This window comes from Athene noctua, chromosome 18 (assembly GCF_965140245.1).
Source record: "Athene noctua chromosome 18, bAthNoc1.hap1.1, whole genome shotgun sequence".
Taxonomy (NCBI): Eukaryota; Metazoa; Chordata; class Aves; order Strigiformes; family Strigidae; genus Athene; species Athene noctua.
In genome coordinates, this window is record NC_134054.1 from 11347727 (window position 1) to 11636084 (window position 288358).

General features: G+C 40.9%; 4 protein-coding genes across 13 annotated transcripts in view; 3 read left to right on the plus strand and 1 right to left on the minus strand.

Annotated features, from left to right (window-relative positions):
* Positions 1 to 17033, minus strand: part of PRKCA (protein kinase C alpha) — a 156888-nt gene extending 139855 nt beyond the window's left edge. For 2 of the 3 annotated variants that reach the window (XM_074922291.1, XM_074922289.1), the window contains exons 1-2: positions 16694 to 17033; positions 13227 to 13258 (exon numbers count right to left, since the gene is read on the minus strand). In XM_074922291.1, coding sequence (XP_074778392.1) covers positions 13227 to 13258; positions 16694 to 16866 — 205 coding nt within the window. In that variant the 5' untranslated portion in view covers positions 16867 to 17033. The remainder of the gene's footprint in view (positions 1 to 13226; positions 13259 to 16693) is intronic. The other variant, XM_074922290.1, reaches the window with a different exon arrangement.
* A 16093-nt stretch (positions 17034 to 33126) lies between these two features.
* APOH (apolipoprotein H) lies at positions 33127 to 40290 on the plus strand. Its single transcript, XM_074922089.1, has 8 exons — positions 33127 to 33231; positions 34396 to 34572; positions 35165 to 35261; positions 36642 to 36718; positions 37290 to 37478; positions 38063 to 38242; positions 38724 to 38921; positions 39776 to 40290. Exons 1-8 carry the CDS (start codon positions 33168 to 33170, stop codon positions 39844 to 39846), a joined length of 1053 nt encoding a protein of 350 aa, XP_074778190.1. The 5' UTR covers positions 33127 to 33167; the 3' UTR covers positions 39847 to 40290.
* Positions 40291 to 44533: 4243 nt separating this feature from the next.
* CEP112 (centrosomal protein 112) lies at positions 44534 to 217960 on the plus strand. 6 transcript variants are annotated; one of them, XM_074922180.1, is made up of 28 exons: positions 44534 to 44771; positions 45654 to 45813; positions 46647 to 46837; positions 47568 to 47734; positions 49075 to 49113; positions 55072 to 55168; positions 57590 to 57661; positions 66790 to 66837; positions 66973 to 67050; positions 80281 to 80361; positions 82267 to 82366; positions 83581 to 83699; positions 85726 to 85869; positions 88551 to 88705; positions 89039 to 89168; positions 90156 to 90248; positions 91058 to 91117; positions 94935 to 95014; positions 111061 to 111196; positions 114447 to 114554; positions 126653 to 126835; positions 154837 to 155067; positions 171263 to 171325; positions 175080 to 175226; positions 199814 to 199903; positions 213903 to 214004; positions 216430 to 216494; positions 217554 to 217960. In XM_074922180.1, the coding sequence occupies exons 2-28, from the start codon at positions 45675 to 45677 to the stop codon at positions 217555 to 217557; spliced, it is 2922 nt and encodes a 973-aa protein (XP_074778281.1). In that variant the 5' UTR covers positions 44534 to 44771; positions 45654 to 45674; the 3' UTR covers positions 217558 to 217960. The 6 variants fall into 6 exon arrangements, 5 of the variants coding, with proteins under 5 accessions (XP_074778281.1, XP_074778280.1, XP_074778284.1 ...); XM_074922179.1 differs by lacking the exon at positions 49075 to 49113; XM_074922183.1 differs by lacking the exon at positions 49075 to 49113 and having other exon boundaries at positions 45654 to 45808.
* A 31703-nt stretch (positions 217961 to 249663) lies between these two features.
* Positions 249664 to 275488, plus strand: AXIN2 (axin 2). 3 transcript variants are annotated; one of them, XM_074922244.1, is made up of 11 exons: positions 249664 to 249807; positions 250997 to 251926; positions 257934 to 258074; positions 263641 to 263743; positions 265652 to 265792; positions 266003 to 266499; positions 266618 to 266800; positions 267085 to 267303; positions 267914 to 268009; positions 269201 to 269368; positions 273613 to 275488. In XM_074922244.1, the coding sequence occupies exons 2-11, from the start codon at positions 251103 to 251105 to the stop codon at positions 273737 to 273739; spliced, it is 2499 nt and encodes an 832-aa protein (XP_074778345.1). In that variant the 5' UTR covers positions 249664 to 249807; positions 250997 to 251102; the 3' UTR covers positions 273740 to 275488. The 3 variants fall into 3 exon arrangements, with proteins under 3 accessions (XP_074778345.1, XP_074778346.1, XP_074778347.1); XM_074922245.1 differs by having other exon boundaries at positions 266621 to 266800; XM_074922246.1 differs by lacking the exon at positions 273613 to 275488 and adding an exon at positions 271775 to 272205.
* Positions 275489 to 288358: the final 12870 nt, after the last annotated feature.

The window sequence follows — 288358 nt, forward strand, 5'->3', positions numbered from 1 at the left end:
ACAACAGAAAATACCTCTTGATCATTTTCTCAAGCAAGACCATCCTCTCTTCCATCACTCGTTCAATTTTTGTCATCCTCTCAATTTAATTAACTGTGTACAGCAAAATAACCTGAATGGAAGAACTCATTTGCCCTAAAACTCAAGAGTAACTAGAGACAGAACTTGGTTGAAGGAGCAAGTTTCTCCTACCACAACACACATACCCAGAGTCATTGCCTGAGCTTTCCTTACACACAACAGCACAACAGGAAAGTTACAGATTAAGTGATGAGGACTCATCTGCTGAGAATAAGTTTTAAGTATATCATACTCCACTGATAACTATATTCTAAAATAAGAAGGGGGGGGGGATGAAAACAAAGAATCATTTCCATATCAGTAAGCCTGGCAGAACTCTATTTGCTGCGAAATAGAGTGCCGTAGGCTTTTCCTAACAGGATCAACACTGTGTAGCATGGTAAAATCATCCAAATTATTTCACACAGTGTATTTATGTATTATGCATGCACAGGGGATGGACTCGTTCTCTGAGTTACCTAGGAAGTAAGGGTTGCATCTTCTCACTACTGCTTCTTAATTACTATTACAAGAGATGTGTGTATAGCGAGAAATTTTTTTTGCAGTCTCTCAGTTGGCCACTCTCTCCTGATGAGGTATCCAGTGAAGGTTTCAGGTGGTGTTTATAGCTCAGTCCTTACATACAACCCTAATGAGCATAACATAAATAGTCAATGTAATTTAAATGACACAGTATTTTAATGTAAAATTTTAAGATATTATCATGCTATTAAATTGAAACGTCAACACTGAGCTCAAGCAAATAATTTCCACTTCAAAACAACCCATATGGAAATCGATAGGATAATATGTGTACATAACAGCACACCTAGTGTCTCTCTTACGTTGCTAAACCTTCTGTATCAAGGGCATCTCGCTTTACTAAATATTAATGCAGAATTCTGCATAATATAAGGCTTCAGTTATTCAGAGGATCTCTGCTCTGCAAATAAAAATAAGTATTAAAGCCTATACTATTAGCTACAGATTAAGGTCACATCCCAACAGTTGTTCCACACAGAACAATGTAACAGACGTTCATTGACCGCAATACTGATCCATTCATACAAAGCAGCTTGCAAGATCCAGGCTTTAAAATATTAAGAACGTTTATAAGCTCAACATGAATACAATCCTACACTCTTACAGAGTGCCCATGACTGCAGAACCGATACGAAGTTTTAGAAATACATCAGCTGTGCTACCTGCTGGCCAGCCTGGTTTCCGCTCTCTACACATCACATTTGATGGTTCTAAAACTAACCCCACTGATTTTATCACCGACTTCCTTTTCATTTTGCCATGTTAAATGTCAAATGATCCATATGTCTGACACTGCCCTTCTAATTATTACTACAAAAGCTTAAAGATGATACCACACCCACCCCCCCGCCCCTTCAAAGCAAGGCTCAATAAAACATGGGCAATGGTAGGAATTCAAAGGTCAATATTTGCATAAATGGAATAAAAGCCAAGAGTGAGCAAGATTTATTAAAATTTTGATTCTATAGCAAGTTCTACAATTAGTACTCTTATCTAATGTATTGACTTAAATTACAAAATAAGCTCCATGGATAGTGTTTAGGACTTCATTAAAATTTACTGAGCATATTTATCAATGCTTTTTGCAGAAAGCTTGTTATAAAAGCCTGCATAAACCAAATTAAACCTCCTTAATACATTAATGATAAACGATGAAGTCTTTTATTCCCTTCATCAATCTTCAGCTACACATTTACTTAAATAATCAATACTCCAAAATTATGTGTCCATAAATTCGTGGCCTTGCACCAATGAATTTGTTCACTCAATATCTTCTAACATGAAGTCTCAGTCACTGTCAGTCACATTAACCTGACCTCCCACAATTTATTGTTCTGTTATCACAAGTCAAAAGCACTTAAGATGACAGCAGAGGTAAAAAGCCTTGGGGACTTCATATGCCCATTATGGTGACTGGGTTGTTTAAAAACTGGAGCTGTAGTTGCAGCGTATGGTTATAAATATGCACAACAGTGACAACACAGACCCAGAGAGAAGTTTAAGGCACAAGCAGGAAACAAAAGGATCTGAAGTCAAAGACCTTCTACAGAAACCAGGAAGGGGATGCAACGGTGGCAAAGGCTTGTCCTCCCTCTTCCCAAAATAGGAACAGCTCTATTATCAAATATTTTACAGTGTTCTTATTCTTTATTTTATAAAAAAAGAAACTCGGACTAGGACAAGGCATATTGATCAAAAACTCAAAGTCAGGCATAACTGCTCTGTTTTATCTGTCCCAGATACTCCAGCAGTCCCAGGCCTCCTGGGATGAGCTGTTTGATGGACTTGCAGGAGTACTCCTGAAACTAACGGACCTTGTTTCAGGATACTTGTTGCCGAGTATCCAAACCCGTAGGAACTATGTAAAACATTTGCTGCCACGAAGTGATGCAGCATCTACCAAATTATGAATAACGTACAAGCCTTACATATTTATAATAGAACGCATTTATATTCTAAAATGAAAGTGACATCTGGCCTTGTACCAGGTTTAATAATAGCCACCATCATTCTGAATTTTGCAAAGTGTTCTAAGAAAACCGAGCTCAAGCTCAATTAAATGAACAGAACTTTATATAAACTTGACAACTAAACTGTTCCTCGTTATAGAGCATCAGGAAGCTGACATAAGACTTCAGTTTTGCAGAAATCTTCGAAATATGCTTTACTGACTTCGACGCATATGTCAACAAGGACAGGCATCAGTTTTACAGCCTGCAAGATTTATCAGGCACACCTGGATATCTGAGGCAGAACAAACCACTTAAAAGTACTACTCAGTGAAACAACCCACAATAGCATACAGAGCACCAGAGCGTAAAATTATCTAATGCAACAGCACGCTGTGCAGTGGGCATAATGATGGTAGCATCTATTAGGAAACAACACCGCTTCTAAGAAAAATGTAGAAAACATATCCACTTGCACTTTAAAACCCTCTTCAGCAGCTACTCTGCTTTCCAATGCTCCTTTTCAGAGGTATTACTACCCGGGCGACTCAGAAACTAACACTACAGAACCTATGTTATTTGTACCAACACAAAGGTCAGATTTAGACAAGCAAATAGCAACGCAGACGCAAATTACCATGAAAAACCACCACCTTTCCCCCACTGATCTACTGGAAATTTGAACAAGTTTTCATATTTAACAAAATGTGCTTTTATTCCCCAGGGTCTTCAGACAGTGGAAGCAGGTGTGTTCGTTTGTCATGGACATACAACGCAATGGAGACGCCACGAGAAACAGTTTAAGCTGCACAACCAGATTTACTGAGCCTTTACTGCCTTTTAAAGGCTCACACCTAAGGATCTCTCAATAACTTCGAAAACAAATATTAACCAATATCTAAGCATCAAAATATTTGAAACAGAATATAAACAAAATTATGTTTTTCTCCCTTCTTTCTGTAATTTCGCAACATTTGCCTCGATGAGCCCATACACACTCAAAAGAACTGAAAAATACCCGTGAACAGGAGTGTACCTATTGCTTTCTACTGTGCTCACATTCGCTTGTATTAACATAGAAGTTTCATTTTATAAAAATATATCCAACAGATGTAATTTGTAAAAGCTGATGACAAGAAAGGAAGATATAAAACTGACATACTTGGAATGCTCTCAAATTTAATTCATTTAAAGTAGAAGTTAGCAAACAAGGTAAGAGCAATCCAAAAATCTGACTAATTTTAGGGCACGTTGCAAATCCAATCAGCTAACCTGTCATGATGGAAGAGCTTGAAAAAAAATTATACATACCCTGGTAGTCAATTTTGTTACAATAAATATAGAAATAAGCTAGCGCAACATGATTATTTTTTAACATTTCCTCTAAGTCAAACAAGTTCAGGGAATTGTTAGGTTGATATCGATTCGTTTTATGAAATTCTGGAATAGGAGAAAAATCAAGAAGCCCAGAACCTGCCAGCACCTAGCAGGATGTCATCTTCAGACACACAAAAACTCTCTGTGGATCAAAGCTTATGTGCAAAAAATGGAAATCTAGTTCAGGCAAGAGGTACAAGAGACCAGGCACTAGGTAACGCTGCTTTGCCCAGAGAATCAGAAGCTGCCACGGAAACGCACACAGTGCGATATGGAAGCAGAAAGAATGACACTGCAGAGACATTTTATCAAGCAAAAGCAGTTATGAGCGGGATTGTTTTGCACTTTCCAAAAGTTTGTTTCAGCTTGTCTGCAGAGGAAAGTGATAAGAATGCAGATCAGGATTGCTAAACGTCTTAGGAAACAAAGAAACTTCTAAAATCAACCCCGTAAAACACCACCGTACACAACAGTGTTCCATAAGATAAGGCTTCTTTCTGCACTATTTCCCAGCACAGAAAAATTCACCTTTTTTTAAATATTAATATGACTAATTTCTTGAGGACAAGAATACTTTGAATTCTGGCTGATGTCCTGGTGAGTAAAGAACAAAATAATAACCTGGCACAGACCAGAACTTGAAAGAAGATAAACTATTCTTCCAACTCATCCTTGTACATGAATAATGTTTTGTTTACTGAGGAACTAAACACATTTAGCACGCATTCCGGAGAAGTTAAAAATGCTATTAATTTTAAATTAAAATGAAGAGCGAAATATCTGTGCTTTGGAAAGTTACACTGAGAACAAAGTTCAACACTGAAATAAGAATTTCTATCTTCAGTTTGTACCTTGTAGTATGCACGCTTCCCACATCTAATAGTAAAATAAGGCAGGATAGCATCTGATCCACTTTTTCTGAGTCACTACTGATCTTTTTTTAACACCTGCTAAGAAGACACACTCATGTACATTATTAGTAGTTTTGAAAGCCAAGCATACAGAACCCCAATTTTTAAATATCTAATTCCTACAGTTCTAAAATTTGAAAATGTTTAATTATATTGGCACACATATCCATTACCCTATTTTAAGAATCATTTGGAGGGAAAAAACCCATTTAATTTTCAGCAACAAGATCATCATAAGTTTTGCTCCAGAATAAAAATTTCAACCTCCAAATGCAATTAGAGGCTTCATTTATCTATATGCAAATGCTCGCAATATACAATATTAATAGCTTTATACAATTCTTTTGATTGGAGCTAAAGAAAAAAAGAAGGGGCAATGGCTGCAACTCTAGTTAAAAATTACATTTTGTTTTGTGAATATGGCTTATTTTCTTAGCAAAAAGAAAAAATAAAACAATTCAACAATTATTACACAAGGTAAAGCTTGAATGTGCCATACGAGCTATTTGTGTTGGTTGTTGTCCAGCCAGAGATATTTCTGACAGTGTCAAAACCTATATATGTGATTGTAAATGAAAAGCAAATATTTCTCTATATCTTGACCGGCCATCATATAAAGACAAGTATTAACTAGAATTTTGCAGCTTCATCTTAAAAACTAAAAAGTAGCAAATAAAGAGAATAATAGTGACCATATTTTTGGTGTTTCTGGACAACCTTGCATTTTTAGTTCAAAAAATGTGTTTCTGTATCAGTCTAAATAAATTATAAAAAACAGAGGACAGACAAAAATAATTCCAGTAAGCTTCTACATTTACGGGACATATTGCAGACTGCTAATAAAGCTCATTTGATGAAAGTATTTTAAGTAAAGACAGTAATGTGTTTTCAAAAATCTATCCGAAGTGACTAGAAGATAATCTGCAAAAAAAAAAAAGACATACTTCTCTACAGTACCTTACAGACTAAGTTATATAATTGCAGAAAGGAACTAAAAAACTTCATGTAAATCGAATTATAATTAAGAGATCAGAGCGAATGACAACGAAATCCAGAAAAAGACCCGTACACACGTGTCCGGTTGCCTGACTTACAAGGTAACTGTTATGAACCACATTTAGGGAAGGCAGCATTCAGAAATAGCTGCAATTGAAAAATTAACAGCTGATAACCAACTCCCAAGCACTCCCAGCCTCTCTAAGTCTTCAACAAGCACTGCTGAAATCAGTTGGAATTATAATGTTCAGCATCTACAAGAATTTGGAAACACTCAAAGGGTAGTTCCTGTTACTAATTATACACAAGAGAGTCCTTCACTCCGACTTTCCTGCTTTCTGCTCCAGATGTAAAAGCTGAGGAACTAAGCCTGAAGTATTTATTAAATAACTTAGTACTTTTTACCTTTAACCCTAAATAGAAACAACCCACAAAAACAAACATAGAAGAAATAGCTATCAATGCACTGTTTCCCCAACAGGGAAATCTGTTTTCTTCATCTTTCTGCAACTTTCTTTACAACATTTCATTAAATTCTGCTCATGGCATAAGTCACATCCACAAAAAACTTGTATAAAATTAACACCATATGTGACTGTGTATCGGCAGTTGATGTGCAGTACTGCACCAAATCAGAGGGGAAAATAAAGAATATGCCAAACTTTATCTTGCCCAGGACTCAAACTGGTTTATCTGTCAACTCAGAATGAGCTATCACTCCCACATGTTTAATTAGAAGCTGAAGAGCTTCACAGAATTACATCCAGGGCACTGGAACAGTCAGTTTCTTTTAACTGGAACACACTGCTGGGATATCGAACTGCTTCAAGTAAACAAAACCAAACTTAACATGTTCGAAGTGTGGGAAGGGTGAAGACGGTTTTGTCCTTGAAATATAATACAAGAACAAACAAACAACAAACTTTTGCCACAAGATAAGATTTAATTATGTTCCAGTTTTGATGAGCACAACATCACCAAGGAAATTTTCTAGAAAAACAGAAGTACAGCAGCATATTTCTCTATTTTACTGTCATGTTCTATGTTGAGTGAATTGGTTATTGTGCATCTATTTGATATATTGAATTTTTTTGTGATGCACACGATTGCAGTAAGAAAATCCTCACAAACACGGATACATGTCTCTTCCCTCTTCTGACAAAGATGCCCTATTGTCCTTTCTATAGAGCAGTGATGCTCAAAGACACCACATTCCCTTCCCCACGCAGAAAACAGTTGCTGAAAGCATAACCAATATGTCTACATTATCAAGTAACGCTCCAACAGGAACAGATTTGTAAAGAGAAACAGTGCTAAGAACTAGACATCCACACAGCCCACGTTTCAGGGGTTTTACGTTGCACTAGCTGCAGTGTGATCCATGAACCAAACACCCTTTAGCACCTGGAGGACATTAAACACGCTGCTGTAACGCAGCTCTCTTTGGTATCACCCAAAGGAAATCCACTTTGCATGCTCCAAGACCACCCGGCAAGGCAAACCCAAGCACTGCGAAGGCAGGGATGACAGGGATGCAGGCTCCCAAGGGGCTTGCCCCATCTCAACCACCGCTGATGTGTTCGCACTCGTTAAGACTCAGGAGTTTCATCTGTATGTCAATGCTGTTCTCAGGAAAAACTTGGAACATGGGTAGTTTTTCAAAGATCTCTCAGAGTTCAACTGTGGGGATAGGAATAGAATCTCAATTTACACCAGTATCAGGCAACTAACAGGACTGTACGTCCTCATAATATGGGACATATGTTGCAAAGGGAAGGAAAGGGACAGCCAAAGGAGGGGAAGAATGAATAAATAAAAGCTGACAAGACAAATGTGCAACAAGCATTTTATCTGAACGTTTACAATCTGTATGTCAGATTATCTGCAGATCCTAAAAATTAGTGTCCTTTGAGAAGAAATCCACAGGTTAGGCCGAGGGCAAAAGGCCACAGGAAAGGACAAAGCTGGCTAGAGGAATCATGGAACCTGTGTGTCGAAGCAATTTATGCTCCCAGGTGGTTTTTTTGTTTTGTTCTCTTTTGTTGGCAGTGTGTGTATGTTTGGTTTTTGCCTTGGTGGTTTCATTTCTGAACAGATACCTCCAAGTTATATGCATGAAAATAGACTATCAAGTCAGCTGCTTTAAGTATATCAACAGTAAAATTCCTCTTCAGAAGATTTCATCAAGTTATATGGAAAGGATCAACAGTCACAGACTCTTAGTGACTTCCATGAAATTCACTTCTCAACCTCACGCTTATAGAAACATTAATGTAAACTGTAGCACATGACTTATGAGTAATATAAAAAGCACAAAGAACAACACATACATTGTTCAAACTGTGGTCTGTAATATCCAATCTTACCACAAAAATGATAATTGTAGAAGAAAAGCAGTTCTGGCACATAGAGGGGAACTTACTTTGTATCTTATCTACCCTTTGGCAATAGCATTTCCAAGTAAGGAAGACAGAAATATTTTTATGAGAAGTAACACAGCAACGTAATACATTTTTATTAGTTTTTTCATCTACAGAGGAAAATGAAGATAGTAAAATGAACAAGAAACTGTTGGTAGGGCAAACACAATTATAAGGATGGAAAACCAAGAACTAAGCCTCGATCCATACACAAGGAGGAATTAATTGTGCTGCCCTTTCTAAGCATGTTATAGCAGAACTGAGGATTCATAAAAACTGTACATGTCAACCAAGTCACAGGTGTTCAGAGGCATCATTGTTCAAATCTTCAGATCACAGTGAAAGCATTAAAAATTAGCTTCTTTACCATCTCTACACAGAGACCTTTAATACAAAATTTTTAATGAAAATACATGATTTATAAAGGAGTCAGCATCGGTGGGTTCTTTGGTCTTTTCACTGTAGAAGTGAGGTCAAGAACTAGTGGCTAAAAGATAAACAAAGCAAAGGAAATGAAGCGCTGGTTTAATGTGCCAGCGTTATGATATTTGCAAGGACAGTAAAAAAAAATTAAAAAATCAACCATTCCCATTTTTAGTGAGGAGTTACTATAGATGTCTAACTAGCCCAGAACCAGCAGGTTAGGAAGTGTACCCAGCATGGCACGAGCTATTCCAAAAGGATCACTGCATCAGTTTAAGATTAAATTCAACATTTGGAAAAAAATATTTTGAAAAGAAACTGAGGGAAGATAAGGAAAAAAGTGGAAAGAGTAATAGTTGCACAGATTAGCTAAACATAACAGTCTGCTTTAATGGATTTCTCCAGCTTTAATTTATCTGCATTAGAAAAAAAAGAAGCGAAACTCTTCCTAAAGCCAAATGCATTTCAAAGCTGAACTATAGCAGAACACTGCACTTCAGAAGACCCTGCAGAAACCATGTAAAAGAGGTTAATAACTACAAATTTTGACCATTTAGGAGAGACTTAACAACAGACCCTTAATGAGAAACATGAGTTGATCACATTTACATTACTGTCACTAAAAATATTTTCACCTCGAGGAACTTGCTGAGCCTTCAGTACTGAACTCAAAACGTCTAGACACCTAAATACATGTTGCATCTTAGTGAATCACTATTTGTTGTGCTCTGTTCACCAGAAAACCTTTTCTTACAGATCAAACAAAGAAACAAATATAGGTTATACTTAGAGTATAACAGTCAGTATCAAAAGAAGGATGAAGCCAAAATTTAACTGAAAAAGCTTGCTTAATTTAAAGTCTGCTTTCTTAAAAGAGTAACTTTCATACTGTGGCAGATTGAAGAGCATTTAAAATTATTCCATTTTTCACATTACTCTTGTAGCATTTCCAGGTACATGTCAGAGAAAAGCTTTCAGCATTACAGACAGCTTGCTGTCCTGCTTGACAATGTAAGAAAACAAAGCAAAGCCATAACTCCCTTTAAATAATCTTGCCATCATGTTTTCACTACCACAAAGACAATCAACAGAAAACAGGAAAAGCAAAACAGCAGAATAAGAACTCCTGTGTCAAAAGCACGGTATTTTAGGATATTTCATGTTTTTATAAGTCAATAATAAAACACAAATATCAAACAGCAAAATGCTTCCTAATAACAGGGGGCAGTAAAAATACATTCCTTAGGAGGAAGTTAATCCAGCTGAACTCTTTCAGGTTCATTTTCAAATTCACACATTATCAAAGTCAGGCTCAGACTTTTTCCACCGTAACTTTTTTGGCCATGAATCCTCTCTCTGAAAAAACTTATTTCTGATAATGCAACAGACTTCTGCAGCCTCTCCAAGACAAACTACTTCAAATGTGAACTGCCTCTTGCTAAGCATCTGCGCGGTAATAATGCAATTGCACCCTGAACCTCTGTCGCATTAAGGACTTTAACAGCGTACCAAAACTGAATTTATTGTCTTTTGCAAATTCATAGGGATCCCATGAAAATAAGAAAAGAAATTTTGTAAAGCTTTTTAATTAAATAAAAGAAAATATTTCTCTTCAATTCCAAAGAACTCATTTAAGTGTTTTTACATAATGCTGAACCTGAACACTTCAGCAGAAACACAGGCATTGAAATCAGAAAACAAAAATTACATACAATTGAAAACATGTTCCAAGGCTCAAAGCAAGCCTGATGAAAAAAGGTATTAAGGGTCAAAAAAAAAAAGATCATTAGACTATAGCGTTGTTAATTTAAATAAAATTTAAACATAAAAATCCTTTTTTCTGAGGGCATCTCTTAAAAATAAAACTAGAACTGTGTTTTATGTGACACTTTTTCAAAGGAAGTTTTAAAAATATATAAAAACTGTTAGCTGTAAATAAATACTATGTTAGCTGCAATGTTTAATACTGCATAAACACTAAGGACTTTTGTTTAATTAAAGAATTAGTAATACAAATATTCATAGAATAACTGCAGTTTCTTAGGGTAGGAGCATCGTTTGAGTTTGATACATTACTGTTATGGACCTTTCCTTTTCCCTTTGGTAACAAAGGCCAGAGGAATTTACAATAACTTTGGAAATAATAAACCTACCCAACTCTGAAACCTGCCTGACATCAAGTTTCTGTCTAGCAGGAGATTTTACAACACTCCTGAAAACTGAGCTAAAAGAGTTTCTTATCATGGAAACTCTGACAGACCAAAAACTGTAGTTATACTAGGAGCTGTCACTGTAATATTCTTTCCTTCATGTCATACTGAAATTTCCATTTTATTCTTAATTTGTCATTCTTCTCTGTAAAGGTAGTTGCTTAATTAAAGAAACTAGGGGTTTTTTTGCAACCTACTTTCTAGTTTCACACTTCTAAAAAAAAAAATTCCTCATGATCTCACTAATTTTGATGACTAATTTGTCTTTCCAGCTTTAGCTGGTGACTTTTCAGATGGACACTTCAGGAAGTTTAACTGAAAAGCTTTGATTCAGCTGCTTAACTTTAGTTATTTATTTTTCAAGATGATTATCCCCAAGAGTATGAACTCTTTGACTGTGATCACAATCAAATTTAATGAATGATGGCAAAAAAATCCCACTACTTAAACTTATTATATTAACTTGCCTAAACTACCTAAAATTTGAGTATTTCTGTAGAGGTTTTGACAGTATAAGAAAACAGACAAGAACCCTGAATACAAAAGTCTCTATCAAAGAAAAACTGCAGAATCTTGCTCTGGTGCAGACAGAAGTCATGTCTGAACAGATTTATTTAGATTCCTAAAAGGTATCACTTCTGAAGCATTTAAAAATCAATCAAGCTGCTCTACTGCTTTTACTCTTGGTTGTGATCATGCACGGTGTTTGGAGGGAAAATGAGGCCAAATTCAAATTTTTTGCTAACTTTATAAAGGTTAGTCCTCATTAGACAGAACTAGCTAAGTAAAATAATGCTGGTATAAGGAATTCTGGCCACAGAATCCAAAATACTAGAAGAGAATTGCCACACAAATTTGATCCGTGGCTCAGGTTCAGTTTGAGCCACTGGCTGCCTGACTGGAAGACAGCAGAACGCCAACATGGTACAAACTACACAATTTAAGATCAAGAACTGTATAATTTAACTGCAGCCACAATTATTTTCTGTACCAATGGAAATCTGTAATGAAGATCTAAATAATTCCTTAACTAGGAACCACTGAGCTATCCTGAATGGGATTCAGGAAAAGCCATTCCATTACTAACTGCGGGCTGATCTACAGCACTGCTTTGGATGCGATGAGCAGCAAAAAACTGGAGGATATCTACAAAATTTAATATTAACATCTTGGGACACAGGGAAATTTGTATACAAGATTCATAGTAAAATCATGGTTGCATGCTTCCCTTAATCAGGTATGCAACGTTTTCACTACATGTGTGTATCTGCAAGTTTCTACTCGCAGAAAGATAAATACTTATTGCAACATCTTTAAAAGGCATCATTCTCTTGCAGTCAGTTTCTCAGAGGTTTAGTTTCAAGAAGAATCAATTAACATCAACTTTCACAAAAATACCACAGAAACCGTAATTTCACTAAGTAAAAGCAACATTCAGGGTAGTCAAATATGCTCTAAAGCTCTAGCAAATAGCTATTAAAAAATGTAATGAAAGAAAAAAAAACAAGGGGCTGGCTAATGAGTACTCAGTGTACATCTGCAGGTGAAACAATAGGGAAGGTGGGGAAAGAGAAAGGGACAACAAAAAGCCTCATCCTAATTAGGTAAATATATGACATAGAAAAAATAACAGTAGTTGGGTGTGGTTATAGCATGATTAAACGTTAAATAATGATAAGAATTTGGCAGAATACAGCATATCATGCTCTGGTTTTCACGTATATAGTTATCTCCCGCTACAGCAGCTTTCCATTTCTCAAGGTTAGCAGAATTTATTAAATTGGTGATTTTGTAGGGGTGGATTTTTTTGTAATTAAGGATTACATAAGACCGAGAAATGCTGCCTGCCCTAAAATGTAGTTCAAACCAAAGGTCCTCCTAAACCCACAGTGTATGAAAATTAAAAACAGGGAGTTTGGGTTATGAAAATAAGACGTATGACTAAAAAGTGAATCCATTTTCCAAAACGCCCACACAGACAAGAGCTTCTGATGTGAAAAATGGTCTCTGCGAAAGCTAAATTGCACAGATTATTTTCATGAAAAGTTAGAAGCTGCACTACATGCGGATTATATGACATTTACCGTGACAAGATGTTACAAAAGACCAAACTTTTTGTGTCATTACAATATGAACAATTACTTGATTGTTCAATGTATATGATATAAATACCAACAGTTATTTAATTGAATCATTATCTTCCTTTGGCATTTACATAGGCAGAGATGCTCGCTTAGTTTTTCCAGGCTTATTTCCCTCTTGCTGCAGGCAAGTTTTGGCTACCTTCAAAACGAGGTGCAACAACGCGCATGAGCGAACAAAGCACTTGTGGCTTACCTTGGCACTGAAATCCTTGTTTCCCAAATCCCCTGCATAAAAAAAAGAAAAAAACCACCATCTTAGTATGTTTAGTTATAATTTCTTCTCAATGATCTGTAACAACATAAAAATAGCTTCATATTAAATAACTTCAGATTTTGCTCAGACGGCAGCAGATTTTAAAATAATACAACACAGAACAACCCACCCATTTCAAAGCAGAGAACAATAGCTGCTACCAACTATGTAATTTCAGCTTCTGGCAAAAAATAAAATTTATTATTATTATTTTACAAGCTATTTTGGATCTACATTTATCATCATCTGTGATTACTGAATAATATTTCAACTCATTTAATGCCACACGTATACTTAACAATAATGTAAAATATTCCAAGTTCTAGCAAAGGCATCTAAAACAAACCAGACTTAAGTTTTTCATCCACATTTTAGGACTGCATGCCAGTGCTGTTCTGCGCCTCAGCTAGATAACAGTCGTTTGTTGTATGGAAAGGAGGCAGGTTAAAGGTTTGGCTTGTTTCAATATTGAGGAGAAGACAGGCCCACTGGTTTCATACAGATTATTCTTCCAGCTTCCTTGCTTCACTTCCATAACAAAACCCAAACACGCGTGTTACACTTCACCAGTGAACACAGGGACACGCAAGCGTTGTACGTGGTATCCAAAGTTTCAACATATTATAGCTCTGGCAAACTGCACTGCTGTTGGCTTTATTTATTTGTTTATCTTTAAACAATCAACATTCGCTTTCCACAAAAATAAATGTTTTGAGTATCCTTCCTATAAACATTTCTCTGCATTTTCCCTCTTTGCAGAATGTTTGTCATCTGGAGAGCTGGGGCTGCTTGTGCTCAAAGACAAATGAACAAAAGCCATGAACTGTAGAAGCCGGCCAGTAGGCTGAAGGCAGTTAACATGAAGTTTGTGGAAACGTTTTTTAAAAAATTGTATCGATAATGTTCCCACGTTTTTTGTTTATGTATTCAGAGAAGGGGCAAAACCTTTAGTACATGGTGGAAATTGAAATTACACAGCATTGAGCATTTCCATAAATTTCTACGCAAAAGCCTCTACCTTTTATTAAGTGGGCCTAAATTCAGAAAACCAGAAGAAACATGAAATTGTTTGTTTACTTGGCAGCATCTGTGACTACACTGTACTGTCATTCTGCTGCTGTTATCTCTTGTCTTCACAGAAGTAAAAAAGCATGTACTGGAAGCGTGCAAATGCAATTGCAGGAAAGCTGACAGCAGGACCAAGAACATGAAACAGACTTTAGATAATTTTTCATCCTTTCAGGCTTATTTGTAAAGAACATTCCTGTATTATCTTCTCTAAAAGCACAGCCACTCTTCAGTGTTTGCGGGGAGTTCATACACTCAGCAGCCGCAGTCCAGTCCACTCCCTGAGCAGTTACAATGTATTTTAAGTGAAATGCCTTTAAAAAAAAAAAATAAAAATCAACACTTCAGAAACGAAGCAGGTAAGTGAAAGTTTTCTAGGAAGGTAAGGAGGCACTACACTATTACCTGGTCAAAAGTAATCTAAGAAAAAAGAATATCTATTTACATAGTTCAGCAGAAGGTTGCATTTACTAGTCTTTATACTTTAAAACATATGTTAATTGCCACATGTCATTTTGGAAATAGATGGAGCACTTGTTACGGTGTATGCTGCTTACTCAAGAGTTGCCCATCTTCAAACGAGGAAATGAAACAAGTTTGAGTTGTCAGATGCTCATCTGATGAGCCTTGAGAGCTTTCTCAGACTCACTAGCAAGACAAGACAAAAGAGCACAGCCTCTGGGGCCCCCTGGCAGCCCCAGGAGACCCTTTCACTTCCAAACCCATCCTGTCATCTCATGACTGTATTCCACTTGGGTTTTTCATTGTGCTACTCCTGTACACAAACGCAGTCCGACAATAACCCTGCAGCGTTCTTTCACACTTCCCAATTCATCACACTTCAGATTAACTTTGAAGCGGTTCCTAAAGGTGTCTCACTTTTACAATAAGAAACTTTGCAAATTTTTTTCAAATAGGAAAAAGTAATTTAAAAAAACCCAACCCCACGCTCAAAAAGTTGACTTGTTTCTTCCGCAGTCTACCATCTCGGTTTTCCTCCCTTTCCTCACTCTGTAAATGTATTTCAATCATTTCTGGAGCAATCACAGTTTTTCTTTCAGCACACAAACCAAGGAAAACTCAAGAAGAAAGACAAAGGTCTGTGTCCAGATGCATAAACACATACAAGAAGAGCAAGACACCGGCCACAGACACAGAGCCAGCTGAGTGCTGACCCCTCTGGATCTTCCCACAACTTTGGCTAAAATAAATCACAGCTCTCGTTTTCAGCAACGAGAGGTGCACTGAAAACTTCGGCAGCAGAGCAAGGCTGAACCTAAGCCACGTCTCAGGTGAAGGAGAGGAAGACCCACGGCCGCTGCTGTTCCGCACTCGCCGAGTGTACAAAAGCCCTCGCCCGGAGCTGGGGGACACCCAGGGCGTGAGCCCGGGGGCTCCACACCCCCCCCCGCGTGGGAGCGAGGAGGGCGAAGGGTGCGGGGGGCGCCGAGCCCGGGGGATACCGAGAGCGCCGGGAGGCTCGGCCTGCAGCGGAGCTGCCATCCTGCCCAGGAGAGGGCATGGCAGGAACCGAGAGGTGTATTTTTTCCCCTTAACAGCTTCGTAATAAGGGTGTTGGTAGGAAGTTTTCCTCCCTTCCTCCCCTCTCTCTAGCACGAACCTTTCTCTTAAAAAAAAGGAAACAACCCAAAGCCGTCCCTTTCCTAAACAAGCCATGTAGCAGCGGTGTCACTGCATTCCCCGTCTCCCTCTGCAGCAGGAGGAAATAAAGCCGGCGCTGAGCACAAAGTTAAAGGCAGGGCTACAGAAGTTGTGCCACACAGCAACACCCACAGCGTGAAACAGAAAACCCTCCGTCTCCGCTGCAGCAGCCGGAGCGGCGGCCGCGCTCCCTCCGCGCCGGGAAGGCGGGCGCAGAGCGGGGGCTCCGCGGGCGGAGGCGGCCGAGCCCGGGGCTCGGGGGCGGCGGGACGAGCGCCGAGGAAACACAAAACCGGACAAACCGAGTCCCCAGCGTGGGTCTTCAGAGCCCGCTGCTCTCTGCGGCACTGCCCCTCCCCGAGCGCCGGCAAGTTCAGGGGCTCCCCCCGCCCCGAGAGCGGGGTGCGCGCCCAGACTCAGCCCGCGGCCCCTCGGAGCACCGGCGGCCGCCAGCACCCCGGAGGAGGAGGAGGAGGGTGAGACAGAGCCGGGGACAGCGAGGCGACAGCGCTCTGCCCCCCCCCGGGGCTCACCTGCCCGGCCCCGGGGACCCGGCGGGTGGGAGGGGGGGCACGGCGGCGGGGGCTGCCCTCGGCGCGGGGGGATCCCCCGCGGCGGAGCGGGCCCGGGCGGAGGGGAGGGGAAGGGGAGGGGGGAGCGCTCGGGGGGTCTCTCACCAGATGAAGTCGGTGCAGTGGCTGCAGAAGGTGGGCTGCTTGAAGAAGCGCGCGATGAATTTGTGCTCCTTCACCTCGTGCACGTTCTTCTGCCTCAGGGCCCCCTTGCGAGCGAAGCGCCGCGCCGCGTCCGGGGCCGCGCCGGGCTCGGAGCCCGGGAACACGTCGGCCATAGCGCCCTCCTCTCCACCCCCCTGCCGGGAGCCGCGCCGGGAGTCGCCGCCCCGCCGTCCGCCCCGTCCGGCGGCCGCCGAGTCTCTGGCAACGGCGGGGCTGGGCGCTGCCTCCCGCTCCCGCGCCTGACGTCGGAGCGGCGCGTAGGGAGCGGGAGGAGGATCCGGGCCCGGGCCCGCGGCGGCTGCTCCGCCCGCGGGGGGAGAGGGAGGGGGAGAGGGAGAGAGAGAGAGCGCGGAGCCCCCGGCCGCCGGCGGGGCGGGGCGGGGCGGGGCCGCCCCCGGCGGGGGGAGCGCGCGCGGCCGGGGGGGCCCGGGAAGGCGGAGGGGGGCGACAGCACCTGCCGCCTCCCGTCAGCGGCCCCGCCCCGCCACACACACACACACACACACACACACACAGAGACACACACACACACACACACACACAGAGACACAGAGACACACACACACACACACACACAGAGAGACACACACACACACACACACAGACACACACACACACACAGACACGGCTCCTACACAGAGACACACACACACACACACACCACAGAGACACACACAGTCATACACACACACACACACACACACACAGAGAGACACACACACACCACGGAGACACACACAGTCATACACACACACACACACACACAGAGGCTTCCCTCACACACCAGCTCTTGTCACACACACACGGGTTTCCCTCGCACCTGAGCTCCACACACACACACACACACACACACACACACACACAGGCCCCCACACATCCCTCGGCCCCTCATAACACACAGAGGGCAGCCGGCTCCCTTCTCTCTCCCTCACACACAGCAGCTGCCACACACACACACACACGGACACACACACATAGACACATGGACACACACATGGGGACACACACACGGGGACACACAGACACACAGACACATGGACACACACACATACACACAGACACACATGGACACACAGACACATATACACATGGACACACATGGGGACACACACGGACACACACACATAGACACATGGACACACACATGGATGCACACACGGGGACACACAGACACACACACATGGGGACACACACACACACGGGGACACAGACACACACAGACACACACACATGGGGGGACACACACACACACGGGGGGACACACACGGGGACACACACACGGACACACACACACACACACAGACACACACACAGGACAGCTCACAGACACATTTCCCTCGGTGTCGGCCATGGACGCCAACCCCTGCCCTCCAAACCAGCCCTGGCACCAAGCTGCCCTCGGCAGCCCCGGGCGCGGGCAGGGCGCGGGCAGGGTGTGGGCAGGAGGAGGCCCAGTGACCCCTGACCCCGCCGCGCTGCCTCGCTTTCCCCTTCCCTCGGCAGCGCCCCGCGCCCTGCCCCGCACACCCGCCGCCATCGCGCCGAGCGCGGCTAACCCCTGCCCGCTGCTCCGCCGCCTTCGCAGCTTCCTGTGCCCGCCCTGAGAGAACGTTCTGCCACCGCCACAACAAAAGAAGGTGCAGCCCAGGCGCCCTCCTCCAGAGACCTTTCCCCTTCCTGCGACCCAGGAACCCAGTCGCACACCTGCCGATGCGGCGCGAGGCCATCCTGAACCCCCGCACGGCACCCCGCGCCCCCCGGACAGCCAGCGCAGGCGAGAGACGAGCGGCCTCGCTGGCCTGCCCCACTGCAGCGTGTCGCAGCGCTTTAATGCTTCGTGCCGTACAAATACCCTAACAAAAAGTGCAGGAAACACACAGCAAGTCTTTTTCACTAATTAACGCATCCGACGTACGCAGGAAAGACTTGTACTATGCTTTTATGCAGCGCACTGAGAGTGCGATAACGTATTCTGTAGAGTAATAGAACCGTTCGTCTTCATTTATTCCCGTTACACACAAAATGCTCACGAGTCCCTGGACATGGAAACACTATTTGCCTCTGGCATCCATAGCTTCGCTTATATTGCAATTTATACAACATCTCCAAACATTCAGAAAAACACCATAGGAAGCATGACTGTGTGCATAAAAACACAATATATATGGTAAATTAAAAAAAAACCCAAGTCCTAATTTATTTTTTTTTTAAATAAACGTTATTCCCATGGCTACAAATTTTCACCAAGAAGAAATGGATGCTTACCAGAAGTTCCTCTACCCCAATATAGATATCTACACACGAATATGTCTGTGTAAGCATGGGTAACATGTTTTCTCTCACAAGGATGAAACCCAGCTAATTAACGCAAATGAAGTCTTACCGGCTGATGGAAAAAGCACACACGGACATTTACCGCAGGACGGAAATAACTCGTTACATGCTATCTCATTCGCAATTTTAAAACCTAGGTTTCTGGGTGCAGCCTGGCTGAACTGGTATGTCCATGGCTTTTCCATCAAACAGCTGGTGACAGGGACAGCCCTGATTTTTTTCTAAACTTATAGAATCAAGCCAGATGCCCTATCAACTGTTTCCTTATGCCCTCGCTTCATGGACTTTTATTTTGCAACTACTTCCGAATTTGATCTGAAATTCAATAAAACAGATTTTTGGTTTTTTATTTGGTTTCGACCTGTTCTACCCGTTTCAAATCCCTTATTCCTCTTCAGAGGGAATAGATTTTTCTTGCCTTAATTAACTTATGCCAAAGCATGAGGAGCACTAAGAAACATTTTGTACTCTCATTAAGTGTTCTATCAAGAAATATGGAACGTATTTATTTCTATTCCTTTAGCGCTGTATCACAAACATAGCTACCAAGACTGGAGAATCTGGCTGAATCAAGATGCAACTCGCATTACGTCAGATTTGGGGCAATCTGTACGTTTGGTTGTTCCTTAAAATCTGGAAAACCTGCTGAATCATTCTGGATTCCAGTTTCTTTCCTCAGAGTGACTGGTTAAGATCCATTCGCTGAAACACTGGTGAGTGCCCCAGGCTCCTCGTTCCAGCACCGGCCCATTGCCTTGTCAGGCCCCGAGGAAGAGCCCAGTGACACCAGCTGTGACACTACACCGTCACTTTAGGATCAGTTTACTCCGTCTCTGTAAAGCAACCATTTTCTCTCAAACCTAGTAATTATTTGTACGTAGTGATTATGCACATTAGGCAAGAGAAAAAAAATCTATTATCTGTGTGTAGCAATCCTCACACATCTAGGTAAACCATTGTAACACAACATTCCCTTAGTGTATAAAACATACAACTCCTCTTACGTATAGAACATACAGCTCCTCTTACGTATAGAACATACAACTCCTCATGTATAGAACATACAGCTCCTCTTGCATATAGAACATACAACTCCTCTTACCTATAGAACATACAACTCCTCTTACGTATAGAACATACAACTCCTCTTACCTATAGAACATACATCTCCTCTTATGTATAGAACATGCAACTCCTCTTACCTATAGAACATACATCTCCTCTTACGTATAGAACATGCAACTCCTCTTACATATGGAACATACAGCTCCTCTTACGTATAGAACATACAACTCCTCTTACGTATAGAACATACAACTCCTCTTACATATAGAACATACAGCTCCTCTTACGTAAACATACAACTCCTCCTACGTATAGAACATAGAGCTCCTCTTACCTATAGAACATACATCTCCTCTTACATATAGAACATACAGCTCCTCTTACCTGTAGAACATACAACTCCTCTTACCTATAGAACATACATCTCCTCTTACCTATAGAACATACAGCTCCTCTTACCTGTAGAACATACAACTCCTCTTACCTATAGAACATACAGCTCCTCTTACGTATAGAACATACAGCTCTTATGTATAGAACATACAACTCCTCTTACCTATAGAACATACAACTCCTCTTACGTATAGAACATACAGCTCCTCTTACCTATAGAACATACAACTCCTCTTACGTATAGAACATACAACTCCTCTTACGTATAGAACATACAGCTCCTCTTACGTATAGAACATACAGCTCCTCTTACCTATAAAACATACAACTCCTCTTACGTATAGAACATACAACTCCTCTTACTGCCATGTTTTGCATGCACGCCGCTTACACAATGTTTTTTTGTGTGTATATATATATATATATATATATTCACCTTGAAGTGTCAAGATATGTCACCAAGACCAAGATCCTCTTACACTGATGCTGTGATCCTACATTCCATTTGCCATTCCCTTTGTGTATAGGCTATTGTAACATCAGCACCCTCTTACTGGGAGGCCTTGCTTGGACACCCATCCTTCCTACTCTGCACTCCCGTGGGTGATAGAGGAACTTGTCCTTCCTCTGCAAATTCCTGCGGGAAAGATGTCTGCCGTCCCTTCCTGCACACACACATTCCCACCAGCAGCCCGTGACTTGCTCTTCTGCTGAGGGTAGTGTTTGCAATTTGTTTCTGATTCAGGCCATCTGGACAAGGAGTCAGCATTATCGTTGTTCGTGTTCAGGCATATACATGGTTATTAAATCAGAGTACCAGATTTTCCAATCTTCCTGCCAAGCAGCTCCAGAATTCTTGACTCCAAAGTGCCATTTATGGGGTCTTCCGATAAGAAATTTACTCCTCTGTGAATATTTAGATAATACCCTAGAGAGTTCATCCCTGATAGAAGTTCCCATTGGATTGTTTACGAGTTTTTCTCTGACGGATATGATTATTGCTGTAACAAGCACAACTTCTCAAGTCCTTTCTATATTTGCATCAATACCACCCTAGGTCTGTAAGTGCAAGCATCTGTGTTCATTTTGAAAGAGGATTCTCAGAGTCATTCTGCTGCTTATGAAATGCCTTCTCTGTTTACTCATCTGCTGGATCAGCACGCTACTGCTTGCATCATTTTTTGGATCAAAAAAAGCAATTTAAAAAGTGTCTTCTTCCTAAAGGAAAAATATCTGGATTGTTCTGTCCCTATTTACATGACCGGCATCGGATCAGCTCAAAGAGAAAGCCAAGGAGAACACCTTCACCAACATCTTTGGCAATTGTGGCTCTCAATTTAATTATTTCCTGCTTGTAAGAAATATTCAACAAACAGGAATCACTTCCTGCTTGAGACCTATAAGGAAGTTCACAACCTAATTTCTCTTCACATTTCAAAATTACAACCACTTCCTTTTCTAGAGAGTTATCAAAACAGTAGCTAGTTTCCAAATCCCTTTGAGGAAGGATGACTCGATCACTGCAAACTGCTGTCTAAAAATGATTTGTTTCATCCAGTCTCACCTTCCAAAGGAATTTCCACACAGTCAGCTTATGAGACATTTCTACCAACAATTATTGTGGAAAAATCAATTGCCATAATTAAGTCAAAAGCAGTTATCAGTTTCCACTAATACCCAGACTTCAGAGGCAAATTTCAGAAGCCAGGTTTTCCTAATTTCTTTTTCCACTCAAAACATTATTTGCTTGAAATCATCTCTAGATCTTAGTGTTGACACTCCCATTCTGTGATTCTGCAGAATGCATTTGTATGTCTGTTGTCCCAGTGGTGCGAAGGAGGTAGAAATATTTTGTATCTCACTATATCAACACCGGTTTCTGCATCTTTCTGTGTCTTTCTGCATTTGTGCATCTGCACAACTCTATGTATTTCTGTACTTACACTAATTCTCTGCCCTTTTCCTCTCAAAGTTACTGAGACTGAAGGTTGGTCATTAGACAGATTTTATTATTAAATTATTCCACGTGACAGACAGCTTGTTTACACATGCTAGTACTGATGTGAAAGTTTGAATGTATGTATTAAAACACAGTCAAAAAGAAGACTAAGTACAGAAAAAAATGTCCTAGGAGAGATGAAGTGTCACAGAAAAAGTATTTCTGAAAAAAAATGGGGAAAAAATGGCATATCATAATAATTAATCATTTGCCAGGGATGAAATTGCAGGTCTTTGTGATGTCCTAATCAGCAAAATCCCACTCCCCTTTGCGACATGTAAATGATGCCATTATTTCAACTTCAGTTTCCTTGAAAGAGGTACAAAAACCATTCCTCATGCAGATAGCTTGTAGCTGCCTGTGAATTATCCTCGCAGCAGCTCTCCAAAGAACTGGAATAAATGGCTGGTGATATACAGAACATTGAGTGTAAAACACATTTTTTTTAAATCTGGATTCTCATCAGAATACAGAGTGACAACCTATTCCTTTGTTTTCTCGTATCTCTGGCGTATTAGGAGCATGGTAAAATATCTCCTAGTTATACAGCTGAATCAGAGCTCAATTCTGTTATACACTGAAATGTGATGGAGGTCCTTTGGGATGTTTCATGGGTTTTGTCTCTTTCTAGATTGTATAAATAAAAATTTTTGCCTCAGCTGGAGTATTTGCTATCATTGTTGTTTTGCAGATTTTGTCCTTCCCACCAGCAATCACTTGAAAAATTTTGAATATCTCTTCCAAAAAGTAATTCACATTCTTTTGAGTGCATCAGAACAATTCTCTTGTGTAGGCAAATTTTCAGTCTTCAACTGTACACACACACACATACAAAAAAAAAAAAAGACAGAAAGACTCAGGCTTTGAAATATAAACAAAGCGCTCAAACAATGTGGAAAGAAGAACAAACCTCTCTTGTATCAACTAAACAAGAGAGCCTCTATTATTTATTTAGAGGAACATGGCACACAGGTTTGTAAGAAACAAATTAGGTGGTTTTTGCAAGGGATGATTGACCCCTGGAAGAACCGAATGCAAGCGCTGGGGTGGGACGCTTATGTGGGCTCAGGGGAGTGAGAAAGCCTGGGAGAGACAAACACTGGATCTTACTGAACACAGACCACAGCCACCTCGGAAAATTCCCGAAATGGAAAATGTCAGAAAGGGAGAAATTCTTAGGAGGAAGCTTCATATCCGCTTGCCCTGTTCTCCCTTCCTAGGTGTGCACCTGCGGTCACTGCTAGTGACACTCCAGATGGGCCCTGCCGGAACCAGTACCACCACTCTACGGTCTTCGTTTCCTTCTTTAAAGAAAAAATATTTACAGTATCACTGTCAGCTGACAAAAAGTTGCCCTCAGAAAACGACTTTTTCCATTCTTTTTGCATTAAAAGTGCAAGCTGTACATGTAGGGTTTAAGTTTGCAGAGAAAAGGAACTCTCTAGGTACGTCCAGGTGTGACCTCTTGAAGGGTAAAATACGTCCATCAAAAATGGCTGAGGAAAGCAGAGTCACTGCACTGTCCTGAAGCCTTTTCCCGACAGTCTGTTGGAATCTCCAGTGTGCTTTTCTGACATGAAACTGGTACAAAGAGTAAATTACTTTATACGCCTCAATTTTTTAGAAAACATCAGTTTTGGAATATCAGCCTGCCTAGCATCAAATAGCTCCTGATAGAGCAGGACAAGACTTACAGTTTCTTTATGCTAATTATGGGCCATGGGATGTCACCTCGCTGACATGGAAGTCAACGTGAAATTTCCCATTATTTCAATGTGAACAGAAAGGTGTGGTGTATTTTATTTACACATTCCCACAAATCTTTTATTTAAATGGATGATAATTTTGCAATAGTAAGCTGAGCAGAATTTTGCCATGTGAAGATGAGGATATATTAGATCTATCTTACTCCAAATTACTGTTTTTGACAACTGAATATTGTTTATCACAGATACAAGAAAGAGTAACTTTCATGTTGCATTTGGCTTATTCTAGAGAATAAATGTGAGAGGAGACCCAAATCATATCAGCTGGAATATACAGGATATTAACTGCTTCTTCTGTGCCACCATTATATTATGATACGTTGATGCAGAGAAAGCACAATACCATTTTCAGTGGTATGATTTCCAATTATACCATGTCCGTCTGTGCTCTACACGAGTGTTTATACTTACAGAAACACTAATAATTGAAATGACAAGAGTTTGGCTGGACAAAAACAGTTTTAAATTATTTGTTTAATTTAGAAGAACTGAAAAGAGAAAACACTGATGCACAAAACAAGCTGATATTAATTTAAAAAAAAAACCAAAACAAAAACCAGTTCAGAAACCCAAAGTGACAGTTATATGAAACATGAAGTGTGGAAAACCTCTCTGCTGCAGAGACATCACATGGGGAAGGATTCTGTTTGTTAGCATTTAACATTCATCCAACCCACTGGAATTTTCATTTTCCAAAACCACCCAGAAACTGTCCTTTAACGACAGTAGAGACTATTTTTGGTCTTTTAATCCAGTATTGTGGATTAAAGACTGAAAAGATTAGCAGACTAATACATATCATAACAAGGGAACATCTCCTTAGGTTGCACTAAGTCAGTCTCATGCTACCATTCAGTATCACAATTTATGGTGACCTTAATGGCCAAAAATTGCTATTTGTATGTAAATAAAATACTACAGATGCTCCTTCAACATGAATTACATTTTTAAATAGTTTTGCTCCAGAAAACATAATTTTAAAAATCAGACATCTCACCCACAATGCTGACAGTGAAAAAAAGCCAGGGCATCCCATATGCAAGTGCCAGTGGATTTTGTTCCAGCTGTATTATGCCATATCCGCGAGATAACAGCTAGGCAGCTGGGTTTAGAAAGGTCTGGAATAGTGGTTAAGCCAGCTTGTACAGCAGACTAATATTATTCAACTTGACTATACTCTGTCCATAGAAAAGCAATGACCCTCTCTTTAATGACCACATGATGAGGCGACATGAGGGAGAAAAATGAGATTTTTTTTTTTTTCTAGAAATAAATTTTTTAAAGAAACAAAATGTGTAGCAAGCACACATACATGCACTTTCTGCGCATTTTCAACTTGTATCATAAATATTTCACACTTCACAGAATACTCATAGAATCGCAGAATGGTTTGGGTTGGAAGGGACCTTAAAGATCATCTAGTTCCACCCCCCCTGCCATGGGCAAGGACACCTTCCACCAGACCAGGCAGCTCAAAGTCCCATCATGATCTGTTCTTTTCAGAACACCTGGACATCATCTCTTTTCAAAACTCAAATTTACGAGAATGTCACTGATATCAGTTCTGGCAATGTTGGAACGATTGCAATTTTATTTCATTCAGTTGCCAAAATCCTGGCAGCATCCTTGTGTCTCCCCGCACAATGAAAAAAACTCCATGTGCAGCGAATAAAGGAAAATCACCCTCTGAGATTTATTTTTGTTATTTTTACATAGAATTACAAAATAAATGCAAAACTCTTAGAAAAAACCTGGCTAGATGATGATGCAGATTACAACGCTAGAATCAAAATTTTTCGAGACATACACCCATGTGGAGATTGTCAAAGCAGCTGAGTGGCCTTCTGGAAACCAAGAGAGGTAGCCTCGTTTCCAAAGAACTCAATACACCAAAAATTTACTTTAATAAAGTGAGCACTTTTAAAAGCATGGCCTTCATTTAGTTGTCTAAATAGAATTTGAGCCCTTCTGAAAATCTGATTCCAGTTATTGATACTGGCCCCTTCAAAACCTGCTTCCTCTTAGAAAAGCTTTGCCTTGGATTTATTGCTGGAGATTAGAGGCTGTCACAAAGTGAAATTAGTTTATTGATATCTTCCTACTCCCTAATGGTCCACGCTACAGAAGTACCATACTTTGTGGTAGAATACGAGTCTGTTAACAGGATCCAGACACAGAATAATGAGATGTCACGAGCGTCAGACGTAGGCCACATCGACAGAGGTGTATGAGCATGATTTTTCTAGAAAAATGTCTAGCTCAAGACAAACTAATCTTTCCTATCACATTATCCCCAAACTCATCCTCCTATGTTTGAATATTCAAGAGCACTCTTAAAAATCAGCTTGTGAAAGTCAATAGCATTCCCTCTGTATCCAACATTTCATGAAATTTTCAGTTCAGTGAGTACATTTTGAGCTTTTTCAGACTTGTCAGTCAACAGTGAAGTGAGGAATTCCCCCTTTTGGAGTAAATTTGCTAAGAATACCAGTTTAAAAATATATGAGGAAAAATTAGAGTCAACTATTCATGTTGATTAATAAAGATTTGGGAAAAATTCCTAATCTTGTAATTTTGTTAACTGTATATAAATTGATTTAAATCGCATACAAAAACATTGATAAAATCCCATTTTAAAAAGCCCCAAGGGAAGGCAATGACAAGACGCAGGGTGGCTTGTGAAGGTTTTGGTTTAGGCCATAAGGGAACTCAGCATCCACTTTTTGATGGTACAGGAGCTGAATCACAAAGAAGTAGATTTATTCCTCTGGAACACCCTGGACTTCTGCCCAGAAAGAATTTAACAGATGATATCCATGGGTTAATAGAGATCATAGGACCTATCTAGATTGAAGCTGTCGATTTATCAGGTGATACCACTGGATGTCTCCAACAGAGCCAAAGAGCATCGATTCTAGGCTGCTTTTAGACACATGCACTTTTCAATGAAGTTTTTAACATGGATGAATATGCCAAACAGCTTCTTGATTGTTGATCCTCTTATCCATCATTTGGGAAAACCGAAGAATGGCAGTAAATAAATCTGGTGGTAGCTGGGCTTTCTGATAGTGTTATGGCAATGTGCCAAGGGAGGCAATTTAAGAGTGTTCTCACTTACCCAGAGAAATACCTTTATCGGGAGGGATAGAGTCACCCTGGGATGAAAACTAGCCAGGATTGCCCCGCTGGATCACAAAGTGGTAAAATGCTAATGACAGTTTTGATGTACTGGAAGTGTGAAGTGCATTCCTGAAGCAGTGCACTTTCCTTGGAGAACTTCCATCAGACCCTGACCAGGCCTGAACTCTCTGGCTTGTAAAGAAGATGACAACCTGAGGTATATATATATTAAAAAAAAAAAAAAAAAAAAGGGCGAGATGCTGCTCTTCCACAAACCTGTGGCTTCTGGTTTAATGGAAAGCAGAAGAATAATGATGAAGAGAATCTTGAAAACTTTGTTTCAAGCTTGATAAGAGAAGAGAAACAGTTTGGCTTGAGCATGGAGAGCACTCTTCCTTATCTGAGCTCTGCCTTACCACACCTGACTGGCTTCCTTCTGGAATGTTCCTGTGTATCTCTACATCTGCACTGAGAGAAAAAGCCAAAAGGTGAGACAAAGCAAAAAAGGGTGAGAAGGTCTGTGGCTCCATACTGTGCTTTTATGTCAACATCTCAGAAGTTGTCCCTTGCAGATGTGTTCACTGCAGATTCAAACTCTCGTAGAGAATAATTTGCCCCCGAAGGTTCATAATTCAACATTCCCGACGTAGAAATTTGACACAGGATTTTTTTAGACAGCTTTTTGATGAATTTATCAGAGGAACAGACTGTTTCACAATATTTGGGTCGCAGTAGAACTGTGAGAGAGTTTCTCCGGATTTTCAGTGCAGGAAATGAGAAGGCGGAGAGGAGGAAGTAGCTTTAAAATGCTCTCTGGTTTGTACACTGTGAGTTTAATGGATGTGAAAACTAGAACACCTTTGTGCCCCTGCGAGAGAATATAGCCCTGCTATCACCCGGAAAATTTGTCAGTGCCAGCCCTCTGACATCTCAGATCAATACAGGATTGGGTATTTCAATACTATACTTTCAGTTAACTGGTGGGTGCTTAAAGTGATTTAAGGTCTGGGACTAAAATGGTAATTACAGAACCACAGAATGATCTAGGTTGGAAAGGACCCTGGAGATCATCCAGTCCAACCGTTCTCCTAGCACTGTTCCCACCTACAGCAGATCCTTAAGCTCTAAATCAACCCTACTCTTGAACCCCTCCAGGGATGGGGACTCCACCACCTCCCTGGGCAGCCCATTCCAACACCCAGCAACCCGTTCTGGAAAGAAATGCTTCCTAAGATCTAGTCTGAACTTTCCCTGGCGCAACTTGAGGCCATTCCCTCTTGTCCTGTCGCTTTCTACTAGGCTAAAGAGGCTCAGACCCAGCTCTCTGCACCCTCCTGTCAGGGAGCTGTAGAGGGTGATGAGGTCTCCCCTCAGCCTCCTCTTCTCCAGACTAAACCCCCCCAGTTCCCTCAGCCGCTCCCCACAGGACATGTGTTCCAGACCCTGCACCAGCTTTGTAGCCCTTCTCTGGACATGTTATTTCCTTCAGAAAAAAATACTCTGAAACATGAGTGGTAACTAGGACTGCGGCTTACCCCTAAAATATGCTATTGAGTGAAAATAATCTTTTTAGGAATCATATAGACACTGTTTACTTATGTCACTGAGACATTCTTTCAGATCAATATCTGTTACTCTGTATTTACTTCTAACATCTCCAAACACATGAAATCTAAACGTCCATCGGAAAATAATACACTGCAAATGGATCTTGGCTTTTGGCTGGCTGAATATTTTGCTAATAATGAAATGGTACATCCAAATTACCTATACATTAAATATTAAATGCAACTGATATATAGGAAGTCAGAATGGTCTCAACTTGCCCAGAAGTGAAAGCAATTATTTTTCTGTAAAGCTGAAAATGACTCAGTTTACCCTTTTACTTTTTATTTCTTATCTTTTCAGTGCAATGGAGCACTCACTTCAATATTGGATCTATTGAATAGAGGTGATTAAAATATTTGTGCAGTGCATAAACGAACTTTGAACAAATATTAATAGAACTATCTTGGCAACATGAAGGGCAATGATTGAACCTGTGACTTAACACCTGCTCCCTGCATCCGAACGTGGATACATCCGTTAGCCATCTGACCGTCACCTCTTCGTGCTCTGGAGGGAGGAACGGGTGTACACATGAAACCCAGGGATTGGCCTGTGAAACAAAAGAACCAGCGCGAAAGAAGCTGGAGTCTGATTACCTTACCCCTGCAGGAAAAGGATGAGATTGTTGGTCCAAGCACAGTCCCAAAGCCAGCTTTCATGCCAGAACGAGAGCAAGCAGGTGCTGGCACATAAGGGAGGACTGCATTCAGGCCTCTAATATTCTACCTGTGTCACAGAATCACAGAAGGGTTTGGGTTGGAAGGGACCTTAAAGATCATCTAGTCCCAACCCCCCGCCCCGGGCAGGGCCACCTTCCACCAGCCCAGGTTGCCCAAAGCCCCGTCCAACCTGGCCTTGAACCCTGCCAGGGAGGGGGCAGCCGCAGCTGCTCTGGGCAACCTGTGCCAGGGCCTCCCCCCCCTCACAGGGAGGAATTTCTGCCTTAGGTCTGATCTAAATCTCCCCTCTGTCAGTTTAAAACCGTTACCCCTTGTCCCATCCCCACACCCCCTGATCCAGAGTCCCTCCCCCCTTTCCCGCAGCCCCTTCCAGCCCTGGGGGGCCGCTCTAAGCTCTCCCGGGAGCCTTCTCTCCTCCAGCTGAACCCCCCAACTCTCTCAGCCCGTCCTCACAGGGGGTGCTCCAGCCCCCTGAGCATCTTCATGGCCCTAATCAATACATTCCTGTTAAACTGACAAACATCTGCATCTTGGCCTGGCTGTGTTGTACATTTTCTGGTTGAAGAACAATCACAAAATTTTCAGAATGGTGGGTAATGCAGACCTGACACTCACTGTCTGGAAGGACAGACTGCCAGGAAATCTCTGCCAGGATTAGAGGTGTGACATATCCTACAATATCAGGAAAATTACAGCATCAACTAGAGAAGCATACAGACAGATTAGAGGAAGGACATAAGGTCTGGCTCATTAGCTGGGGAACTGTTACCTCACACCGACATTCAGTCTGTCTAGTTCTCACAAACTTTCTGCATAATATCTGTAGGAGAAACCAATTCCTGTCTGAAAGTCTTTGTCTACCTTCCTATTACCTTCTGTCCAAATCATTACAATGTCTTTTCCTATTGTCATGACAGCTCCAGTTGACCCCTGGTGTCAAGGTTTTTCCATCATCTTTTTCTTTAGCATCTCTCTACTATCTCTTTCCTCCTTCTCTTCTACATGACATTTTTACCTTCACTTTTAAGGCCTTTGCTGCCTTACCATCTTCCTCTCTCTTAGTCCTTACCGAAACCACTCTGATCAGCCAGTCACGCTGGTCTCCATGGTTTAATCGCTATCTTTTCAAACACACACTCTTAAGCTCTGCTACGCTGCCCTACACAATTTTATCTGGGCACCACTTCTGCAAAGCCACTTCGTTCACATCCCTCCTGCATATTCTCCTTTTAGGTTATGCTAGACAAAAACGGGTAACAATTAGACTGCTGTGACACTGATACTCCGCATGTCATGCTAGCTGGTATCATCTCAGGGTGTTCTTGCACTACTTTCTCTGCTTGCAGCTACCCCTTCTTTCCTCAGAAGATAACACTATTTGTGGTAGAGACCATCAGTTGATCTGTATTTATATGGTCAATAGCGAAACAAAATTCTGCTTCAGGATTTGGTTTATAGGAGCTGTGATAATAAAGAGCACATGTGCTAAAGGAGTGGGTTGGATTTGATGGAAAATCAGATTCTATAGATAATTGCATACTACTGCCAATTACAGAAAGAACTAAGTTTGTTTGCTCCTGCTCTGTCAAGGCGAATCCATACAATAATAATCACGTCTTGTCCAGTTACTGGAAAAGACACGGTTATTTGTAACACACATTCTAATGTTTCTTATTGCAGAGAAATAAGAAAAAAGAATCACAATATTGGCAGTTATTATGCAGTTCTGTGAAATGCATACTTAAATATTCCTTCCTCCCTGAGTTTCACATGCTATTATTCGGTTTTACTTTCAGTTTTAAGATCAGTAAAGTTGTCACACACAAAATCTATGGAAAAAGGAATGTGCATATAATTTAACTTTTTTTTTTTTTTTTCCTCTTCTTAAAGTAGTATAGCAAACTTTTCAGCTCAAGTTTGCATCTGTATTCTATATGGTAGAGTACATTCTGCCATCTGCTGAGCACAGTGAGCAGTGCTCGTACGGTCAGCGTTGAAATGGATGAAATTGTGCCCATCTATTCCTGTGCCATTTTAAACACAGAAAAGAATGTAATCAAATAGCCAGCAGGTCTAAGGAAGGATTTAAACCAGAGGCAAGAAAGTTCATTAGAGCATTGCAGTGTGTTGGGAAGGGAAAAGATACCTGTGAAATTTTGTGGAGAAAGAGAAGAGGAAGAAGCAGGCTGTGCCAAATGGAAAAATAATCAGATGTAAATACAGAAAATGAAGTCCATTTTTTTCTTCTGTTGATTTAGCAATGGTACTTTGCCCTTTGGCACTGTGTCTTTGGTAAATATTTTGAGCAGGACATTCACAGCATTTTCTTTCTGAGAGGAAAAGCATGTTCCTAATTGTTTGATGTTGTGGCTAAAATTTCTGTTTTAAATGCAAACAGAGAAACTTTACAAAACAAAAAATAAACAAACTATTTAAGATCGCAGCAGCAAGAGTTTGACATAACCTAGCTTCTCGTTAGAGCTTCAAATGTCCCTCACTCCCCCTCACAGGCTGTGAGTCAGCAGGGGAGGAGGATACTTAGATTAGAAACACCAAACTGTGGAACAATGATTACACAAATGGTATTTTGGTTGCACTTCAGATGCTCCTGCAGTTAAAGTCTGCTAAATTAGAACTGCAGTGATCAGAACCGCAGCTGGTATCTGTGGAGTTTTGACTTGATGACCCCAAACTCGCAGCGCCAAAACATGTTTTTATACCACCCAAAAAGATGGTTTCAGTTTGGCCCCCTCGTCACAAATAAGCAGGCCAGAAGCATTACTTCACTCTTCCTGCAGCACTGGGGCTGTGAGCCCTCTCTCTGATGCTTTTAGTTGTCTGTTAATCAGGAGATGCTTATCGATGACAGGAATCTGATCAAACTGGCCCCCGAAGCCTGAAGTTTCAGGCCAGTTCATCATCTAGTGTAAACTGGCATGGCATTGGTATCAACACTGGAGGTGCAGGACAATACCGATGTCACTCCAACACTAATCATTTCAGCTTAAAAAGCTTCTGTTATAATTATCAGGACTCTTTGGTACAGAGAAATGTACACACGCTCCAGTGATAAACAAAAGCTTCTTAGTGACAGTTCTATTATTTGAGCCAATATCATATTCCAAATATCCTCATCCTCTAAAGATGCTACGAAGATAATATGGTTTTTTCAGAAACCTCAGCCCCACCAGGAGATGCTCTGCAGAAACAACCGGAGACATTTTCAGCAGAGACCGCTATTTGAATTCCTGCATTATGTACAAATGCAACATGTGACGGTTGTTTCATCCTTTATTACAAGCAACACAAGGAACCTTTTATTTTCTGTTTACTGGGATGGGAAAAAATACAAAGAGTTAATATGTAACCATCCTTTTGCGGATGCCTTTATTTTTAAGGGGAGAAACACTAGACTGAGGGTCATTTGGGAAGCTGGTGGGCTGGCAGCAATGTACCTCCTGGCGCTGCTCATGTGTGTAGTGGCTCTGAGCCACTGTGCTCTTGCAGGAAAAGGTAAGCACCTTCCACTTTCTAAGGGCAACCCTGAAGTGGGAATCAGGGAAGCTGGAGAAAGCAACAGGATTTTAAAGCCTTCAGACAATTCTGCTCAGGTGTTTTGAAGGGGAAGTTTCTCTGAAAGCTATTTCCTCTCTTCTTTTCCCCTTCTGCTTCTTCCTCCGTCTCTTCCTACGGTGAGGTGAGTTGCTGTATACAGAAGTATGAAATGGAGGAAAACCAAAGAGATGCTGACTGCAGTGGGGAAGCCAGGTTGCCTGCATGGCGGGGAGCACGGTGTGTGCCAGCAGTCAACCTCGCTGCGTCCCTCTGCCCAGCTGCCTGCTCACCTCACTTTCCCCTCCGCCGCAGCGCTGCCTGGCACGGCTCTGCCCTTGCTTGTCTCCTCTCTTCCCCCACGCCAAGGGCTCTGGGCACTATTTCATGTACTCTTTCCCTCTGTTTGCCATTCTTTTCTACAGCACGAGCTTCGTGTCCCTCTGTTCTCTCCCCACTATCTCAGCAGGAGCATCTCTCCATGTTCTTTGCAGGAGCACAGTCTGCACCCTCCGTTCCTCCCTCGCTGCTCCCCTCCTGTTCTCACTCTCCGGGTGATGAGTTGTTCACGCTGTCAACATGTTAAAGCTGTTTTGGAATCAGAACTGTCTCATGTAACAGAGTGTTTGCCCCACTGAACAGAAAAATTGGGGAAACCAGAGGAAAAAGGAATTTAATTTAAAAAAAAAATAATCCTATTTCAGGCTGACCCCATCAAACTAATTTAGATTAAAACTGAAATGCATACGCTTGCTTCTAAGTCCCTCTCACTCTCTTTTGTCCAAAATAATTTACCACCATTGACTCACTGAGCAGAATACCTTCATTGATCCGTTCTGAAGCAGAAGTAAATTTCAGTAAAAAAAATGTGACACAAAAATCTAACCGGGGCCATTGACAGAGCTGCCGAGAAGAGGAAGAACACATTTTTTTCTGGCTAATGCTTACAGCAGCCATCAGCTGCCTCAGTGAATTACGTACCTATAGATTACAGAAGGACAGTTTAGCTCAGTGCAGGAGCACACTGGAGCTGATGGTCATACAGAAACCCATGCTTCCAGTTGAGAAATAAAAACAACTCCGGTTTTCTGATCGATTTCTTCTAAAGCGTCTCCTTTCCTCCAGTCTGTTCCAAGCCACCAGAAGTGCTATTTGCCACAATTGATGTAAACAAAAGCGTGTATGAAGTGGGTGAGGAAATCGAATATACCTGTAGGCCTGGGTTCGTCCCCAATAACGGCCAGCGGAAGTACACCTGCCTCCCGACGGGCAAGTGGCCCCTCAATACGCTCTTATGCCTACGTAAGTAAAACAAAGTAAATCCTACTCTTAGAATTTATGCCATGCGTTGATCTGAAAGGGGTATTTTATAGTCCACGCGAGGAATCTGATGTATTTAACTGATACGCTTCTGTTGTCCAGTTGTTCTTCCCTTACTTGTCGGAAGACAACTGGGTGTGGGGGAGAAGAGGGGCAAGTAACAGGGGAAGGGTCTTCCCACATGTCCCAGACTTTCCCTTCAGCCTCTGCTCCCAGATGATGATGGAGATTGGACTCGGATGAGGTGAACCTTAATCTGGCTCAGCCCGGCAGCGCTTATACTCCAATGACATATACTGCATTTATTGTGTCCCTCTTTGTTCATTTTTATCATTTCATTGCACAGAAGTTATTTTCCTCAGATCATCAAATGTTAAAAATTATTTAATCATAACGACTTTGAAACTACTATATTTTGATAGAAATGTAAAATAGCTAGATTTATGATATGTAGTATACAGACTAGAGAAACATGAAAGACACCAGGACCCCTTTATGATCAACTTGTTTCCATTATTCTAGCTTCATGCCTCATGAAATAATATTATCCTTTTTTTTAATCTTTAATTAATAGCAAAGAGATGTCCCACTCCTGGACGCCTGAACCATGGAAAAGTTGATTTTATCGACTCACACTATCAGAGTTCTTTAAGTTTTTCATGTGAACCAGGGTAAGCGTTTCTTTCCTGATGTTAAAGAAGTAACCCAAATCACAATATTACATTCTAGTATCCCCTGCTGCAGTATTGAAAGCCAGGGAGCTTAGAAAACTGCGCATGAACCCCCACTTTCACATCAGAAACTGAAAAAAAAAAAAAAAAAAGTCAATCTAGCGATCCTCCTCTGTTCAGTCTTGGCTATAACATCCTGGAGCTTTGCTACTCCAAAGCAATGTCTTACAGATATGAAAACCAACAAAATATCAGAGATTTTATGCAAAGATTTATTCTGGACTGCTTTCCCTTGTTTTTTAAATCCTCTTATTACATCATGAGATGAAATCCTACAGCAGAGAGAAGATAATCCCCATCTAAGTTGTTATGCTGTTAGGCTCTAGAGACTGAAAATTTTGTTTCTATGCCTTTCCAAGCTCAATAAATGAAAACATGAGGTTAATCCTAATTTGGGCCCTGGAACAAATGCACTTTTACTCTAGGCTACTTGCTAGCTTTAGAAATGTGGATGCATTTAAAGTAAAATAGTTATGGTAAATGGAGGGAAATATTTGATAGTAACATACAGTTCATTTTACTTGGGTAATTAATTAATAAACAGTGCTTACCTGGGAAGGTCACAAGTGACACATAGCCTAGAGTTTACTGAAGAGTATCAACAACCTCAGCTACTTCCTTCTTCCACCAAACAGAAGCAAGATGAGGAACAAAATAAATGCAACTATGACACCAAGTGTAGCAATGAGACTCGATTTAATTTTGCTCATTGTAATTTACTGGTTTCCAGCTGTGTGATATTGAAATGATAGATACATGATGAACATTTCTTTAAAACTCAGAGTAAGTGCTAATAATATAAGTACAGAGGATGGGAGAGAATCATTTAGAGTGCATATGGAAATTAAATTGGGCTATTTGGCATTAAAATAAAAAGAATGCACCTCAGTAACTTTAGTTCTTGAGAGTGCTGTTATATGCAATAGTTTGATCCTAATTGCCATAATCAGCTAGGAACTATTCCCAAGAAACCATAACGTTCACATTAGCAATCACAGATAAGTGTTCACTACTTGCAAATATCCAGAGTATTAATCAGTTGTAGAAATTGATATATAAGATAGAATATACAGTTGAAACAGCAAAACATCTTGTTGTAACAAGCCTTTTATCTGGATGCTTGAGATACTTAATACTAACAATTTTTTATACCTGAATCTAAATTTCCTTTGAGATCAGTAAGTGCTAGAACTAGAGAAAGATTTCAGAAGTGGACTCTTAAGTCCGTTTATGAGAAATGGTAATCTTCCTTGCAAAGAACAACTCGATTCTTCACCATGTTTGTTAAGCTTCCTGATAATCAGGTCTTTTTGTTTTCAGTTACAACCTCGTCGGGACAAGAACAAGCCAATGCATGGCAGATGGAAAATGGAGTGGAACTTTTCCACAGTGTCAACGTACGTGCTTAAATTCTAAAGAACTACTCTATCCTTATTCTTATAACAGAAAGATTACCTTACGTTGTTGAGAATTCCACATACTCTTATTCAGAGGCCTCCTATAGTGCCGTGCAGAAAATGGTTAGGAAAAATCAGGAAGAACCCTGTAAATTTGGTTTTAGATGTGTGGATTCTAGTTTTAGAGAAATACAGTTTCAAGGTCTGTACAAAAGGCCAGGATCAGGGATGCTATTTACAGCTGAAGGTAAGATGCTTATCCACTCAAATTCATTCTCCCCGTGCATAAAAAGAGGATATTGTCATGCCTTTGCAACTGTTATTTTTTGATATAACCTGCCCTGCATAAACACTCTACTGAACAAGTAAAACACTGCATAAAAATATAGAAAAAATCATGAATTACATACTCTAAGGCTCCCGAGACTTCTAATCCGAACATTTTGTTTTGTTAGCTATCCTTCCATAAAGGGCAGTGTGGGTTAATTTGGTTATAAGCATATTGCTCCTGTGATTCTAGTAATAATTTGATCTTTAAGCTTTCGTTTCTATGAATACTGTGCTTTTCTAGCGGTGACCTGTGCGCCTCCCTCGATTCCTGAATTTGGAGTCCTTTCTTACCGTCGCTCAACAACTGGAAATATTTCCAATTTCCTGGACACAATTACTTTTGAATGTGTACCTCCTCTTGCACTTATTGGGAACGAGACTGCTACCTGCACGGCCAACGGGACCTGGAGCAGCATTCCAGAGTGCAAGGGTAAATAACTTTTATCAACACCTAAAAATATTCCCTAGAATTGTATATATAAAAATATATGAACAATCTTAATAATTTTTTTTTTTTTTTTTTTTTTTTTTACAATTGTTATTGCAAACACAGAGTAGAATTATTCTGAAAGTCAGACATGTGAAAACAAGATTGCACACAACATGGGATTGACAGTATTTGCTTCAGGTATAAAGGTTATATAAACAAAGTCTGTTAAATGTAGTTCACGGAGGGGAATCAGAGCCCGGCCTCCAAAGTGCAGCCAACATTTTATTCTATTAAGTGCTAGGATTAATCTAAGAAGCAGACAACCTTACCCTTAGTCCTGAAAACTTCACTGGTTTCATGGGTTTTTGATATAATCACAGATTGCAATAGATGTGTATTTAAAACCAGTGATATTTATTTATTGTGATTTTTTTATACTATCTTTCCTCTGCCTATGTTTTCCTGGGCAAGAGGCTGAAATGAACCACCATGAAAGTTTTATGTATTTTTCAAAACACATAGCATGTCTTTTAGAACCGCAACGTTGATAAAGCTTTGTTTTTGTTTTTGTTTTTGTACTGCAGTTGTCACTTGCCCCACTCCAACAGGAATAGAAAATGGATTCATAGAGTTTGCTGTTCGTAGAACATATCACTACAATGAAAGCGTCAGCTTCGGCTGCCAGTCCAGCTACGTGCTGGAGGGACCTAAGCATTCCCGATGTGAAAAGACTGGAAACTGGTCCACAAAGCCAACCTGTAAAGGTATACACACGCTGTCTGTTAGAAACCATGCATCGATTTGAATTTTCCTAACAGACCACTGGTCTGATTGTTAGTGAGCTATTACACCTTTGGGCAAGAGCTGGCCTCAGAAAACCACCAAAACTAATTTCAAGGCCCTAATAAACGAAGGCCACTCCCAACATTCAACACTGTGTGACACGACATATCTGGATTTACTCCAATAAGCAGCCACATAACTTTATCTTGTCTGAGTATTTCCTCTACTCTTCCTATTTAGTATAATTTTCTGGATTTTCACTGGAAACTTTTGACCCCATACTTCAGGATCTGAATTTCTCCATCGTAATACCAGCAGAAGTCCTATATATGTGTGGGACATACTATTTTTTTATTCCCAAATGTCACTTATACAGATTTCGGATGGATTCTAACCTACTCGCTTTTCAAAACAGAGTTTTAATTACCCTTATGTGTTGCTGATAACTGGGTTGTTTTACAGGACCATGTAAAATACCAGTGAAGAAAGCTGTAGTGTTATACAATGGCGAGAAGAAAAGAGTTCAGAATGACCTTAAGGAAGGCATTCAGCATGGTGAAACTATATCCTTCTTCTGCAAGAACAAAGAAAAATCCTGTGCCTATACCGTAGCTGTTCCGTGCGTGGATGGCAACCTTACTCTCCCCGCCTGTTTCAAAGGTACGAGCTAGACTAAACATGAAACAGCTTCTGTTGGTGGAATAACAAGTACTTTAGTGGGGGGTAACGTCATAATTTATCTTCGAGACCTATTTGACTGGCTAATTCATCTGCCTTGTACTAATGTTATTGGGTATTTAGGAAGAAATGGTCTTGGAGAAGGAGAGAATGCACAGCAAGACTTTTATTTTGGATACATCAGAGCCCTGCTTTAATCCCTGTTCTGTTCTTAGAAGGTGTTATTTAGAGCTGGCCTAGCCCAAAGAAAAGGCCATGCATAAAGTATTCTGGGATTTCATGAATCCTTGGATCAACGTCTTCCACAAGGGAAAAGAGCCCGAACAGTGGTGCAGCACTGAGAACCTGATTCACTCCTATCCTGGTGAATTAATCCCACATTATGCTGACTGGTAACACACTGGTCTGACTTTGGACCAAGGGTGTTAAAAAGCACCTGACAGCTGTAGGGTGGAATTGCTACTGGAGGAACTGGTTCACAGACACACAGATTTTTAGAATAAACAGGCTAAATACTAAAGTCTGTTAGGAAGAAGAAATTATTTGCATTTATTTTATCAATATTCCTTGCACAGGATATGCCTTCTAAGTTTTATCTTCATTTGTAAGTGAGGGAAAAAACACAGCCTATGCATGATGAAAACATCTTTCCTCATATTTGATTTGGCTTCTGATGGATGTAGCTTAGCTTTCACTAAAAGAGAATTAAAATAATGTATTTCTTTTAGTGGTTTTACAACGATGCAAAGAATGATTGCTCACCTAGCAGGGTCCATGAGACATTGTTTGCAGCTATCACGTTTCAAGAATTCAACACAAGTTCTTGTTTTCAACAGAACGTGGCTTTTTTTCAAGTCTTGTGAAGAAGGACCCATCAGACATGAAACCATGTGAAGATCAAGAATGAATCAGAGAAGTAAAACAGTACTAAATTTGTGCCTTACCGAGATAAAACATTACATAGAAGAGAAAAAAACTTAGTTACCGTGAGCGTAAATTTCCAGGTGAACTCCAGACTCTCTGCAAATTAAGTCTCAGCTGTTTTCCCAACTACCATCCCTACCAGCCTCTTTCACAAGCTGTGACACATTATTTCAGCAATTAACTTTCATTGTCTTTGCTTTCTTCAAAATTCCTGCCATACTATTTCTCTTTCCATATTTCCAACATTTATGCAACTGTAAATTACTTTCCCAATAGCAGTCCCTTTACAATAAAGTAATTTTGAGCCAATAGTGCATTCTTATTTAATATTACCTAATCATCAATCAGATGCTTTAGCTCTTAACTGATTTATACAGAAAGGCCTTCATCATTAGTAATTAGCTGGCTTCTGATTCCATTACTGCTCCCCTGTGACAGGGAGTGGACCTTTAATTATAGACAGACAGAGGGTCATCAGCCTAGGATTTTCCAGAATTTACGTAAGTAGAAAGACTGATTTCCAAATGAGTTTAGAAGCCAAGTATCCAGCCATGGTTTAAATGTCAATAACATCAGATAAAACGTCCTTTTATACTTAAAAAGAAAAAAAAAAAGCTAAGTTTTCAAGATTCTAGCTTCACCTGAAACTGGTGTTTTAAACAACTGTTAATTTTTACCACTGTTTCAACATTATGCAATGTAACTGATGCCTTTTCTTTTAAAGAAGAGAATTGTACACTATTGAGCAATAGTAATGATTTCTGGTCATTAAGCAGCTTTGAATTAAATCGCACTTTTAATTTGATTTATGATACAGGTAGATTCAGGTAGTTCAGGTAGATTACAGGTAGTTCACTGTAATTTCCAATATGGAAATTTTTGTTCTTATGTCTGTATTTCCATTCAGAAAAAAAAAAATTATAATTTCAACATACTAGAAGGTGATAGAGAAATGTTTGTTACATACTTAAAATAAATTGTCATGGGTCGTATGTGGTTCCTGCTGAAGTATATAACAGCCTTCTCTGTGATTAAAAGCAGAAGTAAGCTGCAGAATAAGAAAGCTACTGCAGAACTTTTTTAGAAGGACCGTTTAACATTAAGAGCAAACTATTGTAAGATGTAACATCTGCCACTAAAAAACTCAGAACCTACTCTTATTATCTTTTATTTTTGAAGGCTGCACATGAATATTTAAATAGTATGCCTGATATAATTTGTTCTTATACTTCCTATTTTTAAGGAGAGATTGAGGCAGCTATTATTAAATATTTAATACTTTGTACTCATCAGCAATTTAATTCTCTCATGTAGAGATAGACAAATTTAGGCTAGCAACTGAAGAGGGTATTTTGTTGGTAGAATGTGCGCTGCGTTTTGGTTCCTAACATGTTTAAGCGGGATCCTTGAATGACATTTGACTTACAGGCCGAGATATTCATAACTAGTTTTAGCACCTACACGGATCAGCTGGCAGGAACCAATCTGCTTGGCAATCTAGTCTAAATGTTGTGTGGCTACATCTCTGGGATCGGGATGTTCGGGACGGTAGCTCAGATACCAAGCACAGTTTAATATTAACTTGTCTTCCACAGCAAAACACTGTGAAGCTGGCGTAAGTAAAGTTAGCATTCGCTGTCACAGAAATGCTACTTTTTCCTGAAATGATTTGTATTTTGCACAAAAACAGTTGCCCCAGGAACATTCAGATTTTTCTAAGCGAATTTTCCCAGTTCTACTTACTCATGAAGCAAGATAACAACTGATCACATCAGCTGGCTTCCTAGCTGGATATGCAGTATTTGAATACTTGAAAGAATCACCCTTAGGAGCCAATGTTCATACGCTGAATTTATTATCTAGTCTCCTGAAGCAAGAAGAGGGAGAAAAAAAATCTGTGACCTGATAAGTCTTTGAAGTAGTGAGGTGTTTGTGAATCACAACTTTTCAGACATGAAAGGTTTGCTTAGAAGGTCTGAAAAATAATGTATTGCAACTAGAGGTGTTCCAAAGGTACGAGTGAGTGAAACCTGCCTTTTTTTTTTTTTTTTTTTCAAGGTGTTTGAAATAATGCCTTAAGCTGTGCTCATGTTACTTGTGGCAACCTGCTAAGACAGTTACAGAGATAAGAGAACATGGTAAAATGAGATGAAAAAAAAAAAAAGTACTGAATGTGTTTTACTTAAATGAACATTTTTTTACAATTCAAATTGGGAATTTGTTCTGTATTCTGGTTGGGATATCTGTGTGTTCTGTGACGGTGTATCTATAGTGATTTCCTCAGGAGGGTCAGTGTACATCAGTACTCATCATGTCCAGGCTGCAGTTTTGTCATTTCTTGAATCTTTAGGTTTTTTTTTTTTTTCTTTTTTTGGACAGAAGTTATGCAATTGTCAAATCAATGCAGGTAGGCTTCAACCTTTCTGGCCACCCTGCTCTGCATTGGTAAGCAGACCCAAAAACTGGATCTATTCCCTCAGGAAATTTTTCCTGGAGTGCAGGTTCCAATTTCATTCATTCTGTTCTGCCTCACGTTCTTTTTCACCATATACCAGCAAATTCAGTTTTTCAAAGTATTTTGTGATGAGCACGGCAGAGACATATTCAAACCTGAAGGCAACGTGCAGATATGAACCAATGACAACAACATACAAAAAAGTTGGCCTAGAAATTCCAACCCTTTTCAGTTGCCAAAAAGCAGATTTGCAAAGCTGGACAGAAATGCAAACCTCTCACCATATCACCTGGTCAATATGCTGATGTGCTGCCCTTGAAAAACCTTCTTGGAAAAAGTCACATTGTTAAGTCCATTCAGCCTTCCATATTCTACCAACTAACAAAACTCTTGTCTTGCCTCCTGTGATTTGCTCTAACCTGGACAAATGATTACAAAATTCCCATGACAAATCTGAAGTGCGGATTCACAGGTCAAAAGTTTGGCAAGTTCAGCTGTTTGAGCAAGTCAGCCACACAATAGTCTTACTGTTTTTCAAGAATCTACCACTGTTTTAAAACAGATTAATAGTCATATCTTCAAATCTATATTAAATAACAATTATTTTAAATTTGGTATTTAAAGATAAATAAGTAATCTTTTTAACTGACTCATGAGATTCCACCATGGACTAAATACCCTGCTTCTATGCAAATGTTGATTTAAGGAGCTATGTGCAACCTGAGCAGGCAACCAGCGTAGCTGTCACAGCTATCACCGAATGAGCCCAAACGCAGAATCATTTCTGCTGAAGATTAGCTGAGAAATCAAAGAAAACAGCCAATTTTCTACTGTACAGTTAAGAAATTCTTGCTTGATGTATATGTGCATGTGAATCAAGCTTAGAAGAGCTTACTCGTTTGAGATAAAAGCACTTTAGACACTATACATACAGTAAGGCCAATGACAGATTTTGAGGAAAGGTAAATAAATGAATCAAAGAGGTCAGATATTTTATTTGGGGTCATACTCACCCACAATCATTTCACTGACTCAGGAAGAGATTGAAGAGCTGAAAGGACTGGAAGATTTCTCTGATTCTGTTGGATTAATTGTTGTTTTCTTGACATGACTACAAAACAACACGTGTAACTACATGACTATGAAACAAAGTGTAAACTGCATCTTTTGTGTAGAAATACCAGGCATTCACTTTTACATTTTTCTATTCCGCAACACACCATCACATTCTCTGTCCTTGGGATAGGACAACCCATGAAACATGAGCAGTATCGAGCAAATGATGTATCTGGGGCTTTGGGCAACCTGCGCTAGCAAAAGGTGTCTCTGCCCGGGACAGGGGGTTGGAACTAAATGATCTTTAAGGTCCCTTCCAACCCAAACCGTTCTGTGATTCTATCACAGTAAATGTTTTAAAGTGAACTCAAAATCACACTGTTATCTACGAGGATATACTTGAACAAATTTCACTTAGAAATGCTCAGAAACTGCAGATAGAATTGCCTCTGCAAGTATTCAGCCTGGACCTGCAATTTCAGTCTCATTTTAACTGCTCATGTTTCTGGCACCCACTACGGAGCTACAAAAACGTTGCTCTGAGTCAAAAGCTACTTCTGATTTACTGACCTTTGATTTCCGAGTGACAAATATTTTTCACTGAGCTTTGAGTGGAAGCTTCCCCCCCCGCCCCCCCCCCAAATACCGATCACAATGAAGATACAAAACTAGATATAGCTGATATCCTCCTGGCGATTAAAACAAAGAAACACCCCCCAAACAACCCGGAGTCATCTCCTGCCGTTTCTGCACCCTCACTCCTCTGGTCCAGGCTCTCCCGCCGTGCTGAGCCGCCGGGTTTAGCCCCCGTGTAACGAGGCCCCAAACCGCCCTCATTAAATTTCTGGCATCTCCCATTTCTCCCTTGGTGCTCCCTCAGGCTCCGCTGGGCCTCGTTCATATTTCTAATGTGCCTGCACGATCAATAAAATATTTATCCATGCATGTGTGTGTGGTTTTGGGTGGCGGGCCCGGCCGGGGCAGCCGCTACGGACCGTGCGCGAGGTGACGTTAATCACTTCGGGCAGTAATTAACGAGCGCGGGCTGTGATTGGGCTCTTGCGGTGTAACGGGGCCACGGCCGAGGCTCCGTTTTGCTCTCTCAATCCCAAGAGTTTTTTCCGTACCGGCTCCTGGGCAGGAATAACGCACGCACACACACCGCCCCCCCGGCTCGGGGCTGGAGGCGGCGCCGCGCGCCCACCGCCCGCCTCAGGCTTCCCGCCCCGGGCCGGTGCCCACGGAACCGGAAGCGCGCGGGCCGCCGGGAGCGGGGGTGCGGCCGGTTTGAACCGTTGGCCGCTCGGCCGGGCAGGCGCGGCGCGGGGCCTTTCCACCGCTGGGGGGGAGCGGGACCCGCCGGCCCGGCCCGGGCCTGGGCGCTGCGGGACAGCGAGGTAAAGGGGGCGGCGCGTCCCGCGGGCGCTGCGGGGAGAGGGGCCGCGGGGTGCCCGGCCGGGGGTGCGGGGGGTGGCGCCGGTTTGGGGCCTCAGGTCCCGCGAATTTCATCCCGCGGGCGGGGTGATTCGCTGTGGTAAACCTCGGGGCTCCTGGCAAGCGGTGCGGTGAAGCACCCCGAGGGAGGGAAGCGCTGGTTTTCGTCTTGTGGGGGACGCGGGCGGAGCTCGGGGCCGGGGTGCCCGGGGGGGTACGGCCGGGCCTGGGCCTGGGCCTGGGCCTGGGCCTGGCGCGGGGAACGGGGCTTGTCCCTGGGGAGCGGCCTTGGCGGCTTCGGCCCGCTGGCGGTTGTGTTCTGCTTAACTTGGTAGAGACGTGCTAATCTGCAAGCTCAAACGTACAGAAAAATGTACAAAAAGCTGGGAAACTAATGACAGGTGACCTTGGATGAAGAGCTCTTGTTTGGCTGTCTTTTCAGTACTGTGTTAAAAAAACCGGTTCTGACAATATTTGTTGGTTCTGTAACTTCTAATTTACAGGTCTATTTGCTGTTCATGCTCTTTTGTCCCCTCTTCTTAAAAAAGAAAACCCCAAACAACAGACTAATTCTAAGGAAGAAAAATTAATGAATGGGGCTAGGACACAAATGCCGTTAGGTGTTTTATACAAGTGGTGTGTAACTGGATACATTTCTGTATGGCTGACTGTTTATTTCCAAATCTAAACGGACACATTTTTGTAGATTACACTGAATGTCTGTTTGCAAAGAATCACTCGTAAGTTTATGTTTATTTGAACATAATAAAATACTTTTATTTTCCATGTAGTTCCAGAGCATGTTGTTGCATGGCCTAAGATGAACAGAGACTAATGTGTACTAGTATTTGATCTTTTCTACTTCAATGGGAATCATTTTGCAGGTTACTTGGTGTTCTTTCAGAATGAATGGTGAAGAGGAAGTATGGGAAAATCTGGATGCAGAATTTGACCACTGTGTTGTGGATATGAAGCCTCATGTTCTAAAACTACAGCATAGGTCAGGTAAATATGGTAAAATGTGCGTATAGAGAAATGCAATAACATTCTAGGTTACTGATAATTATTATGTGTACTTATATCATTTTGTTTACCCGGTCACTTAACGTGTGATGTTTCGAGGCATTGTTCTGAGGGGGAGGGTTGTACAACCCAAAACTGGATTTTTTTGAGGGTACCAATTTCTATTGTTTGAGCTTATCTGTCTTGGTGATGTGAATGTGATTTTGCATAAATACGTTAATGTTTTTATTTTTAAACAAAATAATTCAATGGAAACTAAAAGCTTCTAAAAGACATTGGTTTTGAGACTGCACTTAAACAATGGCAAATATCTTTTAGTCATAAGGCTTTTAAAATTTGTCTTAGGAATGTATAATAATATAAACATCAATTAATAGATGATGTTTTATAAGTCTAATGATTAGAACAAACTGGTTATTGAAGACAGGAACCCTACAAATTAAGACCTCGCTTTGAAAATGTTTAATCAAATGAATAATTTCATCATCTGGTAGCAAAGCTTGTGTAAATAGATATTTTTTGAATGAATGAAGATTTATTGTTTCTTTAAAATATTAATGTTTATGCAAGCTGTATGTTGTAGTTAATGGCAGCTCTTGCAGTGAGTTCAGAATTCCTGGTGACTTACATGCTCTGTACTTACTAGAGATTGATTCCTTTGGTTCGGTCATTTGGATTGGTTTATTTGTTTGATTTAAACTTTTGGATAGAAGGGAAATGTCTACAAAACTGGTAACCAGTAATAGCTTCTGTTTTTTTTAGGCGTTTGATTTGCTCTGAAACTGTAGAGTGATTATGCATATCTATATTTTTAGAACGACAGAGGTGTGCATTGTGGATTAAAAAACTATGTGAACCCTCGGGAGCAGGCACAGGAAGAGAGGGAAGGAAGATTCGGAACCTGTATGCAAAACTTCTACTCCACATGCTAAAGCGAGGTGTGCTGGAAGGTCCTTTTACACATAAACCAGAACCAGGAATACTGAAAACTTTACCTTCATACATGGTGGGTGTAACATCTTTATCAGACAAACTTGCTTAGATGTATTCTGAAAAGACTTTTAAGTCTTTGATTTGGCATGAATGTGAAAAATCTGAATTGAGTGGAATTATATGTAGTAAAGACAGCCATTTATGTTGTGTATCTTGTAATTGGTATTGAAAAAAAATCTTTCAGTGGGCAAAACCCTTTCTTCAAAATTGAGATTCTAAGAAAGCTTATAAAAATAGGTGTTCTGAAGGAACAGAAAGATAATTTTTGTCTAATTCTTTGAAAAGATGTAGTGAAAGATTCGAGGCTATATTTTGTCTTAATCGGCAGATAATTCTTGTGAAAGGAAAATGTGCTTAAATGAGGTGACATTAGTAGTCTGAGGAGATTATAGTAGTCTGTCTTTCTGTGAAAGAAAACAGTATTTCACATAGATATTGTTAAGCTTGGAGTTTGTTTTCTGAAGACCTGAATAGACTCTGTCAATCATTGGCATCAGCTGTAGTGAGATAACAGTCCTAATTTATGCTCAAATTACCCATACCGAAAGTAGTGCTAGAAAACATTTACACTGTTGCCTGTTGCACTAATTTCCATGGATTGGGAGGGTAATATATTTGCACACCTCACTGACCTCATTGGAAAAAGAGTCTTTATAGTTTGGACAAGAACAATGTTAATGGTGTAAAGAATACATTTGTGTAAATATGTTCTAACGTTAATTTTGCATTTATTTTCATTATAGTCGATTTATTTTGATGAGCCAAATTCAACAATAGTTCGGAGTAGCAGCCCAGGCTGCTTACCTGACTGGGTAATGGGAGAACTAGGAAACAATGAATCTAAGCATAAGGAATCGTGGAGGACATCTTCTAAAGAGGCATCACCTTTAGCAACACCACTTAGCTATGGGTAGGATTTCTGTATTTGCTTTATTCAGTATTTGATTCGTATGTAATAGATGTTTGATTTGGTAAGCTCTGTCTGTATGTTTCAATCTGTACGTATGAATTTGTTACACTCCTCATGGACCCATCTTGAATATATTGTTTGTACTTTATATACAGAAATGTAGGTAATGACTTCTAACTTAATGACAGCTTTTATAATTTTCTGTTGTTACATTCCTACATTCTGTCTCCTCTGGCTTCTCTAAGTCTTCTTCCATGTCCCATAGCACTATCTTCTTTCCCTTCCTCTTGTTCTCCTTCCCCTTTCAGTTACAGACACTTAGCATGGAAAATCAACAGGCCAAACTGAGACTTTGAAAGATTTAGCAGCAACCGAAGAGAGGGCTTTATAGAGGTTTTCACTGGTGGTTGCCATGGACTACTCATGACTTTCACAAAGAGCCTGTTTGCGAATGTGGAAATGATCACAGAATCAGAGAATCATCAAGTTTGGAAAAGACCTGAAGATCCTCCAGTCCAACCATTAACCTCACACTGACCAGATCCCTCAGCACTGGGTCAACCCGACTCTTCAACCCCCCCAGGGATCCCGGGGACTCCCCCCTGCCCTGGGCAGCCCATTCCAACGCCCAACAGCCCCTTCTGCACAGAAATCCTTCCTCAGAGCCAGCCTGACCCTGCCCTGGGCAGCTTGAGGCCATTCCCTCGGGGCCTGGCGCTGGGGCCTTGGCTCCAGAGACTCATCCCCCCTCTCTGCCCCCTCCTGGCAGGGAGTTGCAGAGGGCCAGGAGGTCTCCCCTCAGCCTCCTCTTCTCCAGACTGAACCCCCCCAGTTCCCCCAGCCGCTCCCCAGCAGACCTGTGCTCCAGACCCTGCCCCAGCTCCGTTGCCCTTCTCTGGCCACGCTCGAGTCATTCAATGGCCTTTTTGGGGTGAGGGGCCCAAAACTGAACCCCCTCCCCGAGGGGCGGCCTCCCCAGTGCCGAGCCCAGGGCTCAGATCCCTTCCCTGTCCCTGCTGGCCACGCTATGGCTGACACAAGCCAGGATGCCACTGGCCTTCTGGGCCCCCTGGGCACACTGCTGGCTCCTGTTCAGCCGGCTGGCAATCACCCCCTCCAGGTCCCTCTCTCCAGCCACTCCTCCTCGAGCCTGTAGCACTGCTGGGGCTTGTGGCTGAAGCAAAACAGTCCACTGTTTTGCACCGTTCTCTCTTTCTCTGTGTTAATACTTTCTGTAGACTTGGTAACATACTCTGTAGACTTCAAAAGCAGATAATAGTTATTGTTCCGACATTCTAAATATCTATCGAATAAGCTGGTACTCTGGTTATGTTTTTCAGACCTCAGATGTTATGGTGGCAAAGCACAGTGGTCACAAGGCAAGAGACAGAAGTCATACAGAATAACTGTGAGAGGGAACCACAGACAAATATGGACAGGCAGTAAGAAAGAAGTGATGTGGTAAAAGACTGTATAGATGTAGAAGACTCTTAGGCCAGATTTTTCTTAAAATAAATCAAAGTAATTGCTGTCCCCCTGGAGTTCTTGTACAGTCCTGTTTTCTGCATGCTGATATATGGAAGCTGGAAAGTGGTACTAATTAATGAAACTGAGGTGGATGAATCTTCACAATTTCTGTACAGTTCGAAATAAAAGGAATGTACAGTAAACAAGTGAAAAAATGTGGGGAGAGTAGACATAATATTTAAAATAAAAGTTGTAGTCTAAGGTCATAATGCTGAAAGAAGCTTTTATAATCAAATAGTTTTTAATGACCTTTTATACAGAGAAAAGAAATATAACCAAGCATACAGATGGTAGATTTGAAGGATATTCTATCGTAGCTCACAGGTTTTTTTAGATAAAATAGTGGCTCCCTGCAGATAAGCAAGTTTTGCTGTTCTGTGACAAAGGAGGGAAAGTTAGATGTGTACAAAGAAAGAGGGATTTGATCCGTCGTCTTGTGAGCATGTTGGTGCTTATTAAACACTATTAGACACTGTTTGTCTTGTGTTTCATCATGGCTTTTTTATGAAATGGCAAGATTTCTTTATATTTCCTGTAAACTTCATGAATCTTGGATTACAGAAGGTCAGGTTAGACTAGCTATACTCGTTAAAATTTATGAGGCTAAAAATCAAAGCAGCTGCCTGTGGGATACTCTGCCATGTTGTTTTGTTCCCCTGTGTGGGGAGGATTGTTTGCAATGACTCCATCCTTGTCTGAACAATCTCTCTCTGAGTTTGATTTAAAATGGTTTGATATGTATCATGCTGTCTACGACAAATACCTGTGCTTTGTTGGTGACTAGCACCCCCTACGCCTAGGTCCTGCGTGTTTGTCGTGTTTGTTGTTAAGATAACGCAAAAATTTCAGTATTGCTCATTTGCAGCTGTATAGCAGAATCCTGAGTATCTGTAGCTGCACCTTGTTATGGTAATCCATCAGACAGTCTCTTTTTGTAAGTTTGCGGAAGGCTGCATCCGTAGTTCCAATCAGTTGGGTATAGAGCTGTTTACAGGGCAGGTAAGGGGATTAAACGTGTCGGGTTATTAAGGCTTGTTTTGCTGTTGGCTTAGAAAAATGTCCCTGCGGTATTGAAGGTGTGCCAAAGTGGTCAGTTGGATGCTGTTGAAAACCACAGGCTTTTGTTCTGTCCTATTTTGAGGGAATCTTAGCTAAATTTTAGTTTAATCTACATTCTTAAGTATTTACTTTCCATTTTTTCTTATGCAGTGCAACTTTTCACTGATTATCAAGATCTATGTTCCTTTTTATTTTTTTAATGTGGCTCCATTTCAGTCATGGATGGAATTTCTTCTTGTTTGCTCGTTTTTGCAGTTTAGTTAAAGTTTAAACTTTTAAATCCTTGGTGAAGAAAGCATTCTTAGAGGTAGAGTGTGAGTATTATTCGAAAGTCAGTAGGCTTTGTACAAGAGGACGTGTTTGCTCTACGTCTATATGAAACTTCTCGTTTGGTTTCATTGCATTATAAATACGCTCACAGGTTTTGTTTCAGGAGTCTAATGCTTTTTTTCTGTGTTCACTTACATTTTTTGTAAGTGGTTGTCATTAGCTGTTCTTTTTCTAGGCATGCTGATGTTTATCACAGTCCTGAGTTGCATTTTTTAATTATCCAGCTGTGATTTGAATAGGTGATAGGCACTCTTGCAAGTTATATCACGTTGATACTGAGTATTGTGAAACTTTCCTCTTACATATCCATTAATTGTGTAATTCTAACATTCATCTGAAAAGTTACCCTTAGGACTGATGCATCTCCTCTTTGAGTGCTACAGTGTTAGTACTAAGGAGTTGTCTGGGTGCTTACACTCAAATACTCTGATACAAACCTGGGGTTTGGACAGAAGACTTGTGGTTTGAGAAACAAAGGTGGAGAATGGAGAAGCTGCCAGCTGTGTTACCACGTTACTGCTTCAGGCTTGGTGATGTAAAGAACCATTGGGAAGAGCTGTCCAAATACCCTTAATTAAAAAAATGAGGTTCAACCTTGTGAAAACAAGTAATGTTTTCATAACATGGCCTTTCGAAACAGGTTTTGAGACCTCCACTAGATCTGTGCTAGATAGCGTTGGGCCATGTGATACCCAGCACAGATCTGATCAGATTGGCTTGGTTGCTGGAGTAGCACCACCGTGATAAAATATCACTCTGGCTATTAGAAGCAATAAAGCAATATTGGCACAACTCTCCCCTTTTAGACCCAATCTAGCGTATTGGTATCTCTGTGAGGTCATATTTGAGGCATAAAAATACACCTAATTCCTTACCTGTGCTGTCAGCTGGGGTGTTATTTGCGTGGGATGGGGCAACATACTCCACCCTATGCATCCAACTGGTGCTTGTCCCCACTTGAGGAAGGCTGAGGTACAGTTCTGCCTACTCCCTCCCTTGTATTCTTTGCCTTTTTTTTTTTCTTTTTGCTACCTGGATTATAGCAGAATATTGGAAATCTGACCTCTTTTCCCATACAGTATCTGAATCTAAGATTCAGCTTGGTCTGGCAAAGTTCCCTAAGTCGTGGGTGGGGTAGTGAAGCTTTACTTCATTTACTTTTTTTTTTTTTTTTTTGTCCTGTGGGACTGTAGCAGTGCCTGCAGTGGTGATCAACAGATAGTTCCCAAGGCTCTGGTGAGTTCTCTGGAGATCTGTATTGCATATTATTTCATGACAGGAGGGGCAAGTAAACGTGATGGAGTAGGTTACTAGTTTAAAGAAATCTGGAAGTGAAACTTCACTGTACAGGCAATGGCTCTGCTATGGATACTCATGCCGAGAATGGAGCTGTGTCTAAGGAAATCTGAACTTGTCTTGACAGTTAGAAATTTTGATAGATTACAGAAATTAATCCTGCTAGCAATGAGAAACTTATGTTAAATGTGAGAGTTATGCAGGAAGAAATACTGAAGGTGTTTCAGCTGTTATGTTTTGTAGAAATAACTTATTTAATACTTATTTAGATGGGTCTGTATTAAGATGTTAGCTGTACTCAATGTGTAGATCCTGTCTGTATTTACAGTGTTGAATGAACTGTCAGTGCAAGATGTAAATACATCTGGACTCTGCAGTTTGTAGAGGGAGCCGGCAGATGGTGATCTTGTTACATTATACTTGTCTCTACTCAGCATGGGTATTAGGAAAACTCTATCCATAGGCAGGCAGTATATGTAGTTGGGTAAAAATTTTGCATTCCAGCCGTGACTCAGTTCTTGCAGATAGACTGCAACACTTTCTCCTGGCAAAAGAGATAATGACAGTGAGAAATGTTTGAGTAATTTTTTGATGTTTATTTATCTCGAGATTCCCTCCTTTAAAGAAGCAAACAAATGGAGAAGTGCTTTTTGTAGTTATTTTTATCTTGCAATACACATACATCTGTGTATGAAGATTTTGGCTTTTCTATAAGAAGTTCTTTATCTGGCTAGATAAAAGTTGATGAACAAACCTTACTTGCAAACTTGGGTGTAAATGAGTAAGACCAAGCTAGCTGGTGCTAGAAATGTGCATCTTGATGTTGAAACATGAGAAAATTGGTTTCAGGAATGTGTGGTCTGGTTTGAAAAGAAGCCTGGTCTTTCTGACCCCATAGGAAAATTCTACTGTATGTTTATAGATTATGCCTGAAAGACATTATTAAAGGTCAGTGTGTAATTGTGCTGTACCAGGAGGAACCAGTGGGTTTCCCTTACTTTGCTCCTAGTAGGAAATTATTTACTAATCTCCTTTATTAGCAGCAAATTGCCTCCTTCGCCCATGCTAGCTCACTGTTTTGGCTGAAGCAGGAGGTCACAGGGCTGGTGTCAAGACTCTGACCATTCTCCATTCACCTGCCGTGGGAGGAAAAAGAAATAATCTTGTGATTTCTGGAGCCTGACTTACATTAGCAGAAAGCTGGAAAAGGGAGTGAACTGGTAATACATGCTTGGCATGAGCAAAATTGCCATCCATCCTTAATGGTCTTTCCAAATTCTCTTTATAGAATCAAGTAAAGCAACTTCCTTTTCAGTTCCTCTTCAAATTAGTAAATATAGAACTAAGAATATGTCTAGACTTTTTCCCTATTTTGTCGATTTAAAAATTATAGGTAACTTGTGTTAGTTTGAATATTTATTGATATTCCTTAATCTCTTAATGATAGAGGCATGAATTCTGTTTTCTCTCATTTTAAACGATTGGAGCTTGATTGAATTGTTAGGTAACCTGAGTATTGTTCTGAAAAGAAGTCTAATAAAAGTGCAGATTTACTGAGAGGCACAGATTTGTCTCATTTTAATGAAAGATAATTTTGTGTCAAATGAAGTCTTGGTGAGAAATGCATGATCTAGTATGCTAGAGACAGTCATTGTGTTATTTTACTTCTTTTGATCTCTTTTACCTCTGAGACTTTGCTTATCTAAACTATTTACTGCTTTGTCATTGTTATTTTGCATCCGTATATGTTGGTATTTATTGGTGCTGGAAGGGAAGGTGTGCTCCCCGTTGTTATATTTCAGTGTTCCCTGCTGTTTCGATGAAAGCTGGGGTGGTGTGTTTCATGGAAAGTTTGTGTTTGTCTTCCTAGAAGTGACTAGTTTACATTGTACATCCAACAGTTGTCTTTCTGTTCATAAACACTTAATTTGTCTCAGTGTCTTTTTGGCATAACTTACTGTCTAATTTGCTGCCGGATGGAAAGAATGAAAGGTATTTTAATGGTCTGACTTGATTTTAATACATTATAGCTAGTCATAGGAAGGTGAGTGGACTAACAGGAGTTTTTGATTACTTTAATACGTGTGGATTTGACATTGGAGTATATGCTGAAGGGTGTTTCACTACTGTTTTGGATCTTTTGCTATACCAACCTATCTAATAAACTCTTACAATTTTTATTTTATTTTGTTCCAGGCTGTTCTGTTCTTTCAGTGTTCTGTAGTTGAGAAATGTCTGTTGACCAGGTGCATCAGTGAAGTTTATCTTCACCTGTCTGCTTCCTTTTGTTAAACTGCTTTATTTATGACAAAAGCATTTCCAGAAAATCCCCGTCCACTTTTTTCCTCTACTGGGCAGAGTATTATACTTCATGCTGCACTTGTATCCTGTCTCGCAGGCCTTTCTTTACCATCCCCCCATATATACCACTTCAGTCCGTAAAGCAGAGCTGAAATGAAATACAGTTAATATAATCTTTGACTTGTTTCTTTGACATGTTACTCTCCATCTTGTCCTTTCAAACCATTGCTTTTCTGTTGAGCATGTATGTGTAGTTCTTGCTTTTTTCTTCAAGGTATATCTTCATATGACATACAAACATACAAGAGATATAATAGTATCTTATTTTTTTGGTCTTAAAAGTCTTCTCCCCTGTAGTGTGGCTAACTATTGCCTTAATTGCTTTTTCTTCTCTGAGTTGCTGGACTTTATCCTATACTGTCTCATGCTTAACAATTTTGTTTCAAAAACGTTCTCCTAGATCAGCCTTCTCAGTTAACTTGGATTTATTTTAAAATCCGTCGGGACACGTTGGGTCACGTAGTAACAGAAATGCAAAGAACATCTTTTAATATACTGTGATGTACATGATGTTTCTGGTGTTTTTGTTGCTGTGGGGTTTTTTACGTGTTGGCTTTTAGTGGAATGTTTAAGGCTTTTGTTTGCCTTCAGCATGCCTTTAATAAGAAATTTTTCTTTTTTTTATTCTACTATTTTTGATCTCTACATCTTGACAATTATTTTCTCTTGTATATTTTAAAAGATTTTATGATTAACATCCTTTGTGTGCAACAAGCTGTTGAAAATTAATTCTTCTCTTTCTGCTTACTTCTTTTTAATAACAGGGAAAGATTCAACTGTAATGAGAAGCCAGCATTAAGATCACATTCGGTGAGTCCTCCTCACCAGACAGATGAAGATAACCTAGCCACACCACTGTCTGTAAGATGCTTCTCCTTTTTGTCATAAAACTTGCTCTAGTTCCAATGATTTGTTTTTGTATATCCCCATAAAGCTGTTATTTCTAATTGCATGAGTCCTGATCCCTGTGTACAAGTGCAGACATTTGGGAAGGAGTGATAGGAAGGACTAAAGCTCATCAAAATCTGCCCTCTCTAAGTTCAGGGGAAAAAATTTCTAGTAGGATGCTCTCAATTCATCCTAATGGTTGACCTCTGTTTAGTGTAGTGTGTTTAATGTCTGCTGCACTGTTTTCCCTAGGCTTGGCAAACTGACTGTATTGACATCATCTTGTATTTTGCAATAGTAGATTAAAGAAAGCTGCATAGATGTCTTTGGCTCTGTTTAATGATGGTTGACCTCTGAAAGAGTGGGTTTTGGACAGTTTGTTTTATCAAACTTTCCACAGCTAGCATTATGGCTGATGGAAGGATACTAAACAGACTTCATGTAAAACCCTTTTAGTCCAAAATATTTAATGATATTGTATGTATAATTGCAAATATTTAAACTGGAAAATTACTCCTGACAAATATGTGTTATCAAGAAGTATGCTGTTTTCCTTCATGAGTGTGTTCTGTAGCCTTGTAGTGTCCAGACTTTATTACTGGAGAGCTTTGTCTCCTGCGGTTCCCTCACCATAGCCAGTGCCTCTGCAACTGCTCTCATTCCTCCATGAAATGCTGAATTTGCTGTATGCACTTTGTAGGTCTGCCCACAATTATTATCTGATTGTATCAGAGGAAAAGTTTAGACAGGTTTCATCTGGAAGTGGGCTGTTGACACCTGAGCAATTCATATAGACTGTTCTTACCTTTCTTTACTGGGCACAATCAAGAACTTATGAGGACTTGAAGTGCAAGTGGGATAAACTGGAGGCTTGCTTCCAAGGTTGGCTGGTCTGAGGAAATTTGTGTTCTGCTGTCCATTTGGAATAGAGGACTAGCAAGGGGAAGCTTTATCATGGCAGGCTACAAATGGTCTGTGGGCAAAAATGAATGTCTGCTCTCGGCTCTGTTGGTATGAATGTACTTATGTGTGTGTTGATTGTATATATGCAAATGTAATTTAAAAAAGAAATGCCTTAATTAAAAATAAAAAATAAAAACAGATGCTGGATTTACTAAATTTCTCCTTATTGATTTCCTGTTTGTTATACTTGACTTAAAGAAATACTTCTTATGGAACAGTTACTGTAAAGAAAAGTATTTCCTTCAGCTAAAACCTCGATTTGGGGCTTTTAAAGCTTTTTTGGGTTTTGTTTGTTTATTTTTTTGTTCCTGGCTCTGCCACAGGCTTCCAGGGCAATGTTAGACAAATCACTGCACTTCATTGTTCTTCAGCTCCATATACTGGATTCTACTGTGATTACAGCTTTAAAAGGGCCTTTAAGTGAAATAATCCTCTCTTGCTTTGCCAAACAGTTTGATGAACGTTTGACTGGCTGGAACAAATAGTATCTTGTTCTGTTGTCAGTGACACACAGATGTTCCGGAATAATTCAGGCCCAGGTAGAGGAACAGGGAGTCTTTTAAGAAACAGTAAGAACTGCCTCAACCAAGCGTTGATTAACTGAAGTCAAAGCTCCATTCACTGTATGCTCCTAATGAATGAGCAGATTTAAAAAAAGAGGTGCTTGCATGCCAATACACAAACCTTTTGGTAACAAAACTTAATGAGACAAAGTAATTCATGCTTCAGCATTCTGTTGTTCTGAAGTGTTCTATCTCAGTTAAGGAAAATTTTCTGTACCAGCTCCCTTATTTGGTACGTTAAATACAATCAGTAGTTACTGTTATCCTGCAGGAAAATCCTGAAAGACATAGCCTTGAGCAACAATAACTACAGTCCCCGCTGAGGGGTGGAAATTCTGCAAAGAGGACCCCTAGCCTTGAGCTGGGCAGCAGCTGCTCTGTCCTCTGCTTTTGCAGCTCTGCCCGTTGTAACTATCCCTGCCTTGCTGTGGTTTCCTTGCATTTTTCTTTGTTTTTGTTTTGTTTTTGTTTGGAGGCTAATCAGGTAATCTCTGAATTCTGTTTAGTCCCACAAAAGGTGCTGTGGAGATGGATCATTTCTAGAATAAGTATGTTGCCTGAAGAATGGAGTATTTTGATTTTTGTTTAGTAAACTCACCCTTTGTAAAGGAGGCCGTTGCTTTGGAAATAAGCAAAATAAAGAACAACATTAACGTGAGGAGGCAGGCTAATTTATCTTCCGAATTCCTTTCTTAGCACAGTATCCTACTGGTAATTGAGCTATTTAGATTAGAGCTGTCAGAGGTATCATGCTTCTATTAGGAAGTGCGGTGTAGCCATGGCCAAGTCCATGAGAAGCATTTTTTTTTTTTTAGACTACGTGTCTGCCAGCTCTTCTGATATTTTTTTTGACTTTTTTATGTTCCAGGACCATCGTCATAAACCCATTTCTTTGGATGACAGTGACCTCGAAGCACGTCTCAATAGTTGGAATCTTGGGGTAAAATAGAGTACATTACTTATTTGTTTGAAATGAAAACTCCTTAGTAACATAGTCTGCATCTCTGAATTTGGTCAACAAAATTTTATGTAGGAATCAGTCTTAGAAATTATTTGGTAAGGTTTGGAAAGATTAGTTATGAATACATGTCATTTTGATAAGAAAACATTAGAAATGCCTTATTTTTAAGCAGTAATAATCTTATTGTATTTAATATAGTTATTGATAAAGCAAACAAAATAATAATGCCTGCTGTTCAAAGCCAAGTGTCTTACTCTGGTAGAAATTCAGACTGTTTCTTGATAACTTGGTAACATTACTTTGAATTTATGCTTGTATAAATGAAAGAACAACTTGGATTTCTGTATTATTTCTTTTTAAGGAACGCAGAGTTTGCAAGCCATTAATACAACTCAACTTTTTTTTGCCAGAGTTTGCCTCCTTTTGGCAGTGATCAAGAGGCTTTTCAGTGTGTTAACCTCTTTCCTTCCCTTTTAATAGTTAGACTCTTTAGACCAGCTCTGTGGCTCTTACTCATGGAAGGAATAGTGTGTCTGCAAGTCTGCTTTGCTAAGGGAAGAATCTACCTTTGTGGAAGCTTCTGCAGTACTCTGGCCTATGTTCTCATGTGGCCTTGGCTTTATAATGTGTTTGTGAATATGATACTTTTGCTTCAATGCTGAGATTTGTCCTGACTTTGATATATCAAAACTAAAGTGTCTGAAAGAGAATCTGCTGTGGGGATGATATAAGGAGGAGTTCTTTTTTGGACAGCTTGTGATCTTCAGAACTAGTGTTTATTGGATCTCACAAATGTAGAAAATATCTCCCCAAAGCTTTCCGTGTTTACAGCTAGGGGGACTTCAGTCTGTATTAAAAATTTTTCTTTAGACTCTAAACTGCTTTTTATAAACACTTTTGTAAAATCAAATCTGTTTACAAGCTGTTATTGTTTCTTGGAATGTGAACACATCCTCTATATGTTTTGGGATGGTGTAGTGCAAGAGGTAAATACAGGGAGGCAGTAAATATATTTTTATAAGGAGAGATGAAAAAACTGCTAGCTAAGAGCAATGTGAATCTGTGTTAAACTTCTCTGATGTTTGCATATACAAATTTAATATGTGGGGCTTGATCTGTGTATTGTTCCTGAGCAGTTAACCAAATATTTTGGACCTAGATAGATTAAATTTTATTTTCAGGCTACTGTTATAATAAGACTTTATTCCCTTGGTTATATTTTCTGTGGTATTAGTCCATTACAGTCATAAGGTCACAGTCAAGTTCATTCTCTCTGTAGCTATATTCCTTTGTATCTTTTCTGTTGTATTGTCTTTTTTAGCCCTTTCCCCTGCTCCACCAAGACTTTAACCTATTTGGTTAGGATTAATATCCTCATAACAATTTTATTAGATCAGTTTTGATAAAGAGGTTTTTTCTTTCTCATTTTCTGCTTATTCTCACAGGTTGAAAGCTCACTCAGTTGTGTTTGGGAGAGAGACCAGCTGAAGTTAGGAGGAATGAGAGCTAGTTTATAATGAAATACTTCAGCTTTGTATTTTTTAAAATTATGTATTTTCATGTTGTCATTTTAATCAGAATAGTCTTTATTCTTCCTACACTATTGTCAGCCCAGGGGGATATGGCAGCATTTAAAAATCTTGCCTATTACGCGGTGTTTTGCATTAATCCCTAAGTTCTCTTCAGTAAAAACATAACATTATCTCTTTATCATTTAACTTTTTTGTGTCCTTCTTGGTGTTTCTCTTGCTGTTTTGGTGCCTGTTAGCATTCTAAATGGAAGTTGCTTGCTTTACTTCTGAGAGGGAAGGAAGTCTTGACCTTGAGACAATCCAGGAGCTGCCTAACTGCTTTCTCAAAAATGACGGTGGCGATTAGTACAAATATTAGCCTGGGTGCACGGTATTGCTCCTTGTCTTTTAGAGAGTAAGACAAGAACAATTTCTGGCACTTCCAGACTTAGATGAGTATCTCTTTCAGGAACTGTAGTTTTATAAAGTGAGGAGAGTGGATCTCCAGAAGGCTTTTCAATAGCGGTCAATTCCAATTTGCGAAAGCGCTGTGCAGGTGTCTGAAACAAATGTGCAAGCAGTCACTTGCAGGTTTTGGATATTTGGGTTGTATAAATACCTGGATTATATGAGCAGATAGTTGTAATACTTTGAGCTTTTAAAGCTCCTTTAAGGGGGGAAACTTGCTCATGGCCATTTTACAAATTGTTCTAATTGATGCAGACAAAGAATCTTTTTATATCCAGCATTTTTATATCAGTGTTGATCTGCCTGCTTGTTTATCTCTTAAATTTTATTTGGTTTTTTTATTTCTTTTTTTAATTGAAATTCCAGTTTGCAATCATGTTGTGTTGATAATGGATGGTTATTAAACTGTGATGATCCTCCACTGATATGGGTGCTCTCTTGGATAGCAAATTGGCTACCGTGACACATAAATCAGTTTTTCAAGTCTCCTCTCCAGGGATGGTAATTAAACAAGTCGCTAGTGAGAGACTTTGATTGCCTGATAAGACTTCTTGGGAGTTAACCTGACAGAGAGGAGTTGAGGCTGTAAGAGATCTGTAAGTGGTTGCTGTTAAACAGTGTTTCCCTGCTATAGATCACGGCCTCCAATGGGTTCTTAAAGGGCCATGAAGTTTTAAATAGAGTTTCGTACTTAAGAATATGTAATTATTCAAAATGTTTTAAAAAAAATGCTTACTAAATGTTGGCAGCACTTCAGAATCTGTCAGGTTTGACTGTAAGATGTGACTGGTATTATTTCTAAGCGTTTACATTGCCGTAGAAGCATCTAGCTATCTTTTAATTGCTAGCCACACGTGTGGACTGTTTGAGAAACTTAATTTACAAGTGATCCCACCTCAGATATAAAAGACCCTTGACCTGTAAGAATACCTCAGTAGTGGGCAAAAGTTAGGCAGTTCAAAGCGAAACCAATTCTGTATTTCCTTTCCTAATATAAAGAACAGTTGTTTTTAAAAAGCTTTTCAAAATGTCTTTGGTGTTCGGGTTTTTCCTTTTGAGTTGTGTGCCAGGGAATAAATGGTGAATCAAGGTTGCTAGTCTGGCACAGAATGTCTGCTTCTGTACATTTTCCTTGCAATGATGGGGACAAAGCTGGTCCTGGGAATTTCAGACAAGTTCTTGTGCAAGGATTTTTCTCGATAAGAATCCTGGAAATTTGAGGAAGCTGTTCTTATTTCAAGTGAGTCTATATGGAGAATATGCTTTTATTCAAGACTCTGCAAATACCTAGATAAGTGCTCTACATAATGGTGAGAAAAGCTTAGCATCTTCCAGCTGCAAGTTGCTGCTAAGCCTTCACTGTTCCAGTGTAGGCTTGTCTGGGTTACAATGACCAGTTATAAACTGTTAATTTATTTTTACCCTTATCATTTGTCGTCTTTGATATATTCTCAATTTCCTCTTCTTCAAAGGCTGTGTATTTTTAAGGTCACATACTGAATGTGTTTTTTCACTTTTTATGATATGCTGACATCAGTGGCTGAGATTTTTTTTATTATTAAAAATACTGTGAAATGTTTTGGGAAATAATTTTATGATTTCTCTATGAAGCAGAGAGGTCAACCGATTGTACTATGGAGGCTTCAGATATTTGTTATTAGTAGCAATGATATTTCACAAGAAGTAAGACTGTTGCATTACTTTGCTAATATTGTTGCTTCTCATGAGTAATAAAAGAATTTTTCCATTTGCCTTGCAGCATTCCTGATTATCTCTATCAAACATTTTATTGTTCGAGTTCTTTAGATTCTAGTCATGCATGGGTAAATGTTTAAAAAAAGAAAAGTTGAGTTTTGATTGTGATAAATTTGCCTTTCATACATGGAATACTAATATAAGCTAATTTTAAATACGTTATAAAAATGTGTTTTTCTTAGTCCTTATTGACTCTTATCTAAACTGATGTGGGGACTATCCTTTATTAAGTGTCCGTGCCTTGAGGTTGCATTTGCAATGTAGAAAAGAAGAAACCCTTTTGCATTGCTGTTTGAAAGGAAAAGTTTCAGCGCCAGGAGTTTAGACAAATGCCAGTAATCTTTGGTCATGTAGTTACTTTGAACTTTGTTATTCTTTAGCTATTTTAGAATATAATAAAAATCCCTCAGCTGTCTTATTAACAGCTGTCAATAAACTTCTACATGTTGTTGCAAATTTAATATGCTTCATATTATTCATATTCATCCTCACCTTTCCTTTAGTTACGTCTCAAAAAAAATAGTTAAAAATTGTGAAAAGTATGTAGTGTCAGGAATAGAAGCTTTCTGGATAATGGAATTAAACTTGCTTTTTTTCTTCCTCTTGTAGTTAAGCTTTCTGGCTTAACTTGAAGTGAAGCTTTTTAGATTGCAGACAAACACCATTTTTGGATAGAAAAGTTATGTAAAAGGACAACAGCGAATTAAACCCCTGCATATTCTTACCTGACCTGCCTATATATATATTTTTTTTTTTTCTTCATGATGCTTCTGATACAGCTGCTGATTCCTTTGTCACTGAATTGTAGCTCATTTTAGGTGTGACAAAGCAACACTTTTAATCGTCCCAGGAAATTCAGTGCTTCATTTTAGGTAGAAAGCATACAAAGAGACTGTACCCTGGGGAAATAGCAAAGGGTTTTTTAATCAGGGAGAACATAATTTTTCATCACTGGAATTCAGCCAGGACAAGAATTAACTCTTTAGTTTTTACCAGAAGTGTTGTGGGATCTTCAGTACAAAGAACCTGGACGCTCAGGTCTTGCCCAGAAGAATTTACCATGGGAAATGTTATTGCCTAATAAAGTTTTAAGAGGACTTAGACCCAAGGAATTCCGTGGTCAGTGGCTTGCATTACGTTTTCCTTTCTTGGAGAAATTATATATAACACAGGGTTAAAGTAGATGCAAGCACAGAATTCTTGGGTGGCTACAGCAACAGAGTATGTTATGCCTGTTTTGTGTACTTGGCTCACATCTGCCTATGTCTTTCCAGTCTAGTTAAGCTCAACCATTTCTGTACAAACCATTTGATTATCTTTTGTTTGGTTTCTTAGTCTGTCTGCTTACTATAAACATACCTACTGTATATGTTGTGGCGTTGGAGGGCAGCAACACTGTAAAAACTTTCCCACAGTGAACTCCAAGTGGTGTTGTGACTTCAAAAAATAAATTCAACTTCCACGCTGACAAACAATCTTCATGTGCTTTAATGTCCTTCCACTAAGACTGCAGAAGCAGCATTAAAGTGAACTTCCCTACAAATTATGATGTTAGATAAGAATGTCCTTACTCAAATTTCCTGAAGCTACTCAGCAGTTATTTCTGTAGGGAACATGCTGGCTGGCTGGGTTTGTTAGATTAAAGTAAGAACTTAGGGCAAGGTTCAGTTTAGATGTTTACCATTTCAAAATCTTAAGTGTTCTTAACTCTTTCATGTGTGTTTTTTCCATCCTTGTTTTGAAAACAATCACATTTTGTCTTTGAAGAAGCTTAAGGGGGAATGTGCAACAAGCCTGATGATCCAAATGTGGGTTTTTTTTCCCTGAATCTTAATATATACAACATACCCTCTGACTCTCTTACTGAGCTATAATAAGCTACAGTCGTGCATTACTGAAGATAAATACACCTTGATAAACATCTTCCAAAGAATGAAATGTGACTTTGGAAGGGGTGAAATGGAGCATAACGTTAAGGTTGTCATTGTTGTGGTATTTACTGTGTCAAAAGAGCAGAAGCTTCGGTATAAGGTTCTGGGCTATGACAGGTATAAAGCCTGTACACCATTTTGAGCCCCAGGGATGAAACAGAGCTGATGTCCTGAGGATGAGTCTTGTGGAAGGGCTTAATGCTCAAAATTGTGTCTTTTCTGTACTACCCTCGCTTGTGGGGAAAACCATTTCAGCTGGGTTTATTTTTATCAATGCTTCACTCATTGCTTGCGTTGGTAGCTTTAAAACTGTATAGTTCAGGAATGTTTACTTTTTGATTACTTTAGGTGTTGTTAAAGTAAACGGAAATTGAAAATACTAAAGTTAAAAATTATGGCTAATTTCAGTTTTGGAATCTGTGCTTTTAGGCAGATTTCTGCCGTACCTTTTTCAACTTAGGAGAGTGAGTATATTTTCATATAGTAGGTTACTTCTGTTAATTAATGGGGATTTCTTAATGAGGATCTGATCATCCAAGGCCTTCCCAACTCTGGTTTATGAGGACTGAAGTACTAGAAGGTGACCATGCCAGTCCTCACAAACCGAAATGTGGTTTGTTGTCTGTTTGACTGCCTAATAGAACAGGAGAATCCAAAATCTTTTCTGCAAAGAAATTCAAAATGCCATTATTTTTAAGAAGTGGTATTTACAAATTAGAGTTCAATTCTAGTTCAAATAAAGATGTCTTTCATGATGACATTTATTTGGTTCATACTCTTAAAAAAGCATGTGATTTACTGTTCTTCTCATGGCAGTGCTTCAGTTTCATACATATGTATTTTGGTTTGTCTTTGACCTTTTGCTTATTATTTTTAAATTTGCATGTTTCTCATAAATACAAGCTTTTTTCTTTTTTTGGGCCCTCTTTATTGTGATATTCCCTCTTTAATGTGGTATAATTTTGAGAACAAGAAGTTTTGCAGAAGACCAGCATGAAAAGAATGAATGTTGAGGCATTAAATGTTTACAGATCAGTTTAAGTGGATATAATCCACAACAAGTAACAAAGTGGGAACATTTAACTTCAAAGCCCATATGGCTGCTGTTACAAAATCAAAAAATTCAAGACTTAGGAAAATGTGTCTCTAATACTTTATATGGCCTTCTTGTAAACAAGGATATACCTTAGCTTTTTAGATTGGTTTTGAAATGAAGACTGTAAACAGCTTAACTTCCTGGTTAGATAAAGTGTTTGAATTAATTGTAAATATTTACAATGATTTTTAGCTTTAAAAAAGCAAAAGTAAAGGGCGATTGTATTCATTTTGCATGAGAGAGAGGGCTTTTGGAAAATAATTAAGCCCTTGAAATGTGGTTCTGCAGCCTTAGCCTTCTCAAAATTCCCCAAGGTGCTGGTGAAGGCCTCTGGTGCTCTCTGCTGCTCAGTGGTCTGATGGATTCTGCTGGCAAGTGGCTCAGTCCTGGGTATCTGTGCAGGTGATGAGGCCTGTGGGGGGACGATGAGGAGTAGGTGACATGAACTAGAAGGAAGAGTATAATAGTAGTAAAATTAGAGAATTTTAGGTAGACAATACTACTGCTGGTACAATTGTGTAGGACGGAAAATCCTTCTAAATTTTTCTGGTTTAGAATTTCTGTACTTTCTATTTCCATCTCTCCCTTGACTTCCCCCCCACTCCATTATAGAGCTTCTGTGGTTAATGCCCCGTGATGATCTCATGCCTGCGTTCCTCTCCTCACCAATCTCCTCTTCCGTGTCCAAAATTATTATTCTCATTTTCCAGTAGGTGCATGTGGGATTCCTTTATTCACTAATGTCTCCCCATGGTTTTTTTTATGTCGTTGTGGCAGATATAAAAAAACCCAAGACATTAAAAAAACCCCACAGATAAAAGCAACCCAGGATGCTTTATATGAAAGAAAGTTTAATGTACCCGTTTTAGTAAATTCATTGACGATAAAGAGAAATAGGTTATTTGTTAAGTTATTGGTTTTCCTATACTTTCAGCTGTAGTATTGAAATATTAGATAACACTATTAATTGCAATTGAATGTGTGTGTTAAACACACGAATATCTACAACTACTACTGGGTGAAATATGACGACCCTTCAACAGCGTATAGAAATCCTACGTAACCTTTTAGGACAGGAAATGAATAATACTGTATCAGATTGAAATTTCAGAGGGATTAAGCCTCTATTTCACTGATAAATTCAGTACAAATTTATTTAATAGTACTGAAGAAAGTGCAAGCATTTGGTATATTTGCTATGCCTCGTAGATCAATTTAATATTAAAAAAAACCCCACCCAAGACTAAGTATTGTAAGATGTATATTCCAATCACATTCATATTCCAAATCTTACTGCCACATTTTACAAGATTATACTCTTGAAAGCTTTTCTTGGGTGTTATGCATTCTCTGTGATGTGATGTTCGAGCCTCATCGTCTGAGAAAATTAAAAAGATATAGTTGTCTGATAGAGGAAGTGGGTTGTGAACAATGTTTTGTATTCAGTTCTTAAAAATAGTGATTAAAAGCTGCTTTAATTATACAGTAGTGTTAATGAATTATTTCCTTATGTTTTGTCTTTATGACTTACATGTGTGGGTATAGTTGCAATGCACTCAACTGATTTTTTAAAAACACAAGATTAAAATCATTATCTCTAAACTTATTCTAGTTTTGTGTTGATTTAAATGAAAATTTATCCAATAAAGTTGGAAATCTTTTGCACAAGCTATGTATCTAGCTGCCAAATGCTTTTAAAACATGTATTGATGGAATTTTTACAACCACAAGGGCTTGGGGGAAAAAAAAAAGTGCCATTTTTGATTCATTTGCATTAGGAAACACTGAAACTTTAAAATTTACCGACTAGGTCAAGTCCAACAAAATGATTTTTTGTGAAGATTTTCTATTTCTGTAACTTGTTAAAGATGGCAGTATGTTATTGTACTGTTGCATTCTGCTGAGTGCTTTTTATAAGGATCATTGAACTGTTCCAAAAGAGAGAATTATGCACAGAAAAATTAATTTTTGTTACTTGTAGATTACAACCATGTATCTAGAGATGGTACTGTTTCAGGGATTTGCTGATGAACTGTGTTTAATAGATAATCAGATTTTCTGATTATCTATTCTGAGATATTTTCCGATTATTTCTGAGAAAGCAGTTTTTGAACTGGTGTGTAGTCAGAAGGCAGGTTAAATCTGTTCTGTTGTTGTTCCTTTGGGTGATCCAGTTACTGTGTGACGTGTTACCCCCACTGACACAGTTTGCCTCCCAAAGCATGCACCCAGACTTGTCCTTGCAAACTTTTTTGAATATGTGGAGATATTTTTTACTGGTTGTAAGAAATAAGATGATACTGCTGACATAACTACTTTTTTTTTCTCTAACTTGATGTTTTTCAGTTAGAAAATCCAAGATATTTGCGAGAAAAACCGATGCCAGTGTCTTTGGTAGGTATTTATATTCTCTTTATATTTTATAAGGGCAAACAAACATGCTTAATATTTTTCATTTCTAGTTAGATTTTACTTGGAATTACTGCTTTGAACTGATTAAGTTGTTTTGAATTTATTCTCATTCAACAGATGACACCCAAAATTGCCTTAGGAAAAAGTAGCACTTTTCATGATGAACAAACACTATTTCGAATGCATGAAAAAGAGGTAAGGTTCTCTTTAGTCTTTTTAGAAGAAGAATATTACACCCAAATTAGTAAGTTAGGGCATTTTCTTCAGAAATTGGGTATTCACAAAGCAGTTTCTTATAGCAGAAAATTTCATGTAAGAGAATTTTTGCTGAAGTGACCAAGCTTTTCATTAAATACTTAATGTATTTCCCAATTACTTAGGGGAAAAAAAAGGCTTTCTGAACATATTTACTGTTCCTCTGAAGGGATTTTTAGCGTTGAAGAGTTTAAATTCTAGGAATTTTCCAAACTACTTTTTACCAGAAGCAATGGAACTCTTGATTTAGTGAGGACTTCTGTTTACTTTCTGTAGACCTTTAAAAATCTGCAGATCTAGACCTTATTTCTGTTAGGATCTACATTATTTCTGCGTTTGCCTCATTTAGCTGCAATCCTCTTATTCACATGGGTTTTTCTATTACTTCTTTTGCCCATTGTTAATTGGTGAGATTACTGTCAAAGCCTGGCTTTCTAGTTCTCTCATACTGCGTTATTTTCTTACTGAATGTGTACAAAAGTAAAGTTTTGTGGTCGTTGTCACCTTTTTTGTAGTTAAAGGAAGTTGTACGCGTATGTGGTTTTTGTCATAAGCTACTCAGTTTATTTAAAACATCAGTCATAAGATGAAATTCAAATATACTATGTTTAGCACATAGATATTTCAGATTCTTCTGAAACCGCGTAAGGTTTTTTTTTTTAATTTTGGAAAGTCAGTGACTTCAGGAAAGGAAATTCAACATGTATTAGGAAAATGATTTTAAAAAAAACCCAAAACAAAACAACCCCAACACTCTTTTTTCTTTGCCTTTCAAATTTTTGTTTTCAGCCATGTGCTTTTGGAAGGTTGAGGCATATGTACACGGTTCCCCAGCTTGCCACAAGTGTTTAGACCCGCATAGGAGTCTAAATATGTACGAGTTGGAAAAGAAGGGGCATCATCTGCAAACCATGGAATCATCCCTTCTTTGACGTGTGATGTAAGGCCACTTATAAGTTAGAAGTGTCCTAAAGTTAGTTTTAAGACATTTCAGAGGACATCTTTGACTGAGATACCGGGGAAGGTGAATTTGCTTTGCAGATACTTCCATTGTTAATAAAGTAATGGATATCAAAGTCTGCTTTACGTTGATAGCTGGCAATCTAATCTGAGGCTTCAGCGAGCAGCCTGATACAGCAGTTGCACAATACACGTGCCTTTCACTTTCTCTGCTCTGGTCTAATATTGACTGTTCTTTTGTATTGACAATACTCAAGGCCCCATTGCCTCAGGATGAGGCAAGGTTTCATAAGATGTGAAAATAGACCAAAAAATAAATAAATTGGAAGCACAATGTTGTCATTTAAATAACATTTTCAAATAAAATAAACAGGAATGCGTGCCAAGTAGCTACATAAAATACTCAGTGAGTACTTTGCTAGTTCAGTGGAAAAATCCTCTAAACCACGCAGTAAAAATCCAGTGCTTTCTGCTAATGGTACTCAACTGTGGGCTAGTTTAAACTGGAAAGGTTATAGACAGTATTTCACAATCGCCATGTGTGTGCTATTAAGTAGAAAATTTAAATGTGTTTTCATCTTACTTTGTGAAGCTCAATTAAGAATAAAGCCTTTTCATTTATAGAATGTAAATGTATTAGCAGAAAAATAGTGCTGTACAAAAGAGTTTTGGTAAACCTTTAACTGTTTTCAACCTCTTTGTAGTAGGACGGGAGAACATAAAATAGGATAACTGTGGTTTTTTTGCTTTTAACCTTCAGACCTTTGGTCATAAACCACTCCTGCACCTGTTTTGACTCAGTAATGCCAAACACATGGCCAATTTCAATGATAACCACATCACAGATTTATGAAAATGTGAATATCATCAGGCAGTGGTTTTTAGTCATATTTTCCCCAAATACTTCTGACATGGATTAAACCATTTGGGAAACTGTCATTACTGAAAAATCATGGGTTCAAACAAGGAAGATGCAACAAAACAGGAATACGTCAGTGTTCAGCACTACAGCAAAACAGAACAGATGGCATGACTGGCTTTTCCTGATAAATAGGAAAAAATGTCCCTTTGAACTTCACCTTTGGTCATCCGGAGTGTCACCCAATAATCCACGGAGCAGAGGAGGGGGGGGTAGAAAAAGTTCTTCTCTGTGAGATTTTTTATTTTTTTTTCAGAAAAACCAATATCACTGCTGAGATAGAGGTTTGAAATTCTTCTGGAATTAAAAACCAAATTTAGCTATGTTAATATGATTTGTTAACTTTTCTCAAACAACTACTTTTATCTGTTGTACCCTTTAAAGAATTTTTTGTGCTTCTTTAAAGAAGTTCTGCTTCTTAATTTTTCATCTTGTCAGTCTTAATTTTTCTTAGCATTTTTCTCAATTTCTTTCTGTTTTATTTCTGTAAGCAAAAATATTTATTTATCTAGGCTGTATCTATACAAATCTGAGACAAGAATACTGGAAAATTTTCTTTTTATCCTTTTAAATTGAAGGTTATAATTAACATCAGGAGTAAATTTGTACTGAGCTATATACCAATGCTTAAAAAATTTTTGAGGGGCAAGCTGACAAGCTCAATGCTTTGTGCAGTAACTATTGTGAAGCTTCATCTATTTGGGTTAACTGAGAACATCAAGAGTTTCCAGTGGTTTTTGTTGACTTTATCACTGTGCGCTTATCACTTTTCTGTTTTGATTTTTGGAAATCCAGTGATAAATTCTTTGAACACTGGAGCGTGGGTGCTTTCCCAGCTTTCTGTATACTAAAGCAGTTCCGCAGAAATGGTTGACTTTCCTACAACGCGCTGGAGTAGGAGTTAGTGCAGTGCAGCTGGAGGGAGGAGGAATTCTGGGGAAGGCAATGGGTGAATTTTCAAGAGGATACAGAATACCTGCAGGATAATTTCCACCTGTTTGTCATGTGGAATGAGGACTGAGGAAGAGGGAGCACATGCCCAGGGAAAAGGAGAGATGAGCTGGGTAGTGTAAGACTACTTAAGAGTGTAGAGAATGGGAAAAAGGCATCTTTTTACCCTGAAAATGCGTTTTCATGGATTGAGGACTGGAAGTAAGCTGAAAAGAAAGAGAGGGTTTTTTTTTTTATGTATTCAAGAATTCTATCTTTAAGATGCACCCTTTTTTTAAAAAAAAAAAAGCTTTAGATTTGTAATCTTTATTTTTCTCCCTTTTTTTGACAATGAGCACTTCCTTTTGTTACATGACCCAAATTTTGTTTATAAACATCATCAAGCCAAGTATATAGTTTTACTGCACTGGAAGTGTTGGGATCTAGTGACATATTTACGTTAAGATAAAATCAGCATGCTGCGATGATGATGATGATGTAGTTAAGTCTTGATCTGGCTAGAAGTGTTCTGAATTCAAGGTGTTGAAAGCAGCGGATTTACTGTTCTTCTCACTTACCTGGCAAGAGATTGTAACTTGAAGAGAAGGGCTGTGGTACAGATTTTTCCCCAAAAGGGACTGGAGATAGAGTGTAGAGGAAAGAGCTGTAGAATTTGGAAGAGAGAGTGAATAACACTTGCAGGTGGTGTTATAGAAAAGAGGTGGGGCTTTAGGAGGGGGGGGAAAAAAAAAGAGAAAACACTTGAAGATAAAAATATGTGTCCCTGCAGCTAGGAGGAGATGGTGATCAGTGAGCATTGTCCTTTTGGTTTTGATTTCTTCCTCTTAACTGCTCTGTTCTATAGCAAAGTGTTTAAATACATGCATGTTTAATGCATGCCAATGTTTAATGCATGCCAAATTAAAAGCTATAAATAAAACTAATGTGGAGACAGTGTCTTAAATGAAGGACTCTTGTAATTAAACTGAGCTTTTACCAATGTAAAATTAACATGATTGTGCTTTTAGCTACTTCATGCATTTGATATTTTTTCCTCGCTGAGAACAGATATTTTGTTCATATCTTCCAAGAGCGGTAAGAAAATGTATCAGTACTGTTCTCTTGTATATTGTAGTGAAATAAAAGTGTTAACTTCAGAGTTTAAATCTACTTGGTAGATGGATGTGGGTACATGTGTGTATGTAACTGGGAGAGCTGAAGACAGCTGAAGGAACCTACTTAGGCATGTAATGGGGCTGGTGATCCTGTTTAAGCTTTTTAAGCTCAGAGGTATTTACTAATAATAGGAAGAGTGGTTTTGATTGATTTTTCCAAAAGCATTTGTGTTGCAAAGGCATCTGTAGGTGGGCCTGAAACTTAAATCTTACAATAACTGGACCTTCGTGTGTTGGAATTATTTTTCTTCTGATCCCTCTGTTCTTTACTTCCACTTCTTTTCCTTTACTGTTCTTCTTTTGTCGTCCTGTTCATCCAGAACTGTCCAAGTCGTACTTCTGCTCAGAAACATCTTGCTGGTTTACAAAGGGTAAAAATTAACATTTTTAATTCTGGTGAATATTCTTCTTAATGTAAGAATGCACGTTGAATCTATTCACACAAGTGTGGCCTATGAGAAGGGGCAAGAAAATGCAGAAAGGCAGATATGGCATAATTATTGCTTTCGTCTTGATTTTCACTTTTCCGTAACTTTTCTCTTATGACAACTTGGTTCTGAAAATATTGTTTTATTCCCCTTAAAAATATTCCAAGTAGTGAGTATTGTGACTTTGAATATTCAGTATTTCATTTGAATTTTCTCCTTTTATCCCCAAACCTGATGTCTGTTTTGAATGCAGTATCTGATTTATACTGAGAATTCAGTTGTAAACTGATTCTCACCACCACGTAATCATTCTGAATAGTAATCTGTTAATTCTTGTTTAAAAACACAGCAATCTTGACTTCTGTTAACATGATTCCTGGCTGATTAATGTCCTATTCCTAAGAACATATGCAAGTTGTCCATTGTCTTCCATGTGAGGAAATTGCATCCTGTCTTGCTTTGATAACTCTTCAGAATGTAATGTAATAAAACCCAAACCTTATTTTATTGCTAGACTGTTGTGAGACATACAGTGTATGTCAGGATGAGACATGTTTTCATAAACTGACTTGTGATTTATAATTCCTGATACTAATTGGTCTGGCCATGGAGATATAGATGTACATGTACGGTTATTTATTTATTTTTTTTGCAGAAGTTTGTGAACTATGTCTTTAATTATTGCACATATGTGCTGGAGACACTGAGAAAGATCAAAGAGGTAGGTTAGCAATTCAAACTAGTGTTTTAACCAGTAGAATGTCCAGATGGTTGCCAAGCAGCTGGGAATTAATCTTTTGCTGCATGATTAATCTCTACCTCAAAGTGTCTTTCTCTTTAAAAAAAAAAAAAAAATTTTTTTTTTTTACATGTATAGATGCTGGTTTTTAAGGGAGAAAAGATGTTGACTATAAAAAGTAGGTACTGTGCGCTCTTATTGCTACATGTTGTGAGATAAAGGCAGGAGTACAGTTTTAGTGACTGTTAGATCATGAGTGTAAAAAGTTCAGTAGCTGCTGAAATACAACATCTTTTAAAAAAGGAACAACATTGGGGAGAAAGAAGTGTTGACTCAGTGTACACAGACTCATTTACTTCAGTAGACTCAGCACTATGCAGAATTATGTGAAGTTTTCAAGTAGTATCTACTATTTTTGTTTTTATACTCAGATTTTACCAACTCCCTCTGAAATCAGTGTGATTTCTGCACGTTCACTGGGTTCAGCTGGGTTCAATTTTCAGTGCTGGCAATTGAAGATACAGTTTGTTGCACTTTTGAGCTGTCTTTTTTGTAACTGCATCTAGTAAGTTATTACTGTGTATAAGCTTTCACAATTTCTAAACATTCTGAACTTTTTTTGGTACTTAACTAATGTCAGAATCTCTACTCCTAGTGGCAGACAGTTGTTACGTATGGAAGTGGGACGCTTGCCACTCAAAATAAAGCTGTTAAGTAATATGATGTGCTGTAGTGTTAATATGCATGTTATGTTTATTAGCTATATAAAACATCTTTTAGAATGAAAATACCATTTCGAGTTATTACAGTTGTTGGGATACAAAGCTGTATGCTTTCCTCTCTATTCCCACCACCCCTGACTTGGAAATCTATGAAAAATACATTGTTCTCTCTTGAAAGAAGCTAATGACATTTACATATGAATAAGAACAATTGTCCATTCAATTATTTTTCTGTATACAGCAAATGCGTATCAATCTTCTGTGTCACTTAAAAAGTCAGACTTTTCTTGACAGAGAGAAAGCTGGTATGATTTGATTTAGGACAAAGCCTTCCATTTTTAAACGCTATAAAAATGGGGCGATGTCATATTAATTTTTTACTGAAGTGAATATCTAGTTTCTCTTCAAAGAGTACTCTGTAAAAATATTATAACTGGAAGTAGCAGTTGTGGTGTTTTTAAAGAGTAAAGATACAAAGAAGGTTAGATATGTGGAGAGAAGTATAAATGTTTGTTAGGTCAAATAATATAGTCCAGATCATAAACACAGACTTTTGTGCAGGGACCTTTAAATCTGGGCAAAATGCCATGTTTATAAAGTCTTTTAACATTCTAATTTCTGGCTTGCATGTTTCACTTGTTTGATACTGCTTTTCTTTCAGGCCGTCTCTGGTTTGTCCAGACTGTAAGCTCTTTGCAACAGAGACTTTACAAGACATTTTTTTCACCTTAGGCATTGCATCACATAAAAATATTGATCATATTTAATGCAGAATTTGGAGTGGTTACTGATCTACTGTTTCAAAATGTAGTTATAAATTATTATTTTTTTAAATTTTCTGTGTTACACTCAGAGGATGAGCACAAACATCAGGAAAAAAGCCCAACGTTAATGTGAATCCCAGGTGGAAAAACCTGCTTTTACTGTGTGTAATGTTCTGCTAGGAAAAATATTACTTATGACTTCCTTTAATTTATAGGATTTCTTCTTAAAGTCTGATAGAGCCTTGGAAATTTCAATCAAGTGAAACCAGCTAGGTAGCAAAACTGCACATCATCATCTCTCACACCCTCGCCACCCCTCCCAGGACATTGTTGGGAAATGTCTGCGTCTGAAACAGTGGGAAACAATGACCCTTGATACTTAAAAGAATCTCCTTTGCATATCATAAAAATTCTTTGTCAAAGACTGAAAATAGTCCTTTATTGTATAGAATGGCATTCATCAAGGGAACCAAGCTGAGCGTCAGGGAGGTGCAGCAGGTACTGCTTCTGTACCTGGAACTCTTCTTGAAATCTTAACCTGTGAAGAAAAACAAACTTCTCAACAATCTTATTTTTCTCTCAACAAAGTGATTATCCTTATCCTTATACCTTGCTTATTTGTTGATCAGTAGTTTTGGTAGGGCTGCAAGCTCGTCTGTAGACCTACATTGCTTTACATTGGCAGAGCTTAAGCATTCTCGTGGTTTTAGTCTGCCTGTAGTTTTATGGTGAACTGTTGCACACAAGGCCATCCACATCAGGTCTGCCTCGTGTTTTGTTGAAGTCTTGAGACTTTTTCACCTGTTACCCCTCAGGAAGGTTTGTTCTAAGTAGTTTAAGCAAACAACACAGGTTTGACAGTCTTAACTCTTCCAGAAAATAACTTTTCCTCTTGCCCGTCTTTGAGACTTTGAGGAAAGATCACTGAACTCTCCTGTACAGTGTGCTCCTAGGATACCATGTGCACTTGCAAGGAAATCAGAACCATTTGCACTTTTAAGACCTGTGTTCACATTTGATACTTTGGTCAGGAAACGCACATTTCGCTTTGCTGTAGACCCAGAACACCAGTGAGTCTTCTCTCCTAATGCACTTTGCCTGCTTTAATTGTAAAGATTTTCCAGCCCTTAGTTGTCGTGAGAAGGGAATATGATCCCACATTCATCAGTGTGTGAAGAGAAGATGTATTTCTGTATGCATCTTACACATTTTACCCATCTGTTTTTTCATACTATAATGCATTTCTCTCTTCAGTTAAAAACGCTTCAAGGGTAGATGTTGATCTTCAGAACTGTTTGAGCAAGTGGGTAGAAGCTGCTCATTAAATACAAGATGCAATATTAAGTTGTATATCAAGTGACAAGTGTGCTGGTTACAGAGATCTGATTGCAGTTAATTTGGAAGTGAACAGAATTTTTTTTCACATACTGTAAACTCGGCATGAGTTTTTCAGCAGTTTAGTTTTGCAAATGGAATATTAGTTCCAATATGATTAAATTTTAAATTTACCCTAGAAATATCTGTTCAAATAAATTGTTTTAAAGGATAAATTTGTTTCTTTTTTTCATTTCAGTGATTTTTCTTTTAGATATTTAGATGGTTATTCTGACTGTTAAATGTTAAAAGTATTAATATACCTCAAAGCTAGTCTTAAAAATTTTTGAGGGTACAATATAGGGTACAAAAATAACTCAATAAAAAAAAGATATCTTGTTAATTATGGGATAGACTATTCTAAATTACTTTTTTTTTTTTTTTTTTTGGTCTGAAGTCAGCATGCCTTTATGTATAATAAATCCTGGATGTTTTGCAAGTACAGTATTGTCTGCCTGTATGGTTTAAAACACTGTATAAATTATCAGTATTTATTTTTTTAACTCTGGATGCGAAAATTGAGTAAACACAATTCTGTAGAAAGTTCCAGTTGTTTGTTGGTTTTGTTGTTTTTTTTAAGAAACCTTTTTCTTCTGTGAAAATATCAAAGCTTTGTATTGTGCATTGATTTCTTTTAGCAGCTGCATAACACCAAGACAAGTAAGTTTTGTCGTATATTGTAAGATATACCAGTCATTGTTCTACATTGTTAGTTCTTACTTTGAAGTTCTCATTTATTGTTTACATCCTTCTCCCCCTTCCTCGCTTCCTCCCTCCCTCCCCCGTATATTCATAGACTTGAAAAAAAATCTGGCGAGCAACAAGTCCTGTTTTGTCAAATATCCCCCCCCCAAAATATCTGATGGATGTTAAACTTTCAAGATGCCACCTCTGGCCTAAGGGTGATCCCTGTAATGAAGACAAGTGAACGGTGATTCAAAGCTATCTCTGATTAATATTGTTAGTCTACTTATTGATTTACTTTTAAATCAGGTAGGTAAATATTTCTACAATTTTTTCTAAATAGTGACAAGATGGATGCTTGTCTTCTGTCATGAAAAACTGATATCACTTTTTTTTCCCCCCAAAGATTTATGACAGTTGCAGATTAGACTCTTATCAGTTTGACATTTATTTATATTTTCATAGTACCTAACCTGTGCTATGAAAATATACAAGTGATGTGATGAAACATCTTTTTCAGGTAACTATTTGCTATTTATGGTGTGATTTTTTTTTTGTTTGTTTGTTTGTTTGTGCTTTTGTTGTTTTATTTTTTTTAAATTACGAAGAAAGTGTGACTAGGCACATAAAAGCAGTTCTGTTGATACCACCCTCCATGGCTTTAAATAACAGGGACAGCACAGATGTTTGACATCAGTATTGTTTACATGGCCTTAGGGTTTAATTGCCTCATACTCTTTGTAAGGAGAATAAACAATGACAGAAATCCAAAGGAATGATGTTCACAACAGCAATGACTGCATTTCATACATAGTTGCAAACTTCTCAACTATATTTATCTACTCTTTTTTTTTTCACATGCCATAAATTTTGTATTTGCTGCCTCTTAACTGGTAATAAAACTTATTAAAACTGATGGACATGAACACAGTTAATTGCTTCTAACGAGGTGAATGACTTTTCTAAGTTGTTTTTTTCTGTTTTCTCTAAAACTGATGAAGGTCTTTGATACTGTTGTAGGTTATTTTGTTTCTCAATGTACGTTTAATAAATAAAGTGAAGCTGAGTGCAAAGGGCACTTTATGTGCTACTCTTCTATAAAGCTACAAAGCGCTATTCCACAGGAAATTGAGACTAACTTAGCAAATGAGGTTTGACATTTGGTAACTACAGATATGCGGTTGACTCAGTTTGGTATGGTTTTAATTTGAAAGATATTCCTTTATTGAAATTAGTATTTAATAACATGTTTAAACTTTGAAATGGAATGGGAGAAGTTTCACTCCCAGTTGGGAAGTGATGAGCCCATTTGCCTCAACCCCAGCCTTAATGAGATCACTTTTTAGAATGTGTTTACACGACTCAATTTTTTTTTATCTACATATGTGGTAAGATTGGAAGTCTGCCTTACACAAAGGGTGGGTCACAAAGCAGATTTCTAAATGAAATCAGTACTCCAGGCTTTGCTACAGGACTCCGTTTTGTTGTTGTTGTGCTATCTGCCTTTTCCAGCAGTTTTCCACAGAAGTTCTAGATGTAGGATTTTTAAACTAATATATCTTTTTACAGCAAATACTCAGATTAGCATTTCCAGAAGTTGCGATGAAGGTGCACGTGCATCTTGGAACTATAGACCATTATAAAATTTAAATGTTGTTGGAGATATATTTTTATTTTTTATGAGTTACTCATTACAAATACAGCTTTCCTCTTAAGAATAGCTGAAAACTGCATGTGCACATCAACTTGTTGAATTTCAAACACTTTAATATGGGTCTCCTCACCTTTATTTATATAGTAGGTCCTGATGGGGCAAAATGATGTAAGTTGTGCTTAAAGGAGACAGGGCGGTGCTGAAACTTCAGAATTTCATTAAGTTTATGGAAGTTGAGGACCTTGAGTGCTTTTGAAGGTATCGCCTTTTCAGCCCTCAACTGATGAGTTGGTCTTTGGGATGTTTCAAATAAGAGATAGATATATATTTAAAATTTTAAAAATAATTATTTTGTTATTACAGCGTTTGCCTTCATTAAGAGCTGAGTTCTGCATCTCGGACACATTTTTTCTTTGTTTGGTTGCAACTAGCTCTCCTTTTTGGAAATTAGTCCCAAAATCTGAAATTTTAAGGGATGTCTGTTCTACTGGAAGTAGCTCAATGAATTAGTGAGCTAAAATTGATGAGGACTAGTACAAGTGCAAGAATGGCGTTAAGTGGAAGACTAATGACAAGGAGCGGGAACAACTTCCAAGTACAGGGATTTCTGCTGTCAGCCTGTGGGAAAACAGCCATGTGGCTGAGAACAATCAGCAGAACTTGAAAATATATATATCCACATTTTATCCAAGACAAATCTTAGAGTTTGATTTATTTTTATGTTCTTTCAACCTACAGAATAATAAAGTGTAGACCAGATCTCAGCTGATCCAAACTGCCAAGGATTAATTTACATCAGCCAAGACATTCTCACTTTATTAATGAGTTTTAAATGTAATGTGTTTGTGCGGATTTAATAGCTATGCGAGTGCAGTTGCTATATATCAGTAATTCATAAGCTTTTAATGTAATTCGAGTAGATTGGAGCATCTTTCATGTTTAGTTTCTAGTATTTGTGTTTTTACAAGATCTTCATATTTATTTATGGAATGTTCACAAACTGTCTATCTGGAAGTGGATTACTGTGTTTTTTTTTTTTTTTTTTTTTTAAATCAACACTTATTTATCACCTGGTACTAAGATTTTCTTTTATAATGTCACTTTGGAGGGATATATGCATAGATTTCTTTTCGTATATACATATGCATATATTTCATGAATAGAACATGCATTTTTATCATGATGCTTAGTTTTGGATGATAAAAGAGATGGTTGACAGCTGAGAATACTATCTATTTTCTTGGAATTAATTGTCAATCTGACTTTTTTTTTTTTCCTGGTAATTTGCATAAGACTGTACCTGTTTATTCTTGGGAGATATGTAACCTCTTTATATTTGGTGTAATAAGCAGGCATGTGCTTTGGGTATCAGTGGATGTGCAGTCCGGAAATCGAAAGGATTTGCTGCTCTTCTTCTGTTCTCAGTTCTTGGGGAGTCTTCTATATTTGCTGCGCAGTATTTTGCATTTTTCAAGTTGACTTGGATTTTTGTGGCTCACGTTTTCAAGTCACAATAATGTAGTGATGTTTTCAGGTCACACTAAACAGAAATATTAAAATAATTGTATAAAATAATTATTTGCGGTGTGTTTATTGCTTGTAAATATTAGATAAAGATTCATGCCTGAATGACTAATTTTGAGAAGTCAAAGGCATAAAAATAAAGGCAGAATGAGTAATGCTTGTTGGTTCCTTTGAATTTTGCCAGTTGAGAGTATTAGAAGTCAGGTTCTTAGCTGAGCTAAGTAAAAATCTGAGAACTGAAAATAGCTGGATAATGATGGGAGTTGTCCAACTCCAAAGCAGGTGGACCTCAGCACTATTGGCTCTTAAGACATCCAAAAGGCAAATGCAAATTTTTCTGTTTGACAACAAAATGCTTCAAGTCATCTTCTAGTGAGATGTTGGCACTCGCACTCCAAGGATTTTGGTCTGCCCTTTCTAACGTGAGGGGGGTCGTTGGGATTTGTCACTGTGGGGGAGCTTTTCTGTCCACTTTACTTTCTCAACAGTAGAAATGATTAAATGGAGAAGTGGAATAGCCTGAATCTGACCCTGACGCTTCACTTTGTGTTTCTCCGAGTCTTCTAAAAAACAAAAGTACCTATTATATTTGCAGAGTCCTGAAGAGAGTCTTTAATGGTGTACTGAAAATATGCAAGAGACTTCTAAATACTGTAAAAATGAAAACTTAGACTATGAGTGAGAAGTGACAACATGTTATTGTGTTGGAGGGGTTCAAGCACATTACTTTGAACAAGCAAAAGCAGGAAATGTATTTTAGCAGTCAAATTCAGCAGTAATATCCTTAATCCCATCATATTTAACCTTTAAAAGGAAATGTGTTTATAATGTGAGCTCTATGAATAATAGAAAACAAACAAAAATAAACATGCATCTGGACTAAAGGATATTCTTTATATAAATGTAACGCCTGCCTAAAGAATAAAAGCAAGTTTACCATATTTGGTGTATTAACAGAAATATTCAAAGTTTAATTCTTAGGTGTTTATTTAAATAAAGGATGATAGCTTTTTCTGGGCTGTAGCAGTTGTTTTTATTGCCAACTAAAACATCTTACAAATTCATTTTCTAAATAAATATTTTAGGTTGGGATCTTTTGTAACAGTTTTAGTAAATAAATATGAAGATATGGAGAAACTGAATATAGACTTTTCATAGCAAATATTTGTTAGTGATCTGTTTCCCACTGCCTTCTCAAAAACCTAAATGAATAATTCAAAAGTTCTGCAAAGGTCATCAGTGTAATCTGTTCTTAATTTTAATTAAGTTCTATATGTGTTCTATTTTATTTTTAAAGCTGGACATGAAAATAGCAGAGGGTAGATTTCATGAAGAAAAGCTTAAATTACAGCAGAAGCATGATACTGATGTTCAAAAGGTAAGAAGTGTTTGTTTTTCCAAAGACAGGATATTAAACAAAAGAGAATCTGACTGCAATAAATAATTAACAATTGTACTTCAACTTCTTCACAATTGCAATTAATGTTCCTTTAAAGTAAGATTGTAGGTAACAGTTTTCATAAACTGATAGGAATTCAGAATATTCTGTGGTAACGTAAACTTAGGAAGGGAAAAACGTTTGCGGAAAGCAGGGGAAAATACGAGGTGATTTGTTTGTTTGTTTGAACAAGACAACCTATTTTAATAGCCTAACAGCTTCTGTGGATGCATATGCTGATGAAATCATACACTCATGTTTCCTCTTTCAGAGAGAAAGCACTCATAGTCTAGAAAAATGAACAAAAATGCTTAATTAAATTTTTATGGACAAAATATAACAAATAACGGTACAAAAATCTACAAGTGTATTACACTTGTTCTTACTAATACAGCAATAGTGCTTGTTCTCATGGCTACCTTTTGAGGCTGTATCTTAAAGCATAGGCTGGTCAATGAACAGTTTGTTATTTCTGTTATTGCACTGTTAAAGCTGTACGTGGCTTTTACTTCTTCACAGCAGTAAAATGACACCAGATACGCTTCCTTTGGGTTAAGTTGGATTTGTCTTTATTGTGTTGCGTAACACTGCTTTTGGGAAGATTACAAAAAGACTCTCAAAGACCAGACTGTTACTTTTAATACCATGTTTTAAACATGCGGGGTCAAATCCTGCAAGGTCCAGAGTGCCTTCTGAAGCAGTCTGATCCCGGGAGCCTAACAGGAGTTAAAAATGCTCAGCGCCAGGATCGTGATGACTTATCCTACTGTAAGCTTTGCATTACTGAGTACCTCTGTTTTGTTTCTTAAGACCGAGTCACAGACTTGGAGGAAGTTAGCTGACACGACACTATGACACATCAAAGCCTCCTGAAAGGATGTTAATATTTGGTCAGGTGCATATTTGGCTCATCTGTTCTCAAAAGTCTGCAAGCATAACTAGCTAGCAAAGCTGCGAGTCTAAAGGAAACAGCTTTGTGAGAATTAGGAATAGTTTAAATGCTTTCTCATCCCTTGAGTTGTCATCCTTTTCTAACTGATGTTAGAATTCCATCTTTTGAAGTTGCTTAATAACGTTGGATATTTTAGAAAAGGTTAAATAGTGTCGTATTAATCTTTAAAGACACAAAACATTTAATGCAGATGGAGTAATATTGTTTTAAGATGAAAGCTTTTGTTTGATGAGAGATTTGGGGCACTGTTATAAAATTTCTGTGAATTTAATGTTTATCTTGAACACAAAGTTTAAATAAAATACTATCTCAAAGTGCACAAATATTCCAGCTTTTTTTTTTTTTTCCAAAATCGTGTACAGAAATATGAATGTAGTTACACCTCGTATATCTGCTCTATTCCAACCCATTGTTTCTTGGAATACATGCCAAGAATAGCAATTGGCGAAGCACAAAAGAGTTTAATGAAGTTCAGCAATTATTTAAGTATTTCTTAAACCTGCTGAGAATTTTAGATGCTTTTAAATAGTATTGGGCAACATAATATGAAAAGGAAAACAAATACTTTCTACTTGCAGTAGCAGCACTACAAAATTCACAAACTCAACAAAAGCAACATTGGATTTGCCCAAGTTTAAAAGAAAATAAAAAAGGAGTTTCAAGTTTTAGGGGGGGGTCTTTTTGATGTACTCTACTGCCTACATTTATCTAAATCAATCCTTTGTTTGTGACTCAGCAGTCTTAGCTACAAAAATTATGTTGGTTTAATCACTTAGTCCTGCACGACCTAAGCACTTCTTGAGGGCAGGTCCTTTGACAGAGATCAGTGTGTATGATTTTGTGTACTGGTTGTAGTTTTGGGTTCTTTCGACTTTTGTGAATTTTCCCTACAGATTTTGGATAGAAAGAATGATGAAATAGAAGTCTTGAAGTCCCTCTACAAAAACAAACAAAATGAAGCTGAGGAGACAATTAGAAAACTGGAGAAAAAAGGTGATTTTTATCTTCATGGTTGTTCTTTTCTGCATGCTGGTGTACTGCATCCTTCTTGTGGCTGTGGGCTTATATGTTCCTTCTAGGTGCAGATGTCCCTTTTTTCTTCATTTGCAAGTCTTGACCTAATGTTTCCCTTTAGGTTTTTAGAGGCTTGTCCAGTTGTCTTTGCTGTCCAGTTTCCAAACGAATTTTTCCAAGAGTCAGCATAATCTTATGTTTAATACTTACGGGTTTAAGAGAGTCGCCAAAAAAATTTCTTTGATGATACTGAAGTATTTTGACCATTTATTCCAAACGTTTTGGAATCTCTGGCTCAAGGTTAATTTATTTTTACATTCAGTACATTTTAATCAAACCACAACATATTATGTATTTAGGACTATTGCGGCAAGAGATTTCAACCATGAGTAGTAGCCTTGAATATGTCGTAAGTACAAAACTTGGCTTGAGCATGGCTTATCAGCAGTTTTTGAATGTTAGTTGCTTTTAGTATTCCTTGGATTCTGTTTACACTATGGACTAAACCACAATGTAAAAGAACACACGAGATTAGTAACGCACGTCTGAAAAAAGGAGAGAGTTTCATGTATATTGTTTCCTGCTCCTTGGCCAAGTAAATTGTCCGGCAAAAGGGATCTGGTGCTTCTGCTGGTGGGCTGGTGGTTGTGCTCAGCTGTAACAGGTTGTGTTTGAGTCGCCTACGCTCTTGCCAGACAGTGAAAATCATCAGTCACTTCTGAAAAGTGAATATGTACCTCATTTGTTTTCCACAAAGTTTGTCAGACTGTGAATTCTTGATGCAATCACTTGCAATTTAAGTTGGGGAACTTGATTTCCTTGTATATCATGGGCATTGAACCTTCACAGGAACCTTTTCTCCTAAGGAATGCACATAAAATCAGGTTAAAAATGCCTGTTTTCTTTAGGTTATGGGATTTTGTTGATGTGTATTTACTGCTTCAGTAAGGAAACCTCAGTATGAAATCCTTTCTGAATAATACAGACAAGAGAGAACACCTTGCAATATTTTAGTGACACAGAATCCAAGTACAACATTTTAAAGAAGCACATACATTAAGTATCTTTAAGAGCCAAAAACTATCAGAAAGCTGGGTCAATTGGAGACCTAATGTAATCTGCATCTGTCGCCAACACCGAAAAATCCCAACGGTATGTCTTGAATGGTAGTTTATTTCCCATTTTTTTGACAGTTCAGACTCTTGTTCGTGAGTCACAAGTCGTCAGAGAAGCAAAAGAGAAGCAGATTGTGGAGTTAAAGAAGATGTGTGAGCAAAGCAATGATTCTTTGAACAACGAGTGGGAGAAAAGGGTAATGAATAATACTTTCTTTCTTTGAAAGACTCCTACAGTGTATATCTGGGCTAATAGATTTTGTCACTTAAAACCAAACAAAAATACAAGGAATATGTTACTTTCAGTGATATTTTTTTATGTTGATTCTTTTTTTTTTCTGGAGTAATCTTGCAAGACTCTTCTTGCTGATGCTTGCACACCGACACCCACCCAGCTGATCTGGCCCTCTTGACAGGTCTCTGGGTGTATTGGGGAAGTGTTTATTTCTGGTTGACCTGACATGGAATTTTAATCTTGGTAAACCTGCTGCTACCTGCTGCCACGGTGATTCCTTTGAACTATTATTTTTGCATTGGGTCATGGCTTCTTCAATGCGTTTTTATTTATCGTTAGACTCAAGACTGCAGCAAAGCAGAGAGAAAGGCATGTTTGTGGCACGACAGCTTCACCTTTGTCCAGATTATTGTCAGTATTTGTCTTGCTTAACCCTCTCAGGAGAGGGAAGGTCACAAAAAGGGCAAAATCACCTCCTTTTGTAGATGAAGTATGCTGTCTAATTTAAATTTTGTAACCCTGCATCTGGAAGTGATGTGGTTTTAATTCTTGTCTTGTAGGAGATAAATCATAAATGTTGTCCTTTGTCCTTAAGGCTTTGAGGCTTCAGTGTTAAGTGGGGTTTTTTTTGTTGTTTTAGAGAAACATTATTTTCAGCCCAAAGTCATCTCACTTTTTGCAGTTACCTAGCAAGTGCTGTTCCTACAGCTGTAATTGTCATCAAGGATGCCAGTGTGCAGGCAAGAAGGCAAATTGAAAGTCTAGCATTAATTTTAACTTCATGAAATTATAGAAGCGAAATCAAACCACATGTCTTATGGAAAAACATGGATAGTGGGAAATATGATGGAAGTATAATAGAAGTTAACAGTGCAATATTTTTATAACTTTATATACTACTACTTATGTGTATTTTTTTCTTTGAATAGGACAGGTTATTTGAATAGACTTTTCTGACAATAATGCAGATATTACTGTAGTCTGTTGTACAGGAGGTAGAGACATTCCCAGATTTTTGGGCTTTATTTATATTTTATGCACATGGAGATGAAATATTTATTTATTTTCCCAGTTTATTTTTAAAAGGATCTCAAATTCAACAAATCTTTTGAAAACCGCAGTATATACCTGATACTTGTAATTTATTAGCATTCTTATCTTCTGGATGAAAAATTCTATGTTGAGTTATTGCACGCTGTTGAAGTTTTAAACAATGGTCCAGATCCAGAGACACCCAGGATTTTGCTAGATTATATGTTGGAAAGAAAAATTTATGCTTTTGCAAATTACCCTGATTTTAGCAAAGTGTTTAGGATGATGCTTTTATTTTGTATATTGAAGCTTTCTCCTTCACCTGTGTGAAATGGATTTGTTAGAAACTTGAGGAATATGTAACAGCTGTTACACAACCAATACACCATGCAAGTTTTGTATGCTGATTTGACATGACATTATTCTTTAGTATTGAACAGATAGAAAATTCAGATTTGAGGCTGCTTAACTAGAAAGGGAGGCCACTGGCATTTAGAATATAAATCGAGGGTTAGTAATGACACAAATAATCCTTTCATTAGATGTAGATAGTCAAGGTTCTCCAGCTTCTTACAAATTGAGAGGCAGATAAACTGACAGTGTAAGTGTCTGGAGAGAGTGTTACGAGTTCTGTAGCAGAAATTTATTTATTTTGTGCAGCAGTCATTGGTGTTCATTTCAAATGTAAACAAAGAGAACAGCAGAGAATGGCAAAAATATGTGTTTTTGTAATTTGTATGGGTAAGTTAAGCAGTCTGAGCATTATTAAGTGACTTCTAAATTACCACTTTATAGAGTCATAGTAGATGTATCTAGTGAGACATGGATGTAGTTTTGTTATGGAGGACAGAAATGTGGCCTGTGCTTGTTAGTTATCCTGTTTAGATACTATAATAATACTTATAAATGCTATTTTAATGTGCTATTTATTATTTGGTAATGTTTTTTTGATTCAGCTTCACAATGCTGTGGCTGAGATGGAGAAGGAGAAGTTTAATATTCGGAAGAAGCACACAGAAGATATGCAGAAACTGCTGTATGACACCAATGCCCGTCTTGGCAAAATGGAGGAAGATTATTTGGAACAGATAAAGTCAACTGTAAGTTTTTTGTAAATATGTCAAGACAGCAAGAGTCTCTTACAGTATTCAAATTTCACGCATTTGTGCAAGAGTGCACATAAATACTGTTGGGCTGAGAAATATTCTTGTTAGTGCAATGCAGTTGTTCTGTCCTGGCAGCCAGTCCAACCAAGGATTTTTTTCCCCCTGGATAAAATTCACTGGAGTACAGCCCTTCAGTGAATATTACACAGATAAGTATTTATATTGAAGGACTGTTTCTAGCATTTCTTACTGGTTTTAGATTCAAGTTAGGAGAATTTTTGTCTCTCTAGGTTTGTACACTATAAAGAAAGATTTGCATAGTACATCTATTTTCATAGATACATGTGACTTCTTACCCACCTCTTCTTTGAATGATTGAATGCTTCTATTAGCTTAAAGATCAAATGAAAATGTTTTTTAAAATAATTATTGTATTATTCTAAGTTACTGCATTTCATTCCTAGAATAATTAGAAACATGTAAACAAGTATAATCTGGATTTTGTGCCTGCTATATAAATGATGTAAAAGGCAAAAAATTAACAAGTGTCCTCAAGAAAGCATCCTGTACTTTTTTATCAGGATGAGATATGAAGAAAATTGAATGAGTGAAAAGATAACGTCAAGCAAAATTTATTCCTTTATTAATGAATGTCGAATTTAAAAATTAGCATTTGGATCATGTCGTAGGTATGTCATAGGTAACAGTAAAGACAGAGAAAAATGGACACAGTCTGTCAGCAAGATTGAATTTAAGAACCATCAAAACTAGACAGATCTTGCTGAGCAGCTTCTGATTTAATAATTAAACATGGTAGAGTTCAAGGCAGGGCTTAAGATGAAAGACTAGACTGTCACTGGAAATTAGGTTTTTGTCCCTCTCTCTTTCTGTCTCTCCTGATTTTTGTTTTGGGTTTTTTTTTTGGTATTTCATAGTTTTCTTGTTCAGAGTTTCATGTTGTCAAGAATGCCATTGCTGTTAGCAAGTGACGTTGGCTGAACAGTTGCACTGATACCATAGAACTGATAAGCAGGGTTTTGTGCATTGAACAAGCATAAACCTCCTTGAGAGGTGGGGGCCCAGGCAGGAATTATGATATTTGGTGATGTGTTAGGTGCCTCTCTTTTTTCTTTTCTTTTTTCTTTTGTGGTGGTGTTCTTTGCAAAGAAATCAATCCAAAACTAAACACACTCAAGCCCCTTGACAAAGTTCAGGTGACCGTGCTGGCTGTGTGAGGTTCTTGCATTAGTCCAGGTTTATTTAACACTTCTGTGACATTTAGGCACTGACTTGAGATGGCAGATGTTTGAATTTTTATTTTACTTTAACAGAGGGTGAAAATACTGTTCCGCTTCCCTCATCGTTGGACCTTTGTTAATATAAAAATAGCTATGATACGTACATCCTGGAAGGACAGCTGTGTCTTATTTTTTGACTTCAGCCTCCTGAGGAGTTCTCTCATTTCCGTGCATATTAACATAAATTTAGGGATGAATGGGCAGTAGTAGAGTGGTCTCATGCCACCTGCCTGTTCTCATTCTACTAATTTTTTAAAATTGTTTATGTTAGGAGATGGAAGTTTTGGGAAAAAGATACAACTTCTGATAAATGATTCTGATAAATGTTTGTAATTTATTGAAAGGAAATGACTGTAATTAAACAAATGAAATGAGGAAGAGGATTAGGGAAAGGTACACCAGCAGGGACTTGAGGAATGCACGCTCTGTCCTGATACGGATTTGCTATATTCCTGTGCCCAACACTTTTCTGTGTGCCTCCATTTTCCAGTAATAAAATGGAGATGATATACTTAGCTTACAAGATGACTGGTGAATTATTTAGTTAGTATTTGTTAATTGATTTGGAACATAGCTAGATAGCATTTGCAATGTTAATGTAGCATCCTTATCATAACGTTCTTCTTGTTTCTTGCAAATCCACAGCAGATATTACTGTATCTTATTGTTTACGACCTTGGCTGTGGTTTTGCCAAAGTATACACATAAAAGGCAGCTGTTTAAAATCTGCAACTCTTTAACAACCTAAATGCATCACTCCTTGATTTAGTTTAGAAATTTGATATATGTATTTTTGTCTGTAAACATATGATGCTTGTAAAAGTACTCAGAAGAATATTTTAGCATGAAAAACACTACAGATTTCCCTGGATGCTATACAGTTTAAAATGTTTTCTAGCTGACTTTTATAGCTGCCTCATCACCATAATGATCAGTAAAATCTTTTTATATGTACCGTTTTTTCCTCAAATACTCTTTCCTATGTGCAGGTTATATGTATTGATAGTGATAACCTTTTGGTTAACGAAAGGTCTAAAAATGCTTCACGTGTATTTTCATCCATTACAGTTTTCCATAAAAATTATCTGTCATCTCTCCCATATTAAAAAATTTGTACTTTAGATATCAGTTGTACATATTGTTTTGCTTAGGGGAGGAGATGTGTAACTTTGGGGGAGGGAATAGACATCCATATTTTGAAGATTTATTTTTTATATACAACACAGAATTTACTGTCGTGATTGATGACAGCTTTGCTATTGTAGCTTTTGTGTCTCTGGACCACCAAAGAACCTTGTTGCTCTAGGCTACTGAATAGCAACAGGGGTATACCCTAATTTATTCTGGTGTTTTCTCAACAATGACCTATTCTTTTAGAACCAGACGATCAAAAAACTGGATGCTCGTGTCCAACAGTTGACTGTTGAGGCTGAAAACAGTAATTTACAGCGTCAAAAATTATCTCAGGAAAAGGCTGATGCAGAACAACGTTACCAGGTGGTGTGCTCTGAACTTCAGGATGTGAAAGCAAGGTAATTTAATAGTGGCTGCTGTTTTTAACATTCAAGAATATGAAATTTCCAAAAGCAAGCATTATTAATTTGATTTCAAGAACTCAGTGAATGGTAATTGGCATTAGAAAATGGTCATAAAAATAGATCATTTGATGTAAAACTCCTTTTGGAACTGATCCAGTCAGCCATTGTAAGGAGTAGGTTATCCTTCCCTTATTTATAAGTATTTTATTCTGTTAAAATGAGCACGTGGTGCAGGCAAACTTTCATACTCTGTAGAATCGATACTGAACAGGTAAGATGCCAAACTATGAAAGCAATTTCCATATTCTGTTTGCTTGCTACTTGTAGGCACAGCTCACTTCAGAAAGACAAGGACCATATTATCCAGGAATACGAGGAGAACATTCAGCAACTACAAAGTAAATACGATGTCGATATCAGTTTTATAAAGCAGGAACATGCTCTCTCTGCAGCTAAGGTATGCTTCCACATATAATAGACATTAAAGTTGTTTTACTTTTTGAGTGGTCTTCTCAATATAATGCTTATGAATAAATCCAAGGATCTTCAGTTCCCTATATTATTCATGTGCATAAGTTTAAAAAAAATGGTGATTTAATTTTCCATTCCTGAATTTGACTGAAAAAATCATCTGAAGTTGACTCACAATTCTGGGGTGTGTGTGTATGTGTACATACAGGGGATATTTCCATACCAGATTCAGATAAGGTACAGTTAATATGCTGATTTTGTTTGTGCTTCTGTAAAAATTCCAGATAACAGAGGACCAGCACACTTAAAGCCTTAATGTTTTCATAAGGCTTTTTCAGTGAGGGGAAATATTTTTCCAGAAAGAAACTGACCTGCAGGCCTCTTAATGTGGAACATTATGTTAAATATTTATGCGTTTAAAAAATTATTTTTAAATTTTGCAAGCATACATTCCACTCAAAATTTAGTAATTTTGGTTTGTTTCTGTAAAAACATCTCAGGTTGATATCTAGGAATACACATAGGTAGATATATAATATATATTTAATATCATTTTCAAGATAAATAATTCTAGAAAAAGATCATGTTTCACATATAATCTGCTAATCCTTTGAGCCATAGGACAAATGGCTCTTTTGCATTTATTTACCAGAATTCTGGGAGCTTTGATGGTACTTCACTCCATTTAATTTACAAGGTATTTTTCTTCTTTCTTTCAATTGTTAGTGCCAAAGTTGTTTTTTTATTAGTTTGGGGTTACTTTATGGGTTTGTTTACATTTCTAAGTTTGCGAGACAGACACAAGTAAGTTAAGTGGAGTTGTAAACTCATACAGGTTTTTTTCCTCAAGTTGTTAATTTTTTCCAATTTCCAGGCACCTTTGAGAGAGACATTTTTAACACGCAAAAGATGTATCTGTAGAGCTAATGAGAAATGCAACACAAAAATTCTGTTTTCTGTTAAATCCCTACAGGCATCTGAGGAGATTGAAGAATTACGGCATAGTGTGTCTCTATTAAAACAACAGTTACAGGATTCAGAACATCAAAGACAGCAACAGCTGAGGGTGAGCCCTGAATTTCTTACTCAGCAGTGACCAGCCCTTTTTACTTTTTCCGGTGATTTGCATGTTTAGATACCCATACTGAAATGCACTTACATATAACATGCATCTTTGTATGTATTTTACTGATAGAAATATATAAAGTGTCACCTTATGCTTGAAGGTTGACTTAAAATATGACTAAGAGATCACTTCATGGGTAAGAGCAGAGTTTTCACAGGAACTTTGTGACTGTTTGTTGTAATTCACATGTTGAAATGGTGTAAACATGTAGCAGTGGATTATAGGGAAGCATGTCAAAGCTTATGAATTTTTTTTTTTTTCCTAAACTCTAAAGGTTTTTAAGTAAGTTCCCAAATTGTTTTTGGTTTTGTTGCTATTTAACAGTTCAGTTCAATATTTCATCTTCCTATAGGCATTTAAATTAATCCTTCTATCTCAGGATAATGAGTTCCACATCTGTATCGTGTATCAATCCCGTTTGAGTTGTGGCATATACTTTTCCTCTTATGTCTTCCATTTCACAGTTGATGTAGTACAGGATGGCATTTTAATAGCTCAGGAGAACAAGTTGCTGTTTCTCTTTAGTAGACATGAATTTGAGATAGTTTTGTTATACGTCCATATTTTTGCTGTTGGTATAAATTTTTTTGTACATTAAAGAATTGTTTGAATAAAATCCACTACAAGGTGGATCATTTAATTTTTTTATAGAATGTTCTATATAATAGCAAGTGTGTGTGTGTTTAATGACCGCTTTGTAATGAAAGAAAAATGTGATTTCTTTATTTAGAATACACATCTCTTTGCAGGATCAAGAATACAAGCTTCAACAGGACAAACTTCACTTGGAGCGTGTATATGAAAAACAGGTAATGTTTTCAGGAAAATATATTGTCTTAGGCACGTTTTCAATTTTATTGTTTACAGAAGCTGAAGGTTGAAATTCTGAAGTAAGTAGTAAATTTCGGAATCCAAGCATTTCACATGGGTTGGAAAAGTTAATTGGATGACTTCAAGGAAGACTTTAAGTGCAGCTGTTTATATCACCTCTGAATCTAGAAACCTATTGGCGAGTGAGGGAGGCTGGGAGGGTGTTACTAAACAAGTGCCAGCGTAAGCCTGCCCTGTGCATATACTCTTCTTTTGTTGGCATCTGATGTTAACTGCTGTCAGAGAAAAGATAATGAACTAAATTGAACTTAGCCTGATCTGTTGTCAGTGTTCATATGTTCTTCCACACTTCTTTTCCCCCAGTATATCTTTATCCCATACTTCTCCATGATTTGAATGTTCTCTATTTATTGTCAACGTGCACTGTTTTTATTTCAGAAGCTTAAATTAAGAAAATGTAATTTTCCTCAAAAACACTTCATCTTAAAGCACTTTTCAAATAACTGTCTACTCTTTTAGACTTTGGACATCAGTAGATTTCAAATTAAATTTCAGTTTTAGTGGTGTTATATGTTCAATTCATGCAGTGTTTGTAAGAGGGTGTGTTAGATGCTTATTTAATTGAAAGGATGGGGTATGCAAACATTTCATTTCTAAATATGGCAAATTTAAAACATCAAATAATAAATTGTGATCATAGCTACTTGTCACTTGGTAATAGCATTTGCAACATGAATTGTGGTGAGCTTTTGGGTTGAGTTAGTGCCTTCTGCTGACTTGAAGTCAAATACTTGTTCATTCCAAGATATGTTTTGGTCTAATCCTAGTTTACATTTCTCTTTTTAGACAAGTCATGGTTTTTATGAATGTTGGCCTCAGGAAAAGCCTAGGATTGGAGTAATATTGCAGGTCAAAATAAAAATATATTAGCATAATTTGTATATCTTCTAGCTGTTGAAGGATAGTAGGCATTGGTTTACTGCAATACATCACTTCCCCTGCGGATAAGCACAGATTACATGTGGCTGGTAATGTTTCTAGGCATCAAGTCCAAATGCCATCAAATGGCTCACGTCTACAGTGTTAAACTTTACACATTGGGACAGTAAGGTGCATGCATCCATATTACTTTTCGGCAGTGGTGCCTGTTCTGTGTGACTCTTCAGTCATGTTTGAGGATCATTTGGTGGGAGAACGCTACTTATCGTGGGCTAAGACCATGTCAGCAGTCGTTCTACGCCAGTAAGCACAGATATTGAAGTTGTAAATCTGTATCAGTAAACAAGAAAGTAGACCCTTTATTTTTAATAGATAACTTCACAGCAGTTTGCCCATTCATAAATTTGGATGTAACTATGTTTTTGAAATCAAGTCTTTTGAGAAAGAAGGAGGAAAAAATACATGTGAAGAATCTCTGGATAGAAATTGATAATATAGTAGAGATTGGCCCATAAAATACTAAAACAAGCTTATCTTCAAGTAAAGGAATCATGAAGTCTCTGGTGCAATCTGTTCACTTAAGAACCTACCCATTATCTAATAATCTTTATTGGTCTACAGTGGCTATTGCCTGCTAGGATATTTAAACATCAAACAAATAATAGGTAGTAACCCTAAATGTCACTATTTGATTAAATGTGCTTATCTACTGAATCAGGAACCAGTTAGGCTAGATGGTTTTACAAGCAAAGGAAACACCTGCTTTTTCTAAATAACCTACTGCTTGTTTTCCAAACATTCAGCTAAGCGTAAGAGCAGTGACAGATTATTCCTGAGAGCCATTCTTGAGCCAGCTGTTAAATTTGTATAATTTTACCAGGTTTGGCAATACTTTCTTTACTGTCTGATAGACAGCCCATCGGTTTGGAGGTTCTTTTAAACCAACTAAATATTCAGACTTCCATGTAGTAAACACCTAGGTGGAACTGCTTGAGAATCTTTAAGTTTGTTTTTTCATCAGACTATACTCTTACGCTTCTGCCTATACACTTATTAAAACATATTTTTCTTCATTGTAGTGACTTAATAGCATGTAACACTGTAAATGATTGTAGGTGAATGAAGGATTTCCTGAGCTGCCTGTCTGATAAAGAAAAGCATGCTTAGTACTTCACATCACCACATTGTTTTTAGGGTCTCTCAAGTAACAAAACAAACTCTTGTACTAAATCTGCCTTTGGCAAAAGATATTATGAAACCCCTGGTTTGAACTGTGCCTGGGAGGTTGCCAGATTCTGAAGCTGCTTTCCTCTCTTGATCCAGAAGTACCAGAGAAAAGAATTCTTCATAAAAAAGTCTATTCCTAGGTAGTGAATTTAGGAAGTGGGAAGTCAGTTTTTGTTCCATGTTTTTTGTGACTATATTGATTTATAGAGGGAGAAGCAATTTCTCAAATTGCTAGGATGTGTTCCTTGTGAGGTCTTGAAAGTTGCCTTATTCCTTCTGCACGGATTAAATACTAGGAATTGAAATAGTATTTCACATTCAAATGGTAACAAAAATATACTGGGAAAACAACAAAAAATTAGAGGAGAATTAAAGGGCGTCAGAGTTTTTTGTCACTCTGAGTATCTTTAGGATGTTTACCTAACAGGTCTGTCTGTCTCACTTCTGTGTACCAGTGTATCTTGTATAATATGTGTGTATAGATATTGCCTGGTTGTAGTGGCAGTTGCATGGAGGGGAAGAATTACTCGGAAATGTACATTTTGCATGAGGAAATGGAAAGGAAGAGGGATAAGCAGCGTGGCCAAGCAAAGGAAGATGAGGAGAGGGGCAGGACCCGTGATGTTAGACAGTAATGAGCCTCTGATGTGTACTCAGGTTATGTGGAGCAGAAGATTTCTGTTCTACAAGATTATTCAAGGTGAAGACATGTACTAATGCTGCTCGAGGTAAGAAATGATGAGGAAGAGATAGGAGGACCATGGGGTAGCTTCTTCCTGTCATGCCAAGATGCAGAAGCTTTCAGGTTGCACTGGGATTAATGTCTTGCCACATTCATTGGAGTGACAGATAACTTTTCTGGTTTCACACCGTGTTATAAGCAGCACGTGGTCACAGTGTACTATGGAATAGTAATCATTAGCTAAGATGCTCTATCATTTCAGGGAGTTCTGTGCTTTTTGTGGGTTTGTTAAGTTGTACATTTACACAAGAGTGCCATACCCCCGCATTTCCAAATGGCATTTTTAATGTCTGGATGCAAAAGGGAAAAATGAAGATTTACGCAATAATTCAAGCACTCCGGTTTGATCTCACTGGGTCAGGAGTTCCTTGGTAAAGCACTTTTCCTCAGTTTTTACTTTTCCTGGGAGTCTCTACCCTCAGATAGTTAATGTTTGAGATGTATTGCTCTAAAGTAACGTTATTTACTATCATTGCATTTGATAATTTTATTGTTGTAAGAATTGATAAAAAGTTTGACAAATTGGTAAGTAGGAACTCTGCACCATTGAGAATACATGTCATTGTTTCAGGCAGATTTCTATATGCTTTCCTTTATTAATCTAAAGAAAATCTACTTCCTTTTAATGTAATTATTGATATTTCTTTATTCTAGAGAATAATATTCATCTTGAGAAGAAAAATACATCTGTTGGCTGTAGTCTCATACTTCATCTCCCTGTTAATCCTTATACTTGCATTTTATATAACTGTGGAAATATATAGGTGGTTGTACACATCTGTGCAAAAGAAATACGCAAAATAGTTTTTATAATTTGAAATAACTGGGTTTTTTAAATCAGACTTTGTTTTAGCTAAAATATGATATCTTCTTCTTTCAAATGGTAGATTCATGGCATCCGGAATGATGTTGATAAAGAAAGAGGGGATTCTCAAAAGAAAATTCGCAAACTAGAAGAGACTTTGAAGTAAGTGAATATGGAATATTTGTTGAACCATCCCAAATTTTTTAGTCAAATTTATGCTTTGTCTAATCTAACTGCCTTTCTATAATTTGTCTGGGTTATCTTCCCATTGTAAAGCCACATCTTCAGGGTTCTAGTTAGCCGTGACAGTTAAAGAGGTGAAGCAAGAACCAAACCACCCACATTTGTTGACTTCAGGTAGTAGGAGTGAAACAGAAGTGATTCAGTGGTGTCAGCTGGTGTTGCTCTGTCAAATAAAATTGTCTTCAATTTAGAATGGATACATAGTAGGTAAATAATCCAAGCTAAAGACTAGTTGATTTGGACTATTTTAGAGGAAAGGTTTAATTTGAAAGATGGATATATTTAAAATATATTTTAAACTTGATTGAGTATATGATATTTGTGATGATGTGGATTTTTCCACTTTGATACCACAGGTTTTTGTGCGAATACTTATTTTTCAAATGTAGCCAAGGCTCAGGGAAATGGTCTGCAGCGAGCAGAAGACGCTTTTCATTAACTAACTGGGAACAGCTTTTTTTGCTGACCTTGTACATTAAAAAACTAATCACAAGTTTGTTTTCTGAGTGGAGGAGTGGTTTACATACAGCAGATGCACATATGACAAGATCAATCCTTGTTATTCTGCTTCCATTTTTATTATGTAAAATATTATTTCCATATGCTTATCCAGTTTAAATTCAAAGTTATGGAAATAATTTCTAGGGAAAACGGATTATTCTGAAACAAACCAGAAGTTATTTGTAAAACTACCCAGTTTTACAGTGTATCTTATCTAGGCTGATAGAGGCATTGTGAAGATACTTTTATTCAACGAAGTCACAGGGCTGAAGTCTATTCCTTTATTTCTATAATCTCTGAGATATTTGTCATAGACTATTTTAAAGCACTACAGACATTAATAAAAACTCTAGCTTTTAATCTTTAAATTCTTTACACTGACTATTATTTATAATTTTAGGGAGATTGAATTGTTCTCGACTAAACTTAATCTTTTAGTATCTTAACATCTGATTCCTTGATAATATAGTTTCATTAATTATCTTCCATGTCTTTCAAACATCATGTCAGTTTGTACTTATGGTAAAAAAAAAATTAAGTCTGATTTTTACAGTCCACTGGCTGCCCAGAATTTATGCCCCATGTGGGTGCTCTCAGCGCAGACTAAAGGTGGTAGTGCTCTTCAGGCAAGTGTTTGTGAAGTGGGTTAGTGTGCTGTGAATTTTGAACCTAGTTTTAATTAAGAGCACTGTGCTGAGAAGCTCTTGTAGATAGCTGAGGAGGTCCTCATTTGTTTCAGATATTCCCTAGCGGTAATTAAGCTGAGATTTAATGTTTGGGGTAGAGTAAGGATTTGAAAGGCTAAGGTTACAAGAGCCCAGTTTACCACTGGATACTTCAGGGCCCACAAATTAATATAATGTTGGCAGAGGCCAGTCCCAACCTTTTGTGTAAGTGGGTGTCCTTTGGCCAAATCTGAGGATGGGTCAGATTCTGGGTTTTCAAAGTGTCTTCTAATATAAGCTGCTTCCATTCATATTGCAGTGTACTTTTCCCAGGTCCTCTTCCACATCCTATGGCACTCTTTCCATTATGCTTTTTCTTTTTTTTTTTTTCATTCAGGGTGTTGAAAATGATGTAACAATTTCTAATATTATATATCACTCTCCTAATTTAAAATGGAAAATGTTTTAATTTTGGAGATAGGTAGCTCACGCTTGAATAATGAATCTATACCACTGTCGGTTTGGTTGTTTTATAGCAGTGATTTGGGGTTAATTTTAAGAGTAATAATAGAATTAGTGGTGCTATATAAGTAATTATTTTGCAATTGAATAGAAATAAAGATTAGCTTTCATCTATGTTTTTGTCTGAATGGAGAAAGAAGTAAGTTGGCAGAGTCATCAGGGTGGATTTGTGCTTGTGAAGATTAAAAATACTGTATTTACAGAAATATAGTGGCCCAGTCTAAATCCAGCATATATTCTGCTGGCCAGTTCTTGCAGATTTCAACTCTGATGCAAACCCTCTGTGTCTTGCATCTGCACTTTTCTGACCACGGACGTGTCCGTGCACACGACTGTTAAGAACAGACTCGCATGCCCAGGGTAGAGGAACTGCTAATCCTGCAAGGCTGACTTTCTGGAAACCAAGCCATTAATTTAGCATCAAAGTTTCTGGACAATATTAAGATTTTACATGATTGTGTTTATGTACAATATTTACGTAATATGTAACAAACAGTAATATTTTTATGTCTGAAATGGGTGGATTCCTTATGGCTGCTTTTGCCACTGCTGCAAAAATTCGTCTTTTTAACAGTTTCTTGCTATTAATATGAATCCAGAAGATCTGATGTTTTATATGAAAATCCTCTATTTTTCTGTATTTCTTTGACTATTTGTGGAATCAAATTAAGTAATAACAAGGCAGACACAGTAAACCTTTAGAAAACAACCTTATCTTCCTTGAGATGGGTGAAAATACAGTTCACCACCTTCAGTAGGAGCGATGCCTTGTGGAATTGCAGCCCAGAACCCAGAAGGTGCATCAGTGATTTCTCATAAACTACTTTGATCTGAATGCACTTTGATTCTGAAATGGCCACAGGATTCAATCTTGAGTAGCTAGGCAGCTGCAAACACCTAGAAGGGGAAGTGGCATGATTTTTGGTGGGTTTCTGTTTTGGTTTTGTTCTGTTTTTGTTTTTTTTTTTCCTTTTTTTCCAGTAGCACAGCAGCAAACAGTGCTGTTGCAGTTTCAAACATATCCACACAGTTGCATAATGAAAATTATTTGAGACCTTGTGTGGAATAGTAAAATCCACATTTCTAAAAGTATCTTCCACTTTAAAAAAAACCAAAACAAAACAAAACGTGTTGCCAGAGTTTTTGCCAGGTTTACGTATCATAGTTTATGGAAGGTATTTTTTTTTTCTCCTTCTTCTGAAGTTTATGGTAGAAATACCGGTCAAAAGGAAATCTTCTGCGAAAGAATTGCTCCAGTCTCATGACTACTGGTGGTGACTTGTAGATATCAATTTTGTATTTAATTTAGCAATGCATCTCGTAGGCATTGCCTAATAGCAAAAGCCACTAAGAAGTGCTCCAAGGGTTTTTCTAGAATGTCATTTAAAGTGCATTTGTATAATAACAAAGTATTCTTAAAAAGCTTCTGTGTAATTTCTTGGGGGGAAAGGTTGTTTCTCTAATCCCTTTAGTTTGATTGCATAAAATACGTCATGAGAGTGAGCAACAAGTCGTCTAAACCTCTGTGGTTCTTACTGCTTTTATTTTATGTACAGGAATAGGAAATAAAGAGGTATAGTTACATTAAAATTTGTCACGTTACAGACTGAGTTGAATACAACAGAAAAAGTTAAGAAAAAAAAATATCTCTTTGTTGCTGAAGCAATTACATGGAAGAGAAAGAAAAGCTCTTGCTAACTTTATGCAACGCTCTCGGCATCATCTACTGTGTCTTCCTCTGTGAAATTTGGGCAGCCATTTAATAAAAATATTTATTTTGCCTCTGCTAACGTTTTAATATCCAATTACTTCATAATTTTAATTTACTAGGCTGTAGGGAAATATTTCCCGTTTTATTGAAGAATTGAAATAAAGAAGCTTAGAGACTTGTGGCAATTTAGGGAACTGGAAACAGTCACGGCCTTGATGTGGCTTAAAGATGAGGCTGGGACATGTATGTTAAAGGCTCTTTGACTGTTTTTATCCTTATTTCTATTTCAGTGATCATTTCTGAAGCAACTTTACTTATCTAATCTGCACTTGGGTAATGTTCCCAGCACTAGTACTGCAGGTTTATTTTAAATATATGCACTTGTCTACAGACCTAACACAGAGGTCTAAAGACCTCTTTCCCACAAGAAATAATTGTGTTTTAAAAATGTTTAAGTACTTAAGCTTCATTCAGTTTGGACCTGTCCACATCCTTTGGCTGTGAAGACTTTTGCTGTGTCTATAAGTAGTGGTTTTTAGTAAATATCTGTCCCAATTTCTAAACAAAAGCTCTAAAGTTGTATCTAACTTCTTTTCATGAAAAGATGCAAGCATTTGGAGCTGTTAATACTTTAGTCAGTTTGATGTGTCAGTCACAAAATCTATTTCTTTTCAATGGAAGGATTACTAAACAATTACCTCTGTTGATACTAGTCCTCAAAGAACAAGAAGAACTCTAGCCCTCTCACTGTAAAATTGTTTGAAGACATATTGAAAGTATTATTTTAAAAAAAAAATTTTTTTACTGTTTGTTTTGATTCCAAAATAGCATTGTGAACTGCTCTTCCTAGTAATTGCAAAAATCTTAGAAATAATTATAGTAGTAATTTAAGGAAACACCACTGAGAGTGCATGTTCAATAAGGACCTTGGAGATAAATATGTATTACATTCTCAATTTAAATAATCAGAATTTAATCTTAGCTGGGTAGCCATAGCCGTGATCTCGCAGGCTTCCCGTACAAGTATCACGGTTCTGTGCCAGGTGTTATTTGCAGCCAGCATACACTCCAAGGCTGGCCTCATTTATTTGCTGATAAACAGAGAAACTTAAAACATTGTTGCTTAAGATGAGAGGTAAAAAAAGTCTTTTATGATCCAAAGAAAGAGCAGAATAGCCATGTGCATTATTAGTGTTTATCCACTCCATCAGTGTACGAGATATAACTGCCAGCTTTGACCTACATCAAGGAGGATATCGGGTGTACATTTGTCTTACAGCATTTGGTTTGAAGTCCATTTATATGTTGTTAATAATATATAAAAACCTAAAGATGCAACAGTAAAGCAGGAAGGATTTGACTGTAGAAATAAATAGTTATAGATGTTTGGGGTTTTTTTGAAGTGTGAATACAACATATATTTAGGTCACCTCAGTTTTTAATGTGGTTTGGTTGTGCCACTTTCATTCCGGAGTCCATAGTATCTTTATGACTGCAGGGACATACAGAGTTTGTCCATCCTGAGATGGAGTTTTTGGACTAAATGATAAACATATGTAAGAGTTGAGGCTGTTACCATCTGTCACCTGCATGGAAGTACTGACCACCTTGCTGCTACTGCGGTCTCCGGATAATGGTTGTGATGGTTCTCACATACTGGAAATAATTGTGGCATCTGATTTAATGCTTTTTGGTTTGCATCTTATGCGCAAATTAATATTTCATTATGCTAATGAAATATAGCTTTCCTGAGTTCTTACTCTTCTGTAGTGTGACTGAAAGAAACAGTTTTTAAAAAGTCATGTCAGGAGAAATGAACTGTTGCCTCTACAGGTGCAGAAACACTGACATGTCAAGGAATGTGTGTACGGTATCTAGTTAAATGCTTCACAACCTTCTCCCTCTCCATCTTTGCCTTTTTTTTTTTTTTTTTAAAACCTGCCTGCGGAGCCAAATCTCAGCACTTTGCAAGTGGTGATGATACAGAGCAAATGTTTAGCAGCTGGTTTATTGAAAGTCACTTAATAAAATTGTTTGTTTATATAAGAAATGAGCAACACCTCTTTTTTTTTTTTTTTTCCATTGCTTCTCTACCCTTCATCTGAACTTGTTTAAAACTCTTCTGGGGACGAAAGAGGGGCTAAACTTTCCAGAAACCAGCAGAGCTGTCCTATCTATTAGCAGATTTGTATTCTTACAAGGGTTTCTAAAGCCACACACATACCATTTTCAAAGTATTTTGTGATTTGGTTTAGATAACAGACCAAAGCATTTCAAAGTCTTTTCAAACAAAGGAATGGTGTGAAGGTGGTGCGTGTAGATAATCAATAAAATACAGAAATAAAAGTAGGTTACTTTTCCCATACATACTTGTGTACATGCACATATTTCCTCTGGGAATCCTTGACATGAGAATCAAGAAGTTGATTTCTCATTGGTGATGGTGCCGTGAAGTTTCCGTACTGTAGACTTAAAAAGATTTATTTCATTACTTTCTGTTGTTCCCAATATGATAGCTGTGTCAACCCCTTATACCTCCACATGCTGATGTTAGACTTTACTATTTCTAGGGAGTTTTAAGTATAGTTCAGTGATATTAATATACATTTTAAATTTCAATTTTTATGTAGTACAGTTATTATTACTCTAAGGTTTTGTTTTGTAGAAAGTATCTGATAAAAATGCATTTGCACTTGTATTTAATAAAGTTGGAAAAATGTTGTATTGGAAAAGAAATAACAATTTTTTCATACCAGGTACTTTTCTTGAAGTCTTAGTCATTTCTTTATTCAAAGGGCTTCTACATGTCACCTCCTAGCATGACTTGCCGGTCATTTGGCTATTCCCTTCTGAATCATTTGTTTCCTCCCTGACATTGTCACAAGGTGCATGGAGCAGTGGAGCTGGAGCTCTTCTCAGGATTGTCCTGAGGTTTTAAACTTAGTACTAATACTTGTAAAGCCTTAACCGAATGGTGTTTGTATCACACTTACTCAGAAGCAGAAGCTAGTGTCAGTACGTTCTGCAAGAAGAAATCTAATTACAATTGAACTTCAACTTCAGTCTGAATTCCTGACTAAAGGGATGCCTGGATCACAGCTACGTGGAGCTTCAGCTTCTCCTCTCATTTTTACTTCCACAGGGCTTCCGTCTGGTTTGCACTCTGGTGCAGTGGAATGATTTGAGTTTATGTGATCCTGTTATCATGCTGCCCTGAGTATTTTTTTTGTTGTTGATCTGAAACTGCTTGTCTGCCTCCAGCAGGTGTTCAGCCTGGTGTTTTCCACAGCTCCTCTGTATTGGTGAAATGGGGGGGACAAAAAAAAAAAAAAGAAAAAAAAGCCAAAAATGGGAACAGGATGAGATGGTCCCTTGCAGATTCTTTGTTCTACTTTTTTCCTACATCTATGGCTGTGTAATGACTCGTTTTTTTATTGTATAGTTTTCTTTGACATACAAAGAGAAGGCCTGAATTTGTTTGGTCTGACAGGCTCATTTTGCTTTCTTCAGAATATGTAAATATGTATTAAATTTAATCACCGGAAGTTTTATGTAAGGGTGTTTTAGTCTTTGAAATTACTTATCTCATGCAAAATTTGCATGGTGTTTGTATAACTTTTCTCTGTATTACTGTAAAAGGGACAATGTAAAAGAAATGAGATTCAATAAATCAGAAATAAATTATATACATGATGCTTCTGAGCTAACAAAGAGGGAGACAGACGAAGGCAGGGATAAAACCATGAAGATAGATGTCAGGAGATAGAAGAAACAACAGTGAATATAATTTAATTTTGTTTTGCAGGTTACAGTTGCATAATTTTGCATTTGGTGTTATGTTGGATCCCAACATTAAAAAAAAAAAAAAGAAATTTGGACTTTCAAAGTATACAGAAATTATATATTTTAAAAACCTGTGAGTTACAGTGGATTTTGAGAATTTAATGGTCCCAAACCTTTTGAGAACTTTGTTTTCAGACAGCTGCTTCTTCAGAGTACTGTTGTATAGACTTTCTGTAGCGATGGATGTTATAAATGACATTGCAGAGAAATACAGCTGCATGATAATCATCAGTACAATGATAAATATATGGAGTGATAGCTTTAACCACAAGTTGATTTTTTTCCTTTCTTCCTCCTCTGAGTTGAATCTACATTCTGAATAATCACTTCTTGTTAATGTTTTTAGGATAATTGCCTAAAGTGTGGCTGTTTTCCTGTAGTTAATTCCATTTTTCCTTGAAAATGAAGTATTTGTGTGTGGAGGAATTCTTGTAGGAATGGAAAAGCTATTGCTATTTAAAGCCGGAAATAATTAAAGAAATATGAGAAGGCATTGTCTTTAATTCTAAATGTTGTAATAAAGAACATTGTTAAGACTTTATACTCATTGTGTTCATCATTCTCTTTTAGTAAAATGTTTAGTGTTTGTTGTAGCAGTTACAATACGATGAAAAAAGCAAACTTTGTGATTTAAAACCAGGGGTAAGGTTAAGTGGCTGAGGAATTTGGATATAGTTTTACTCTTCAAAACAGTTCTGTGTGGGTTGTTTTTTTTTTTTTTTCCTCCTCTAAGAATCAGTGGAAAAACAGCCAGCTGTTCTCCACTTGGTGCTGTGTTTGAGCATCTGAAACCTTTTAGAGCAAAACCAGTCAAAGTTTCCAGCTTATTGTAAACATTCCTCTAGCCCCAGTGAACATGCTGACATAACCCTCGCTCTAGGGGGCACAATGTAAAGTATGAACAGAGGACAAAAAAATGCGGTAGCTTTATTTAATAGTCTCACTTAAAAGAAAAAATAAAGTGTTCTATTAACTATTTACAGCCTTTCATTTTCTTTCACCAGTTTCTCTGGAGACCTACTGGCAATAATGAAATATGTATTTAAAGGAAAGCTCCAGTTGTACGAAAAAGCGTAACAGTTGATTTTTAATCCTTGTCTATGGGACCCTTCTGTCCCTCAGGATGGTTGTAGAGATATCATGTGACATCTTTTTGATGATACCAACTATGAAAATGCCTCAATATATTATATAGCTCTATGAAATGAAAAATACTGCCTTGCGAGATGAACAGCATCGGTGTATCATGCTATAGCTCTTGGGTTCCCTGCTGTAAATTGTTATTCTGATAATTAATGTAGTGAAGGTCTGTAGATTGTGACCTCACTAAATGAATATAAATGTAGTTAACACAAATGTCAGAATCGTTCCCTTATTATTCTGAGAGACTTCCCTTTCCCATTAGGGTATCTTTTAGATTCAGTGCAGTACATTTCAAGACTACTTAGTGCCCAAAACATTGATGTCATGAGAAGAGCCTTCAGTTGCCTGAAGAAAGTCTTACAGATGATTGAATTTATTTATTTTTTAATAAGCCTGAAATAGGCTTTCAGGCTGTCACCTTTTTTGGGTCAGTTAAAAACTGTCTCCAAAAGTAGTACAAATAATGAGTTTGTTCCTTTTGTTGTTGCGAGATGGTTATGATTGCTAGACTTCAATTACCCTTTGTAATCGTACACATACTTTTTATTTATTTTGTACAACTTTATTCCAGCTTCAGCAACAACACAACCAACCTTCACAGAGGAATTAAAGTTAATATTTCAATCAGTACTTTTATTGAAAGAAAATCCATGTCTTCCAGACCAGCCTCTTAGAAGAAACTGATGAGCCGAATACTCATTGTTCCTCAGTATTGTTACTATATTTTCTGTTACAAGATGAGTATTATTATTATGAAACCTAAACTATAATAGTACAATTATTTTAGCCATAAAAATAGTTGCCTGAAGCATGTAGAATGACAGAATGAAGACTGTATTTTTGTACCTCCTTGTGTAGACGAGTGACATGGTTGTTTTCTGGATTATTCACTTATTTATTCAGAACTGGTATTTGGTGGTGTAGCCATATTTGGCTAAGGGCAGAAGAGAAACAGGACTTGTGGGAAATAATTTATTGTATTAAAGGCTTTTTGACCCAGGATGTTTTTATCAGTACTTCTTTGAAATAAACCTGGCATGCTTTAAGCTGCAGTAATTAGTTAGATGTTTCATTTAGAATTCTGTACTGGAAAAATTGGAGGTAGTCTTAATACTGTTATTTCATCCTCATCGTCTTTGATTTGCCAGCCACTGTTGGCTCTGTCACTCACAACACATCTTGGGCTGTTCTTTGTTAGTGTTAAGTGATTCTTCTTGCCTGGCTCTCCTCCTCTGCCTGATGATCTCTCCCATAGTTTGTCCTTCACATGGTTTATTTTATTCCCCCTCCAGCTTTCTCTGCCACAGCCCTGTTCTCTGATCACTTATCTCCTCCTCCTTTGCACCTCTTCTCTGGGTACCTCATGGATCTATTTACTATCTGTGCTGCTGACTTCCTGGTCCACCTTTTAATTACAGTCTTGCCCCCTTTTATCAAAGCCATTATCTACATCTGTGTCTCTAATTCTCCCCTCCGTATTCTCCTTGTTGAGGTTTAGCTGTCATCTCAGCATGTAAAAGCCATGACTATTAATCTCTGTTCTAATCCTCCCCTCTCGATAACCGAGCCTCTGTGGCCTTTCATATATGTGGTATATCTAAATCTTGAAGACAGTTTCTGCAGTGTGGAACAAAATTATAACATTTTCTTTTCCAGCCACATTTACAACACTCGCCCAGCCTTTTAACCCACGTCTCATTCATCATTTTGCAGTTGCTGTTTTTATTCTGTTTGCATAGCACCTAGCACAACAGTACCCTGTCATTATTGTAATGAGAAATAGTTATAATAATTATTAGTGTGTTTAACCAATGTCTAGTTAATTTGTGAGCCATTAATTTTGAATGTAATGCATTATTCTTATTTCACAGAAGTGTGATACTATACACGTGGAATATTATTTACTCTAAATTCATTAACGGCTTTAAGTAGTGGTTTAGTTTGTTAATGTTATCTCATGATTTATTTAAACATAAGTATATAGTTTAAAATAATTGTATTGTAAATAACGTTCATTGTCATAGCTTACTTGAACGAATGCAGACCAGCTTTTTGATGTTAACATCTCAAATGATGCAAACTGTAAACAATTTATAAGTGGATTTGTGCTTTTTGTCATAAAGGCAAACTCACTTAAAATCAGGGAATGAAAGATACAATTGTTCTCTAATTTATTTTTTTGGCTTTATTTCTTTGAAATGATGAAGCAAGTTAGAATGCTTTCTAACAACTTCGAAATATTAAAGTGCCCAGGGACAGGATAGGGATGATGTTTTGAAGGCAATAAATATTTCAGCTTCACATTTCAGTCTTTCTTCTTTGTTCCTTTGATCTGGCTTTGGTTTAGTTATCATTCCGCTTGAATGACTTCACACTGTCTTTCTTCCTCTCCACACCAAAAAGAAGTGTTCTGCACATATTCCATATGTTTGGGCGCTCGTGTTGTAGGAGAGCTCTTGTGTTCCTCATTGTTTTCTGGTAATAACTGCCCCTGCAGTAAGATATTCTAACCACAGCCAAGGTGGGTACAGTTAGGCCCAATACGTAGTTTACACAGAAAGTTGTTACATAACTATCACTATTTGTTTAAAAAATAGTAGAGCAGGAAAAGTAAAATTGTTTTTTTGTGTATTTCAGAGAATTGGTTTTACTACTGAAGCATTTTTCTGTAACAATAAACTAAACCAGTAATCTCTTCGTTCTACAAATATATGGTGCTTTAGGCCTTAATATATTATGTAGTTGAAATAGTTTGTATTCAAGAAATTAAATTAGAGGGGCTGTTAGGTGAAGTGTTTTTACGTGGTTATTGTGCCCAACTAAAAAGTGGTGTCACGGATCTTGCACGTGGCTGTAAATCGATAAACTGCTGCATTTATGGAGAGTCCTGCCAGGATCAGGGCACCTGCACGTGGGGGTCTCTGGGATCAGGAGCAGGATTGCAGCTTCGTGTGTGTTTCCACATACAAAATCTGTTATATGTGTCTGTATACCGGATAGGTGCTCGTGTCTGTAGCTTATACACAAAAAATACTAATGTAAATTTCCTGAATTTTGCTTTTTCATGGGAAGATTGTGTGTTTTGATGGTTATGTTTGTAGCTACTCAGTGTGCTTGTATTGTGTTGTCTAGCAAGTTGTGTTCTCGTGAAAATGTGTTTATGTAGGTCTTTTTAAATCTAAATGGACTATATAAATGGCGGCACCTACTTTTATTTCAACACAGATTAGTAAGAGAATTTTTTATTTCTTGTGTCACCAAATGAAAAGGACAGCTGTTTAGAAACAAACCCAGCAATATCCTTCTTAAGCCGCTTTCCAGCAAATGAATAGTTTGTAGTTTGGTGGGTAGTGAAGCAATTTTCCTTCAGAAGTATTAATATTTGGGGAGGAGAGGAAGGAATGGGCAAAGACTTGCCAAGTACAGCAAATCCGAATACATTGGATCAGCACAGATGTCATGTGGGATGATCAGGGTAATCAGCAGGAGAGCCTGGCCTTTCCGAGCAGATCACTGGTCGAAAATCTTGCCTTCATCAGTGGGACTGAAGGCTCAGCTGTTACTCTGCTTTTCCCACACCTCAGCCTTATAGAGCAAGATTCATTTCTATCTGCGGGCATAAACCCAGAGTCATACTGGCCTGTGATAGACAAGAGATGAAGCCCCTCCCTCTTGAGTCCATCCGAATCTGAGCTTCAGAAGCTTATTTGCTGGCAAAATGTATCCTTACCATAGAAACGCCTTGCTCTGATTTTTTTGCTCCACTACAGTTGGGAAACAATGGTCTGTTTGGACACAAGTGAGTGTTTTCCCTGATGCCAGCCGTATTTGAAAACCTGGCACAGAATTTGCATATTCATGAATTAAAGCCTGGTGTAATTTTTATAAGACAGCATCAGGAGTTTCACAATCTCGTTATTTTTCGTCTCGCTGAAAAGCTCTCCCTGTGCAGGGAGCTGGTGTGTGCATTTGCTAATGGAATGTGAAACTCGTTCGCAGAAGTTGTCCACGTGTAGCTCGTGGACGTGCACGTTTTGTCCGTGTCTATGCTTCCGTGCAGGGCAAAATGTTTTAATTTCTTGATGAGGCTGAGACCGAGGCAGGTGCATCTCCTGCTCCTGTTTGCTGTTGGTGAACCCTTGTGTTCGTACAGGGAACGGCGAGAACCCTGCGGGTGACAGTGCTGGTTCATACGACATTTGCTGGGACATCTTGAGTTTATTTAACCTCTCCTGTAAATCACTGGATTGCCCTGTGTTTCATTAACTTGACTTGCGATGCTGTCATGTCTTACTGTGTATAGTTGTTACCTCTTGGAAGACATTTTACAAAGCGAGGAAAATATTTATGATTAAGCATGACGAGGAAGTATACAAGATGTTTATATTTTCCATTTATCAGTACACTTCAGAGGGCTGCTTTCTGAAATTGCAATTCTGGACTTCATAGTCAACTTTCACTGAGATGGTTTGTGCTGTGTAAGATTGCTAATTCTGTCGCCATGTCCTTTATACACTGAAACAAGAGGAATTTGCTGCTTTTTAAATTGGGGCCAAAGAGTAAATTCACCCTATTTTTATATTCAAGCCAGCTCAGCTTTAGGGGATTTAAGTGATGTAATTGTATTGTATTCAGCCCCACAACTAGTCTAACTGAAAAAAAATAATCTTCAAAGTGAATATTTTAGTGCTTCATGCAAGGCACATTGCTCAGTCTCTTGGGGGGAAAAAAAAAAAAAAAGAAAAGCTTTTCTTATATTTGTGAACTGTGGTCCATTGTTGTGTGTGTTTTCTAAGCTTCTGTACAAATCTTAACTGCACAAAAAGTAGAGAGAACTAGCTCCTGCATCCTTAAAAAATGAAGTTTCATTCGTTGTTATAATGAGATGTTGCATCTGTTCCTGGGTTTAAGTCCTTAAAAGAAAGGAAGGTGCATAAAACTAGATCCTAAAAGTTTACATGATAATATTTCAAAATAAAAATATATTCCTCGGGAAGAAGATGCATAAATTTGGAGGCTCACTAACAGCGCAAGGACTGACATCTTGTCCTTTTACATTTAGATTTGTTGCATTTCCATCTGACTGGACCAAAAATGTTGTTTCAGTGTCTCTTGACATTTATCAGTGTGGATATGTTTGAATAAGCTTCGGGTTTTTGTTTGGTTTCCCGTGTGGATTGGAAGTATTAGATGTATTTTTGCGGGAAGGAAGATTTGTTACCCAGTGCCCGTGACTGAATTAAGGATATTTGGGAGAAGTTGAGGTTTTCCCCTTTCAGTGTTTTCCTCCAAGGTAACACATGGGGACGGTGCTCCCCTGGGGACCTGTGCTGCTGCCCCACTCCTGTCTTCTCTTGTGGGGTGCTGAGCTGTATGTAGGTGGCCAAAGATAATTCAACCTCTTCCATATTCTCTCCTGGGAACTGCTGGTAGATTTTTGTGGGAGAGGGGAATGACACATTCACCGTAATTCAGTATCAAACAGCTATTAACTTAAAAATTTCTATATTTAGCAGCTCTGGAGTACACGGGTTTCAGGGGCATAATTGAGCCGAATGCCTTTGCAGCTAGAGCCGATGCATAACTAACTCATCAGACACTTCATATCCTTCTCAGCTCTGGAGGCATCAGGGTGTGCCCATTCTGAGAAATGTCTGAGGTTTGTTTGCACTTACAATTTTGATCTCTTGGATCGTCTGTAGTAGAAATTTAAATCCTAAATGGTCTTTTTACCGGTTGAATGTAGATGGGGGAAAAATTTTTCTTCTGGTGGTGTTGGTTTTTTTGCTGTGTAATTTTTATTGTCTCGTAAATGAATGGAGAATATGGAAACTTAGATTAATATGTAGACATGCTTCCCCCTCAAAGGAGTTTAGAAAACAGAATTGCTGAGGCAGTAGAAATAAAGCATATCCGTGTAGGGTGATGGATGCTCTCCAGCAAATTTGAAGAAAATTTGCATATGGTCCTCTTACAAACATAAAAAGAAAAATCCTACACAATTATCATAAAAAAATGCAATAAAGGATTTTTTTCTGTTTTGCTGCACTTTCTGCTGGGTAAGAAAGGTACTTTTCCTTCTTCTGTAAGGAAAATAGCAGTCGCCTTATGTCTCAATTGTTCCATCAGCTGTGCGTGAGGTACCAAAATAAAATATTTTTTTTTTAAATGTGCATGATGAAAAAACTGTAAAAGTAAACAGTAATATACTTTTTCAGGGCTTGTGACATTTCTTTGATCTCTTTGCTAATAGAATTGCCCTGCTCTCCTGCACGGCAAACAGACGCTTTGTGAAGATGTAGGGATTATGTTCTTTGTCCCATTGTCAAAGTCTGGTATGAAAACCACAGAAGAGGATGTGAATACTGTAACTTTGGGCTTGGCAGCTTCCTGACCTTTATAAAAGGCTTGCTCAGTGCTGTAATAGCTAGTTCAGTGCTGGCAAGGTGACAGACTAGATGAATTAGCTGGCCTTTTCCGTCTCTTATGTGTCAGATTCTTTGTTTTATATGGAAATAATTTCTGTCAAAATGGGAAATGTATCATGAGGTACTTCCTCTGCCTATAAAATGAAAATGTCAACCACAGGTCTGTCTGAATGTGTCTTCTGTTAGAAACCACTGGTGGAGCCAGCTTTGTCCATTGATACCACCATTGTGGGCTCCTGTGTTTTATTCGAGTCAGGCAACCCCCTTGACCAGCAATAATAGAAATGCGTAAATGAGAATAGAAATGTGTAAACGTGAGGAATCGCGTAAAAATGTCTGAACTATTTACAAGTTAATGGAATTTTGGTCTGGGATGTGTCAATGTGGTGGATGTGTCTATTTTTCAGGTGTGAGTCTGTATATGTGCAAGTAACTAAAATATTATACATACGTTACTATTGATATTCTACGATGTCTTAAGACACCCCAACCAATTTCTCTATGTGTATTGACTTTAATATGTCAAATAGTGTAGGCTGTTAATATGAAATATCTTTGCATAAAGATTTAACATCTGTCATTACTTTAACGGCTGAATAGATATTACAGCATTATGGGTTTCTAATAGATTAAGAAGGTACCATATGTCACGCATTACTCTGCTTTGCATTTTGATATGTGTCAAGCAGTGAATAATCCTGCATCTTGTCTGAGCAAAGATGGCACTGGGATAATTTTTTGTTTGTTTGTTTTTAATGGGTGAAGACAATCATGCTAAAATGAATTAATTTAAATACTGGGGGAAGTGTGTGTGGGCAATATACTTTTAAAGGTGAGTTTAAAAAAAAAGCAGGTTATACAGCTGGTAGTAAACCATTCAATTCAGCGCAAACTTTGAAGATGGAGGTATCGTCAGAAGCTATGAAGGCCGTGTTTAGGTGTGCAAAATCCAGTACGAGAAAGCGAAAATAACTCTAGCTGCCTATTCCCTTCTTCAAAGTATTGCTAAGGGAAGTTTGGCAGAAGCTGGGACAGGAAATTGAAATCTGAATACTATTTTAAACTGATAGGGTTAAAGGCCTCTCTTTTACACTAGCACACTTGTTCTTTTATTTGATACTTGAACTCTGAAAATTTTCTGTGACTTTCTAGGGAGAAGGAGGAGCAGCTGACTCGGGTGACAGAGGTACAGAGGCTGCAGGCCCAGCAGGCAGATGCTGCCCTGGAGGAGTTTAAGCGGCAGGTGGAGCTGAACTCAGAAAAAGTCTATGCTGAAATGAAACAGCAGGTGAGAAGGTCACAATGCCAGCCTTTCTGAAACTCTGTCTCAGTAGGATAGCATATTCTGATCTTATAATGCCAGAAACATGCTTCACTTGAGAGTGCTACATCAAAATCTTTCACAATGTAGTGTCTTTGCTAGCAAGTCAAAAAGGGATGTTAGCAGTTGTTTCATCTTTCTAACAAAGCCAGAATTGTCATTGTTATAAAGATATCTGCGGTTATGATACTGATTAGGGATTTTTCAGGAGTGAGAGTATAAAGTGTTAGTTTATACACCCCTATGGAACAACGTTTGTAATTTTCCACTTAAATGTGTGTCTCTTCCTACTCTTTTCAGAACGACTCTGTCTTCCGTTAATGAGGTCTTGTAATCACTTTGAGCCTAAACAGGGGCAGAGCCGTTGTGGCTGCCGGCAGTCCTGTGCAGAGGACAGAAAAAAAATCAGTTTTTTCTGTGCCTGAAAATTAATAGCGGGAATTTAGGTAAAAAGATTTTAGTGTCTTAAATTCCTCGTGGTGCAAACAACAGTTAAACCGTTGTCCCTGGGATTTTACAAATGCAGCCCAATGAGTGAAAGAAGAAACAGGTGACAGGTGATCAAAGGGAAGGGGAGAGAAGGGAGTCTTTGCCTAACTTGCTCATGTGGTCGAAATTTTTCTGCATATTTCAAGCTTCATATACTCAGCTTGCCAACCTCACCTATCATAACCAAACCTTGCCATTGACAGGAGGATGCCGCAGTCTGATATTGTAATGGATTTCTAAGCACGTTGGCTTATAATTTCACAAATTATCTTGTTTTCGTGAAGTTTTTTTTCCTGAAAATCTTCAACAGAAGTGAGAAATTACGAGAGGCATTGCTGATATTCTTAAGACCTATGCAGACAGCAAATAATAGAATTTGGAATTTTAAAAAAGCAAGAACAAACTTATAAAAGCAAGATTTGTTCTGCAGACTAGAACCGTGAGGGCAATATGACAAATCCTAGTTTTATATCAGAAATTTTCTCTGCTGTGAGTCTCCTCCAACTTATTCATGAATGACTTAAAATAGTATCTTATTTCTGCTCCAAAAGGGATATAGTCTAAGTCTAGAAAGACTAATAATAGTTTCCTTCACTCAAAAAAACCTGGCAACAAAACCAATCCAAAACAAAAAAATGCAAAAAATTGGAAAACTTGTCATTTACAACTGACCACAGATTTCTTCTATTGCGGTGTTCTGGAGAATTTTGAAAAAGAAAAATTTTGCTGTACTCCCAAGAATCAGCCAGGGGTTTGCTCTGTCCCTACTCACATGTAAAAATATAGAAGTAGTAAATGATGGTGTGTGATGAGCAGTACTGTTCTATAGGAACCCAGCTTCAGGAAATACATCAAAGCAAAACACTACTGAAGCTCTCTTCATAGCTCTGTCCTTTCTCATTCTTCTTCATGCACATACTCGTTAGATAAATCACCTGTTAGAATTTTCCAATATGTTACAATCTCTTTTTTTTTTTTTTTGTGGTTAGGTGGAATGTATTACTTATAAAACAAAAACTGTAGTAGCTATAGCAACACTGTACTTTTAACTATACTAGAAATATTGGGCTTCTAAACCTTTTTTTTTGTTGTGTGGTAAAGTTAATTATGGAGATATAAGTAGGATGGAGTCTGGCATTTTCAGTTCTTGTAATCAATATTTGATTCATCAGTTTGGCTCTGTGGTATTTTTTTGCCATCTGCTTCCTATTTTGTCAAGCTTGCATTGAGTCACCTGATGCCCATTGACAAGTCAGTGGTACATTTTTAACTAAGAACTGCATTTTTTCTAATAGTAGCTAACAAAAAGAGAAACAATACATAGACTATGTCCTGGTACTTTACATACAGTGTTTCCTGGGTTTAGCAAATAATCAAGAGCTCTCATTGCACTTGTTAGGTCACATTCATGTATTTCCTATGAGTAAAGCACGAAAGCCTGTAGAGTTAAAGCATCTTTCCGTATGTTTTTACGATTTCACTTTGTAGAATGTTTTTATTCTCATAAAAATAAAAGTCCTTTGATAAAATAACGGTCTTTTATTTTTGTTTTTGATCGAGCTGAGTAAAATATGGCTATGGACATACAATTTGAGTAAGTTTGGAGGTGGAAGAAATTATCCATTGAAGTCCTTTTTCTTAATGGCAGATAGTAGCAGTGAGGTTCAAGAGCTACAAGGATAATTTGTTCCTTTCTATTCTATTTTTCCACTTTATATCTGGCCAACTGCTCCTAGTCCCGTATCTTCCTCTCTTGCTGCAGTATTTTCCAATAAAATGCTTTTCCCATTCTGAGTACTGCCTTTTCTCCTCTTTCCCTGGCTTAGAAGTGATGTCCAGGCCGATTGGCAAAGACATCTGTTGAAGACAGAGCACTCCCTTAGGCCAAACAGGATTTTGGCTTGTGGTTCAGGAATTCGTGCGTTTCTTCTTTCGGTACAGCAGATGGACTTGTGGCAGCACTGGTCCTCCTGACAGCTACACCCCTTCGCTCTCTGTTTTTTAGGGAGACCATTTATTTGTTGCTTGTGTTGGGACCGAGATCTAAGAGTAATTGATGAGTATGCACTGCAGCACAGTCCTGTGTGTATGTGCATATATATATATATATATATATATATATATATATTCCCCTGGAAATATGCCTGATGTACAACTAACAGTTGTGCTTTTGATACAAAAGCCTTTGTTAATTGAGTTATGAAATTGCTTCCTTGATGCTGTGTGCTGGAATCTGTGGGACTCATTATTCATAGGCGATGACTATCTTCAGAGAACTTTACTTGCAGCCAAGTAATTTTCTTTTAAGTTATTTTACTGATTTAATATAAACTTACCTTAAATGTGTACTTTGCGCACTGACTCACACATGATTTCCCTTGAATTTCCACAGGCAGTGTATTTTTGAGTGAAATGTATTTGAGTCTTAAATATGTCTAGAAAAAATACTTAATTTTGATGGGATGTTCACCACTTGAGTCAAAAACTGAGCCAGTACTTAGTAATCAGGGAGTGGCATGGTACAGGTAATCACTATATCCTGAAGTAACTAATAATCCTGTAGTGACTGAATATTTATTTTCACTGCTTACAAATAGTGTTATTATCATTCTCAGCCAGTTACATGCACCTCTTTGATGGTTTGCAAACAACTGTAGAAATGCCAGAACATTTCAAGTTATGCCTTTTTTAAAAAAGAATTAAATATTCCCTTTCTTTTGCCATGTAGATGGAAAAGGTTGAAGCAGATCTAAGCAGATCAAAATCGCTCCGGGAAAAGCAATCCAAAGAATTCTCCTGGCAATTGGAAGAGCTCAAGAAAAGATACGAGCAACAGGTCAGTCGGTTTGCTCCTTCGGGTGGAGGGGAGGAGGGACATTTTTTCATGCAGATGTAGGTCTGTTCCTGTGGCAGGCTTAATCCTGTTCTCACTGTGTGTTGCTGTTCTTTATACAAAGACAAAATTTATAGCTATGCAGAGTTTATGCGATGGGGAATGGAGGGGGAAGAGTCTACATAGAAAATATTTTTTGTTTCCTCTGCAGTCCTCTCCGTACCTCTGACTTTCAAATTGTTTCCCAGGCTTACAGGTGGCAACACCTATTTTGATAACGGCCAGATGAAATTATTTAATGCGTTATCTATTTTTCTTCATGTCAAGAAACGGCGTTTTATTCTTTTTATCATTTTTAACATGGGGTGTGTTCATATGAATGCTTGTTTTGGCCCACTGATAGTGATTTTCTTTATTGTAATGTAATTTCAGGGTTGGGAAATATTCAGGAAACATTTGGGTGGAGACAAGAAACTTGAGTTCAGTGGCGTTGTGAAGTGTAAAGGGAAAAAACAGAAATATAAGCAGACAAATTATTGCATGATACAGACTTGAGAGCTACGCAGCTGAAACAGCCCATCAAACACTTGTGTAAGGTGGCACTTTGTCATGAAACTAAAGAGGTGTCTGTTTAGTAACACCTGTTAAAGGATTGGGAATGTTTTAATTACTTGAGAGCAACAATACGGTCAGCCCATAACCTTAAAGTTCTCTCTTATCAATGTTTTTTCACGGATAGAAGTTTACATTTCCACCAGGGAAAATGTGGTTTCGTTTCTGTTTATCTTCTGTGTTTGGTGCGAGGATGAAATACTGCAGTTGGCTTGTGGTACGAGACCTGCCCTGGTCCGTCTGGAAGGGGCTTTTTCCAGTAATGAAGGAACAAGATCACTTTGGTAGGTGTTGAGAGAGACCTTCACCTCTGCTTGGGAGGAACAATAGTGTGTTTTGTGCATGGCACTCTGAATAGAAGAGTTTGTTGCTTCAGATCAAAGTATTTTCCTTATCCTCACTCAGAATTGTCAGCATTACTAATTGGGTTGTCGCCTGACAAAGGGTGAGAAGCTGTCCTGTGTGATAGTGAGATACATCTAGCAGGCATCTTGTTTAACGGGGTGATGTTATTTATGATTCTTGTATTTAATGATTCAGGAATAGTCTGGGATGCAGAGATACTGGGGGATTTTGTTTCATGCTTGCATTAAAGGTGAGGAAGTTGGATGTGTCAATTAAAGGACACATTGATGGGAGGATGATGGGAAGCGTTGGGGTTGGTTGGGCGCCTGCCTTAAGGTGGAATTTTTAATGATATCTTACGTTCATATCATTTTAGTGGTACGGTTGGTTCACTTTTTTTCTTTATAGTTATCATAATTTGTGGTGTAAATTGTGTAACTTAAAGTCCAAAGTAAGCATTTATTCAAATATTCCCAGAATTAGGAACATGATCTTTAGAGCTAAATACTAATCAGCAGTTTGTTAGATGTTGTGACATTCCTGTTTCTACCTACAAATGTTTATTTTTTCTTTCAATATACATGGTAAGAGCTACCAAGCCATAGATAAAATCTTCTGCCAAATACTTGGCTGGTTTTGTGCACTAAAGGCAAATGATAATGCATAGTAGTGTCATGGTTTAGTTTTTATTCGTTTTCTTGTATCATCATGCCTATTATGTTCAGACCTGGAGACTGGATCAAAAAAAACCCTAAAAAACCCCGAGAAATGAATGTCATAGTTAATACTTTTTTTGGTGAATCTTTTTACGTTGGTATTCTGTAACAATGTTGATATTGTGGTAAACATCAGTGAAAGCCTTTTCCACTAAAAGGAGATGTTTACTGCTTCACTTTTATTTAGGATAGCTACTTTTTACTGTAAGAAAGAACAGCTAGATGTTATGAAACATCACTGAAGCCCAAGGAAAGAGTTTCAGCACTAAACAGCTAAACAATGAGAGCCTCAGAAGAATTTTCAGAGGAATCCTGTTTATGCCCTTTTTAAAAATTTATTTCTCTTCGTACTTCATTTGGAATGTTCTTTGAAAGCTTGTGAACATGAAAAATATGTGACCCTTCCTGCAGATTGCGATGGGTTATCATTGGAAACGATGTTCTTTTTGTATTGTCATTTCTGCAGTACAAAGCTCCTTCAGCCCAGCCACGGAGCAGTATGAGCTCAGTTCTTCCACTCTTAAAATTTCCTTTCAGTAGTTCCAACTTCTGTTTCTCTGTATTACTCTCTATTTATGCTTCAGAACTTCTAAACCATTTTTAAAGCAGACTTGTTTTACTGCATATTTCTTTGGTGGTTACTTGGGGAGGAATAGACTGATTTATACTGTTTAAACAGAGCGGTAAATCAGAATTGGTTGTGCATTTCAGCAGGGCTCTAGCAGTCAGGAAATAGACACCCAACCAAAAAACTGGATACTTTAGCTACCTGAGAAATGTAGTAAATGCTCTGAGATGTTCTGCCTCAAGCATCTGAATCTGCTAAATGGAATTTCTCCACAAAGGGAAGGACAATCCACCTTCAGATATATTTTGCGTAGGTTGGCATCGTGAGTGGCGGAGGTAGCACTGAGCGTTCTGGACAACTCAGTTGTCCAAAAATTTAATCAAGTTGGTAATGAAGAACCAAATGAACTGATGTGTTTAACGTGTTCTCCGAACTGAGAAACATCTTGAAAGTGTAGGGACTTGAGAGCTGTGGTTTTCTCTCTCTGCTTTATTTGCATGGTTGCCTGTGCTTCACTGGACTCTCCTTGAATATTGATTTCAAAGAGATTTCTGGTGTGAACATGGACTGTTGGTTGTGGGGCTGAAAGATTATTCTGCCTGCAGCTTAGACATACTGATAAGTATTGATAGTTATGTCACTAAATAACCTGATATATATTGATTATTTTTTTTCTTTAAAAAGATTTGGGAAAAAAACATTCAAAACCATGGCAGTTAATATTTTATTAAATTTTCAAACACCCTGGAATCCATTAATAAAGCAAAGAAGAAATTTTGCAGTATTTGGTTTCAGCTGTCACGTGTCACTCCTGGTTCCAGCTTCATCTGATTCAGTGCTACTTTCTTTTGAAGTATCCACTGAGAACACTCAGAGAGAGAAACTGGTGGCCTTTTTTTTTTTTTTTCTTTAAATATACTTTAGCTCAACTTTGTTCTACTTGCAGCTGTTAGATTTGAAAGTATATTTTGAAGAAAAAAAAAAAAATAACTCCAGCAGCACCACAGTTCCTATCTGCTGGGAGCAGCTGCTTTCGGCACTTCAAAGCCAGTGGACACCACAGCGAAGGCCTCAGCCTTTCCTGCCTTTGAAATGGTTGCAGTATCTATAGTTGGGCTTTATGGCACAGTCAGCACAGGAAAAAACGTTGTTTGGGTTTTTTTGCACCCCTTCCCTTTTTTCTTTTATTCTTTCTTTTTTTTTTTTTTTTTTTTTTTTTTTGCTACTTTCTAATTACATCCTCTATTTAGCTCAAAATACCTGGGAAGTGTTTCTGACAAAACAATTTTCCACAAGCTGAAATGTTTGAAAGAGCATGTGCCCAAACTTTTCAGTTATGGATTTTAGGCAGGCAAAATCAACAGAAAAGTTTATGAATTTACATTTTTTTCCCCCCATATCTGCATCGTTTGGGTGGTTTTTGAGAGCATGTCTCTAGGGGTGAGCTGTGGTACCACGGCAGAATTCTTGGGTAGAACATGGCTTCATGGAGGGACATTTTGCAGCAGGGTCAAGTATGTACTTACCTTCAGTTCAAGTAGATTTTTCTTAAATTGTCATGAATGGAACACTTTCAGCGAACTTCTGGAGAACTTAATGTTAAAATGGAATTAGCTTGTCCTTTTTTTAAAAAAAAAAAAAAAAATCACTGTGATCACTGTTACACCCTTTTTTTGTGCTGTGAATAGTTGCTGAAGTGTTATGACTGAGTGATTGTGAAGAAGTTGAGGTTCAAGGCGAGTAAGAGAGTCAAAGTTATGAAATTTCATTTTCCTACCGGAGAGAACAAACTATGAAAACAGTTGATGAATTATTACCATAGCAGGATGGTGTTACTTGCTGAGTTATGGCCATACTTTCTGAGATTAGACGCCAACCTGAATGTATAAATAAGGCTTTTGTTTTGGTTCCTCTTTTCTTTAGTAGTGTTTATTCCATTTGAAAATAATAACTATTTATGCTTCCATAGCAGAATGGAAATCTATTACATAATAGCTGAAGAATCTCCATGTATCTCAGGAAATCCTTTCTTGTGACATTTATTGTTGGGTTCTGACTTCTGCAAAACTTGTGAAGGAATAATTAGAGTTGTCATCTTGTCCTATTTAGCCAAATAGGAAAGAAACAGGACACCTTCAGAAATGTTTGATATGACGTTAAAGATGAGAGAAATAATTACACTTTTAAGTCTGGAGCAAGACAAAGGTGTGGTTGAGCTTAAATTTGCCTTTTATATTGAAGAAAGAAAGGTAAAAAGTGTAGAATCAGTTGGTTAAAAGTGAAAAAAGCATGGCTGTAATCTTACCTGCCAGCAGCAAGGACAAATATCCAAGGTAGTGTTGGGAAATTGTTCTTATTTTAATAGTGTGCTGGAGCAGAGGAAAATATTCTTAGGAGGAGAGGAAGAATATTCTTTAGATCTTTTCTGTATGTCTCTACAACTTTCTAGTGGGGTTAATTAAAGAAGAGAGCGAGGTTATCTCAGGTAGAATATGAATTTTGTAATCATAACCATTTTTTTATAAGTAAGTGTGTATATATATATCTAAAAATAAACATTCAGTGCTAGCAGTGCCGTTTAATATTAAGGTTCCAAGCACAATCTCATGCTCAGTTGCTTAAAGATATTCTAAAATGTTATTTAGATTAACATTTAAGGCTTGGGTACACACACCCCCCTTGCTAATTTTTAGCTGTTTAACTTTGTGCCAAGGGATTTCACCAGTGTTTGGATGATCAAGGCTGTGATGATGTTTTGCTTTTGCTTAAAATTGTAGCGATAATTCCCTAAAATGCTGGAGGTAGGGTATTTTTTGACCTGGGTGTATTTCTTCTGAAGGTAGGGTATTTGTGACCTCTGTGTGTTTTTGTATTTTTTCTTGAAGATCTACTCAAGTGTGTTTAGATAATAAATATTGTTAAATTCAGATGTTCAGGAGCTAAACGTTCCGAAGTGTCTTACTGAAAATTTCCATGTCCTCTCCGGGAAATGGAGCGGAGCAGTTTGTGTATGAAAGAGTGGTGTGAAGGCTGTGACCTCATGAGAGAGAGGGGAAGATGCAGCGTAGGTAAGGAATAGAGTAAAAAGTGGGGATTAAGCAATAACACCTAGAAGTTGCTGTGACTTAGGGACTGGGCTTGGAAGGGAAGGTCCTCAGGGAAAATAAGTTCTGTCCATGAAAAGAATTTGTGAGTGGCTGTGCAAAGCCAGTGCAATGACACCTAGAGCTATTTAGGCGGAGAAATGTCATTCTGCCCTGTGGGTCAGGAGCACTGGGGAAGCAAGTCCTGCAGAAAGGGATCACTGGGAGGGTTGGTGCGGGCTGGAGGATCTGTTGAGCACGAGTTGGCTCTCCAGGAGCCAGCGTTCCTTACAACCTCCTGCTCTAACCCTGCGCTCTGCCTGCCTGAGGTAGGAAACGGCGAGGATGAAATGCTGCTTCTACACTGGGCGTGTGGAGTTTACAGTCCTATTGTGCTTCTTTGGTGTATTACTTCTCGCTCAATTCATCTTCCAGCTGGTGGTCTTGTCTTCAGAACTGCTGCAAACATCATCAGTGCTATCACAAGACACAATCACCGTCTGTGCACCTTAGACTCTGAATCCAGTGTCGTGCTCAGCCTTCAGAGGCGTTCAGCTGGACACACTGATAGAGATAACAAGATGAACAGTCAGCTTGCTTTGTCCCTGTACCTTTTCTCAGTTAAGAGTTCCTGCCACTGCACTTACATCCTAGCTTTTCTTCTGGCCTCATTCTTCCTTTTTTGTTTCTTCTAGCTTCTTTTTGAGCAATCTGTTACCCACTCGAGTGCAGAAAACATTTGCAAGGACGTGCTCGAAATACGGTATTCCTGAGACAGACCAATGTTCCAGGCAATCCTTAGCTGTACTTTAAACAGCCCAGTTATATTCAGAGATTCACAATCCATTTTTAGTTTAGTTACAAGGACGCAGTTTTTGTAAAAAGCTTTGTTCCTCTCCTCTTTGTCTGTAGTCTAAGATAATTGAAATACGGTCTGTTCTTGCATGGAGGCCAAACGAGCACGTTAGCAGAGGCTCTACATTTCTCATGTCATCAGCAACAAGCTGCATAAATTTCATTTAATAAATTAATCTAGGATGCATAGATGTTTCCTTTGAACCATCCTTACATGCAGATGAATGCCATTTGTGCAGAATATCTGAGGAATAGTTTCTTCAATCATTAACATCAACTTTTCACTTTATAATATAGCTAAAACTCACAAATGGGAAAAGGATATGAATTTAACCTCCAAGTAAAGAGTGTTTGGAAGTCTTCTCACTGTACCATTGCTGTTTACAGAATTGTTAACCAGACAGATGGGTATTTACATTGTCTCCTTCAGGCATCTAACTTGTGTGTGATTCAGAGTTAAAAGCCTGAGCTCCCTGTATAGTCAACAGAATCAGCATTGGCGGGAGGAGGGAGAGGGGAGACGATTCCAGGAACATAAATTGGTGCCTGCAGTAAATAGCAAGTCCGGCTGCGAATGCCTTTGAAGCCAGTTCTCAGTGTTCAAAGAAGGTCCTTGGATAAACTCTGAATCTCTAAACAAAGACTATGTACAGTAAATTCCGTACCAGAGCCTGCTACAAACAGGCATTTGCAGTGACTCAAGGTATATCAGTTTGAAAGAAATATTTCTGTTCGCAGACCACATTGGCTTTCCTGGAGCAGGTGGGCTGGGGTGTGGGACCTGCTGATGTTCATCACGGTGCTAAATGTGATTTAATCACAGAAATGCAACTTCATTGCCAGTATGGTGGTGACTTAAAAAGACATTTACTCCTGGCAGGAGGATTGGGAAGGTAGGAGAATTGAGCAGAGGTTTGTACCACCCGTACTTCAAAAATATTAAAAAAATCTGGAAGACCTTTGTCAGTAAAAAATTTACCGATCAGGTGTATTATTTTATATACATATTGAGTTACATATTATGTGTATAGATATACACCTCGTGTGTGTGTGTAGGTATATATATACAATGAGGTGTATATTTATCTATATCCATTCAGGTATTTTGTTGTAGCAGGGAGGATAAATCAAACTGCAGTTTGGTAAATAGACCAGCTTGTCTCTTTTAGAGAATTTCTTGCAGTTCTTAGTTTGCAGTTAAAATATAGCTATTAGTGGTTGATTATAAGGTGAAATGTAACAGGAAACATGGTTATGCCAATGAAATTATTGCAGCCTGTAATGAAATAGAAAGTAAAATGCATTTGCTAGGCGTGTACATAACCCTACATGTATTTGATGTATAATGTATCTGCACTGATATATTTTTTTCACTGTCCCCTTTGTCCTTGACTCATTACAGCCCTTTTATCTTGGGCATATTTTGTATTCCAAATTATAGCAAAATATCAAAAAAATGTGTACTTTTAAGATCCATTTAATTTATCTGCTACAAAGTAACTCTGGTATGCTCCTTCGCCTCGCAGTGAAGATTCCTCTTTTCTGCCCAAAGTTATGCTAAGCCAGAGCCCAGCATGATTAATACTCGATCCTCCAGCCTGTTTTATCAGATTACTTTTAGAAGCAGTGTATTTGCAGAGATGGGTAATCCCCATATCCTCATGAAACACACACGTTTATTTATAGGCTTAGGGGATGGAGAACGCTATATTTTACCAGAGTTGTAATTTGGGCATAGATCATGTGTTGTATGCTGGGCTGGGCAGAAGTTAGGACTGGTTTTGAGCAGAGCAATGATAGTAAAGACACCTGACTTAGAAACGCTCTTCAATGCTTATAAAGGGTATTTTGTGCAAATTGCTGAAAAATAGATGTGTTGTATGCATGCTGTACAAGTGACTTCAGTTCTTTTCCATGACATGTGTAACTTCTTGGTGGCTTCTCCAGGCTTCAGAAGTTGAGTCGTTCCGAAATAGCGCTAATAAAATCATCCTGCTGTGCAAAACTCTATTTTATATAGGTGTTACTTACAATATTTCTGGAATTGTGGACATAAATTTACATGAATTTTCATACTTTGGTGTCAAATATTTATTGTAGCAGCTACATTTTTCAAAGAGGCAGTGAGCTAACTAATTTCCTTTCCCTCCTTTGGGGACTATAAAAAGAATTTCAAAGGCACACTTGTTCTTGAGAACAAGTTGAAATTGTTCTAAAATTGAAAACCCTAAACTTAGTGTGTGATGTAAAAGCAAAAACTGGTTAGTAGTAGGTCTTGTCTATATTAGGGACTTTAAAATGGTATTTGCTGATGTTGATCATCTTACAAGCATTCAGCTTCTGAAAATATCTTCTGCAATCAGCAGGCGATTTACCGTAGATCTTTGTTCTTCAGATGTACAAACTGAACCAGCCCTAACGACATGATTTCACTTTGAGTCTTTGTTAGCTTTGTCTCTTGTTTTAACAGGTTGTTCTAAAACAACTCCACATTTAGGGCCGGTTCAATCTGCCACCGTGCAGCAGCAGCTCGGGTTGTCCGTGTCCGGTGTAGGGTGGGCGTGAGCCATGCTGTCAGATTTGTTTGCCAGTCTGCATGTATGTGTGTATTTATGCCAGTGAATAGCAAAAAATGGTCACGGTTCTTGGATTGATCTGTCTTTAGCTTTTTCTTACAAATTTTGTCTTCTCTGCAAGACTAACTAAATATTGTTAAATGTCAGTTAAAAACAAAAGTTTAAAATTAAATGGTGTCATTCTGGCTTCGTAAATCAGCTGTTGGCTGTTACCTTGAATATATTTCTGTCAAAAGAAAATGAAGAATTCCTGTAAGAGGAGTTCATAATTGTAAAATACTTGTATTACTTGGTAATTACAGTGTTTCATGGTAAGAACAGCTATCTGGGGTCAGACAGTCCTGCTTGTTTTAGTGTCCAGGCCATAGCTGGAGGTAAGAACGGGGATGTGCACAGAAGAGAATAAGAGTATCTCATCTTTGGGAGGGCAAAATGAGGAAAACTCACAATGAATACGATCTGATTATGGTAATAGGGTGCACACTATTATTTGATGGGTGTATCTTTTCGGTGTCGCCCCTAATTCCCCTTGTGAATATCGTGTTGTTTGTCAGCCTGAAATGTATAGCGCCTGGTCTGTCTCCTAGACACTGATGTACTGGTTTTGAGCAGACATTTTCATGTAATCTGATCGAGTGCTAAGCGTCTAGGGGTAGATGCAAAAAGATCTCAACATGGTAGAATTTTTGAAGGAGGTGATTTTGTTATTTATAAAGGCGTGCTCTGCCTCAAAGAGGAGACAGAATCTATAGTGACTTATGAAGAATTAATATAGATTTCACGAACTTCATGTGAAGAAGTAGTCCTGGTGTTGCTGAAATACAGCATGGTTTTGGTTGGGTTTTTTTTTCCGTTTGTTGGTATACATGAATTCTTTTTCCTTTTAAAAAAAAACCCCAACAAACAATACAAGAATGAGAGAGGGAGGAGTGGAAGAGAAACCATAGTGCTTGGCAGGAGTTCTGAGGAGAACTGGAGGGTCAGTGAGTGTTCACCAGTGCAGTCAAATAGCTACTCAGACACTTGATGTTATTTGTGCAGAAAAGCACATTTTGTTGATTACAAATGTGGGGTACTTGTTAATATTCATTAGGGAAGATGGGTTTTCTAGGTCTTTGAACTTGAGGGGAGAAAATGCTGACATCCCCATCCTTTCTCTCCTCTCCTGTCTCTCCATCTCTGCTCCCTGCCAGAAATCTCTAAAAAGCAAAACAAAACCATCACGGGGAATGCTTTGCTTGAAGTGGTGAGGGTTTTTTTCTTCAACGAATTTGCCTTTTATGAAACAACTCCTCTCACACTTCTCTTCCCACATAGCAGACTGGGAGGGACGTCCCTCCTGCACGCAGAAGGTCCGGTCCCTTTTAGCTCTTTGCACCTGCTAAGTTCAGAAACGTTCTCAGTAATATAACTGGTGTACATGAAGATATTACTAAATAAAACTGCAATTACTTTGAATAAACTGATGATGTACATGTGTATCCTGTGACTAGCTGAAGAAGCAGGATCTGTCCTTTGCACCCTTTGGGCACACATTCCCTGCTTGCTGCCATTTCTTGTCTTGAGTTAAAAAAGTGAAACCTAAACACTTGATGTTTCTCACAACAAACTGTTTTACCCCAGACCTTACATGGCACAACCAGCTGAAAGTCCAGTAAATAAGACAATGAAATGTTTGAATAAAAAGACGTCTCTTGTTGAGACCATATCTTTTTAATCAGGTCTGATTTATGAAAAACTGCTAAACATTTTTTTCCCATAACTTAGGCAACGCCTTTACAGTTATTCTAGGGAGCAAGAATTCTTTCACTTAGGCACACTAAGGACACTGCTAGCATGTGAAAAGAAACGAGTTTTGTGCACAAACCTTGGGCAAAAACCTGACGTGAAGAACTTTGTGTAAGGATCCCAGGCCCAGTAGAGATAATGTGTGCTTCCTGGGGGGTTAACTCCTTCAGGGACTTCAGATGTCTGTTAATGAGCTCTTTAGTATTATTAAATAATGTAGATATGTTAAACCGTAGAATATTGCATCTGTTCTACTTGCTCCGTTTTCAGAAGGATGCTCCCGGCAGCAGCACAGATGACATATTCACTTTTAAACCCAGAATACGCTGATCCGTAAAATAAGAATTTATTTTTTTTTTTCTGAAACTTCGCTTCAAATTTTAAACCCCAAAACCACTCAAACAGCTAATATTATTCCAGAATTGAATGCTACAGCTTTAAGATAAGGTGCCGGGGCGCTCTCAGCGCACACACAGCCAGCAGCTCCTCCCGTTCTTTTTTTTTTTTTTTTTTTTCCTCTTCTCACGCTGAAAATAACCCACCATATTCATAAGAGCGCGCTTTTTTTTTTTTTTTTTTTTTTCCACACCACACCCCCCCACCCTCTCCGAAATCCACCAAAACTGAAGAAAAATCCAAGTGACTGTTCTTAGCAGCTGTGTGGCCCGGAGTTCAGTGGGGAAGCGGCTTCCTGCCGTCCCTATTCATCACCTGCTTCAAAGGCCGCCTGGCTGCTCCAGTGTGCAGGCCAGGTAGGGTGCCATTGTGCGCAGGCGGGGAGGATTAGTATCAAAGCTGCGGCAACCAGGCCCTTGGTCTCGGGCTGCCATTCAGTCTAGCGGGGAGAGGCTAAGACTGGCCAAGGTCACAGCATCCAGTGTGGTGCGGACTGGGAAAGGATCCTGAGAATAGAGGGCTTCTTATGAAATCATGGTGCAAGCTTGCAGCACAGCAGGTGCCCTTCTGGAACACATACATCTGTTTATGTTGGGATAGCGTAGCTGACAACGGGATAATAGAGCTTTGTTTTTTATAATTTTCTTTTTTTTTTTTTATTAAAAAAAACTGTATATGCGGCAGCGTTGAGGAATATTGAAGGAAGAGCTTTCGCGTTGGAAATCATAAAGAAATCTTTAAAAGATTTAATTGCTGGGGTTGGGGGGGGGGATGTGTGTGTATACTTAACCGAAGGGGAGAGCAGGCTGCCTATTAACCATTTAGGATCCTCAGCCCTGCTGATCAGCAGCAGCAGGATACGGGGGGGACCGTACACAGAATGCGACAATGCAATTTTTTTTTTTTTTTTCCTTGTACGCTCCGACATTTGTATCAACAAATTGGGTAAGGATGCGCTGGATTTGCTCGGTTGTCTCCATTGTTGGAATTGTCTGGAGGAATTCTGTCACGCTAACGGTGGCTTTTTAAAAGGTGAGGTAATAGTGACGTAAAAATAAAATTGCCAACTTGATGAAATTAAGGGGAAAATTAAGCTGTAGACGAGTTGTCATGACGACAAGGATGTTCTATTGATGAACTGTACTCCTCACTGTCCAATCAGATAGTGGAGCTGAAGCTGGAGCATGAACAGGAGAAGACGCACCTATTCCAGCAGCACAACGCAGAGAAGGACTGCCTGGTCCGAGACCATGAACGGGAAATCGAGAAACTGGAAAAACAGCTTCGCGCTGCCATGGAAGAGCACGAGAGTAAAACTCAAGAATGCAGGAAACGAGATGGACAGGTAATGATCAATAATGTTTGAAAGGCATCCGCTTATTAGAAAATGCTAATAATGAGTGTTTCCTGTTTGCCAGCATTGTTGGTGATGCACGCTGTGTGAGCATTTGCGAAACTGGCACATAAACGTGATTTCTTTTTTCTTTTTTCTTTTTTTTTTTTTTCCGCTTTCCCCCCCTCCCTTCCCAGTGCTGAATAGGGCTTTAACTGCAAAAACCACAGGTAGCCAGATTAAAAATCCCATGGTGCGCTATAACTCGGCCTATTTATAATCTTGTCTCATTTTCTTTCATGATGGATTTGTTTAAGAAAAAAAAGGTATCTGTTCTTCACCCCCCCCCCAGCCCTCACACTCACCCCTCCTTTTCTCCTTCCTGGGTAAATCCATATGAATTATATCTGCTTCATTTGTATGCTTTTTTTTGTTGTTGTTTTAAATCTCTGCAGGTAACTCACAAATGGCTTTATTTCATTTTGTTCATGTCTCTTTGTTTCAGTTTTGTATTCTAGATTTGCATTGTGTGTTTGGCTACGTTATGTTGGATATTTGATAAGATGATGTGGGTTTGGGTTTGCTTGCCATCACGTTTATTTTCCTACACACACACGTACCCCTCCCATCCTCCATCTCTGTGGTCACTGTTGGAAGCCATTTGGCAGAATAACCCCCAGCTGGGGTAGCATTTGACTCTTCAAACTTCTGGATGAAATGCACACTGTCAGCATGGAAAATGATCTTTATGAGTTTTCAGTTCAAAAAACATCTTACTGCATTTTTTCAATATGTTTTGTAAGGGTGGCATGGTATATTTTCCTAAGAGCCTATATTAAAAAGGCCTGCAATGGCAATATTTAAAAAATTAAGGTGATTTTGTAGTTTAAAGAGTATTCAGAGAATATTCTTTACTAATCAGCATTAGAATTACTTATCATGCATGGATTATTTCATACCAAAACTGGACATTTTGGTAGGGTATCTTTAACGACATATGTTTTCCGCGCACCACCGCCTTCCCTATGAGATGTAAGACTCTGACATTGAGGCATTTTCACTTTACTTCCCTGTAGACTAGTAGGCTGTGTGTTTTACTGGCAACTATAACACAGTTAAGTGAAACCGAATATTTATTTTATTTTTTTTTTTTAAGTCTTTGGATGACTTAGACTGTATCAAAATCTGGCTTAAGTCTATTGAAAAACAAATGGCTTGTTGGGGGAGGATGAGGGATATATTGCAGAGCCAGGACGTGTTTTTTCCATTTCCACCATTATGGTTTTCGAAGAAAAATGAGAGATTCTTTTGTGAAAACGCTCATGAAGAGGATATTCAGGTGGCTTCTGAAAACTAAAACCTGGCCCTTTATTCCCCACTTTATTGTAAGAGTGAAGACTTAAATTGTTAAAGGAATTGGTTTTTATCTTTGCTTTTTTTTTTTTCTTTGGCCCAAGATAGATGTATCTGAACTATACGGGTATTTGTGTCTTTTCAAAGTTGTATCGTCCTCTCACCTGCATTCCTGATGTTGTGTTTGCGTACAAAGACAGAGCTGTAGCACTCAGGTTAAAAAACAGTCTTAGAATTACATAGAATTCTTCTGTCTACACGCCAGCGTTCATTACAATTAGTGTACTGCTCTGTGTAGCGCAGAACACAAAGGTAAAGGGACTATCTTAAGCTAATACAGAGAATCTGGGAGGTGTCTTTTAAGTATATCTCTCGCTTTCATTCTGTTGTGGGACATTTCTGGCAGAGATTGGAGCCCAAAGTTTGGTTCTGCTTTCTCTTTGCAATGGGATATATAATGCTACTACAGGTTCTGTGTAGAAAACTGGAAATTATCTCAGCTATTCGGAAAATCTGAAAAGTCTGAACAGAAAAAAATTTGGCCTTATGCAGGGCTTTTCTTTGTAGCTTGAATATCTCTGTAAAGTTATTTGAACATTGCTGCCATAAGAATGGCATGTAAATCAGGGAAGAAAATGCGGTTGCCTTTGACTAGAAGAGCTGCTGTTTATTTAAATTCTAGTAAGAATCTATCAGCTTTCAGGGACATGTATTTTTTCCATTTTGGAAATGAAATCGTTCTTCATTCCTTCCTCTAGTCTTTGTATTAGAATTCATTTTTCGTTGCAGTGAGCTCAACAGACAATACCAGTTTTTCTTACTGAGTTATGGCACATATTTTTTCATAAAATTATTTTAATCTTTGCATGTGTTTACCAAAATGCGTGTTTTGGGTGTCTAACATGACTAATGGCCAATGTCTTTTATGAAACATTTGGCAGTCTCTTAACAAAGATATCACAGTGATTTAATAAGTTAACGTAGACATAGCTTTTTAAAAACCTGTTAAATTTGAACCCTGTTTGACTCATTTTTAGGACTGCCTTATATTACAGCAGGTGCGATGAACCAGGTGAAGAGGCCATTTTGCTTCGCTAATTGAAAAGTAGATTTGCTGGGTATTTCAAAAATATTAAATAATAATTAGTGTTAATCACATGTGAGTCGCTTGGTTTGAAGGACCTATCTCTTCGATGTTTGGTGAATGATATGAAAGCAGATATTAAAGGTATTCACTGTTATTCTGTCTTAAATCCTTTTCCATATCAAAGAGTAGCGACTGTTTAAAATACTTATTTCTTATTACATTACTAAAGACAGCTATGACTGAGTACTGCGGAACAATTTATTATACTGTTGCTGAAAAGATTTAATTTTTTTTTTTTTTATTGCATATCCAAGGTCTTTACTTTCATGTAGGTCTTCAGCTACTGTGAAAGATAGTATACAAAATGGCTAGATTTTATTAAAATATGAATACATCTATTAATGCTTTAGTCGGAACTAAAGTATAAAAATTAAGATTTCGGTGCATTGTCAGATTTTAATTAAATATAAAATAATGTTACCGCTTCTTTGAAATAGAAGTTTAATATATTTTCAGGAAAGAAACTTGATTTAAGTGGATCACCTTTTCTATTGCTGATGAATTTCTGGATAACAATTGCATTCCACTTTAGCTCTTGGATTTATCCATTTCTAGGAGGCTTGCTTTGATTTTTTCACCTAGGGTTGTAATGCTCGGGGAGGAGTAAATTGACATGTAGGTCAATAAAAGTCAAAGCGATACAAAGGCTTTTATACCATGCTGTGTTCTTGTAGTCTTTTAAATCCTATACGTTTTCTATGAACTGCCATAATATTGTTATTCTTTAAATAGTAGCTAATAATCCAGGATTTTTTTTAAAAAAAGGGTAGTTTTGAATCACTACTTCTATTTAATTAGATTTTTTTTTTATATTACCTGGATTTTCTTTCAGAGCATTTTAAAGCTACAGTTTAGTTGGTCATTCATTCCCCATCTCCCTAAATAATTTTAGTTTATACATTAGTTCACAAAACAGGGAACAACTTGGATGATAGAGATCTGCCTTTTGTTTTAATGAAAACAGCCTTGCTACTGAATGGGCGATTTTTTTCTGAAGCAAGACTCCTGATGACAGAGAATAATACATCTAGTTTGCTTCTGCCAGACAAGATAGCAAGGCTAGGAAATTTTAATAACCAGTGCCCGATGGGCTGTGGTGCCGGTTGTGCCCTTATATTTTCCCTTTATCCTTTCAATGTCGTTCTCTCCCCAGCATCTGACACGTGCCCTCAACCATTTCAAAGATTTTCATGTTCCAGCTGCTGTACAGTTGGATCATTTTCGTGCTTGTTCTTTGACCGTTGACCTTCGGGCAAGAAGAAGAAAAAAATGTATCTCTGTAACTTCAGATATAGCAGTTCGCACCAAAGCGAGAAGAAGAAAGTTTCCATGAGGAAACTGAATTCTCTTTCCAAGTTCTGTTATGAGATAATTGGCAAGTCCACTGTTTCCATCCATTTGTAATTGGGTCAAGAGTAGCTCAAACGCTGAAACACGTTTTGCCAGTATTTGTCGCTGATGTCACGGTGTTTAATTTTAACATAGAATGTTTATGCTCTCAAAATGGAGGCTGCTTTGAGAGAAGATCACTGGTGTTTGGGGGTGTCTTAGGGCTCTCGATAAACCATTATTGGTTGGGAATGGAAAATCTCAAGCAGTTCAGAAGTCCTGCAAACACCCACATTGAGAATGGAGGTTGTTACAAAAAGACGAGCAGGCTGGCGGTAGTAAGAAGAGTTAATAAGGTAATTTCCCGTGGCTGAAGTATCCATTTTCTTTTTCTTGTCTTGCTTTTTGCAGTTTCTGTAATCCCCTTGGCCTTTACCATCATGGTTTACTACACCTTCTCAGAAATCCTTCCCTGGTGCTCTGTGTATAAAACATCTTTTCCCTTTTCTGGCTTCTCCTTTTTGAAAATTTGCTTCTTTGCACTTGTAAACAGTGATCTTTCACAGCTGTTGCTTTGCACCTGGTTTTGTCTGAATTAATTCTGAGCTCTTTGAGCCTGTTGAGTTAACAATAAAAAAAGCCGAAGCAGTAATGATCATTATTTTCATTCCAGCAGTGATCATTATTTTTGTTCCAGCAAATCCTTGGTATATGGTTGTGGTTCTGTATAGATAATTACTGTGTCAACAAAGTGGGGGGAACAGAAGAGATTTATCTTGCCTCCAAAATGTAGTCAGTCTGAAGGGCCTGGTGGAGAGCTTTATCAACTACTGACAAGAGAAAATACAGAAAAAATGAATAGAAATATTATATACTTGTTTAATGATAATTCCAACACATGCACAGTTTCTGTGTGTAAATATTGCTGTAGCAGTAACTTTTCAGTACTACACTAATACAGAAGGATTTTGGAAGTATTTGCTTCACAATAGGAAACTTTCTTAAACTTTGATCTGAAAGAACCTATTGTTACTGATCAGAGAAATCACTGATCATCTCTTCTCCTTCATGTCATTGTTCCAATACCTGCAAACACCAGTTTCTACAGGTTATTCTCTGAGTATCAGTGGAAACAGTTTGCTTGATCGTGTCTGGAGGGTACAGATAGATGTGGCCTGTGAAACATTCAGATGTTGATGGTGCTACTGAAGTCACTTCTGTGTACAATTTTGAGTAAACAAATTCTATGACTCATTTTTTCTTTGACTACTTTTTCTTTTCTTTTCTTAATAGAAGATATCTTTGGCATGAGAAGAAATGCATTGTTTGCTATGCAGGCTTTCTCTGCAGACAATCTAAATCATGGAGTTGCAATCTAAATATTTGTTTGTTATATTTTACTTGGAGAGTAGCTATTGGGCTGACAGTCAGACTTCTGTAGACAGGCAGCCGTTCCCTTTTAGCCTTTCCTAAACAAAAGCTTTTGGCTATATTGCAGCGTGTTTAATTTTACCACCAGTCAACCCAGGATAATGATGTAAAATATTTAAAGTACCAAATATTTGTTGCAGCACTTGTGTGGTTTCCCTTGATTGTTATTCATAGTCAGCCGACTCCGGGTTGGGATGGATCCCATTGATGGGGAATATCTGCTGAAGTCAAGGATCTGCTGATGGGTCCTATAGAGATGTTCGAACTGAGCTCTAAACTAATAGCGTGGCTGTGAAGTTGAGAGTTCAGTGAAATGCCCAAATGCACCAGTTCCCTGGGGAAGTACACACAGGCCCGTATCGGGTTCTGCTAATCAGCACAGTGAGTATCAGCTGTACTTGAGAAAATGTAGAGGAGCTGTGGGAAGAATTTGGGCTGCAGCGTAGACGTAATCTTTGAGATTAGGGGGAAAAATGAGCCTTTGCTCTAAAACTGAAGCACACAGAGTTCATGCTCAGGGACTCCTCCACTAAGTACCGCCATCAGGGCCTCCTGTGCACCTTGCCCTTCCCTGCTCAGATGAAGTCACCTTGCCCTGTTTGTTGTTTTGTGTCAAGCACTCTGCTTCTTGTCCCCACTTCTAAGCTGCTGCTTCTGTTTGAGATGTCTTTCAAAAGACTGTTGAACAAGCTACAAACATCTGCTGCTTCCTCACGTAACAGAACCATCAAAGTGTTCTCGTGCTGTAGTGGGTGATCATCTGTGATCTCTTCCACATTTCTCCTTGACTTTCACTTTTTACACTAGGACTGAATTTGGATAGTGAGGAATTCAGCGCAGGAGGTGTGGGTTTACTCGCAACTCTGTCCTTTTATACTTCAGGTTCTTCAGCATTTGAAATATTTGCTGAAGACATTTTCAGAAGCCACACGTAATGGTGCATAAATTATCGTTTGCTGATTACAAATGTTAACTTGGCTTAGGAGACAACTGATATTTTGTGCTGTCTACGGTGTATGTAAAAGAGAAAGCAGTTGCCATAGAAACTAGCTCATCACATAATATGAACTCTGATTCCGAGGTGGAGTTCTTTTCAGCAGAACGGACTTTCTACTTATATAAGATGAAATTAAATATATATGGTAGTTACTAGTACATTGTAATCAACATTTTACGTTATCTTTTGTTTTAATTTTAAATACTGACAGCTGAAAAGGTGGAGCAGGGACAGAGTGTATATCCTATGGCAGTAATTTCATTTATACCAGTACTCTTTGTTTAGCAAAAAGTTATTCTTTCCTGTGTAGGTGTTAATAAATACAAAATAATTTCTCTGGAAAAAAATGAGATCGGTCTTGCCCATCAGCAGGGTAAAAGGATCTTTATGCGAGTTTTTAACACATACACTAGCTGTGGCTTTGCATATAGGGTTTGTGTGTGATAGTTACAATGAATGAGTAACACAATAGATAGAAGTAAGACAATAAGATATACATGGTGTCAAATTATTTTAAAAATTAAAGTTATATAAAGGTATTCCTTTATGAAGCCATAAATGATCAAGCACATTAGTAAACACGAAACAGATGATAGTAACTGCAGCATTTGGGATGATGTAATACAATTTCTGAGCAGAGGCAAAAATACTGTGTTACTCTGCAGAAACGGTCAACTTACAATATAAGCCCTTGATCTGGAAATAAAAGGAGCATGCGCCTTCTATGTGTATGGCAAAGCCAGACTCTGAAGTTGCTTACTGCTATTACCTTGCAGTATATGAGTCTAAATCTTCTCTTTTGAATGTAGTTTCTGTGGTATTAGATTCAAAATATTACAACTAAACTTGTCTGGTAAATATCTGCTGTACAGAGAAGGGAAGGCTTACAACATTCTTTATTAATGTTTTTTAAATTATTTTGGGAATTGCTTTTTAGTGTTACCTTACAATTTACTTGAGAGAGTTGTTGAATAGAAGGAAGTTGCCTTCTCTTAGTCCTTAGAACAAGTACAGTAATTTGGAAGACAGCAGTGATATCTACTTCAAACATGGCACCGAATGGCTGAAGGGACATCTTCTAACAGGAGATCAGGATTCATATTGAAGTTTTTTCAGAGCATCACAGAATAATTTGGGTTGGAAGGACCTCTGGAGGTCATCGTGTCCAACCTCCTGCTCAGAGCAGGTCTAACTTCAAAATTACATCATGTTGCTCAGGGCCAAGTCCAACTGAGTTTTGAAAACCTGCAATGGTGGAGATTTCACAACCTCCCTGAGCAACCTACTCCAATGCTTTACTCTAATGCATTGTTAAATTTCTTTTCCTTTCTATCAAGTTGGAATATCTGTGGTTACATTTTTGATCTGTAGGTTCTTGTCCTTTCACTGCCACCTTCAAGAAGTCTGCCTCTCTTCTCTGCAATTCCTTGCACTCATGATGGACAGCAATTAGATTTCTCCTCGGTCTTGTGTTTTCCAGGCTGAATAAACCTAGTTTGGTGAACTTCCTGAAGGTCCTAGTGGCCTGTTCCTCCAGCATGCAGAGTTTGAGGTCCCTATAAATGGTAACCCCACTCTCCAGCATGCTGACTACCTCCCCTCAGGAGATGCCATCCGCAGTATTGCAAAGGGTTCATTGTCCAGGTCACTGGAGGAGGTGTTAAGCTGTACGAGCCCCGTCTGAACTTTGAGAAATGCCACTAGCAGCTGGTTGCCTGTTGACTCCTACCCTTCAAAGCCAGTGGTCCAGTGAGTTCTTTGCTCATGTTCTAGTACACCGATCCAGTCTCTGTCTCTTTGGTTTGACTGTAGAGATTCTGTAAAAGTCTGTATCAAAAGCCTTGCTAAAGTCAAGCTAAAAGATGTTGATGGCTCTTCCCTTTCCACCGAGTCAATCATTTCACTGTGGAAGAAATCAGTTTGGTCAAGCATGATTTGCCCTTGGTATATCCGGGTTGGATGTTCCTACTGACCCTTTTATTCCTTATGTGCCTGGAAGTTCATTTCATGGAGTTTTACTTCATGTTTTATCCTGTCTGTGACTACCTAATAAGGTGCTATGTATTACAAATTAAGTAGTTACTTTTTTTTAGAGTGTGCTTTTTCTCTTGTCCCTTTTCTAGAAAAAGATTATCCAAAATCAATTTAGTCTCTCTTCCTTAGGTCAGCAGATGTTAATTCCATTCACTCGCTGCCACTATAAATCAAGTTTTGAACAGTAGTCTAGCTGTTAAATGATTTATCTGATAGGAGAGATTTTATGATCCATTCAGTTCCTCAATTCAAAGGTATTATGAATACCAAATGAAAGAATGAAACACTAGACGAAAAATTGTGACAATCTGTAGTTTGGAATGTTAACACCACTTGTTTTGGCAGCATTACTGGTCTTAAAACAATAAGATCCATATGGATGCTAATTTTCCCAATTTTGAGTAATAAATACAACGTCTTTATGGTTTAAGTAATGATATTACTCAATACCACTGCAGGGTCCAGTAGGCGGTTTCATGATGAAGTAATAAATAGCAATTTTGGAGAGCTGATTATTTGTATTTTTCTTTTATGTGGTTTATGATGGGGGAAGAAGAAATCACAAAGCCAGTGAAAAGCCTTGCCCTCTCCTGTAGTTGACATACTTTGGCTGAAGATTTGTCAGCTGAGTAATATGAGACCATCCATAAAGCTCCGCACGCTCCCACATTAAAGTATTATAGAGAAACCTTCAAGTGGAAAACGAGTAACAAATTGCAGCTGAGATGCTTGTGGCATCTTGCACTGTCCTGGGTGCTCTACCACTGCTCTGCTTATTCCTCCCTAGATTGCTTTAGTCAGGAATTGAAACGGAAGACTTCTCTGGTTTTCCTCTAGTTCACAGACAGGAGCTATGAGGGGGAAAAAAAAAAAAACAAAACCCAAACCCTTATGGTGGGTTAACTGCAAGTCTGAAGCTGATGTTGCTGGCACTGACACCAGGCTGAGTATTTCACTGTTAAACATCTCTGCAGCTGTTTGTCCACTGACCCAGCCCTGGCGTCTGTAGCAACTCTTCAAAGTGTCCTTTTCTGCCTCAGATGTTAGGAATTTGCTAACCCATCAGCTGGAGGAGTAGCCAAGTGCTCTGCACTCTTTCAGCTCCGCTCCTCAGGCTAGTGCCATGCTAGGTGTGTGCTCCCAACTCCCTCCCCTCATTTCAGCTCCCGGAGGCAGTTTCAGATCTGCATTTTCCAAGCTGCTCCATCTCCATTCCTACCAAAGCGCCGGCCCTTGGCACGCCACGCGTGGTGGAGGCTGGGTTTTATCTCCTGCCAGCTCTGAGCAGCGAGTAACAAACACATGGCAGCGAAGGTCTTCTGGGCTCCATGGGTCGTGCAAACCAAAGAAATGGGGTAACTTGGTGCGATGCAAAGAGTCGTGTTGGGCCTGGGCGGTGGAGCCTGTCGCTCACTGGTCGTGTGCTCTGGTCAGCCCTGCCGTGACCCACCTCCTCCAGGCAGTCAGCTCAGCAGAGACCGTTCCTGTCTCTCCTTTTCAGAACTGGGACCAGCTGCCCTGGCAGAGCCTTGCAGGGCCCATGTAGGCTTTTGTATTGCTTCATTTTTCCCATCCAGATCCGTTCTCTCCTTGTCTTTTCTGCTGCCATTTTGTGTTTCTGTTTTCCCTCGCACCCAGATAAGAGCAGGGAATTCAGGTTCTGCATTTGAGGGAATTCCAGATGGGGAAAGCATCGTGTGTCCTCAGCGATAGGCTTTGGACATGTGCTAGCCTTGTATGTTCAAGCTTACAGAACTGCACATGCCTTTTTTTATAGTTTCTCTTTCTTCTTCTTGGAAACCTTTCTATTTTTTTAAGAGACAAATTAGGAAAAAAAAATACATTATTTTAAAACACAATGAATATTTTTCAATATGAAGTCAGACTCTTTGGTCCAGTCACCTTTGAAGAAATGATTGTCATCTTTTAACAAATACTGTTCCTTCATTTTGAAAGAGTGACACAGACTGACGGTGATTTAAGGTCTTTAGTGTTGATTTCACGCACAAAAATATTTTTCACAGTATGACTTTAAAGTAGACTCTTTTCCCCCAATTACTCTACATGTTGGCAGCAAATTAGCTTTGAGGGAGTCTTGTGCACATCATAGTTCTCTGTGGATGTATTGGGGAGTCATTTTTGGATCTTTTAGCTCAGTCAGACCAATGACTGACATTGTTCATGTCTTCCATTTCTGTAGATTTGAAAGACTTGCTTTTGACAGGGAAGGTGATGTGGAAAAAAAAGAAGCCAAAGTACAAGAAATGATTGGCAAAGTGATGATATCATCAAATGTTCAAAGGCTTTGCAAATTGAAGCTTATTAGGCTGACATTTTGTCTTCTATTCAGCACTAATTGGAATCATGCCTGGGTGCATGATGTGGAAGGTACTTAATACCTGAGTGTTTATCATGACAAAATGACAGAAATTGATGTCAAGGATGCTGTAGGTTTCTGTTTAATGGAGAAAACAATATATTTCAAACTGCAATTACATATCTCATATTAATCTCTATTCATATGTATGAAAGTCCTGAAATATTGCAAATAAAAACCCCTTTATTTTTGGCCCCTAAAATATTGGCCTGATTGTGAATATTTCATTTTCAGGTTTTAAAGTTGTTCTTCAGAGTTCATAAAAACTGATGTAGTTTTTATTTAAGAAAAAAAAAAGACAAAAAAACCTGACACAGTGCTTTTACTTGAAACAGATCTGAAAATCCCACAAAGGGTGAACTCAGTCTTTTGCAGGGGTGATACAATTCTTCTAAAGTTGTCTCTGACAGCTTGAATTCTTTTGTAGTCAGTGCTTTCTGCTGTATTGGCATCTGTAAAATGAATTCAGAAAAAAATAGCGAGGAATGTGATTTTCGGAAAGACAGCCACTGCAAGCACAGAGTACACGGGAATATTTGAAAATAGCTGCATGTTCTCCTGCTGTATTTCGTACCGTGAGGGATTTCCGAGTTGGAGGTGCCTGCCCCTGTGGAGGGCACATGCATGCTGGTTGGGATAGCACACATGACTGGTGTGTTCTTCCACATCTTCATCTTGGACCTTAGGAAGTTGAATTCAGATCTTCAATTAAACCTCTAGTATAATATATAATTAATATTTCTTCAACAGTCCAGGGCAACAACTAGCTGTTAGTTGAGTTCATTACCTGAATTAGTGCTTCTAATGAAATACAGATTGTTGTAAAGTAATATATTTTAAAAAAACAAAAACAAAACCAAACCTAACCCAAAGATAAATCAGTGTATTCTGGATGCTCGTAGGAATTACTGGTCATTATGTGACTGCTGCAGCTGCCTGTGTGCTGCTGTAAACTCCAGCAATCCTGTAACTAATAAGATGTTGACAAGCAGTAGTTTAGGGGCTGATGGTAATTATTTGTATTGCTGGAATCCTCTCAGGAGTCTGAGTGTACGTTGTGTTAGTAAAAATATATAATAACAGACAATTCCTGTCCCTGTAGCCTCATCACATAAATGTGTTTATAGGATATTAGAAGTGGGTGCAAAGCAGAAGGTTGAGGACCTGTGATAAACAATGAGGTTTATCAGTAGACTGACATGTTTTGAGCAAGAAAGCAGAAGACACAGCACATGAGCTGCTTCCCTCAAGTGGCTCTACTAATGACAGAGGAAAAATGCCTTTCCATGATTTGTCTGTAGCATTAAGAGACATCTAAAGTCTGTTGGATACTTGCCATGTCTGCAGTTGTTGCTGTTATCAAGGGTTTCTTACGTGACTAGATCGAAAAGGAAAAGCGTTTGACTTTAGGTGGGAGGTGAGCACATGAAGAACGTTTTTGTCTGTTCAAAGTTTGGGAAGGTTTATAATGATTTACATCCTTATATAAGTGCTGGCTGTTCAAGTTAAGTTTAATAACAGCTAACTGTAAGCCTTCTAAAACTGTTCATTGTAGTGATTTCCTTTTAGGAAAACAAATTTAAAATAATTTGCTCTAACTTTTGATCAGTTGGATACTGGTGTTGGGGAGTGGAGGGGGAGAGAATGGAACAATACCCAAGCTGTGAATATACCGTTGGTAATATTAGAGAGAAAATACTGTTTTCCTGCTAAAGGCAGTTGGGGAGGTGGGAGAGAGTGTGTGTTTGTATGATATATGTATGAGTGTGTGTGTGTATGTGTGTATGTGTTATTGCCCTCTAATGGATAGAATCTGAATGGCTCAGCTTTGCACGCCTGTGTGGGTTTCTGTAGCAAAATACTATTTTCAGGGTGTCTGATATTTCCCATTTAAGAAGAATCTTGTCATGTTTATTCATAAGGCTGATACATCTTTTGTGGGTAACGTTCTTTTAGTTGGTAGAATTAATTTGAAATTTCAATTGCAAGTCCCACAGCTTAGAGAAATGCCTTTTCTTTGTTCAGCTAAATTATGACTGCTTAAAATTCACCATTTAATTTTCCTATTTTTACCATAGTGCTAAAATAATAACTGAATATGAACAGAAAGCACCACGTCTCTTTACAACGACAACATCAACAGCCTTTGGAGAGAAGAAGATGAGCAGAGCTTGTTCCCCTTGCGTTATTACATCCAGAGTGTACTCCTGCCCAGAGCCCTGCCTAACCAGGATGGCCGAGCTCCCGAGGTGTGGGTGGCAGAGGGAGTGAGCTCTTCCTCTCACTTCTGTGGTCAACACCCTGGCCATAGCGTTTGTTCCCTGTGGCCACTTCCACCCCATCCTGCTGAGCAGCTTCCTGGCTGCTCCTGCGTGTAGTTTGTTTTCTAGGAAAAGCGACAAAAGTGTGTAATGTAACATTTATAGATTGAGGTTTCAAATCTTCAGGAGATTTATGGTGAAAGTCAATTATTCCAGTGACTGATGGTAGTTAGGCTTTGTTTTGCTTTTTAAATAAAACTATTTGAAGGTAACTTTAGAATAACCTGAGAAGGAAGGAAGGATGCTGGTTAGTTGGAAATTGGATTTATAATTGTTTGTGCTGAAAGTAGTCCACTGCTACATCTTCTTTATAGTGGAATCGTAACACAGTTGTATTTTTTCCTATCAGAACTCTGTTTTCATTCAGTAAATACATTTGGGAGACTTACATTTCTTCTCTCTGCAGCCATAGACTTTTCCTTTTCAAAACTTCCAGTGCTTGCTTTGCAGTCGGATAACTCTACGGAGTTTTGAACACCTAGCAGAACATTTGTTGCTAACAGCTTTCTTCATCTCCAGTTACAGATGCACGTGAGTCCAGAGTAGCAGTGAGTATCCAACAGTTATCTTTCTCCCCTCGGGGAGGTTCATGATGGTGGTGGTAGGCACCATGATTATTACAAAGAGGTTCCTGATGGATGTGGACTGCAACAGGCCAAGGTTCATGCTCATGAAATCATGTAGATGTTCTGGGGAGATCAGCAACTGATTTCACACAGTTCCGCTAAGGTACTTCCAGTCTGTCTGTGCACTGAGTTTTAGCTGAGTCCACCGTATTTCTATTTATTTATGATCCAACTAACAAGCTGAATGTAGGTTGGAAGAGCAGAAAGAACAGTACATTCACCAAATTCCCTTGTAATGACTCTTCTCATACGAATGACTCTCTAAGGTGTGATCCAAGGCAAGGCAGGCAGTGCTGGCTTTTTCCTGGCCCTCCCCAGGGCTGGGTGCTTCCCTCTGCTCTACAGGCACATTTCACAAAAGACTGTTTAGTGATCGGAGAACTTGCTTCTGGGAGCTAAATTGTCCCTGGGTTTTGGGCTACTACGTTTTCTGTTCGTGGTGAAAATAGAAAAAAATTGCATATGTTAAGAGAGATGAAGGATACTGCAGGAGCATCTTCTCAGCCCAAGTTGGGGACTTTATCTGCTTTTATAAATATTGCTGGTTTTCTTCTGAACATGGTGTTTCCTAGCAATATGGGTTTTTTTTCTGAGAAAAGTTATTTTCTGCTTACAATACGTTGGCAGCCATTGTCTGTATTGTTTAGGATCAATTGAGGAATTTTTCTAAATGTTATTTTGATTTGATGACTTTGTTCATCAGTGAATTATGAAAGCTCTGACTGTTTAGGGCACAAGAAGGGTACAATACATTACTGAGTCACATGCTCACTTCATGCATGCACATTGCGATGGCAGTAGTAATAGCACCATTAAAGAACAAAAGGTAGCAACACATAGAAGCTCTGTATCTGGCCAATCCCCTCAAATTACCATAAATATTTGAGCTATCTGAATAGTTTTGGACTCTGTAGTAAAGCTTTCCTGTTCTTATCTGTCACTGAAGGAATGTGGAATAAAGTATTCATTTAACAAAGTATAAAAATATGTATGCTATGCAGTTATAATCATGTGTCATTAATCAGAAAATACTGCAGAAACTCTGACAAATTAAAAACACAAGGATGTGTCTGCAAGGGCTTTTTTAGTCATTAAAAAGCTGCTTCACCTCTCAGGCAAACTATTTAATGGCAACTTCTTGCTCAGTGTACTGACATCTTCAAAGGCTCTGACATCTGTCGGCCTTTGAACTACCATTAAAAAATATTATCCCATTTCCATTCTTTTATGCCCATTTTTTTAATTATAGCCCTTCTTTCAAGTTAGGAACATGGTTGGTTTAAATGATGCTGTCCTTTCGTTTTCAGCCACCCAGCTGCGGTTTGAATAAATTGATGTAGAATCAAAGGCGGGACTTTAAAGGGAAAAGGTTTGATGGACTTGGACTCCGAACCAGATGAGGTTTTATGATGAAAAGGGTTTAATCCCAGCACAGGCATCGCTTCTATCAGTCGAGCAGTACAAAGCGATTCATATATATAGGTTCACGAGAAATGATCTATTTTTTTTTTTTTTTAAACAGCACAGATCTCTTCAGGACTTGCAAATGTGGCATTAGCTAATATTCAGAGAGCTGATTTCCTTTCATCCACCAGAAGCTTATGATTATAGTACAGTTCTCGAATTGGAAATGAGAGCTGCAACACAGATTTAAAGCTATGCTGTCTGATTTGTATTCAATATACATGTCACTGCGGGACAAGCTAGTCTAGGCCGAGCTGGTTCAATAAAGGGAAAAACAGTTTCAGCATCTGAGATTCGGGGGGGACGGGGGGAAGGTACCAATTAATTCTTACCTGCTCTACCTGAGTATTGTGCGGATACTTAGTAGATTACTATCATTCCTAAAGCTGTGCAAGCAAACCCTTGTGATAACATTTCTTTGGCATCTTTTGCATCAGAGGCTGAGAGAAAATACACAGCATTAATCAGTAATGGCTTCTAATGTAGTCATTTATATGGAAGGCAATGTTTGTTTTTTCAGTGCATGAGTTTCAAGGAGGTTTAGCAGAGACAGCCTTGCAATTCCTATATAGTGATAGCCTTCATTAATGCAGTAATTAGGCATGCATATGGAGAAAACCAAAATCTCTGTCTCAACAAATGCATCAGATGCCATTTGTCAAAAATACCACCTCGTGGTATTGAAGAAATAATCGAACAGCTCCCCAGTCTTTGTGCTTCATGATAGTAGAAATGTGGTACATAGTCACGATTTCTTACTTTTACGTATTAAGATTGTGTCCTTCAAAGCACCGATGCTTTCCAAAAAGAGTAAAAGCAGTAGATTTCAAAAGTCTGTAAATTATGTCCTCTTAAAACACTGTGTTTCCTTGTTGTACAGGGAGGAGAGTGCTCTGTTTGGTGCTCTGCCTCCATTTAGCAGTTTCTCCTTCAAGCCCTTCCCACAACCGTTTTTCCCTGCCAGAGTATTCTGTTTAGAAGTAATGCATTGTTCCTGATCTCTTAATGCAATTTTGAGATTGAGCTTGGGGTTTTTTGGGGAGTGAGAGGGTGAGGGTGAGTAGTAAATATAAACATGGACCTGTATAAATGGGTATATTTAATGGGTTATTTTATTTTACTGGTATTTAATAGGATTTGCGTGTTTAGTGTGTATTTAGATTTTACATTGAAACTTTATATTAATATTTAGTGTGTATTTAGATTTTACATTTAAGCTTAATACTAATATTTATTCAGAGTACAGTAGATTCAAAACAGTTGCATAAATAAATCTGAAAAAATTCCTGCCCCAGGATGCAGTGGGCTATTTGTCATTCAGAAAACGAAGTGGCATCAACTGAATTCAAGGACAAACAGAGAAGGATGAAAAGGATAGAGATCAATGTAAAGGTGCCAGAGGAAGATACTGAGCCAAAAATACTTTCAATTCCAAGAAATGAAATGTAATACACACAGTTTTCATTTATTTTGTACAGATCATCCTGTGATTGATCTTGTCTTTCTAACGGGTAGCTGTGGAGCATGATGCTTCCAAAAGGTCTCTGAACTCAGAGGAGCCACTGTCGAGATGATGGGAATAGTGCAACCAGCACTTGAGGATGAAGGTGCAGAGAGAGACTAGAAATGGTGTCATCTGTGTGTGTGTGCACAAAGTACTGAACAGGTACCATCAGCTGATGCTTTTGACTCCAGCCTAACACCTAAGTTGGATTAAAGACTTCCTTCCCTAGGATTTTCATTCTCAGGTGGAGGTGAACGAATTTATCTCCTTGATATAAGGATTGACACTAAAGGTAGTCAACGAGAATATGCTTCTTCCATTTAGGAGTTGATTTCAAAAGGGAGAAAGTCAAAAGTTGCATGTGTGTGTAATTCTGCATCTTATCTGCGTAAGCGGCTAACATTCAGAAATGAATTTACCACAACTCATTGATTAAGAGAAATACTGCCACCATCGTTACTGGAAACAGGGGTTCTTTTGAAAGTTAGAAGCTGATTATTTCTTTTAAGTCTAAACCTGTGACACAATTTTTTATTTCCGAAGCTGCTGGATTTCAGGATTTCTGCCCACACATATTGCCATTCATGAGACCGAGAATGAGGACTTCATGCTTGGTTAAAGACTGTCATCTTCAATACAGCAGCATGACATCAGTAATGAGAGAGTTTCCTGGTGTATTAGGTTCTTTAGTAGAGCAGAATAGTACACACAGGCTAGTGCATTTAAGTCCTCTTTAGTCATCGGTCCAGAGGATAACAGCGTTAGGTTCCTTAGTTGGCTTCCTGTGATTATGCTGGAGTTTTGAAAAATTTATCTTTTCCACCTTGATTAACGGTCAGGGCAGAGCTTGGACAGTAACGTGAATTTTGAGTCTTCCTCAAGTGCCTGTTGAGGAGAGAATCTCAGCAGGTGACCTGATCAGGAGTCAAAGTTTGCATTTCTAAAAGTATTCACTTCAGAAACTGAAGACGGGAGATCCCTTCTGCGTGAATGGCTTATTACTTAGACTTTGTATCTGCATCTTGTCTTAAGTTTGTCCTGTCAAGATTTGCAATCGATGCCATTTCCATTACAGTCGCCATAAAACCCTTATGTGGGGTAAAACTTCTGGAATATTCAAAAGATGTATGTGTCTTGAGCAGCATTTTAAACAAATGCATCCAAAAGAGAAGTGTGTGATGCTTTCCTGGATAGGGTTTTTTTTTGGGGGGGGGGGGGGGGGGGGGGGGGGAGGTGGGGTTGTTTAGGCTTTTTTACTTACAGTGAAGTCTTTGCATTAGTTGACAGGGCAAAGACATTTCTCAGAGACAATACAGCCTGTAGCTCTCCTGGGGACAAATTAGGAATTATAATATGTTTAATTTTGCTTCCTCGTAGAGATGAACGTCTGTAGTAATCCTTAAATCTGTAATACATCATGTCTGCATTTAAATCAGAATTGCATGTTGTTCAGGAAATGCTAATGCTTTTAAAATTAATACATGGGAAATTTAAATGCAAATATTTTTAAAAAGCTTTGATTTAGAGGGTGCTGGACACAGAAATACTCTGAGATTGATGGGTAGTTCTTCCCCCAGTCCACTGCAGAGATCTTTAAGCTCCATGTCTGTATTCCACTGCAAGACAGTCCTATCCTTCCTTAAATATCAGTGGCTTTTCTTCAGTCTCAGAACAAGCTTTGCTCCAATGTTATTTCAGAACTGAATATGTAACGTTCATCAGAAAGGAATATTTTTCTTTCACATTCTGAAATAGAGAAAATAAAGCTTTATATTTTTTCACAAATGAAAACAGGGAAGACTAAACACATTTTTGGTGTAATTTTCATCAATCATTGTTTAGGGATAGGTTGTTCTGGTTCGTAGGGTGCAGCAAACCTGGTATTAAATAAGATTTTTAGTTTTTTAGCCACTCTGTATTTTATCTATATTCTGCTCTCGCGAGTCATTTTATGGGATCACTGCATTAAGCAGGTATTTATGGCTGACTTTTTTAAAAAGTTTTTTTGCATCTCTGTCATATTTAAGTTACGTTAATGCAGTTATGTAGATTACTAAGTGCCCAGTTGAGTGTCTCCGTTAAATTTCTTAGTAGGAAGACACAAGGAAATGAATCATCCAACTAGTCTTTTCTGAGTAGGTCTCTTAGTATTCTTATTCAAATCATTTTGTTTGTACAAAGAGAAATACAAATGTAAGCATTTCTTTCATCAGATAAAAAGAGAGGAGAAAGAAGGCTGGATGTTTTAATTTTTGACTCACTAATCTATTTCAAAGCAAATGCAGTAAATCAGGTAATTCTGGATCTGTCTTCCAGGCAAGAGGGCCAAGTCTTTTACAGGTGTTAGAACTGTTAAATGGAAAATTTATTTACATTTATCTCAATTTCAACTTGGGAAGTAATCCAGTGCATTGTGTTTAGTCACCAGTGCATTGTATTGTTTAGTTACACGTAGGCTTGAGGTTCTTCCATTTGACTAAAAATCATTTTATTAGGAAGGCAGTGACAATAACCAACCTATATGAAGTTCTGCTTTCTAGCTGCTGTTAACTAAATTAGAATCAAATGGACTTATGTAAATTAAGAAATCAAACTAAGCTCTGTTAATTTTAAGATTAAGATTTGAACAGCCCCTCTTTGTGGGGCTGTTCAAATGGATGTCTGATTTTCTTTCTCTGTCCCTCCCACTCCATTTTTTAACTTTTCTTTTTTTTTTTTTTCTTAAAGCCCGGTTTGTAGCTTAAGTTCCATTTACATTAATTGGTATTTAGGCAGCTAACTGAAACAACTAAACTAAAAGCTCTTGGGAAAAAAAATATCAACATTTGTGTTTTGCTTAATACCATGTCACAGCAGATCTTGAGAATTTGCTACCTCTTTCTCACATGTATTCATAGTTGTAGAAACAAAAATGATGCTGATATTTTCAGTGTAGTTTTTTCTACTGGCATTTTGATAGCTGTGCCTTGCGTGTTTCTTTTCAGCCTTCAGAAATATACATAAAAGTTAGTGAACAGTTTGGGGTTTAGATTACCTATGGAAGTATTGCCCAAGATGTTTATAGGAATGATGTGGATAGACTCTTTTCATTAATTTTATTGAAAAGGGAGCTGAGCAGAAGGTAACTTCCCCTTATTGTTCTTCATGAGTCAACACTTCCATCACGTTTCAGGAACATGCTTAAGCTGTAGAACAAGTGTAGACACGATACAGCAAGTGTGTTACTAAGAAATAAAATTTAAAGTGTGCTGAGCCTTTTGGGGGACTGTGTTAAGTGCAGGAGAAAAAAAATGAAGTTGGCCATGGTTTGAATATGAAGGAGAGTGATGTTTAGCCCCCAGCAGCGCTGTACAGGTAGAGTGGTGTTAAACCTACCCCCACTCATAACTAACATTCTAGTAGGTACAAAATAAGCAAGGTTAGTAGGAATATACTTTTATCAGATTCAGAAATGTTAAAGGCGTTTTTCAGAGCGTACACAGTGCTGGAACAGTCCAGGTAAAGAATCTTACAAAGGAGGTTTGACATTTAAAAGCAGCTTAATGCTGTTAAAATTAATAGAATAAATATGTAAGTTAGCAGCTCAACGCCTCACTTTACAAGTTCTAGTGGATATTTTCAAGAGAGATGCCAGAGGTACATTTGCAAAGGTGAGAAAAGCTGTGATTGTGTTGAGATGGGGTTGATAGACCTTTGCGTAAGCCCCGTAATACGGGGATTCAGACTTTACAGTGCTGAGCAGCGAATGTTTTACTGTTAGTGCTGTGGTTGCCATCTGCACTGCTTACATAAGGAGGGTTTTTTGACATGGAACACTTGCCTGTTTGAGTCTAGGAAACTGCCATTCTTCCTGTGCTGTGCAGGTTAGTGAGCACAGCTTGGTTTGTGTAAGTTTTCCTACAAGAGAACACCTGAACGAGATTTCTAAACTCTGAACATTTGATTAGTAAACATGTTAACAGCTTCACCCCATCACTGCAGTGTAGTCTTATATAGAATAAAGATGTCTTCTAGTTAATTTGTGCAATAACACCAACGTTATGGACAGAAATTTCCCCCCCCCCTCAAGAATGAGAACATGAATATGCACAAAATACTATTTAAAATGGAAAATACTATAAAATACAAACACATAATGAAATACATATCTTTGAGCATTGAAGTTTTAGCGTTGCTGATATTTTAGTGTTTCCAGGAAGTCCTAGACTTCTGATCAGGACTACTGGTGGTGCTAGCTGAGTTCCTGTGCTTCTGTAATTTCCTCTGGAAGAGCTTGCACAGCCCCATGCTTTCTGGAAGATTCAGTCCGCGCTCTTAGGAGATGAGACCAACCTGTTGGTCATTAGACCGTTGTTCATTTTCACTTAATTTCACACCATTTCATTTATCTGCTTCCTTAATTACCATATTTATGGGCATATGTGTTCTTACCCAAAAGGCATTTAAACCTGACAGTGTAATAGATTGTGCTGTGAAAGCTAAATAGCTGTTTATTACTTATCCCTGTTAATTTGTGCTCTGCCACATCATTACCCATGTGATAATGTGCATGACATTTGCAGAAGTAGTTCTCTTTGCAAATCAAATCTCTTTTTAAGGATCATAATATTGACAAATTGCTGATTTTACTAGTCACAGAAATTTGGATAATAAATTCTTAATATTTTGGTTGAAATTGCTATGATATAGAAAATATTTTCAATATAGTGGGTTAAAATGGACATAATTGAGTTAATGACAAAGTTTTATACGGATGATGACATTAAAACCTTGAGTTACTAAGTTTTAATGACCGTTTTAATGCAAAATTTTTTTAAAGTATTGGTTTAGATTAGGTATCTCTTTAGGTTTAGCTTGTAGCTTAAACGAAAAGATTCCTCTTTCATCGTTGCTGTGTACCCTTTGTATCACTGTCGTGTTACAAAGGAGCCACAAATATAGTTGCCAGCTGGCTGAACTGGCCAGTTGAAATTCATCCAGCAACGGAGAAAAGCAGGTACACTGGGACCAGTGAGTCTGACTCAGTAGGATGCTTTGTGGACAAAAAGATCAGAGAGTCATCAGGACTGTGCCTGGCCCTTAGTCCTGCACGGGGTTGCCTAACTCTTTTATCTCTTCAGGGAGAAAACCATGGGGATAGTTCCGTAAAACCAGAATGAGATCAAGTGTAAGACTTGATTTTTGTGACTTGCTGAAACTGCAGTAGTAAGACTCATTAATATAAACCAATTTTGTTTTAAACACAGATTAACATTACCCATCTTTGAAGTTCTTATGTTTGTTGTGGTATAACCACAGCCTGCAGCTCAGCCCCACACAGCCGCTCGCTCGCTTGCTCCCCCCACGGTGGGATGGGAGAGAGAATTGGAAGACTAAAAGTGAGAAAACTCATGGGTTGAGATAAAGACAGTTCAATAGGTAAAGCAGAACAAGGGGTTCATTGGCCACTTCCCATGGGCAGGCAGGGGCTCAGCCATCCCCAGGACAGCCGGGCTCCATCCCGTGTCTAACGGTGACTTGGGAGGACAAACGCCGTCACTCACAACGTTCCTCCTTTCCTCCTCCTTCCCCCAGCTCTGTATGCTGGGCACGTAAGGGCTGGGGTATCCTGGGGCCAGCTGTCCCAGCAGTGTCCCCTCTCAGCTCCTTGTGCCCCCCTGGCCACTCGCTGGTGGGGTGGAGTGAGGAGCAGAAGAGGCCTTGGCTCTGTGTAAGCCCTGCTCAGCAGAAATTAAACCATCCCTGTGTTATCAACGCTGTTTCCAGAACAAATCCAAAACGCAGCCCCATACTAGCTACTATGAAGAAAATTAGCTCTGTCCCAACCAAAACCAGCACAACTTTTTTCTAATCTTAGAGCTGTAAACAAATATTTATTTCCTTTTTTTAGCATTCTTTTACATTAGATGCATTTCTTATTTCTGTGATGGTAGAGAAACTTGTATGATTTTTTTCTCAGCACTTTATAAAGCTTTGTTTGTTAATAAGAAAGCTAAAGTAGTTCAGATTCCTGCTTTCAACAGATAATCCCTTCCAAGGTATTTTCAGTAAATATGTCACCAGTTGCTGTGTGTCTGGGACTGGATTCTTCATTCACCTCTTCTGGGACGCTGCACTGATTGTGGGTAAAAAGGGAGTCATTGTCACCACTGAATCACTGGGTGTTTCTACTTTGTTCCTTATTTTCCTTTTAATTCCTCATCATCAAAGTGAGATTTGTTTTTACTTCAGACTTCCTTTGCCTTGACTGGACTGATCTCCTTTCCAAAATAATCCACTACCCAATAACAAATGTTGTGTATACCTCATCCATCTCTGTCACATCACGCCAGCTTAACGAGACACAAAGAAACAAATCTCCCTTTCAGAAGGGTTCAGCTGATGGTTCCACATTGGGCACTGCTCAAATGCATGCACTAATTTTAATGTTCTTCGGGTTGAGAAAATAATGAGGAAGTATTATGGTACACAGAGGCAGAAGCTGCATATCCGTGGTTCAAATAGGGCTGTTACTTAGGGGCTAATATTTTAGGTTGTTATCCTAGAAAGGATCATTGTGATCGTCTAACCTAAGAGTTCATGTCTGAGCTGAGTCCATGGAACTGCTCAGAGGTTTTTGGTGTTGTTTTTTTTTTTTCTTTTTAATGTTACATGCAAACAAAACTAAACACAGCAAATTGAGACTTATGCAGTCATCTTCAGCTGAAGCCAAGTTAGCCCTATGCAGGCGGCTTCTGAAACTCCCTTTGAAGAGTTGTCATGATCCACTTGAGAAATGCAGTGGTCTTTAAAAGTGATGCACTGTTTCAGCAGCCTGAGTGCACTCAGCGGTGAGGAGCGATGAAAGGCTATTGCAACTTCATCTGCTGGGAGATGTAAGTCACTTACTGTAAAAACTGCTGAAGCAACACCTAAATTACTCTAGATCGGAGCCTCATGGAATAAGTTAAGAGTGGATTTGATCTTAATTCTGCATTGCCTTGTTTTTGTGACTTTCAAATGCCCTCAACACTATTTGAAGCTGACTATGGTGATGGGGTGGATGTGGTTTGGTGTGTAATACATTGAGAGGGAGACAGTGAAGTCTGTGTATTCCATCACTGAGTATAAAGGATGCGGTCATGCTCCAGCCTCTTCCTTAGAAAACTGATCCAAGTAAATGTTTCATGAGGTTGAAGTTGGAGCTTCTGGAAAATAAAGGGAATTTATCTTTTTTTTTTTTTTTTTAATTAGACTGTAGTCATTCGGTCCATTTCTCATCTCTGTTGAATGTAACTGTAGCAGAATTTCAGACATCAGCAACAGATTTTAATTTAAACTTTTTGCCAACTTTATATTTTCTTATGCAATTTACTTTTTAAAATTAAGAGCACATGTTTTCCTTCCAAATAACATGCAGTACATTTATTGGCATTTTAAATAGGCCAAAGTGAGTGAGCAATCTTCTTTTTTTCTTTCAAGTCTATTTTTTCCCTACAGGCAAATTGCTGTGGGCTTATGACCCACCCTTTTTATGACACTATTTCAGCACAGATATTCTTAGTTAGAATTCTAAGTTATTCCTTTGAAACAGAAATAGAAATCCCAATCTCAGCTAGAAGTTTCTTCAGCTACGGGATTGTCATACCTGCGTACACATACATACAATTATGCCATATCAATTCATATGAAATCTCTACCCTGTCACGCAGCTTACATATTTGTATTTGTGTTCCACTTGGGATACTCTGTAAGCTAGTGTTTTCTATTTGTTTTCCTCTATTTGGATTAATAGTCATTTAGCAAAATTTTTTTCTTGTTTGGGGCATGGTGCTACGGCATGGCCATCCTGTGGAATTGTTACGAACTTCAGCATTCTTTGTAAAAAAGATACAGGTCTCTCATTTCTTTGACTCGTATCTATACAACCAAAATAAAGACTATAACATTTTGATCCATAAAAGGCAGCAAGTAACAGTAAAATTTTGGGATCTGTTATAAACTACCAAGGCTTTAGTTCTTGTGTTTACGTTTAGCACAAGAATAATTTGCTCTAGTTTAAGGTGTTTATTTCTCACTGCAGCTCTTGTACACATGTTATGGTTTGGACCATGCAAACAATTTGGTAGGTGGGTTCACAAACATAGATTTGAGCAGCCAGGAAAAGAATTGGAGGAACCAATACTGAGAAAGAGGATTCAATTTTACGAAGAAAACAAGCAGGCATCATGCCTTCAGCTCTCAAGCACAAGACGTGAGATTTTATAATTGTATCTTTAGTTTTTCCACAGAATTGTTAAGACCAGTTGCTCTTAAGTTTTATATTTAATGGATTTTTCACAACTGAGATTTATGTCATCTTGGGGTTTTTTTCCTAGTAGTACTAATTTGCCTACATTTAAGTCTAATAATAGTTTATTAAACCTGGCATGTGGAATACCAGAATCTTAGTGATGGAAAGTTTGGGATTCATTTTCTTTAGCAGTTTGAAGATATCCTTGTCACACAAAGTTGTCTTATGGCACCAAGTTGTTCAGTTGTAAGCTGCTCTGCCAGTGACTTTGTTTATGGGGAAAAAATAATCTGGCTGTGAGAACTAGACTTATTTTAAAGTAATTGACAAGAACTGTGTCTGTGATCCCCAATATAAGCTTTTTCCAGTCACTTTGGAGAGATTAGATGTCTCTTAACATCATCTTACTAGCAGTGAAGTTGCTCCAAAAGGACTCCTTTAATCATATTAGTTTCGCTGCCATCACCCCGTCTTCAGATTCTTTTTTTCCTAATAGAACCAAATCTGCTTTTGCCATCTATTAGGTCCAACGTTAATTCTTCTTTGCATATTAATTACTCTTGCTTTACCTATAACATTCAGCCCACTATCTTTTGGCTCCCCAGTTTTGAATCTGAAGGCTTGGAGCTGTTATTTTTTCCACGTGGCAGCAGAAAACGCTATACTGTGCTATTTTATTTTCTAACAGTTTTGTATAAGCATTATTGAAAATAGAATGCAGTAAAGCAGAAGGATGTAACAGCTGAGTCGGGAATTCACTATTTTGGCTCTTATTTTGGCTTTTAACAGGATTTAGGAATTATTTTTTCCTGTATTATAAGAAGTTAGCCTTGGTTCCTTATCCTAAAAAATTCATCAAACTTTTTAGGAAACTTCTGAGCAATGTAATGGCTTAGTTTCACTTATGGGGGGAGAGTTTAAGGAGGTTTTTTGTTTTTAAAAAAGAAAAAAAAAAAAGGTGGTTAGTGGAGGGGGAATGAGCTCTCAAAAGCTCTCTCAGATTAAAAGATAATTGTTACTGTTCCAGGCAGGACTTGCATTGGAACAGCTGTTAAAAAACTCAAATGTTACAGATGTCAGTTTAGAACTTGGACCATATCATCCTGTAGCAAATGTAGTTGTTATCTTCATTGACCTAGCATTTCTTTGGCTTAGTAAAAGCCACTTAGGCTATCATTTCTTTTATGATCTTGAAATGAAATTATTTTCCAAAAGAATTATAAAATGATATTGCAGATTATCGTTATATACTAAAATGTACTTTACATTTTTAGTCTGTTTGCAAATTTAATAAAAATTAAATGTGTAGAGAAAAAGATCGGGAAAGGAAGGAAAGGATCTAGTGCAGATTACACTATGTGAAACATATGTTTGAGGTAATGCTGATATAGCTGAAGTATGTGGCCTGTGTTATACTTCTGTATACAAATGATGGGCTCGTTCCATCTCTACGCATACACACACAGAATTTTGTCTTTGACATAGTAGGGAATAATGCCAATGAATAATTAAGAAAGCATGGAAGCAAAAGTCAGTCCTGTGATAAATTTCTGAGATAGTTAATATTATTTAATGGACGTTGCAGCTGTGACAGTTGAAGGACACAAGTGAAGGTTTGAGCGGAGACAACATGTATTTTATTACACCATATAGACCAAATTGTTTGAAAAAATAGGCAAACTTTCAAGATTTGATTTTTCTCTGTCAGATCACAATCTATCTTGGGATATTAATGTACAAGGCAATATGTCTGATAGTCATTCATTTCCCAACTTTGGTCAGACATGAATGTTTCCTTTTCAAAGATTTGTAGTAATGTGGCACTCGGAGACTGCAAGTAGATGGGTTAGCTCAGTACATACAGTATATTGAAAGTGTCTGAAGAAGAAAAATCATAGTTGGAGAGAGATATTCACTGAGAGCTCTAAAATCAGTAACTGCCCTTCCAGAGCAATGGTATCTTTAAATATACAGTAATTTTCATCATATTTTCTTGTGAAACCTTTAATAAGCTTGAGCTGAGTCACCTATATCCGTTTGGTAGAACATCAGTTTCTCATCTCAGTATTATCACATGCTCTATGAATGAACTCCAAGGAACTGCAAAATTACTTGTGAAGCAGGGAGGAAAAGGGGAGAAATAATACTGTGTGAGTTTTTTAGTAAAAATGCTTATTTTCAGAATTATATTTATGAATGAAAACATGTATGTGCTTGCAACATCCTCCATTACAATGAGCTGTAAGGACAACGGGTTTATGTCCCAGGTGCGATGCCCCAATACTTAATTTAAGAAGCTACGGAAGAAATGCAGTTAGAAAAGTAACTAGTAAGAGTTATGTGCAGGTGTAAATGTAAAGTAATAATTGTATACTCTACTACAAGCATAAAGGAGCGGTGTGTGTTCTGTATACTTAAGGAGGAACACAGCTTTACCACATACAATTTTCATTCCTCGCCCTCTCAAGCTCCCCCATCGAAGGCAAGCAGTGGGCCAACCCCCCACTCTTCTGCTGCCACTGCTGTGTGTTGCACAACATATTTTTCTCCCGAGGACTGAAGGATAGTCTGTGATCACATAAGAGTTGTGGGTTCTGAAGTCTGTGTTCGTTTTGAAGGTCGTGTGCCTTATCTGTACTGTTTGCATAGTCTTAAGGGTTCTCTGCATTGGCCCATGTCGTGCTCTCTCAGCATGCTCTAGTCCCCTCACCTGAAGGAGAAGGTTCTTTGATACACTCCTGGTGCACATTAGCACGTTATGATGAAATACAGTCTGTAATCCATAACAGTGATTGATAAACAATTGGTGACACACTGATATCTCATTAGAAGGCGGCAGGTCATTTCTTAAGGAAAAAAAAAAAAAGACCTGGACATTAGTTTGTGGCATATAATCACTACATATAAATTTCTTCACCTATGGGAACACGCCTTCCAAAAAAAGTGAATTTTGCTCCCTCTGTGCTTTGGGCAGGGGACAGTGGTATTCATCTGCACATATGAAGAGAAGGGGAAGACCAATAACGGAGGCTAAGAAAAGGGATAGAGAATCCGTTGAGCCTGCTTCCTACCCCAGCTAACAGCCTGTCTGAGAAAATAATTTTTTTTGCTGTGTAGGTCGTTTGGTTTTTTTTTACTTTATTTGTTCTTTATTTCAGATTATCTGTGATATGGAGAACCAAATCCACAAGCTGAGGGAAGAGCTTATTCAGGTAAACGCTCAGTGGAAGCAGCAGCTGCTGGAGGTGAGCCATCAGTGGGAAGAGGAGAAGCAGAGGGCAGCTCGAGACCATGAAGCAGCAGTGAATAAGCTGAAAGTGGACGCAGAAAAAATGACATTAGAGCTGAAAAAGATCCATGTGGCAAAAACAGAGAAGGCCTTGGACAAGGTAAGAGGTTTGCATAGGGCTGCTTCTTGTGGCATAGCAAAAGGGGAGGGGTCACTTGAGTTGAAAAAAACAGATGTATGCTGTAGATCTGACTTTGGATGCCACGGTCGTGGCACGAGTATGGAAAGTTCTGCAGTTGTGCAGTGAAGGACTTCTCTGAATGCGCAGTGGCCGCTGCTCTCACTGCTTCCCCCGAGAGCGGTGCTGGGGCAGCACCTTCCAGCCCTGAGCACGGAACGGGGACGACCGTGGGGTGCTTGGGACCTGGTGGGACTTCCAAAATCCCGATGACTTCAAAGGCAAAGCCAGCCAAGGACTAGGCTAATCACTTTTCCTTTGCTGGAATAGATAGAGTAGAAAGGGTGGTTCTGTCTAACCAAGAGTTTTCTCACTTACAAAGAGGGAAAGTTAAAAAGTTCAGGGTAAAACCGCAAGGAAATTGGGTCTAGCTGGTAACGACTGGTCTACTTCTGCCTGTGTGCATCTGGTGAGCAAGGACTCTGTGAAAGGCTTGAAAATAGAAATTAATGTTTCAGATACATCAAGGCTTCCCTCTCTGTTCTGTTGAGTGGGGTCACTGACTGCTCATCAGTGCTTGCTGAGCATCCCCTTGTACCAGTGTCTTGAATTCAAGTGTTTCACCACATTAGGGATGATACGAGCCAAAACACAGGAGTTTTATTTCAAAAGCAAAACTAAAAAATCCCCTACTTAATATTTACGGTAGACTCTGTGTATATGTAAGCAGATAATTGTTGAAGTATCTTTTATGCATTAATGTAATCATGCGTTTTATTGCAAAGTGATGTACAGTGGCACAAATTAACAATCTGCATATGCTGTTTGAACAGCCTTTGTGACAGTGACATTTCATTTACCTGCGTCAGGTTCTTGGTCTATAATTTTAAACAGCATTCGGAGGATTATGCTGGAAATCAGCCAGCCTGAAGCCATTAAAATGACTGTGATCAACAATTCAGAATCTTTTCTGAATGTAAGGAAAGCTCTGCTTGGCATAATTATTTAAAGCCAAGGTCACAGAAAGTATTTAAACCTTTGAAATTCATCATTAAAGGATTAATTTTAACTCAGGAAGACATTGTCATTTTTGCTTAAAAATGGAATTTGAATCTCAATTCTTTTCTTTCTTTGATCTTTTTTTACATGTGTAGTATAGCAAAAGAAAAGTTAACTTCTTTACATCCTCAAATTAAAGTTACAAATAATCCTTCAGAGGGCAGTATCTTTAATAGTCTTGAATTGTCATTTCTGTCAGAAATACTATTTTTTTAATTTGTTGGATTTTTTCAAATTGTTAATTTTAAGCTATATTAACTGCTATTGAGTGGGCTTTTTTATTTTATTTAACCTACTTCTCTATTTTTACCTCTAATCAGAAGAGCACATGTTGAGTAAAAGATAGGAAGGGGGGAAAAAAGGTATCTCTGTTGGAAAGTCTTTCACAGACGTGTGAAAATACCTTGCATTACCTTCAAATCTCCATTTACCATTCTGCTTCATTTCTGTATTCCAAATGTAAAGCTATGGAAATTGGCCACAAAGTCCAAAAGTCAAAGGAGCTTAGAGGGCAAACTCTATTTAAAGATCAAAAGTTACAGTTTCAGCTAACTTTGGTCAAATCTCGATCCTATTAAAGTCCACAGAACTTTGATGAAGGAGATTTTATCCAGGGAGGGGGGAAGTGCATGTTAATTGCATCATGAGTCTTGAAACTTGTTTTTACAAGTCTTTTTATTTTTCTAGCAAATCTTGTTATCTTGAAATTCAGGACAACATGGGAGAAAAATTTTACTTTTTTCTGCCAATTCTGTAAAGATTGCTTAAAAATCCAAGGGGAAGCTGAATTTCACTGTTTAGGCTTGGAACATCTGGCTGTCCAGATTTTCTGAAGGTCAGTCCGTTCCCAAGTGAAGGACCTCATTCGTCTGTGGTCTGTTTTGTGAGTAATACTGATTTCTGTGTGGATTGCTTCGTGTAACTGTGGACTGTTGTTCACGTGAACATGATGTGATACAAAAGAAATGGGTAAACCTTAATCAAAAAAGAAAAATTGAAGTGAAAATGGGTAGAAGGAGATAAAGGATTCCTACGATATTGCCCTCCCCATAGCCCTGCTGTAGTGGGGATGGACAGGAGGAGAGTGGAGGGCAGAGATAGAGGAACAGTTCTCGTTACAAGAGCACTGGACATTTAAATATTTGTTGGTATTTGGAGACAGCTTTTCAATATTTAGGGACACGTAATTTAATTTACTGAGGTCTTTAATCTTCTGTTGATTAAAAATCTCAACTTTAGAGATAGTACATTGTTTACTGTAATCATTTAGTTGAGTCATTTTGTTAGTGATTACAGTATACAATGCCAGAAAGTTGCTCAATAAACGTAGTACAATAATGTTTTTGAACCTGCGCTTCTAAAAGCAAATATCTTTTGACAGTTGCTGCATCTCCTAATCAGGGATGATAAGTGGGAAAATATTTAACAGGTTGCCAAATGGCTCCGTGTAACCTGCACATTAGGAAAAATAAACATGGCATCTGTTGTGGTGGAAATAATGGGAAAAGTCCATCATTTTTCCAGTGACCTTCCCTGTTGCAGGTATTATTTTCAATTAAACACCCCTTCCTTCCAAAGCGAGCTATAGCTGACCTAAATATGCAGGTTACGAGTAGTGTTGAACCTGTTGTGGACAAGCTGAGCACCCCTGAGACTTCTCCGTACCGAGTGCTGCCCTCGGAGCTGCAGAAGCACTGGTGAGGGTGAGGACGGCTCTACCTGAGCTGCGGGCAGAAGAATTCTGTGAGCAGGGTCCTTATTGCCAGCCTGGTGCCCAGAAACAGCTGCGGGGAGACAGGAGCGGGGCGGCGTGGCGGAGCAGAGGTAGCCCTGCTTTTGCCTGGACCGGGTGGCACGGCCCAACCACGTGTAATCACCTTATCCCTCACCTTGTAGCATGGTAGTTCTGTTAGAACACAAAACCACCTTATCAGATAAGGATAACAAATCTTTATGTCCTTAAGGTCAGATAAGCCACGCTGGACATAAATCAGACAGAAAGTCAAGATGATAGCATGGAGAATTTGAAGCAGTACTTACCGTGTTCTTAGGACTTCACAACTTACATAATGTCGGTTGATTCCGTGAGTGTATCTCCAATTTCCTTCTTGTCTATTAGTTAACATTCTTAAACATGGTTTCAGAAGAACACTTCTATTCAATCATAATGATTTTGATTTACTTTTAAAATACAGATTTGATCTGCTTGTATTTTATTATATGAAGTGCTCACAGCTTTTCGTGATGTGATGGTAACTTTACTTTTTTTTTCTCATCCCTTGCTATGATGAAACAAAACATAAACTGTTTAAGAAATAAACCTATTGGAGAATACATGAGTGTAGTTAGGCTCCACTAATGACTAATTTCACAGAGGGACAGGTGTGTTATAGGTTGCATCAGCAACACTTAAGGCCTCAACACTGATCATCCAGGTGTGATGGACTTTACGAAGCTTATGAGCATTTTCAGGTTTGCCAGGAATTACTAAAAGCAAGAGACAAACTGCATTTCTAAGTGCGTGCAGATGTGAAGCTTGGCTAACACAACTGTTTGTAATGTTCATCTGTGGTATTTTCTTGGCAAAGAAAATGAGCAGATCAGTAGACATGCTAGCAATGCTCAAAGGAAGCAACCTTGGAACACTGAAAATATCTCATAAAAAAGCTCTCTTTGAGCAGCGCACACGAGCAAATGGAGTGGGAGAAAAAAGTTTGGTGTTGTTTTTTTTTTTTCCTCACTAAATAATTTTCAACATTTAGCTTTTTATTGACTTCTATATTTAAACAGATATTTTGAATCATCCTGTTAAATCTTTATGTTCAGGTTCCAGGAACATCTAATTCTTTTTCTGTGCTGCTTTTCTTGTGGAGAAGTAATTTACATTTTTGTGTATTGACTGTACTGAACGCACATGATATTTGATTACAGGATGAAGCTGTAGTCAAAAAAAAAAAAAAAAGTGATTGTCAAACACTATTCTTCTGATTTCAGTACAGTTGTGAAATGGTTCACTCTGGAGAGATGGGACTCCAAGATGGCATGCAACTCAACCAGAGCCTCTCAAATTGTGCTTGTAGACTTTAATGAGGTAGCAGTTAGTTGTACTCTGAGATTTCTGTTATTTTAAATAAAATTTGACATTTACAATGTTTTTCTAGTCTATACCTGTTACAATCACTCCACCTATGTCTGGTGGGAAGTCCATGTAAAACTGAAGTGCCTTGGGAATTCAAAGTTAAGGTCACTGTGTGACCGCTTCCCTAATTAAGTATAACTATTCTATATAATAGTTATGTCATAATATAATGTTTTAGTAATGGGGCCTTTTTCAGAAATCAGAATACAGAGTCCTGTAATTGGATGCTTAATTTTGAGCAACTTCTACTTGCATACAGTTTGCAAATAACGTACTAATAACGTGCCCTACAGAGCGTTTCAGTCCTTCTTTTAGCATTAAGCTTTGTGGTGCTAGATTAATTAACTAGCAAGTCCAGCCCTAGGATGCAGTCCAGTTGGACATACTCATCGGGCACACGTTCATACTGCGTATGTGGGAATAACTTTAATTCACAATATCTGTTCTGGCACTATTGTCAGTACTCATACAGATGATGTCATACTGTTCAGCACTGGCAAAGAAATAGAAGATGAAGAGAAAGAATATGACATCTTTAGAGATTAAAGACTTACTCCAAGAGATACTCTTAAAATAAAGCATTGAGTATCCCCTAAGCAGTTCTGCTCATAAAGAATAGCATTGCATGCTTTACGTTAGCTTATGTTGTTGAATGCTGTCTCTCTAGCTCTTGTTCTTCTCTGCCAACTCTACATTTCGTTAACTACCAAAAACGGTTCCATCTTTGTATCCAAGACCTTCTGGAAACTGGACATCTCTGCAGCAATTCTGTAGGTTCCTGTTTAGACTTCTTAGCATAACGAAGGCTTTGATCTGAGTGGCACCTTTCACTTCATTAACTTGCACACTAATAGCATAGTGTAGATGGCTTTGTTTATGTGAGCATCCAGATGAACTGTTTTCACACTCGTTGCAGCGATACCCTGGTTATTTACATGGGGGCAAACAGGTCAACCATAAAATGTGGACATGTATTCTTCCTGAGTATAATGATATCATTAAATTGGTATCTAATTATAATGTAGATGTATGTTTTTCTCCTTGCTGAATGCATTTGGGATCTCTACCAGTTTTTGTATATGTGCCTTTTTTTTTTTTTAGACTAAAATTTTTAAATGTTTGTTTGAATCCCTTACACAGATTCTTTTGCTTAGGCCTTAGCTATTAATAATCTAAAGAGCCTGTAATTCTTACTGAGAAGAATTGAATGTTTCCCAAGTCTCTTAATTTTTTTCATTATAATCCAAGAACTGTTACCAATATTAACTCTCTGTTCCGGAGTAGTAATATTTTCATTGGTTTTGTGTTGTAGAGTCTGTGTACATTTACTTACATTTAATTCTTGAACATTTCTGACACAGTGTTAGTGATTCACCAAGTAATATTAATAAAAATGAGCATGGTATTTTGGCTTTCTTAGAGAAAATCTGCCAAAAGCCTTAGAAGATCAAGAAAAAGGAAATGTATTTCAAAAAGAGAAAAGATTTATATAGCAAAGTTAGTGTATGTTAGCACAAGAAGTGCAGATTACTTAATCTGTCTTTATAGTACCTTTACAGCAAATCTTGCAATAAAATTTTGCTCACAGATGAAGGGAGAAAACCAATTTCCTCCCTAGTGTGTCCCCTTTTGCACTGCTCCTTCTTAGTCCTCCAAAGAAAAAGAAAGATGATAGTGGACCAGGAACATGGTCACAGGAATTGCATCATCCCTTAGGGGAGCTATTTGGAAGAGTCTTCAATCAACAGAGCCAAACATGAAGAAAAATATGGTAGAATAATCTCAGGGATATTTCACTCAAATGAGACTAAACAGAATTTATGGCTCCCTCCCTACTGGAGATATTTCAAAGCAATAGTCTCAGTTATTCACAGAGTTACTCTGCTTCTATGTCCTTTTAAAAAAAAAAAACCAAACAACAAACTAAAACCTCAGAAAAACAAACCAGAAAACAACAGGTGAGATTTCAGCCTGTTAATTGTATTTATAAATCTTGTTCCAGAGGTAACCAAGAATAGTTGGTGTAACTGTCACTGTGGAAAAAAATGTAAACCCATGAGTAGTAGGCTTATTCTTTAACATCTTCGTTAATGTTTGGAGAGGAGATCAAGCATCACATTATTTGCATTCACAAATAACACCATAGGGTTAAAAATTAAAATGGCTGATGCAATACTGTTAAGAAATGAGAACCAGACAAGAAGAAGCAGCATTGAGCTAAATGATAAATTATGACAAAATACAGAGTTAAAACCATAGCTTTCACCAGAGCTCTGTCATACGGCCTGTCTTTCAGCGCACTTTATTCACTCCTTGTCTTATCAGTATTAATTGTTTGAGAAGTTTGGTTGGGGGGGTTTTTTGTTTGTTTTAGTTTTTTGTTTTGGTTTGGATTTTTTTCTTTGTTTTTGGTTGTTTGGGTTTTTTTTTTTAACCAACTGGTATTAATCTAAGGTATCTATCTAAGAAGTAATCATAGGTGGGTTTTTTTTTTCCTTTGGCTTGTCTGTCTCCTATTTCTTTTTCAAGTCTGTGTCCAAACACCCCTTCTAGTTCTGCTGCTCCAGGGCTCACTCTACTTTTTCACAATTCTGTAACTTCCAGGTTGTAGGCATCGCAAAGATGATGGATAAGGCGGATGCTGAATCATTATTTACTGCCCAAGAACTTGGGCGTAGTGGCTGGAAACTAATAAGGGATTGATTTAAAACTGGTGAAAGAAGCTGCTTCTCTAGACAACAGATAGCAAGCTGCTTGAATTGCTTTCCATGGAGGTTTTGAAGGCAGATATTATCCGCACGTTCAAAAATTGACCAGTTCTATGAACAGTTTTATGAGCATCATGTTGGTCACCAGTCACTAATGGGAATAAGCAGGGATTTAACTTCTCCCTTCCCTGACCCGGCAGCTGTGGGTGCTGGGAGGGCAGAAGGGACCAGGTTTATGCAGCCTCTGCAGGCAGCATCGGGTGAGGACAGGGACTGGGTGCCTGTGAGCCTGACTCTGGAGGACGTACCTGATGTTTTTAGCACAACTGATGTTTCAATCCTTCCTGGTAAATGAAGTGCAGGAGGCTTTTCCAGTGGCAGGATGACTGTTCTAATTATTTTTTCAATAGTTTCCCGAGCCTTTCTTCACTATCCAAACAAACTGTACCACACCAATTTATCTTGTAATACACAACTGCTTATTATTTCAACTTTATTAAATATTTTTTTGAAAGCCCAATTGAATCATTACCTCATTCTCTCCTTTATTTCACAATACCGTATGTCTTGGAGAAGCTGGTTGCATGTAGGTGCAGTTTACTCTAATTTACCGATTTTACTTACCTTTACATCCCAGGGTACGTTATAACATTTAGAAAAACATCAGCTGTTTTCCAGTATGGTAGCTGATTGTAATGTGAGGGGTTTTTTAGATTGGGGTTTTTTTTTGTTTTTTTTTTTTTTTTTTTAACAACTTGGCCAATTCATTCTTAGATTCTTTCAGAATTATTGAATGGATACCATCTGGTTGAGGTGCCTGGCCAGGGGTGAGAGGACAGATCCTACAGCCCTGTTACTGGATCCCAGTACCTGCAGTGATCCCTGCTGATGTCACTGGGGCTTGTTCATGGGGGTTTTTTCATGCAAGCAACAGTAGCTGGTGTTTGTTACCTGGAGTTAGTTAAGTACTAAGTGGAAATTTCTCCTGCATCCCATGCCATAAGCTCCACATTCTTACTTTTCTTGAAAGTTTCTAGGGTAATGCATCCCTTATACAAAGACCCTCTGAAGTTCCCCAAACATGAGAGTCAGCAGAAGCCAAAGCAAAAGCTGCCCCATGGAACATGTCCATCACATCCCTGCTCAGGTCAATATTTGGAGATCTGAATTTTTTACTATAGCTTTATTTAGAAAAAATGCTCAGTTATCATGACCAAACTAATATAAAACATCTTTATTGCATATTTAAGTTCTGGCACAATTTGAAGACGTTGTTTACACTTATTTGCTCCTTCTTCATATCTTTATAATAGAGAAAAGCTGCAGGTGGCTTATTTTTTTCTTTTTTTTGGAGGAGAAGGAGTGTTTGGGAAATAGGAAAGGGGTAAGACGATGTTATTAGTCCTTCGGAGTCTTTAACGTGAAGAAACAAGCGTGTTCCAAAGCGACTTGCTTACAGCTGCAGAACATGTCAAGGAGTAAAACCCACCTTCATTAAATGGGTGAGAAAGAATTCTAATTGTTTTGAAGTTCTTATGATCAGTCTGCATACGCTTCATTGTAACGTGATACTAAAGTGCCTCAATTATGATTTGTATATTTTGGTGCCAGAAGGTTTTTTTTCTTATGCTAAATTACTAAGTTCTGTCAGCTGCTGGGCTGTCATATAGAGATACAGTAAATCACATTATATTTTGTCATGGATTACACAGAGCAATAAATTTGGGAACAGAGATCAAAGTAGTTTCACAATCACATCTGAGTGTAGGAGGGGTGTTTAACTTGTAGAAAATCTGATTTAGGTGAAACTGTTGCAGTTCTTGTGTGAATTTGAAATGAATTTTGAATGTTTGCTTGAAAATGAATAAGGTACAAATCCCCAAAAGAGTTCTCCTGTATTTAGTTCAGAGGAGTTAATCCTGACCTACAGCTCCAGGATGGAGAACAGATAAATAATTAAACATTGGGAATGTTGAGAGTCTTGCAATGTCTTATTTATGTTTTTAATTGCTTTCATGATTGAGCAATATATTCCATTCTCTTTTTAATTGGGCCTTTGCTGGACTTGTGCACAGTTACTCATCGGTACAGTAATGCTTTCTGGCTCCGTGAAGCTGTTCATTCTTTTGGGGAAGCTTTGTTGTATTTAAAACTACAAAAAGTAATCCAGCATAATCTTGCTAAGGAACATTGATTTCTTCAGACCATAGATTTGTCAGGGGATTTTGTCATATTTTCAGTGTTTGTCTTTGCAACTGTAGAAGCTTAACTTTTGTTGGGCTCTCATCTAATGATGTAACTTAGTAATACCGAGTTAACGCAGTAATACCAACTCTGTCCTTTTGTTTCCACTTTTCCTTCTATTTAACAAAAAAGATTCTATCTCAAAATGGTACATACATAGGATTTTTTTTCCAGTCATTATCTTCTTAAAATTTGCTTGTTATTGCCACAGAATGGCAATAAAACAGCAATGGAGGATCTGAAAAATAAAAATCGCATTTTATCCCTTTATAGGCTTTTCAGGAGCCTTATAGTCTCTCCTTGGCAAAAATCAAGGCATGTAAACTTAGCTAATATATAATGATAAAGTGCACGAGTCTCAGAAACCTCCAATTTCTGAAAGAATCATGTATTGTAAAGCTCAATTTAAGTAGTCTTTAACTGAGTCAAATCATGGATCAGTGTCACATCTTGGTACCGCTGCCTTCTATTTGTGGAGGAAACTTTAGCTTTGACTTACATCTTCAAAGATGTTTAGCAGCCTATCCCTTCATGATTTTAGTGGGTGTCAGCTGTTTGGGTACCAAAACCATCTGGGCCTGAGTGATACAAGCTATTCTGTAAACTTCTTTATATTAGAGTGGGAGAGAGACAGAGTGCACATGAGCGAGTGAGGTGCCTGCGTAGCAGAGGTGCCCCGTGTTTCTGATGAATAAAGGCAGCTTGCAAAAGCTCAAATCGTTCCCGTTGAGTGCATGTTTTATTTATTAAGGCTCTGAAATAGAAAATGCCACCACTTTTGATATAATGTCTTAAACCCACTTTAAATAACCATCTTAATTTAGTTGGACAGAACAGAAGAAAACCAGGAAATATTAAAAATCGTAATCCAGGAATGTATTTGTGCTGGGTCAGATTTAGGCACGTAGCTGCAGGAAAACTAGATTTCAGTACCCTAACGTGGGGAGTGTTGCAGTCTCAACATCTTCACTAGGTTTACTCAGCTCATCTTACTTGAGTGTTGAGCAGAAGAAGAAAATGTGCCATAATGTAAAAGCCACCTGTCTCCGAACTGTTTTGACAAAATGTGATAGTCCATCTTCAGATTAAACTATAATTTGCTGTCTGTCCTTTAAATGCCAGCCGCACACATCAGTACTATCCTGTATAAAGTGTAGTTAAGGTATTACACAATTTCATGTGGTAAACCTGGACTATTAATCTGGTTCTAAAATCTTGTATTTTATACAGGGCTTGTGTTTTAGGCCTAATTGTGCCACTGGTTTTAATTGAAGGTGCCTGGCTCACTGAAATATTGGATAGATATTGGTGATGCTGGGAAATATTTAGATGCTCAATAAATGCGTTTAGCTGAAGCTAGTAACTGCGTACTAGTGTAAAGATGGTGTAACTTTGGCATGAGACGCCATGCAGCTGGAATCTCGTAGAAGAATTTTTGGAAGAATTAAATGTCTGTGCTTAATTTCTCTGCAAAATTTCAGAATGATTAGAAACGCGCTGTTGGTTTAAGCGAAAGGACTGGAAATCAGAGTTTTCCTAAGGCACAGATTGCACAAGCAGTTTTTCAGTAGACCCCCATTAAGCACAAAATTGGAATATACTGAAGAAAGGCAATTCTCCAGACAGGTAGTGTCAAATTCATTTCTAGTCATTCTTGGTTTTTTCCCAATGAAAAGTACTTAGCACATGAATGAGAGTGGTTTTTTTTTTTTCCTCCTGAAGATGTATGTTTAAAGAAGAGAAAGAAAAAAAAAAAAAAAGATTTATAGACCTACAAAAGTGGAATGTAAAATAGAATATTAATAGGATTTATGGGTATGACAGATTGGGATTTCTATCATTCATTTTCAAACCCTTGAAGTCATTTGGTACTAGACTAATTATTCTGTTAACATCGTTTTGGATGTTGAACTATTTTTAATGGTCTTTTGGGTGGCTTAAATTGCATATTTGAACTGGTATTCTATTTCTATTGTTACACAGAGATTCAGCTTTCCATTTGGTATCTGATTGGTGGGGAGAGCAGTGGAAAGAACAAGAGTATTGGTGTAGGAAGTCACCCATTGTCAGTATTAGAGGCACAGAAGGAAAATACATCTTCCAGGCTTTGAGGTCAAAATGAAATTTTTATGTACAATCAGATGAACTTAAAAGGTGATCTGCTAATCTCTGAAGTTTAAACAGATACTGTACAGAGTGTTTTAATACACTTAATAACAAAAATTGCTACAGCTAGCCATTCCGAGGGTCAATTTCTTTTGACATCTGTCAAATTACACAATCTTGAATTTTGGTACAAAGCATAATGCTGTCAAACTTAAACAGAAATATTCCAGAATGTGGAGTGGTGTGTTGTTTTTTAAGGTAAATGGGCCCCATTTACATTAGTTCTTTGATGTTAAATTCTTTGCTGCACATCAGAGAACAGTTGCTTCTTCCCTGGAGCAAGTTTTCTTTCTTCTCCTTCCCCCATCCTTTGATTTTTTTTTTCCTTTTTTTTTTTTTTTTTAGTCTGCTTATACTTTTATCTAATTATGGAGGATCAGCTTATGTATGGCCATTGTTTAGTTAGTTGCAGGCATTTTGATAAATGATTATTTCATAGCTAGTACCTTAACCAGATCTTAAATCTGCTTTTCTGTTAGTGAATATGGGGGTGTGTATATGGCCGTCTAGTTTATGGGAGTTATGTTTATGGGGGTTTTGTTCTTTGTTCATGTTTTGGGGAGATCACAATCAAATTGAAACACTACTGAATCAGCCAGAAAACTATAAATCATATGTAGATGAACAGGATTTCACTCTTCAACCTTAACTCTTACAGATCTATCCACGTTTGGATTGCAGGAGTTAGTTTTCCTATTGAGTTTGTAGCATAATTGAAATTGAACTTTCCATCCAAAAATCACCATTCCAAAGCTGGAAGATATGTACAGATTTGTAGCATTCCAAAAAATTCTTAAGAGCTGCATTTTTGATGAACGTTTAAGATGTCCAATGCGCCGTCATGGATGTTGATGGAGGATGAAGGCAACCAAGCACCTGCCAAGCCCACAGTGGAGGCAGAGCTGCTGCTCAGGCTGGAGGTGGCTCTACCAGGGCCTGGTCCCACCAAGTGCAAAAGAACCAAAAGTCCCCTCTAATACAGCTTATACCATAAAAATAAATAACATATAACATATAAAACCTTTGTAGTTAGGGTAGAACACAGTATGCTTTTGTGGTATAGTCCCATTGTAGATCCTTCGCTCTTTTATTCTTAGTAATGGTGTTCTGTTTCATGAAAGGAAAAAAGGAAAATCAGACTGTGTTAGAATAGCCTCCATTAATTCAGATACCACATCTGGAGTGCTAATATACTGGTTTTAATTTTTACGTGAAATGTTTTGTTGAAATCGGTGCAGTTTTGCTCAGCAACCACAATATGATGCTTTAAGGCTTGTTATAGAATTATAGTTAATTTTTAAAACCAATTAACTGTAACAAGGACGTAATCTTCTTAATGCAAAAGTCCTCACTCCGTAATACAAAATAACTGCAATGTAAAGTTGTGATAATCAGATAATTTTAGCTGAAATACGTACTAACTGCGCGAAACTACACAGAAGTTAATTTTTGAATCAGCGGAATTCCTCTATGACTTATCCAATTTAAACCTTTTTATTATAAAAATGGAGATTACAATTGATATTTCTGACAAGTTTTTGCCAAGTGAGAATTTCAATAGCTACCTCTCACACACGGAAAACTGGTTTAAGACCATTAACTATATTTGCAGTGCTGCCCATTGCTATAAAAAGAGTTAGACTTTAATGAATACTGGCTGACCCTCCAAACGTTCACCTTCCAGTTGGATTCTTATTCATTATGTTTCTGAAATGGCACGTAACCTGAAAGTGAGGGAATGCCCTTAAAATAATACAGAAGCAGCTTATGATCGTGCAGTGCCTGAGCCAAGCAGCCTTGTTAGAAAAGAAGGAGCCCAGGAAACTGCTGCTTGTGCACACCGTGCCATTTTTAACCTTCTTGTTTGTCAAGATAAATGTAATAGAAATCCTCCACGATGTTCACTGTACGCAGTTATGCGTACTTCGCTGTAAGTCATTCCTAAAAAAAAAAAAAAAAAAGTAGTAAAAAGTTGGGTTTTTTTCTGTGTGTCGGTGCTATACGTGCCCCAGGGGAGCAGGTTTATGCCTCTCTAGGCTGCAAAGCAACAGCCTGTAGTCAAGAGGTATTAAATTAGTTTAGTCACAGGTTTTAAAAAGGGAAAAGTTTTATATTTCTGCAGTAAAAGAAGACAATGGAAAAGAGTGTTCCTGTGCGTTACCATGAATTAAATCTTTTCAGCTGGCCAGGGTACTGCGATCTGTGCCATGTGTGATGATGCAAGGCCTGTACGGTGTTAGAGGTTCAGTCAGCAGGTGTCCACAGGGTCGAGGGAGCAGTTTTAGACAGCTAGAGCTGGTCTGAATGTGGTTTTGCCATCTTCAGTGGAAGCTTGGGGAGCTCAGTGCTTCTGAAAATCAGACTCCTCAAATAAGGGTGTTTGGGGCTGCAGCTAAACGCAAGAATTTGTGGTTTGTTGATGGCTGGAAGACAACTTATAAATATTTCCCTAATTGGAATTCGTTAAAGCCATTATAAAATAAAATGTTGTAATTGCCTTTAGACAAACTGGTAGGATATACTTTCTTTGCCTTCAGTTAAGAATAAAACCCTGAAATTCAGCAGATCTTTCTCTTGGATTGCCTCTGTCGTGTCTATCAGAGGTCATCCTGGTTCTCCTTAGTGTGAACAAACAAGATCTAATTTGTTTATGGAAGTTATGAGTGGTTTTTTTATCATTTATTGGGATTTCTTGTATGGGTTCAGGAGGTTATAAAGCTGCTTCTATGAAAGATGAAGACTTTTACCCCAGGCAAGTTGAGTGAGAGCAGCTGTAATGTGATCTTCTTCGCAGTGCCTTGCTGACTGGTATCTCTCCCTTTCTGGGACTAACAGTAATTTATACTATTACTGTAATTTATTTTTTTTACTTTTTTCCCCAAAGATCAACTGGAAGTTTCAGTCACTTTATGATATGCAGTGGTGGTAAAACGTAATTTGAAACTAGACGACAATACAGTGGAAAGAGTGTTAACATGGGTCAGCCTGAGTACAAAGAGAAATGTAGAATGCATGGAGCTGTCTGTGCTTCTGTGTTACTGCTCCCTTTTTATTTATGCAGCCGCACAATCTGCCCTCACAGTGTTTGTGGCACACATTAAATGATAAATGTACAAGTGGAATTTAATTTGTCTGGTGCTCCAGAGTTCTTGTATGTGCTGTTTTAAACCAATATACAGTGCCATTATTTATAACAAAACCCAACCAAAACGTGTTCTTAAAAATTATGCACAAATTTGATCATTTGTTTTGATTCATTTTTGTAGTAGATTTCTTAGTACCAACAAACTGATGAAATATAGACCTCCATATGTTTCATAATCTTGGAATTTGACAAGATTCAAAATTTTAAATGGCAGTATCATGTAAAATTTAAGATTATTTTAACTCATTGTAGTATACTAATATTAAGCTGCACTGTATGTAACAAACTGATGAAATATAGACCTCCATAAGTTTCATAATCTTGGAGTTTGACAAGATTCAAGATTTTAAATTGCAGTATCATGTAAAATTTTAGATTATTTTAACTCGTAGTATATTAATATTAAGCTGCACTATATGTAACTGCCTGGATTGCACAGGATGATTTGAGCCCTGTCATGCTTGGTGGTGGTTCACAAGAACTCTCTGCAACTTCAAGCTCCTAAATTTACAGTCCAGTAAAATCAATAGGGTTATTTGCTTGACTGAAATCCCTGGTGTTTGCAGAAATGGAGTTTCAGTCTTGCAAGTGTATCCAAGCAGGGTTCAGAGGCTTCGGGGTGGCCCCGTGGCTTCTGTGGTTCCCCAGAAGGGGCGCGAGCACGCAGGCGGCTGAGGGAGCGTGTGCCGGATGCTCTGCCTTGAAACTAGGGATGACAGATCAAAGATGTGAACACAAGGTCAGGTAGATTTTGAAAACTTAATCAGCTTAAAGTTGCTTCAACTTCATAATATTCTGTCCCCCTAAGAAAATATTTTTCTTAGACACCTGTCCTCAAATTTTAGAGCCAAGAACATCAGAGCGCTTAGCAGTTCATCTGAGGACAGCATTTTGAGGCTGGTCCATCAGTATAATACCATGGCACTTTGCAAGAAAAAATATAAATCAGAATTGTGTCTCGAAATTAAATTGGATTTATTTTTTAGTTGTTAACAAATTATTTCTGAAATTAAATTATTTGAGGACAAAACGTTAAGAGCTATTTTTCCCCAGAATTATAGAAATATTGGATTCCAGTGTGACAAAGCAGCCTTGTTTTCAGTTTGTTTTATTCTTTATCTTTGAGTTGTGAAAAGAAATGCTAGGAGAAGGAAAGAGCTGGATGTCCAGGAGCTCCTGGTTGGTTCAGCTGCATGTCAGGTCGATTTTCAGTGTAATCGTCACCTTTAAATAGGAAGGGACGTGCAACGGGACAAAAGGCAGTTGCAGACACCAAGCTGAGACGTGGAGTTGTGTCCTCCGTGTCGCACTGTACCCTGGCAGCCTGTGCCTGGGACTTTCTCCTTGCCTTTTCCCTCCATTCAAAAGCGAAGTCACCCTGATAAACTTACGTTTGTGCTGCCTCCTTCCCCTGCCCCACACACTCACTCACTTTTTCTTTTTTTTTTTTAATCCGCAGAAGTCTTTATGTTTTTCTAATAATTGGCAGCAGAGGTACAATTTCTCCCCTCTTTTAAGTGATGAATAGTTGGCCCGAGATCAAAGACAAGCCCTTGCGGTTTTTTGGCTGCCACAAAAGGGCGTTGGAGTTGGCGCAGGTCCCAGCCGCTCAGCGATAGGCATGTGGATGAGGTGCCAAGCAGAGGGGTCGGTGGCAAAGTGTCTGTACACGTTCTTCATCTGAGCTAATCTGGTTGCCTTTTGTGTGTGTTTCAGGCAAACAACCGGCTGAAGCAGACAGAGAAGGACTACAGTCAGAAGCTGGCAAAATCCTCGCAGGTAGGTAGCAAGAAGGCAGGAACCTCACATGGATCCATTTGATTTGGAAACTTGATGAGAAGTGTAATGAGTTCTGCTCTTAAGTGTGGGTCTCGACAATCAAGAGAAGCCATCACCATTTCCCCAGTCAAACATCCAGAGTCTGTCTTGCAGATTTGAACCTTTCAAAAAAACACAGAGCGTAAAGCTGACTAGAAAAAAAATGGGTGGGGTTTTTTTGAGTTCTAAATTTCATCCATCTACTTTTTCATCTTCTGAGAACCCAAGAGGATGGAGTCCTCCCTCAGTCAGTGGGAGGGGAAGGCGAGGTGCCCCATCAACCAGCATATCTCGTAAAATTAGCAGTTGCACAACCAGGACTTGCATTTTGTGTCACAAGGTGGTGTTTGCCCTCACAGCCCGTGGCAGTCCCAGCTGTGCCATCTCGATGTTGATCGTTGCTCCTAGCCAGCTCAACATTTCTGCCCAAAACAACACTATGAAGAATGTCTATGTCCTGAAAGCAAACTGGTCTTAAGTTTTCTGTTCCTCAGAATATTCTTTTGAAAATGGAAGATGAAAATGTGTGTTGGATCTACATATATACTTAAAAATTATAAGACAGGATGATTTTTAAATATTTCAGCTTTCAGTTTGATTGACAGGTAGTACTGAAGTGTAAAAAAAAAATGATGGAGATGCAACCAGAAATTAAGCTTTTCATAATAAGAAAATTTGCCACGAGGATTTATGTGGAGATGTCATTCTTCTCATTCCTCCCAACCACAGCAGAACGCCTGCCTTTTACTTGCAAAGTGTGTTTTCAGCAATAGCAATAATAGTCTAATAAAACTCTTTTAAAATCAATAAAAACACTACAAAGACTGGTTTAGAAACCTCCAAACTAGGCAGAGGTTTCAGGGAGACAATGACAAGAAATTGCACACTTTTATTACAAAGTACTTTAAAATACTTTATAACTCCTGATTTCAGCTTTTGGGGTACCTTTGACTCTTATTGTCTGTGAAAGTTTTCCCAAATTTTTAATTTCAGTGAAATTTCACTGGACTCTCACATTTTTTTCACACTACATTTTTTGAGACAGCGTTTATCAGAATCATTGTTAGAAATATGGTCTAAAAATATATTTTAAACCTAACATGTGTTTTCTGCACATTTATTTGCATACAGAGAGGCTGTGGGGGCTCCATCCTTGGAGATACCCAAAAGCCAACTGGATGTGATCTTGAGCAACCAGTTCTGGTGACCCTGCTTTGAGCTGGTCCCTTCCACCCTCACCAATTCCACGATTCTGTGATAAATCAGAGAGAATGCCCTCCTAAATGTCTCATCAATAATTTGTAGGCAGCCTTGTTTAGAAAGAAGGAAAGAAACAACAACAACAAACCCCCCTATTTTTTTATCTTGCCATCTGAACCTGAATAGCAGAAAATTGCTAAAGCTCAACATTTAATGTGTGCCAGACCTCCCTTTCATTGCTGTTTTACCTTTTGTCATTGTCATTTCTATGCTACTGTCATGCCTAGTGAGTGTAATCAAAATTCAGCCAGACCTAGTTTACTGTCACTACAAAACCTAGTCCTGGTCCAGTGGTTAAAGACAGATGGAATAGCTTAAGCATTTCTTAATTTTTAAATAAGGGGTGAGGGAAATTGCTTTAATTGTTACAGTGGGAACACTTAGGTAGTGTAGTGCAAGGTAATAACTATTTAACCTCAACGTCATAATAAATAAATTTTGTCAGACTGAAATTTAATGGCTTGAAGAATAGCTTCAAAATTGAAAAATTTTGATACTTTTTTTTTTTTTAAGCTAGGAATTGCTATAGCTAATATCCTGTTCTCTTTACTGGGGAGAGATGGACCCAGTGGCCAGAGCGACAGCACATGCATCATATGGCAGGGCTGGGGCTGTTTGGCACAATAAAGGAGTTTCACCCTGATGTCTGAATTTCTTTACTTTTGTGGGTTTGAATCAAATCTCTAAAGTTACTTGGACATAGTTGGGTATATTTTGTAGCTCAGTATTAATAATGGGTCAATTACAACTTTTCTTGTGGTCATGTTGCTGACAACATCTGTCTAATCTTACTCTCTGTGGCCTCTTGGAACATTCACTTTTAACACCCACACAGAGAAGATATTTCAAGAAATTTCCTCTGAAGTTTACACAAAGTAAACAGTTCTGGGTTTTTTTTCTCTGAAAAGTACTGCACAAAGCAGATCTTTCTCCATCAATTCATACTGAAATTTCCTTGTACGCATTTCAGAACTCTTATGCTAGACCGAGGTCTTAACCCAGTTAAAAGCTTTAAATCTCACTTTTGTGTTATATTCGAGGGTTTGTTATTTTGTTTTCTTTTAAAAAAGTGTCAAAATGGAGCAGACACAAAATAGTATAGGTTTGCATGGCTTCAAGTTGTTAATAATTTATATGATCCATCGCTTTCTCACTGCATGTTACACACCCAGCAAAGCCCAATTTATGTAAGTTGTGTAATGTAAATGATGCTCTAAATTGCAAAACCAGTGATACTGTTTAATTCTGCCTAAAGAGTTACACCTATGCAGATAATCTCTAACCTTTGGCTCACTGATTTCACTAAGAGCAAACAGGCTTTCTTTTGATTGGTATATTATCTTTTTTTAATATGCATTTAGAAAAGAAATACAGAAATACCTGTGTAGGTTTTACTCATCATCTTTGTTATTCTCTGGGGTTTTCAGGTAGTAAAACAGATAAATAAACTTACAGTAGAGTTTTAATCAGTTCTTTTCCCCTTCCCTAGTGATCCTAGTACCTTCATTTGTAGGGTATTTCTTGTTATGTTAGTCCTATCTTAATAGTAGTTCTAAAACCCCCTTTTTTTTCCTAAATAGCAGTGGTGTTAGTATCGTTAAATGTTTCTCTACCAGTTAGGAGGCCTTGCACATACACAAGTCTGAGCCCTCTGGTAGTCTCTCCCTGAACTGCCTGTGTGCTGAAATGCTTTTAGAATTAGACAATATTGTGCTGCTACAGCAGCTTAACCTTAAACTTGAATATATACATTAAAGTCAGTGACTCTCCCATATGTTTAAGTGCTTTGCTGGGTGATGACTTACATGTCAGTATAAAGTTCTGTAAATATGCCTGGAGGATCAGGTTTAGTTATGACTTTCCACAGTGATAAAAAAGGTGAAACAAGTACATTTCAACAAATCGTGAGTGAATCATATAAAAGGTCTAGTTTAAGGCTCCTCGACATTGAATCAGGTCCCCACTATATTGTTAAGCAGAACACACTCCTTTCAGCAGCTCAGAAATTTCACTGTAGAGTTTAAATTTCAGTCCAGTATGTAAATTTTTTTTTTTTTTCTTCTCTGTGGTATCAAACTATAAAGTATCCTTCTAGAAACACACCCCACCATCACTATTTAAATTTGCAGTACTGGTACAGTGCAGTGGAAGACTGGAAACATGCTCTATTTTGAAGATCACAGATGTGCTTTGTTCTCATGAGTAAATATTTTGGAATGTCATAGTGGAAAACCCTTCCAAATATTTTGCGTTCAGCAAATTTTGTCATTCACAGCCTTACTATATTCCTTTTTCTCTGCGTGGAATTTCATGCTCGCTAGTGTGTAATATGGTAATTTAAAATATTTAGCTTGCACAGCAGAGTTTGCCAATGCCATGCTTGTACCGAGCATAAAAACATGCAAAATACATGCCTTTTACTGAAGAGAGATTTAGCATGCTGTTTTCTTTTTAGATCATAGCTGAGCTTAAGACAACCATTTCCTCTCTGACAGAGGAGAACAGCCGGCAGCTCGCCGTGGAGCAGCAGCTCCAGGAAGTTGTACACAAGTTTGAAGATAAGAACCAGCAGCTGATTACAGATAATGAGAGAGCAATCAAGGTAATCTGGGGATTTTAGTCACTGATGCTACTGGCTGTTTGACTGTAATTAAAAGTTCTGCAGTGGGCAGATGAGCGCAGGTATCGTTCGTGTTCACACAACGCTCAGTAATTCCATTCACTGGACCATGACTTTGATGTAGCTGATGACTCAGGCTCTTTCCCCTGCCTGCATGAAGCTTTTGGGGAGTCTAATCCATGCACTTCAGTCAAATACTTGAAACTTTCCTGCTCTCTTTCTTTTAATATCGACTCAGATATCTTAACATGTTTTCAACACCTTTATACGGTGCTTTCGGCGCTTGAAAAAAAAGTGAAAAATAAAAGAGCCAAGTTGCACCCAGCAGTGTGGCATAGCCTGGTTTTCACAAGACATTCTCAATTTTTATGTTTAAGGCTGCAATGAAGGAAAGTCCATGCTTAGGTTCCATCACAAACTATATGCAAAATCTGTGCTAAATATAAACAGAATAAAGTGGTTGTTATTTGTAACATTTTTATTAGATTTCTACATATTTTGCATCAGAGTTGCATTCTCTGGCTTTTTTCAGAGAAGCTTTATGACACTACGGGTTCTGAATATTTGGACTCTGTTTCTTGCGGCCTTGACACCTTGATTCAAAGTGGCTGCAGAGAATCCCACCTGCAGAAGCAGGCAGGATTATTTTTTAAACATTTTTCCTTTCAGAGTAGTCAAGAGAAATGGAAAAGTTCTGAAACTATGTAATCTGCTAGGGCTGACAACGAAAACACTTCATTAAAAGTTGTATAGAAGAAGGAAATTCCTTTTTTCCTTCGTAAAGACATTTTCTAGTACCAAACAAAGAATTACATTGTTAAATCTAGAAACTCATGAAAAAATAAACTCCTGCAGTTTTTCTAACTTTTTGTGCTGGAAATAAACCGTGGGAGTTTTTACCAGTTGGAACTATCTGATGTTCGATTATGGTACACTTAATGTCCTCTGTATTTGAATGATTTGCATAAAGAAATTAGGTTAACATTACTATCTCATCATCTGCACAGTGTTCTTTTTCCCTTCTTTCATAAACTGTTTAATGTTTTATTCTTTTTCTTAAGGAAAATCTCTTACCTTATTTGTGTGTTTGTTGAGGAACAGAATTTTCTTTCTGATCATTCTTTAGTCTCTTCTGTCAGAGGTATAACCATAAAAATGTCAGCTATAAGCTGTTATCCAAATTGAATTACCAGAGGTAATTTTTATTATCACTAGGCTCTGTTAATAGAACATAATTAAATCACATTATTTTGGGGTACAGGTGGATTTTGGCCACTCAGCGAAACGTACTGTTTGTAACTCTCCACTTTTCCAGTGGCCACCTAGATATACAGAAACCCTGTGACAGTGGAATAGTCTTCCATATAGTCAGAAAAATGCTGTAATTCGAGTCATCATGCATGATACCTTCTTGAGTTATGTATTTGAATAACACCTTGTAAACTGTTTACCAGCTTTTTTCTTAGCACCTGGTGCAAACGCTACTGTGGAATTTATGGATTCACTTAAACTAAGTTACATTCAGTGGAAATAATTCAGCTGTTGGTAACAACAGTTTTTGAACACTAATGATGATGTGTTGTATGCAAACCTTCTCCGTGTAAGTCTGTGTTCAGCTGTTATAAACTTAATTTTGATGTTATTACCTCACAGTGTAATGAAATACATAAAAACCACAAGGGAATTCTGCACAGGGTTTCTGAACAGTGACCCAGAGAGTTTTGAGCACTGATGCTGCGACTATGTTTTGTAAGATTTGGGCAACTTGGGGAAGAAATTGCAGGAGCTGTTATGCTTGGCATCCTTGAACTTTGTTTAGTATCACTAAAATTGTACTTTTAAAAAAAATCTTCCTTTGAAACCACTGATTTCATGGAAATTTACTGAAAGCCAGATACCCAAACAGAAAATTCTTAGGAAGGTAAACTGTTGTCTATCCTGGAAACAGAAAGAGGTGTTTTTAATATTCGATCACTTAGTATTTTTAAGAACCACACATACCTCTAGATGTGCATATGCAGAAATACTTTGCTTTTTATTAGCCTGGGGAAAAAAAAAAATTGGTTTCTGTGAAGGTGGAATCCTACATGTCATGGAGATGGAGAACATCTAACCTAGGGCAAGCTTGAAGACCTTGAGGGATGATTAAAGGAACATTCTAAAAACAAAGCAATTCTTAATATAGCATAAGCCTTTGAGAAGACTTAATATAGTATAAGCTATTAAAAAGACTATCATTTAAAAACGGGCATTTGCTAAATATAACATTGATTTAAACTAACATTGAGGAACAGATTGCAATTTCCTTTATATGGTATTGGGTGACTTCCTGTAAGACCTTCCAATTATTATTTCCTTTCAAAGGGAGAAATACATTTTTACAGAAACCAACTGGCTCTCAGAAAAGTTTGGATTTAGTCAGTGAAGTGATATCCAGATGTGGATGCCATAATACATGATTCTGATGTTAATTCAAATTCCTGACTCTCTTTGCTAGCTAAAGATGTTGAAGTTGTTATTATTTCACAAATGTATCTATCTCCTTAATCTTGTTTTGAAAAATACTATCTTAAACATTAGCGAAAAAGAATTAATGACATTTTTAAGAACATTTTGCTTCTTTTGACAGCCTAAAAACCCAATCTGAGCAATGTTTTTTAGCTTCACATGGCCTCACTTTGGGTCAGTTTGAGATAAATGCTTGAAGTACACGGCATTCCGTGTTACACCATGATTTGTCTGGCCTAAGGGCAAGTCAAACTTTGTGCTGTCAGAGTCATAAAATCGAGATAAAATTTTAGCTCATCACATTCCTTTCTTGTGGCTTGTAAGGCAACCAATTTGGATGCAGTGGCGTGGCAATGTCTTATAGCAAAGACTAAGCTGCAGTGGTCTGACAGAGCCTTGAACAACTGCGTGGCTCCTGTCGCTGCGTTTTGGCTGCTGTTGAGTTTGAGCCTGTTGGGGTTATGACAGTGCTGGCACAGAGAGCAATCCCCAAAGCACAGCTCACCGCTCAGTGCCGACTGGATATTTTTGCTTTGAACGTCCTAGGCCTTGCATTCTTTGGAGCGGAGTACAAGGACACTGCAATTGGCCCAGTATGGGGAAAAAGCCAGCAAAGCTCACCTGGTCTCTGTGCCATACCTCTCCTGTGAGGTGCTTGCACTTCAAAGATCAGGAACCATTCGTTTGGAGCGTAGGATTTCTTGAGAGCACAATTATATTAATGCCCTGCAGATGCTTGGAAAATCTGCTTAAATTGCCATGTCTGTTAACCCATTTGTAATGCTTTAGACTGGGATTTCAGAAGGCACCCTCCAGTAAGGGTTTGGGTGCTGAACTCCCGGGAATGTCCATGCAGGAACTACACTGGTCATTGAAGTGAAGTGTAAACTTATTAAAGCTAAATTTAAACTAGCTTGCTTGTATCCTGATAGCAATCTAGCCACAACCACCCGGAGCTCAATACAGTCAAATGGTCAGAGCATTTACCTAACTTTTCTGCTGCTTTTGGCAGTGGTTACTGGCTGGACTTGGCACTAGCATAAAGTTGATTGCATTGTAGAGATACCTTGAGGTTATTTATGAAATCCCAGCCTTAGGTTTTGGGTTTTTTTATTAAATCCTTTTGGATTCTGGGATTGAAAGTGCAAAACAGTTCCTGGGATTGGAACTGCACAACATGTTCAGAGCATTTTAATGTAGATGTTGATGGCCAAGTGGGGACTCCACATCAAAAAGTAGATTCTGGAAAGAAATGGATGATGGAGAGCACGCAGTGACAAACCCACAACAGAAAAGAGAGAAAATGATGCTTTTTTGCCAGAGGAACCACATTTGTTGTTTGGCTCATATTACAGATTCTAGGATTCTGTTTTATCCCCTGAATTAACACCAACATTTCATTAGCAAAACATGGTTTGAAGATGACATATTTCAACACTTTGTGTGTCAGCCAGCTTATGATCAGATTAATTCTGTTAATAAATAAGACTTAAAAGATTTCTAGGAAAGAATGTCGTATAGTAATGTTCCTCTTCGTGTGAAAAAATTTTGAAACAGTTGTTTTTCTTTGTTATGTTTAAAAATGTTGAGAGGGGGGAAAAAAAAAAATCAAAAGTGTATTTTATAGCCATAGCAGAACAAAGGATAAAACTTCTGGTTTTAAATTGTCTGGGCCTGTGTGGGCGTTGAGTATTCCCAACATCATCATATATTTGTTAGATGCTGCTGTATCTTGGAGCAAAAAGATAGTTTCCTCTATGCAAAGGTTGGACTGAGGGTTTTATCAACGTGGTGGAATTTCTTAATGCAACTATAACAAAATACTCGGCTGTAGTTATGCTGGAGTCAGTCCTTATGTGGGGTAAAATTTCCTTTTATTCTGGAATACTGTTTCCACGGGGGGGGGGGGTTTACACTGATATCACTCTGTTTGGCATGTCGTGCCAGCAAATTGCCCCATAAAGAGAGTGGTGGTCACCTGAGCTTGCTGCTCGTAGCACCCGTCTGCCCCCCAGCCCACCTCTGCCGTGCGCCCGCGTCCAGCTGCCTCACCGCGTGTCCTCCTCTTTTTATTTGCATAATCTCCCCTCCCCTTCGTGTTTGCTTCCTACTTAAAAGTAAAACAAATTATTTTAAACCTTGGGATGTTTTAAAGCATTCAGAACATTTCTTTAAGGGCACCCGATATCTTTGTTTCCAGAAAGCAGTTGTCAAAATATACCGATGGTATTTACAAACGTCTCTAAATTGCAGTGTGTCAGAAAAAAACTGTTTTTAAAAATGTTGTGAACAAGCTAATTTTGCGTGGAGTTACATTTCATTATCAACTATGTTTATTAGCAAATTCCAATTGTAATTACAAATAATATTTTGTATTAAACGAAAAAGCATGTTGGAGCTATGGGAACGTCAACTGAGTGGCTGTAGTCTTGCAGAAGTATTTAGTCTATTGTCCTCAAAATACCTTTTGGAATACCATGATTGTTCTCTGCAATAGCCAATGCTGGGTTTTGTAAGAAATAAATAATTCTAATTTGTTGGTTTAAAAATCCCAAGCAAAGCTAAATCTCAGTGTTCTAGATGTCCTTATTAATGGTTATTAAGGGAGGAGAGGCATCAGAGAACATATAACCTAAAATGACCTGATCTGGAGTGTGGAGAAGAAGCATTTTTGGTCCTGTCTTACAAATGAGACACTGGCGGGTAGAGCCTTGACTTTGTTCGAGGTTTGTGGCAGAGATGAAGATGAACTCCAGATCTGTGCATAGGTTGGTGCATCAGCCCTTCTGCAAGAACAGTTTCGGGATCCGAAGAGCAGCACAACCACCCGGTGCTGGATGGTTGCCGTGGTTCTGGAGGGGAGGTTGCCCAGTGTTAAAGCCACACCTCACAAGTACCCCTACAGCCTCATCAGAGCCTTTTTGAGAAAGCTGGGCTCATGCAGTTCTTTACCTTTTTGTTAAGGCCGCTGACAAGTTTCCAAGCCACGGCAAATAAAGGGGGAACAATTTACATGTTCAGCATTTTCTTTGTATTTACAAGCAGGAAGACTGGAGTGACTGGTTGTTCAGAAGGCTATGACCATGTGTAACTGATAGCACTGAGGACGTTAACTAGGAAAAAAAAAACCCCTGAGAGATTAGTGTAAAAGTGAAAGTTTAAAGCTTAAAGTGAAGACATACATGATTTCAAGGGTTTTTGTTAAGTTAGACTTCACTTGCTGTCTTCTCCAGCATACACAGTAGGGAGTCTAGAGTACTGCTGAATAGCTGCCTGATAAACTGTTGTCAATAGGACCCACATTATTTATAAGCTTTAAAAAAAATATTGTATTTTTTATTTTAACTTGGCTGAAGGTGTTGGGGGTTTTTTTAGCTTTTTTTTTTGTTTGTTTTAGTGCCTGTAAAAAGGAGGTCAGCGTTTCACTGTTGAAGCTGACAGTGACTCATGTCATCGTGACATCTGGTCAGAACGTGCATTACTGTTCGTGATGGTTCGATGGCCACAGACATGCCAAATTCTGTCAGGCACTGAAGATCTTTGGAGATGGGTACGTCACACAGTTCTCCAGAGGGATCTCAAATCCATCTAATTGTTTTTGTGGCTAAACATTACCATGATAAACCGTTTGGCGTGGTGAAATAAGGAGTTTTAAGGGACGATCTTGATGTTAAATACTTGGAGTCATTTTTCATGGATCCCTATTTCTTTGTCACTGACTTTAGTCTGTAATAATGCTAGTAACTCTGCAGTGTCTTTTATTAGTGAGGAATCGCAAGGCACCAACATTTGTTACCTTAGCATTGTAAAGCAGGCATTAAAATTTACCAGGCAAGTAATATTACCTGGCTTATAATTTCCTATATTTTGTTTAATCAGCGAAGTCTTCCAAAGAGGATGGGTAAGTCTTTGGTGTCTTCTAAAAGGATAGATAAATGAAATCTGCAGTCTTTTGTGGTTTTGCTTTCTCTTTTGCATGGGGTCCAAACTCTGAGGCACCTGTTTTTCACAGTCTTTGTTCATAGTCTCTGTTCAAGAAATGAGAGTTTAGCCCCAAGCTTTTCAACTGTTGCTCGTGCTCTGTCTCTCGATTCCATTCCATGGCTATCTTTAAAAGGCTGCATTGACACATTTGTTATCAATGATAATAAAAAGAGCATGACTCTTCTGTTAAGGTTAGATAGTTATTGATCACAACGGAAATTCCGATTTTAAAAGTCCTCTCTCCTTTTCAAAATCATATCTCTTTTTCTCTTGCCACAGAAATTATTTAGTTGTCTGAAGCATAGTACCTTCTCTTCAAAATTACAGGGTTTCAAATGTTTGGCCAATCAGGCAATCCGAGTGGCTGAGCATCTGCAAGTACTTTATAATATCTTTGACATGCTTTGTGAGACAAAGAATTGAGTCATCTTTTTTTTCCTGCAGCAAGCTTTGCACTCTGGCATTTTTCTTGACTTTTCATGTTTCAACACATTGAAGAACTTACCGTGGCCAAGAGCAAAATCATACTTACAAGTTTTATAAAAGACTAGAACTAGTGCTTGTCTAGTCCTCTGAACTGCAGTTCAGTTTTATCCAGCAGGTTTAAAAGTTTGGATTTTTACTTTTTCCTACATTATCATTGTTGTCCTCAGTGCTTTGCTTTCCTTCCAGAAGGCTCTTTGCTGCATGAAGTCTTTTATATTCTTTTTTATCCCTAGAAGGGATGCCACCTTACATCTACCAGTCTCCAAATTATGGAATTAAAGATTCCATAAATGCATAACAAAACATTAAGTCTTGTATAGCTAAACTATCAGTTTCTTTTAATGAGGTAGACTACACTAGTTTTGCACTGGAAAAATGGTGAAAAGGAATTCAAAACATACAATTCACTGCTTTTAACTAACAAGACAGGAGTAATAACACTGAGTGAGGTGCTAGGTGATCAGAAAGGTACAGAGAAAACACTTATTAGTAAGCGTTATGTAATACTGACGTAAGCCTACGCAGCTAATAAAGAAGGGCAGACAATGTTTGTCACTATGATACTGGAAAATGAAAATTAGCTTGTTTTTAAGACTGCTGTGATGGTTACAGATTACTTGTTGTATTTCAAAGATGCTTTATTCTCCAAAGAGCATGGGGACTTTTATGTGGAGAAGAAGGTGGTGCTTAGAAAGACAGAGCTGGGGAGATAACCCAAAAGTTTTGAGGCAGACTGCCTGGGAGGAAGAGCCTGGGCTCAAAAGTCTGGGACTTTACTGGAGAGGAAAGAAAAAAAAGAAAAAAAAAAAAAAAAAGAAGGTAGAAAACTAAAAAGATTAAGATAAAAACAAATATCTAATGTCCTCTGAGTCCTCCAAACACAGGGCATCTGTAAAGCAGCCTGTGCATAGGACTGTGTAGACTTTCCAAGGGCTGTTCTTTGTTCCAGTTCCAGTGAGTTGCTGGACTGCAGCCTCCTTCCCTGCCCCTGGAACAGCCTTGACTGCAGGGCTTCTCCAGCCGTGTAGGTGGAAACACAATATGTGTGAACTATATATTCAACCAACAAAAGATTGCTGGAGAAAATGACATCTTCAAAGCAAACCTTCCATAGTCCACAAACATTTATTACTCTGTAGTAAAGATTTTTAAAGCCTGGCACGGTAACACAAGTTGCAGGGTTTGGCAAATAGAAGTTTGGGGATGTGGACCTGCTCTACTTATCAACATATATTTCCCTTAGATATCTTTGTTATGGCGTGGCTCATCCCAGGAGTGAGTTGAAGTAGCACCAGATTGCACTGGCCGATTCCAGCGTGCCTACACAATTTCCAGTACTTGTGTAAACATTTTTTTTTTTTTGCAAAACTGTACGTTCTAACGTAGGTTGCTTTTGGTTTTGTACTAATCATGGTGCTGGCTGCTCCAGGGATATCAGCAGGAGAGAGTCGCTGAGGGTTTCAGCTTTATGCATTAAAGTGCTCTTGCCAGAACGAGTGTTGACTTTAGAAATCTTCAGATTCCATTTAGAATTTTCTGCTGGCTCTCCAGCTTTACATGTAACTGAAACTCAAGCAGATCAAATGTCAGAGTGTTTTTTAAAAAATGACTGGCTAACACTTTTGAATGGCAGATCACAGTGAAATAGAAATATCTTTGTTAAACTTATCATTTTCATAATAGTTGGGCTTTTCTTAAGCGTAACGAGAAACCTGGTGAACCTGATACCTGTACAGGGTAATTATTTATCAATATTTAAAGGCAGGGTAGCAGTAGAATTAAGTGTTCAGTAGCACTTACAGTTTTTGGAAGGCATTGCCTTTATTTTCTGTAACTAGAGTGTTTTTTCCATACAAAATGAAAATACCTATTGTTTTCTTAGCATTAAAAGATTACTTACAAAGAGCTACTAAAGGAAAGCAGCCAAAGCTGCCATATTTCTGCCACTTTCTTGCATCAGCAGAGTTGAGAATAAAGGAACTTTCCAAGTTACAGTACTGTACTTGAAAAGGAAAAAAGTATGCGGTGACTTTTATCTGTGTATTCAGTAGATCAGATGGCAAACTCTCCCAGACAGCCTAGCAGGGGAGCAGCTTCTGCTTTTCTGTGTAAGCCCTGAGTGGTGTGAAGCAGCACCAAGTACGACATCAAAAGGTACAAATATGCATCGAGTGTAAAGTCTGGGTTTTTCCAAACATCTGTCTAATTAGCACAGCTTGTGTATTTGCGAGTTCTAGCGCTGGCTTTCTCACAGTTTCATGCTCAGCAGAAGTGGCTTTTTCATCTCACAAATTTGTGTAAGAGGTTAAAACTACAAATACTGTCACCAAACCTGACCCTCTGAATCCTTGATATAAACCTATCCTGTTTCCTTCTAGCATCAATCGCCCTATTGTGCCCAGCTAGAAAATGTGAGATGTACCTGGTAGCCAAATTTTTTCTAGAAGAACGAGATCATTTTAATTGAGTGTTATTATCAGCCAGTTCTTGTGGTTTGACATGGATTCAAAACGAAGCCGTTCATCCGCTTAAAGAATGCGTAGGCACTAATATAATAACCTCAGTAAGTTTTTGGATGCCTCCATCCTAAGGGAAATTGGTTTGACTTGCCCTTCAGTGGAAATTTTGTGTACTATTGGCAGCCAAAGGAGCACTAGAGTCCAGAAAAAGAAAAAATTCTGTTCCTGTATGTCGTACTTTCCTCCTTTTCCCATTAAAATTTGTATTGTAAACATTTTTCAGTTAGGCCCAATACACATTGTCACCTTGCAGTTCAAGAAAACTGGATGTGTTCATATAGTACATATGTATATAAGAAGGTGGAAAACCATTTCAGTTTTACTGAAAATAGACATTATTCTCTGAGCCTTTTGCATGTGGATTCTGCACTTAATGTGCACTCCATCTTGCAGCTTGGGATGCCTTCCCTCGGAATGGTTTATTGTTGCTGATACATGCACTATCTATGCTGTGTTGATGCTCCTCATTGATGAACAAGATTTAATATAGTAAATATTTTATTTGTTGACCCTTGAAAACATGCATGAAGACGACTGGGGACTTGAGGCTGAAGCTTATAGGGAAGACTGGGAACCTCAAGGCTAAAGCTTTTTGTAAGCTCTTCTGTGCAGGCATCAATAGTTTTGTATCTTTGGCCTCTTCAGAAAGCCTGAGATCCTCCAGCAAGGAGACTGTTTTATGGAGCAAAAAGAGCTCACCTGTTTTCTTCTTCAGGGGTCTGTCTATGAAATTATTCTCAGGAAACTAAGTATTGCCTACAGGATAAAATTTAGGACTCTTGGCAACATCCCCTTCAAAACTGCCAGATAACAGAGGACTGGAAGAGCAGTAAAGCAGAGATTAGTCAAGCACAACGAAAATCTTACTCCTCTCACACAGCCTCTTTTCAACTGCTTCTGTTACTAAAACTGTCTCTGCTTATTTTTAGTTTAAGCTTTCACAGCACTGAAGTCGATAACTTCAATGAAGTTAATATGTTAATTATGAAATCAAATTCTTCAGCACTGATGCATGTTCATGTATGAATCTAATTTCTGGTACAACACAAACAGTTATCTGCAGTAGTGGTGCAGATACCTGTTGGAACTGCCTTCACCAGCTTGGCCAGGAGACCAGGAGACCCAAAATTTGTATTTCTAATGTATTCTCCGTGAAAACCCCAGATTGCTAATTACAAAGAATTCATTAAGATCTGCTGAAGTTCAAAGAAAAAGGCCAGTTCTTCACAGGTCAGGGCAGCTCTTTTAATGGTTCCTGCTTTGCCTCCAGCAGCAGCTCATCTCCAGAACCCGTTTATTTTTCTGCCAGAACTGTTGGCAGGTGAATAGAGTCACATCAGATCACCTCACGAGTATTTTTATGCTGGAAACTTATACCCTGAATATGCCATTTTCCTGGCCCAGGATGGCATGAGATCATGGGTTTCAAACCTCTCCATGTTGGCCTTAGAAGACAAAGCGTGCAGTGCACCATTCACTCCCCATTTTGAGATCTGCTGTAAAGTCAGAGCTCAGTTTTGCTCTGGGGTTTGTTCACTTACAGTTCAGACCATTGTGCTTGTCGTGGGGAGGAAGGAGAGCATCACTCGATCGTGTCCTGAAAACACATCAGATTGCTTGTGAAACAAAAATGAATGAATGCAAATTCTTCTAGAACCAGATCATGAGAAAACAAATCAGTCCCTTTTCCTGGGAAATAATTAGTTAGGACATGTCAGCACCAAAGCTTCATGCAGATATACTGTGGTTTAGGAAAGCAGCATTTGTGCTCTTTGCCAGACGGGCAGCAGTGCTAGTCCAGCATTCATCCAGGCTCCTGAGAGTCACTGTCTCAGGAGTGCAACATTTTAATTTCAACAGAAGGTTGTACCAGCTCTCTGTATTAGAACTGTTGAAAGGACATTAAATCCTGAAGTGCTGTAGCATTTTCCTTTGTATTTTCTACATGGCTGCTCAGGGACTGCCACGGGTACCCATATGTGCTACCCTGGTCCAGCTTGGCCTTTTTATTCCCGTTGCCAGCGTGACTCCCTTCTCAGCCAGCGTCCACCCTTCTACGACCAGGACCTAACCTGGAGGAGCCCCGGGAAGAGGATTTGCTTATTCAGGGAGGGATGGTGCCCACAGGCGAGTGTCTGACCCGTTGCACCCACACCAAGAGCCCCAAGCACGCTCCGTGCTGCTGCTCTCTTCCAAGTTTGTTATGTAAGTGAGGGTGAAAGTACAGACGAGAGAAAACTAAACATTCAAAGTGGGTTTGTTTGCTTACTGAGAAGCTTGGGAGGGGCAGAATGAAACTGTATAAATAAAAATTCAGGCTACCAAATGTTAGATACCGGCAGGAACACCTGCACAATTGGACCAAGCCAGAACTCTGCAGGCAGCTTGAAGGAGAAATCTAAGAAGTGTCTTGGCTCTGTCTGGCTTCAGAAAAAAAGCATTGCCTTTCTCAATATGGCTATACTTAAATTCCTTATATTTTTGTTCCTAACGTTAACAGCATTCCTATCCTTTACAGTTTTGCACTTGTAATTCAACAAGGCAAACCAGCAATTGCTGAAGACTGTGTAACAATTTGAATCATATCAGTAGATTTTAATTGTCTGCATACCTGGAACCACCTTTGACCACAGCTGTGCTCTAAGCTCCAAGGAGCAACTCGTATCTGAGATATTGTTTTCTTCCTCCTACCAGAATAACACACCACTTCTACTTGCATTTATGTAAATCCAAAAAGCGAGGAGCACACAGGAAAATGTGAAGTGATTGATGGGCAAAGAATACAGTGAGGTCTTCGCCATCACTGTTAACATTTATATTTGCCTTGAGTGTTTACATGCTGTTTTTTCCTTTCCACTGTCCTCTACCAGGTTTCCCCCCCATCCTGAATTATATGGAAATGTGCATTTGCAAGTCAAGTTTGGCACTGCTGTGGGCTCATTTGCTAGCACCTGTCTCTAATAATCCAGCCTTGGTGGTGTATGTGAGAAGGCTGATGTCCCTTCTCCCTCTCTGACTTGCTGTTTGCAAAACCTGCCTCTGCAGAGGACGAGCTTATTTGTGCTTCTTTATCAGATCCTGAAACTAGATCAAGATTTATGCAACTTTAACAATACTGGAATTCTTAGGTCTTTCACGCTGCACCGTATATATATATTTTTTTTTTTTTTCTGCAGTTTATGTCTCATTTGTGATAAAGTTTTTGAGTGTGCAGGAAGTAGCTGGAAAGCTCTGCTCTTTGTGCTGCGCAGGTCTAATGAGAGACGTTAGTGTGGAGCTGCACAAATGAGAAACCGGTGGCGCTTTACAACTTGATCTGTTTTCTGTTATTTTTAATGCTTTTGCATTTTAAAAATGTCATCTATATAAGAATATTTGGAACTGCTTACATATTTAAAAAAAAAAAAAAAAAAAGAAAAAAAGAGAGAGAAAATGAAAAGAGCCTGCCTGCCTTATAGATGTGCCAAACAGGTTTGGCAGTCATTTGCTTAGCATCGATCAAGCCTTCCTCAGCCAGTCGAACTCTTGTAGCATTTTCTACCTGCACAAAAACATTCTCACCAGAAACCAGAAGACACCGACTGGGTTAATTTTCTTGTTCGGAGCATTTTGGATGATGGCTGAAGTGTATTGTGGATATTGAGATTTGACACTTGTCATTCAAAAGCCTGAAAGTCTTGTAGAAGGTAAACTGCGGAGGTTGTTTTGGCTTCAGGAGAATAAAAGTGGCTGCGCTGGGTCAAACTGGAGTCCGTCTGTCTCCATCTTCTGGGATGTGGTATCTGATAACAGATGCCCAGGAAAGAGTAGAAAAACAGGCTGAAGATCAAGGGACATTTCCTCAATATGCTTTCCCATTCTCCAGCAAGATACAGTTGAGGGAGTTGCTGTCTGTATTTAATAGCCTTCCATGGCTTTTCATTCTGTGAATGTCTTTAAGTTCCTTGTGCCCTTAGCACTTATGATGGTCTGAGGCAAAACATTCCCCACTGTACAGTTTCTGGGCTTGGTGTACCTTTTGGCTGTATTTTAACTGCCTTGTCATGACCTTGTGGGAGTTTCTTGGAAGGAAGAGCAGAGGGATATCTTGGAGATGCTCATTAGGTTCACAAGTAACTCAATAAAAACTTCTGCTGGGTGACACTGAGGTCCTCTCCTGTCTGTGCATTTCCACATAAGACTTTTCTGCCACAGAAGAAGGATCCACTAACTAAATTAGCACAGTCTTTTGGCTATCATTCAGGTCAAAACTGGGTTAAAAAAGACTTAACAAAAAAAAAAAATTAATCAAAACGCCATTGAAATCAGATCTGCTTTGTCACAATCATGATAAAAGCTCTTGGCGTTCTGTGGAAACTATATCTTGAGACACAACGATAGCTTTGGCAAGTGTTTTTCACCCTCTCATCCTCTTCCCGGTTTGCCTGTATATAAATTGCACCTAATTTGTTACCTGTACTGGTGAAATTATCGGTGTCAAAAGATCAAACATCGAGTGCCTGTTTCAAGTGCAGCCAAGCAGTTGCCTGTTGCAGTGATGCTCAACCAGGGATCTTCACCAGGGAATCCTCAGCCTGGTCTTAGCAGGACTGGCTTGGAGGGGCACAGACCTGCTGGAAGTTTGCAGACCCAAAATCATCCAATACTTCATTGATCCTCAGAGGTGCAACAAGTGTGGCTTGAATGTTTTAAATGATTGCTTTAAAGGGAAGCATAGACAATAAATTCGGACTACACAAATTCTTGATTTTTTATTAATGGTTCCAGTTCAGCAAAAAAAGAGGGTGATGAGTACTCCCAGAAGTGAGTTATGTAGGAATTAGTGTAAAATGTTTTGAATAAAAAGCTAGCAGAAACATTCAAATAGGTTGTAGAGCCTGACATTGTTCTTTGCCATGTTGGTATATGTTCTGTCTATCTAAAACATTCTGTACTAGTATTCTAGAGCTCTGAAATGGAAAGCAAAACTTCTGACAAAGCTGAAATAGATTTTACCCATGTCTAATTTTGAAAAAAAAAAAAATTAAAGGATTTTAGAAATGTTTAGAAATATTGGCATTATGACAGCAAGTATCTCTGTCATAACGTCATATGATTTTCTAGATCAGAAACATTCTGGGATGTTCTGATCAGTTATGTTAATGCATCTTTTTAAAAATATAAAGCCAATGCTCTATAAAATAGATACTTGAAAAACAGTTTTCATTTTCCTCAGGCTAGTGAGATTAGAGTTTCGTAATCTGTTTGACCAGCTGCAGAGGACGTTCTTTTTCATTTTTTCTTTTTAAGTAAATGAGCTTCATCTCAACATGATTAAAAAAAAAAAAAAAAGAAAGAGAGAATCAAGCTTCAAAAATGCTCAGTTGTGTCACATACTTTTAAATAGGAGCAATTGCATTATCACGTCTTGTTGCAAATGTAATTGGGTTGAAGGTCATTAAAGACTTTGAATAAAAGAATTTCCAAGTTTCCAAGGGTGCATCCTCCCCTGTGTCAAAAATCATCCTGTTTTTGGCTTACAGATATAATTTTAGAAGATAGTACTTTGCTGCCTCTCACATCTTGTGCGTATTGAGTGTGCAGGCACTGTTGAGTCAAGCTCACTCTTGTTCAGTTCAAAAAGCAGTGTTTTGCCTTGCGAGTTAATATTGCTGATTAAGGTTACTTTGAAAGGTATAAAGACATTATTAGATTTCTTCTTGTGTACGTGTGTATGTAAGAGAACGTGTGTTATTTTATGTAATGGGAGCATTCCAGCAGTAGTGGTCAGTCCTCTAGTTCATTGCACTAAATAAATAGTGTTTCTTCTGTTCTTGCTGAGAATCAGATTAGCCTACTGATTAGAAATATCTGAGCCTTTCATATTTACTTTTTAGAAGAGCATAGCAAAATAAGAGGCTTTCTCAAGCCTGTTAGAAATGTTTATATTTCCAGGTCTTCATGCATCTGTGACAAGGAATGCATTTTAAGGAGACATTTGTAGAGTGCCAGGGGTCTACTGGAACCTCAGGTCCATCTCCAGGTGTAAAGTTTCCGAACACCCACTTAAAGTGGCAGTTTGGTGATAAACTTAGTTGGGAATGAAGCCCTGGGCGGTGAGAAGATTGTCTTGTTCAGCAAGTGATTGATAAATATGATTTATCATGAGTCAGGCGTTCTCTAAATGATGGCAGGAAATTCTGCTCGAACCTCTGATGTTTGTTTTTGCAGAACTGTTGGTAAGAATACAGCAAGCAGCAAAACCAGATGTTTTACGAGTTAATTTGTATTCACAATCGCAGTTGTTCACTGGCACGGCATATCCATTGACGTGACGTTTTAGACATTCTTACGACGTAGCATCAAAAATTCAAGAAGTTGTCTGAAAATGTTGAAGCCGACATCAGGTCTTCACAGGAAACCCGCTCTGAGAATGGCAGACTCCTTGCCGTTCCCTTTGATTGCGAAGTGTTTAATAAAAAGCAAATTAGGAAATGAAAATTGTCTCGTGGATCAATCAGGCACAGCAGTTACTCCTGTTCAGCATTATCTGTCAGACATTAACCTGATTTGGAATGTTTTATTTTGTATAATAGTCTCAAAATCAGACTGAAAGGTTGACTTAAAAAATACGTGATGTATTTTGTGTGTGCTCTGAGGCTGATAAACTGTGCACTTCAAGTTTTAATAACTAGGGGGGAGCTAAGAAACTTCAAAAGGTTCATGTTAAATGTTTTTGACAATGCGTCAGCTGAACATTAGGCAGAATCTTGGTAAATCCCCTCATAAGTGGTTTAAAATGGAGTTTTGAACTTTTCCTTCGTAAGTCTATGCTTAAGATGTCATGGTATCTTTGGGTTTAAAAGATACATTTTATTTGGTGTATGTGAACCATTGGTGTTTCTGCCTACACCTCTGAGAATGGAAAGGGGGAAAAAGTTCAGCAGTTTTCTCCTTTCAGCAACCTCTGCCCTTGACCATGAAACTTGTGGAGGCTGGAAAAAAGGAAAAGCCACTTTTAAAGCATATTAACAAAATAATCCAAGTAAATATTACAGTAAGTCTTCCAGGCTGACAAGCTTTCCGAAGGACTACATCAAGACAACCCTGAAATGTCCTGGTAATAGACAAAACAATGCTTGCACATAGCAACTGCTTGTTGAGTTTTGTGGTTTATTGAGAAAAGCAGATGAAAGCAAGTTTACTACTGCTCTTTGAACCTTACCTCCCCCCTCCTCCTATCACCTGAGCCACTAAAAGCAAAAACAATTCCTTCTGTGGCTTCTCCTGGAAAAAATACCCAACTTCACAATTTATACTGCTGTTTGAGTTTTTATCTTTGCAGGACTTGCTCTGCCTTTGTGTTTCAAAAGAACTGAGTTTATAGTGCCGTGCAGTGAAGCAGGTGACTCAGCAAAATGCTTAGGCCCTCGCCTAATTTTAAGTCTATGAATAGCTCTGCTGGTGTTATCAAGGTGTTTTAGGGATTTATGGCTAAAGACTTTGCAGAAAAACAGTCCTAAAGCTTTGGTCAGCTCAACTGGATATTTACAGAAAATGCCAAAGACACGCCAATATTTTATAGGAACAAAAGGAGGAAAAAACAAGCGTGTTGACAATCCTTACGGTGCTCAGGGAATCTCCAAAAGACAGGAGTTCTGATGAAGTCTGATGTGAAGGTTTTAAGGGACTGCTCAGGAACCAGTGCTGATGGTCCACTCAAGAGCCAAAGTACATAATATACTGCCAGTCAGTCTCTCACCAATGAATTGCAAAAAATTAAAATAGTGTAGCTTTAGAGCCTACCACAGTGGAAGAATGTTTGCATATATGTTTCCTTTCTGTTGAGTGACTTACTTTAAAAAATTTTCACTACTCCTAGAGAAACTTGATTTTGTTCCCAGAGTCAAATTATTCCCTTCCTTCCTGAACCCCTTTCTTGCTTCCCACAGTCCCTCAAGGGAAGAAATTGTTAGACTTCACAATGGCATCTCCTACTGGCAGATCTCAGAAGCGATGTAGACCGGTGCTTGACTTGTGAGAAAGGGCAAAGCCCACGGCTCAGGTGATTTTGCAAGATCTCTGCTCCCATTTTGTAATGTCAACAAAGTGGGCCAGACTTCCAAATGTGCCCAGTATATGGGAGTTCACATTATTCCAAGAGAGAGCTAATGAATTCTGTGCCTTTGGAAATTACCCCTTTTATCTGATTCCTGACCAAAGAAGTCTTTATTTCATAATAATAGCAGAAAATGGGCAACCAGCTCTTTCAGGGACACATTTAAAAAGGTATTACCATTGGCATTTTCATTCCTTGTTGTAATTCATGTTCACTCTTCATGTAATAGTGTTTAGTGGTTAAAATTATATAGTAGGCATGAAGATTTCCAGATTTGCCGTTCTGTCATGGCATAGTAGGACGTTGTGCAGATTGGTCTTTGCAGGACTTCTCCCCCCACCCGTACGTAGATGTTGGCAACTTCACCCAAGTAATGAAGTTGAACGGATGGTAAAAGTCTAGGAGGTCAGTGGAAAGAAAATGTAGAGAGATGTAAAATATCGCTTAAGGTGTTTTAATTTCTGTTCCTGAGGAGCAATAAAGCATAATTTTTTCTGTATAGTCATAATAGTAATTGTGATATTACCTATAGAATGGAAGAATAATTTGTGCTATTAAACACCATAACTATTTTCAGTATAAAATAATAGAGAGATTTTCTTTTCTATTGCAGTAATGTTGGTCCCTGCATATAGGTTGTGGAAAATTTTGTTTGCAAAAACAAAGCTATGGTTTTAACAAAAACCACAGAAATTTTGCCTTTCATATTGAATCAGTAGCGTAATGAGTAGTGGAGCAATAGTTCAACATCAAAGGAGACTTCTTGGATATATAGTGTGTTGCAACAACAGCGAAAAAGTTCCCACCAGAAAGGAATTTTGCCATATGTGAACGGCAAACATATGTATTAGGTTAAAACCGTAAGATTTCCTTTGCTTTACACCAAAAACAAGAGAGAAGTTAAGTACAGAGGTTTTCAAACAGTCGTGTGCTGGAATGCAGCACGGAGAGTGAGCAATGTCTGGGGTTCGGAGCAGTGTCAGTGAACAAAAGCTCCGTGAAAAGCCAAAAAGCATGGAGGATGCACCAAGAATTTGGCTCAAGCATCGGTATTTCACTTTTTAAAAAATACACTTGTTTTGCTCTGACTCATGGCATTACATCAGGGATCTTCATAGAGATATTTTTCCCAATTTATTTATAACAGTAATAAACCCAGACAAATGTACTTATCTCCATAAAATATTTGAGCAAAAATAATGTTTACTTTAAAAATTCTAGTATTAATTTTGATGGGGTGCTTGGCCTGCTTTCTCTGAGTGAAAGTTGCATTTGACTCTCTAGATCGTGAGACCACCTAGTATAAAGGAAAAGTTTTTGCCCAGACAGCACATTCTCACAGCTTCACGGAGAGATAAAGGTACTCGATTGAGTGTTTCTATGGCAAAATTTTAAAGCATCTCCATATATATTTTTAGAAAAAAATATGCTTTAATTTTTGTTAGCGTTCACATGGATTTTCCTTGGAGTTCCAGAGTAGAATTTCTTCTCATGAACCAGGAGAGAAAACACATCAATGGATGTAATTTGAATTTAGAAGGCACTTAAAGAGGGGCCTCTATTCAGAATTATTGTTGGCACATGTTTTGAGGATGTAAAGTGGAAGCGTTCTTCTGTGGGCATTAGTAAGGAGATAATTAAAACTACAGTAGGTAATTATGGTAGCTTTTATTACTGCATCTTTCATTAACTAATTATATTAATTTGGTAACGTTTGAAAAACTCTTTGAAGATGAAAAGTGCTAACTATTACTACCTTTCGTTGTAGTATTACTCTGCACTGGTCATAAATACCGAGGGCTTTTCTTGATCCAGATGCACATCCATGTGTGCAGAGCTGCTGGTACAGCCAGTAAGAATTACACGTGTTTATCAAAAAAAGACTCTGCCATTATCTGGTGTGCTCTGATCATGATGAGCAGTGACTTTGCAGCTGCCACTTTTTGTTTCAAAGTGAAAATACGTTGGGGTTTTTAACATTTTCTAGAAGATTTTACTTTCCTTGTAAGTGTCATTTATTTATTCAACCCTCAGAACCAGAGAGATAAATCATCGTGATCCCAGACTTAACCACTGATGTGATGGGAGCAGAAATCAAACCCTGTCTGCTCTCAGGAACACACCAGAATAGGAAAGGATTTCATGTTGAAGGAGCAAAACATCACACCTTTGTAAATACAGTATCTTAACACTAGTAATCAATACCAAGTAATTAAAAATAATAATGATTTCTGTTCATTCTTCCAGAACTGAATTATTTTCAGGGAATCCAACACTTCTTTTTTTAAAATATCCTGTGGTTAAGGGATAATCAAATCAGTTTTCATATATTAAAGACTAAATCCATCATATATTCCCATTTCATACTTATTCTCGTGATTCTTAGAACTCTTTCTCTTACCAGCTTTTAGTTGATTTAGATTAAGCCCTGTAACTAATGACAAAAAATTATTCCTGCCTTGAAAAGGGATTTTGTAATGCTGGCATCGTACCTTTTTGTCTCTCTGTGGCTCCTTGTCAAAATTATATGCTTTACAAGTTGTTGATTTTTTTAAAAAAACAAAACAAAACTCTTTTGCAGCTTCAGTCTGGCACGCTGAATTCCTCAGGTCTCGTGCATCATCCAGCATCTCTGCGAGCTGCACGGACCAAGCTCAGCACTAACTCCACGTGTGCTACGCTGCTGTCTCCAAAGTGCTCTGTGAGCACAGTTGGGTTTGAAATAAATTTCATGAAATGTTTTTCTGGTGATAATCAAGCCACAACAGAATAATAGACAGGAAAAAAAAAAAAAAAAAGTACCTACCTAGAGATGCAGTTCAGATGTTCCTTTCTCCTTGTGTGTCAGCCAGTACCCAAAGGTGACGTGTCAGAGTGACAGTGATGGGCTCGTCCTCCAGCTCCACTTGACATCCCATAATCTGACCGTAATATCTCAGTGGCAAATCCTCAGAGCCATTACTTTTCTCTTCCATCCTTCTCGTGTCTCTCAGTGTTGTATGTGACCAGAACGTTTACAATATGTTTTTATTTTAGGATCCTTTCCATTTTTATAAAGAAATCAAATGAATGTTCCTTTTATACAGCTGTAATTCACCCACATTGTTGCAGTAGAGCTTATTATCTCATTTACATTTTTAAGTGCTTTTCAAAGTGTAGGATATCTGGGCTGGAAAGCAAAACATTTAATTTCTTTGTTCTCAGGCCAACACAAAGCACTTCCAAGGTCAGGTATGGTGTAGACTTTCAACAGCAAACATGTTTACATGGCATTTGAAAGCTGGTTTAACTGAAAAAAAAAAAAAAAAATACTGTCTTTATAACAGTGATGTAAGTCAACTTAGCAAAGCTGAAGGACAGGGATTAATTCCGTACCTGGAAAAATTTAACTAAGTAAGTTAGGCTTTGTTTTCCATTCAGGGAAAAAAAAGCCTCTGACACTTAAAAATTGGCCTGGTTTTTTTATGGTTTTTATCCTTTTTCTTCATCTCAGCAGTTATTAAACGTAAGCTGTTACTCTTTGGGCAAAATCCGACACTTTGAAGCTGTAGAATAAAAACTGCATTTCTAAACAAAACAAAACCCATTGTTTAATTTTACAAAAGAGATGTTCTGTGGTGTACCTGGGGTAAGTCGTCCGCTGTTTTTAAGAATATTCTACGTGACAAAAGCTTCTCTGTCAGACAGAAAAAGATTTGAGGGTACTGAGTAGCTTCAGAAACAGCTATCAGCATTCAGGCTCTGGCCACTGCATATGAAGCTTTTTGACAATAGAGAGAATTTTCAGTGTGATCTTCAAAAGGACGCATTATTCATTACATCCATCACGATTCCTCCTAGAAAATTAAAGTCATGGGCAACAAACTTGCTTACTTTTAATTACTATTTTCAGAGCTAATCATATGCAGGAATCTACAGCAACCATGAGATTTTGATGTTACTGGTTTTTGGCACGGCTTTGATCAAACACTGATATTTTTGGTTTTACTTTTTTGTCCTTGTGATGATAGGAAAGCTGAAATACCCAAATGAACATTAATTACTCATGGAACATTCTTTATACACAAAACTGGATTCTACAAAGTGACCGATATGAGAGCTGGGATGCCACGCAGCAGTAGTCCCAAAATGGTCGAGTTAGAGGTATTCATGATTGATCAGAGGAGTTGGGTTTTCTTCTGCCATCCCAATACAGAACGTACCAACAGCCAGTTGTGGTGTGATTGGAAAAGTCTGTAAACTCATGCAGACTTTTGTGATGTTGTGATTTGGGCAATTGGTGAATGGATAATTATAAGACTCGATCATTTGTTAGACTTATACGCTATAGTAAAAATACCTTATTTCTAAATTGTACTTATTTAAGACACTGTCTGCTCTCATAATGAAACAGAATATGTGCACTTCATGCTGGCAAACACAATCTAGAGTAGGTGGACCTAATAACAACTGTGTTATCTGGACTTCCCAAATTAAATTACTTAAAGATGCATTGCAAGCCCTCAGATTTAAAGGACCCTCTCATTTTATACTCTGCAAAATATGTTTGTCCTTTGTAAATAAGAAAAGTAAAAATGGAGAAATTAAGGAATGAAACAGCACTGCACCAATTCTCTTCTTTGCCACCAGGTGGTTGTTGTCTTTACCAGGAACACTTTGAGATCCTGTTTTGTATTCAGAACCTGCAGATTTGTCTCATGGAGTGGGTCATAAATCTCTTCTCTGAGACAAATATGTACATATAGATACACATGTGCATTTGTATGTAGACATGCTATCTCTTGACCATCTTCAAAGTCCTGTGAAAGAGTGAAACCTGCTCTTGAGCACAAAGAGAGAGTCCGAGCAGGATGACTGATGTGTAGCGGCGTTTCCTCCCTCCTTAATTTTTACCATGCCAAACTATTGGGACTATATAAGCTGATCACATGGAAATAGCAGGAGAAGACGGGTCATACTTTGTAGTTCATCCAAAACATGCTCTGTGAATGTTCCCGAGAGTCCTCCTGTACTGGTTATGTCTGGACCTTGGAGTTTTGACAGGACTTCTGTCAAATTAATTGGGTCTTTGGTGATCATTGTGATACTACGGAACAGCCCTGCTCCTTATTACATTTCTACGTTGCATTTCTGGATCATTTTAGTTTTTAAATCAAAGTACGCTTATGTTTTACCTTACAAAATTAGATGTACAAAAAGAAAACAAAAAGCCTACAATTCACACATATATTTCATTATATTAATGCAAATTCCTGGTACTGCAAGACGTGTTGAGTACTGAAGACTGGTTATATATTCAAAGCCTGGATTTCAACATTTCTCAGAAGCTGTGATAGCATAAAAGTCCCTGGGCAGATTTGAAGTTCATGCTTGGGTCTGGTTAAATTTTTTGGCATCAGAACGTGTAACAGTCTTATAGCTATAAGACTTTAAAGTTAATGCCTGGCATCACTTCAAAACAACGTGCAAGATCTATCATAAGTAGTCCTCTTATCTTATCTCAATAGCAATTTTATCCTGTAAATGATTTGAGAATACAGTATTTCAGTGCTGTGAAAAAGAGCAAGGGGTTTTTTTTTTCTGTTAAATCTTTGCACTGTGGGGACTTTTAATGATCCTGGTTTACATACAGGTATTCTACTTGGAGGAAGCAAATGTTAACCACAGCACATATTCTGCAAAGCATCCCTGGACTCGTTGGTCTCTCCTCTACAGGGCGCTCTGCAGAAGGTCTCTGTGCAGCTCAGCTTTTTAGGAAAGGAGGCACCTTCAGTGCCATTTATAGTGCGTGTCCAGGGCGAGTCCCTTCCCGGGTCCAGGCGTGACTCTGTGCCACACTTTTCGGCTGATGAGTAGCAATGCCTTGATTTCCTGGCGTACAAAAGATAACTCAAAATATTCCCTTTCTGCTGCCACAGCCGCCTCTGTGTTGATGTCAATCTAACATCCACGTTGTGGCACTTTGCTTCAAGTCAGCACTTGCAGTTAACAATGCCTTTATTCAAGCTGACAACGTAACTAAGCTTTTAGTAAATGTGTAAGTAAATGTTAAGTGTGTATTCAAACATTCAACAATGACTAGGAAACTTTAAAAAAAAAAAATCTTTGAAACTTTGTATTGTTTGTTTGGTGTGTATCTGTTAGAAATAACATAGACTATCAGTTCCTTGGGGCATGACTGTTCTTTTGTTAAGCATATAACAAAAAGATCAAGGCTCTCAGGGGCTGCCATAGTAAAAATAAATATATAAGAAGAACAATAATGACAAAATAAATTTGTCAATGCATTTTATGAGCTTGGTTTAGAAGTGATTATTTCTGAACTAAATAAAGACTGGATAGTTGTGGTAAAGTGACATGATCATAATATTCCTTTTATTTATTGCCATTTAGACTTCATTTGTAGATCACATGCTAGACTTTACTACAGGGCGGGAGGGGAGCCCCTCGTGTCGGCGAGCATCCCGTTTCAATAATATGGAATACATTTTCACTGTGAATTCCAGACATGGTTTTTTTCCAGAGAGAGGATTATTCTTCTGGCTTAAAGGAAAAGTTATTGGTACACTGCAAAAGTGTTCCTAGGAAGCACAGGTTGTACAAATAAGATGGTAACACAAACCTTGCAGATGCGATTGTTGCGATTGCAATATTTCCGTTTCCATTTCGTTCTTTGAGGGTATTTGTTGCATTTTTAGTAAGAATACTTGTAACCTATAATAAGATAGAACTACAAAGATTTAACTGCTCCTGTTCAATCAGTGATCCTGAATATCCTCACTCATTAAGGGTGGCCAGACTGGGCCTGTCACATCTTCGCATCTCTCGTGTGCGGCTGGAAACAACTGGTAGCTGAAGAGCTGTACTGATACCGCGCCGTTTTCTTAATCAGCTTGTTCAAAGACATTACCTACAAGTTTTCCTGCCACTCCATGTTTCTGACGTGCGTTTTGCACCCGTTGGTATCGTTTCAGGCCTTACAAGATGAAGTGGAAAGTTACCGCATCCAGGCGCGGGCTGCGGAGAAGAAGCTGCAGCTCCGGGAGCTGGAGACACACGAGCAGGTACCGGGTCCTGTCCCCCCCTCTCCCCGTCCTCTACCCTTGGGCAAGGAGGTTTGGTGTTTACAAAGAATATCTTGCTTCAAAGCAAAAGCACATATTTTCCTGCAAAATTTTCAGCTAGCTTTCTTTTCTGGGGTTTTTTTGGTAATAAAAGAGAATTAAACTGTCTGAACCCTACAGGCAAATACTTATCTCATGCTTTCTATTTCAAGTTGGTATTTCAAATATTCTAGCTGTTAAACAATGCATTTATTTTGAGCTGACTATACTGTTTTAGTAGAGGTTTCTGAGACTATTCTAACCTGTTGTTTAATGGCTTGTATGAAGAGAATTATAATTGGACAATAACTGAGTTAAAAATAATCTTTATTCCTGATCTTATGCATTCATTGTCCTAGCGTGTTGTCTGTAAACAGTTCCGTATGATTAATAGGGCTAAAATTATTCTGGATGCTTTCAGTGAAATCAGAGATTTAGTGTGCTGCAAGCAAAACAGTGTATGTAGTTTACAGACTAGTACTGAAATGAGAAGTCGGTGCATTCAAACCAGATTAATTTGAAGTATTCGTGAAAGTATACAGGTGGTGGATATCTGAATCACATACAAATTTACAGATTTCTAATACAAATCAGCTTTTACAGCATTTGAGAACTTTATTTGGTGCTGAGTAAACAGTATCTGTAACATATATCCTGTATAAAGCATTTCTAAATCTATACCTGCAGGAATAATAAGTTGAGGTGGTTGTAGAAGAGTAATAATCATTAATTTCAAATATTTTTTTCCCCTACTTGCATCCGACTTGCACATGGGAACCCCGCTCACCCTTGGTGTTTACATTGATGTCTTTCCTCTCAGGAGAGCTGGTGATGAGCTCTTCTGCTCTCTTCCCCCTCCGCCTCCCAAATCCAGATGTTGGGCCAGGTTCACCCTTAGCTGCTGTGCCTGCAGCATCGGAGGGATTTGGTGTGATGAGTGAGTTGGCCTACAAGCATTGCATTTTGGCTTCAAAGAGTCTCCTGGAAAAGAAGAAGGAAAATTAGCTCTTTGGTGCATCGTTGTCCCTCCCAGGGAACAGCACTGGCCTGCACGCTATGAGAGTCCTCTTCCAAATTTCTTATTTTTTAAATTTTTTTTCTTTAATCTTTGCCACTGGCATTTTGCCTTTTTTCTGACCTGTTTTGAGAGAGGATCTGGAAGAAGAAACAAAACGTGACTTGTGAAATACAGAGGTAGAAGGCCACACATGCAGATTCACAGGTGGTCCCCCATTTCTGTCTTCGAGGTTTTCTCTTACATGAGCACCCAGTCCTAACCAACCTACAGGACTATCCTGTCCACACTAAATTGGTGAAGGACAAGCTCAGCCGGTAATGTCCTTTCCCCAGTATAAACGGAATGGAAATGTTATTTAAATTACATTGTACCATCCAGCTTAGAGTTTTTTCTGTGAGGTGGTAATACCTTAGCAGACTTACAGTAATGCTCATATCTCAGTTCATCCCCGGTCTTGTCTCTGCCATCCATCCATTGGGACTTTCTGAAGAAGCTGGAGGCATTGAGGATGTTGTTGTTTAGGTGGCTTTGGTCCGTTTTACAGACAGTTCTTAGTGTGTCTCTGTGACTGGTTAATCCATTAGTTAGGCTTATCTCTCCAGAAGGAAAATGCAAAAATGACAGCTCTGACATATTTCCAGTTGTTATGTCTCGGCCAGGCTACCTGTAAATGTGTTCATCAACTATTAACGACTGGCTAACGATTCATCAGCCAATCAGGGAGTTGAAATACTTAAGGCGGTAACTTAGAACTTGTTTTCTGCTTTTACCAAATATTGTCTGAATCGGAATGGCATAAAACATCAAAATTTGTGCTGGCGCTATTACAAAGGCCACTCTTCTGAGCTTTTCCATGTCTGTAAATAAGGAGGAGAGAGGGTTAAACAGCTTCTGTTTTTCATTAAAAGGAAAAGTCTTGTGTTTTGATTCTATAACAACAACAAACAAATGAATGAGACATGACAAAACATTTTGTTGTGCTTTTAATTAAAAATAAAAAGCTGTTTCTCGTTACGGCTTGTTGGGTGGTATCTCAGTGCTCCATGTTTGTCTTTTCTTCAGTGCAACGTCCTTATAACTCTTCAGTCTTTAAGAGTGACTGACAGATCCATGAAGCTTAACTCTTTGTTACAATAACCCTCTGGTGATGGCACAGAGTTAACCTTCCTTTATTATAATTACCCAGAGAGACAAACTGTCCTATAAATAAGGGGAGGAAATATGTTGGAAGGACTGTGATGGCAAACCCCGAGCTGTCTAGAGGCGAGCGTGGCGCTTCAGTTGAAGATGAGCTGTTGTTTTTATGGAGCTTTTTCATCCCAGTACTTCATGTTCTAGTATGAACTTGTGTTTACTCCTGTTTATTTCTTCAATCCTCTTTCCAGTTGTGAGTGGGTGCAATCACATTATATCTGTGTTGTTTCATCAGTGGTGCAGTCTGGCAACATTATCTGAATGATGAGTTCCAATCCGCGTGAACGTACGTTTGTCAAAAGCTCTTGGGAACTTCTCCCACTTTGCTAACCTAAATAACTGTATCTTTTCCATAAAGGTCGCCCTGTCTCAGCTAAGCATGGTTTTCTAGGACAGTGGTCCATGTGTTCAGTAATGCTGCACTTCTAGATCGGAATCTCAGAACTGTATCATCTTTCTTCATGTCAAAACGCTGGATGGTTTCTTCAAAAATTAGATGTCCACCTTCTTGAGACCTATGTAGTTGCATTCATGGAAAGTGACAAACTAACAATAAATAGAGTGTAACTCACACTTAATATACAGTTTTTTATAGAGAGATTTTTTGTTATATAGTCCCAAGGCAGTTAAAACAGTCTGGGAAGGTTCCTGGGAAACTTGGGTGTGCCCAAACCTTTTCATTGCAGAGCTGTGCTGAAGTTTCTTATATCTCAGTGCTGCGTAACTCTGGCAACTGGCTTCTAATCCCATTTAGGTCACGTTCCCATTTAGGTTACATTCCTGTATCTTAATACTCTTGTAGTGTATCACTTGGTTGTCTCTGATACGTGTCTAGATATAATGTAAGACAAGATTTCTGGAAGAAAAAGATCTTTCATTCTACTAAAAATGTTTCTCTTTCCAGTCATATGGCTCTGTGCAGTTGTCAGTCATAGTTAAAAAATTTAAATTGTTCATACAGCAGACTTTACATCCTGTGAATGTGTAATTAAAAATGACGTACATCACGGAGAGCTTAAGTATGTGCCTTAATGAATCTGGGAATTTAGGCATGTGCAACAAATTTTCCTGAATTGGAGCCTGTATAAAAATTAATGGTAGTAATCTTCTTGCTTTATTACCAAGATTTCTTTAAAATACCTCATTTAATATCAAATTCCTTTTTGTAAGGGTAATCACCCCAACTCAGTGTACTAAAAAGCTCCAAGAATCTCTCTTTTGAGAATTACACACAAGATTTTTTTCAGAAAAAAAAAAATCTCTATTCTTCTCATTCCTTGTTCTAATGTGTTTAACTGTAGGGGTAGATTATGATGCAGAACTTCTAATTGGGGATAACAGAGGGGAAAAAAGTTCATCATGTTTGCAAACAACTGAAGTAGCAACACTTAAGATACTCAAACCACAGGAATACTCCTCCAAGCAGTCAAGTCACAAATAGAGTCTTAAAGGAGAGAGATTCTCTGAAGACAGAAAATCAATTATGTCCAATTCGTGAATATTACTGAGGAAATGAAGAATACCAATGTAGATTCCCAGCCCTTTAATTACTTTTTTCTCAAATAGATTATAAAAAAGGGAGAAAGGAGTTATCTGAATGAGGATGTTGTAGAAGTATTTGGAATAAAATGGAACAGCTTAGTTTAAGTGGATTTCACTCATGTTCAAATGAAAACAGGAGTGATAATTGTAAAAGAGCTACGATTCAAAAGCATTCGGCGAGTTTTCATTTTTAATATTTGTTATTCTGACTTGCTCAGTTTTTTATGACTGCTGGATATTTACCACATTCAGCCCAACTTACTGTTTCCATGCCAACTAAATATATTTGTTCTCAGATGAACGCTGTGATGCATCATTCTGAAATTTTAGTTGCTGTGTAACACAGAGAACTTGTAACATATGCCACACCTTCTCCTTGATGGGAACGGTGCCACTGCCTGCAGATTTGTGGAGCTGTGAGTAAAGAATCAGTAAGGCAATGATGAGCAATGTATGCCTATGTCCAGGTTATGGTCTCAAATAATTCTTAATACAACCATGACTGGAAGACTTGAGTAATACTAATACCCATTTAGTTTAGGGCTTTTGGTCCGTATTTCTTTTCAGACTCATTTTTAATGGAGTTTTAAATGCAATCAGATAAATTAAGAGAAAATCCTTGCCCTAACTTCCATTATGCTGCCCTGCTCTATGTGTTCTGAAAAAATGACGTGGAAGCAGTGGAGTTTCCTCCATCTGAAGGTGGGTGAACAACCACGGGAATGTTGCTCCAAGCCCAGACTCTCTCCTATTACAGGGCTTTTAGCTCAGGTGCCCCCAATAATTTAAAAAGCTGCTGGGGCCCCTGCCTTGAATTTCCAGACTTTCTCAAAGTGGTGTCTTCCGCAGGACGTGTTAGACTCATCTAAAACCAGGCTAGAAAGCTCTAGTATAGGTATTTTAAAATAAAACTGCTTCGTGGCCAGCTGCAGGTGAGGAGGATTGAGGCAGCCTTTGTTTTTCAGAGCCCACGAGCACTTTGGAGACTGAGCCACAAACAGCCAGTGTGCACTGGGGGTGGTGATGAAATCCTGCCATTTGCTCTGGTTGCTTCAACCCACGTTGCTGAAACGCTTCCAGAATTTTCCCCCAGAGACCCATTTCTGGTCCCACAGAAATAGGAAGCTTAGTCTAGATTTGAATGATCTTAACCACAGAAGTGATTCACAGAGAGCAGCCCCTGCTCTGTCACCGCCTGCGGATGGGGCGATTCACCCCTCGGGCAGGAGAGGGAGAATCTGAAAGAAGTTTCCACTGTGACTTTCAAGAACAGCGACACCAAATATTGTCACGTTAAAATAGTTTCTGCAGGTTCTGTACGTGACCAGCACGGACCAGAGGGGATGGATTTGAAAGGTGCTTGTTTCTCTGCGGTTCTGCATGGCTGAGGAGGGTCCTTCTGTCCATCCATTGCTCTGCCAACATGCCAAGCACTTGCGTCAGGAGGGTACTGTGTACTTCAGCTGTTTTCCTCCCATAAAGCATTTTATATATGTATATATATTGTGAAAAGTATAGGAGACAAACAGCCGGAGGGCTGTAGCTGCCCACAGGCTGGCACCTGTAAATCTGCTGGTTCAGTGTCTGCAGACAGCACAACAGAAAGAAAATTTCTTTTCTAACTACTTAGGGTGAACAAATTTCAAGTTTAAAAAATTTTTGTTGAAAAGATTTTGGAGATCCCTGTGCAAGCAGTGAAGAATCTGATGTGAGTGGGGGCACGCAGGTCAGACTGTTTGGCGTACACAGACAAAAATACCCATTTCTTAGTGTGTTTTTCTCTTTTCAGACTTCCCAGTAGAGGCTGATAGGGAAGAATCAGACTGATTCTGGTTATATCTCTATAAGGGACCTGTCATGGCTATAGGTGACCCTATGGCAGAATTGACAAAAGCACCATAGAATGACAACTGACATTTGAAGCCCAATTCTACCACGTTTACATTGGTTAGTGTCTACCATAGGTGCAATTCCATCGATATAATTAATCACTTTGATATAAAAGCGTCCCACAATTTTTAATTAACACTGAGATTGTTAGAATAAATCATAACTTTGCATTTGACATATTTTATATTTTGCATAGCATTTTCTTTAACAGCCTACTATAAAAGGAATGCAGAATTAAAGCAAATATAGTAAATTATACTGTATAGCGTGAAGTTTCAGATTAGCAGAAGGAGATAGAAGCTGAGATTCAAGCACAGAAAAACAGATTTGCAGGTGGGATTTGAAAGGAGCTGGAAATCAATGGAGTTGAAAGTTCCTGGGAGCTCCATATGGCAGGAACTGCGGGAGAGAAGGCTCTCACCAACTGTGCAACTGTCAAAGGGAAAAGAGGTAGATGATGATGAGGTGGAAGTCAATGATCAAATGCTAGCTTTGGTAGTCAGACATAACTGGAAAATACACAAATATATACCTACTTCATAGAACGGAATGAATTATTGGAACGAAGTGGCCAGCTGGAGAAAGGCAGTAAAACAGAAACTACAGAACAAATACTTAAAAGGAAGAAGAGAATTTTTGCAAAAAAATAATAGAAGCATATGCCAGCGTGCAGGAATTAGAGAGTATTTTAAAATGTCAGTTTTCTAGCTCTTTGTCTTAAATAGTAGTGAATGAGAAAGAGATCTTTCTTCTGAGACAGCAGTACATCATTTTAGAGCATCTGTGGTTAGCTTGCATATTATCAATTAAGGGAATTTTGTTCTTTCAGAAGTGTTTAAAGTAGGACTACAAGAGACAATGATGCTGGTATTTAATGCAGGGAATTAATAAGAAAAGAAGAAATGGGAATGCGTGGATGAGCCAGTCAGATGACAGAAGAGAAGAACAGAGACACCTCATCTTTGGTGCGGGCTCTCAGCGATGTTTACTCCATTAGTGAGCTGTCCTATTAGTTTTTTCCAGGTGACGAAGTGCCTGGATGGAGCTAAAAAGGTGCTGAAAAAGACCAGCTTTATGCTGATCTTTGACATCATTTCATTATTACTGCGTTCAGCTCTGGAACCCCCAACATAAGCAGGACATGGGCCTATTGGAGTGAGTCCAGAGGAGGCCACGAAGGTGCTCGGGGGGCTGGAGCACCCCCTGTGAGGACGGGCTGAGAGAGTTGGGGGGTTCAGCTGGAGGAGAGAAGGCTCCGGGGAGACCTTAGAGCGGCCCCCCAGGGCTGGAAGGGGCTGCGGGAAAGGGGGGAGGGACTCTGGATCAGGGGCTGTGGGGATGGGACAAGGGGTAACGGTTTTAAACTGACAGAGGGGAGATTTAGATCAGACCTAAGGCAGAAATTCCTCCCTGTGAGGGGGGGGAGGCCCTGGCACAGGCTGCCCAGAGCAGCTGCGGCTGCCCCCTCCCTGGCAGGGTTCAAGGCCAGGTTGGACGGGGCTTTGGGCAACCTGGGCTGGTGGAAGGTGGCCCTGCCCCGGGCAGGGGGTTGGTACTAGATGATCTTTTAGGTCATTCCAACCCAAACCATTGTACAATTCTATGATTTTTTTTGCAATTTAATCAGCACAGAATGCCATGGATCAGGGTCCATCCGGGAAGCACAGCAGGGGCTGTCTCCTGACACCCACCCTCGCCCATGCCCAAGGCTGAGCCCACTCTTGCCAACCATGGTGCTTTGTAAACCTGGCAGCTTGCCTTCCAGTTGAGATGCTGATTTGATTTTTGTTGTTGAAAGTGGGCAAATGTAGATAATAATCAGAAGCTACTTTTACTATCACCAACGATTTGCTTGTTCACACAGTCAGTGTGAAAATATTGAGCCTAATCCTGCCTGCTGCTGAGCTTTGTCAGCTCTTGCTGTTGTTAGCGAGCACTCAGCACCTCTGTGTATCAGACACTGAAACCTTGACTTGCTGAACCCCCCCAGGATGGAAAGGATTATACAGAAGGTAACACATGCCGGAATGTAAAACTGAAATACATAAATACATTCCAGTGGTGGTGTCAAAGATGCTTAGAGCTTTATTTCAGGCTTAATTATCTTGATAGCGCATTAGGAGCCAGAAATGAACACCATGTGTTCCCAGCTCTGGCCCAGCAGCGCTGGTTACTGCCTGGGCTGGTTTAGACTTTGTTCCTCCAGATCAGGGGTGTGAGCCCTGTCCCTGGGTCCCCTTCGCCCCGCGGGGGGAAGGACCCTCCTGGTGCAGGAACGACCTGTCCGGCTGATGACAGGCTGGCACTGATGAGGGCTGAAGGAAATAGTGTTTGGGGACAAAGATGGCATCTGTGATGAGTCATTTGGAAGGAGGGGAAAAGAAGTCAGGGATCCTCCAGATCCCAGCTGGAACAATAGCGGAGCCCTGGAGAGGGGGAGGTTGAGAGAACAGCGCGAATTTTCTAGCCACAACATTCCTGGTTGTTCCATGGTGTTGACAGTGAAAGCTTTTATTCCTCTCCAACTCGCGTAATCCCAAGAATGCTGTTCTTGCCATATGCAGCCCACTGGTGTTTTTTTTTTAAAAAAAAAAAAGAGCTTTGCCTGCCTTCCCTTCCTTTGCAGCTATGAATTATATAGACTCAGATTGCTTAACTACGAACAGAGGATTTTCCAGGTGGGAGATCTTGGTTAAGAAAAGAAAGATATCGAAATACAAGCCACTGAAGTAATAAGACCTCTTGGATGCAGGTTGGGGGAAAAAAAAAAACCTTAGAGCAGAAAGCTCAGTGTGCAGCGAGCAGCTCGGCATAACTGGAGGTCCCTGCGGGTTAGTAAAACAACAAGGCAAAAATGTTTTGGACGCTCAGATGGTTTACTAGCTAAAGACAGAAAAACAAAGAGGACGGCTATGCCACCAATTTATGTTTTATTGAAACTGTCAGAACAGAGGAGGTTCTCCCGCAGTATTTTCTCAGTGGAGAACAACATGGTGTACGCTTGACAAAATAACTTGCTCAGCTGATCTTGCTCGGTTACTGTTTTCAACTGAGCCAAATTCATGCAATTTATAGCATTCATTACTTTTCTTAAGAACTTGAGAACATTTGTATCAAATTGCATTCTATTTCTTCTAAATCTGGAAGAACCATATTTCAACGTGCGTTGCACAGTAAGAATAGAAATTCCCACTGTCTGAAATAAGAGAGAATGTGGACCAAAAAGCAGCGGATATTCGTATTTGATTATATAGGGGAAAGAGAAATGTTCAGACCTTGTTATTCACTGAAAAAGTTTGATTCTGCATTAGGAAAAATTGTTTCAGAAAATTTCAAGCTCCAATTAAATATCTGCTTACGACAGAAACCTGAGGGGTCTGAAATTCAAGGAAACTGCACGTGTTGGTAGATTTGGTTCCTCAGTTGTAGACATTGCCCAGCATCCCCCAGGCCAGGTGATGGAGGAAGGGGCCCATACAGACTCGTAGCGGGTTTGTGGGGGTGAGAGCCATGCTCACTTAGAGTTTAGGAGTGCTGAGAAGCAAAGGAGGAGTCACTGCAATTAGGGAGAACACAAGCAGTGATTAATCATTCCTTTGACATTCTTCGGGTTGTTCAATTGTTTTGTTGTTGGTGGTTTTTTGTTTTTTTTTTTTTTTTAATTAGGATGGCATTGTAGTAATTGTCCTTCACTTGCCCTTTTAAAAGTGCTTTCAGAAAATTACTCCAGCAATCCTCACACCACCTGAATGAAGTTGACCTATGCAATATTATTATTATCCTCATTTAGAAGGATGAGACTTTAGTCCGAGATTAAATGATTTGCCTCAGGCTGAAGGAGTTATTTTTACTGTTTTGGTACCCTAACCTGCGTTCAGATTTATTGCAACAGATCTCTCACATCTTCTTTCAGAGACATGGATTGCAGATCAGATGCATAACCTTTTTAAAGAGATTTCTCTTTTGAACAGCATTCTGACATACCATTGCTTAAATAACGCAGGAGAGGATTTGAGAAAGACAGGAAATTACTTTTCTCATCTTACTCCCCCTGAAATGTGGAGAAAGTTTGATAATAATGAAATGATCCTAATTATGCCTTTTGGTCACTATCCTAGTATTTCCTGGCACACGTGGAATTATTATCCTTCACAAGTATTATAAACAGGCAGAAATTAAGATACTAAAAAAACCACATCACCTCAGTTAAGTGAACTGCCTTTTGATTCTTATCTGACATAAACAAAATGTTAACTTCATGCCCTTCAAGACAAGATTTTTTTTTTTTTTCCAGAGGAACTTGAACTCTTCTGTCATCCCTTCATTTGCTTTGGCAATGTATACTTCAGCTTCTTTTGCATTTTCCTTATGCTCCTCAGGTTCAAATAAAGTAATTTACAGTTGAGAGATGTGGAGAAGATTGCATTTGTTTGGGGTTTTTTAACTTTTTTTTTTTTTTTTTTTAATGAGATGGGGATTTTGAACTAGGGCCAGTGTGTTCTGGACAATAAACTCAGACCTCTCAGAAGTAAGACGGGGAGAGCTGGCTCTCGGGAACCCCAATAAGATACGGTGTGGTTGTGGCTGTTCTTAGCACGTGGACTAAAATGCATCTGGTCATCTTGAAGAGACTGTATTTCTCCTGGATGTGCTTGAGCTGTTTCTTTCAAAAAGGAAGGAGAATGACTGCAGTGCAGCTGTGTGCCAATGGGACTTGTTCCTGGTCGGTCCTGTGCTTCCCGCTGCTTCTGACCCAGCCCCACAAACATCCCTCTGAAGTTTTTAGAAATAGCAAGTAGCTGCAAAATTGAATTGTGCCACCTGAAGACTCCTTGAAGCAGTCAAATTGAAACTCGTCTTACGCTGCTGAAAAGCATTGGGCCAGGCCTGACCACTTGGTTTGGATATTTCTCTTCTGGGTGTCAAAACCAACCTTTATCTCTTTTGAGAATGGCCAGTGCCCGACTATGACAAGATCTTACTGTAGTCATGAAATTATAACTTTCTTACTTTTTGCATCTCTTTGTATAATTGTGTGAATATTTGTCTCTTCTCTTTGTTCTAATTTATCTTGTGACTAAGCATACATGAGCTATGTGTGGCAACTTCAGCTTTCAGTTGTTTCTACTGACACCAAAGATGATTGATGGTAAAACTTTAAACCTCATATGTTAGCCACCAACCTGAATAAACAAAGACCAGTGTGGCAGCTTAATATTAAAAGCTATAAAACCTTCCTGGGGGTTCATGGATTAAATCAAGTCACCAAAATGAATTTTCGAAAAAAGCTTTCTCAGGACTGAAGGAAAATGAACACAACAGTAAATGAAATAGAGCTATCCTCATCCAGCAGACTAAAGCCCTCCTGAGGGCTGAAGAATTGCAATTTTAAACATCTCTCAAGAGTGCAAGAGGAGACACAGTATTTGTGGATCCTAGGGAGGCAGATTGAGGCTATAAAAGAACAAAAAAGCCTTTAAGGCACACCAAAAAAAAAAAAAAAATCCAACCCTGCAGACATAGATTTCATTGGTCAAAAATAAGTGTTAAAAAATAAAAACCTTCCCCTGTTAAAATTAGTATAACATTAGCCCACTGTATGTTATTTTCCAGTTATAAGAAGTGATTTAGATTTTTGCCATGCACCATTTTAATCTCTTGGGTCAAAAAACCTTGATAGTAACTTCAGCCAAAAATATCAGCATGTTGTTTGTCATAATATGACAGGAAACAGCTGGGATCTTATTTTCATCTTATTGTGATGCAATTACTAGTGAGCACAGTTGAAAGTAAAATATTTTGTCTTAGCAAACAGACAAATTGCAGTTGTATCCCAAAGAGCAGTTTTCACTGAAAAAAAAAAAAAAAAAAAAGTGTATGTCTTCACTGTGAAATAGAGTAAGAAATCAGCCCCAAGCAATGCTTCAGCTACCAAGGCTTGTTTCTCATTTTCCTTCTCCGTTTTCAGCTGACCCAGTAATATACATCCATACTTTAAAGCACAGTACGTATTTCTTACGACTTCCCAAGAAACACCTTTGTCAAAAGGCAACAATCCCCTTGCTGCTTTGCAGGGTTAATAGCAAACGTTAACAGCTTTGTGAAAACATGTATTTAGAGGACACTTGCAGATTAAACTATTAAAAGCCGTGACCTGGTTGAAGGAAGACCCTTGCGCAACTGGAACATTATTATTTCACTCGCAGAGCTGTATTAAAATTTTTGTTGCGTCTACTTACGAAATGAAACTTTTTTTGGGCTTTCCTCTAGGAAAAATGTAAATAAGGGTCTCTTGCTGCATGCCTGGCACCTGAGGACGCTGGTGAGAGTCCTCGATGCTCTGTCGGCATGGGTAGATCATGGTGTGGTGAATTGTGTCAGTCCAGGCTCAGGTCCTGACATCTCCATGGCCTGGAAATGCTGAGCTGGAGTGTGAGTCAGGCCCCTGCGATGGAGGGTCTGTGCTGCTTGGGTCACCCCCACATATTGGCAAGGTGATCCAGATCCTCTTACTCGTGAAATAGATCTTTTTTAAATTCAGAATTTAGGAAAGAAAAGCATTTGGCTGTTCTAGCTGCCTGTTTTTGCTCCCATCTCACCAAGAACAAATGTAACATGTTGAATTAACTCAAATATATGTTTCTGCTCTATCAAGGTCCCCACCCAAATGAGCTGTTGGCTCAGAAAATATTTATCCTGGCAAAGCACCTATGCATAACTTTGTAAGCCTTTATAGAAATAGTAGCATAAATTTATTGGAGTAACTTTCAAAAACATAAATTTTGATCACTGGCTTATACACAAACAGAGTTCAAACAAGGTTCCTGTCTCACCGTTTGGTTGTTGTTTTTTTTTTTTTTTCTTTAGATTTGCATAGTGGCATCACTTGCAGTTCACAAGGAAAGCCTCTAATTGACGATTTGCATAGAGATTTGGAGATTTCTCCTGCATGTTGGAATGACTCATAGACAGAATTTTCCTAAAGTTTCATCAGATTGTTTTATTCCTTTTGTATTGGTAATGGTATTATGCATAATGCATACTTTGGCATGACCTGCTTTTGCCGTAAGATGGTAATTGGCACATCTTGAAGTGAACTTTGTGTTTGGTTCTCACGTGTGGAAGCGTGTGCTCTCCTTGCAAGCTGGGAGCTGGAAGTTGTAACTCGTGGCTTCTTCTGATGTAAGACTGAGGTTTTGATTTGTGGTTGCAATGGTAGATTTAAGCAATTTGATAACTAAAACAAAATTAGCACAAGATGGTGTTGGTGTGTAAATCATAGGAAAAATAGATTCAATTTGAAAGTTTAAAGATATTTTATAAGTTAATCTGATATTGAGTCTCTTTTATCCTTTATTTACATATTCAGCTGCTAATCCAGAAAAACACCTAAGTACTTGCTTAATTTGAATTAAGCAGTTAATCCTATTGGAAGTTAAGTACAGATGTGAGGCCCTGATTCAGCCAAGCAGCAAAGTGTGCCAGCAGTCCTGGTCGACTCTGGGCAGAGCTGAGGCAGACTCCCCGTACTTCTCCTGGGTCAAGATTCAGCAAATACAGCTACACTGGAGAGAGATGAAGCACAATCCTTCCAGCTGATCTCTCCTCCTATTACACTACTTTGTAACTACTCTTTACTCAGCATCTGTTGAATAAGGTTATGGAGCAAAATGTCCTCCTTTAGATGTAATTGTTTTGGTGTGAACATCTGATCTTGGAACACGTCTAAGGTGTTCAAACTATTTGTTGAAAGTCCCGTAGCCTCAATGAAGTTGAGAAAGACACAAAATGCAATGCAAACCAGTGGCATGATTAATTAAAAAAAAATCCTTAGAAGCACGTAGAAGTTTAGAAATTTTGTAAAAAACAATCGCGGGAACAGTAATTCACCTTGTCTAAGGGAGTAAAAGGCAAGTATCCTTCTACTGACCTGGTTCAGATCCCACCAGAGACAAAAAGAAAACTTCTGACTATCAATTTGCAAATTGTAGGTATAAACGCTCTGTTGAGATATATTTAGGAATGGTTATTGCTTCTTCAGACCATGTCCCAACAAATGTCTTACTGTTTCCTTTTCATTATTTTTTTTCCTCCTCTCCATACATTATTTATTCTTATGTTTTTCTTTCTTCCTCTTTTTTACCTCTTTTGCTCTTACAGGTCTTTGCTGATCTTTCTTCGCTCTCCTTCCCTTTCCCTTGATATCACAATTCTGCCTTTACTTGAACTCTAATTTGGGCAAAAGAAGCAAAAAAGTTACTCTCCAGCTTCCAAGAGTAGCCATCTATATATAAATTTCTTTTTGTTCTGTTACAGATGACCCATATACGACAAGAATATGAAACCGCACTCAAAGGTCTGATGCCAGCATCTTTGAGACAGGAACTTGAAGACACCATTTCATCTTTAAAATCTCAGGTAAATTCTTATTATTCATCTTCAGCTTTTTGGATTGGATAAAAACTATCTCTTCCAGACAAGAAATTATGACTGTCTAAAATTTGCCCCAAAATACTGAATAACTCTCAAAACCAAATTGTGGCAGCACTCATATGCTCCTCACTCAGTCATCTTTCACGAGGCTTTTCTCCTCCAGTTTCCTCACCTTGAGAACTATCATACTGTATCTTTTGATCCCAGATCTTGCTTCAGTTGTCAGTTGAAAGTAGAAATTGTGCTGTATCCAGTATTAGGGTTTCTTTCTCAACCTTTCAAATACAGCACACAATTATCTCTCATCTTCCTTACCCTGTTTCTCCTGAAGGAATTGTTTAAAGGTTGCATGTAAAGGGTGCAGAAGAGAATTAGAAATAATTTTGTTTTCTTTCCAGCCTATATAATAAAGCAAATGGGATATTTCTTTTAAGATATTAGTCCAAGTGATCTTTGTGTTATTTCTACGTTTTCCTATATAAAGAGGCTCTAACAGATTTCTGTAACACTTTGTCTTTAATGTTGCAAAACACTAGTTCATCCAGTGTAATGCAGAATCAATATTATTTCTATGAAATAGACTATTAAATTGGCTAATAGAAATATCAAAATGTTATTGTAAATCGGGAACTGCAAATGAGTTGGCTGTGTTTCTTGTACACGGTTCCTGCAGAAGTGATTTGATGCTTTCCTACTCAGTATTTTAGGAGCTGGGAGAAAACAAAATGTCATCATTGCCTGAACTCACGTGAGAAAGGATATATAGCAATAAAGAGGGGTGGTCGTTCCAAAGCAAACACTGCCAGTGTTGGCATGTGGCCCAAGGCAGGACTGTGCATTTAAACATGTTGGGAAGGACTGGGATCCGTCCTGGGCTGAAGGAAAGAAATGAGAGAAAGACAGGGCAGTGCTGGTGACTCAGAGCCGCCCGTGGGCTCTGGGAAGAGCAAAAGTCCTGAGGACACAGCATGCAAGTTTAGGCTTGATACCAGCTCATGCCTTATACCGATTTTCAGGACCGTTTTTCAAGCAATTATAGGTCTACGAACTCTCCATTTTTCTTTCTTATAGAGTGACAGAATGGTTTGAGTTGGAAGGAACCTTAAAGATCATCTAGTTCCAACTAGATTATGCAATCTCTATGGAGATGGTTGGTAATTTAATGTATTTGGGTTTTTCTTCCCTTTTCTTTTGCTCTTTACAATGCATAAAGGTTATTCTGTAGCATTTCTTGCTAGTCATGAGACATTTGCCCTGGCAAAGTGAGCCTCTAATAGAAGTAGGAAATTTTCATAGGGCAAACTTTTATATTCCTGTGTGCCAGTGGTGACACAACTTCAACACTCTGGTTGTAAACACTCTGCTTACGTATCAAGGGGATACCTAAGGGCAGTGATGCTCCTCATCACTTAATAGTTGTGGGAAACAAAGAGTTGAGGATCTACTGGGGAAATCTATTTCCAATTGATAGCAAAAAGTTATTTTTAAAATGTCATTGACTATTAGCACTCTCTGGTAGGAAGCGTTACTCTGGAGCTAATACAAGAATCCCACACCTTTTAATGAGTTAAAAAAAAAAAAAAAGTAGAATCTGATATCCACCTGCAGGGCTTCTGTAAGCAGCAGTAGCATTTCAAAAGAGTAAAAGTAACTATACACATTAAAACCTGGGTGCTATCCCAGAAATACATAGCTGCTGGCTGTATTTCCAGCGGTACGCTGTCGTCGCAGACCACTCAGTGAGCAGGGCTCCTTCTGAAGCACAGGTGTCCCAGGCTTTGAAAATTGTTGAAATTCCTGTTCGAAAACATCAGACAAGAAGGGCAGTGGAATCTCTGCACCTGTCAGGATTATTTATTGTTGGAGGAGGATGAAGAGGATAGGCTGAGTAAAAGCACCGAGCATCGATAAAAATAAACGGGGGGGGGGGGGGGGGGGGGGGGAAGAAAATACTTGAGGCATATAAAGTACGCTGCCCAATTGTCTGCTCTTGGTGAGTCATCCAAAAGTGGCCCCAATATATTAATAAACTTTAATTTTCATACACTCGAAGAACAGGTGAGTACCATCATCACAGGAGCAAAGGCGTAGGGATCAGAGCACAGGCATCATATGGGAGTTGAGAGTAGAACTGGAGCTCCCAAACCCTTGCATAACCCCTACGGTACCACCAGCTGAGTTTAAAAACTGTTTTGACTCTGTTCCTAAAGGAGTAGATCCTGTGCAGCTGGAGCAGGGCCCGGGAAGCCGTGCTAACAGCCTTCAGTCAAGTATTAATTCTAGTATGCAGCTAAAGTGTTACTGCATTTTATTTAGGCAGGATGGACCAGAAAAACACCTTTTATGAAATGAGTGTAGATTTATTAATTAGAATTTTGTACACCATTGTCATGTGGGTTGTATTTTACAGGTAAATATTCTGCAGAAGAGAGTCTCTGTCCTCCAGGAAGAGCTGGACGCCTACCACGCCAGAAGGTATGGGATTATCTTTGATCAATTTGTACCATTTCACACCTGTGGATCCCAGTTATTGAAGTTTTACAGCTTAATTAAAACACTCAAATATGGTTGCAGTTTTAAAAGATCCTTATTTTCAGTAAACAAGCATCTGAGAATTTTCCCAGTGCTTAGTCAGTACTATTAGAGCAAGATTAGAGAACTTGCAGGTGCATTACAAGTCTGGGCTTTGCCTCGACGTTCATGATGAGACAGTGGCTCGGTGCACAGCTGCAGCTCTGCGGTGATGCCACCTCCTTTTAAGATAGAAAACAATGATGCAATGTGTAATATTACAGATCACATCTTCAAAGTACCGGATCTTCATGAGCCTGAGCTTTTTTTTCAGACATTTACACCCTCCAATATAAATTATGGCAAGTGCTGCAGCAATAAAAAGCCTTGCTGTGCCTTTAGAGTAAGTGATTCACATGGAGAGGTGAGTAAAAGGAAACTTCCTAGGAAAACCACTCCAACGTTTTTATAGTTATAAACTTGGATGATACTTGCATATCTCACATGAGCGTTTCTGCAAATAAATATGCGAGCTTGTAAAAATTTGTTATTTAAACATTTATAAAAATGCTAGCAGTGTGAAAGTTGTCTGAAAATATTAATCCTAAACTGGTCTTTAACGACAATTAGCTCAAGCTAATTGGAAACTGAAAATGTCATAGATCCTTGGTAGTATGTGCAGCGTAGGTAACTTTGTTAGATAAATATAAAGCTGTAATGTAGTGTCTGGACTCTCTCCAACAGCAGCAGTAGCATTACCAAGGGATGCATTTTGTCTCGTGCTTATTCTGAATTAGTGTCTCACAGTTAGGAAAAGAGCTGTTTAAGAAGATGAATAACCACGTACCATTAGATCAGGCCAGGCCACCAGTGACCAAAACACTGTGGGTGGACGGAGCCCCGGCCAAGTCCTGAGGGAGAGGAAGGGCAGGGGCAGGGCCGGCTCTGCCCAGGGCAGCTCCTCTCCCGGTGGGGGACTTGGAGAAGCTAAGATGGAATTAATGAGAATCTCTTCATTTTCAGGTAGCTGCTGGAGCTGTTGGATTCCTTCGGTTGCCAAAGGGACTGCTTTGAATAGGTTTGAAGATTTGGCTCTTGTAAATTACAATGCAAAGATCGGTGGCTGTTTTAGCACATAAAATATACTGAAGTTCATGAAAACACATCCATTACCTGTGCCGGCATGTTTTTAGTTGTATCTTCCTTCCATTATTCTTTTATCATTATCTTATTACAGACTTATGCTTTCAATATACTGTATGTTTGACTCCATGCTGAGCTTGCTTACTGAGCGAGTAGAGTTTCCTCTACTAATATTTTTGTTATTATTTCCCAGTACCATTCTTTTCACTTTTATACATGGAGAAAATCCCATTTTCTATTATTATTATTATTGTCCAAGATATTTTAACATATTTTGACATTGGTTTGTGTCCATGTGTTTACGTAATATTAAAATATTATTATTTTGTACTATTTTGTTTTGACATTATTGTCCTGCCTGGGCATCTCACTCACCTAACTAGCCACAGAGCCTGTGAGAGTTTTGTATGGCTTTGTTAACTGGGGAAATATTTCCATGCTGTGTTTCAAGGAAAAATCTTGGAGTGAGAATGAAAACACCGCGATGATAAATGCATCCATCTTTGCCAGTTATATCTATCGTTGGGGTTGGTCACAGGAAAGTCCTTCATCCTCTCCTGATAACACAGTTAGGGAGCATTACTGAAAAAGAGTTGTAACCAATACGGCCTTGATTCTGGGGAGGGCATGTGCAGGCTCTCTTGGAGGATCCTGATAAATCCAAACAGATTCTTGAGGGTTTGCAGGGGTGAGGTTTGAGCAGTAGTGGAAACCTGAAGGACCCAGCGAGGGAGTCGTCCTTGTAGCTGTCTCTGCCTCCCAGGCATAAGGCGGCTTCCTTATCTCTTGGCCATCCATGAGCCAGAGTGTACATTAGTACATTCGTAATCTGTAAATTTAGATAGGCCGAATACAAGAATAGGGTTTGGGTTTTTTTATCCCTAGGCACCATCCTGCCAGCAGTGTTCGTATCATGGCACAGTAAAGGTCTGAGTGCTTGAGAGGGGGCCAGAAATTCCTGTCTTCTAAGTCCAGCTGTGGCACTGGCAGCAGCAGCGAGACCCTCTGACTGCTGCTGACGGGAAGGGCCACTTCTCCTCCCTCCCCCCGGTGGCACTGGCCCTCATGCACTGCACTCCAGGCAGAACTCGGAGGGTCCCGGCCTCTGGAGTGCCCACGGCTGGACACGGCCATCCCGCCGAGCCCCAGCGCGCCAGCTGCGCTCTTATCTGGGCCTGGCGTGGAGATCAATGAGGAGAGGCTTTGGCAGGCTGGGCTCCATCCACCCCCACCTCCTGGCAGCGCCGGCGGGGAGCTCCTTGCCAAAATACAGCCTCCGACTTCGCTGGGTGCTTTGCTGATTGTCAGCCTGGTCTGGGCCTGGGCAGGTTTTCCACCTCCCTCGAATCAACAAGTGATTCTTCTAATTATAGATAAGGGGTTGTCGTGGCTCTGATAAGGGATGAGGTGCTGGCAGGTGCCACAAAGCCTTGCCTGGGGCAGCAGTGAGTTTTAGTAAGAGGAGTTTGTTAGGATGCATTTAGTTAATTGTGGACAGTAAAATAAAATGTATTTACTCAGAGAGGTGCACGGCAGCGATGGTTGGGCTCTCCTGGAGAAGCACCAAGAGCTCACAGGGCTGCAGGCTGTGTGTGATGGGATCGACCCGCTGGATATTGCCCTGTGGCCAAACAGCAGACACTGGGACACCGAAATCTCTCTTCTCATGCATGAAGGAAATGAAGCCTTTTCAATTCTGCTGTTCTGCTTGCATTTTTGCATGATGCTGGGGTGGTTAGAGTGCTTTTGAAAGTGGTGATGGGGATGCATCCATAAAGAAACACATGGACTCTCTTCCAGTTAGTTGAATTCAGGCCTCAATTTCCTTCTTTTTGATGGAATTGGGTTGTCGGTGTCACTGATGATCCAAAAGCAGCTTGAGAAAGGTAGATCTTGGTCAACCTGGGAGTTTTAAAACTCTGGGAAACTCTCTCTGGCATCAAATACAGTGTGAGGAACATTTTGAAGGTGCTTATAAACCTGATAAGAAATTAAATTCAAGGTTGGTTGGAGTTCTCTTATACTTGTTGTTAACATTTTTTGATCATTTTTGTAACAAGGAAGAGTTAAGAGTCCAAAGTGCAGGACTAGAAATGTTTTCACACATATTACTTGCTCTCTACATCTCTTTTCACCCACTAGGGAAGGGATTGCCAGCTGACAGTAGTTCTTCTTGTCCACAAAGTAGTTCTTCTTTGTCCACAAAACAAGCTCCGGCGAAACTGGCTTGAGTATTTCCAGCTTTATTAGTAGTTTTTATTTATTTATTTTACTGATTTTGCTCTGTATGAGAAGATTGTTTCACTTTATATGAAACCCTGCAAGAAAAAGACGTCATAACATTTTTTCACCAGTATCAAGGGAGGTGACCCTTATCAAGGTGACACTTTATTTCAGTGCCACTCACAGTTCTTGTGTTACACGTAACAAATATGCTCATTTCTGGTGCAGTTGGAAGAAAAGGGATACAACCTTGCTCCTTCTCCCAGCCCTCTGCTTTCTTCTGCAACAGTGCTTTAATTGTACTGGTGACAGCAGATACTCCTGTTACTTGCCCAAATCTCTACCGACTGTGGTTTCAAACTGAGAAATGATTTTGCTGCACAGAAAAGGATTTTATTGTGACTAGAAGAAAATATTTGCCATCACTCGAATATCTCACAGTGGTTTATTGAATTTTCTGAAGAACATGCACAGCTTTGATTCTAATGACGAGCAGCCTTGATAGAGAATGTATATGGGATCTGATTTTTTTTTTTTTTTTAATTATCTTAATGCACTGAAAGTCCTTCCCAAAACACAAAATGTACTGGAGGCACCACGCACTACTAAATCATACTTGGTCTCGTTCTGAGGGTACAAAGGAAAAGTGAGACATCAGATATTGTATGAAAAGTTTCAGAACACAAGGTCGTTTTAATTCAGACTTTTTTTTTTCAAGGAACTATCTTCTCTAAACTTTGATATTTTGTTCAGAAAGGTCATTTCTTTTAAGCCTTTGTCATTAAAGAAGACTTGTTCTTTAAAGTGTGCTATCAAAGAATGCAGAAATTGCGAGCTACTGAAACTAAAATGCATGATCAATTTTAAGTCTGCCAACTAAAGCTCACTTAAATTAGATGTGCTCTGGTACTGGTGGTTTCTTTGATAAAGCCAGTGAAAGATAGGCAGTTGGTCAATTCAAACCAAAAAAAAAAAAAAAAAAAGATAATTAAATAAAACTTTTCTTCCCTAAATTAGATTTTTTTTTTTGTGAAAAAGCAGTGAAAGAAGTGAATAAGGATCTGATCCTGCAAAAAAAGTGTCATGTGGTAGAGAAAGCATGCTGCGTTTGGGAGCAGTCTGTAACACTTTCACATGGCAATTATGCAGCTCCTTTCCTGTTACCTGACATCTGTCATAATGTAAATAAGCCAAGCCCCTGGACAAAATATCATTTATTTACTATTTGCTACCACAGGATGATCTCTCCTTCACTGACAGACAGACAAGAAACAGAAAAGAGTGAAGCCCTCATGTCGTGCCCTTACTTTGCAGTCCCTGAGCTTGATCTCTGCTGATGCAGCCTTCACCCCCTGAACCTGACCGCTGGTTTTTAACTTAACTTTAGCTTAACTTTTTTAACTGGCTGTTAAGTGCTGTGCTTGCTTCAAGGCCTCTTGGGAGAAGAGACTTTTCTTTCCTCATGGTTCTCCTAATGCTTTTGCATTAAACTTTTTGTTTTAACCCAGATACATCCAATATTCAAGGTAGTATTTTTGGAAGGGCCTTGAGAAGCTGGGCACGCGGCTTACATTCACACGAGGAGGATTTAGAGTTGTGATCTCCTTTGAGCAACTCCCTAAAACAATTTTATCTGCAGATCTGGGTCCCAACAGCCTGTTTTTCTTCACATGCTCCATAGTTTAGTGAAAACGGAGATGTGCTTTATATATGTCACATGTATCAGACTTAGTCTCAGTACTTAGGACTGAAAACAAGGAAATGTGTGTTTGTATAATGAGCAAAGTAAAGGAATATCTTTATCTCAGCTGAGCAGTTAAGTTATAACATAGTACTTCGAACTTCATAGCATCTATTCATGAGATTTATACTTTGGAGATCTTGTTCTTGCATTTGAAAACTGATATCAAAGTTTAATAACAAGCAGGTTTGGCCCATCATTTCAAAAGAAGGTTGTGGGTCCTAATTCTGTGGTTGTCTTATTCAAGCCAAATTAATGCTGAAGTTAATTTTGTCCAGTTGTGCCCAAAGAAGGGCTTCAAGGAATTTATTAAAATTCTAGACCTAGAATCCATGAGAAATCTGTCTGTCAAAGTGATCCCGAGCTGAAATCGAGAACTCTATAATACAACCCTTCTGTCTTCACTGCAGACGAATGCAGTAGTGCTGAGAACTCCTGGAGGGTGCAGGACATGTTTAATGAGATTTAGTTGACAGTCTATATTACCCAAGAGGCAGCACCTACCCTATAACATGCAATACTGATGCAGTTGTTGACGAGCTGGTTTCCTTCCCAGCTGCTTAACGACACTGAAGATGTGGCTGGTCAATCTAGGAGGTTTGTCTGCAATGGCCTGTGGGTTCACAGTGGGCCACTCTGCGTGCAGAGCGAGCATTTTTAGAAAGGGATTCCTCAGAAATGGCACTTTCTCTTTAAATTCAGAGCCCAACTAAATCTCAGTCAGTTTTTATACAGTCAGGCTCTCGTTCTGCATTTAAGGGTGGTGGAAAAACAGACCTAAGAAGGCTAATGACTCCATATGGATTTCATGAACAGTCAGAGCCTGGATGTTTGTAAGGCTGTGTTTAATTGTGCTCAGGAATGATGTTACGTCTTCTGAGACTTATCGACACTTGCTTGTCATCTTCTTGTTTGTTCATCATTGTTGGATGAGGTCATTGGCTGACTAATTTCAGTATAGATTTGAATCTATAACAAAAACTCTGAATGAAAACTCTGATTTTAATCAGCTCTTCCTCCCCTCTCCCTCATCTTCCCTGGGCTGTAGGAGCTGAAATGTGGCTTGCCCCAGGTTCCTGCCGGAGCAGAGCGCGGTGGGGAGGTGAAGGGCTGGGGGGTTGGCACCGGGAGGGAGGAGCTGCTCCTGGCTCTGCTGCACACCGTGCTGTGGCAGGGTGCGTGCGTAGCCCACTGACAGAAGGTGCTCACAGCCTCTCCGAAAAGGTGCTGAACTCAAGTTTGTAAAGCTCGGTTGGATGAAACCTCAAAGTGCTAACTCAGCTGTGTAGGTAATTGATGCTCACAGACCATAAAGGATATCTTGAATGCTTTATTTAGCATTTCCATCTGACCTCACCAGCAGCCTGAGAACACCTCCAGCCCACGAAGCCCATGTTTTCCTTTCCCCAGCCAGCTGCACCTCCAGGAAGGTGCAGATGTGCCACGGCACAGGCAGTGAGCACTGATGGCACCTGAGTGCCAGCGAGTCCCCACCAAAACCACCCAGCCCATGTCCCACCCTGCCTGAAGGAGCTCAGCATCCTGTTCCTATCACCAATAAAGGTACTTGCAGCAAAACTGCTGTGCAGAAGTTTGCAGGCAGAGGAGGAAAGGATGCTTCCCCGATTCCTTTTCCTCGTTTGCTTCCTTTGAGAGAAATTCAGAGCCCAAACAGCAGAGCAGAACAGCAGCCGGGTCTGTGTGAAGATGCTTTGGCAAAATGGAGTGAGGAAACTCGAGTTGTATTTCTTCAGTGCTCTGCTTAACCCAGCTTTTTAGCCTACTTGGGTAAGATTTATGTATCAGCCAGAGCGCCAGCCTTGGGCTTGGGGGAACTGGCACACAGTTTGCTGCTCTGCCACAAATCTGGTAACATTGGGTGTAACATAAAGCTCCTCAGGCACTCGGATACCTGAAACATATTGTTTTCATAAATTCCAGCCTAGCACTGGATGAAATTTAAATACCTCTCCAAAGTCTGTAGCTGAGTATTTCAGCAAAATGCCTACTAAGGGTGCTCTGAGCTCCAGAAAGGACAGATCTCCTGAGCACTTGTTTATGGAGCCGACGGTGCATTTATGGCACTAAGAGCCTGTCTAGCAGATGATTTAGCCACTGGGCATCTAGGCCTCATCCAGGCATAGGTCTGGAGCAGAGCAAACATTCAACGACTTCATTTACCATTAATTACTGCTCCTAATAGAGCTGAATATTACAGCTGAAATTGTCAGTGACCTGTGCTGAGGAGATCAGGTTTTGTTGTTTTTCCCTCTTATATAGCACTCCGGTTTAAGGTGGTTGTAGAAGCATTTCTTGAAGTCCTAAAATGAGGTTACATTAATTTATCTACTCTCATATATATTTCAAATGTAAGTGGAAATAACAGAAAAACGAGCGCTTTGCACTTGAAATAATTGGAGAAACATCTCCCATTTTATTAGATGTTAGATCAGTAAAGGCAACGTGCTCTGACTGAGCAAAACCTCTCACCGGGTCCTGCAACTCTTTGTAAAGCAGGAGGGAAGAAAACCTGCCACCCATTAGAAGACAGAGAGTCGTAATGGTTTAGTGGGAAGCTGAAGTTGCCAAAATATAGAATGAAAATCCTCACCCGGGTTTCAATGTAATGAGGTGATAAAACATCAGTAACAGGGATTCAGCTCCCAAAGAGAGACACTGGCTCCTCCTCAGGCAATTCTCTTCCTTTCTTTAAAGGCTGTTTATCAAAGTGATGGTGCCAGGGAGGTCACCACCATGGAGCTCCTGCAGGAGGGAAGGGAGCCTGGCTCTGATGGCAGAAGTCTTCCGAACCTTCCAAAATTATTCTGAAATGTCAACCTTTCGTCATGGATTCTAGCAAAACACTTGGAGAAACCATCGGAATCAACCATTTTTCCAAAGTAACCCATGGGATCGATCAATTCACAGAGAAAAGGAATGCAAAGGTGTGTTTTAATGCAGGTTTCTCATAGCTAAAGTGCCGGAGAAGCTGCAAAGCAGGCAGGGTTAGGTGCAGGCTACAGGCAGGTTGCAAGGGGTAGCCATGGTCCTACCACCACCTTTGCCCCTTTCTGAGGACACACAGGTGGTTCTGAGTAACACACCATAACCAACAGTCTCCCTTTTCTCCCCAGCTTCATAATGGAGACCCGATTTTGTCCCAGTATTTGCTATCCTTGTGTTTAAACCTTTCCTGCCTTTACAGCCACAAAGCTGGGCCTAATCCAAACCCTTTAAACTCAAAGAGAAACTTTCAGGAGACGGCAGCTGGCTGTAGGCCAAGCCCTGTAGGTTCACTCCGGAGGACCACCTGTGTTACCGGCATCTCCTGCGGAGGCCGCAGCAAGCGGGGCAGCTCACGGCTCAGGAGCTCCTGGGAGCAGCAGGAGCGAGCTGGCGTGGGTTTGGAGACCTGGAGTCTTGGCTTCTCCTCTCTTGGCACGTGAGCATCGAGTGGTTTTGTAAGATGTGGCTGCTACATATATGAGGTGGACACGTCCTTCTGCCAGAGGCAGGCACAGAAATGCACGTACCCGTTGGGCTGCCCCGGGCATGGCTGGAAGGACACCCGTTTGTGGCTACACCTGAACACGTGCAAAGGAATAAGGACCTACTGTGAAACAATGGACAACGGGCCCCCTGGGCTGCCACCTGCACGTCTGGCTGGTTGGTCCAGCTCCTGGGGCTCGTGTCACACAGCCGGTCCAGGCTCGCCTGCCTGTCGCTGGGGCGTTTAGCACGAAGAAAGGCAACTTGAACCTCCCGCAGGCACAGAGACAGGGCACACGGAGCTTCACGTGTTCTAATGACCCCAGCTCGCTCCTGAGTAAGGAGCAGCAGGACCCATGGCTTCCCAACTAAAGCCAGCTTCAATCTCCTGAAAGTTTACAAGGGTTGGACGAGGCCCAGCTTCCTCACTGTAAAGACAGGAGAAGTTTAAACAAGAGGACATCAAACACATGGATCCCCCCCTTCTGCAGCAGCACACGCAGAGCAGCCGCCCAGAGGAGCATCTGCTACCAGCCCCATCCCCACAAGTTGAGGTTTGCTCCCAGGGCAGGTGGTGGCCCCGTGGTGCTTCAGTGCCTTTTTTTCAGACCTTTGACATGGTTCTTCCTGCCAGCTCTATGGGTGCCATAAACCACTAGGCTGCTGTGCTACAGTTAGAAATATAAATAACGGGCATAATAAAAACATAACCAGGCACCTGCAAACAGGCTTCAGTTACAGCAACAGGGTCCAGCTGCCACCTCACATCCTGCCCCAGCAACAGCAGGGCCGGAGCACAGATCATGGACAGAAAGTAGCAGGACAAACCAGGCAGCTCCCAGTGGGGCACTTCCCACCTGAACCTTGGGCCCTAATTCAATAAAGCACATGTGCAAACACTTAACCTTAAGCCTGCATTTAAGTCCAGGCCCATCCCCATGCTTGGATGTGCTGATGAATAGGGACCTTCTGGGGGCTTCAGACCTGCAGCCAGGTTTGAGGATTAGCCTCTGCCCTTAGCACAGATGATACCTGAGCTGTTTATGCTCCCAAATGTCTCCCTCAAAGCAGAGGCAGTCCTCCTCTAAACAGCAGAATTGCACCAATCTCTACCTTTTCCTGCCCAAAACAATCCTTCAGCACCCCATGGACTGCACCCGCAGCCTGCTGTGCCTGCAGCTCCAGCTTTGCTCTTGGGTGGCTGTGGAAAGGCTCACGTGGACATCTTGTCTGCAGAGGACAACCCGCAGCAGCAGAGGACGGCCAAAGGTCCTACCCTGCCGTGAGTTGATGGGTTTCATACCGGTAGAAGCAGCTTCCCACGTGGAGGGGGTTTGCGTGTCAGTGATACTTTGGGATGTCTTGGTGGAATCAAGTTGTTTAACCTTTCTGCCGGATCTAAAAAGGGTTGTGGGCCATTTTCTTTCACGTTATTTCTGGTGAACGTTGATCCTTTCTCTCCGGGCAATGCTAAACTACATTTTAGATAGAAGCAAGAGCTTCGCTCTCAGGAGCGAGCCCACGGGGCTGTGACACGCAGCACGGAGTCGGCCCGCGGTGCTCAGCCCCGCGCAGGATCCAGCCCGCCTGTGACTTGGCGTGGTGCCACCTCGACAGATGGGCCTGAGCATCCCGAGACGCGCGGGAGCGTTGGGGGCTGGACCGCCCCGGGTGCCCCTGTGGGGAAGGCCCCTTCCCCCCCCCCCAGCCCATCGCTCTGCCCCCCTTTTGTCTTTGCAGAGGAAGAGAAGTGCTTTGCTCAGGTTGAGCCTCTGCAATACGCACATGGTTTTTTTACTCTTATGGCTGCTGTTATATTAAACCTATCGAAGAATGGGATGGGGAGTGCCTGGCGGAGGAGGGACTGATGGTCCTTCACCCCCAAGTGCTGTTGTCACAGAAGATGCTGGGTTTTGGCCAGATGGTCATTGTGAGGTACATAGGCATTGTAAGGAAGAGTGTGAGAAACGCCAAGCTTAAACTGAAATAGTATTTTTAAATTCATGCGACTACCAGAAGCTTTCTAATTGATATGTGCAGATCTCTCTGGATCTACAGACCTTTATTTTTCTTTTTTTTCATATGACAGCCATTTCCAAGTAAATAGTACATGCTCATATGAGTGCCAAGCTGTGAAACAGCAGCATAGGTGTTTAGAAACTTGTATTTAGAGATCTAAAGACCAAAAGGGACTCAGGAATGGTCTAGCGACACCATTTCTAAAACTTACCTGAATTAATTTTCTGCTTCAAATCCAGTGGGTACGGCTGAAACAGAACATCTCTATTAGAGAAAGAGCTACTACCCAAATATTATTGAAATCTTCTTCTACATTCTTACTGACTGTGATCAGATCCCCTCTGATTAAACCTTTTTAAACAGAACAGAGCAAGTTTCATCAATCTCACAACAGGTTGTCATTTCCTACTTTCAGACATCATCGTGTTGTGTTTTTTTTCTCTAAAATCTCATGAAAAACTAATGCCAAGTTAATTCAATAGGACATTATTAAATAGACTGGCATTAATTATAATGCATTCTTTTAAATCTTTGTTTATTGAGCATCAGTCTTTTATCCCATTTGGAATTAAACTTGGGACTTAGGTCAGTAATAATGTGGAACATCCCACATGTCTTTAAATATTGACACAACATAGCTCCCTTCTGTGGTCCCTCAGATCTTCCCCTCCGAGCAAGATGTTTCACAGAGCGTGGCAGTGGCCTGCCGAGCTGCTAGGCCAGCTTTAGAAAAAGTCTTGGGCAGCTTAGCGGATAGTCATGTTTTACTGTAAGATGTATAATATATCTGTTTGTTCTCTTTTGTGGCAGAAAGGTTTCTTCTCCATTCTAGTAGCTTATCTGGCTTTTTCCCAAATACAGAACACTCTTGACTTCTCACCCTTAGTCTATCATTTTGATCTAATAGTGGACAAATATCATGCAAATTGTCTTTCATTGTAACGTTTTCTTAAAATTATCTGTCCTTTGAACTGTGTTCAGTTCTGCCAGTTGAAGATTTTACTGTGTCCTTTGGCTTGACTTGTAACTTCTCCCCTGAATTTAGTGTGCATTGATTACCTTCTCTAATTTGTGAATATTAATTTTTTATTTTTGCTATTTTCACTCCCTCTGTGCACACTTCACTTGCCTGCAACACTGTCCCATCATTATAAAAACATAATTATATATTATACATTGGTCTAACTAAAAATATTTCCAGAGATTGCAGTTATCGGTCACAATCTTTCGATAAAACTTTTTTCCCGAGTTGACTTTTCTTCTAGTTGTTTCCAAGCTGGTGAAAAACAATTCTGTAAAATGCATCTCACGCAAGTGCTGCCTCGGAGCCATGCTGCTTGGGAGGACAACAGAGAAAATACAGTGGAGGAAACATCTCCCTCGCTTGCCTGTGGCGTGATGGCTACTTCCAGCGTTTGGGTGAAGGCTGTGGTTAAAGCCTGGCTCAAATCACCCTCCATTGAGTCCTGGGAGTCCCTGCAGGCTCCTGCAGATGTTTGTACCCCCGAGGTCGCAGCCTTTGCCCTTGCTCGAAGCTGGCTTTGTAGCAAGGAGCCCTTCCAGGGCGTGTTATTTACTGGGCAGGCGAGTTAAAGCCTTTCCCCTCCACAGCATGCATTTGAAGCTGTGTTTTCAAAACAGCTATGGGTTTTGATGCTTGCCTTGATTTGAATGCCCTAGGGGCTCTTTGATTGAGACTCTTCACAACCTAATGTTCTCTGAGAAACCCAAACACCCTCAGCAATTAACGATGTGCAATTATGGGCAGTTTTATTTGTGTTCTGACCTGTCATCTGGGCTGTATGGTGCTGGAAGACTAGAGGGGAGACTGGGCTCAGGGTGGGTCTGGATCCTCCTCCTGGGATGGGACTTTTAGGGGGTTCAGCTGAGTTTTGGGAAGGGATGGAGCAGGGGAAGAAGGTGTCCCACCCCAGCCAAATTCACACTTTACATCTGCAGTTACCTTTAATTTTAACCTTTTCTTTCCCATGGAGGGATGAAGACTGTGTCCTGGTGGCATTTCTCTTTAAGCACTCGGTTGTTTTTCCTCCCTGGGCAGAGAGGTATCAGGGTTTACACCGAGCAGCTGTAGCTCCAGAGAAAGCAGTGAGGAGAGGGAGCATTACAGGGAGGATGTAACAGCTGATGTATTTACAGCAACACTGCTTCCTCGATGTTCCTGAGACACAGATGAAAGTAAAACTGGCAGCCGCTCCACGCGATGCAAATTGTGTGCCACTGCAGCGGCGGCCCCGCGGAGGTATGCCATGTTTAACTGTGGTTATGCAAGATGCCGCTGCCAAACCATATTTTCTTCCGTATGTGGCTTGACAGAACATTGTGTTTAACCTCAGACTAGATGGGATAAAACACTGTTCTCTGTCAGGACTACAAATTCATGTTTCTGTCTGTACCTAGACTCTGCCTTCCACTCCTAACTGGCTATTTCCGTCGCTTAGACAGGTGGGATATTTTCAAGGGGACATAGAAGCCTAAAATCTTGATCCTTTTAATCTGAATTAGGTTCCTAACTCAAGCAACAGCTTTGAATTTATGCACCTAAACCGTTTAAACACTTAGAAAAATGCCTTCAGTCCCTAAAGGAAAGCCCTTGCAGTGGTTTGCTCATCAGCTTGGCCCACATCTGCTTGTACCCAGATGTTTGCCCCAGCTTTTAGACTCCATTTACTACCAAGTGTTACATACATATTCAAAATGTTTTGTAGAGCCCTGCATGGGGGTTGATGTGGAACAAGGCTCTCGGTTCAGCGTCTCTGAAAGTTGTCCAAGGCAAACCCATCCCCAGTGCACAGCTTTCCCATATGGAGAAGGAGAACAGGGACCCAGCTCCATCCCCTGCGGTCCATGTATGGAAAAGCTCGAGCACTGATGGTCTTCGTGCAGCTCCCCAATATAACGGTGTAATAATTAACAACAGCCTCTGTGGTTATATGGCACCTTCCATCTGAGAGTTTCACAGCACTTTACAAGCCTGTTTCCCTCCGAGATGCGATGCTGGGTCCAAGAGCCCCATTTTGATAGATGATCTCCTCGGGGTGGATTTGTGGCATGGAAGATTTGTTGCTCGTGCTTTAACACGTCTGTTTGAGAAATCAGATCCGTGTTTCCGCTAGGTGCCAAGAGGCAGGAGGTGTTGAGAGGGCTGCTGCAGCTCTCATACTGCATGGGCCAAGGCTTGAGCAATGCTTTGTCGGAATCTCTTTATTGTCAACTCTAAATCTGGCCCTGCTCAGTCGCTGCAGGAAAGAGCCTGCGATAGATAACGTGATCTATCTGCTCTCAGCCTGATGAATAATTAGTTGTTTGCACATGGAGCCAAGCGTGATGCCTTCTTCTGGCTGCAGCCTTCTTGAGGTGGTTTGATTTCAGGACTCCTCCAAGACAGCACAGAGCAACCCCCGAGCATCCTAACGAGCCCCCTAACGAGCTTTGTTCAGGGCCTGCAAGCACAGCTGCCGTGGGGACAGCTGGGAGACGCACGGAGCTCCTGGGCCCTCCATATGGATGCTCTTGACCTCTGAGGCCTCCAAAACTCCATGTGGCTGCTGAGGACACTGGAAAGGGTCAACCCCCCTCTCTACACCCCCAACAAAAGATTTTTTTGGTAGATGTGGCCAGGACCGACCGGTGAAGGGGTCTTAGAGGGAGATGAGGAAGGGGACGTGCTGGTTTTCAAGGGGCATGGGTTTCCAGCACAGCAAAGTTCGCTTGTATATGCAGGTTGAAAAAAGCCAGCTACCACACTTGCAGCCCTTGCTGGGTGCCCGGTAACTGGGGCCAGACGGGTCGAACGGGGCTCGGATCTGGCCGCCGCTGTCCCAGCGAAAGGCTCTTGTAGCTTACGGGGGGGTAACTTTGAACCCCCTCCCCATCCCCGGCAGCTTTGTTATCGGTGCTATTGTGGGGCCGGCGGAGCCAATCCCCGCCAGCCCCGATTCAAAGTCCAGGTGCCAACCAACTTGAACTCTCCAGCATCCCTGCCGTGAAGCAATTATTCCCTCAGACACATTCATTGTTCTCATTACACCATAAATTGTGAATGAATTAAACATGCACTTACCACTATGCACCACAGCTGTCAAGGAAAATAACACACAAATATCGCACGGGGCTGGATCCTGTTCCCACTCCTCTCCCAGGAAGGTTCGCTGCTCGCAGGGAAGGAGGCAGCAGCCAAATTTGCTGGAGCTGGTATTTTCTTTATGGCAGGGCCAAATCTCTGTTCTCACTTACAGCGGTGCAGGGCAGGACTATCTCCATTTGATTTGATGTTTTAATTGTGGGTTGTTTTGGTTTTTTTTCTTCTGGCCACGTTTACATCACTGTTGTGTAGAGGGAAGACTGGCCCTTGAGCTTTCTGAGATCCCAGTTTGACCGTGTCTTCCTTGGGGAAAAAAAATCCTGCCACGGGTGTAAGAGGACACATCAGGTGTCACTTTGGGCTGGTAGGGACAACTCCCAGCCCCTGTGCCACCAGCAGCACAGTGCCTGGCCCAGAGCCCCCCAGCCCCAGCGCAGGGGTGCTGGGCTCACTGCCACGAGCATCCCAGCCCACACCAGGGAATTTCATTGTACATGACCAAGAGCTGGCAAGGGAAGCTGTAAAATAAACGTAATTTGGAGTGCCCAACTTCATCTTACAGTGCTATTTAGAGATATATATACACTTTCCCAACAAGCAAGCACAGGCATTTATTTATTTTCTGATCCCTGCTCCATGCCCGTGGAGTTTACAGCGCCAGGAACAATCTCCTCACACGTTGGCAGATAAATTCCCTGATTGTCCCTGCTCCAAAGAGGGGACCTGGAACTCGCAGCTACCTTGGGGTACAATGTCGGGATTCACCAGACAGGATTACAGAGGGGGCTTTTCTTCTGAGTGCGGGAGCTGGAAGTTTGTCTGCATTTCTCTTCTTGCACCACATCTCCAAGGAGTTTTTCACTTTCTAAGAAGGATGTTACCCACTGAGCTATTCATAGTAGTTAAATGAGAAAAGGGGTTAATAAAATACATGCTAGAAAAAAGAAAATAAGATTAGAAGGACTGATGTTTTGGCTGTGAGGCCTTCTGTGGGCTGTGGAGAGAGAGGGGGAAAAAAGGAACAAGGTTATTATTTTCTTTTCTCTAGCTCAAAGAACTTCATGGCCAGAATGGCACCACTAATCCAATTTTCTTTCTAACAAGTATTTTATCAACACCTCTTTCTTTTTTTTTTTCCCCCTTCTAGTCTCCTTCCCCCAGACTCTACACTGACATATGATTAGTTGTATTAAAATGAAAGTTTCAGCTAGTGGTGTCTCTGCTCTGCAGAAGCATTAGCAGGGCCCTCGGGAGCTGGGGACCCCTGAGATTCTGTGCGCATCTCCCCCCCACACTCGCATGCCCATGCACACGCAGTCATTGCACTTTTGGACACCTGGTTTTCTCTCACCAACCACAGAAAAATATCTTTTACAGCCGTTCGGCGCCGTTTGGCAGAGGATCAGATAGCAGCTCCACTGAAAGCAAACAGCCGCCTTTCCGAGGGAGTAAATATTTCGCAACGTGTTACTTCAGTGTTATTTATTATGAACATATTTTCCCTTTTATCCAGGGATTTGCCAACTCTACAGAGTCACAAAACCTCGCTGCGGCCTTGCGGAGGCTGCGCCTGTCCTCCCCCCCCCCCCCCCCCCCCCCCCCCCCGCGATTTCAGGGGGGACCCAGTGAGGTTTTGCCAGCCCTGGCTCCCCTCCAGGAGAGGAGGATATTTTGCAGGAGCCTGGGATCACCCCCTGCTCTTTTAAAGGCAGGGGACACCTGAGATGGGGGGTTTGGTTTAAGCAGTAGCAGTGGATCATGTATCAGAGTAAGGAGAAGTTGCAGTAGGACCAGTCTGCCCCAGCACGCACAAGGCACAGCATCCTGGGGGCCTTTTGGGGCAATACGTTAGAGGAACGGTTAAAACACAGGGAAGGGAGTTGCTCTCTTGTTATTATCTGCCTTCTCAAACCTGATGGAGGGAGAAAAAGGGAAGATCTTGTGTAGTGGAAGGTGCTGGAGGAGGAGTGGGTGGGGGAACCATCAAGATGATCCCCAGGAGATGACTGTTTATCTTGCGTGGGGGAGAAAATTAATTAAAGCCTTAAAAGAACCTGATTGTTCTTCATGACTCCTGTCTGGCTATGGGAAGCTGCTGGTACGTGGAGCCCCCACTTTGTGGAGGTGTGATGGGGCTGGGATGACGAGAGGTCCTGCAGCTCCAGGCACTATTCCTCTGAAGAGATGGTCTGTTGGCAGCACTGGTTTTTCCCTCTCCCAGGGATTAAGGAAGCTTGCAAGGTTTGCCTGGATCTAGGAGAGGACCCAAGATAGGGTGCAGGCACCAGTGCAGCTTTTGCCTGGGTCAGTCCCAGCCCCCTGGGAGGAACAAAGTCCCGTGCATTTATCCAGGGCTCAGTGGAGGGGGCAGAGCAGCGCAGCGGGGTGTGCTCGGCCACCTCCACAGCTTTGCAGAAGGATGGAGACATTTTAGAGCAAAGTGATCTTTGCTATCTTATTTGACTCTGTTCTTTGATATAATGAGCTGGGAAAAATATAATGAAGTAATAATCATAGAGCGAGAAGGTACATTGCTGCAGCTAGCCCCATCTTTTAGGATGGGGCTCAGCCCTCCATGGGTTGAGCCCTCGCTCCCGACACAGCTGGCTGGGAGCAGCCGAGGAGGCTCCCCAAGAGCTGGGCTGTGCCCTGACCATCTCCGGGCAGGCTGTCTAGCAGGAGCGTTATTACAGAAGCAATAAGAACTTGAAAGTGTTTCTTTCTTCCTTCATTACCTTCTTATATTACCTCCCTCCTGCCTGAGTATCCAGGTGCTGATAATTGGCTAAACATCAGAGCAGCAGGAGCGAGTGGCTCAGCCCCATCCTCACCACCTCAGTTCAGGATTTCTGCTTAGCCAGGAATCAGCTGGGACAGGAGTCGTCCTGGTCCTCTTGGCTTCCTGCACAAAGGGTTCTGGAGGTAGAGGAGCAATGACCCCGAGTGCCTCAGTGTACAAGGAAGCCATCTCGGGGTGTTCCCATTTGTTTCTAATCCTTCTTGGCACTTGTCTTCACTAGAAAATTAGACCATGTTGGAACATGACTTTGCTTCAGCGTATTAATTACCAGGATGATTAAGATAGGTCAGCAGTTAAGTGTAGACAGGCATGGTCATGCTCAACATAACGTCAGGTGGTGGGAGTTAATGCTGCGATTCCAATAAGATTCACTCAGGACCAGATGGCGTAATTACAACCAACTGAAATTTTTTTAGTCAAATTTGGATTTTGACGGGAAATCAAATTTTTTTTCAAACAGAAAGGAGTTTCTAATTCATGGGTTTTTTTCCCTCTCATGGCAAAGCTGAAACTCCAGGGCCAATTTCAGCCAAAAAAACAGAATGTGTAAATTCTGCAATGCAGCAGCGATCCGTAGCGGGTGTCGTTGTGTGGGGTGCCTGGCACTGCCACTTCCCAGCCACACGTGTGCTCCTCTGCTCCCACACGCTCTCCTTGGGCAAGCACAAAGCCCAGCCTTTCGTGGGAGTTGCAATCTAGGTCTATGGAAAAGCGTAGAGCACGAGACATAGAAACTACAGCTCCCGTGTTGTATTGCAATTAAAAAAAAAGAAGCTATTTGGTTGCAGCGTAGGGTTTATCAGGATTTTTTAAATAGTCAGCCCAGTCTCTTTGGAAAATGTTCCTGCCAGTTCTTTTTCATCTGGTTTGATATACAAAGACCAGCAGGACCCCATTTAGCCAGCCAATGACCAGCTGGTCGGGGCTGTGGCAGCATGAGCATCCCCCGGGGTGCATCAGCAGCCAGCTGTGCCCTCCCTCGCCCCGTGAGACTCAGTGATCCACATCTCACTGCGCTGCTTGTGGAGGTCTCCTCATCCCAGACGTGGCATTTGATGCCCCCGGCTGGTGGCACCTCTTCCAGCAGACCTCCTGGTCTGGACCCATGGTGCCACACGCCCGCTCCACGGCCACCCCTCACAGGGCAGGGCTCCCGCAGGCACGGTCCTTCGCATCCCATGGAGGCTGTCATTAGCGTTTCTCAATCAGCGCTTTCTCGTTAGCGACTGGGGCCAGTGGGAGCTCTGAATGAAGGTGGAGCCAAGCCAGAAAAAGATCCTCTCCTGAAAAATTATAATGAAAGCAATAATGGTTGGGTCCTTGAGCAATGCCTGCGTATGACAATCGTTGTCTGGAGGCTACCTTAATTACGAAACAGTGTTCTCAGCCTCAGGCTTCACGGTCTCGGTGCTTTTACTCTCTCTTGAGCAATATTTTATTGCTATTGTCCTCAACCTATTTCATAATAAGTTCAGAGTATCTGAAAGTTCTATAAAATAGATGTTTGTTTTCTATTCTGTTTGCACAAATTTCTTGTATTGTTTTGGGTTTGGTTTTTTTTAAAATCTGTATCTGAAAGCCTAAAGCTGGGATTTATCTAAAGGATTATAGGAGAATTAGGCACCCAAAGCCAATCGATTTTTCACTGTGAATTAGCCAAGTGTCTTTGGAGGGCTGGAGATTTTGGTCTGCGCTCATGGTTTCAGGTCCACCTTCTTGGTAAAGAGACCTCAGGACCTCTCAGATGGCCTTGAAAAGGTGCCAAAGCAGGAACAGTCTGTAAGAAACTGCAGGTACAAGGAGGTAGATGTGGCCCTGAGACATTAAACTGCCTTTGAAAATCTCCTTCTGACTCCCTTAGGCTCTTTTGAAAACGCCACTCTAAGTTACCATCAATTTCGATAATTAAGCACCGATTTAATTTTAGAGTAACAATAATTGTCAACATTTTCCAACCCAAGCACCTTAAATTAGACACGCAGATCCAAACGTTGGCACCGGATCAAAGCGAAGCGGTGCGATTCTCGGAGATGCTGAGCACACGCAGCTCTCGCTCGGCGGTGTTGTAGGTTGTGCTCAGGACTTCAGAAAACGAGGCCATTTGGACTTGATCCCCTGCCAGACTCGGCGGGCTCAACATGCGTTTCAACACCTTGCTTTAGGCACCTGGGATTAAAAAAAATATTTAAAAAAAAAAATAATTGGCTGGGAGTATTACACCAATTTTCCCCTGATGGAGTGAAAGCAGAGGTTGGCTCCTCTCCGCAGGGAAAGTGCTGGGTCGCGCGCTGGAGTCCTCACGGGGCGTGACAAGGGATGTCACCAGCGTCCTCCTGAAGACCAGGACAGCAGCCATTTTAATTCTCTCAGCCCTTTTCCCTGGGACTCGCCTTCCTCCAGGAAGGGACTCCTGCATCCTGCGGCAGCTCTGGGGTGGGTTTTGGGAACTGGGGGATGACCGAGGACCTTCTGGGTGGCTGAGGTGTTGCTGCTCCTGGGCGAGGGCAGAGACCCCCTTGCCGGGGGCGTCCGATGCGGGCTGGGCAGGAACGGCCCGTGTCCTGCTCCACGTCTCCTGGTGCCACGGCTCGGCCCAGGCACCACTTACTTTGGGGTGGGGGGTCAGTGCTGGGGGGTCAGTGCTGGGGGCTGGGGAGGGCAGTGGGACCCCCGTGCAGGGGACCTGTCCCGTCTCCGTCCCTGCTGAGGCTCGGCAGGGTGAGGTGCCATGGCGGACATCAAAGCCGTGATTAAGCCAATTCTTTAATCGTATCTCCGTGCCTCATTAGTCGTCCTGGGCCTTTGATGAGGGCTTCACCTCTCCGTGCTCTCCCCACTCCCAGCCCCACCCTGAATTAGGGCTTTCGCTTTATTTTTAGCAGTGATTTGGAAAATGATGGGGTTTCTTTCTTTCTTTCTTTCTTTCTTTCTTTCTTTCTTTCTTTCTTTCTTTCTTTCTTTCTTTCTTTCTTTCTTTCTTTCTTTCTTCCTTTCTTCCTTTCTTCCTTTCTTCCTTTCTTCCTTTCTTCCTTTCTTCCTTTCTTCCTTTCTTCCTTTCTTCCTTTCTTCCTTTCTTCCTTTCTTCCTTTCTTCCTTTCTTCCTTTCTTCCTTTCTTCCTTTCTTCCCCTCTTTCTTCCCCTCTTTCTTCCCCTCTTTCCCCTCTTTCTGTTTTTTTCGTTTTCTGTTTGGTTTTGTGGTTTGGTTTTTTGTTTTATTTTATTTTTTTTTAAGGATCATGTCAGAGCTGGGTGTCCCTCCCAGCCCCTCCAAACCCTGAGCCGGCCGTTAAGGGAACATTCACACCTATTTTCCTTGCCTTGTCTCCCCTTTATTCTTATGAAGCTCTCATTGATTATTGCCCTTAAATTCCTCAGTCCGGTCATAGATAAAAGGATAACCACTTCAAAGCAAAGTGTTAAGAGTTTAACCTCGAGCTATAAGAGTGGACAACAAGGTAATTGAGGGTAATAACTGATCACAGACCTACTTTCAAAGGCACATGCAAGCCTCACTTTCAGATGGCTTTAATTTTATTAACATTTGTAGCAGCTCTAGATGCTTTTGAATCATTACAAACTTCAAAGCTTGAGGTAACACTCCAAATGGAGAACCTGACACCAGGTTTTTTGTTCAGACCCACATCATATTGATAGTCTCTGTTGCAAGCATGTAACATCTCTTCTCAAACTATAAAAACCTAGCTGAAAAAAATATTGCCAATAGAGAAGATCAAAGCCTGAACCTCCCTTTGAATGATCCCAAAGAAGTCAAAACAGAAAACAACATGGAAAAAAAAAAAGTGTATCTGTATTATTCCAACTATCTTTATCCATATTTAAACTTCTCTGCTGAGGTGGATGGATAATTCTCCCTGAGTTTTATCAGACTATTTGGTTAATCATCTGTTTCTCTTTGGGCATTTGGAGCTGACCCTGTATGAGGTGTTTAGACCCAAGAGTATGGAAATAGCAGGTAAAGGGACAATCCCTGACGCCCCTGGGAGGGGAACCATGTGAGGTAAACAAGAAAAATGCATTTATAAACTGAAAATGCACGAACTAAAATAAAAATTATAAAAGCACACAAGAGTCCTCCCATCTCCAACCCCTGATAGTTATTGGAAAAAAAAGGTCATCTGTAGGGGCCGGGTTGTTTTACAGCCCCACGGACGTTGTCCCCCCGTGTCGGTGGGATGCGCCTGTGGTCACCCCAGCTTGGCTTTGCCCCGCGCCTCCTCGTGCCTCGTCTCAGCGCAACCCGCGCGGTGAATCAGCCCGAGGAATTGATCCAGGGTATAAATAGCCTTTTTCTTTGTCTATTTTTTGTGCGGGGGAGGGCTATTTTTAACTGGTGAGTTCCCTGAGCTAATGCACAAAGCATTCACAATGAAGGGGGTGGCCCAAGGAAACGGGCTGTCCCTGCTGCCAAAAAATACATCCCGGCTCCCCCCTGCAGAAAGGTTGCTGCTGTTTCGGGCTGGTGTGGAGGCTCTGCGCAACTCCTAGTAGTCAGGGAGAACCTCCCCAGCTGCTTCAACCTCCTTAAAATCAGTGGGAGTAGAAAAATCCCTTGGATTTTTTTCCTTCTTACTGGTTTCTAGTGGTGTACAGCAGGTTTTGTACTGGTGTAATCCTTTTCTCCTGATTTGCATCAGTGAGAAGTGTTTGGCAGGTTATTTTTTTAGCACACTCCAGGACAAAGGGCTGGGTTTGAGTCCAGGCTATTTGAGTGTCTCAGCCGCTGAACGGGGCTGTTCCAGTGGTCCTCCCAGCACAGCCCACCCTGGCTCGGAACTCTCCGACTGCTCCGACTTGGAAACGCAGAGCCAAACCGTCAGCACGGTGGCTTTACTAAAACTGTTGAAGGCAAGGGCTCGATGCTGATTAACCCCAGGTATCTGGCCCACAGGTTTTTATCATTTTACTCGCAGTCACGCATGACAGATCAACATTTCCAGTGTTGTCTGGTGTCAGGTGTATCACATAAGAGTCTCATTATCTGTGTTCACTTCAATAGCAGATGTGAGCGTGTATAAGCTTGTGGAAACAGCATACTTTTAAATGTATTAAATAACTTCGTTTTTAGCCTGCACTGATATTACATTCTTTATGAACCGAAATCAATTTAATATAAGCTGTTCTCTCTGTTCTCATGTTAGGTACGAGCCTGTGGAATGAAAGGACAACGGTATATTGGTTTAATCTATGGAATTTATGTTATTGTCTAAAGTCATGGCTAGAATAATAAGCAGTTATTTCAGCATTTCTGTTGTGCTGTTAATGAGTCTATTATCAGTTGCACAGACGGGGTGAATAAATGGGACCCAGTGCTAAAACATATGTTTCAAATGCCCAAGGCAAGCCCTGACTTACAGATCTGGATCTGTACAAAACGTGCTCAGAAATTGCTGCCTCTGTTGCCAGTTTGTTTCTGCCTCTGCCCACTGGTGCTGCCACCCGTGCCACGGGGATGGGCATCCTACCAGGATGTCCTCCACACCCGGCAGGAGTGTGGAGCGGGAGCTGCCCCATTGTCCTACGCGCTGGCCATCACCCCAACTCCCTTCAGTGGTGCTCGTGGTTAATTTAACCAACCAGGCACGTGAGTGGGGATCGCAGTCATCTCCACTGTTGCAAAGCTCTATTTCCATAATGCCATTTCCAAGCAAAACCCTTTATGTGTGATTAAGAGGTGGGAGTGCTCTCCCTTCAGCTTGCAAGGGCCTTGTGTAGAAGCTCTCATTCTCGTTAATGGGAGTTACGTGCACAGAGGTAAAACAGACCCACAAATATATGGCTATCCAAATCCTCAGAACCGGTATTTTTTTATAGATTTAAAATACTGCGGCAGCATAGTTGTCCTGTAGCCCTCACAACCTGACTCTGCATTAGGTGGGGGAGGATTTCAGCTTTTACTGCTTTCTAGGAGTTTTTAGAACTTCCCCCAGGTGGAAATGTTCCCATGACAAACCAAGCCCATCTCAGGAAGAAGCAACTGGGACTTAGGAGGTGACAGCAACCTCCTGCTCCCCTCGGTGCTCCCTGCCATGGCCACCATCCCCTATCAGGGGCTCCCACCGCATCATCACTAATGAGCTGATCTGCAGGTTTTATTAGAAGACCTTAGAGGGGGACATGGGACAGGTGGGAGGGAATATGCTGGCTATTTTCAGTGTAATAATAGCAAGCTAGGAACTGCTTCAGTCCCCACAGGACCCTCATGGGGATGGGTTATGTCTTGTACAACCCCACGGACTGGAAGGGCTCTTGGAGGGACACTGGGGAATGGTCAGCCTGGCAAATGCAAATGCTACAAAAAAGGAGGGGAGGGGGCATTGTCAGTGGTGTTGTGAAAGAGCCAGGAATACGCTCTCAAAATAGAGGAGAGTCTAGTTAGATTTGTTTTCAAAGGGGGGGAGGAAAAAAAAAAAAAAAAAAAAAAAGCGTTTCAATTTCTGTCATGTTGGGAAGAGAGGGAGAAGCCCAGAACCTGGTTTTGGTAACTACAGCTGGGGACTGCAGAAGTGGGGATGTGGTCTAACAGCATTGCCGTTTCTCCTGATTTTCAGTGATACAATGAGGTTTCCAGTCCCCGCAGTTTCTTATGGGGAGAAAGGACACTGGGTAAATGATTCCAGGCTTCTATGAAAGGATTAGAAAGCATAACTAGCAAAAGGAGAAAAGATTAAAATCAGATTTTAATGGTCTCTCCCACGGCATGATGATTACTACTTTCTACTAAAAAGAAAAAAATCATTAATGACTCTTAATGAAACATATGTCCAAACAGACATTTTTTGGGTCTAGTCTGGAGAGAGATTGATGTCACGCTTACTGAGCTTCCCCTACATTTAATGAAAAAGGGAAACAAAGATGCCAATATTAATTGTTTTATCTTCCCTGAAAGGATTATGGTGGAGGTTTCCCCAGTGGAAGAAAACACCTTTTCATATAATCAATAGAGCTTTAGCAGAGAAAGACACAAACTACTAAAATAAATAAATAAATAAATAAATAAATAAACTGGGAGAAGGGGGAGCAGTGCAATCTGATACTAGATGAAATGATACCAGAAATTTGCATTTTGTGCTCCTTGGGCAGAAACGGCTCGACAGACCCAGTGCCACGACGCCCAGGCAAAACTCTCCCAAGCACCATCCAAGTATTTTCTTGCGAGCAGGATGGCCCCACCATAATAAACACGTTTCTGGATGTTGCTGCCCCTCCAGAGGCCAAGGGCTGGCAGCTGGGTGTATGTTGTGCCCCAAAAGCAAAATGAATTTTTTCTGGTTCTAGTTCTAAAAAATTACATCAAGAATTGCATAAATGCTCCTGATGGGGAGTGTCAGGTCCTACAGCACAAATCCTGATGGCCACTCTGTTGCGGGTTTGAACAAAGGTGGACGTGAGAAGCAATCTTTAGGGCTTTTCCTTCTGTTCAAGGCCATGAGGTAGAGCTCAGTGCTCAGCCTGTCTCCATCAGCCTGCCAGCAGTGGCTTTTGTGAAGGAGAAATCCAACCAAAGGGCATTTGTTGGCTTTTAGGGGACTGGGCTGATCTTCCCTGCATCATGGGAAGGTTTTGAGGGTGGTTTTTTTTAGAATTATCTATCTACCGCTTCCTCTTTTAACTTAAAAAATCTGCCTTCTGCTTTCTCTCCAGTTATTGTCCCCCCTGTCTGACAGACACGGGGGATATTCTTCTCAGTGCTGTTGCCAGCATTGAAGGGGCTCAGATGTGGGACTCGGTTGCGTGACTCTGTGTACAGGCAACTCTGGTGACTTTGGGGGTCAGGTCTGAGGATCCAGTGGGCAACGTGGGGATGAGGCTTTCTCCAGACAAAGTCTCCTCTCTCCAGTCTGTATTTCACACCTGGAAACACAGGCATCTTTAAAAAATAAATTAAAAAAAAAAAGTTTCTTTGCGGCCTCAGTACTGGTCCAGCTCATGAGAGACAGAGTGAAGGCATCATCAGCCCCTGACAGCACCGCGAGGGTTGGAATCTCATACCCTTCACTATCCTCCTTGATACTGAGAATTGAATCGACAGGCAGAAACAAACCAAAACAGGTATAATTTTAAGGTGCTCAACTTTGACAGTGCACCTAAAAATAACTGTGCATGAAGGCTTTGGGTTGTTTTTTGGTTTTTTTTTCCCTTTGGAAGTGAAGAGTTTTGTTTGACTTTGTGATCTAGAAGTTTTCCACTGGTCGGGAAAGCCTATTCACTCGTAACCGTTGTCTCTCCTCCTGCTTTTTCCATTATCATCATCTTTCAAGGGCTGTGTGAACCAGGATATTCAGGGTCCTGCTGTATGTGTGGGATGCCCAGTAGCAGGCAGGGGTCAGAACGGTGCCTGCTGAGCAAGCACCCTGCTGCATAGGAAGGGTTAAATTTCATAGCGCAGCTGCAAAGCCCAATTTCTTTATTTCCTGTTAATGACATTATTGCCTACATAAAACCATTGAAACATGTTTCTTTCATTTGTTTAATTTCAAATTCTGAGCACACTAGCTGGAAACTATGTTTAATAGTTAAACTCAAAACATTTGGATTTCCTTTCCTCACTGAGATTTGCAGTGAGTACACTTCATACTTAGTTGAGTTTTTAAGCAACCATTTTTACACAGCTATAGAAGCCAGCCAGAAGACAAAAAGGATTATATTGCAGAATCAAATCACATCAGTTCAGGCTAGTAACACATCATATATTTCACTTCCTCCGCAGTCATGCCAAGATACCATCAGACCCGAGTCGTTACCAAGCTGGCCATGTTCTCTTCCAGGAGCATACAGCCTTTGCAGAACAAGAGCCAGCACACCCTGCTTGCTCTGTGCATGCAGGAGAAGGACTTCCCTGAGCATGCATGGAAAAAATGTTCCTGTTTCCATGAAAAAATAGGATGGAATCTACTTCAGGCTTCGCTAGCACTGATGCTCCCATCACCTCCCCATGTTTCTCCTGCATTCTCGTGCCGGGTTCTTGCTGCCAAGCGCTCTCTGGGCAAGGACGAAGTGGGAGCGCAGAGTAGGCAGGATGAGTGCACGTGTAGGTGGCTCTGAATCACCTCAAATTTGAAGGGAAATCCATGAATCTGAACCCATTTGGCAGATAAAGATCCAAGCTGCCAGAGACACATTATTTGTTGATGCGTTTAGTGAACTGCCATAAAGCCTGCAAGGAGCAGGGGGGATTTAGCCCTCTCGGGGTGATGGACACCTACATGGAGTTGTGTAAAGCTTGGCTGCTGGTTGGTGGTGTGTCTAAAAGTCACTTCACAAGCACTCACAGGATTAGCGCATGGAGAACCCAAATGAAAACTGGGCTTTAAACCACTTTACGTTCAGATTCTCCTTGGCATGTGTGTACTATATATGAAGAAAACCCAGAATAAATACTCTGCCTAGCAGAAGCAGTGAGTAGAGATGGAGCAAGGAGGAATATGGCCCTGAATGGGACTCTCTAAGGAGTTATCACCTGGCCCTGACAAGAGGACCACACTTAGTGCCTCTGCCGTAGCATCACGGGTATGTCCCCAGCAGCCACAGCAGTGCTCAATTTTCCGTCAAAAAATCCATATTTGACTAAAATATTTCATAGGACTTCCGTGTTACCTTCCAGGGCAAAATCTGGGCTCCGTGTTGCCTATGGAGAGGTCAGCTGCTAGGACTAGAGAGTGCACAGCACAACTGCATACCCTAGGCGTGGTGTCTGCACCCTTTCTCCCATCCCAGTGGCACAAAACCAGGCAAGCAGTTGCCCATCAGAGTCTTGTAGACCCAGTCTCCTACCACTTACTTAAAGAAGAAGCTAGCAGAGACAGCGACGTTTTGTTCCTGCATAGTGAGGAAGGGGTTGTGGAAAAAATAAGTCATGGGAAATTGGTCATAAATATCTTCATTTGCTTCTTTTGCCCCCACCCTCTTTTCAGTTGCTATTCCGTGCAGGTGAAGGAAGCAGTTCAGAAATGTTAATAGATAGCAAAGTGCTTATGTGTGTTTTATCAGCTCTCATAGAACGGGTAATGCTGATACGGTGCCCCTTTTAAGTCTAAAAAATCTGGCCAAGCGTGTGCAGATAGCAGGGAGTGCGCCGAACAAAACATCAAGGAAAAAAGTCTGTAGGGGGGAATGGAAATGTTAAAAGGATTATAGGAAGAGAAAATGTATCAGACTTATCTGGCAATGCTTGGTAACAAAAGTATGTCGGTTTATGAAATGAACTTCAAATCCCATAAAACTAATTGTGTGTTTTCTTGTCTTATTTTTGAGTGTCTCTGGCAGTGCTTTTTTTTCCCCACTGCAAAAGGATGCCTGCATGTGGATAATATTCTGCGCTTGCAGCATATAGAGAGATTATACAGCCGATTGGTTTTATACCTCTTAAACTAATGATGTCAAACTAGTTTATTAAAAAAAAAAAAAAAAAAAAGAAAGAATAACTTCAAAGGTTCACATGTGGGTTGCAAACCTCTCATGTCTTCTGTATACAGGGCCTTCCTCTTATTTTGATCAAGACTGTTCCCAGCACTTCTGTTGAAATACTTGCAAGCCTTTGATCTTGTTATCAACATGACCACCAGTGAGAGCACCGCCGCTTGCTGAGCGTATGACAGAGCAGATGACGTCAGCCACTGCCTGACTAACACCGCTTTTGGGTTCAGATCCTACTGTTGTACAGGTCCTCCTCGGGCTGCGCTTATCGCAGAGGAGTCTTCCTGACGGGAAAATGATTTATATCCTGAGACCTCAAGCCCACCATGGCTATACACTTTGCCAAGGTGGGAAGAGTCAATAGCGCTGCTCGCCCTCCTCTTGCTTGGCCAGGGAAGGGGAAGCAAAAGGATGGAGTGAGGAGTGGGGAGGGGGAGACGTTGGAGGGGTCTTGGGGAAGGACTTGGCCCCAAGTGGGGGTTGGTGAGAGTTGTGCATGGAGAGGAGGGAGCTCAGCACGCTGGTTTCATCCTTCCTCCTACTTTCCATCAACGTCCTTATGATCTGACCGTAGTTTTAGCAGAGGAAGCACTTTTGAGGCGCATTGGTAAAATCAGTGTCGGGCAGCAGCAGCGTACTCAGCGGCGGGGGCTGGCCGGGGTTTGGGTGGAGGCATCTCTTGGCTTCCTCACTGCTTTGGTGTTGTCCATAAGGAAGGCGCTTCCCTGGCCCTCAGTGTCTCCCTGTGCACAGCGAAGGACGCCGGCTTTGACCTCTGGTGTAGGACTCGTAGTTCATGAGAAGCACCACCTCAGATTTAGGCATGACTATTATCTGCTGAGGCTGGTAGATTTGGTTGTGCTCCTCGTACCGCTGTCATCTCCACAAGGCCACATGCAGGGACAAACAGAACAGCCCTGGTGTAGCCCTCAGAGTCTTGACATTCCTGGCATTTGACCCATTTTTTTGCTGGAAGACAACAATCTGGAGAGCTCTCTTTTGGAGAAAGACCAGCAAAACATCAGCCTTGTGGTCAGAGAAGGCAGTGATGGGGCCAGCTTAGTTGGGTGCAGTTAGGACAAGATGGGGTGTTATGAGCCCCACGAGTGTGGACAGGCTCATCTGTCAGCGCCGCACCAAGAGGGATGCTCTTAGACCAGCACTTGAGTCCTTAATAGCTCCTACTGCTTTTTTCTTTCCTACTTTTTTTTTTTTTTTTAATTACCTGCTCTAAAAAAGCTCTCACCAAAAAAAAAAAAAAAAAAAAAAAAAGGCATTTCACTTTATTATGTAGCTTCACTGTGAACTGACTCTTTTCATCTAAAATTATTCCTTTTTGGTGCCGCAATCTGACTTCAAGCTTCTTTGCACTGCCTCTGAACATGATACAGAGCAGCAGCCAGCAAGGAGAGGATGTGTCTGGCCTTTGCAGCAGCACCATGAGGGCATTAGCACAGCTGGGTGATGCTACTTTATACAGCTTTTTGCAGTAATTTTCTCACACATTTACTGAATTTTCGTCTAAAATGCAGAAGGGCTAACAAAAAAATAAATAGTTAACTTTCCTTCTGTTCAGCCTGGGAATTCAGATTCAAGTTTAGACTGGAAAATCAGAAGGAAATTCAAAGATACTCTGCTTTCTTGATGACTGCAGCTGCTACCTGAACACAGAGATTCCCTGTAGATCTACGAACAAGGACTTCCAGAAACGGATAAAGATGAAGAAAACTCTGGAAGACCTTCTTGTACCTGCCACCGCCTGCCTAGTTCATGGGATTACTTTCAAATCTCCGGCACTACGTGACTCTTCCCCGTTGGCAGGAGGAGAAAATAGACTCCCTGACTGGACATGCAGAAAATGAACGGGGCCACCGCAGCTTTGGGGAGGACAAACTGCTCCGCGGGCACTTCCACACAAAGCCACGTCCCCAGGGGCTTGCCCTCCTCTAATTTTGTTCCCAAAGCATCTCTTTTTGGTGACTGTCGTAACGAGGATGGTGGGCTTGACAGGTCTTTGGGTGGGCTGCTCTTATGCACATGTGATCCCAAATAATGCAGTTAATTAAGGACCTGGCTGAGTTACTCGATTGCTTGGTGCACTCCCAGGGCATTGGTGCAGGGCAGTATTATTGCACAACAGGACTTGGAGAAAACTAGTTGGTTAAATGACATTTTTATGAAATATAATGAATGATACTTAATGAGATTTTCTTCCAAAGTGGGAAAGTCCAAGCTTTTCAGCCTCCATTATAATGGCTTAATGTTCTGTGCTATGGTAGTAAATGGGACTCATAGAGGTTTTTTTATGCCAACATTGTTTCAAAGCAAATTCAAGATCTAAGTAGCAGGGGGTGATCAGCCCACTTGTGGTGGTTGGAGATCCTGGGCTGGAGGTGTCCTTGCTGTCACCACCACAAGGGCCGCAGGGGACACAGGCTGTTCATTCTCCCAGGAAGGGATCTTTTTGTATGGCTCCGTAGCATCTGGCATCGTGGCCTGTCGATACTTGGCATCCTCATCAGCAAAAACACTAATAATTCTAATAATTCGTAGGTGCTTGCTGTGCCTAGAAATGGCTTTTACCACTCGTCTCGTGGGTTTGGCAGAAAGTTTCCTTTCTGTGCCCAATGGTAGCCATTCCCAGGCCTGAAAAAACGTATAATTGGGCAGCAACAACAAATTCACCCACATGTTATTTCATATTATTAGCCCAGGTTGCCCAGTCCAAGCACCTATTAGCTGGTGAGCTCCTCGCCGCTCTGTGTGGCTCTCGGATGGGTTCAGCCATCCCAGAGCTGATGAAATCGCAGCTTCAAAGGCTGCCCCGTCCAGGGCCACCACGACACATGGCCTCTTCGGTGTTTTGCTTGTCGTCTTGGTGGAGACAGTGGTTTGAGCAGGGCCTAGAGGGGAGGAAGAAGCGGGGAGCTCTTCAGCACGGGGCGAAGCCAAGCACCGTGCTTAGGGATGTTGCAAACCAGTTGCTTTTTTCAACGGCGCGTATAGCGAAGGTGGCTTGTTGGGTGGGAAGGGAGAGGCTTGGGTTTTTACGGCCACAACTCTGGTTTCTGTCTTCCCATTTCGGATCAGGTGAAGCCTCTGGGACCAGCGTTGGGGTTTCCCCAGTGTGCCCGCTGTTGGGGTCCCATGCGCATCGTCCTGCCCCTGGGGTCTCCCCTCGCTGCGGGGATGGGGGGGGTTGGCAGGGCAAGAGGGAGCTGGGTGAGGCTGATGGAGATGAACCTCGGCGGCGGGAGCAGGGTCTTTCTCGGCTCCATATCTTGGGGCTGGGGGGGGTTGTTTCTGGCTGGCATGGGCAGCTCTGCACTCTGTGCTGGGGCGTGGGCATGGGGAGAGGGGCTGGTCCCATGATCTTGCTGTTGCATTTCCCAGGAGATGCCACAGACGATGTTCAGGCCCACCAGAAATAGAAGGTGCCATTTTTTTTTTTCAGAGGCATTGCCACATGTGCTGCCTGCACTGCCCTGCCCTGCCCTCACCTTCCCAGCCCCATGGGCACCCGCGCAGCAGGCCCAGCAATTGAGAGGAAGCAGAATCATTTTTGCCAAAGCTTTTTCCTGGGAAAAGAGGGATCGTGGGGTGCTGAGCTCAGCTGCAGGCCTGGGCGCAGGGAGACACGGGTGTCCCTAGGTTGTGGTGCCCATGTTGGTCCCCACCCAGGGGCGTGAGGACTGGGGGGACACGGGGTCTGCTGCTACGTGTGGAAGTGCTTTCAAGTGTGGGACTTGATCCCAAAGTCCTTGCTTGGGGATACGGTGGGGAGAATCCATTTGGGGCCTCTAGAAGTACTTGCAATCTAGGAATTAATAATGATAATAATAACACAGAGCTTGACTTCAAAGTCTCGCCCTCCTGTGGCATTACCCTCCCTCCTGCTCTGCCACCCGGTTTTGAGCTCCGTGCCTGCACATGGAGCTTGGCCGTGTTTGCTGGGGAGCGGGAAGGGGATCTGCAGGGCGGGGTGGGCGATGGCAAGGCGCAGGGCAGGGCGCCGCTGGTGGGGGCCAAGGTGGGCTCCCACCGAGAGGGAACCACGAGCCCCCGCGTCCAGCCTCGGAGCAGGATGGGGAGGAGGGCAGGAGGCGCCTTGGATGTGGAGGACAGGTTTGGGGGCCAACCCCTAATTAAAACCTTTTGTATGAAGTTAAAAAAACTCCATTCCGTGTCTGTTTAATATTTAACAGATGGGGGGGGGGAATGTGAACACAACTGCAGACAAGAGTTTTGCTGATGTGCCAGTTATATTGCAATCAGATCATTGTTTAATTAATATGCAGAGCGAAAACATGCCTTTGGATTATTTATTTAAAAAAAATAAAAAAAATTTGGGGACACGCCCCATTTTCTCCCAGAGATGAAAACTTTTCTCGAAGTTTTTATGCCTGGGAGTAACCTCCCGCCTTGCAGTACTCCGCCTGGCCAGCGGCAGAGGCAGCGAGGTGCCGCCGCGGCCCGCGGGAGGGTGCGCGGAAGGCCGCGGAGCGGCGCGGAAGGGCGCGCCTGCGCCTTTAAGGCGGGGGGCGGCGGAGCGGCGGCTGCCGATCGCTTCCCTTTGATAAGGTCCTGGCAACTCCGTAACCGCTCCGGGATGCCCAGAGAAGGGGGCGAAAAATAAAATCAAGCCTCCCCCGAAATATAATTATTTTATTTTCCTCACGAACGGTGACACCACCCCACACCCCCCCTCCCGAGCAGAACCTTCCCCCCGTGCACGCCTCGCCCCGGGGATGCCCGGGAGAGAGGAGGGGGGGTCCCCTCGCTTCTTCTTCTTTATCTCTATTTTTTTTTTTTTAAATTTTGGAGGGTCTGTTTCTGCCTCTTTTTTTTTTTTTTTTTTTTTTTTTTGTGTGTGTGTGTGTGCGAGCGCGGCGGGCGGCGCGGAACCGCGCTACCGCCCTTGCAGGACCGCTCCGCCGGCCTCCGCTTTGATGCGCGCAGCGCTGGCGGGGAGAGCCCGGGGCGCGGGGGGGCGGGGAGGGGCGGGCGGAGGGAGGGGGAGGAGGCGGGGGAGGGACCAGCGCTTTTGTATTTAAAATAAATAAAATAAATAACCAGGGGAGGGAGAGGAGGGAGGTGCGGATCGCAGTGGGCTCCTTCCCTCGCAGCCCCCCTCCCGTTCCCCCCCCCCCCCCCCCTTCCCGATGCTCTCCGATGCGGTTGCACCGCCGGGGAGGAGAGGAGGAGGAGGAGGAGGAGGAGGAGGAGGAAGGACAGCGAGGGGCGCGGGGGGAGCGGGGCCAGCCTGCGCGCTGCCGGCGGCGGAGAGCGGCGGGGCCGCGGGCGCGCAGCGAGCTCCGGCTCCGCGGTGAGTGGCAACTTCGGGGGCAGCGGGCCGCGCTCCCCGCGGCTGGTTGTTGGTTTGTTGTTTTATTTTTATTTTTTTTAAATATGGATTTTTCATTTTATTTTTAATTTTTTTTTTTTTTTTTCTTCCTGTGCTCGCCTTGCGGTGCCCACGCTGCGCGGGCGCGGCGCCTCCGCGGGCGCGGCCGGGGTCGGCTGTTGCACAGAGGGCTCGGAGGATCCAAGTCGCTCCGGACTTTTTCTTCCCCCCGCTCCCTTCCTCCCCCCCTTCCCCCCCCCCCCCCCAGTTCCAGCTCCGACCTCTCTCCTCCCAGCCCGTCGCCATTTCTGGAGCAGGTTTTTATTATTATTTATTATTATTATTATTATTATTATTATTATTATTTTGCACGCCCCTCCAGCGCCGGGAAGCCCGGCCGGCTGGGGTCGGCGCCGCCCGGGGGCTGCCCCCCCTCTCTCCCCCCCCCTCCCCCGATGCTCCTTTCTATTTATTTTCCTCTTTCCGGAGCCGGGGTTGATGGATCCCGTCTCCGGGGGGGCGCGGGGCCACCCGCCTGGCCCGGGATGCCCCGCTGCGCCCAGGTACGGCCGCCGCGCCATAACCCCCCCCCCTTCGATTTTTTTTATTTTTTTTTTTTTTTTTTTTTTTTTTTTTGGGGTGGGGGGCGTCCCCTTCTCCAGGATCTGGTTTCCGCAGAGAAGCGCCCCAAAAAGCCGCTTTCTCGAGCGGGTTCGCCCCGTCGGGGCGAGGGGGGGGGACACACACAGACACGGGACCGGCCGCCCCCGGCAGCGCGGGGCTGCAGGGGCGCGCAACGTGCGCGCTGGAGGAGGGCGAGGGGAGAGAGGGGATGGGGGGTGCAAAATGGAAACCAGATGCCGGAGCAGGGACGCCCTGTGCTGCCCCCCCCCCCCCCCCCCCCATCGGCCCCGCTAAAAGTGCGCCGGGAGCGGAGCGGAGAGTCGCGATCGGGCTGGCGATAGAGCCGCGCTCCCTCTGCCCTGCCTTTCTCTCTCTCACTCCCTTTCTTTTTTTTTTTTTTTTTTGAATGTGAAGAGTTGAAAAGCCTGTTTACTTTTTGTCTTTGATGTTGGGAGGATCTGGTTTTGATTAGATCAATACTCCTTTTTTCTCTCCCCCCCTCCCCCCTTTTTTTTTTTCTTTTTTTTTTTTTTTTTTCCCTTTGCAGAGAGGAGGCTCAGAGGATCCCCTGCTGACTCCAGGCAGAGGAAGGCAGAGGCTCAGGCAGCTCCTGGAGGAACTGGGAGCCCCTCTCCCCACCGGGCTCCGGAGCCATGAGCAGCGCTGTGGTCCTCACCCACCTCCCAGACCCCAGCAGCAGCTTCAGGGAAGACGCCCCCCGACCCCCTGTCCCGGGGGAGGAAGGAGAAGCACCATGCCCGCAACTCGCCAGCTCGTTTCTCCCCAAAAGCCAAAGCTTCAAGGCCATGCCGGTGCCTCCTGCCCCGCGGAGGAATGAGAACGGCCTCGGGGAGCCGGAAGGCAGCGCATCTCCAGACTCCCCTCTGGCCAGATGGACCAAATCCTTGCATTCCTTGTTGGGAGATCAAGATGGTGCCTATCTTTTTCGGACCTTCCTGGAAAGGGAAAAATGTGTGGATACCTTAGACTTCTGGTTTGCCTGCAATGGCTTCAGGCAGATGGACCTTAAGGATACCAAAACTTTACGAGTAGCCAAAGCTATATACAAAAGGTACATCGAGAACAACAGCATCGTCTCCAAGCAGCTCAAGCCTGCTACCAAGACCTACATAAGGGATAGCATCAAGAAGCAGCAGATAGATTCTATCATGTTTGATCAGGCACAGACTGAGATTCAGACTGTGATGGAGGAAAATGCTTACCAGATGTTTTTAACTTCTGATATATACCTCGAATATGTACGGAGTGGAGGAGAGAATCCTGCTTACATGAACAGCAACGGACTGGGGAGCTTAAAGGTTGTCTGTGGCTATCTCCCGACCTTGAATGAAGAAGAGGAATGGAGCTGTGCAGACTTTAAAAACAAAATCTTGCCTTCGGTAGTTGGACTATCCAGCAAGACGTTGAGGGTTACGGCCAACGTCAGAGCTACGGAAACGATCGAGAACGGATACAGGTAAGGGAACCCCTGGAAACTGCTTTGTTTGGACTTTGAGGACTTTGAGAGTGCCTTTTTGGAAGGCTGGTGGGGTGGCGTGCAGGGAGGCTGGGCTGCCCATGGGGCTGGGAGCACGGGTGCTTCCCTGCGCCTCCAAACACTGGAATTTGGGGGGCGTTGGCTGGGTTCGGTGTTTTTTTTTTTTCCCCCTCTGTACAGACTAAAACAAGATACTGTGCTCTTAAGCCCTGTTGGCTCTTTGAGTTCTCTTGTAGATCAAAAACTTCATAGCAACTATGTCCTCCGGACATACGTTAATTATTGGTTCAACTTTCAAACCTATTAAGAGCAGTAGTAGAGTGGATCGTATAGACGCATGAATAATGTAACCTACTAGTATCCCCAGCTCCACCATCAACCAGTGTTTAACTACGTTGGTTATGTGGGAAGCAATTGTGCGGTCATGGAGGAGGAAATGTATGCGCTTATTACATCAAACTCTGCAACTTGCACAAAATCTGCTTTTATTTTGACTCTGTGTGTGATGTACAGCCTCTCCCATCGCGTTGGGTGTTGGTATCGTGTCAGACCCATTTAGGGTGGCTTTGAGCCAATGCATACAGGAGGATACTTAAAATTGAGGACTTAAGGTAATAGAGATGTTCCAGGTAGAGAGTAATAGTCGATCTTTGGTGCTTTCCTGTAGATCTTTGGTGCTCTCGTGTTGACCGTGTGCTCAAAGTTGAACTCGCTGAAACGTGGTTGTGTCTAATGGCAGCTCCCGAGGATGTGGGCAGTGTTGTGTGGTGGCAGGGTCGTCTTGTGCCCTTGGCTCAGGGTGCATCTGTCTTGCCAAACCCTTCTCTTTTGTGGGAAATGTTGATGGCACAGTGGTGTGAGGGTGAAGAAAGTAAAGAGCCATCTCGAAGTGCGGGGGGAGGGATGGGGAAGAGAGACTCTGATGAGCAAATGATGAGTTGTATAATCCTCTGAAAATGTATTCTTTCCTCTCCCCACCCTTGCCATAAATGTGGATTGTTGAATCAGGGCTGAGAGGAGAGGGCTCCGCTGGCAGATGTGCGCTCTCCTCTGCTGGCCCAGGAGGTTGGGGTTTGGTATGGTGAGTGTTTGACATCTCGTTTACAGGGATTTTGAGAGTGTGTCTGTGATTCATGGACATCAAAGGGCATCAGGCTTCTCCTGGGGAGGCTTTGCTGGAGTGTGCCCTCCTCTCCTGCCCTGCAGAGGGATTCCAGCTGTGCTGGGCTTACTGGTGCCGACCCGCTGGGAGCTGGGGGGGTCCCTTGCCCGTGAGGGTGCTGCTGAGCCAGAGGCCTCCTTGGTCCTCTGCCTCTCCTGGAGGCCTTCCCTGCCAGCCGAGGGTGATGGAGCTGGTGGGAGTGGGCCGGAGGGATGCGCTGCGTCCCGCCGTGCCCTCTGGACCTCTCCTGCTGGGGGGCTGTGCCCCGGGGGGGGGGGGCACTCGCTGGCAGCTGCTCTGGGGAGGACTTGGGGCTTGGGATCCTCATCTCGTGCCTGAATGTTACTGTCTGAGCATCTGCTGTTCTCCAGAACTTGGTTTGAACTGCTGCCCTTCGCTTGCTTTCCAGGAGGGGGATGTTTGATGCTTTTATCTCTCAGCCTTTGTTGGTATGCAGTGCTGGAAGGGCTTGGCTGTAATGTTCTACCAGAGCTGCAGGCCCTGCTAAAAACCCACATGTGCCTTGTCCGGGAGAGCTCTCGCAGAATAGTGGCTGCTTGCCTGATTAGCGCTGGGTTGGTTTTTTTTTCCCCTCTTTTTTTTTTTTTTTTTCTCTTTTCTTTTTTGTCCAGGGATTAATGCAGCTTGCTCCTCACATGTCAGATCTACCCTCCTAGGACATTAGGTAGTGCATTTTGCTTTGATCACCTTCTGTTGAATTTCCAGGAGCTTTTGCTCTCCATGGGGCCAAGAAATCTCAATGCAAAGTGAGGGAGGTCAAGCTGAGATGCTTCTCAGTTCCTCCCTGAGCTATCAGTTTGTGAAGCCACTTGTGCGTGCATGTGCTAGAAGCTGATGAGCATATGGATGGGTTATCTCTCATCACTCAGCGTTTAGGATCGCGTTTAGGATTGGAGCTGAAGCTTGCACAAAGTCTTTGCTGGTGAGTGGCCAAACCACACCTCCCTCCTCGTGTGTGTGATGGTATTAAAGAATTTCTGCTCAGCGCGTTATGGTTTTGAAGTGCTGTGCAGGCTCTTGCCATTCGCTTCGGTGGGTTTCAATGTGATTATACCAGCGAAAGCTGGGAGCGCTGGGCTGAGCACACCTGATGGTGGGAGCAGAGCGATCTCGGGCCAGCCCGCTATTTGGATGGGAGACCACCTGGCAGTCCCAGGGCACGGAGTCAGGGCCAAAACCACGGCAAACCACAGAAACCGTACCAGTTGAAAGACTTTGTTTGGCCCCAGCATCAGTGATGGACAGGAACAGGAGAAGTCAAGTGAAAACACAGCGTTTGCACCTGGCTGCAGGACGGGCGCATGCATGTGAGCTGCTGGTTGTATATTTGGAGCCCTAATACAGGGAATATTTTAAATGTAGAACCTCCCTCTTGTCCTTCAAAGCGACTCCCCTCCCCTGTAGGTTGTGGTGCGGTTAAAACTGGCCTCCCCACGCTGCGCCGGACCTGGCCCCATGCTCCAGGAATTCCAGCTATTATTTATACGCGCTTCTAAATTTATCACACACGACTTTGTGTACACAGAGAGCTCTTCTTCCTTTGCAGTGCCGCCGTGTAACGTGGTTTTGTTCAGTCCAAGGTGGACTCATCTGCCTCCCATTAAGCTCTAACATCAGTGGGACTGGCCTTGCTTTGAGAAGGCTGGGGCTTGCAGATGGCCTTCTGCCGGCTCCCAGTGCTTCCTGGCCTTTGAAAGGACCCGCCGGTGGAGCTCCTTGTGTGTGAAGTTATTGGAACCAAGTTTGGCTTCAATTATCAAAGTAAATGATGCCATTGTAAAGCTATGCTCCAAGCAGTGTTCTACAATTAGAGCATGGAAGCTGTGATTAACATAGTTTTGCTAAAATATACTTTTTTTTTTTTTCAGGTTTGTGCATGCTTTTTTTTTTTTCCCTTGTTTTTAAACCCGTGATTGCCCAGTGATGTCTGTCCCAGGAAAATACTTAATGAGATTCCATTTTGCCTCAAAATGCTCCTTGTAGAATTTCTTCTCTCTCTGTATAAAGCTGTGGTTTGAAGCTGCCGGAGTGCTTTTATTCCTAGGAAGCAGAGTTTGACAATTAAAAAAAAAAACTCCACACTCTGAAATTGCACCCTCTTAACAGGGGATAACAACCAAAAGCCCCTGAAATTTTCATGGCATTATAATACCTCTGATATGTCCATTGCCTAACATAGCATATAGAGAGTTACATGCTGTGTGTCATCACATCAAGATAAGAATAGGCCGAGAAACATCAGACATTCTCCTTGAAGCTCCAGAGCAACTGCTACCTGACAGCTGAAAGCACTTTGCATATTGAGTTTGGAGCTGGGGTGTGTGTTTGTGCGTGTAGCATCTGCGGCAGGAGACCACCACTTTCCACTGGAATTTAAAACCCTTGCAGGCAACTTGATGCATCTGGGTGCAATTACTGTAGTAAGGTGGTCAAAATAAAATAAAAATTTTTAAAAATTAAACATAGCAAACCAGTCCCCATTGGTTTTCTTAAAGGATGTGGGGATTTCTGTGGGGCGGGGTGTTGGAGGTGGAGTGTGAGGGCTTACTTTTAAAAGTATGTGAACTTTAGGGATTTTTTTTGTTGTTGTTGCTCATAAGGTGCTGATATGTGAATCAGTGCTGCAGTGCAGTACTGATGGGAAGATGAGTTAGTTCTGGCCACTTTCTCTAATTGTCTCTTGCCAAACGCTGTGTTTGGACACACCTCCTCTCCCTGTGCTGTATTCATAGGGTCCTGCTGCCTCCGCCCCCACCCCAGCCTCTCCAGCTGGAGGAACGTGGCACATCAGCCCTCCTGGGTGCAACCAGGGGTGGCACAGACAGCTCCCACCAAGGTGGTGGGCTTGTGCTGGGGAGCATCCTACACCTGGAGCCTCAGGGAGCATCCTGCACCCCTGAGCCTCGTGGTCCTCAGATGCGCTCTCAAGAGCTGAGATAGTTTCCAAATAGTTGCAAGAGCTGCATCCCTTACGCAGTTGACCCAAAAGCCCCCCAAGGCCCTAGGAGGGGTCACTTGGACTGCACATCCCCCTGAATCAGAGTAGGAGGCTACATGGTTTTTAGAGGAAATTTTTTGTAGCAGTAGTAGGATAACTTAGCTTTCACCCACATGTGGAATTAATTTATCTTTGAAGATTTAACTTCTTTCCTGTGACATTCCTTACTATCTCTTTTTTTTTTTTTTTCTTCTTCCCAGATATATATTTTTTAACATCTTGATCTCCCCATCAGAAATGCCTTGGCCTCCTTCGCAAAGGAATGCAGCCCCGGCTGGGCTGAATACCTGCCTGCAGCCAGCCCCGTGCCTCTCATACCAGAGAGGCCTATCTTCCCCACCATGCTTCCCCCTCCTTTTTTTTTTCTTTTCTTTTTCCCCCCCTCTTTTTTTTTTTTTTTTTTTTTTTTAAACTTAAGCCTTTGTGGAGGCTCCTGTTTTTGGTGCTGGCAGAGCAGGAATGCAGCAGGGACGCGGGGTGCCTGGCTGGTTGTGAGGGATGGAGAGCGGGGCGGTGGGAGGACTTTGCTGCTCACTTAAACCCGGCTGGTCCCCTCCAACCCCTGTGGGGGCAGGGAGGTGGAAAGTCCATAAAAAAAAAACCTGCCGAGCCTGCTGGCACATTCCTTAGGCCCCCAAGTCCTGGGTAAGTGGCCCTAATTATTAAAATCAGCAGTCCTTATCAGATGACAAGGCCTTTTGCTTTGATATACAAAGGCAGAAGCTTAACAACCCCATCTTTCCTGGGAAGAGAAACAAAATACGCACCTTAACATGAGGCTTTCAAACCTCCCTGCATAATCCCCTTATCACCTGCAGAAGATATGTATATTGATCCTGGCTGGGAAGTTGGAGTAATGGGAGGTAGCAGGCAGGGGATGCCCGGTCCCCCCCCTCCCTGTGTGGTGACCTCGCTGCGGTGACCCTGTTGGGATCCGTCACACAGCTCACTCACTGCTTGTGAATTTTTCACGAGACCACTCTTGGGTACTCAACCCAAACATCCAGGCTGGGCTTTGGGTTTGCTTCTCCAAGTGAAGCCAAAGGTGTTGGTATCAGTAACCCACGTGCCCATTAACACAACCCACTTCTCCTGGCCTCGCATCCCCCATCCTCCTCTTCCCCGCCCAGCTCTATGCACAAAACCACAAGTGGAACAAGAAGTAGCTTCTTCTAAAAATGGGCCTTTTTACTGCATGCTTTTATAATGCCAGGAAGATGACACCCATCTTTGGGAGGCCGAGCCTGAGACAGCACATTTCAGCCCTGTCCTGCCTCCCCTAACGCCTGGTGGTCCCGCTCCGGTAATTCCAGGCAGTTCTCTTGTTTCAGGCATCACAGATACCGTAACTTGTATTCCCAGAGGGGCCCTAACTCCTGTCCTCAGACTAGACTTAAGCATTTATTAGCTGGTGCCTCAGTGGCTTTCAGGGGGACTTGAGTTATGAATTTCTTGATCTTTTGCCTGCTGATGCCAACAGCAAAACTGCTGACCTCCGTGGCGCAGCATCAAGCTTTAAGGACCAAGTTTTTGAAAGTATGCAAGTATGTAGAGGTGCTTCCTGGGTTTTTCTACAGCATGCTCCCGGTGGTAAAATCAACATCTTCAAAGTTGCACTTCGGGTGTGTCTAGACAAAGTGTGACCTGGTTGCTGCTGCTCTGAGCAGGGGATGGTTATGGCTTCTAAAGAGGTCGAGCAGTCAGCGTGCATGGTTCCCGTAAGGAGTGTGCTACTGTGAAACTTGTGTCCTTTTCTCTAGCCCAAGACTGGCTGGTAACGAGGTCCCTGTTTTGCTTGTCCCTAGGTCCTTCAAGAGGAACGATCCCATTAACCCATACCATGTGAATTCTGGCTATGTTTTTGCTCCAGCCACCAGCGCGAATGATAGTGAAATATCCAGTGATGCCCTGACGGACGACTCCATGTCGATGACGGACAGCAGCGTGTGAGTATCTCGTGTTGGCCGGGTCCTTTCGGGATGTGCCATCCCTGACTCAGCGGTGCCGACGCACCACGGGGAGAGATGGGTCCAGGCTCATCACCCAACTTCTGCTCGCCCTTGGCTAGGGGCTGCCGAAACCGAGGTGTGTGCCCAAACCGAGAGGTGTCGCGGGGCATGGTAGCCTCGCTCTTCATGCAGTCGCCGGAGGTATCGGATGGAGCAGAGTAATGAATCCCTCTATTGCCATTTTGCAACTGAGCAAACTTGTTTTCTCCTATGCTAATGGTGGTGCCTGACTAACCCAAGGAGCGTATCTCCCTGAGCCTTTGTCTTAAGGCCAGGCTTCCTTAACTAGTTATCAGTCATCAAAGAGGAGGAGATTACTTCCTGTAGGAAGTACTTTCTGTAATTAAGGTTTGTCATTAATGTTAGAATGTACATTAATAGGGCTAGTGACCTGAAGGGGCAAATAGCTGCTCATCTGGTGTGGCTGGGGCAGTCTTCAAAGAGCCATTTGAATGGAGCTACATGGATCAGGTCTGGGTGTTTCAGGAGTGTAGGGATGAGAGATGATGCTGTGGCTGAGCCCAAGAATTGTCTTTTCCTCCTGATTCTGCTGAGAAGTGTGCAACTGGGAGTAAGGGGCTGTTCTTCCTCAGTTTGCTTTCCCCAGCAGGAGAGAAATGGTGCTTTTGTGTCTGAGGGTAGAGGAGACAGTAAGACTCACTTAGTGCTCCTAAGGACCGTTTTTTTCAACTGGGCAGAAAGTAGATGTTGCCTTTTGCTTTTCATGATCTTCACTTAAGTACAAGTGAAGCCCACCTGTAAACGGCGTGCTGCATTCCTGGTCTTCATCTCATAAGTGAAACTTCTCCAGTGTCTCAGTCAGATGTGTCCTGCAATTACTGTGTACTCCTCAGAGAGGTTTGCATGCTGGGTTTTTAAAGCCAACAGTGCTGCGTGAAGATGCACAACTGAAAACGGGATTTACCAAAAATCCTTGCGTAAACAAAAGCTGCTTTTTTTTTTTTTTTTTTTTTTCATGCACATGTGTGTTTTGAACTGATATTATGGAAAAAAATAGTTTGTTGTCCCACCAGATTCCCTTATTGAACAATATTGGCATTAAATGAAAGAGCTGAATCATAGGGTGACTTCTTTATTTCTTCTTACTGGCTCTGGTTGTATGTGATCATGTGTCAACAGAGCATTCATTGGGTTAGTCATTTCTGGACCAGTGTAGGGTCACTTGGGATTCACAGGGCTAGGATTATACCCTCTCTTCACAGCAATGCCAATTGTAGGCCTTATACAGATGAGAGCACTGAGTGAGAAATAAAGTGCATGGTGGATGAAAGGCTTAACTGAATCGCTTTCAGCCCATTGTTAGTCCAGGGGAGCTTAGCGGGGATGAGAGGGCAGCAGCCCGCTTTGAAATTTGCTTGAACAAGTGAATAGGAGCTCCCCATAAAGCAGCGCGTGAAAGGAGCCTGCCTGTTTTTTCCTGCCGTAACAATAGCCCGCGCAGGCTGTGAGAGTTTGGGGAAGCTTGGCTGATTAAACTGCCCGCAGCTCCAGGTTGGGGGGCGGCGAGGAGGGCTGGGGGGGGAGCGGGATGGCAGAGGTTGCAAAAAAGGAATATTTCCTGCTGCAGAACCGGTCCCCTGGGCATCCCCAGAGCCACGCTCCATCCGCAGGGCTGGGAGCCGGCGGGCACGCCGGGATGTTGGGTGGTTGTGGAAGTGGGAGAGGTAAATTGGCAGTGTTGGAGGCTGGGCTTAAAGTTAAGGCTGATGTAAAACTTCCTTTGCAGAGGCGCAGGGCTGCTGCCAAGATTGCAGTAAAGCGTTTGGGATTCGCAGCCGCTCCTGGCACCTGGCTCCGCTGGTTGCTGAAGATGCTGTGAAGGTGTTTGGGGCACAAACCCCCTGTGCTGTCACAGCCGGAGCCTGGGCACTCTTCTGCCTGCGAGGTTTTACTGCCCTTTAGCAGAGGACCCGGGTTTATTCTGTTCCGTCAGTGCGAATGCAAATTAGTTCTTTTGGCTTATATTGGTATCAACTGAAGAGGAAAAACTTGTTCTGGAAAAGTCTGTCAGACATAGCAGTAAAGTGATGTTTTTTTCAAAAAATAAATCCAGATCTGGACTGTACTGGAATTAGGAGAGGTCTCCAAATAATGCACAATCTGCCTTTTTTATTTTATTATAGATGGCAGGGATCAGTCTGTCTGTATATATTTTGTAATGGCCACAAAGCATCATGCAAATTTATATTTCCATTTCTTGATTGGGGCGGGGGGGGGGGGGGGGGGGAGAGGAAAGGGGATTTTTTTTTTTTTTTTTTTTTTATTTGCTTATATCTTATTTATGGATTTACTTTGGACACAGGGGAATGCTGCTGAGCAAACTTCAAATATTACCTTATCTTACAAACCAGGCTTTTGATGTTGGCAAGATCAGAGGCTTGTTTCAGAGCCGTTGCCAAATGAAGATGGGAGTGAATGCATATGCGCATGAGTCTGATATTTCAAAGCAGCAGTAAAACTACATTCAGGTTAGGTCAGGCACATCTGAGTCAAAAGGCTAAGATAATTGGCTCAGCTTAAATGGCAGCTGACTGGGTAGAAGACTTCAAACTAGTGTTTCCCCCAGAAACAGATTGGCTTAGCCCCAGCCTGGTTAGCTGAAATGTTTATAATTAAACTCTACTATTTCGTGCCTAAACTCTGTAGCTCTTCAGCTCGCAGCTTTTAGTAGCCAAGAAAGTGAGTGCAAATGTTTGCTGCTGGAGCAAGGGGAGAGGTGGCACCTGGAGAGCTGGGGTTAACCTTGTCCTGCCCCAAAACCTCTGGCCAAGCTCAGCCTTTTCATTTCAAAGGCACTTTCTCCCGGGCCAGGGCATCAGAGTTCCCCCCCACCCTCCCTATCTCTTGCTGTACTGAGCCTGGCTCCGGCTCCATCCATCTGTCCCTGCTGCAGTCAGGGATCACCCGTTGGCCACCCCTTCAACCCTGGCGTTGTCTGTTTTCCCCCTGTTTTAGATGCAAGGCCTAGGTTTAGACCACGCTCATCAAAGTAGCAGTAAAAGCCCCTCCCCATTCCCCAGGCTGACTTTCCCAGGCTGCTTCCCATCCCAGTGAAATACCTCTTGTTTTTTTCCTTCTTTTTTTTTTTTTTTTTTTTTTTTAATTCTGCATTGTTACAAGTTGTAAAACTCTTCTGACAATGCAGGGCTGTAGAAGCAGGGAGTTGGAGGTTTGATGTGGGGCTCTCCAGTGCAACCAGAGGAGTTTTAGGGGGAAGGAGCAGCCTTCGAGGGCAAACCTTAAATAAAATGAGGAGCCACGCTCTTGGGTCAGGATTGCTTTTCCTGCTCCTTTTCGAGCCACCCTGCCTGGGAATGGCGTGAGTCCCCACTCCTGCTCCATAGCATGTCCCAGGACTGTCCCTTTGGGCAGGGACAGTCCCCGGGGGCTGGGAGCGTGGGGACATCCCTCCAGGAGATGTTCTCTCAGCTTGGTGACCACAGTAAAGGGGTTGGGGATGGCATCTCGTGCTTGCAGACCTGGAGGGAGGTGGGGAGCACGGGAGGGCTGCAGGGCTCCCTGTTGTCCCTTGGTCATGTCCTTGGGTGCCCCGTGTTGAACACGCAGACCTTCAGCTGCTTCCCTGCTCTTCCCCATCTGGCCTCTTGGACTGACATTTGTAGAGGACACCTCCTTTTTTACTGAATGTGTTAATGGGATTAGTCCTGTATGTATGTATGCATGTGAGGTGCTCATCCTGGCATTTTTACTTACCTTTAAAATGCCTGTTTTACTGGTTATTCCTTATATTGAAGGTCCTCCCTAAGAGAACCTTCTCTCAGTAAGCCTGAATGAACAAATACTTCTCTGAAGATACAGATGCTTTGGTTTTTACCTTAGATTTGCTTTTCCCCCATCCTCCCCCAAAGGTAAGGCGTGCCATGTGTCCCAAGCCCTGTTGCCCTGTTCGGCTTGTGGAGCAGAAATGCTTGGTGGCCACCAGCGGCTGTAGCCGTTGGCTGTGGTGGGTGGCGTGTGCTGGGCTGCCTCCCCAAAGATGCTCCAGAGCCCCGTGCTGTGCAGTGGGGACATCAGCACAACGAGCTCCTTTTGCTTGTAACGTAACGTGCGTTCGTGGACCATGTCTAGAGGAGGCTGATGTTCATCTTGTGGCATTAAGGACTTCCCCTGTGCTCCCAGGGTGCTCTCTTTTATTACAAAGATTTCTTCCAAGTTTATTAAGATGAAATTGTTCCGATCTTTCACTCCAGGCTTTGCAGCTTAATCTTGCTCATTAAAACAATTTAATGCCAACTGAGTGCTTTGGCCAAGATTCCCACAAAGGCCTGCAATAGCGTGCTTCAAACCTTGAGCGTGGAGTGATGGCATCTAATCATCCTCCTCCGTAGAAGGGCCCCGGTGTCTCCGGGAAGGCATTACCTTGTGCCTTGTCTCCGGCTGCACGTCCAGAACATGTCAGGGTGTGCCCACCACCACCGGGCCGTGGGAGCTGGCACACAGGGACGCCGTGCCATGTTGGCTCCTCTGGCAGCAGCATGTGGCCATCGCTGTCTGCTCAGCCGCCACTGCTCCTCCTTGGGAAGGAACTATTTTCTTCACTCAGGAGATGAGTCAGGTGTGGGGGCAAGTGGATGAAAGGGACGGGACTGGAGATCAAGGTTCTTCAGCCAGTCTGAGGGAAGGGGTGGAATTAGACATTGAGGAAAGGGGTTGAATTAGACATTCAGGATCTCCAGGCATGCTCTTCCGGCTGTCCCCGCTGTCTGTAGAAGGCTCTTTAATCCTAACTGAGGTAATTTTTTGCGTGGCCAGATGAAAACAGCCCGCATTGCCTCGAGCGGGCTGTGCAGGGTGCAGTTCCCACCAGCACTCCTCGCTTGGTCTCTTCTCAGAGGCTTCCTGGCCATGATCCGATGTGGCCGAAGGGAGCAACGTCGTGCCCGGAAGGTACGGCCCGGCTTTGCTCATGCCTCGTGGTGGCCTGCCTGTGCCGGGCAGCCTCGGGGCAGAAGAAACATCCCAGCTCTTAAGTAGGGCTGGAGATGGGGAGCAGCCTTTTGCTGACCGTCCATCTTCAGCCTCTTCCTTCTTGTTTCCACTGTGCCAACACTCCAAGGGGTGTTCCAGAGCTTGAGGAAAGTTGTGGTCTTAGAGAGTGTAATTCAGTGGTGAAAAAGCAACAGAAAGAAGGGGCAGAAGCGGAAACCTAGCACTGGGAGGGCCTTTCTGTAAGATGCCTCCGAAGTGAAGCTGATGGGATCTTTAGGCGGAGATCCCATGCGGAGTTGCCTTCAGTTTGCTTTTCAGCTTTTGCTTAATGACTGCACATCCATGGAGATGGTGACACAGACACTTCCCAAGCTGCCAGATGTTTGGAGCTTCAGGTGACGTTCAGAGGGCTCAGCACCTCTGGGAACGTGGGCCTGTGGCGTGCCCGGGTGGTTTCAGCGGTGATGGAGAAGCATCTTGGTTAGAGCATGGGGAAAGCCCTGACTGATGGTGACCTCTCTTCCATGTGCAGAGATGGGATCCCCCCGTACAGAATTGGGAGCAAGAAGCAGCTCCAGCGGGAAATGCATCGGAGTGTCAAGGCCAACGGGCAAGTTTCTCTACCTCATTTTCCGGTAAGTTCAGGTGGGAGCTGCATGTTCTGGGATGGTTGTAGGAAATGCTGGGGCTGGGAATGGGCCCAGGTGGAGGGAGGGGAGCAGGGGAGGAGAGCGTTTCCACCCCTGCATGATGCCAGAGAAGAGATGCTGCTCAGTGTTGGGCAGGAGCCATGTGCTCTCAGCATCCTTGCAAAAACCTGCGTGTGTACAGTCACATTTTGGTCCTTCCCTGAAAATCAGGTGCTAATTAGGGCTTTTCAGTTTTTTTCAATTTATCCTCCTGGTGTAAATCCAAGCAGAGATGCCCTGCTTGGGTCTAGTGAGAGCCTTGGCTCTGGCCACCACCCTGACACCTCCACGGGTGCCGAGCAGACTGGGGCTTGGCCTCAGGCCTGTCACCAGCAGCCTCCCAAAGCTCACTGTCTGTAAGGTGGTGGGAAGCAGGATCTCCCAAAAGAGAGACGTTTGCAGCAGATACGTGCCTTGCTCTGAGGGGATCCAATTCGTGGCCTTGCCGTGCTCTCAAAAATTAACTCACTGACTTGCTAATTCAGTTGACTTGCAGACTCCTGATTCCTGCAGTGAATAAACTGTTTACACAGACAAGTATAAACTTATCTTGTCTTGAGATTAATATGCTAAAATTCCTCTTTCTGCTGTCTTAAGCAGCAAGAAATCATAGATGATATTTCTGGTGTGTGTGGGGGGTGGTTTATGTGGTTTTTCTTTTTGGTATTTTTTTTTTTTCCCCCTTCCTCCCTAAAGAAAGTTCTATAGCCTGAGCTTGTAAATTAGATTATTTTGTCCCAGGGCGTGCAAATCGACTTTCTCTGTAAGGCAGTGCTTTGATCAGGGACTGAATAGAGCCAGCTTGTGTAAGAGTGACAATTTCCAGCAGAGTGGCCTTTTTCTACCCTCACATCATTTCTGGAGCTAAGTGGTTGCCGGAGAGAGGCCCCACCTCATCTGGTGGGTAGTATGTGAAAGAGTTGGCAGTTCAGCTTTCTGCTTTCAGGGGGAAAAAAAAAAGAGGGAGAGAGAGGGATAGTGGGGGCGAGGAGTGGGGTGCGTGGGGGTGGCAGGAGGGAGGGCAGAGTTGGGTGGGTGGTTTCTTTTTCCTCTTTTTTTTTTTTTCCTCCCCTTTTCCTGCCATGTTTGCTTCTTTTGGCAGAAATTCGCGTTTTGCCTTTTTATATTCTGCACTTGATTTGGAGATGTTCCCTTTTTCCCTTGATAGATCTGCTTGAGGCAGCCAAGCTCAGCAGTGTAGCACCGCTAGCCTGCAGCAGCTTTCTTCATTTTCTGTACAAAGAGATGGAGGGGGGGGGAAGAGATCTAGGACACTGTTGAGACAACACTACCTCAAAGGTGCCCAGTGTGTAGCCAGGAAATAAATTACCAGCACTTCTCTGATCTGCAACCGTTTGACTTCTTTTTTTTTTTTTTTTTTTTCTTTTTTTTCTTCTCCTTTCCCTTTTTCTCCCCCATCTTATTTTTTTTAATTTCCAACTCCTTTCTGTTTATACTCACTTTATTCCTTGAGTTAAAGTCTCTCCCTCCCACCTCAGAGGGTTTTTTTTTTTTTTTTTTTTTGATGTTTGACAACAGTCTTTGAAGATTTTCTACTTCAGAGTAGCTACTGATGGGCTGGTTGTACTACAGAGAGAACAAGCGGGGTTCCTCAGAGTGCGACCAACTGCTCCTGCCGAAGGCAAACGCTGGTGGGGAGGATGTCACTCCATGAGGCCACAGCACTAGCTCATAAAAATCCAGAGCAGACCATGCCTACTTGCGGTCGTCTTTTCATCCAAACATGGAGACACAACAAGCGTAGCGGGGCCGGCGATGCTGCTCCGGCTAAGCGCCCGCGCCCCGCGCCGCCCGCTAAACATTCCCTATGCCTTCTGTCCCCGCTCCTTGTAGAGGACCCACCGTCTTCCCAAGGAGATGACCCCGGTGGAGCCGGCTGCCTTCGCCGCAGAGCTCATTTCCCGGCTGGAGAAGCTGAAGCAGGAGCAGGAAACCATGGACAGTCTGGAGGAGAGGCTGCAGCAAATGAAGGAGGTAGGAGGATTAACCCTCCCGGGGCCGGGTAGAGCTCTCTGCTTGCTGCCTGGCTTGGGGGGGCATGGGAGGGGGCTCTATCCTGCCCACGGGGAGGAACGTGCTTTGACCGCGCTGCGGTTCGCGAGCCTGCAGCGGGGACATCCTGGTGGGTGCCTTGCCCCCTCCACATCCTCTTGCATTTATTTCTCGCCATTGCCTGGCTGACAGGACGAGGAAAAGGAGGGCTCGGAGCTGCCCACCAGCCTGCAGAGCAGTCGGGAGATGGTGATCCCCCAGCATCTGCAGCACCCGCTCTCGCTCCTGCCCTCCGGCAGCTACGAGGAGGACCCCCAGGCCATCCTGGACGAGCATCTCTCCCGTGTGCTGAAGACCCCCGGCTGCCAGTCACCCGGCATGGGCCGGCACAGCCCCCGCGCCCGCTCCCCCGACCGCCTGCCGACGGGCAAGCTGCAGCCCAGCGCGGCCTCGCCGGCCGTGTGCGCCTTGGTGGGTAAGGGATTCATCACCAAGCAGACCACCAAGCACGTCCACCACCACTACATCCACCACCACACCGTGCCCAAGACGAAGGAGCAGATCGAAGCGGAGGCGGCTCAGCGCGTCCAGTGCTGCTGCCCGGCGGGCAGCGACTACTACTGCTACCCCAAGTGCAAGGGCCACCCGAAAAGCACAGACCCCCCTCTCCCTCCACTGGAGCCCTTCGGGTAAGTCACGAGCATCTCTCTTCATTGCACCCACCCCAAACCATCTCCCCGTCATCCCCCTGCACCCTGGAGCGGTGCAGGGGGTGACAGGGGGCTCCTGTCCCCTTCTCGCCATCAGCAGGACGGGGATGCTGCCCAAGAGGCCGGGCAGAGGAGTGGAGAGCGTCGCCCTGCCTGCTGGTGATGGGGGGCTGCCCGGCCCCGGCGGGGTGCAGCTCCCGGGGGGCGAGGCAGACCGGGCACAGAACGTCTGGCAGTGGATGCTGGAGAGCGAGAGACAAAATAAGCACAAGCCCCATAGGTAAATACGCAGCTGTCTACAGCAATATCGCTCCCGGTAAATATTTATATATTACATGGGCTGTCTATTTTTACAATCGCTAAAAACAAATGAGACTCTTTGCTCCTCCGGTTTAATATAAAAGCTGTTCCGCAGAACCAGAAAAACCACAAAAATGTCATGTTTTTGGCAATAAACCTCCTTTCATGTTATGACAGACTTTTGAGAGGGAGCGAGCAGAATAGGAGCTGCTATTAAAGTCATATTTTCCAGCTTTTCTAACCCGACTTCTTCCCCTCCCCAAGCACACAAAGCACAAAGAAGGCCTACAGCTCCGACTTCGCCAAGGGGGCCCCCGGCCGCCACCACCCCTGGGGGACCAGCAGCCACCCGCGTGGGGTGCAGCCCGCCCACCCCTTCGTCCAGGACCCCGCCATGCCCCCGCTCACCCCACCCAACACCCTGGCGCAGCTGGAAGAAGCGTGTCGCCGGCTCGCCGAGGTCTCCAAGCCGCAGAAGCAACGGTAACGGCCGTGGTAGGGGTAGTCCTGGTCCCGCGGGGGGGTCTGGGGAGCAGCAGGGGCAGGGAGAGGTTTGCTGGGTGCTGGTTGTGCTCATCTTCGGGCAACGCTCGGGCAGATGGGGGCAAGGCGGCGGGGGAAGGCGGGCCGTGTCCTCCCCGGCTAGGTAGAGGGTCAGCCACTGGGCCAGGCCATGGGGACGCGTGACGGCATGGCTTGGCCGAGCCCCAAGGATGAGCCTCCTTATTCCAACCCCACCCTACCCCGGCACAAATAGTTTGAATCCTAGACTATTACTTCCACTCTTTTGATGGCTGTAATTTGCCCATTTTTCCTCTGGGACGGACTCCAGCTACATACCAAGTGGAGAATTGGACTGGTTATCGTTCATTTGGGTATGGAAGGATAAATTAGCCCACAGCATTTTTAATTCTTCCTTTGATTGTTTACAACATGTGAGGGTTGATACAAAGAGCTAACTTAACGACCCACAGGAGACTTCAATTAAGAGGACTGTATTTCAACAATTTTTTTTTTTAAAGTTTTTTTTCCTCTCTTTTTCTTTTTTTTTTTTCTTCCTCTTCCCCACTTGCCCTCCCCCTCTCCACTTCAGATGTTCAACCTCAAATCAGCAGAGGGATCGAAACCACTCCGCTGCCGTTCAGGGGGGAAACACCCCTTTCTGCAATGCAAGTCTAACGACAGAAGAGTGAGTATTGCACGCGGAGAAGAGGATTGGGAAATATATATATGTCATAATTGTATTTTCATTAAATGGATTGTGCTTTGAAAAGAGAGGAAATTCTTATATCTGAAATTTCGTCTTTCAAACATTCTTCTTAAAGAAAGAACAAAACATTTTCAAATCTTGTCTCTGGCTCTTTTTAACTTGCATTCCTGTAAAGTGGACAAAGATTGGATTAGTCTAATTACAGGATGGTTCTTTTAACAAGAAATCTGCTACAGAGAGGTCTAAAATGGCCTAAATAATTAAAGTTTTCTTTCTTACCCTCTTCATCTTAAGCAATGAGTAATGTTTGAAGTCCAGACTGAGCCACCTGACTAGAGCCTTTCATTTTTAATTGGTTGACCTTAAGTCCACCAGCTGTCTTTGCTAGCAGCTTTTTTTCTGAAGCCACTCTACAAAGACTTAGAACAAATTAGGAAGACTAAATTACTGCGGACTAACACTTTGTGACCTTTTGACATGCCAAGTGTACATTGCCTCAGAAGCAGTTGTAGATTTGGCTGCATGGTATTCACTAGAGTGTTGCCATTTTGCTGGGTAATATTGTTTTAATTATTCTTTAAGAAGGGTTTCTTAGTGCAAATGACAAGATCCAGTTAATTTTGTCCTCACCAGGGAAAAATAAGATTACCTGTGTGCTTCAGGTGAAGAATCTGGCAGTGGTTTTGCTTTGTTAGCTGTTGGTGGTTGCAGGTGGTTTTGTGCAGGAGAAGGAAGCTTGGCAGATGAAACGAGCCTTTTAAAATCAGATGTGTACAATACTGGGGCTCGCTGGGTCGAGGCTTAGCCCGTGGTGAGCCCTACACACGCTCACCTGGCCTGCAGTCCTGCTCTGATGCTTCCAGCAAGCATCTAACCTCCATCCCTCAGTTTGTCCTATCCATAAAATGGGCTGAGGGCTTTGCAGCCCAATGCTGAGACTCCCACCATCACAGCGAGCAGGAGCTGTGGTGGGAGCCCAGCAAAGGGCTGTGCAAACGCAGCATCACAAATTCACAGCCAGTACAGGAATATCTTGACTTTTTGGGTCACACCCAGGGTATTTCTGACCAGTGTTACATGTGGCAGAAACACTGCTGGACTGAGTGTGGTGAAACAGCCTGTTCTCAAATGGTAAAGTCGAGGGTTTTGTGTGTGTTTTCTGTTTTTCAGTCACAAAGAGCCAAAGAAACTGCCAGTTGTTCACACCTCTCAGTGTAGTGAGTTGGTTGTCACCTATTTTTTTTGTGGAGAAGAAATTCCCTACAGGAGGATGTTAAAGGCCCAGAGCCTGACACTTGGGCACTTTAAAGAACAGCTGAGCAAAAAGGGAAATTACAGGTAAGAATCTCTCATTCGTTTATTCTTCAGTATATTCTGATAACCCAAAAGAATCAGCAGATATTTTGCAGGTCTACCCGCAATGACACATTTACCTCACTTTTCGGAGGCTGTAGATCTTATTTTTTTTCCCCACTCAAACCAAGAGCAACTTGGAGATGGAGAAGGGGGCAGTGGCTTGCCTGCGGGGCCACCTCCTCTCCATCTCCCTCCCCGCCGTTGCATGAGGATGCAGGCTGGCAGGCTTCATGCTCCAACCCTCGGCCAAAAAACCTGAATACCAGGAAAAGCTGGGATGGCCTCGTGGCAAAGGCATGGAGCGGTGGGATTCAGTTTCCAAACTGGGATCAGCATTCATCTTGGTGCTGGTCTCCTGCTTTTCCTACTCATTTGATTTTTTTTTGCAAATGGTGTGGCCCTAAATGGGGTCTGTGTAAGGTTGGGATGTTGTATCTGAATGGACATGTAGCTGAGGTGCAGCCAGCTCACTTTTCTCTTCATTAGGGAAAAAAAACCCTCTGCCCTGGAGGGAAAACTCCACCAACAATACCAAGTTCCTCCTCAAAAACGCCAACAAACCCTGCCTGTCTGGTTTCCAGGGCCCACCTCCCTGTTTAACCAGTTTGTTGCTTCCCCTGCTCTTCTAGTTCCCATGGCAGTAGCTTCACGTTGGCTATTTTTGCCGTACTTTCCCAGCGGATCTGGGCACTAGTGGGATCATCTGCTGGTCACTTCTCCTGCAGGCTGAGCAGGATGGGGACGTTCCAGCTTGAAGGTTTGAATTTGCACTGGATTTGGTGGTGCTTCACGGAGCCAGAAGGCTCGCCCTGGAACTGGCAGCCTCAGATTTAACCTCCAGATGGTCATTTGGGTTTGGTACGAGGACTTTTCCAGCTTGTGCTCCATTTCTGGCCCGTCTCTAGCTTTGGCAAGTCCACCTATGCAGATCAGAAGTGGGTCACCCAAGGGTGCTCTTGGGCTGGGGGATGCTGAGCTGGGATCTGTAGTGGCTGTTACACGGTGGGGCTGGGGCTGAAATGCTGCCAGTCCTTCCCCCAGACCATCTTTGCAGCCCGCCCAGCTGCCATCAGATGGCAGCAACCTGCAAGTACACCCAACCTGGACAACCTGCAGGAGAGGTCCTTGGGCTTCTTGCATCCTTGGGCCATTTTCCAGCCCCTAAAGCCTCTTCCAGCCCCTAAAGCTGCTCCCAGCCAGCTGTGTTCCTCCTCCAGCTGATGCAGCCTCGTGTCCCAGTTGCAGACCAGTTTCCGTGGCTTCACCACTGGTTTGGCACTGCTCCAGTGGCTGTGTAGTCCCACACCCCCCCACACACCCCCAAAAAAATCCTTTTTGTTTGTTTGTTTGTTTTCTAGAACATTTTTTTGTGTGATGCCCCAGTGCAGGAATAGGCTACTGAAACCTCTGTGGCCCAAAAGCCCCTCCAGGTGCAATTATTTGTGCCTTGTCAGACTGTAATTACTTTAGAAAATGTTTTTAAGTGACTGACAAGGATGAAACAACGTTTTGCTTAGATCTCACCCCTTTACACCTGGGTAAAGACAATACAGAAATTTATAAAAAGAACTTGGGTAGGTGCCCAGTATTTTATCTTGCACAGACACAAGGTGAAACTAATTACACAAATGTGTGTACCTCCAGGGAATCATTTTGATCTAAGCTTTGACTTTTGGCTGGACTTTGAGTGAAACTGCGGGTGACCTTCAGGGAAGAGGTCCGCAGTGCCCGGAGTAGCGTGTGTGTTACGGGGAGGCACTAACTAGGCTGCTTTGGTCACATCTGGCATTGATTTCTTTTTAAGGCACATTTAATAAGCATGTCTTTGAAGCCGTTGCCTTTCATTTAATGCACAAAGACATGCAGAAATGCTCCGCTCTCCAAATTCTTTATTGATTGGATCAGTTTGTGAGGCGGGTACCTCGGGCTCCCGCGATGCCAGAGCCGCACGGCCGGCCCCGCCGTGGGGCAGCCGCCGGGAAATCGCCGCTTTGCTTTCCTTCCCTACCCCACCCCCCCCAAAAAAAAAAGAAGGAATTAAGCAGTGATTTAATACTGATGGCGTTAACAAAAAACAAACATACATGCACAAAAAAACTGGGTGGTGTCGGGTAATCTGAAGATGGCAGCGGTTCAAAACAGAGCTGTAACGCCAGGCCTACTCGCCTCGATTGGTGCCAGATGTCCCAAAAAATAAAATAAAATAAAATAAATAAAAAAAAGAGCAAAGCTTGCCACATAAAATATGTTTCAATGGAAAGCCCATTTCTGAGCAAATAAGAGCAGAGTGGCTCGTTTGAAGATGATGTGGGGGAGGATTTTTTTTTTTTTTTTGCTTTGACTCCTCTTTTTCCTCTTTTTTTTTTCCCCTTTTCTCTGTGAAATAAGGTTGTAATTATGTAAAAGGTCATAGCGTGTTTTCTCAAATAAAAATTTTGTAAACATAGCCAGCGCTTGGGCTTGTGGAGGAAGTTATTGGGAAGAGCGGCTGTTATCTGGACAGGGGCGGAGAAGGGGAAAGGGAAGAGAAAGTTCTTTGTAATTCATTCAAACTTTCCTTGGGTTTTTTTGGTTTTGTTTCAAGGCTGTTGGCCTGGGGAATTGTGGCCTTGACCTGCAGCATGAAAGTTGGTGGGAGTTGGGCCATTGACTTCAATGAGTGCAGACTCTGAAGGACTTAAATAAGATGTTTTTCCTTGCTGAGCCATTAAAGACGCAACATGTGTCAATTCAGCTTGGAATGACTTTACAAAAATAAATCCTAACCATACCTTGACTAAATGGAGCTGGTTTCATTGCGTTGACTAAAAAGCCAGCTTTGATCCCCTTACCAAAATAATTTTAACGTACCCTAAAAATAAATAGATTTGCAGGCCGTTGTTACTGAGTATTTTAAAAATGTGTAGTAGAACAGTCACTAAAAAAAGACCCAAACAAATTCCAAGACCCTGCCGTGGCTCTTTCAATTTTAATAGTGAAAGCGAGCTTAATTTGATCTGCTTTCCCATCCTAAAATAATAATAATTGCCAACCCGTTTCCCCTGGCAAACATCTGCCAACTCCAGTTGTCTGGAAACTACAAGGGAGGGGCATGGGAGGTGCTGAATTTTTTTTTATTTTATTTTTTTTGTTGGTAATCCGTCTGATGAAGGTTTTTCCATCCCTGGCGATCGGATGGCAAAGCACTTTTCCAAGGGAGCAGGCATGTCCGAGGAGGTGTGCGGCGGCAGACGGACAGGCTCCCTAAATGCTACCCCTCTGAATGGAAGCCCTTCATTTGTGCATATGCAATTAAGCAGCCTTAGAAGGAAGAAAGCTCCAAACGGGATAAAAGGAACCTTTAATCAAGAAGCTGAACGGTCTAATTCAGGATAATAGAGGGGTCCTTACTGTTTGACACAGGAGGGGTGGGGGTGCTTTTTGTCTCTGGGAGGGTTGGCTTCATGATCTAACGACCCGGAGCAAAAGAGCAGGAATGCAGGACACTGCTACTTGACCTCCCCGTGTCACGTCCCGCAGGCTGGACCAGGGCTGCTCCGTGCCTCTGCCTGCTAGGAAGAGTCGGGAAACACATCCAGGAGTTTCTGTCACTTAAAATGGAGACGTGAATTAGGCATTTGGTTGTTTCAAATGTGAGGCTCCCGGGGTTGGTTTTTTTTTTTTTTTTTCAGTAGGAGTACCACAGAGTTTCAGCTTTTGCATTGCAGGAAGCTGGGATGGTTTTTCTTTTAATCCATCTGTACGCCTAAAAAGCCTCTCCTTTTAATAACAGTTGCTAATTTTAATGTTGGGCTTCAGCTTTGAAACAAGAAAACACATGAAAGAAAGAAGGTGGGGAGAGAGGGGAACCTTAAGAATGCTTTGCTTTGAAATCCTATTTATTTATTTTTTTAAATAAGACATTTGGCCAGAAATCACCACGCTTTCTAATTTTCTTTACGGCTGAGGGTATCCACTGCCAACGTGTATAATTTACTCACTGTAGAAGCTGTTGTCACCGCTGAGGAGCGTGCACAGCCCAGCTCCCTCCGTCCCATCCCCTGCAGACCCAGGGATGCTTTCATGTTGCTGAACCTGAGCAACTCTGAGGTTTTCCTGGCCACGCCAGGCGCTGGAGGAGCATCCTAGGAGGGAGAGATTGGAAATGTTGTGGTTAAAAGAACTGCCAAAGCATCCTTTGCTTTACCTTTTGATTTTTAACTGTGTTCTAATTCTTCTTACCACAGATACTACTTCAAAAAAGCAAGCGACGAGTTCGACTGTGGTGCGGTATTTGAAGAGATTTGGGAGGACGAAACCATCCTGCCGATGTACGAAGGAAGGATTCTTGGGAAAGTAGAAAGAATCGATTGATGGCATCTGTGTTTCTTAAGAAAAGTTAAGCTAGAAAAGTCTTTGGACACACAACAGTAGTGATGACAAAGAAAGAAAAAAAAAACCACAAAACTCTGAAGGAAAAGTTTTGAACCAATGAAGAAAAAAAGTGAAGTCTATGAAGACTTTGCTGAATTAGCCTTAGAGGAAAAAAAATGGCATTTATTATTCATGAGTTGGGTACTGAGATGATAAAAACCCTGAACTATTTATTAAAAACATGACCACTGTTGGCTATTGGAGATGCAGACCGTGTTTGAGAGACTTCCATACATAATATATGATTTCCTGGGGATCTGAAAACTATGGACTAAGAGAAACTGTGTATAGCTTACCTTAACAGTAATCCCTATTGATATTTATTGAACAGTCTGTTTTCCCTTAAGTCCAGTTTTTGGATATGCTGCTTTAACAATGGAGAAGAGAGGGGCTGGGAGAGTGGGGTGATGGGAGGAAGGATTATTTTATTTTTTTACATTGTTCCCACTATCTAAAATTTAGGAGTTTGGCTATGAACGCATTCGTGATTTTTTTTTTTTTTTTGAAGGGGGAGGAGGGAAGGAGTGACGTTGTGCCCAGTATTTCTCCGAGTGAAGATAAAACTTTTCTAAAGAAATAATAAAAGCCGAAATAAAAATACTGTCCTACCATTCATCTAGAGACCGGTGCATTTTAATCTATGCTGCTCTAATTTGAAATAAAGGTCTTAAGCGTTAAAGATGTTAGATGCAATATTACAACAGCAACTTGTTAATTTTGTCCATGGATTTCTGCGGTGTGAGGTTTTTGCTTTGCTGCTGTCAGTGGTGAGGGTACCAGGTGGTGTCCAGTGTCTCTCTCGGTCGAGGCAAGGGAGAGCAAAAACCCTGAGCCTGGGAGAGCTGTAGAAGCCATCCAGTTCCCGTTTCCATACTTAGCACACCAAAAGGACACGTTGCAAAAGCCGGGTTAAAAAATCCCTGTATGTATTCCACGTAGCTAGCTAATTTTGTTTAGCCATTCTACTTCGACGTTAGCACAATTGTATTTCAGTGGCGTGTAACTACGATGGGGCGTATTTTCAGATCGGTGTGGAACGCGTGACTCGTTGTGTGGTGGGTTGGTTTTTTTTTGTTTTTTTTTTTGTTTCGTTTGGGTTTGTTGGGTGGTATTTTTGTTTTGGTTTTTTTTTTGCCTTACCTTCACAACACCCATGTGAGCCCGTGGGAGATGTGGGCGAAGGCGCTCTGCAGCCCTTGGCAGAGCTTGGTGTGTGCGTGTGTGTGGGTGTTGGGATGGAGCGACCCTTTCCCGGGAACGACCTTGCATTTCTACAGTTGGGTTTTGTGTTGATTAAGTTAATCTGTGCATTCTGTTTGCCAATTGCTACTTTGTATAAGTCTGTATATATTGTAGAAAATGTATGGTGAAAATATTAATACACTATCTCTAGTGTTTTTAAAATTTAATCAGTACAGTACCTGTGCCTGCATGGTGTTACGAGACCATGCGTCGCCCTATATTCAGGGTTCAAGCTTTCCCTTGTTTGTTTAAGGGGTTTATGTATAAATATATTTTATGCCTTTTATTACAAGTCCTGTACTCATGACTTTTGCCATGGCATTTTGTTCTACTTATACTGTAAATTATGCATTATAAAGAGTTTCATTTAAAAAAAAAAAATTACTTGGTACAATAATTATTGTAATTAAGAGATGTAGCCTTTATTAAAATTTTATATTTTTCAAATTAATATTGTCTGACTTTTTTTTTTTTTTTTTCACCCTTAATGCCTTAAAAGGTTTCTTCTCATGGATGGTGGTAGCTGGAAACAAGAGCTGAGCTCTGCCCTGCCCTGGCTGGGGCTGTTCCTGCTGGGAAGTGGTTGCAGCTCAAGTAGGCAAGGCAAGGGCAATGCTTAAATCATCTACGGCTCCTTCAGGTAACTCGGCTACAAATTTAGCTTGGCCTTATTGCCCAGGCTGCACAGCCAAGCCTGCCTGAGGGGGAGAGGCCGGGCTGACAGAGGAGTGGGGACCTTCTCTTGCCCTGCAAGTGGGATGAGGGAGCCAGGGTGGGATGTTGGAAGGGACGTGGTGGCCCCAGTGCTGGAGCTCTCCCGCAGGGCCGTGGCACATCAGAGCACTTCATTGCTGGGTGATGGAGGGTGGGCACAGCCTCACCCACCTGTGATGGAGCCGGGACTGCCAACCTCCATCACCTGCCAGAGCAAAACCCGGCTTTGTAAAGTCCTTGCTAATGTGGCTGCGTTGGCCAAGACAAACCGGGGAGAGATTTGATGGAAGCGGCTGAGCAGGACAAACGCTGGGGAGCTCTTACCCCTGCGCCTTCCCTCTCGCTGGTATTTATGGTACAAAACCTGTTTTATAGCTGAACGAGCTTAATTTGTTCCTGAGGGAAGCTGCCCATACCAGGGATGGATTTGTCGCCCAGCTGTCGCCCAGACCTTCCCCGGCTCAAGCGAGTAACCCTGGGAAAGCAATTGTGGAAATGCTTTTGGTCTGTCCTGTTGGTAACCAAAGCCAGCCTCTTTTCTTTTGCTAGACCAATGGCACCGTCTAGTTTTTTGTTGTTTTTTTTTTTTTTTTTTTCCCTCTCTCTCTCCACCTTATTTTTTCTATGAGGTTTTAAATTATCTGGGTTATTTTGTGTGTATGAGAAGACTTCATTTAAAACATCAGTAAAACTTCTATCAAAGGGCTCAACTTCACACCGAGTACACAGAGCTCAGGACTGAATCCCGCAGTTCAAGGGAGCTGCAGGCAGTTTTACACATTTAAATGGATGGTGCCTTGTTTTAAAAAAACCATCTGAAGTTCATGGGGTTCATCTTAATTGATAAGCTGGACATAACGGATGGGTGTAGGGAGACTTCAACAACATAAGGGAAGAAAGATAATTTTTTTTTCCCTCTCTCTTTTTTTAGTCTGCCATCAAAGGTTGGGAACTTAGCACTACATCGTAGTATTATTTTTCTTCTGCTATTAAAATGAATCACACTGTGCCTAATTCTTCTTGGGAAGATGAATGTGTTTGAGGCAGCTTGAAGCCATTCAGTGCCTCACAAGCCTTTGCATCTTTCTATCAATGTTCCAAAATACTCACCTCTGTTTTTTGGATGTCTGTAGAAACAAAATATAAAATGGCTTCAAATACATGGCAGGCTGTTTAGCGGAGATGAAAGGGTATTTGAATAGTCTTTTTAAAATGAATGAAAAGTGAATACTCTCTTCTGTTTCAATTATAAGTGGGACATGGAGCTCGTTAGACACTACCTTAATATGTGACACTCTGAAAGTGTTCACCTACCTTCAGCGTTTCAGAAACATTTTGTTTTTTAGCTTGTCTCGGGATAAAGATTGTGATTACAGGTCTGGCTTGTCAGCTGCTAAATGGAGAGGCAGCGTGGGAAAGTTCTACTGTTACAGCTTAAAAAGTGTAACATCCAACCAATTTTCTTTTTTAAATGGTACAGAAGATGAGGAGCAAGCAAGAACCTTATTTTGACTGAAGCGTTGGGGTTTTTTTAGCTTAGCTTAAGTTTATCGGGTTTAACAAAAACTACGTAAACTCATAGTGAAAAAAAAAACCTGCCCACAGAGCCGCTTGCAGTGTTACAGCACCTGCCGAAATGTCCCAATTTGGCTCCTTCCAGAGGAGGAACCCAAAATGTCCCAGTTTGGCTCTTTCCAGAGTAAGGACATCAATAACAAGAACCCTGCTCTGCAAAAATCAAACCCGAGCAGGGCTCTAGTGCTGCAGGAAGGACGGCATGAGCAAGATTTAACCGCTCCACACACTTAAATCACACTAATACTTAACACTTAGAGCATTTTTAGTCTTCAAAGCATGCTGGAAACATTCATTAAGCCCCACAACACCCACGGAGGTAGGTAAACCTGCCTGCGTTAGGCTGTAGCGTGGTGGATAATTGGCGGCGTGGCCGGGGCAAGCGGCGGCCGGGTGAGTTTCAAAGCTTTGCAGCCTGGGTCATGGGCCAACAAAAACACTGGCCCTGGTTACTACACAATTAAAACACATTGATGGACCTTTAACGGTCCTCAGGAGCATTTGGGCCACAGAGCCCGGAGGGAGCAGCAGGCTGGGAATCATGGGCATGCATCGCCTGGAGGCTTTTTTTTGGGAAAATAAAAAAAAACAACCAACACTTTCCCAAGTGTTTCACAGCTGGGATTTGTTGGGGGCATGTGGTGATGAGCAATGGTCTTGCTCAGTCCCAAATCAAGGCTTGAAGTGGTGGGGAGTGGGGCTGGGCTGTGCTGGGGAAGGGACAGCCACAGGGTCAGTTCTCTCCATGACGAGCGGGGACGAGGAGCCTGGAAATGTGCGTTTTGCTTTTCTCAGCTAAAAAATAGGCTGCACTTGGATGCAAAAAGCATTCCAGCCCTTGCTTGCAGGCCTCTCCGCTGACTGGTAGATCACAGCAGATAAGAGTGACTTATCTTGTTCTTCTCTCTACCCTGAATGTTTGGCATTGACTGGCTCAGAGGGTGCAAAATATCCCAGTCAGTGTCCAAAAACTGTACGAGGCTACCCCCAAAATCATGCTGTTAGAATAAAATGAAATGAAATAAATAAAATCAAATAACCAGTCCCCTCAAGTCATGATTTCCACCTCTGATTTTTCAATTCCCAGCATTTGGTGCGAGAGTGGGAGGCAATTACGGTGTCAGTGCTGGAAAGTGGTGGTGGTGAGGGTGCTGACTCACGCTCTCCAGCGCAGCTTCACGGGGCAGCTGGAAGAGGTTTGTGCCTTGGGGAGAGGTGTCCCTGCCCCGCAGCAGGGCGGGCAAGCATCCCTGATACGTGAGCCTACAACCACTGGTGGGCTTGGCTGGTAAAAAACATCTGAAAGTGTTGGCAGCCTCCCTGGAAGTGAGGCAGGGAGGAGGGATGCTCTCTGCCTCCCACAGTGCCGAGGACGGGCTGGGGATACAAGGGCCAGGCAGCAATAATCTGGGGATCCTTTCTCCGGGAAACCAAGGCACAGGGTAAGGGATCTGCTGCCATCCCACAGCCCCTCTGCACCGTCAGAGGGGACTGGAGGCTCCCATCCTTCACAACACCCCATTTAGAGCCTCCCAAAGCACATCAGCTCTGTCCATACCTTCCAAATGCTCTTCTGCAAAGCTGTTTTTTAGATGGTAAAATAAAAACCCCCAAACAGTGACAAAATCATACCCCCCCCCCTTCCCCTTCCTGAACATAGAGACAGCCTATATAGCCTCTATGTTATTTTTAATGGCACCAGTACTGGGCAGGGAGCTTTGCGTTGGTGAAGTCCCATGAAAACTTCCTCCTTTTCTCAAGTGCTGGGACCAGCAGCACTGCCGGTTCCCCCCAGCCTTTCCCAGGTCTCCCTGAGGTTGTTTTCTCCCCTCCACGTAGGGAGTTTATTCCCTCTAAACCCATGAGTCAGTTGTGAGCTGGCTGGGCTGGAGCATCTCCGGGTTCACACTCTGCCTGGCTCATATTGGCAATTTTATTCCCTTCCTCTTTCACCTTCCATTAACCTCATGTTCCTCAAACACCTTCATCCAACTACTCCACTCCAGTAGCAACCTCAGATTAATTAAAAAGGAAAAAAGAAAGGAACACTCAGTCTTTAAACAAGGTTCCTATCCCATTGCTTTCAAATGCTCTCTCTTAATCACAGAGCCCAGAAAACACCCACACAGAGGAGGCTGGAGAATTATTTAAGGCAAATCATCTTCCTTAGCCTTCTGAAAAAAGAGCAGACTAGTTCTGGATGGTGAAAGCAGCTCTGGTTCAGGTCCTTCCCATTCTTCCTAGCAACGTCCCCGATTCCTGCCTGCAGCCTTGCCCAGCCTCCTCCCACAGCCCTGCACACACTCCTTTCCCCCTTGCCTTCATTAGCACGTTGCTAATCATAACGAAGAGTCCCAAGCTGATTTTTTCTAACATTTAAACCATGGCATGCCATATGTTTTAGCCTCTCTTTTAAATTAAATGAGTGTTGTGATGCGTTTAATCTTCAGGGAGCATTGAACCCCCATAGCGAGAGAGGAAGCTAATTTTGGACATCAGATCTAGGTGATAGCATAATGTCAGACAATTTTGGCTGACCTCCCTGGGCAATGCCCTTCATCTCTTTCATGAGGAGATCTATTTTTAGGGAAGAAAGCCCATTAAGTCTTGCCTTCCTTAATTCAGTGCTTCACTTGATAAGATTTGACAGGTAGATCTTTTTTTTATTTTTTATTATTTTTTAAAAAGAAAACAGAAAGACCCTTTGGGAATTCTGGCTTTCAACATTTGTCTTGGGCCCTGCAGGAGTCTGGAACATCTCTGAACCCTACAGTTCATCCTGCTTTGAAACAACTGCCTCGTCATTCCTAATGCACGTCGCCAGCGCTGCCTCCTCATCTGCAGTCGCAGCACTTCCAGCTCCCTGCTCCCGCTCCCACTGGCGTGGCAGCTCTCCTCGCCTTCCCCTTCTTCTTGCCTTCCGCTGTGCCGGCTCAAAGTGAGATCTCATTCCCCCTCCAAATCCTTCAAAAGTCAAAGGATAAATGGGATGCGTGGCCGGGATGCTCCCGCCTTGGCTCTTCCCTTTCCCCGCCGCTTGCAGAGCTGCTTCCCAGAGAAGTGCTGCAGCCTCCACGCTGTCCCTGCCAGGGAGCCCAGCTGACCCCTCAAGGTCTCATCCAGCCCTAAAATATGAAGAGCAAGAAGTCCAGCAAAAACTCTCTTCCCCTTCAGAGTATTTGCAGTTGGCTGCAGCAGCCTGGCAGAGTTTGGGACAACAGGTTTGTGCCTTTTCCAAAGCTCTTTTTTCCTAAAATCCTTTCATCTCTAAAGGTTTCTGGTAGCCCTACAAACACAACATCCTTTCCAAACGTTTCACAACAGGTTGAGAAACCAAAGCATCTCTCCTCTACAGGTATGAACGTTAAAGGATTACAGGGCAGGTGAGGGGTCTTTGCCTTCAGAGACCAACCAACCAACCAACGTCCCCCCAGCCCTAGCAGGACGGAGGCGAAGGGCAGGGTTTGGGGATGGGACACTGCTCCTAGGGCAGGTCCTGTAAAACCAGCCGGTATCCAGAGACGATTCAGGAATAGCGAGGGGGCAGCTGATGGAACATGTTGGTGGGGAGCCTGCTCCAGCTGGAACAGCCTGGGAGGGGTTAACCCTGCCCAGTGTTGTTGCCATGCAAAAACCAGGCAAAGCACCAGAGTTTTGCATTGAGATTCAAATGCCCAGATCAAAGCAAAGCTCCAGGAAGGAAGGGCCAATTTAGGTTGGAACCAGAGAAAACTTTCTCAGCTAACTTCTGGGAAGTGAAACAACCAGGTTTCAGAAAGCTTCCATCAAAAGGGCACCTTGAAGGGAGACGAGTTTCCGTAGGAGCAGAGGAGGTGGCCCTCTCCCTCTCCTCCCAGCCAGGGAATTATTATTGGCCACCGGATCACAACACACCCCATTACAATACCCGCCTCACTCTTCCAAAGCCCCAAAAGCCCTTGTTCTTCCACAGCCTTCCAGAAAAGGATGAGCTTGAGCGAGTCCAGCAAACTCAGCCCAGCGCCGGTGCCCCTGTGCCACCCAGCACGGGTCGCACTCGTGTCCCAGAGCTGCCGAGAGCCGCCGCGCTGCGCTGAGCCAAACGCCCAAAGCCTTCAGAGACAGCTCGTGTCCAAATTGGGCTTCATGGCCTTTTGGGATGGCCTCTGGCCCATAATTCAACATTTGATGAAGTAGCCAAAATACTATTTCCAACTTTTTCTTCCTTACTGTTTATTCCAAAGCAAACAAACAAATGAAAAAAAAAAAAAAAAAGTTTGAGAGTTTAGCTTTGCTAATTTATGGCTCTCTGCTCTGTCCTTTCTCCTTCAAGACTCACTGTCCTGACCTTGGTTAAGCTGGGAAGAGGAGGGCAAGCTCTTACCTTGCCTCCGTGACAAGTTGCCAAAGCAGGGAGAAAGTGTCTACTCACTCACTCTAGTAGCATGTAGTGCTTTTGTGTTTCAAGTCTTTGTAGATTTGCAGTGCCTTTAAAAACCCTTGCAACTGTCCAACATGGGGTGTTTAATTACCAGGTAAAAGAATTTTTTTTAGACTCCATTTAATTATTTGATTGCATAGTAACCAAAGAGTGTAAGAGGGCTGTAGCCAGAAGGCACTTCAAAGCAATGCCTTGATGTTTCTTAGTGGGCATTAATGGTTTCTGAAGGCAGGAGATTGTTTAAAAAAAATATTAAAACCCTCCTCATGATCCCGCCAGCAATCTCAAAAAAATGCATAAACACTGGAATCCTCTGCCAGGGAGGAAAAAAAGAGTTCAAAGGGATCTGAGAGTTTTCATGTAAAGTTTAGAGTTTAAGGCGTGACTGTTGGCTACGGAGCCCCACTGTTTGAACTCTTGTTTATTAAAAACAGTTTCCCAGCATTTCACAGGGTTCAGAAAGACAACAGTAAAGTGCAGTCTTTTTCACAGCGCAGTGTTTAAAGGCTTCATTGATTTCTACCTATATGTTTTATCTTTTCTTTTTTTTTTTTTTTTTTTTTTTTGATCAAACGCTGAAGTTTAGCACAATATCCAAAAGAAGGCTGAGCTGGGTCTGTGGAGGAGAGAATGGCTCTGGAATAAGGGTTTGACTTTATTTTTTAAAATACTTTTTTAACAGTTCACTTCAGAGTCTTCAGTGCCCCAGAAGGCTGGATGACAGCAGCAGCAGTATTAGGAAATGACAACTTGGTTGGCCCCACACACCAACTGCCTTTTTGATATTATCGCCAACCCTCAAGCCTTTATCTGAGCCTGAGCTCTCAATCAACATCCAGCCAAACAATCGGCCACTGGGAAAAGAAAAGTCTGGGGTTTTGGGGGGGGATTTTGTTGTTTTTGTTGTTGTTGTTGTTGTTGTTTTCTCAGGGTGGGAGATAATCTTTCAGCCTGTCTTGTCTGGACACGCATCTTATTTTTGATGAGCCCACCACCACACCAAGAGTGATCTCATTCTTTTCTGTGCTTATACATCTCTCTTTCCTGTGGCTTCAGCCGGTCTCATTTGCTTGAAAAATCCTACTTTTTAAAGTCAAGGATTTTTATCGAGGAACGAAGTGAAAGGGAATCTGCAGCATGTTGCAGCTTGGTCCTGTTGGCCATGGCTGGGTAAGAGGTGGGCTTTGAGGGGGGCAGCAGCTGGACCCGCTGCATGGTTCACAGCAAGATGCAATGACTCCTGCAAGGGCAAGGAGCACAGAGACACACAGGAACACTGGGAAAATCCTGGGCTGTCCTGGGAAAAAAAATGACAGCTGAGTGTTTTAGCAAGTTCCTAAGTCTAACTGGAGAGATCTGAAGATAACCGAGCTCAGAGCCGCCCAGGCTTTGCCTTTCACAACGGAGGCTATCATCCATCCAGTGCAGGTCTAGAAGTATTGCCAGAAGACATTATAAAAGGCACATTAGGAGCGGAATTAAAGTAAACACAAACCAAAACAAACAGAAACATCTGCTGAGCAGGTAGCCTGAGAACAAACTCCTTATTAAAGCTGTTCTCCAGGCTGAATCCTCAGCTCCAAGTCACCGGGGTGCTGCCAGGTGACACCGGCCGAGGTTCTGACGCAGGAGAGAAAGAGCTAATAATAGTGTCGTGTCAAAGCCCGGCTTTGCCTTGCACAAACACGGCAGAGGGAAGGGAAAATAGGATGTGCAGGAAACAAACAGCGTCTTGTTTGAGTCTCTGGGCTCGGTCCTGCCAGGCTGCTCTGCAAACGTGGCCGGGAGCTAAGAGAGACCCTCGATGCTCTGGAGAACATCTCGGTGCTCAGAGGGCTGCAGGCTGGATGGGGGAGGACAGAGAGAGGATTTCTAGTACTCCCTCGAGGGAAATGGGTGTGTGTGATAGAATAAGGCAAGCTAAGGTGAGATCAGAGCCCGAGCATTTAAATCACACTCAGGATTTTCCACCAGAGCAGTCGCCTTCAAACCTAAGGACAAGAAACACCGTCCTCTTGAACTGCAGTGAGGCACTGCATGTGAAAATGTCTCACGTGCTTTACAGTTATGGAGAGAAACTCAGATTTTAAATGCAGCGGGGAAAGAAACTCAAGACAAAAAAACCCACAAAAAAACCCTAAAAAGGAAGGAGCAGTGAATTTCTTGCTCTAAGCAGCTGACGGCAGAGTGCTGCTCCAAAGATGCTGAGGTTATTCTCCTGCCATCCCCACTCACAGTAAAAATCTCCTCCTTCCAAACTCTGGGGATTGATGGAAAATATGAACTTAATTTTGGGTTCTGTTTTCCTTAAATCGGCGCAGTTCCAGTAAAATCAGATTAAAATACCTCCAGTTCCTGATGTTTGGGGATATTTAAAGTCAGATCAAAGCACTTTTAACCAGTCCTTTTGGTAGCACGTTTGATGAGAAACACAGGTGCACTAATATATGAAGCTAGCAGCCGGGCTGATTTAAATGCTGCCTTGCAATTCTGCTTCTGATCCCCTTAAATATCAGCTGGGGGCAGGGGGAAGGAATGGGTGGATGATGTTTTAATAGAAGATTACTTTTTTTTTTTTTTTCCTGGATGCAATTGGAGCTGCTTCACTTTCTGCCTGAAAGCTTTACATCGCTTTATTTTTTTTTCCTTAATAATGACAAGGAGAAAGAGACAGTCAGAGAATAGAGAGCCACAGAAAGGTGGAGGGTAAAATGATTTACAGGCCATAATCTTTCAAGATGTTGGCCTGTGCTCATGCTTACAAGGAACCAAGCAGAAGTGCCACATCTCATGCACTGAGCCCAAGCACAGAGACCTGAAGGTCTAGGCCTGATATGCAGATGACTTTTTAAGTGGTTTTGTGCACAAATGCAGAATTAGCCAGTGCTGGCGGCACTGTGGTGTTGAATCCTGCTGCATGGATCTGTGCAGGTGAGGAATCGGGATCGGGGGGGGGCGCTCAGCCCCTCAGCTGTGCTCCCACATCAGATGGGGAACGCTCTCCAGTCCCCACAGAGCTTCGCAGGGGAGTTTCAGGGATTGCCCTGGAGGCATTTAGCCAGGAATTTTTGGTTTTGGAGATAAGAGAACAAAAACCAAACCCAACTGAACTCAACGGATATAAAGGGGTTTTAGATAATTCTCTGCAGAGTTACCCCAAACCAAGGCAGTGCTGGTGGTGTGGACAGTAGGATGTGAAGCGAAGCTGTTCCCGGGGCACTCCCGTGGTGTTCTGGGTACCCACCTTTGTCAGGGATTTTGAGGTGACACATTTCACCCTGGAACACTTGGTGCTCTCGGGTCTTTCTCGTCCTGCCTCCAAACAATACCTGCTCTGCTCAAAACACACCCTATTGCCCCAAAACGAAGGCGGGTTAGATTTAACCATCTGACAACACCAATTAAAAGTTGCTACTGTTATACTTCAGGAAAATCAGCCTGTTTCTTACAAAGAGTTCAGCCCTGTTTGTTGACAAATGACGTGACCCCAGCAATTCATCCCCAGTGGGACAGGATGGGAAGTACTATAGGATTTTCTCTGCTGGGAGCTTTCAAGTTTTATTGTGTGCAATTAAAATGCAGATGAATAACATAGTAAAATAATAAAATGCTCCTCGTAAAAGTGCCCCAGTGAAACAAAACTGTCAAAACACAAGAGGGGATAAAAAAAAAAACAAAAAACAACAAAAGAGAAAACATTGCTTCCTCTCAAAAAATCATGCAAGTTTAAACAAACTCATTGTTATCAGGAGATAGCAAAGCCAGTGGTTTAGTTACAGTTTCCCACCTGCTCGCCTACGGCTCCTCGAGAAGGCGACTGGGGCTCGCAGTGGTGGCTGCCCCACAGCCCTGCCCAAGGTGAGCTGCCACGCGGTCCCCAGCCCCACGCTGCCCTCGGGACATCTCAGCCCCAGCACCAGCCCGGGCACACACCGCTGTCCCCTCCACTGTCCTCACCCTCACTCCCGGGTGGCACTGCCTGGCGTCGGAGACACCGTCCTACCCCAAACCAAGAGCCCGCTTGGGCTCCTTGCATTTGCTAGTGTGCAGTTACGAGTGGCCCCTAAGATTCAGATTTGTGAACTTTTGCTGCAAAAGGGACAACTGAAACCTTGCTGGCCCTGCATGATTAGGGGAGTGCTGCATTTGTGTAAGATACATTCTTTTAACTGAGCTACTGTCGAGTTATTTGATAAGAGGCATAAAAAGCACCGGGTTTAGACTGTCAGCTCAAGCACTGGAAAGTCAGAACACACCAGATTTGTGATTCCTGTTTAAACTGAAATAATGGACTAAGGAGAATAAAGTCATGACTCTGGCTGGGGCCAGGGGGTGGGTGATGCAACGACTGGCACATGGTGGGGACACGATCCCATCAGCATCGCTGCCCAGCCCCCCGGCAGATCCGTCCATCATTCCCCCAAACTCCACCTGGACTTTTAGGGGGACAGGTTTCACTCTGTGGTTGAAAGCAGTGTAAAACTAAATTAAAAATGTAAAAATAATTTAAAAAGAGCGATGTTTCTCTTGTGATAAATTACAGGGCTCAACAGCAAACAAGGCCAAAAACAGAGAAGAAAAATAAACAAGATGCACAGCCTGGACATCAGTAAAGAAATCAGATATTAAAGCTGAGTGGCAGCAGCTCCTTTGCAGTGCTCTCCTGGTGGCTTTGAGTCCTACAGCTGAGTGCTGCTCTGAGAAACCCGGGCAAACTGAGGTGCAATTTGGATCACAGCGTGCCTGCACTTGGCACGTCAGCTGCTGATGCAGCAGCGAAGTAAGGAAAAACCCTGAACTGAGAGCTCCTGGAGGGGACACGCTGCTGGGAGGTAGGAGTTTACTCCAGTCTGGTTTTGTACACCCTCAGTAGGTGCCATGGCACATTTTGGGTGGGTGTTGGAGATTAGATGATCATCACTACTAGACTTTATCTTGCATTAGCTTCATCCCCGGGGCTCAGAGCTGCCCTTGTGCAGCTTATCAGAGCAGATCCCAGTTCTGCACAGCATTAACCATTAATGCTGAGACACAGGCAGCTATTGGCAGGGTCACAGCCTTGCACTAAACCCCAGGACAGGCAATTGTTACTGTCTCATACAGCATTAAGAGAGCTGGAACTCCAAGCAGCAGCACAGGCACAATCCATGGCTGAGTCAAGAGCACCAATACACCCCATAACATCCCCAAGGGCAGCGAGACACCCCAGAAGGTCCTTTGGGCGACACAGCCAGTTTGCACCTACATGTCCCCTGTATCTCCCTGTCACATCAGTCGCTGTCACCTGTGGTTCCCAAACCCCAGAGGCAGCTCTCCAGGTTTACATCACTTGGGGATTTGTTCCACGTGGAGCATTTCAGAGCGGCTCCCATCTTCCTCAGTGGCTCCTGCATTTACAGTTGTGATTTTTCCCCTCTCTCATACAGTCATTGAACTCCTGTTATCTCCCTGAATTAATATTAATGGTTTCCTTTAAGCTTTTCCTTTAGCTCTCACTCCTTCCAACAACTTTTTGATGATTTTCGATTCTACCAGGCTCCTATCTTCCCCTGTCCTCACGCTGCTTGTCTGCCTCTAATCCGCCACGTTTCCCTGAGATAGCATCAGTGGCACGGACTGCGTGCAGGGGACACGGAGCACGGCAGGTTTGGGTGATGCCCTCAGGGCTGCTGTGTGATGAGGGGTTGGGAGGGATGCAGGGACAACACTGGGGCCATGTCAGGGCATCCACCACAGGTGCGAGGAGCAGATCTGAAGCCAACTTGGCCATGTTACATCTGCCCCAGCTTTGGCCCTATACAGCTAAAGAGATGGAGATTAAATTGCTTGACAGATAACCAGACTCTGTCTAGGTTTGTTTTTAATGTGGAAGATGTGGTGATTTGCTTAAAAGTTGATGAGAAAGTTTTATCTGTGAGACAAATATGAAAAGCCAAACGCAACTCATCCCACAGAGCGCTGGTCGTCAGAATTTGCAGGTGAACATCCCAAAAGAGAAAGGGCAGGAGGAACTGCTGGCTGTGACCCCTGCTTTCCCCCAAGACCTTTCCCTCCTGTCACATATCATATTGCTTCTTCCATAACCTCTGCGTCTGAGGCTGAGAAGGCCACTCATGGACACCTTTTCAGGACATCTTTTCTAGACTTCTAGTGAGTGAAGACAAACTCAAGTGTTTGTTTCCCAAGAGTGGTTGCGATGAAAGAGCAAAGCTGCTACTTTTGCACGGCACAGGGGTCAGGAGCTGCTGCCACAGGAGGAGACACCAAGTGAGGGAAGTTGTTCCCTCTGTCCCTCGCAATTACTGCAGAAATGTCACAATCGAATGGGGAAATCATCTTAAGCAGGTTGTTCTGCTCTATAATAAAGTCTGTGGAGGCCTTTCCAACTACCAGGGGGACTCTGTGTTGCATCGAGCCTGCCTGCATTTCTCAGCAGCTCCCAAGGTAGATGGAGACAGATGCTGTGGTGGGGCCTGAACTGCTCCTGAATTCTGCCCCTCCTACCTCCCCCAGAGTGTGCTCATCCCATGGACGGCTTACACAGCATCTCACAGAGAGCAGCGGGTACCCAAATCCCACTGGGCAGCCTGTTTGGGGATGTTTGTGGG

What these genes read in the sequence shown, in the direction of transcription:
- APOH (XM_074922089.1), top strand. Translation starts at nt 33,168, where the DNA reads ATGTACCTCCTGGCGCTGCTCATGTGTGTAGTGGCTCTGAGCCACTGT. An exon ending in CAGCATTCCAGAGTGCAAGG is followed by an intron (nt 37,479 to 38,062) that starts GTAAATAACTTT and finishes TTTGTACTGCAG; the next exon opens with TTGTCACTTGCCCCACTCCA. An exon ending in CACAAAGCCAACCTGTAAAG is followed by an intron (nt 38,243 to 38,723) that starts GTATACACACGC and finishes GTTGTTTTACAG; the next exon opens with GACCATGTAAAATACCAGTG.
- CEP112 (XM_074922180.1), top strand. Translation starts at nt 45,675, where the DNA reads ATGGGAATCATTTTGCAGGTTACTTGGTGTTCTTTCAGAATGAATGGT. An exon ending in ATGATACTGATGTTCAAAAG is followed by an intron (nt 80,362 to 82,266) that starts GTAAGAAGTGTT and finishes TTTTCCCTACAG; the next exon opens with ATTTTGGATAGAAAGAATGA. An exon ending in TTTCATCTTTAAAATCTCAG is followed by an intron (nt 214,005 to 216,429) that starts GTAAATTCTTAT and finishes TGTATTTTACAG; the next exon opens with GTAAATATTCTGCAGAAGAG.
- AXIN2 (XM_074922244.1), top strand. Translation starts at nt 251,103, where the DNA reads ATGAGCAGCGCTGTGGTCCTCACCCACCTCCCAGACCCCAGCAGCAGC. An exon ending in TTTCTCTACCTCATTTTCCG is followed by an intron (nt 263,744 to 265,651) that starts GTAAGTTCAGGT and finishes CGCTCCTTGTAG; the next exon opens with AGGACCCACCGTCTTCCCAA. An exon ending in GCAAGTCTAACGACAGAAGA is followed by an intron (nt 268,010 to 269,200) that starts GTGAGTATTGCA and finishes TCTGTTTTTCAG; the next exon opens with TCACAAAGAGCCAAAGAAAC.